Here is a 288,358-nt window from a genome sequence, read left to right on the forward strand (position 1 = left end):
GGGGCACAGTGTAGTTTTGTAATAAAACTAGTGGACAGTGGAGGCTAGTGCAAGATCTCAGGCTTATTAATGAAGTCGTGATCACTTTATACCCAGTCGTACCCAACCCATACACCTTGTTCTCTCAGATACCAGGAGAGGTACAATGGTTTACAGTCCTGGACCTTAAAGATGCCTTTTTCTGTGCTCCATTACGTCCTGCAGGCTCCAGCTCTTAGTTTTCCTACAGGGAACGACTTCTCCCTGTATGTTATGGAAAAGTCAGGAGTGGCACTGGGGATTCTCACCCAGACTTGGGGACCACACCACAACTGGTGGCATACCTAAATAAGGAAATTGATGCAGTAGCAAAAGCTGACCACACAGCTTGAGAGTCATAGCCATGGTGGCTTTATTGGTCTCAGAAGCTGTTAAAATAGTGCAGGGGAAAGATCTAATTGTATGGACTTCACATGATGTAGCTGGAATTCCAGCCACTAAAGGAGGCTTATGGCTGTCTGACAGCCACGAGCTGTCAAATATCAGGCCTTAATGCTTGAAGGGCCTGTATTTCAGCTGCTCACATGTGTAGCCCTCAGTCCAGGTACTGTTCTTCCTGAGGAGGGGGCAGACAAAGAACATGACTGTTAGCAGGTTAGAGCCCAGAACTATGCAGCTCAAGAGGATCTCATAGAGACTCCTCTAGTCAGTCTGACCTTAACCTATACACTGATGGAAGTTCATTTGTGGAAAATGGAGTTCTAAAGGCAGGATATGCAATAGTCAGTGATCAAACAGTCCTTGAAAGTAATTCCCCTCCTCCTGGAACCAGTGCCCAGCTGGCAGAACTAGTAGTCCTCACTTGAGCTCTAAAATTAGGAAAAGGAAAGAGAATAAACATATACACAGATTCCAAATATGCTTACCTGATGCTGCATGCCCATGCTGCCATATGGAAGGAAAGAGACTTCCTAACCTCAGCAGGAACTCCCATTAAGTATCATAAGGAAAGTTTAGACTTATTACAAGCTGTCCAGGAACCCAAAAAGGTAGCAGTCTTACACTGCCAAGGTCACCAGAAAGGAGATGAGAAGGAAGCGGAGGGCAATCGCTGAGCTGACCTAGAGGCAAAAAGGGCAGCTAGACAAGAATTTATAGAAGGACCTTTAATATGGGAAAACGCCCTCCAGGGAACTAGACCTCAGTACTCATCAGAAGAGGTAGAGTGGGCAGTCTCCCAGGGACATAATCTTCTTTCTTCAGGATGGCTGGCTACTGAGGAGGGAAAAGAAATCCTACCTGCTGCCAGCCAGTGGAAAGCACTTAAAACCCTACATCAAACCTTCCATATCGGTATAGAAAGAACATATGGAATGATCAAATCTATATTTACAGAAAAAGGTCTCTTCAAGCCTGTCCAACAAATAGTCAAAGGATGTGAAATATGCCAGAAAAGTAATCCTTTGGCACATCACTAAGTTCCTCTTAGGGAGCAGTGAACTGGTCATTACCCAAGTGAGGACTGACAAATGGACTTTACCCATATGCCTAAGTCTCAGGGATATCACTATCTGTTAGTATGTGTAGAAACCTACACAAACTGGCTTGAGGCTTTCCCCTATAGAACAGAAAAAACCCAAGAGGTAATAAAAGTCCTGACCAATGAAATAAGCCCTAGATTGAGACTCCCTTGCTGTCTTCAAAGTGATAATGGCCCTGCCTTCAAAGCTGCAGTGATCCAAGGAATTTCCAAAGCATTAGAAATATCATCTCCACTGTGCTTGGAGGCCTCAGTCCTCAGGGAAAGTGGAAAAGATGAATGAAATTCTTGAAAGAAACTTAAAGAAGCTGGCACAGGAAACCCACCTCCTGTGGCCTGCCTTATTACCAATAGCATGCTTAAAGGCTCAAAACTCTCCTCAGAAAATAGCACTCAGCCCCATGAGATGCTTTATGGATGGGTGTTTTTTTTTTTTTTTTTTTTACTAATGATCTTTTATTAGACAAGAAAAAAAGCAGATATAATAAAAGATATAACCTCCTTGGCTAAGTACCAACAGGCTCTTAGGACCTTACCTGAAGGAAACCCTAGGGAAAAAGGGAAAGAGTTTTTCTGCCCTGGAGACCTAGTGCTTGTTAAGTCTCTCCCCTCAGACTCTCCCTCTCTAGGCCCATCTTGGGAAGGACATTTTCGGTTATTCTGTCTATCACAGCCACAGTTAAGGTGGTGGGGACTGACTTGTGGATTCATCAGACTCAGCTGAAGCCTTGGACACCTCCTGAAGAAAATCACAGACCCTCCATTCCACAGCCTGAAGTTCCAGGAGAGGACCCTTCATACACCTGTGATCCGTTAGAGGATCTGTTTCCTCTTCCCATGAGATCTGCAGGAAAGTCACTACTCATGAGTGTAACTTACATCCTGGCATTAACAGGGCTATCACTTGTCACTTTATTATTCACGACCGGACTCTATGCAGTCGCCCCTATGGATTGGCCTAATAGCTCTCCTCCTCTCCTTCCTAGTGCCCTGCCCCCCATGACAATTTACACCGACTCTCAGGTGCAGAGTCTTCTCTTGCCAAGACCATGACATACTCAAACTCCAATTATTCCCTTCATAGTTGGGGGATGGCAGAATAATAGGAGGACTTGGTACTGGCATTGGAGGAATTACTACCTGTACTCAGTTTTACTATGAGCTATCTCAGGAGTTAAATGATGGCATGGAAAAGGTTGCTAATTCTCTCTGCAGAAGCAGCTTAACTCTTTAGCTGCCGTGGCTCTTCAAAACAGAAGGGCCCTGGATCTGCTAACGGCATAGAAAGGAGGAAGCTGTCTCTTTTTAGGAAAAGAATGCTGCTACTTTGTAAACCAATTGGGTATTGTCTTAAAGTTAAAGAACTCAGGGACCCAATGAATGCAGGGCTAAAGACCTTGAAGAGACGGGATCATGGAGCTTATTTAACAACTGGCTGTCCTGGCTCTACCCTCTTCTAGGCCGGTTTATAACCATTCTATTATTGCTGGCCTTTGGGCCTCTCATCTTTAACCTTCTTGTCAAATTCATTTCTTCCAGAATTGAGGCCATGAGGCTACAAATGGTTCTGCAAATGAAATCCCGAATGTCCTTGGCTTGCGAGTTCTATTGTGGACCTTTGGATCAACCTGCACCCCTGGAAGACTCCCCTCTGGAGCAAACCTCAACTGCAAGACCTCTTCTATGTCCTAATTCAGCAGTAAGTAGTTAAGCAGTGATCAATGTCTGTGTCCCAACAGCAGTTGGACTTTCCTGTTCAGAGGGGAGACTGAGGGACTTCACTTCCTGGGTCTGCCAGGGGCATGGTTTGAAAGGCAGGAGTTTCCCAGCTCCATGCCTCCGACTGGGAACCAGACTCTTCTTGGGTCCATGAGAGGTGTGGTTTCAAAGGCAGGAGTTTCCCGGCTCCATGCCTCCAACCTGGAACCAGAGGGGTTTCAAATGTAAAGTTCTTTGTCTGGGTTACCCACACGTGGGCTAGGTGGGGAAAGCCAGGTGGGTTCCTTTGTCCCAGAAAACCTGCTGAATGCTCTGGCAGGAGGGGCCTCTGTAACTCAGAGTTGTGAAGCAAGTAGCCAGTCTGATATCAGAGTCGAAGGTCAATGACTCCAGAGGAAATTTGAAAGAACTCCTCTCATTGGATGAGAACATGAATGGGGAGGGAATAACTCAAGGGTTAAAACTCCCGCTGCTCCTACATATATGGATTCCTTCTCAGGGTCCCCTCTCACAACAGCATGGGAGCTGTCTCTCTCTCCCTCTCTCTCTTCTCTCTCACTCTCTCACTAATCTCTTTCTGCAGAATTCTTTGGGTCCAAGATATTTATTCAAACAGCAAACCCACTGCACCTCCAGGGCCCCTTTCCCCACCATTCTTTAAAGTTAGTGAGGCTAAGAACCTCTTCGGAACTGGGAGTTGGATACGCTCCCCCAGTTACAAGATGATCATGTATGCCCTATGTCTGAATTTTCTTGACCCTGACTTGTTTATGCCAGCGATCTCAGAAAAATAATTATGTTAGTTATAGAAAATAATTTTTGATCTCTGATTTTTATCTGATCAGCAGACTGTGCTAATAAGCAGCCCAGTTAAATGGCATTATGGTCCATTAGACCATCATGGACTTAAATGGTATTATGTACACACTGTGGTATAGTTGTAACCTAATATTTTATTTCTTTACATTTTTATATAAAATTAAAAATAAATTGGAATCATAAGATTTTAAGTTTATATTTTTTTCTTCTTTTAAATCTGTGGAGTTTGCAACAAGATGTCTGACTAGATGCAGCCAGGAGGAACACATACCACATAGGGAACAGGACATTGGAAAGGCTGTACACTCTGAGATCTTCTGAGGAAAGGTATTGAGAATGAATGGAGGGAGGACACAGGTTCTGGGCTGAAGGAGAAAAATGCTGGAAATGCTGTGCATGGCTACTGTGCACTAGGACTTGTTCCCAGCCAACAATAATTCCTGAGTAAAGGGGGAGTTGAGCAGGTGAGGGGCCACTCATTCTGTCCATGACTCTCTGGAATCCTGGCAGCAAGACATCTCACAAGCCCCACGGACACTTAAGCTGGCAGGAACAGCTACTTAGAAAGATGTTAGGGTGCATTGGTTCATTTTCATAATGCCAGAATTGCCAGAGACTGGGTAATTTATAAAGGAAAAAGGTTTAATTGACTCACAGTTCAGCATGACTAGGGAAGCCTCAGGAAACTTACAATCATGGCAGAAGTTGAAGGGGAAGCAAGTCACCTTCTTCTCAAGGTGGCAGGAAAGGGAAGTGCTAAGGAAAGGGGGAAGAGTGACTTATAAAACCATCAGATCTCATGAGAACTCACTATCATGAGAACAACATAAGAGAAATCAGTCCCATGATTCAAGTACCTCCAACTGGTCCCTCCCTTGACATGTGGGGATTATGGGAATTACAAATCAAGACGAGATTTGGGTGGAGACACAAAGCCTGACCATATCATTCTGCCCTGACCCTCCCAAATCTCATGCTCCTTTCACATTTCAAAACAAATCATGCCTTACCAACAGTCCCCCAAAGTCTTAATTCTTTCCAGCATTAGCCCAGAAATCCAGGTTCAAAGCTTCATCTGAGATAAGGCACATCCCTTCTCACTATGAGCCTATAAAACCCAAAGAAAATTAGTTAGTTCCTAGATACAATGGAGATACAGGCATTAGGTAAATACGCCCACTTTTAATGGGAGAAATTGGCCAAAATGAAGGGGCTACTGGCCCATGCGAGTCCTGAATCCAGCAAGGCAGTCAAATGTTAATGCTCCAAAATGATCTACTTTGACTCCATGTCTCCTATCCAGGTTATGCTGATTCAAGTAGTGGGCTACCACAGCCTTGGGCAGCTCCACCCCTGTGGCTTTGCAGGGTACAGCCCCGCTCCTGGATGCTTCCGTGGGCTGGCATCGAGTGTCTGCAGTGTTACCAGGTACATGATGTAAGCAGAGTGCAAGCTGTCAGTGAATCTACCATTCTGAGCTCTGAAGGATGTTTGGCCTCTTCTCACAGCCCCACTAGGTAGTGCCCCATTGAGTACTCAGATCCCACATTTCTCTTTCACACTGCCACAGCAGAAGTTCTCCGTGAGGGATCCACCCTTCTAGCAAACTTTTTCTAGACATCCAGGCATTCCCATACATCCTCTGAAATTTAGGTGGTTTCTAATCCTGACTTCTGTCCACCCACAGGCCAGACACCACATGTAAGCCACCAAGGCTTGGGGATTGCACCCTCTGAAGCAACAGCCTGAGTGGTACATTGGCCCCTTGTAGCCACAGCTGGCACACAGGGCACCAATACCTGAGACTGCACAAAGCAGCAGGGCCCTGGGCCTGGCCCACGAAACCATTTTTCCTTCTAGGCATCTGGGTCTTTGTTGGGAGGGGTCACATGAAGACCTCTGATATGCCCCGGAGACATTTTCCCCATTGTGTTGGATAACATCTGGTTCCTCATTACTTATGCAAATTTCTGCAGCCAGCTTGAATTTCTCCCCTGATAATGGGTTTTTCTTTTCTATCACATCATCAGGCTGCATATTTTCCGACCCTTTATGCTCCACTTCCCGTTTAAACATATGTTCCAATTCCAAACCATCACTTTGTGAATGTATAAAACAGAATGTTTTGACAAGCACCCAGGTCACCTTAAATGCTTTGTTGCTTAGAAATTTCTTCCACCAGATACCCTAAATTATCTCCCTCAAGTTAAAAGTTCCACAGATCTCTAGGACAAGGGCAAAATGTCCTTTAACAGTCTCTGCTAAATTATAGCAAGAGTCACCTTTATTCCAGGTCCCAACAAGTTCCTCATCTCCATCTGAGTCCAACTCAGCCTGGACTTAATTGTCTGTATCACTATCAGTATTTTGGTGAAAGCCATTTAAAATTTCTAGGAAGTTCCAAACTTTCTCACATCTTCCTGTCTTCTTCTGAGTCCCCCAAATTGTTCCAAACTTTGCCTGTTACCCAGTTCAAAAGTTGCTTCCACATTTTTGGGTATCTTTATAGTAGCACCCCACTCTCCCGGTACCAATTAGCTGTATTAGTCTGTTTTCATAATACTATAAAGAACTGCCCGAGACAGGGTAGTTTATAAAGAAGTTTAATTGACTCAGAGTTCAGCATGGCTGGGAAGTCTTCCTGATACTTACAATCATGGCTGAAGGGAAAGGGGGAGCGAGGCCCTCAAGGTGGTGGGAAAGACAAGTGCTGAGTGAAGGGGAAGTGTGCCTTATAAAACCATCACATCTTGTGAGAACTCACTGTCATGTAACAGTATAGAAGGAACTGCCTCCATGATTCAGTTACCTCCACCTGGCCTCTCTGTTGACATGGGGATTGTGGGGATTATGGGGATAACAATTCAAGATAAGATTTGGTTGAGAACACAAAGTCTAACCCTATCAAGGGGAATGACTCCAGCCTTTGTGGAGTCCAGAAGGTTTGGTGTGGGAAGGTCTGCAGTGAAGCACATTCAGGGATGCCCCATCACCTGCGGCCCGTTATGTTCCCTTAGGAGACTTTAGCCTTAGGGAAACTGACCTGAACACAGCAGGGCAATATTACCCATGAGACATGGTCAGTCAGATATCAGCATGCTCTTGTTTGCTGGTTTCTTCTGAGGCTCCAACATGGGCACACCCACTTGCAGAGCAGCCTTGGATGCCCAATCAAGGTGCCTCTCGGGAGCCCACATTATAACTCCTTCACTGGTAACCTGTACCTGGCCATTGGAAAACTCCGGCAGAGCAGCCTCCACTGAAGTGCACAGGCCACCTACACATTCCCCCCACCGCAGTCCCCTCTGAGCCACTTTACTACATGCACTCACCCATGGCCACCCCTCAGCCACTTTGGTGGCATGCATACACGTGGGTAGGCCTCACCTCCCCTCTCCTACCAGTGCATGTGCGCTCCACTGCACTGCTGCTACTAGCATGAGCACAAACCCCTGGCAGTGTTACCATTGCTGCTGTGAATGCCTGAACTTTGCCATGCTACTGCTGCTCCAGCATGTGTGAATGAGCCCAGATTCTACTGCCACTACCCTAGTGAAGCACTTTGGGTGACACCACCTATTGGATTATTGTGGCCAGTGGTCCAGAAATACCTCAGCACCTTCAGTGCAGCAGAATCTTAACCTCGAGAGGCCAAAGAACAAAGCCAGGGGCCTGATACCAGGCCTCCAGAGTTAGAGCATGCAACCCAGAACTCCTGAGCTGATTCTTGGCCAACTAAAATCTTTCAGAAATGAAGCCAGTTGATTAAACCAATATTATACCAAATCAAATCCCCGAGGACATCAAAGAAGGTAAAAACAAAAAATTCAAAGGACAGCAACTTCAAAGTTGAACAACAGCAGCCCACACAGAGGAGAAAAAAACCAGCACAGGAACACTGAGGACTCAAAAAGCAAGAGTGTCTTCTTACTTCCAAACAAATGCACTTGTTCCTCAGCAGTGGTTCTTGTGGCTGAAATAACAAAAATAAAATGCAGAATGTAAATAGGAATGAAGATAATTAAGATTTAGGGGAAACTCAAAACCCAATTCAAGGATACAGGAGATGAAGGATAAAATGGCCATTTTAAGAAAGAACCAAGCTGATCTTGGAGCTGAAAAACTGAAAAACTCACTTGAAGAATTTCAGAATGCAGTATGAAGTATTAACAGCAAAATCAACCAAGCTGAGGAAAGATTCTCCAAGTTCAAAGACCATTTCCCTGGCATAACTCAGCTAGACAAAAACAAGAATAAATATTAAAGAAGAATTAACAAAACCTCTGATAAATATGGGATTATGTTAAGAGACCAAATCTATGACTCATTGGCATCCCTGAGAGAAAGGAAGAGAGCGTAAGTAATTTCAAAAACATGTTTCAGTATATCGTACATGAAAAATGTTTCAACCTTGTTAGAAAGGCAAATGTTCAAATTCAGGAAATGCAGAGAAACCTTGTGAGATACTACACACACAGAAATTCCCAACTCACATAGGCATCACCTTCTCCATGGTTGTAATAAAGGAAAAAAGCTTAAAGGCAGCTAGAGAGAAGAGGCATGTCATTTACAAAAGAAAACGCTTCATTCTAACAGCAAACTTTATAGCAGAAACCTTCAACCTCTAAGAGATTGGGGGCCCATGTTTCGGCATGCTTAAAGAAAAAGAAATTTTAACCAAAAATTTCATATCCAGCCAAACTAAGCTTCATAAGCGAAGGAGGAATAATATCCTTAACAGACAAATAATGAGTTCCCTAATGAATCAGTAATAAAAAGCCTACCAACCAGAAAAATTCCAGGATTACATGAATCACAGCCAAATTCTACCAGATGTATAAGGAAGATCAGGTACCATTCCTACTAAAATTATTTGAAAAAACGAGGAGAAGGGACTCCTCCCTAACTCATTTTATGAGGCCAACATCATCTAGATGCTGGCAGAGACACAACAGAAAAGGAAAACTTGAGGCCTTGATGAACAAAAGGCAAAAATCTTCAGAAAAACATTAACAAAGTGAATCCAGCATCCATTGAAAAGCTCATCTGTCACAATCAAGTATGCTTTACCCCTGGGATACAAGGTTGCTTCAACAAATGGAAATCAGTAAATGTGATTTATCACATAGAGCTAAAAAGCAAAAGGCACATATCATTTCAGTAGATGCAGAAAAGTCTATTGGTAATATTCAACATTCCTGCATATTGTAAACCCTCAATAAACTAGAAATAGAAGGAACAACTTTAAAATAAGAGATGTCCAACTCACAGCCAACATCATACTGAATGGGCAAAGGCTGGAAGCATTCCCCTTAAAAATTTGCACAAGACAAGGATGTCCTCTCTCATCACTCCTTTTCAACATAGTATTGGAAGTCCTAGAAAGAGCAATCAGCCTAAAGTAAAAAATAAAAGACACCTAAATATGAAGAGAGAAAGCCAAACAATCCCTGTTTGCAGACAATATGATTCTATACCTAGAAAACCCTATAGTCTTTGTTCTAAAGCTCCTTATTCTGATAAAATACTTTGGCAAAGTTCCAGTATACAAAAATCAATGTACAAAACTAAGTAGCAGTCATATACACCAACAACATCCAAGCTGAGAGCCAAATCAATAAAGCAATCCTATTCACAATAATCATTGAAGGAATAAAATACCTAGAAACATAGATAACCAGGGATGTGAAAGATCTCTACACGGATAATTACAAAAGACTGCTTAAAGAGATCAGAGATGACACAAACACATGGAAGAACATCCCATGCTCATGGATAGGAAGAATCAATATTGTTAAAATGGCCATACTGCCCAAAGTAATTTACAGATTCAATGCTCTTCCTGTCAAACCACTGATGGCATTCTTCACAGAACTAGAAAAAGCTATTTAAAAATTCATATGGAACCAAAGAAGAGCCTCAATAGGCAAGCCAATCTTACACAAATGAATGAAGCAGGAGGCATCACATTACTGAACTTCAAACTATACTAGAATAGTACAGTAACCAAAACTGCATGGTACTGGTACGAAAACAGACACAGACCAATGGATCAGAAAAGAGAGCCCAGAAGTAATGTCACACACCTACATTCATCTGATTGTTAACAAAGTAGATAAAAACAAGCAATGGGGAACAGACTTCCTATTTAATAAATGATGATGGGATAACTGGCTAGCCATATGCAGAAGATTGAAACTGGACCTCTTCCTTACATTATGTACAAAAGCAATTCAAGATGAATTAACGACTTAAATGTAAAACCTAAAACTATAAAACCTTAGAAGATAACCTAAGAAAGACTTTTCTGGACATAGTACCTGCAATGATTTTATGACAAAGATACTAAAAGCAATTGCAACAAAAACAAAATATTGACCAATGGGACCTCATCAAACCAAAGAGCTTCTGCACAGCAAAAGGAAATATCAACAGAGTAAACAGACATCATACAATGTGGGTAAACATATTTGCAAACTATGCATCTGACAAAGGCCAAATATCCAGAATCTGTAAGGAACTTGAATCAACAAACACAAAACAAACAACTTCATTAAAAAGTGGACAAAGGACATGAATAGACACCTTGCAAATGACGACTTGCACACAGCCAACGAGCATATGAAAAAATGTTCAACATTACTAATTATTAGAGAAATGCACATCAAAACCACAATGAGACACCATCTCACCCTGTTCAAATGGCTATATTAAAAAGTCAAAAAGTAACAAGATGCTAGTGAGGTTGCAGAATAAAGGACCCTGGGGAGACTATTATTCAGCAATGTCAAAAGCAGTTTGGTTGTGTCCCAAAGAACTCAAAACAGAATTACCATTTGACTCAGCAATTCCATTATTCAGTATACACCCAAAGGAATATAAATCATTCTGCCATAAAGATGTGCACGTGTATATTCATCACAGCACTATTCACAATAGCAAAGATATTGAATCAATGTAAATGCCCATCAGCGAAAGCCTGGTTGAAGAGAGTGTGGTATATATACACCATGGAATTCTATACAGCCATAAAAAAAAACCAGTATCATGTCCTTTGAAGCAACATGAATGGAGCCAGAAGCCATTATCCTAAGCAAACTAACACAGAAACATAAGACCGAATACTGCATGTTATCACCTACAAACGCAAGATAAATATTGAGCATACAGGTACGCAAAGAAGAAAACAACCACCCAGGGGCTTGCTTGAGAGTGCAGGGTGGAGGGTGGGAGGAGGGTGAGGATCAAAATCTACACCTGAGGGTGAGGATCAAAAAACTACCTATTACATACTATGCTTGTTAGCTGGGTGACGAAATAATCTGTACAGCAATCCCCTTCACATGCAATTTACCTGTACAACAAACCTGCACATGTATCCCTGAACCTAAAATACAAGTGATAAAGAAAATAAAAATAAGTAAATCTTTGTATGTCATTGGACCAAAACCTTATTTTAATACAACCTGAAACAAATCACATAGAAAGCAAAAGAGCCAAGTTTGAGAAATGGTCAATTTACATGAATTGATTTAGAGAAACTTCAGATAAACCTTCAAACCCCACAAGGCTTATCTATATAAACAAAGACATTAGAGATTTAAGTGGTGTCATTATAGTAACAATGAGTTATACTAAAATACACAGGTAAATAGCTTTTGACTACCATTATTATAGATCATTATTTTCTAATCCTTAGAAAATGTTAATAAGCATACCAAGATAGCATTCTTTTCTTTTGGCATTCTGCTAAACTCAGAATAGAATTTAAAGCAATTATAATGAATCAATTTATCTCTTTCCAAACCCAAAGTCAGATAAGTTCTTTTTTGTTGGATTAAGGAATGAACCAGTGTTTAACTATTTAATTTTTACATAGAAAATGATACAACAGATGCTGCCAAATTGATATAACAAGTATTATTCTCTTGTGATGCTTTTAAAGGCTCCAGATGCATGTTTCAAATGAGTAGAGTACTATTAAAACTTACTTACAGAGCATATGCCAATTACAGCAGCAGCATTAAAAATATGATTGATGAAATAGGTGTATCTTACAAGAAAATTGCCAGCCTTTTCGGTATCTAAAGTGTACATTTTGAAATATGAATATATTTGAGCAATTGATATTCAAATTTTTTTAGACTAAAATGTAACTTGAAACTTGAGTTAGGATTTAAATTTGTTTCTAAATGCCACATGCCATTCCACCTATGACTTTGATTAAGAGTAAGAAATTAGGTACTCTCAAATTTCTGATGAAAAGGTTCTCAAAATATTTGTTTCTATTGAGGGGCTACAAAGACTCCTGGGAATTAACTCAGAGCTTCTCAGTGGGCCACAATGATGATACATTTCCAGGAGAAATCCTCAGTCAGTTTCACTTTCCATCATTTATTTCAAGGACCTATATCATAGATCCTCCAAGAATGATTAGAAGTCTTATGCAGAGGAACAATTCAGTCATGTACGTATTACTCATCTGATAACATTGAAGATTAAGAACACAGCCAAGAAATAAGCAATTATTTTAAAATGTTAAAGATAAATTCTACATGTACTTTATTGTCAGGCCAGAGCCATTTGTCCATCAATCACAAGTTACTTAATATTTATAAACAATTCTAGGCAGCCTGAATATACAGTATACCAAGTTTTGAATGTTCTTAGTAATATACAGTATACCAAGTTTTGAATGTTCTTAGTAAATCTTTACAAAGTGTCCACAGAGAAGATATTCTTAGAGATAGGTTTGTCAGCAACACCAAGAAGAGATAGCTGAGTGTGAACCAAGACAAAAGTATTATTAAAGAACAGACAGAGGACTGTGCCATGTTGTAAAAAAAAGTGATCACCCTTTCTTTCTCACTCTATTTGCTATTTTTGCTTGTATTTTATTTCTCTCTCTCTCTTATTGGTATCTTTGCTGATATATCAGTCATCTACCCTCATGCCATTGCAATGATCCATTGAAATTTTTTTTGCTGAGGTCAGGATATGTAGATTGTTGCTAGATAAAATAATATTTTTCCAACTCTGGCAATTGATTTGTTCTGACCTTCATTCCACCACCTAAATGGTCGTTCCATTGTTTTATGTTTGTTTTCTTTCTGTTTTATTTTCTGGAGCTTTTTGTAAAAAACCTTTTGCCTTTTAAAAATTTTTCATAATAATTGTAAATAGATTAATGTCAGAATACTGAAGCAAGTGAAGAAGTGAAAGAAAGAAATGTAAGTAAAGGTAATAGGTTGGTATTTTCTATTTGTAGCTCAACTTTGCTTTTTCCATTCTTTGTAGGTCTTGTAACAATCTCCTAAAGATCACTTAAAATGTTAATCACAAATATCTGAAGAGGTTTCTCATTAAAAGTCAAAATATGCAGTTTGAAGGTATTTTAATCAACTTCTTCGGGCTTAACTTGTTTATTATATATAGTTCTTAGCACAGGGTTCATTTTATGCCTTTTTAAGGAGAAGGATGACAAATTATTATTGGATTGCCTGGAAAGATTTGAGCTAAGCTGACTTCCTCTAATGTCATTCATTTTTAGTTGGTAATACGCCGTAAGATTATGAGTCATATAATTTTCACTGAAAAAAAATTATGTAGCAAGTATGGGAAGGGAATATGATATTCTTCAGGCCTTTCATAATTTATTATGTAGTTATAAGACAGATTCTCATGAGAACAGAAGACAGAGATGCAACCTTCCTTCTTTTTTTATGTCATTTCCACAGATAATGAGGGTTTTTTTCTCACCCTCAGGATAATAAACACAGTAAGCTCCTTTTTCAGATTTTCTCTGTCCCCCATATATGAATGTATGCCTTTGCTAACAATATGTGAAACTAAAGTTATAACCACAAAAAATGAGAACATAATATTCTATACTACCCCAAAATAAAGCAACATACTATTGCAAAAAACTTACGAGAAGTTTCAAGAAGCTTAAGAAGGTCCTTTGGTTTTATATTCCCTCCTGATCATGAGATAATGGCTGGGACACCAGGCATCAGAACGGAGAAAAGAAAAGGCAAAGGGCAAAATGTGCCAGCTATTCGGCACCATTTTTAAAGATGCCTGAGAAACTTTAATGCTTACATCTCACTGTTAAGAATCTAGCCACATGGTGACCTTTATCAGCAAAGGAGATGTGGTCTTTAATTACAGCATGCCTAGCAATTTGCCCAATAACACTAAACACGTGTCACAAGATTAAGTTTACATAAATTTTTCTATTCATGTTTCACAAGGACCCTCCCTATGAGGTAGATATTATAATTCTCATTTACAGATAAGGAAATGGAGTATTAGATAGGCTTAATAACTTGCTTGCAGTAATATGGTTAGTAGGGGCTGGAACAAGGAATTGAACTTATCTCTACTTGACACAGTTGCTGAGCTCTCCAGCACTATAGCTCACTGCTTTTGAGCTGATGTTCTCTCGTTGGCTTTCTTTCAGGAAACCAGCACTGAATTCCAAAGAGTAAACAAACTCCTCTTAAAGACATACAGGAAACCTAGCCTGATACACAAATATAATAACCTTTAAAAACATACACAGGCCTGAGATGTGTGTAAAGACTTTTGGATCTGCATGCTTTACTTGTTCTTGATTTCATCAAGGAGGTAAGTCACCTTGACTCGACCAAATACTGTGAAAGGTGTTCAAAGATAGAAAGAACCCCTTTCCATGAAGTGATATTTTAAATCCTATGTTTCTAAGAGTTGAGGCACTCTGGCTAGCTTTTGTGATAAATAATAATAATAGTTCTGGATCAGTTAGTGGATAATTGGAGTAGCAGATACTATTGGTTGATTAATCCAAACCCCATTCCTAATTCTCTTCTCCTTCTCTGCCTCTACGGTAAGGGCTGAAACAGCTTCACACTTGCTCTTACAGTCTCCCTTCATGCTGTAGGTGGCGAGGCGATACAGTTCTGGTTAATGATATATAAAAAGTAGTCTCATGGGAATGTTTCTAGGAAATCTTTTGCTTTACGTTTTTTAAAAAGAACAGACGCAGCAGGCGTCCTCCTTCCTTCTTGTCTGGACTTAGACCCAAAATTAGAGTTATCACAGCCATTTGCAACCACAGATATTCAGAGAAACACTGGCCTAGATAGCACTGAATGGCTAAAACAATGCCTACTTTCAGATTTCTTATTTTCTTGATCTACTCTTAATTATGTTGTGTTTTACTTTGCTCAAGGTGATTCATAACAAATATAATTAGCCATTGCCTTTCAACAGGGTTCAGAACAACCACTGCGTGGATTTATTTCAAAAACTAGCAAAAACTTGGATACATTGGCTTAAGGTAGTGATATAAAAATTCCTTTGTAAGTCTTTTGGACCTAGAAAATAAATATTATATATCAAATTTAGATAGCCACAGAAGAATGTCAAATATGGCCCACTACCAAATGATTATTTTGTTTGACTGGATTTTCATGTAGAGTCGACGTGAGCATAAGAAAATAACAAAAACTAGGTTTTCTTCATAGCATGTTATCAGCTTTTATCTAAAATTAAACAATTTGTCTTAGTCTCTTCCAGTTGCCATAAACAAAATACTACAGACTGAGTGGCTTGAACTGCAGAAATTAATTTTCTCACGTAGGAAGTCTACGATCAATGTGCTGGGTAATTCTGTTCTAGTGAGGCCACTGTTTCTGCTTTACAGATGTTCACTTTCTTGCTATATCCTCCCATGGGAGAAGGAGTGAGAACTTCCATCTCTTCCTCTTCTTGTAAGGACACTAATCCCCTGTGGTAGCTCTGTTCTAATGACTTCATCTAAACCTACTTACCGCCCAAAGGTTCCATATTCAAGTGCCATCACTGTGGGGATTAGGGATTCATATATTAATTTCAGGAGGGCACATCCAGTCCATAGTATCAGTCTCCTAAAACATAAAGCCTTAACGGGGGTTCTTAGTTGACATATCTTAGAAAGAAAGAAATCCAATTCACTGTCTGTTCACCAGAGGCCTAAGATTAATAATGATTCATCATGCCACTTTTTCTCCTCTTTTTTTCAATCTGAGCTATGTGGGTAATGAGACTTTTTCTAACTCAAGATTTCCTTTGTCAATACAAAGCAAGAATTTGTAAGCAGAAAGCAAGGAATATTCTTTTGTATTTATTTATTGATTTTTCTCATTATGAGAATTTTTTTAGTTCTTTTTCCATTTCAGAGAGAACCTTTGGTTATAACTAAATTTCTTTTCAGCTTTTAAATTATGATACACAAAAATAGTAGCCATATCATTTTAATTTACAAATGTAATTGTTGTTAATTTCTATCATGTTGGTTCTCATTTTCTGTTTTATGTAGTTCATGTGAATAGCAGTTGAGAATTCAGTAATGAGACTACATTGATCTTGGTGAGAGAAGATTGAGATTTGAATAAAGACAGGGGATGACACAGATGGTGAAAGTGAATGTTACTTAAGAGGCAGCATTGAAAGTTCTTGGTAAAATATTTTCAGTAGTGATGATGGTGGAGAGAACACAGGAATAATTTAGTATATTTCCCAGATGGTGGAAGGCCTTGGCACTACCTTGCCTAGATTTGGGTCAATTTAGATTATTGGTTGAATTTGTAGCCATCTTCAGTTTAAAGTATTTGCAGGATTATCTGATAAAGATGTCCAATAAGTAGTTATGTGGATTTAAGTTGGTAGTTTAGAAAACACAAAAACAAAACCAAGAACTAAGCTACATATCTCAATTTGAAAAGCAGAGCAAAGAAAGACTATAGATGGATCCATAGATGTAGATGGATTTTTCCAGAGATAGTATATAGATTCAGAGAGAGAAGTGCACTTGTTAGGGATCCTGAGTAACTCCATCATCTTACAGGCAGATGTGTAGGTAGAGAGAAAGGAGAGTCATATAATAAACCAAGGGGTGGATTTATTTAAAAAGAAAGAGACAAAAATATTAAATCCTGCTTTGTATTTATAAAATATGAGTTTTAAATAATGCCTACTGGATTTGTTCATTAGAAGAACATTGCTTAACATAGCTGGTGGCACAGGAAATAAGACAGAAAAAAAATTATAGCAGTAATAGGGGAGTAAATGCAGGACTACTAGCTAGAGAGAAACAGAGATGAAGGAAATACGAACATTTTATATTTAAACTTATAATATGCATGTATCTGCTGAAAGTGGAGCTAATAGGGAGATATTGAAAATGCAAAAGGAAATGGGAATAACAGAGGATTCTTGAAGTGGTAAAAGAAGCTGTATGTGCTATGTATTATGGGCAGGGTGAAGGGCCGCATCAAGAATTGTATGTACAATGGTATGTCGTGGTTAAGAAATCGAACTATGTCCTTTATCCAATAGGGCAATATTAAGTATTTTTAATTAAGATATCAAAGATATTTTATGCTTCTAAAAGATCATTTTAGTTAACAGTGGGGAGAATGAATTAGAGAAAGTAAGATTGGAGGCAAGAACAATAAAGAAAAGTAAGGCAGAGGAAAATGGACAGAAGTAATAATTGTAGAAATATTAACCTGGGAAGATCAGCAGTGCATAGTGTTAATAATCTACTGGTGTGGGAAGTAGAAGGTGAAGTAGATGGAAGATTTAAGGAGGATCTACAGTTTCTAATATGGCCACCCAATGAAAGCGTGATAAAATTAACTGGGAAGAGTCTGAAGTTTGAATTAAGAAGTGCCACTTTAAACATCCTTAATTTTGGCTGCCTATGGAATACGCTAGAGGAAAAACCATTTAGTTGGTTGAAAAAGTGGCACTGGAAAGTAGACAAACAAGAAAGCCAGACACATGACAGTCTGTGGCATTGTGATATAGATGATTGCTGAAAACGCCAGGGTGGAGGAGTTTGCCTGGTGAGACTACAGAGAGAAAATGGGGGCATTGCAATGGAACCTGGAGAAGCACTAATATTTAGAGCCAAGTGGCCAAAAGGAAACCAGTCAGTGAGTGAAAATTATACTTAGAGGAGTAATAATTGAACCGGAAGAGAACAGAATCACAATAATTACATGCAATCAAAATTTGTTCAAATGCTAGAATAAGATCAGGTTATATAATTTAAAAGTGTCCATTTGATTTGGCACTGGAAGCCCATTTGTGATCTGAAGTGAAGACTTTTTAGTTGAATGATGAAGGAAAACATCAGATTACATAAGGCTCAGTCATTAACTCTCTGAGGAAGTGCAGACAAAGTGCAAACCACTCTTTCAGGACTTTGGTTAATAAAACCAATGAAGTATAACACAGGAACAGGAGAGGAGTTAGCTTTCTTCTTGTTTTAGGTCATTTTTCAGGAGAGTTTTGGATAACTGCAGAAGCCTGTGTTAACTGTTTTCCGGTAAGTAGCACATGCCTCAATATCAGGATCAATTATACTGACTATTTGTGCTTCCTTCTTAGGATCTATGCTTCGAGAATGTAACAGTATTGAATTACAGATATTTATACAATAGTTCAATGAGGAAACTGCAGCTAACATATTCATAGTTTACATGTTATGACTTAAGATATATGTTAGTTTGTTAATGAAAGAGATTTGTAACTTTCTTCAGAGCTTTCTTTGTAGTCCCTACAGGTAACTTAATTTGTTCACCCTACACAAGATTGAGTATTTTAATAAAGTCTTGACTAGTGCTAAGTACACTGTGATGATAACATTTAAGAAGTATCAGTTCTATCATGGGAAATGAGTGTCTCGTAATTACTTGTTTTCATCAATATCTTATTATTTCTTGTTATTGCTTGTTTTCATCCACCTCTTATTATTTCTATCTATATTAGTGACTGTTTTAGTTTAATTTTTCTCTCCCTGGGTTTGGCCAGTCGTGGAAACTAGAAAAGCTTTTCTTTCAATGATTATCTTTGAATATTCCAGCTGAAGATTTCATCCTTGCTCACAAACCTAACTATTCACCAACTAAATTATATCTTGAGATATTTGATAACCATATTAGAGTCCTTTTAAATGCCAGAGGTTCATCACAGTGAAAATATTATGCTATTCCCATTTCTTAGAACTATTAATTGCATATTCATTTTATATTGCTACTGGAAACTGATGTTTTTAAATTAGATTGAAAGCAGCTAAAATATTTTCTTGGGATTTTCACCCATTGGAAAAAAAAGATTTTAAATGTGGTCCATATATAAATGCATTGCATATGTATGTATAACATATGCTATCAATCATGTATGTAATACATATGAAACATGTATGTGAAGAATGTATGGCAAAAACCATGTAGCTACATATTAATAGTGTAAGAAAAATGTTTTATATTCACTTAAAGTGTAAATAGGGAAACAAAAGAAAAACAGAACAATTTATTTTGTCATGCTTTTCTGATTATTAAAATAAGCCATAAAACAATCCCCTTTCAATGCCAAAATTCTTTGATATTCACTGAATTGTAATATCAAACAAAAAATTTTGAACAGAGATAAAACCTAATTTTCAAGATACATTATATATCAAAACAATGTAAATTCAGAGAGAGGTGAAAAGATTCTAGAAGCCATATACCTCCAGTTGGTAGGTTTGTGTTGAAACTTGGCTGTGAGCAGGCTTTGGAGATCTATGAAGCCCCATCATGGGCTGACCCTGGAGACATATGGTTGCAGAGAGGCAGGGCAAGGAATTGGGTAGGCCATGACTATTCCTACTGAAATCACACCAAGCTGGGAATTTATTTCTGTTTGCATATTGAGCTTCTCCATGGGCTTTCATTAGTGGAAATAATTTTACAGGTTAAACATGTGATAATGGTACCTCTTCTTCACTGGTAGAAGATTAAGTGATCTCTTCAAGGTCACTCAAGTGAGTTGCAAAGCCAAGCACAGAATGCAGATCTGGTAACCAATATCCCCTCTCCTAGTTAAATAAAACCACAATATGTATATAAAGCTACTGATTTTTTTCATGTGTTTTCCTTGAAATATGAACAAATTACATGGAGACTCAGGATTCACAGAATTTTAGTTTAAAGAAGGTTTTTTAAATCAAGTCCAAGGCCTCTCTCCAGGCAAGAATCATTCTTACATCAGATAAAAGGGAAACGTACACAACTTATTTTAGTGTGTCCAGGACAGAAAGCCTGAAGGGTTCACAGTATTAGACATATTGCTAATTTTTACACATTGATTTTGTACCCTGAAACTTTGCTGAAGTTTCTTATCAGCTTAAGGAGATTTTGGGCTGAGATGATGGTGTCTTCTAAATGTACAATCATGTCGTCAGCAAACAGAGACAATTTGACTTCTTTTTCCAATTGAATATCCTTTATCTCTTTCTTGCCTGATTGCTCTGGCTAGAACTTTCAATACTATGCTGAATAAAAATGGTGAGAGAGGGCACCCTTGTCTAGTACCAGATTTCAAAGGGAATGCTTCCACTTTTTGCCCATTCAATATGATATTGGCTGTGGATTTGTTGTAAATAGCTTTTATTATTTTGAGATACATTCCATCGATACCTAGTTTGTTAGGAGTTTTTAGCATAAAGGAATGTTGAATTTTGTCAAAAGCCTTCTCTGCATCTATTGACATAATCATGTGGTTTTTGTCTTTGGCTCTGTTTATGTGGTGGATTATGTTTATAGATTTACATATGTTGAACCAGCCTTGCATCTCCAGGATGAAGCCTACTTGATCGTGATGGATAAGCTTTTTGATGTGCTATGACATTTGGTTTGCCAGTGTTTTATTTAAGATTTTTGCATCAGTGTTCATCATGGATATTGGCCTGAGATTTTCTTTTTTAGTTATATCTCTGCCAGGTTTTGGTATTAGGATGATACTAGTCTCATAAAATGAATTAGTGAGAGTTCCCTCTTTTTGTATTGTTTGGAATAATTTCAGAAGGAATGGTACCAGCTCCTCTTTGTACATCTGGTAGAATTTAGCTGTGAACCCGTCTGAACCTGGACTGTTTTTGGTTGGTAGGCTATTAATTGCTGCCTCAACTTCAGACCTTATTATTGGCCTATTCAGGGATTCAGCTTCTTCCTGGTTTAGTCTTGGGAGGGTGTAAGTGTCCAGGAATGTATCCATTTCTTCTAGATTTACTGGTTTATGCGCATAGAGTTGTTTATAGTAATCTCTGATAGTAGTTTGCATTTCTGTGGAATCAGTGGTGATATCCCCTTTATCATTTTTTATTGCATCTATTCAATTCTTCTCTCTTTTCTATTTTATTAGTCTGAATAGTGGTTTATTTTGTTGATCTCTTCAAAAAACCAGCTCCTGAATTTACTGATTTTTTTTTTGAGACAGAGTTTCGCTCTTGTTACCCAGGCTGGAGTGCAATGGTGTGATCTCGGCTCACCGCAACCTCTGCCTCCTGGGTTAAGGCAATTCTCCTGCTTCAGCCTCCTGAGTAGCCGGGATTACAGGCACGCGCCACCATGCCCAGCTAATTTTTTGTATTTTTAGTAGAGACGGGGTTTCACCATGTTGACCAGGATGGTCACGATCTCTTGACCTCGTGATCCACCCTCCTCAGCCTCCCAAAGTGCTGGGATTACAGGCGTGAGCCACTGCGCCCGGCTGAATTTATTGATTTTTTGAAGGGCTTTTTGTGTCTCTATTTCCGTTGGTTCTGCTCTGTTCTTAGTTATTTCTTGTCTTCTGCTAGCTTTTGTATCAAAAGCATTCCTATACACTAATAACAGACAAACAGAGAGCCAAATCATGAGCAAACTCCCATTCACAATTGCTACAAAGAGAATAAAATACCTAGGAATACAACTAACAAAGGATGTGAAGAACCTCTTCAAGGAGAACTATAAACCACTGCTCAAGGAAATAAGAGAGGACACAAACAGATGGAAAACATTCCATGCTCATGGTTAGGAAGAATCAATATTGTGAAAATGGCCATATGATTCAATATTATTCTGATCAAACTACCATTGACCTTCTTCAGACAACTGGAAAAAACCACCTTATGGTGGTTTCATATGGAACCAAAAAAGAGCCCACATCGCCAAGAGAATACTAAGCCAAAAGCACGAAGCTGGAGGCATTGTGCTACCTACTTCAAACTATACCACAAGGCTACAGTAATCAAAACAGCATAGTACTGGTACCAAAACAGAGATATACACCAATGGAACAGAACAGAGACCTCAGAAGTAACACCACACATCTACAACCATCTGATCTTTTACAAACTGGACAAAAACAAGCAATGGGGAAAGGATTCCATGTTTAATAAATGCTGTTGGGAAAACTGGCTAGCCATGCAGAAAGCTGAAACTGGACCCTTTCCTTACACCTTATACAAAAATTAACTCCAGATGAATTAAAGATTTAAATATAAGACCTAACACCTTAAAAGCCCTAGAAAAAAACCAAGTAATATCATTCAGGACATAGGCATAGGCAAGGACTTCATGACTAAAACACCAAAAGCAATGGCAACAAAAGCCAAAATAGGCAAATAGGATCTAATTCAACTTAAGGGCTTCTGCACGGCAAAAGAAAAAATTATTAGAGTGAACCAGCAACCAAGAGAATGGGAAAAAATTTTTGCAATCTACCCATCTGACAAAGCGCTAATATCCAGAATCTACAAAGAACTAAAAACAAACATACAAGAAGAAAAACAACCCCATCAAAACGTGGGTGAAAAATATGAACTGACACTTTTCAAAAGAAGATATATATGAGGCCAACAAACATGGAAAAAAAGCTCATCATCACTGGTCATTAGAGAAATGCAAATCAAAACCACATTGCGATACCATCTCATGCCAGCTAGAATGGCGATCATTAAAAAATCTAGAGAAAACAGATGCTGGAGAGGATGTGGAGAAATAGGAATGCTTTTACACTGCTGGTGGGAGTGTAAAGTAGTTCAACCACTGTGGAAGACAGTGTGGCAATTCCTCAATTATCTAGAAATAGAAAATCCATTTGACCCAGGAATCCCATTACTGGAAATATACCCAAAGGATTATAAATCATTGTGTTGTAAAGACGCACATGTATGTTCATTGTGGCACTGTTTACAATAGCAAAGACTTGGAACCAACACAGATGCCCATCAAAGATAGACTAGATAAAGAAAATATGGCACATATGCACCACGAAATACTATGCAGCTGTAAAAAAGGATGAGTTCATGTCCTTTGCAGGGACATGGATGAATCTAGAAACCATCATTCTCAGAAAACTGACACAAGAACAGAAAACCAAACACCACATGTTCTCACTCATAAGTGGGTGTTGAACAATGAGAACACATGGACACAGGGAGGCAAACATTACACACTGGGGTCTGTTGTGGGGTGGGGGCTAGGGGAGGGATAGCAAGGGGTGGAGAGATTGGGGAGGGATAACATTAGGAGAAATATATAATGTAGGTGATGCGGGGGATGGATGCAGCAAACCACCATGGCATGTGTATACCTATGTAACAGTACTGCAAGATCTGCATATGTACCCCTCAACTTAAAGTAAAATAAATAAAAATAAAAATAAAAATAAAAGAAATATTGCTAGTTAAAACCTTGTTCCTAGAACATCAGCCTATCGACCTCTCTTTTCTCTTTAATGTAAACAATAAAATCAAACCATTTTCCATGTAGTAGCTGATGGCTGTTTCAACATTGATTCTCCCGTATAATTTTCTTCTCCAAGTTGAAAATTCCTTTTTCTTCCAGCAATTCATTAGGTCATCTGAGCAAGAAAGAATTATATGAGATTGTTTCTTTCTGTTTTCTGTGCAATATATATTCAAGACTGCTGTCTAGGACTCCCATGAGGGAATATTTAGGGGTGAAAAGGGGGATATAACCTGTTACACACATATTAAACTCTGACTACAAAGTATTTTTTCTTTTTATGTGAAGTGCTAAACATTTTGCTTTCTGCCAACCTGTATTTGTTTAGCTGATTTTATAACCTAAATATAGAAGTTCTTAGCTCTTTTTAATAAAGGTAATCTTATTTATTTCAGTTAGTATACCATGTTATACCTATTTTTTGAAATACAGTCATGACATTTATTATGTACCCTCTGTTTATATACATATTTTTTATTGTACTTTGGGCTCTGATGTACATGTGCACATCCTGAAACCATCATTCTCAGCAAACTGTGTTTGAACTTTTAAGTCACTTTCAAATTTGGTAAGCTTGACTTTATTTTCCATAGAAGTTGTTGATAAACATTGAAAAGCACCACTAGGTTAACAGTAAGACCTACAAACACACACCCATACACACACACACTAGGGAGGAATAAAACCACTATTCATTCATTTTCTAAACTTTATGAATTATCCAAATTGTACTTTTGAATATCCCATGTCAACATCTTTTTCATTGTATTTTAAAATGTTTCTTAAATGTCATGGCTGAAATTAGAACACACAGAGTCTACTGTGTGACCCTGACCTATTAATCAAATTAACTTTAAAAGAAGAAATAATATTTTTGGTATATCACAATTATGTGAATCATTTTATCTGTTACAACCATTCTCCCAATAGTCCTTTAATGTAGATAAGCAGTTACTACAATTTTTATTTTTCAAACAGGTAGACTGGATCTAAAGTCCATTTTCTGTAACCAGGATTACCAGTATTATGATTATTTTAAATTAATTTTTGGTGCTAATGCTTAGTACAGTGTGTATATGATTGTTGAATGAATAAATGCATATGTGCTTGTAGAATAAATTACTTACCTGTGACAGTATATATGATAAGGGGGTAAAATAAAAACTAGATGAATTCTCCAACCCTTAAGGCATAACAACATTGCTGTTTCTCCTATCTTACATCAGTAGGTATATGTATCATAGATCATTATGTAACTCAGGCGATGTACTCATGCAATTATTGAACTAATGAGAACATCATGGATAACAGAAATTCTATATAAATGTACCTTATACCTTAAAGCACTTAGGGCTACAAAATTTACCAATACCTCTCATCTTGGCCAAGTGGCCTTCAATTACAAAGACTGTGAAAAGCCTCTGCAACCTTAATCAGACAAGGGGTTTCATCTTCATTTTGACTTCTTAACTTTTGTCCATATGTATTGTCTTGCTGAGGTTGATTCTCTTAGATTCATAGTTTCATAGTATTATTAAAAAATTACGAGGAAGAAAATAAATAGGAGACAAAATTCTAAAACTTAGAGGGCTACTGTGTAATAAGCAATATACTAAATGTTTTACAGGTCTTACCTCTTTTTATCTTCAAAAAGCCTCTCTCGCATTCTTTTTTCTACTTTCCACATCCCTTTTCATTTTATTAGTTACATAACTTACACAATTAGCAATCATATATGTGCTGTGCTAAGCACTAGTAACACAAAAGTAATTGAAACTAATCATAATATTAGTACTTCTTATTACAGAAAATGGACTTTAGACAGTCTACTTTGTAGGAACATACAAGCTTGTACTCCCATTCTGTCACTTTTACCCCAGCCTTTGAAATCTGCAGTTAAATATATTCACAGCTCACCACAGTCCTCTCTCTGTAGTTCTCCGCCTCCTCTTGTTTGGCTAGAAGTTGTCATTTAGGAAACACTCATGATGACAATGTTCCCTGAGTTCTTGAATGTTCAAACATTGGTTAGATATAAAAATATTTGAAACCATTTCTTCCTTTTATCTTTTGATGTTGAATGTTACCATGGGGAAGTCTGAACTCAGGATAATCCTCTCTCTCCTATCTCCTTTGTTTTTTGTTTGTCTAGCTCCCCAAATCCAATATTCCTACTGGGACAAGTGTGCAATTTCCCCTGTGATTTGTATGAAATTGCTACCTATAGGTTCAAGACTTTTTAAATTTATGGAGTTTTCTTTCAATTATAAATTTTTAATTATATAATTTTTCTATTCCATTGTTTTATCTTCCTTGGGTATTCAAATTTTGTATATGTTGGGATCCTTTTCCAGTATTTTCTATTGGCAACTATCTAGCTGTCTTTTTTATTTCTTTCCTTCCTCCCTCCCTCCTTCCTTGTCTTCTCTCCTTCCTTTGATTGTTTCTTTGTTTTCTCGTTTGTCTGTTTTGCTTTTCTCATTGCCATTCTGACTATTTTATCATGGTTGTTGTGGTATTTATTCTCTCTTATGTTCTTTGTTGTTAATCTTTGTTTCTAAAATAGTTTTGTATTTTTCTTCTATCCAGAGTTCTACCAATTCATTTTTCTTCTCACATTGGCCATCTCCTTTCTGAATTACTTTATTTCTACTTTGTGGCCTTCCTTCATAGCTGACGTTGCTTGACCAAGGTTTTTTTATTTAAACATTGTATTATAACTCTCATCTAGTTTGGACAACATTTGTCTGATGTGCTTTCCATGTCGGTAGAGTTTTATGACTTTTTTCCTCGTGGAGGGGGGTAGTTTTTGACATGTCTGCATGTCAAATTATCTCAGTGTCCTCAACAATTTAGAGATGATAATAATCTATAGATATTATAGATAATAATAGATTATTATCTCCATCTGTTATTCATGTCGAAGTGTCTTGAGGTTTTCTGGATCAGCTATCTGCAGAAGGTTCCAGACAGTAGTAAACTGTACCCCGCAAGATCTATACACTTGACAGCAGGACACACAACTTTACAGCAAGAAGTTCTGTGGTCAGCAAAGCAGACAATTTCTTTGCATGCTCCGTATTACCAGCATTCAAAACGTTCCCAACATGCACATTGGCAGCCTCACTGAAGCCTCACTGGTAATGGTGTACATGACTGTGACCAGTCTGTACATGAGAGACATGGCTTCTTGCTGCATCATAATGAGAAAACCACTCAAGACGCTCCTAATCTCATAGCTTCACCTTGATGCAAAGCAGGGGCATGCTGGAGACAAAAGGGTGCAAAAAGGAAACTCAGTCCTTTAAGATGCTCAGAGAATAACCTCTTCATGCAACTTAATTGCAGGTCTCTCCAGATGAATGAGAGAGAGAAAGGAAGAGAGCCAGGATGAACTGGGAAATGGTATCTGCCAATTCAGAACATATCACTTCAAGGTCCCATTGATGAATAAACAAATTGTTGAGGACACTGAGAAGGCTGTTTGAAACCTTAAGACCTTGGCCATTACTCTTTGCTGTTTAAGTGAATATTAAACTTGTCATGTTTAAGTGACATTAAAGTTTGCATAACCTGCTGGAATAGAGATAATGAATAGGTGGGTAGTTCTGGACACAGCTGGATCCTGCTTGAACAACAGCAGAACCAGCTGAGGTTGATGACCATATCTCAGCAAGGGAAGCAACAGAAGTGCAGGACAAGCATGCCCCTTTGTAGAGTGGTCCCTACATGCTTCAAGTCTGGCTCCTAAAAACACCTGACAGATTAGAGAATGCATTAGTGTCCAACTCTAGCTTTTGGAAGTGGTCAGAAACATGGCAGCATCTGAAACTGATCATGGGCCAAGAGTACTAGGACTGATGATATTTACAACTCCTTTCAGAAGTAAGAATACGCAGGCAGCCTGGCTTGTGGTACTCACAAGTGTCTTCAATTATTATTTACCCCATTTTACAGGTAAGAAAAGCGTAGCATAGGATGGCTAAATAATAATGTTCATAATTAGAAAATGGCCCTCTCTTCTTATCTAGACCAGTTTAGACTTTGTAACATGGCTCCGGACATTCTGACTCATAACTGATGCATTATCACCAGTCCTGCTGTGTAGAATTGTACAAGCTTTCATCTTCTGGAGTCCATAGCCCCAGATACCATGTATGGCACGTTGAATTTAGGCCCAAATCTATTTCAGCAGGACATCTCTGTCCTCGCATGCACTGCTCCCTGCATCCTGTTCCAACTGAAGAGAGACTAGCTGCTACAGCTAGAGGTAGATAACAGTAGGGTGAGATTTACTCATTAATTTATTTAATTAGGAAAAGACATATTTGAGTATGATTAAAACATAAAGAAAAATGCTGAAAGTAAGGAAATTTTGAATATTTCTAGGAAAGGAAGTAAATGGTAGGTTGAGGTACTTGTTCAGGGGCTTTGATGAAGAGCTTGGTTTTGTATGAAGTAGGAAGTCTCATTCTTTAAGTCAGAATACCTAATAATAACATAACATATGGAATTAAAATTTATTTGTGAAGGGAAGAGACTCTAAGAAAGACCATGCTTAATGGCTTTATTATTATTTTTTTAAACAAGACTGGAAATGAGATTTTTCTTGCTGTTGAGAATTATGGGAGTGGGGTTGAATGAGAGATTTGCCTAAGGTGTCAAAAGTTTGGATAATCTGTAAGGGAATGGACAAAGGATAAAGTGATCTGAAAATACTACTTCTAGTGGTATCGTCAACTCTACTGAAATAAAAAAAATAATTTTTAGTGGCCTAAGGCCACTAAATAATATTTTTTTTCTGGATTCTTAGCATTATGCTATAGGAAAAGAGAAAAGAGTTTGTATCATTAATTTAGGATGAGCTTACACTTGAAGAAAATTGAAGAAGGGCAGTGGCACTAGAGAATTGAGAGTGCTGGGAATGGGTCCGTGCAACAGTTGAATTGCGGCACTCAGGCAAGGTGGAGAAGGGAGGCCAGGAAGCCTGTGGTAGTCTGATACACTGGGAGAAAATGGAAGACCACAGAATTCCAGGTCTCGGTGAGATCATAGTCCCCACACGATGGTTTAAGGGATGTGGATGATTAGATGGTTATGCCCAGAGGGTAGCATAGTGAGGTTTAAGATGTTTGACCTGGCCAATATGCAAAATATCTCTATTAAAAAATGTACAAATTAGCCGGGCATGGTGACGCTCACCTGTAGTGCCAGCTACTCAGGATACTGAGGCAGAAGAATCACTTGAACTCGGGAGGTGGAGGTTGCAGTGAGCCAAGATCGCACCACCGCACTCCAGCCTGGGTGACAGAGTGAGACTCTGTTTCAAAAAAAAAAAAAATAGAGGATATTTGACCTGGATGCATTCTGAATAATGAACAATCAAGGTGTGTTCAGGAATGTAAATGAAGACGACTTGATCTGAGGAGGTTAAATAACTAAAAGGCATGTGGATGTAAATAGCATGTTGCTGAGTTGACATTCTGCCAAATTTTTGTGTCTAGGCTTTTGGTTTGGTGGGTGTGAAAAATGAAAGCCTCCACTATGGGGGCTACATCAGAAGTGGTATCTTCATGGGGAGTTTATGTTAGGTGGATCAAGGAGGTAGTGATGGATGATGATTACAATAATGATAAAGAGAAAGAGTTAACATTTTCTGTAGATGCACTGTCTATTAGGCTCTGTTCTAATTTCTCTGCATGTATTTACCCATTTAATCCTCACAATACTTCGTGAGGTGAATACTATTTTTATCCCAATATGTGCATGAAAGATTAAGTTGTCCAAACTCATGGAGCTAGTAAATAATAGAGCACAGACTTGAAAACAGAAAGACTGATTTCAGAATGTGCATTCTTAGGCTTTATGTGCTCTGGTGATGGAATGGTCTGAGAAAAGATTGTGAAGAAAGTGTATTTGTTAATAATGTGTAAAATATTTCAGAATGCACACCAGAAAGGGTCAAAGGTGAAGAGGAACAATGGAAATAGAGAAGTAAGATTCTGATTAGGGATGTGAAGTGCAGAGTTGCCTTGCCCTGGAGGGGATCTCTGCTCCTTAGAGGGTACAGAGAAAAGATGAACACTATTCCTACCAGGAGCCCTTGTGTTTTGTATCATTCATCTTTTTTAGTAATGGAATATGCCTTCAAACCTTCCACTGTGGGCACAGGCTCAAAGCAAGGGTTCTTACACATCCTTGTTGAGGATGTGGTCAAAGCTTTGCAGTTTCTCTCTGGGAAGAAAACTCACAGAGGCATAAATACAGATGGAGAATATTCATTCTCCAACGTTGTAGGAGACCTGGAGAAGGCATATGATTTTAGAAGGGTCATGTAGGGATGTAGGGACTGGACAGTATTTCCCAGTGCTCTTTTTAAGACAGGGAGGGCCCTATTTGGTGAACACAGGGGTGTGGAGAGAATAAAACGTATGAATAGTAACAAGAAGAAAGTGAAATAAATCCAACGAAATTGTATGAGCTGCTTCTCTATGACCTCACAAATTTTATTACATCCATAAAACTCATGACGCATTTGCTGTGATTGAAATTCTCAGTGGAAGCAAATAGGAGGAAGAGCTTCACTGTTGGTTGAAGGTATTGCAGCACAGAGCAGGCTGCCCCAATTCCAGATCAATACAGAAAACAGCACAAGTTAGGCACACACATTGTGGGTGGGGCTTTTTAGTGCCCCAGGCCCTGAACTGGAAGTGTGGGTGAAATTTATCTAAGCCTCTAAGGCCAGAGAAGGTCTCAAGTAACATTTTTGTCATGTACACAAACTGGCATATTGGAAAAAATTGTTTCCCTATTATTTCAGGGACTTCTTGGACTCTCTGAAACATATCCACATAGCTTGGGCTGAAGTCTTGATCTGCAAACATGTTACTCTAATGCTAAGCTGGTTTCAAATAATGAAAGTGTGACCTTAATCTATCACCAGCAGTCTCTCCAGCATACAGGAATCCAAGGATTTCTGTGAGTTTTCTTTTGTGTGTGTCTGTTTTTCTCTCATGCTTCACTGAAGACTGAACAAGTTCAATATGAAGCCACTGCCTGCACCGACTTGATCACTGAGCGTGTCTTTCCTGTCATGTCAATTCTCTGCTGTTACCATTCTGCTCCCTTTGATGTGGGACCTGTGCTAGAGGCGCTCTGAGGGAGAATGTTCTGTGGGAAGTTTGAAAGTTAGGCCACCTCTGCTTCCCAGAGAAATGCAAAGCCCCAACACACACAGGACTAAGTCCAGGTTTCTTCTGCTGGTAGAAGGGGAGTGTCACTTCACAGGCCTTTGTGTGCCTGATGTTGCTGAAGAAGCAAATCTCAGAAAGAGCACTGTGATGTTGCTGGCCTCAACTGGTTTTGAAGAAACGGTAGCTTTCAAGACATTTTTTAGTTGCCAGGTTGAAGCCTACATATAGTTCTCTCTTTTTTTTCTGACAAAGAGCTAGAACATTCTTGTTAGAAATGACTGGGGACCAAGTTATATAGACTTTTTTTTACAGTATTTTTAACAAATATTAAATATCCTCCTCTTAAGGGACACAGGAGATCCATAGGTCAAACAAAGTAAATGACCTAAATTAAAGAGAATTAGAAATACGACCTATTTAGTTGGGTGGGCCTTAATTAACTATTGAAATCAAGGCAGTTGGAATATGAAAGTGAATTTGACACTCTCTTTGCCCCCCAGTAAGTTTGCATTCTACCTGTGAACAAAGATACAAAGATAAACACAATGTTGAATTTTTTTTTAAAAATGATACTTATTTTAAAAAAATAAAATATACATGCAAATGTATAATTTACCCAACCATCCATATATGGACTTTAAAAAATAACTAACATAATAAGCTCTTTGCTAGATAATAAACTCAGAGTTACTTCCAGACTCCTGAGTTCATTTGGCTCACCTGCTCAAATCCAGTTTCTGAGATCACCAAAGTGATATGCATTGAGAACTGGGCAAAATGCTTAGTCCAGAGGTGCCTGGATGTGGTAGACAGGATTATGACTTTGTGTAATTCCCTCACCTTGAGTGTTCATGGGACCTGTAAATACAATGAGGCGTCATTCCTATAATGTTAATTATATGGTAAAGGGGAAGGGATTTTGCAGTTACAATTATGATCCATAATAAGTAGACTGAGTTAACCAAAAGGAGATTATCTAGGATGGGTCTGACCTAATCAGCTAAGCCCTTTAAAAGAGGAACTGGAGCTCTTTTTGATTTCAGAAAGATTCTTCTGCTGGTCTTGAAAAATGAACTGATATGTTATGAGAGGAGGTCACCTGGCAAGGACCTGAGGGTGACCTCAAAGCAGTTGAGGGTGATCACTGGCTCACAGTTAGAAAGAAAATGGAAATATCATTTATGCAACTGCAAGGAACTGAATTCTGCAAAAACCATAGGATCTTGGAAAAAGACCCTGAGTTCCAGAAAGGACTGTAACATGACTGATACCCTGATGACAGCCTTGTGAGACCTCAAGCAGAGGCTTCAGCTAAGCCATGCCTGAACTCCTTACTCACAGAAAATGTGAGGTAGTAAATACATTTTGTTGTAAGCTGCTGAATAGTAATTTGCTGTACATCAATAGAACACAAATATACCAGAGCCAATCAGTTAACCAGGCAGTGACCATTTATTGAATGGTTACTTTGTATAGCAGCTATCCCTATTTAGAAAGTTCTAGAAAAGAGCAGTTTAATACAACCTCAGTTGTATTCATAAAGGGGGCAAAGATCCCTTTAAAGTCTTGCAATGCTAAGGGCTGTAAATGCCAACTGGCTTGCTCTTTCCTTGGATGTAACAATTAATGGTGTACTAGTACATTTTAGTTGCTTCTGGAAATGTTACATAGATTTCTGATTTTCTTTTAATAAAAGTTGAAAGACAATACATGATAATAAGAGATATAATAACTAACAAGTATAGAGGCCTTACAAATTCCAGAGCACTGAGCCAAGTGTTTTATCATGAATAGGCCATTTCATTCTCATAATAATGTAAGGTCAGCACTATTATCTCCTATATATTACGCAAGTGAGATATTAAGATATGAAGTACATTAAGTTGCTCAAATTCACACACAAGAGTGTGGAATTACAACTCAGTTCTGTGAAATTAAAAGCTGGGGTTTGGACCACATCCAATGCCATATAATATTCAAAAATATTACAAAATATATGCAGATTACAAGTGATTGTAATAACATCTGTCTTCTTTATGTAAACTGCATGCCTGCTATTATTTTGGTTGTCATATCTATAATGCAAAAAAGTGTGTGAGTCATTTAAAGTACTAAATTTAATGGTAATTAGTTTTCTTCCAAAATATTGCTGTTCCTGATAACGTAAAAAAGAAAAGAGATTTCAAAAGGAAAATAAATACAATATGGATTGATGTAAGTGATACAACACAGTGTTAATGACTATTGTATCTATACTCTACAGTTTTATAGGGAAAATGAGATCTAGGACAGATCTCAAGCTTCATAAGGTATGAATTCTTTTTGAGACTGATGAAACATATGGACTCTTCTGTCAGAAAAATAGACATATACATAAAGTTTCTGAACAAAATTTCAGGCAGACTTTGTCAAGTATTCATTGGCTTAGGCTTAGCATTACTGGTCCAAGGGAAATAGTATTCACTGCAAATTGTGAAAATCATAGCTATAAATTTTATCTTAATTTATCCATTGATCATTGCTCAATGAGTTTAAACTATGAACTTAAAAAAAATCTTGGTGTTTCCATATGTATTAGTTTGTTCTCACACTGGTATAAAGAACTGCCTGAGACTGGGTAATTTATAAAGAAAAGAGGTTTAATTGACTCACTGTTTCTCAGGGATGGAGAGGCAACAGGAAACTTACAATTTTTGTGGTGGAAGGGGAAGCAAACATGTCCTTCTTCATATGGCAGCAGGAAGGGGAAGTGCTGAGCAAAAAAGAAGAAGTCCCTTATAAAACCATCAGATCTCATGAGCACTCACTATCATGAGAACAGCCTGAGAGTAACTGCCCCGAGGGTTCAATCACCTTCCACGGGGTCCCTTTCATGACACATGGGGATTATGGGAACTACAATTCAAGATAAGATTTGGGTAGGGATGCAGCCAAACCATATCACCATATGCGAAAAAAATAATATGTTACCTACACATTTCACAGCATCTTTGTCATTCTATTATTCATTCTACGAGCATGTATATTTTCTATACAAGGCCATCTCTCATGTAGTATGGTGCAAAGAGGAACAAGGCACTGTACAATACTTGCCTTTAAAGAGATCTCATACTGGTGCAAGAGGAAAAACAAAGCAAACACTTGGAAATAGTAGAATAAATGACATTAGTGAAGTTTACAGAAGATGGTGTTAGACCAAAGCAAATGGACTTCTCAGTTCTCCCCAGGTTCCAAAGTCTGTCCCAGGAGCATTATGTTGGCACTTGAGCTGAGCCCTGATGATCAGTAGGAATTTCCTAGGGGATACAGAGTAGGGGGAAAGTACAGCCGAAGATCAGAGGAGAATGACAGAGGATCCATATGAAGCAGCAAGAGATGAGGCTGGAAGCAGGCAAGGCCATAAAACCAACAGTCTTTTATGTCCTACTAAAAATGTTAAACTTCATTATACTCAGTAGAAACTAGTGAATGAATGTGATCAGATTTATTCTGTTTAAAATTTTCAAAAGTATTTATTTACTCTTTTATTTAGAGGTGGAGTCTTGCTCTGTTGCCCAGGGTAGAGTGCAGTGGCACAGTCTTGGCTTGCTGCAACTTTATCTCAAGTGATTCTCCTGCTTCGCCTCCCAAGTAGCTGGGATTACAGGTACCTGCCATCACACCCAGCTAATGTTTGTATTTTTAGTAGAGACGGGATTTCCCCCTGTTGACCAGGGTGGTCTTGAACTCCTGACCTCAGATGATCTGCCCACCTCGGCTTCCTAGAGTGCTGGGATTACAGGCGTGAGCCACTGTGCCAGGGCCAGATTTATTTTTTTAAAAATATTCTAAATAAAAATGTGAAAGACAATTGGAAGGAAAAAAGGAAGACTATAATGAGACAAATTAAGAGAATCTCCCAATAGTCTAGGTGAAAAAAAAATGATGATTTTATCCAAGACAGTGACAATAATTATGAAGATGGAGTGAAGATGATACATGTATTGGAGAGAATTTAAGTAAAATTTGTGGGATTTGGTGTCTGTATATTGGTTGGAGAGTGTGAAGGTGAGGTAATTTTTTGGCCTTGCTGAGTTCAATTGAGTATCACCAACATAGTGGGAGAAACTGGATTATATTCAGAGGATGACTGGAGGAAGAAAAGGGATGTAGTTTTTAGTGGATAATATGTTTTATTTCAGTTGTGGCAAGGTCTAGTAGACAGTTTGATTTATACGACCTGTGGCATTGGAGGAGAGTCTGATCTGAAGACCAAAATTCAGGACTTGAGGATTTAGTTGATCCAATGGGTATGGATTAAATCATTCCAAGAGAGAATACAGAATGATAGAAAGGGCATGAGCAACCAACCCTGGAGAATACCATCATTTAAAGGGAAGATAGCATAAAGGCAACTGAATATGTAAGCCAAAAGCAGCCATCAGAAGCTTGGTGGAGTTGTAAGAGTAAGGTCAAGTCAAACAAGAGAAAATTTCAAAATTGAAGAAAAGGTAAACTGTATGCTGCAGAGAGTTTGATTAAGCTAAGGACTAAAGGGTGTCCACTGATTTGTGTTATGGCATTTTTATATTTACTTTCAGTCTCTACTCTCCTTTGCATCACTGTTTGGGGAAACTTAACTTTTCCCATCCCTTGTTCACGTGCACTGGGTAAAGCCGGCTCTATGCCAGGATGCAGGGGTAAGGCACGTGGCTTAACTGGATTCACCAGCATGTACGAGCCCCCGATCATACTGTAAGGATTGGTTCAGGGAAGGCACATAAGCTATAAGAAAATTTCTGTTTCTGGTTAGGTGCAGAGTATATGTGGGAACTGGAGCTGGTTCTGCCATACCGTGACCATGTTCACCCTGGTAATGAAGCCAATGCTGAAGAATCTTACTTGGGAAATGAAAGGAAGACACACTCTAGCTTGAAACTAAGCTCAACCATATTGTTTAGTTACAGAATCTGATGTATTCCTTAAGAACCCTGAAAGGAGGGCAGGGATGTTGGTTCTCTTAGAATAAGTATACCTTGCCTGATTGTGGTGGCTTGCACTGGTAATTCCAGCACTTTAGGAAGCCAAGGCAAGTGGAAAACTTGAGGTCAGGAGTTAAGACCACCCTGGCCAACATGATGAAACTCTGTCTCTACTAAAATTACAAAAATTATCCAGATGTCGCACACACCTGGAGTCCCAAATACTTGGGAGTCTAAGGCAGGAGAATGGCCTGAACCTGGGGTGGGAAGGTTGCAGTAAGTCAAGATTGTGCCACTGTACTCCCTGGGTGACCGAGTGAGACTCTGTCTAAAAAAAGAGAAACAAAATATGTGCTGATTTTAGATTTCTGCAAGGAAAACAAATTTTATTCATTAATTCAAGGAACATATACTAAGAATCTAACATGTGCCCTGCACATTTCTAGGCAGTAGGGATGGAGACCACAGCAGTAAGTGAGAAATGCCTTTATTTCCCTGGGACATATATTTTAATGGGAGATACAGAAATCAATGTAAGTAAATACACATGAACACATACATAAAGTATAATAAAGTCCATAAAGAATAAAAAGTTAGCATGATTATATATGCATTCAAGGAAGAAAAGACAGAGAGATCAGGAGAGAGAGAATTGCTTCACATCCTGTCAGTGAAAGGGAACATTTTGTTAGAAAACTAAAGGGTTGAAATTGACCCAACGATTCCTTGGTCTTCAGGAAAGAGAACTTCCGTTACCTCTTTCCTAACCCATACACCCAGGAAAATTTGAACATTAATGTTTCCCTTTTAGAACCTCAGATCCAACTTTAAAAAATATTTATGCAATATGAATTGCATCTGAAGAAGTATCTAAAGGACTTGATTGAGGCTATTCTGAGTTTCATGACCTTAAACGATGAATACAATATTAAATCTGAAAAGAGATTTGAATTGGACAGACTTTGCAATGAACGCTTTGTGAAAGGTGAATATTCAATCTGCGTCTGTGGTTGTTGATTTTGAACATGTTTCTTTAAGGCTGGGTTAAAGAGGATGGCCTACCTTAAAGTTCAGAAGAAAAGGGCTGCCTTAGAAAGGAAAAAGACCCTAAGCTGTGTCCCTTTCATCTGTCTTTAAAATTAAAGTGAGGTTCAGCAGATACCTTGAGGAAAGATACTAAATTGCAGATTGTGCAGTTTTGTTGTGCCTGCAATTTCCCAATGTTGCTAGTGAGAAGCTGAGAAGGCCCTTAAAATCCTTTGTGCTTGGCACCTGCAGAAATCTAATTTCTGATGAATAGGGCCCTAATTGGGTCAATTATTCTATTATACTACACAAGAGTACTTCAAACTGCTGCTTCAGTAAGGAGAGGCGCTTCAGTCTCCCCATTGGTGTTCTCCAATTTGAACAGAACTCAGAATCCTGAATTTAACTTTTCCTTTCCCAGCATCAATTTTGTCCTTCCAAGCTCAGTTTATCATATACAACTCGACTGCTGAGTTTAAGTGAAATTACTTTTTTACCTCTGATAACATAGGTTACATAACAAAGGTGGTGGTTTTGACTCCTATAAAAATTGTCTCTCATACGTTTACAAATATATGAGGCAACTAATTTAGAGCATGGTATTCAAAGGAGGAAGAGTCTTTTGATTATTAACTTTGGGGCAGAAAGAACAGGGCGAAGGGAAGTGGAGTTTGCATTTTATTTATAGATTGCATTACAGTTTTGCACATATGTAAGGCTCTAATTCTAATTTTATTTCCTTATTATTTCAAAGGATTATACGTTTCTTTTACATAATCACCTATAATTACTTATGAGTTAGGAAGTAAAATAGAATTTTGCAGCTGACACATGATGACACAGACTCATTATTTTAATGAGATTTATTACTTAGACATTTCCTTTATGTTAAATGTTCTAATTTGTAACTTAAAACAGAAACTTTTCAAAACTAGTATAAATACTTTTATTCATGAGTTTGTTTATGGGAAGTTGGAATTATGCCCTTAGTGGCTGTTTATTAAAACTACCGCACTACTGTGCAGTAAGTTGTACCCTATGAAGCAGCTTTTTCTGGGCCTGGGTAGAGCAGAGATGATGTCATCTTTGCTCTTATAAGAAGCCAAAGAGACTTGCATCACTTTTAATAAATTAAATTCAATAATGTATTTAATGAGATTTTTAAATAGATTCCAAGTTTAGTGTTTGGCATATATTAATAACTCAAAGCATTAATTTTCTTCTTTTTCTTAAGCTATGCTAAGGATTAGTTCCTGATGTGGGCATAACAGAAAATTGAACAGTGAAAAGATAAGCAAGGCATAGTCTTTATTTTTAAGCAATTTTTGGTCTAAAAAGATTAAAAATACTTAATTGTAATGTAAAGTATTCTATGGTATGTATCACCGACGGTACAAAGTGCTATGAGGGCTTTACAAAGCCCCGTCCAAGTGGGTATGTGAGCACACATATTTGTGTATGAATGTGTTTGTTTCCATTTTGTAGCGTCTTGGCATACTCATTTTGCAGACGTTGAGCATGTCTGGACTTACAGATATCAATTCTGTATCTTTTCCAAGGTATGCATTGGTAATTCCCATACACTACACTAGTATGAATTTGTCTCTGGTTGCTCCGAAAACTATGAATCTAGCAAGGAACATAGTTAGATTGATTTTACAGTGCGTTAGAGGGAATAAAAATTAGTATGCAACTTTTTCTGGCTTCTTTCAAGAGGGACTTAGAAGTTACGCGATTAGTGCTTTATGGGAATTCTTGATGTGTCAGCTTCCCTATAGAGACAGTCAATTTTGATTAACTCTTCTTCCTCAAAATTTTTTCGTTAAATTTAATTAAGTATAATTAGTATCTTTCGATAGTCTCATAAACATATTGGCCCTCCTTTTTTAGGTAAAACAGTATTTTAACTGTATTTTGTCACTTTCCTCATTACCATATGTGGTTCTTTGCTGCCTATTACTTAGTTCAGCAACTTGTTTGAACTATTACCTTACCAGAAAAATCTCATTGCCTAATTGGTCATGCATTTAAACAATTATTAAAATGTGTTACATCTGCTGTTAAATAAATAAATTCTAGAGGTGATTTATAACGACTATGTGTTACATATCTGAGGTACTCTACATAAGAGAGCTCAGTGAATTCATATGAATCTCTGAAAGAGGTATCAACATCCCCATTTTAAAGATGAGGCCCAGAGAGATTAAGTTACTTGTTCAAGTTCATGCAGTTAATAAATGAGTATATTCTTTTTGTCTGAGTCCAAAGCCCTTGTCCTTTTTGACATTCTACTCAGTTTCAGTCCCTAAGTTACTGCCTTTTATTATATCTACTTATGGAATCACACCGTTTTAGAAAGTCTGACATGCTTTACTGAAGAATTCCCTTTGAATATTCATTCCCACCAACTTAGAAAGAGTGGCCTAAAGATTAACTTTTTCCTATCATTTTTGAAGCTCAAACTTCAATGTAATGTTGTTCCCAGAATAAGTGGAACAGATAGGCCTTTGATCATTAAATATGTTTCTTTGAAGATATAAAGTAAGAGGAGGCATGCCTCCTTTAGGCAAAGAAGCTTCTCCTACTGTTCTGAATATAGCTGAGCAGATTGGGTCAAACATGCTATTGGCTTGAAATGCTCATTTCTAGACTTCAAATGCTACCCCCACTCCATCACCTCTCCTGCCTTCAGTAAGTCAGAGTCAGTCAGTAATTGTGTGAGAGAAGAAACAGTCTTTGCCTTCAGGGAGCTCTTAATCTCTTAGGTGAGGCCAGGCATGCACACAAATAGTTATACGGCAGAATATGAAGAAAAACTCGAGGCAAAATAAGACTGATGGGAAATATGAGAAGCAGAAGAAAGTATCATAAAACAGAATGTCCTCTAATATTTTTTGACTATACATGCAATGAGGACTGGGACCGTGTCTGCTGATTAATGGCTATGCCCTGACACACAGTTCAATGCTTGGCACATAGGATATTCACTACATAAACTTAATTGAATGCATAGATGACCCATTATGCATGCCCATAATGTCCAGGAAAGTGAGGAGGCACAATCTCTTAGCCAATTATTAATGCACGTTAAGTCCAGAGTAAGGTGCAAAATGTATTCTTTCTTCCTTTATCAAATCCCCAGTAGTCATGTAAGGTTCATCTCAGATAAGTATCCACGAGTGCTCTTCACTCTCTTTGATCTCTTTCCTCTTGTTCTTTAAGATTTCCTCGATCTTTTCTGCCCTCTTTCACTGCCCTCATTTTTGATGGAGGAACCGGGTCTTCATATACTTCCTAAAGAAATTTTCTATCTTTTAAATTTTTTACAATGAAACATCCTAAATGGTAAATAAAATATTTTCTTGCCTATTACTGACTGCCTTTCAAAGCATTACTCAGATGTGCTATTATAGGAATAAAGTCTTTGTTCATTATTTTCTATTGTGTTGGTAAGATCTCCCCCTGGGATGGAAGAAGGGAGGAAAAGGCCTTGAGGGGTATGCGTGGTAAGGGGGTGAAGGTGGGGCAAGATGGCTTTTTCTCTCTACTAGAATAAATGAACAGTGGTAGAGAATCTCTTGACACAGTGGAAGGGAAGGGATTCTTGGTAGAGAGAGTGGGATATGCGGAGAAAGAGATTTGTAGCACTTGCTGCATGTTTGGTGAAGGGCACACTCATTCTGGAGTCTACATATAGTAGTAATGCACTCAAGTTGCCAGTAAGAAGAGCATCCACTTTTTCATCTGCAGAACTTCTAACCTTTGATGTCCTGCCCCAAATCCTCTCCATCAGCTCTGAGTTCACCTGCAGCTGCAGCAGACCATTATGAAAGGAGTTGACAGCTTTCACTACAAGCACCCTCTGCCTGATGGCATTCTCAGGGGCCACAGGAATTTCTTCAACCCAAATTCTGGCAACAAGAAAGGTGGGAAAGCTTGTATTCAATGCTTCTGAGAACAACCATCAGCCAATATAAGATAAAAGTTGGTGGCCAAACGCCTTCTCTTTCCCCTTTGTGTAACAATTCTAAAGGGTGGTTTACATGATTTCTTCAAGTGTCTCGAGAGCGCTGAATCCTGTAGTAAGGTCATGAACACATCTTCTATTGTCTGTGTTTTCTGTAGCCAAATTCTCTCTCCGCAGGTCCTGCTTTGGGAGGAGATTAAGCTAAAACAATATCCTAAAACTTGTTACTCACCTAGCCTTTACTTTCCTTAAGAAAAGAAACAGTTTTATACGTATGTAATTTTATATCACACTTTGGGATCTCTTCCTCTTCTTCCCTAAGACGCCCTGGATCTTTTCTGCCCTCTCTCCACTGCCCTCCTCTTTAGTGGAGGAGCACAGATATACATATATATGTATATCTGATGCCTCCACTCATATATATATATATACACACACACACACACATACACACACACACACATACGTACATACACAGATATATATATATATATATATATGTATTTGAACCAGGTCCTTTTCATTTCCCAAATTCTTTTCTTCCATCTTTGGTCATTGTTACTATTATGATCCCCCTTGCTTTGCTAAGTCTTCAATTTTTATCTCTGTTGGTTTCTTACCAGTTTACAAAAACTCAAGCCACTTCTGGGCAAGAAAGGCAAAAAAACACACATGCATGCACATGTGCACGCACACACACACACACACACACAGACATGCACATAAAATAAAGCCTGTTTCCTTTGATTCTGACCACACCAAAGGCTTCACTTTTACCTTTTCCATCTCCTTCTAGTGTCTCGAAGGAACAGTCTACATGTTTGTCTCAACTTTTTGGACACCATTTTACTTCTTGATTTGCAATAATGTAATAATCCCTACAACTGAGTGAACATGTTTTCTGAAAAGTTACCAACAACTGCCAAACTGGAAAATTTAATGATTTCATCTGAAATCGCATCTCATGTAATTTCTTAGTGTCATGCGGCATTGTGGAACATCCTTTTTTCCGGAACGGTTTTCTTTTGCTAATGTTATACCCGTTCATCTTTCCTGTGTTTTCCTTCTTCTTGGCACTTTGAATAATTTCTGCTTAGTGGTTTCAATCCCTTCAATGTCTTTCTTCAGATATTAATGATTTACAGTGCCTTTCACTCCAGAAAATTAGATTTCTTAAGTCAATTGGCATGAAATTAATTTTTTTATATTCTTTCCAAACTAAAATGTTACTCATCCTTGAGGTTTTCCTGTAGTAGTCAATAGCATCACTGACTCTGCTTGTTAAACTAGCAGCTTTCAGAATTTTTCTGTCTTCATTCTGCTGACTCATCACCACATCCAGACGGCCACCAATTCTCATCATTTTATTTGTGGAATATTGCTTGAGTCCTCCTCTATCACATTTCTGCTCTGACTTCTTCTACTGCTTCTTTGGCCTAGGCTCCTAATAGACTTCCCTGACTCCAGTCTTTCCTCTCCAATCATTTTGTTTAGTATGCTAGAGGTAACCAATGCTAGTAAAGCTAACACATGAGTGTGATCATCTTGTAGTTGATTTGCCGGGTATACTATAACTTTTCATAGCTCTATTCCCAACTTTGTTGATATTTTTCTCTCTTTAAGTTAAATTTTGAGTCATAGATACTGTATTAGTTCATTCTCAGGCTACTAATAAAGACATACCCGAGACTGGGTAATTTATAAAGAAAAGAGGTTTCATTGACTCACAGTTCCACATGGCGGGGAAACCTTAAGAAACTTGTAATCCTGGCAAAAGGGGAAGCAAACAAGTCCTTGTTCCTATGATAACAGCAAGGAGAAGTGCAGAGCAAAGTGGTGGAAAAGCCCCTCATAAAACCATCAGATCTCATGAGAACTCACTCACCGTCAGGAGAACAGCTTGGAGGTAATTGCCCCCATGATTCAATTACCTCTCACTTGGTCCCTCCCATGATTCATGGAGATTTTAGGAATTAAGATGAGATTTGATGGCCACACAGCCAAACCATATCAGATACTGTATTTGAAATCACCTAGTTCTTTCATTGCAAACAATTACCAAATGATTTTCAGCTTTAAAATGTTTACTAGTAGAAAAAGGTGCTTTTTAAATTTTGATTTCCTAATGTTAGAGATGATTTTCTAATTTATTCATTTCAAATTATTCTGCCTGACACTGTAATAGGTAGAAAAGAAAGGGCTTTAGGATATCTGTTCGTTTTTTAGGATATAAAATTTAGGTTGAGTTGCTAAGTGACTTCCTGCTTTTACCCTTCGGTAGTAACCCCAGCCTTCTTGGCAAGAGTAAAGGCAAAGAGGACCTTCTAAGCAGCACGAGACTCCAGATAAATATTATACATGTTATATGTATTATTTTTGAGCCCAGGCCTCAGCCTTTTCCTGGTGCATGGTTTACCCTAAGCAGAGACATAGACTAGCAAGGGGAACCAGAGAGGGAGCTGGATCTACAACTTTTTGGTTTACTACCACACTGTCTGGGTCAGCAAGGGAAACCATACGCTATTACACCTCAGATGTTCTAAGCGTACTTCCTTGAATTTACAAATATACAGAAAAATCCAAAGACTTTTTCTTTTTTGGTTATTTTCTGTATTGTTTTCATTGAGTTCCTCATTTTTTAGATGGCCTTGTAGTGCCAACTATTTGAAACCATTTTAAGCCTATGCTTATAAATCTTTTGATTTCATATTAAGGCAAATATTTTGAAGTCTTGTATTATCTCTTTAGTATCCACATTCTTTCCTGACCCTAAATTAATGTGTACAGAACATCGTATGTGTTTATGTAAAGAATATCCTACTTTTTATTGTATCTTGTGGACGTAACAAGTAAAATCAATCTAAACTTGTTTTCACCACTGGTAATTTATTCTTTTTTGGCATTAATTTATTTCTTAGATTATTGTCTCTGTTACTAAAACACAGTTTCAACCAGAAAATTTTTGTTTATTTTATTACCAGTCTATTTCATCATTATTTAACACTTTCTAATAATTTACTGACTGTACTCCTACAAATGGCTACATAGTTGATTGATTGAAATTAAGGTACATATACCAAAGTATCTTTTATAATTAAATGGCTTAGAGATCTAACACCAAATATTAATAGTTATTTTGTTAATAGTGAAAAAGTTATTTTAGAATTAAAAGACTTTGCAGAGCTTAGAACAAAAAAGTTATAAATGGAACATATAAATATTAATGCTATATTGCTCCTAGTATCTTATGTCTGGACTTTTTAATATTAGGTTAGAAAGATAACTGAAGGATTTACAAAAAGAAAAAGATTAACCCAGCAAAGACCAAGAAAGCCAAGATAAATGGAGGAGAAAGTCACGTTTAATCTAGGAAAGTAATGTTTTTCAAAAAGGATTTATTTAATTTCCAACATCCTATTACCTCTGTCATAGTTTTGGTCAGAGATGGATTTTATTCCATGTTGGAATAAGAATCAGATTTAGAGGAAGTTACTTTTCTGTCAAATGGCTTGTAGTCACTCAGATTATACGTACAATAACACCATACGCTCAAATGTGAATATTTCATCAAGCTTTATATTAGGTGATCTTTGTATAAATTCAGTATTTTTGGTTCACAGGGATACTCCCAAAATAAGTAAGTGTAAAAGCTTATTGGTGTACATTAAAGCTTATAAAACCTAGAGTTTCTCACCTCACATATTGTATACATTTTTTAAAAAATCACTAGAATGCTTGTTTTCCATGAGACATCTTAAGGATTCCAAATATGTTACGAGTATTCATTAATTCATAAGAACTACAAGCATTCTTATATATAAACTATTGTTTAGATGTAATTTCATGGTTTCTAAAATTTTACACTATCTTACTTTCCTTACTCCACTGCATTGCTAAGCAGTATGCTGAAACTTAAATTTTGGGGGAGAAATCAAAGTCAGTTTCCTGCAGAGAAAATGCTAGATTTGGGTTCAGGAAGGAAATGGATATTTTTGATCTCTGCGTTTCTCCTGCAGGTGATTATGGTTCAAACCATGATTTAAGCCTCTGGAAACTATATTAAAATGAGGATTCTCATTTTCACTGGTAAAGTGAATACTTTGCATAACATACACTGCCCCAGGTACAAATACTATTTCTATAGAAAGAAAGTGTTGGTACTTTTGCTAGCTAAATCATGGTTTTTCAAAACAGGAATTTTCAACTGAACAAAAAAGTTTGCTTTTATATAAGGAAAGTTTCTCAGATGTACAAATAAATGCTACCAAGATGTATGTTAAAAACGTCAAATTATTAAATAAAATCTAGACTCCCAAAGAAGGTGAGACTTGCCACGTAATTCTACCTAATGCTGAATCTTACTGGTTTTTGACAAAGTACAACTACTTGGGAATTGATTCCCTGGTATATCTACTTTTATATCAGTTATAGACGTTTTTGTATTTGTATTGCATTCAGTAATGTTCAGCCTGCTTTCACCAGCTTTATCTGCTTTAGCTTTCTCATTCGATCTGCTTTTTTTCCAGCATGTCAAAACTAGTTTATAATAAAAATCATTAGAATGTACTTTTTTCCCTTGATCGATCCTGATACATGGTCAACTCAGCGTGCAGGTAGATCAAATAGTCTCTTCAATGTTATGCTTTGTAGATATATTTGGTTTCTAAAATCTTCCTCTCTGGCCTGCTTCATCCCCAGAATGAATGAAATAATTTTTCTCTCTCTTTCCTTCTGCTGTCCATGGATTTAATCTTCAAATATTTACTGAGGTCTAATTTAGCACAATTCACTGCAATTCCAGTCATGGGCTAGCTAAGGTATTGAGTCTAAACCTTAGTACTTGACCTTATAGAACATGCACCAAGTTCATTTTTTTCTCTGATGCTGTAATTGGAAGCACAAGTAACAAACGCAGGATCTCAAGATATTTTGCCTAAACAGTATCTTTTACACTAGAAATACTGTTCCTGTCAGAAGAAATGAGTTTCTTTCTTTTTTTTTTTTTTACAGATTGTCAATTTTCCCATTAAAGTCCCATTTTTGTGATGTTTGCTATGTGATTATCAAATAGTGTCAGCTAATAATCAGAAAGAGACAGAAATGAATAGTAAACTGAGGTATCCTTGACCTCCAGTCAAAGATGTGATACTATTTATTTAATTAGCTCAACTTTCTAGTTTACACAGAGTTAAAAGGCTGTTTCCAAAATTATGAAGCTAAGTATTCATTAGATAGTCCAAATATGTGTTACAATGGCTCTTCCACTAGTTATTAAGCAAAGAAGGGAGGATGAATTTCTCTATTGTCTGGGCTTCATTGAATAGAATAAGGCTTGGATGGACTGATGTCATTTGGAGCACTGCTTGGAATAACAAGTGAATGGTTTGCTGGGTGACAAATCATAGCACCAACAGAAGTTAAAATGTGCTACTTTTAAATATTCATAGATAGGTGCAGATGAAACAGCTTAAAAGAGATAAAATAATATATAAGTAAAATGTTATGGAAAGTAGGAAGGAGGACATTGTTTTGAATGATGGTATTAGTGAAGCTTTATGGAGGATGTAACATTTAAGCTTTGTAGCATGGAGAAGAATTGAATATGTGAATATTGGAAGGAGAAGGTGTTAAGCCATGACAAAGAGATAGAATAGTTCAAACAAAGATATGGGAGTAGAAACAGAGACTGAAAAGGAGAGCAGTAATTTGCTAAGTTTTCCTGGATTATAAATTGTATATTGGCTTGTAAAAAATGGGCATGATCCTGCACATAGGTTAGTGATAAATTTTTTAGGTAGGATTCAATTGTAGAAAGCAAATTCTACTCTAGCTAGCTTAAACAGAAAGGGGATTAAAGAATTGTTTAAATATTTTATTGTGCAATTGGAAAGCCCAGGTTAGGTGTTCTTGGTTCTGTTTCCAGAGTTATTTCACAGCCTTAGGATCTTATTCCAAAATTGGCTTAGCAAGAAAGTGCCACAGTAGTTACTACAGGAAGCAATCTTGCCACTCTAACATAATTAAAAAGGAGACTTGGGTAAAAGGACCTGTTATTGCAGCTGAGTATCCACAAATGGAAATTGGCTGTACAGTAGGGATTCTTCTACAGTTGCAGCATGCTGGTAACTCACTGTTTACTGAAGAACCACATATCTACCATCTGATGTTCTCACTTCCTTCCAAATCCTAAAAGGGCATCCCTTTCTTGAAGCTAAGTTATATGCAGAGATAGCGGCAAGAAAATTGGAGACGTGCACTCACTCTTTTCTAGTCTCTGACAAAAAGTTGCATGAAAAGGAGTTAGAGAAGCATTGTATAATCAATATGCATAGTCTTAAAGAGAGCTTAAGTGGTGAGGCTAAATATACTGGATTTTGCTTGGTGACCATTGGGAAACTATCAAAGTTTCTAAGTAAAAGGGAACTATGTTAAAGACTCCGCTCTGGGAATACTTACTTGGTAGATGAAAAGATTAGTTTTTAATAATTTCATGTTTCTGACTAAAATAAGTCATATAGGCTTCAGATGTCAAAAGAATATGTGACATATTTGATATTTTAAAATATCTTAGAAAAAATATCCTGCATGAAGAACCAGTTAGAGATTTTGATTTCTTTGTCACTGCATTTAAAAGATAATTGAATCTTGGTGGACAAAGAGATGGGCAAGTAGAAGGAAAGTAAAAAACAAAAGTAAAAAAAAAAAAAGGCAACTGAGGCAAAAAAAATGTTGCAAACACCAATATTTTGTGGTTGGAGTAAGCTAGAGGAAATATAAAAGAAGAACTAAGAGGTAGGAAAATCCATCAGCACAGGAATTTAGAAAAAATGAGAAAAACGAGAGGGAGGGAAATAAAGACAGAGAAAGAGGTAACTGAATCAAGGATAGAATAATCAATAATGATAGATACTATAGTTAAATTGAGTTTTAAAAATTGACAATTGGATAAAAGGGAGCTGTTATGTTTTAAAATATCAATTCCTGTACAGTAGTAATGTGAGTCTACTGAAAAAAGTTAGAGATTGAGAGCCTTTGAGAAGTCAAGGCAGAAAATATAGTGAAGGCAACTTCTTGTAAGTGAAAGAGAAAGAGAAATGGACACATTGAAAGAGAATCTCTGCCTTTTAAGGGGAGTTTTAATCCACTAATATTTATTATAATTATTGATATGATTGAATTTATATTTACCTTTTTATTATTTACTTTCATTTGTCCTTTTTATTTCACTTTTTCTTATTAATTTTAAATTAATTTGGATTAAAATATTTTAGAAATCGTTTATTTTGTTGGCTATTTAAATATATCTGTTTGAGTTATTGTATTGTTTTTTACTTTGCCCCAGAGAAAATAATATACAGTCCTTGCTCTTCATAGTCTATTTAGAATTGGTATTTTACCAATTTACATAAAATATAAGAGCTTAGCAACTACATATGTGCATTTTTTTTTTTTCTGATATGAAGTCTCACTGTGTCACCCAGGCTGGAGTGCAATGGAGCGATCTTGGCTCACTGCAACCTCCACCTCCCAGGTTCAAGCAATTCTCCTGCCTTAACTTCCCAAGGAGCTGGGATTACAGTCACCAACCACCATGCCTAACTAATTTTTGTATTTTTAGTAGAGATGGAGTTTCACCATCTGATCAGGCTGGTCTCAAACTTCTGATCTAAGGGTGATCCATCCACCTTGCTCTCCTAAAGTGCTGAGATTACAGGCATGAATCACCATGCCCAGCTTCTACCTTTGTTTCTATATTTTTTGTTATCATATGTAATACATCTGCAAATTATGCAAACTATGCAATATGTTAGAATATTTGTTTTAAACAGTCATATACTTTTAATTAAGAAGGAAAATATAGTATTTTATATGTACCCATATATTTACAATTGCCAGTATTCTTCATTCTTTCTGCTAGATGCAAATTACCATCTGGCATTATTTCCCCTCAGCTTGAAAAACTGTATAATTTCCTGTAGTGAAGGACTGCTGGCAATGAATTCATCTAGTTGTCTTATGCTGAAAATGTCTTTATATTCTCATTTTAAATAATATTTTTGGTGAATATAGAATTCTAGGTTGACAACTCACTTTACTTTTTTCCCAGCAATTTAAGGATGTCCCACTGTCTTCAAGTCCACAGCGTTTCTATTGAGAACTCAGCAATAATTAAGACTGTTGCTCTCAAAATATACTGGTTGAGTTTTCTCTGGCTGCTTTTGATTTTTTCCAATTGTTCTTTAATTTTCACTAGTGAGTGTAATGTATCTAGGTGTAGTTTTTTATGGATTTATTCTGTTTATAGTTGGCTGAGTTTCTTGAATTTCTAAATGTAGATTCCTCTAGAAAAAGAACATTTAGCTTCTATTCCTTAAGTATTTTTCTGCCTTCTTTCTTCTTTTCTTTCACAAATCTAATTACATATATGTTATACTTTACAATATTTGCCCAAAGTGCTTGAGGCTCTATTTTTTAAAAATAAACTTTAAAGTTTAGAAAGATGTAAGGCAGTACTCAGAGTTCCTGTATACTTCTCACTCAATTTGCTCCATGGCAAACATCTTGCATTACCATTGTACATTTATTAAAACTAAGAAGACAACATTGGCACATTGCTCTTAAACAAACTACAGGTTTTATTCATATTTCATCAGTTGTTTTAAAATATTAACATCCCCTTTCTGTTCCAGGATCCAGTCCAGGGTACCACAATGCATTAGCTGTCAAGTCTCCTAAGTCTCCTTTGGTCTGTGATAGTTTCTCAATGTTGCCTGAGAGAGTTTTGAGAATTACTGATAAATACATAAGGAATCTTCTTCAATTTGACTTTGTCTTATACGGTTCTCATAATTGAACTGGGGTTATTGGCTTTTGAATAAGTAGTACAGAGGTAAAGTGCCCATCTCATCACATCCAATCAGGAGGTACATGGTAACTACATGATATCTCTGGTGATGTTAACTTCATTAATTATACAGGATTTTGTTTGCCAGATTTATCTACAGTGAAGTTATGATTTTTTTAATGTTTGGAAATAAATTAGTAAGCTCAACCCATCCACAAGAGCAGAGAGATTAAGCTTCAATTCCTAAAGAGAAAGTAGCTATATATAAAATTACTTGGAAATTTTCTGTAAGAAATGTTTGTCTTTTAAAAATTGTTTTGAGAAACTTCCATACTATTTTCTGTAATGATGGTGCAGATTTATGTTTGAACCAATAATATGCCTAGTTTCCCTTTTTTTCATATATTCCTTATCCTTCATCTTTCTGACAATAGCTATTACAACAGGTATGAGGTGATGTTTTATTGTGGTTCTGATTTGGATTTTCCTGATGTTTAGTTGAGCATTTTTTTTACATACTTGTTGGCCATTTATATTTCTTTTGAGAAATATCTATTCAAGTGGTCCTTCACCCATTTTGAAATCGGGTTGTTTCCTTGCTATTGAATTATTTGAGTTCCTTATATATTTTAGATATTATCCCCTTATCAGATGTATGGTTGCAAATATATTCTCACATTTCATATGTTGTGTCTTCACTCAGTTGATTGTTTCCTATACTGGGCAGAAGCTTTTTGGTTTGATGTAATCTCATTTGTCTATTTTGTTGCCTGCTTTGGGGTCATATCCAAAGAAGCATTGCCCAGACCAATGTTGTGGAGCTTTCCCCTTTGTTTTCTTCTACTACTTTTATAATATTGGGTCTGAAATTTAAGTTTTTAATAGACTTTGAGTTTACTTTTGTATATGGTGTGAGGTAAGAGCCAAATTTTATTACTTTCTCATTTCTGTATTTATTCAGTCAGTTATATCAGTATAAACTTATGGATATTTATTATATACTTTGGGTTACAATTTAATACATTATTTTGTTTTTCAAATTGTTCTAGAATTGACTATTGGCAGTACCTTTAGATTGGTTTCTGTGTCACTGACATTTCCTCACCTGTTTTCCGGGCACCATATTACTTTTTGGTAGTGTAAGATGCTCTAGGGTCATCTTATATTTTCCCTGTTCTACCTCTACAATCAGCCATTTCTCTGAGAAGATCTGGTTTCTTTTATTGGAGAATAGTATTTGAGCACTGGCTGCTGTTGAGATTTCTCATTTTTCCCTCACTGTGTGATTCATATTGGATCCATTGTTTCTATCAACTTTCATCTTATCTGACTCTTCTGACCTTTCTATTCCACTGCAAAACCTTTTTCCTCTCAGAGATCTGGTCAGACTATGTAGGGAATTTTCTCAATCCAGACTTACGACTAGTTTATTTTTTATGTTTTTTTCTTCTCTACTGAAACTCGGTATTTGTTCATTCACTTAAAATAGATTTTTTTCTTTTATTTTCTTGAACACAGTTATGTCTGCTTTAAAATCTGTTTTGTGTAGGTTGACTTTCTTCTTTTGAGAAAGGATCATGTCTTCTGTATTTTTCAAATCCCAGCCTGCTTTAAATTGTGTCCTGGAAATTTTGAGTGATGTATTGTAGATAATTTGGATTCTGTTGTGTTTAAGAATTAAGTTATTTTCATCACCTGCCCCACTTCCTGACCCCCTGATGTTTACACCATAATTTAATTTGTTTAGACTCAAGCTACACACTCTGTGTTTCTTGGTTTCTGCAACTATTATGATCTGAATGTATATTCCTAAAATGCATGTGTAGAAATTCTAACTCTCAAGCTGATGCTGTTGGAAAGTGAGACTTTTGGAAAGTGGTTAGGTCACAGAGAAAAATCTTCATGAATGTGATTAGTGCCTTTGTAAAAGAGACCCCAGAGAGCTCTCTGGCCCCTTGCACCATGTGAGGTTACAATGAGAAGACAACTGTCAGAAAGAGGGCCCCGACTACATACTATACATGACCAAACCTTGATCTTGGACTTGTCTCCCTCCAGAACGCTGAGAAATTTCTGTTGTTTATAAGCCATTGTATGTCATTTTGTTATAGCAGCTTAAATGAACTAAGACAGTAGCATCTTTAATTCTCATTTATTTTTTAGTCTTACATTGTACCTTGGAGCCTACATTATGCATGTATGATTCGTATGATTCAGGGAGCAGCCACATGTGCAGAGTTTATGTGTAGAATTGGGACTCCACCTCAATGACTTGCTCCTTTCTTGAATTTTTCTTGTCTGTTTCTACAGAGCAGTAAGACTGTAGGATTTCTATCAAAATCTTGGCTGCTTCACATGGTGCTGACAGGGTAAAGTTCGGGCTAAAATTATTTGAAATTAAAATTAAAAATTGACCCACTGCTATTCTCTTCTTCTAAGGCAGAATCCCCTCTTCTTAATCACTCTGTAATGTCTTCAGGTAAGTGTTCCTTTTCTATTTTGAGCAGAATGCGTAGTTATTTTATGTGGTCTGTTGGTTTAAGAGGGCAATAGTAGAAACAAACATTAAGATGACGTAACTTTAAAGAAAAAAATTACTTAATTTTGGAATATATTGGGAAATTATCAAATTTTACTTCCCAGACAAGTTATAATATACTAAATTTACTAATTTGCATTTAGAATTAGCAGAAAATGAAATGCACGAAACAGAGTAGATTAGCGAAGAGAGAGAGGTATGCTAGAATAAAAATATTTAAATAAGAAAATTTGAGACTTCAAAGAATGACAATAAACCCATTTTTATTCTATAAGTTTCTCAATAATGTGGACCACTAATATGTAGAATACATACCTACATTATGGTAGAAATTTTAAAGGATAGAACTATACAAATGCAAATATATCTGAATAAAACAGTATTATTTTATTGCATGTTTTCTCTATTTTACTTCCTGGCTATGAAAGAAGGGAAATTTATAATTGTCTGTTCATTCTGCCTATTTTTATTATCCAACAAAAGTCTTGTTCATGAATAGCATTGCTTTAGAAAACTCAGAAATTAAATATGTGACTCTTTTGCCAGATATACTCAGTGTGGTCATTGTCAGGACAGGTTTTTTTTTTCTTCTTCTTCTTTTCTCTTTGTAAAAGATTTCAGCTTTTATTAATAAAAGTTTAACTTGGAGTCTTTTTTTTTTTTTTTTTGAGACGGAGTTTCTCTCTTGTTACCCAGGCTGGAGTGCAATGGCGCTATCTCGGCTCACCGCAACCTCCGCCTCCTGGGTTCAGGCAATTCTCCTGCCTCAGCCTCCTGAGTAGCTGGGATTACAGGCACGCGCCACCATGCCCAGCTAATTTTTTGTATTTTTAGTAGAGATGGGGTTTCACCATGTTGACCAGGATGATCTCGATCTCTTGACCTCGTGATCCACCCACCTCGGCCTCCCAAAGTGCTGGGATTACAGGCTTGAGCCACCGCGCCCGGCCTAACTTGGAGTCTTTAAGTGGAGAAAAAAATCAACTCACTCTTAGTCAAATGTTCATGTTATAATTTTACCAAATTAATTTTTATAAGATGAAAAGTGCCATAACTTTCTAAATGCTTACATGGAATTCAGTTTTTGTTAAAACTGAATTCATGCAATATTGTTGTTTATATACTAAAATAATTAATTGAATGATATTGGTTGCTTTCTTTTCCTGTCAAATTAATATCAGTAATAGTGGGAAATTTTCTCTTTATTTTGTAAAAAGAATTTATTTTTGCCTGCTCATTATTATGTATAATGCTTTTTGAAATATTATTGACATTTACTATTTGTATTGTGCTATATATTTTACAAAACTAATTGTCATCATAATGTTATATGTCTTTTTACCAAAGCGACCAGATGCAGATCTCCATTACAGTTTTTGTTCTCTTTTATATTATTGAAAGTGTGTGGCAGGGAGGCTGAGTAGCTTGCACGTGTACACTTTTTGGAAGAGCATATGAGAACTTCTTTTAATATTTTGATGTAAAAACTGATGTTAAATTTATTTCAGTTCTTAGTCTATGCAGTTACAAATACTATAATAATGAACATCAGAGAAAATAATAAAATAGCAGGCTTAGTAATGCATGGTTTTTGACTCAAAGAATTTTCTTTTGATTTCCCCTTAAGGATTCCAACTTTCCAATTCACATCTGCCTAAAGTTGCTTTTCTGGTAATTGCTAAAAATAATTCTGTCATTTATTTGATTAAGGAAAGCCTTCTAAATATTAATGTAGAGCACGGTTGCATGTTACTGCCTAAGCTTGCATTCCACTTCCACTCATTGATTGTGCAATCATAAGCAACTACCTCACTTTTTTCTTCTATTAAATGGAGCTAATATTAGTACTTGCCAAATGAGTTTGTTAGGGATATTAAATAATTAAGTGAGATATTCCTGTAGAACTCTCATACTGGCATCTCCCACATAGCAGACACGCCATAGTATTATGTACTGAGTCTATGTATTATGCATTTTCATGCAGATGCAACAACACGACATTACATAACCATTAGATTTGTTAGCATTTATGTAGAGTAAAAAATTCCCTTTTACTTTGTTGAAAATATGAAATACTTCTATGTATGGTTTTTGCTGTATCAGTGTCTACTGTGGTATGTGATCATCCCCCAGTGATAGGAAATTCCATTTCATCCCCCAATAGAGATTCGAAATCTAAACGCAATGAGACATATAGTATCCTTGTCTTTAAACTCATAAATAATTCCTATTTACAGTGAGAAGATTTATTTATAAGAGAAGAAAATAGTCCCTTCAGTGTACATTTCTCTTTCTCCTCTCAAGTCTTATACTATCTCTGATTTTTTGCAACTAGCGATGTATTTCTAAACTCTGCTTTGCAAGACACCTAGTAATTTCTCTGTCTCTCTTAACAGTGGGTAATTTTTAAAACTCTTCTTAGCAACACTGCTCTCAACTAGACACAACCCACTATGCTTTCTCTATAAAATAGTGATAAATGAGTAGAGCAGTGACCTTTTATAATGAGAAATATCACAAGACTGCCTTTCTCACAGTATTAAAAGTGCATTTCCTCCTGAAAGATCATAAGAAACTGCTTTTTATGTGCTTCTCACTGTAAAATTGGTCAGCTCTTGAATTTTGTGCTGATTTTTTCATGTGTAGACACAAATGGGATAAAATTCATCCTATTCTATTAAAATAATCAATAACTTTAGAAGCCTATTCGTGTTTTTATTTAAGTGAACAGAATCATAAAAATCATGTGGGGATATGTTCTTTATTATATTTCTAAATCTTAGTATTTTCTTATGTGTTTAGACTTCTGAGTTGTAAAACCCCACCCTAAATACCCTAAGGATTTAAGATAGTAAGAATAATATTATAATAAATTGGGCCTTTGGTAAAATGGGCTTTTGTCTCCACAAGCGTAAAAGCAGCATTTGTATTATAGTTTTATGTTCTTGATCAAACCAGGCAGAACTCAAGCATCTGGATTAAGTGAGGTTGTAAAAACTATCAGTCAATGTTTCATGGAAAAACCCATGCTACTCCAGTCATTTTGGACCAATTGATGTAATTTTATTCTTTCAGGGAGGAAGTTATTCCTGAAATTTGCTTTAGTTATCCTTTGCAATACTGTGAATAAACTGTATTAAAGCCACTGTGATAGACAATATAATATGTAGAAATTTAGAAGAAACAGTAAATTCTTATCAGCGTTTCTGAATCTGGTTAGATACAATACTGTCACCATAATAATACTAGGCAGTATGGGGTAAGTGCTTTTGATAAGAATAAATACGCTACAATTCAATGATGAAAGTCTTTTCTTCTGATTAGAGCACTGGAATTCAATAATGAAAGCTTTCTCTCCTGATTAGAGAACAGGAGACATAAGACGTGGATAAAGTAACTTTGGAGTTTGCAGTAAGACAAGCTGGAACTTTGATAAGCTATTATGGGGAACAATATTCAAGCTTGGGAACATTATAGGAACAAAGCAGGCATGTATGGAGAGGTGGTGAGTTCAAGTTCATAAAGTCACAATATGTGTATTGAGAAACAAATTATTGGTGGAAGTAAGCATCCTAGATGAATTCGTGTGGCCTCCCAATCTCTTGGCATCATAGTGAAAAGGAGACGTACATCAGACATTGCTGGATGTACCATGATTGTGCTCCAAAGAAGGATCCTTGCCCCCTCTACTCATACTTTTAGTACAAGCATGAGAAAAATAAATAAGTAGAAAAATAAATATTTAGATCTCAGCCATCAAAGTGTCTGAGTTTAGATCCCAGCAATTTTTTTGAATGTTATGAAAGCGATCAGTGCAAGCTTTGAAGATCTGGAGGACTGTGGAATGTTGCAGTCCCTCATGCTGGTGGGAGAAGATAACTGGCATTTTGGAAACTGGCTTTTGAGTGCCATCTCTTATGCTGGAAGAAGAGAAAACTTTGATTCCTGTCAGTCCATTACTAACCACGCCAGAGAGAGATTCTGGGGCATTTGTTATATAAAAGACATGTTTATAGGATAGTGACAGTCCAATTTGCATGAAGCAAAGTGTTTGAGTAAGAAAGCGACAGAAAACTTAGAGATGGGCTCAGGCTGGTTTGAAATGGGAAGGAAGCTTTCTGATTCTGAAAGGGCAATCTCAAGCCAGCAAAGAAGTTTTAAGTCCTAGAACATCGTGTTATGATCAAAGTGTTGTTTAAGGAAATTAGTCTGGGAGTAATGCACAAGTGATATACCTGAATAAATGCCTAAAACCAGCATACCTACTTGGAAGCTACTCATGGCTGTTCATTAATAAGGGTTTACTCACAAAAAATTGACAATGGAAACTAGGAAACAAAGAGATGATTATGAGGGAGGTGATAAATAATGAAATTATAAATGATTGATATAGGGGAGTAAAGAATTCTTAGTTTTCAAGCTGGAATTATAAAATCCACTGGGAAGGCATTCTGAGGAATGTGCAATAGAGATAGATGGGCTGCTTTGATTAGTGGGTAATTTTATGAAGCTAATGGCACACCTCGGAGACAGTGCTCAGAAAACTGTTAAGTACATTGTACTATATCTTGGAGAAAGATTGAAACTGAAGGTACAAATTAAAAGTCATCTACCTATATACAATGCCTTCAGTCTAAAAAGTATGCCTAATCCAATCTAGATCTAGAAACCAAATAAATTAGCAGTTAATGGACTAAGACTGCTCATAGGTTTTAATTGGAGAGTGGAGCAAAATCTTTTCAAATAATCTTCATTGAAGGGCAAATAATTCTGGAGACTTCATCTAACTTTTTCAGGTAGATACATTGACATTCTGGGAGAACTTGACAGAAAATAAATGAGTGAATAGAAACTTTTAATGCACACTTTATTTGATGTGAATGCCTTGGCAGTGATATCTAATATTGTGAAGCATTTTTTTTTTCCTCTAGAGGTTACCACTCTCTTCCTCTTTAGGGTAGGAGTGGGCATTCCTTTAAAGTGAGTATGTCATGTCTTCACAATATAGCCTCCAACAACTTCACCTTGATGATTATTTTAATGGAAATACATGGAGTATGACTTCTGCATCTTTGGAATCGGGTCTTTTGAGAAGGAATTTTGATTGAGCACTTAAGACAACCTGGTTTGAGTTTCATAGTTTTGTTAGCATGGTTTATGAGTACCACTCCCAACATACTTGCATCCTATGTACTTTAGAGGCCAAAGGCAAATATTAAACAAATTTGACTTTCCATCCTTGTCTTATCATATAGCAGTTATGTGACCTGAGGAAAATTTAACTTGGGGGGTTCTCTAAAATGAAGCTAGTAATATTTTCTCCCAAGTTTTTGTGAGGAAGAATGTGTTTGCAAGAGAAGAGCATAGAGAGTGGTACATGTTGAACACTCAGTAAGTACTTGTTTTCCTAATATTAATTAAGCTATCTTATTATATGCTATAGCCTAGGGCTCTAATGACCTATGAATAACTAATCTTGATTTCTTATCTTGCCATTTACAAGGGTCGAGAATACTGGCACAGCTTAACTAGGTCCTCTGCTCATGACTCAAGTGTGCATCCAAGGTGTCACTGAGTCTGAATTTCCTACTGCAGCTCAGGGTTCTTTTCCCAATTCATGTGGTAGTTGAGAGAATTCCATTATTCCAACTGTAGAACTCATGGTGGTTTCCTTCTTCAAAGATAGCAGGAGAGAGAATTTTTAAATTTTATTCATTTCTGGTCTCTAGACACTCTTTAAAGGGTTCATCTGATTAGGTCCAAGTCACCTAGTATAATGGCATCTTAAGATTATTTAACTTTAACTGATTAGAGACCTTAACTGAATCTGCAAAATCCTTTTAACCTTGTCACATAATATAACGCAATCATGGGAATGATATTCTAAAATATTGCCATATTCTATTGTTTAAAAGAAAGTTACATTTGAGATAGCCTAAGTTGAAAAGACAATTTAGTAACTCTTGTAACCAAACTAAGAAACTTGGGATTAAGAAAACAAACAAACAAACAGAAAAACACCAATTTCAAGTTCTTCTCTCTCTCCATCTCTCTCTCTCTCTTTCTGTCTCTGTCTCCCTCCCTCCCTCTCCTTCTCTCCTGCTTCCGTATGTGTCAACTTCAGGCTCTCAAGCCGGCTATCTCCATAAGGCTAAAACTATGACTAAGGAAGCTTCTGGGCTCCTGTAATTGCAAACTTGGAAACTGGAAGAAAATAACTCTTTTTCAGACTTGATCCATCATGGGTCATATTCCCATCTCTTTGGAGACAGGTGAGTTAACGTGATTGGCAGCCCCATCAATACTATTTAGTTAAGAGGAAGAGAACTTTTCAAAAGAACAATGGATAGCATTGACATGTCTATTGTGGTAATTGTTGTAAATTGAAGAACTACCTCTGAAGTTTATAAGCCAGTGTGTGAGCCAAATTTTTTTCTCTAAGGTTGGAATTCAGATCCTGGAAAAGTATAAAAGAATTTGTGCTTGATATTAAAAAAACAAAAGCACTGTGCTTGTTGATGGAACTAGCAAAATAATTGAAGTTGTTACCGATTCTGCCTCGTGAAGTGTTCTTGCACCTTGTTAAATATCAGAAATCTATTACCCATTATGAAACCTTATGATTCATTGAAATTAGAAAGAGTCAAAAGCTCTCCTTTTTCTCAAGCAAATAGGCCTACACCACAAATGTCATTCTGCTCGTATTTTTAAATTTGCTGTTAGCTCACCTTGTCATCTTGAACAAACTACATAATTCATTTTTTGTCTCAATGTCTCTGTGTACCTGTGTGAGTAGAAGCAGAAAAGATGCACTGTCAGCTCTTTCTGACTTTACAGGGTATCAGTTTTCTGAAAATATCTCAGTTACAGTAGTTTTATATTTTGGAAAGAAAATTCTAGTTGGGCATACTCAAAACTACACTTTTTCAATTTTTTAAAACCTCCCAGTACACTTATGAATATTTGGCAACAAATCCAAGGATTACAAAGTAGGGTGTTTTAGTGTAAAGAGTGCTTCCCTTTGGAGCCATATTGGGGAGATTATTGTCAAAAAGAAACTTGAGAAAAGAAATGAATTAAATTAATCCCACAAATACTATCTGTAAGACACGTACCTTTTAGAAAATCCTGCAGGGTTTTCTTTTTACTACAAATAAATATTATCTTTGAATTTCCAAGGATGCAATAGATTCATGTTTCACTTAGTAAAATTCTAGAAAAAGCTTTAGAAAATGGAGCAGTACCTAGAAGCAGGGTGGTATCAAACCTATTATCCTCCATTAAACACGAGACAGAGGAATTTAGGACATATTAAACACGAAATACACAATGAATATCTTTTACTTTTACTTTCACTTTCACTTTTATTGTCTGTCTTGTTCCCTATGAACTTCCAAGTGCTTTGTTTCTAATCTTTAAACATGTCTATGAAGCAGTCAGAGAACTGGTATTGTCGTTTCTATTTTGCAAATGAGAACATTTAAATACATTTCCTAGAATTTTAAAGATGGGGTTCCACCATGTTGGCCAGGATGGTCTCCATCTCCTGACCTCGTGATCCGCCCACCTAGGCCTCCCAAAGTGTTGGGATTGAAGGCGTGAGCCACCGCGCCTGGCGGATTATAATCCAAACTGGCACTGACCCCTGAGCTGGGGCTAAACCTGAGGACAGCTACAAGGTTGGTGCAAAAGTCATTGCGGTTTTGCCGTTACTTTAGTGCAAAAACCGCAATTGCTTTTGCGCCAAACTAATACTTTGTGTCAGTATTCCTGACCCAGCCCTGACTTTGCCTCATGCCTTGTTCTGGTCACCACTTTGCTGTGCTTGGCTGTGAAATTTTTGGCATGCTAATTTCTGCCATCTCTCCATCCCTGTGAAGACTGGATTTTCCATATGATTGGAGTGGTTCATCTACTCGATTTGGGTCTTTGTACTTGATGTTACCTCTTCTCCAAAAGCTATTCCCTTAGATACTCATATGAATTGCTACAATTTTTACCCTAGAGCTCTTCCAAAATGGTAATTCCTGGGAGGGAGATCCTCTCTGAGCAGCCTGTGAAAGAACACAGCTGGATCATTCTCTATCTCACTACGGTTTATTTCCTGTCACTGCACTCACTGTCTCCTGACATCACCCCCTATGTTTGTCTGTCTCTCCTCTAGGATATAAACTCCCTAAGAAGGAGGCTTTGTTTTGTTGCCTCTCTGTTTACAGCACATAAAACTTTGGGAGTGAGGAGAGACTGGTTATGTAAGTTGATACCACATCAAAGAGAGCTATCAGAACTAGAATGTCCCTCAAGAATTATAAAAAAGAGAGAAAACTTTATTCACATCCAGACAATGACTGAATTAACATGTTCTTTGCTTAAATATGCAACGAGAACAAGAGATAATTCAAATAGAGTATACCAGCCTAGTCACAAAATCAAATGCACCACTCTCACCATATTCCCTTTTGTTTTGAGCCATCCCGAATGATCATGTCTAATGAAGAAATTAATAGATGATTATTCATAGGTGCAGAAAATGACAGAAAAGTAGGAAATGTGAAGAAAGTGTGTTGAGATTTAAGGTCAACTCACTGTTTTTTCCTTTAATTTCAACGGTATTTTTTTAAGGTCTCAGAACCAAGTCTTTGAATATTTCTTGAAATATTCCTGGAATGTTCCCTATCTTTTTATTTATCCTTTGCATTTTCTTTGTGTTTAGTTGAGCAATAATGCATACTTGTTGTAACAAGTAAAATAATTCCAAAATATATAAAGAAAAAATAGTAAGTTTACTCATTTAAAAACATTATGATGATGTTGTGACAGTCTCACTCTGTTGCCTAGGGTAGAGTGCAATGGGGCAATCTCAGCTTACTGTAATCTCTCCCTCCCGGGTTCAAGAGATTCTCCTGCCTCAGCCTCCAAAGTAGCTGGGATTATAGGCACGTACAACCAAGCCTGGCTAATTTTTGTGTTTTTAGTAGAGGCAGGGTTTTACCATCTTGGCCAGGCTGACCTGCAGTGATCTGCCTGCCTCGGCTTCCCAGGCTGCTGGGATTACAGACATGAGCTACCAAGCTCAGCATATCCATTTACTTTATACATTATATCCATTATACCCTAATATTGCTCTATAATCCAATGTGGTGTGATTCCCTTTCCATTATTCTCCATGTTCTTAAGCAATTTTATGTACATATATTTATAAAACTTGAATTATAACATGCATGCTATTCTACAATTTGCTTTCTTTAGTTAATAATATATCATGGTTATCTTTCTAATTGAGGAATAAAAAACTATCTCTTATTAAAAGCTGAATGTTATTTCATGTGGATACATTGTCACTTATTAAGCCATTTTCTTATTGATGGATATTATAGTTGATTCCAAATCTTTTCCATTACAAAAAGCTTTAGTAAATACATTGTGCATATATGTTTTATTTTTGTATATCATATCCCTCAAAGTGGGATTATATATCAAAGGCATTATGTGCTTCTACTTTTAAAAGATAATGAGGGTATTTTCCAGACAAATTGCGAAATAAGACATTTATATTGCTTTAAATTTACAAATATTGGCTAGTTATCTCTGAGCTTCCTGCTGTTTTATTAGGAATTCCAAACGATTCACCAATAATTTCTAAACTTAAAAAATGTCTGGTATCAATAATCATTGGCATTACGTGGACATAAGCAAAATCCATATGTATTTTCAAATGCCACTGAATTGCCTGGCAGCAAGTTGTATCATGAGTATATTAAACTTAAAAGTGTTTGCATAAACCAGCATCTTCAATTTTCTCTCTATAGAAAATATTAGGGAGCACAAATAATTAAAAAATAAAACACATAGGCAACATTCCTTATCTATAAAAGTTGTCAAAAACAGAGTAATAGGGCATAAACCATAGAATAGTACATGTAACTTGAGAGAATTCTCAGCAGTGTAGCAGCGTGTGTCAGAAAGTCATGTGCATTACTCTCCCGAACAAGACAATTGTGCTTCTCTCAGAATATATCTTTGCTTTCCCTGGTACTATAACTAGGATTAAGTCACAGCATAATCAAGTCAGGGCCAGGATTAAAAAAAAAAAAGATGATAAAAAAGAAAAGGGTCTTTACTCCAAAGAAACCTACAAAACATAGTTGCAGGAGCTGGGGCATTACAGGCAGGACTAGTTCCTAAGGATGCTTTGTCAAAGGGGTCAGGATATAAATCAGATAAGGGAGAATGTATTGAGGTGGGAGCACTTTCCTGAAATACAGGATTTAACATGCTGACAAAGATCACGGGACATAGGGACACATGTGCTATGGCTGTGTTAAGTGAGTACAAAATGCCAATTTTTAAAATATTAGACAGTGGAGGAGCGATGATAAACTCAGGGAAGTGTGCATGCTGGAGTTTTACTATGTAAAACTGCAGAACCCATGAGATTACTATGTACTATGAGAATGGCCAAAGGATGCACCATTGACCAAGAGCATAAGGCTAGCACTGATAAGAAAGCTATGAGGATCACTGGTAAGTTCAGTAGTTGTTCGTTATTGCTCAGGAATAGTGATAGTCCATTACCTAATTAGACTCACTGTTAACAATAGGAATGATAGTCACAGATCCTTGAGGAGCAGATAGGTGGACCTTACCTGTCCAAAGTATAGTAGATGCAATTATCGTGATGAGTGACAAGGTCCACGTGGAATCATGCACAGTAAATTATGGAGATTGTTAATAGAACATGGTGTTCCAAGGCGCATAATAGATACACAACCGAAAAGAGTACCAATCAACTAGTATTCTCAGAAGTATTTAAGGATGGATGATTGAGGGAAACTGCCTCAATAAAAAGCCACAGTCCCAGCCTAGTTTATAGACATCAGCCAGTTTTCCTACCTGGAACCTAGTCATTAGATGAAAGACTATGTCCCTTGAAGAAAGAATTCTGCAATACCATGACAAGTGTACAAAGTAGTAAATCCCCCCTTTCTTCCCTGAAAGAACTTACAACTATTTACTTCAGTAACCGTACACTGGGGAAAGGGGAATATCTTAAGGACTCTGGTACAGACTCCATGTTAACATTCAGACCCAGAGATCCAAATAGTTTTCATAGTCCCCATATTGTTAAAGAGAGGGGATGTGGGGAGCAGGTAATGAATAGGGTCCTGGCCAATGTCTGACTCACAAAGGATCTATTGCAGATTTATTCTGTGATGACTTTTATGTTATCTGAACATATAATTGGGACAGACATACTTGATATTTGGTACATATACCACATGAGCCTTTGGCTTCTGTGATATGAGCTATAGTAGTGTGGAAGGCCAAGTGAAATCCTCTGAAACTGACCCACCTCTGGCCAAGGTAGTCCATCAAAGAAATAGGATATCTGGGTTAGGGAGGACGGAGATTAGTGCCACAGCAAAGATCCAAAGGATGCATGAGTGCACATCCACATTATAATTGCCTTGAATTCACCAGTGGAAATCAATGGATCCTGGAGGATATCTAAAAAAATTGCAAAATAATGAAATACAACAAACATTCTCCTACATTGTTCAAGAAAAGACTTTCTTAGAGGAAAAAAAGAGCTAAATTTACATATTGAGAAAGTGTATATGTCAGAGAAAATTGACCCAGGTGAACAACATGACATTTTCTAGTAAAATTATGGGACACTAGAATAAGCAAAAAACAATTTTTAGCTTTCAAGAAGAAATATCAAATCTCTTGTAAGGACAAAATGTCAGTTTGGCTTTAGATTTCCTTTCAGCAACATTCAACATCAGCAGACAATAAAGAAGCATAGAGACAGAAAAAGAAAAAAGTATCTTCTGAAGAATACAAGTATGTAAAGCTGCTCTTCCATTAGAAAGGTCACACTCATACCACTCTAAACATGCAGGGTTTATGGAGATTTTTTTGCATCAGTTCTTCTTGAGAAATTGCTAGAAGTCACACTTTCATTCCAAAAATATCTGGAGACTGCTGGGCAAAAGGACTGGCACTGAACATGTAAACTGTTTAACTGTAGAAATGCAAACTATAACAGGTGGATTAGGAGGCTAGGGCAGCATCTAAGTGTTGTGTGTTTTGACGAAGTTGAGATTTCATGTCTAGAAATACTTGCTAGGAAGGAGGACTAAGAAGGTGTGAATTAAGTAGTTTCCCAGCATGCCTTATTTCAAATAGCCGAAATTTAGAATATATTAGTCTGACAAATCAAGCAATATAAGCATCTTCAACATTACAAAGGTACTAAATTAGAAAGAAAATCTTATTACCATACATTGCTGAAGAAGAGATATTGGAGCAAGAAAAAATATATTGATTTTATAATGGCAAATATTAAAATACAAAATTTTATAAATAGAGAACAAAATGCATCATACGAAATTATAAAGCTAAACATACTGGGACAACAGTACCTCATAAGTGTAAAAATTATACACACACTCATGCACACAAATACCAAGAAGCAAACAGACTAAAATGAAAAACATTAAAAATACACTATACAAACAAAAATTAGATTTAAAATATTGCTGAAATCAGATGTGTTTGCCATGTTAACAAAACATAAAGGTTTTCAAGTCCTCCACTAAATGACAATTTCAGATTGAGTTGAAATGTAACAGATAACTCTGAATTGTATTCCAGAGGACTAAGATAAAAGTAAAAGCGGATTTCATGATCTTAATGTCAGGCAAAGTGGAAGTCAGGCCTAAAACTGGTAAATGGATTTCAGCTTCTGTCCACGAAGGATTAATTGCTATGGCAATTGCCGTTCACTGTAAACAACTAAAAAGCTGGAAAAATGTGGAATAATGGTTTTCAGACAATGAACAGTAAGAAGGGGGCAGAGCTGTCATCTCTGACATGTTAAATTAAATTTAGCCTAAAGCTGCGCCCTTAGGTATTTTTAAGTTCACTATAAAGGTTTCTCCATGTATAGCGAACTGTAACCTAAATGGATGTGTAAAGGACTGTAACCTAATCTTGTAACAAATAGCCAATTTTCAGCCTATCACAGCAACCAAGTTTCAATCACAGGAAGCCAACTGCCCAAACCATGTTTGAATAAGGCAACCCCCCAAGCTGTAATCAGTCCAGCTGTTTCTGTCCCTCACTTCCGTTTTCTGTAAGTTACTTTTCTCTTGAGGTCTGCAAATGTTATCTGACCATGTGGCAGCTCCCGAGTTGCTCTGAACCTGTTTTGGTTCTGGGGACTGCCCAAGTTGAGAATTCTTCTTTGCTCCGTTAAAGTCTGTTTAATTTATCTACAGTTTTTCTTTTAACAGAGAGAAGAGAAACAATTGGTTGGGCCTTAGTTTGCTGACTGGAAATTTCCTGATTATGATGCAGGGAGAGTAACCAAGTCAAAGCTCAGCAGAATTTGAAATTTTGCACGAGAGTAACAGCAGAGGATAGAGAAAAGAGAGTGAGAGAGTGAGAGAGAGATTGGGAAAGTACGTGTTTTGAAGAACTTCACAGGGGGCCTCTGTTTTTGAGTACTGATAAGCACATGTGCATCCATGGGATGAAACACTCTGATGCAAAGGAAGGAACTACTGAAAAGAGTAAGCAAAAACAATTCACAGAGCTCTTACAGTCCAGGAATAATGTGTGTGTGTCTGTGTGTGTGTGTGTGTGTGTGTGTGTGTGTGTGTATTTTTCAGAGTGGTGAAAACTTGTAATGCATGGAGCGTGGGGTAGAACCCTCAAGAGGCTGCTGCTTTAAATCCACCATAACAAAGCTTAAAATCAAATCTCGTGATCAATTGGATCTACAAATCATTTAACTGTGCCAGTACAAAAACCAACACGCTTTGTAGGAACACATCATAATCTAGGGCCAGAAAATGTAAAATTTACATCAGTATAAAATGAAAATGAAAGAGCATACAGTTAAAATACAACCCATAACCAGGAAAAATATCAGGCAATAAGAGGACTCACAAATGACAAAATATGGTAAAATTTGAAGACAAGGATGATTTTAAAAGTTTATTGTAACCTATAAATGTGTTCAAAAATGTAAAGAAAATATAATCAGAGAAAGGGAAAATAGAAGACACACCTAAATAGCACTTTTAGAGATGAAAATACAATATAAAAATATACATTGAATGAGTAATATCAGATTTGATACTGAAGAAAAGATCATGATGTTGAAGACAAAATAATAGAAATGATCTAAAAATGAAGCAGAGTAAAAAAAAAAAGAAAAGAAAAAGAAAAAATGCTGACTTGCCTTGCCTTGTTTTTTTTTTTTAGTTTTCTAAAATTTATTTTACTTTAGGTGCATACTATATCTGGCATTTCTCCCCATGTTGTCCCTCCCCACCCTCCCCTCCCTCCCCACCCCCCACTGTCTCTCCCCTACGCCCCCCCAACTGTCCCCTGTGTGTGATGCTCCTCTCCCTGAGTCCACGTGTTCTCATTGTTCAACACCCACCTATGAGTGAGAACATATGGTGCTTGGCTTTCTGTTCTTGGGTCAGTTTGCTGAGAATGATGGTTTCCAGATTCATCCAAGTCCCTACAAAGGACACAAACTCATCGTTTTTTATGGCTGCATGGTATTGACTTGCCTTTTTAACGTGTTGAGATTGTCTTTGATTGTGTGTTTGGTACTTGACCTTCATCTGTGCAAGTTATATGGGCTTCAATAAATCACTCTTTTTGTAGAGTTGATTTTTGTCTACTTCTGCTGAAATTTTTTTATTTACCTCTGACTTGGAACAATTTCAGCCATCCTTGATGTCCTGTCTTAATTCGAGTTACAGTTAAAGCACCAACAACACTTTGATGCTATTTTTAGACTGTTTTCCTGCCATAGTGCTACTTATAAAAAATCTAATGGCAGGGCAATCTGCATGCTCCTGTGTAGCCATGTATCATTACTGCTAACTCTATAACCAACTCATGAGGTTTTTTTTGTTCTGTCTACAGTCTAGCTGTTCCACCTTGAGGGAATCTCTCAGAGTACCTAATGCCCTTCACACCAGAAATTAAAAGTTTATTTCTACTTTTCAAACACATAGTGATTATGTATATAGTACCTGTTATTAAAGAATGTACAAAGTGTTAATTTCCAGTGATTGGAATATGATTTTTACGTATTAGCTTTTTCACATTTTCTAATCTTTTGTATTAAGCACAAATTACTTCTGTAAAAATATATTGCTTTTGGAGTAAATAAGTTAAAGGAATGTGTAACGCTTTCTTGATTCTCTGCTTCATTTGTATCTAGACCATCAGTAGCTTTGTAATATTTGTTACTTAGAACCAACCAACCCTTCTAAGAATTTTCACCTTTTGAGTGCTATTATTTTCTCTCACCTGTGTCTTCAAGATATACTCCATCTACTGAGATTTCCTCTTATTGAAGAGAATCAATGAGCCATTTCTAACTGGCCTGTTTTATGCCTTTTCCCATTTCTCTCAGTGGGGACTTCCAACCTTCTAGATGAGAGATTATGAATATTAATTCACCCTATCTGCCTACGCTACAGACCACTGGATCACTTCTGTTGTCATAGCAACCTATTTTGAGACCTGTTCATGTCCTCTCTAATTAAAACTGGATGCTATCTTTTACAGACTAAAATAGTTTGAAGCACCAAGAGTAGAGGCTGTATTATTTGGTCTTGTATCACACTATTTTACATTTCATCTGATCCTTTTGAACGATGATTCACTACATTAATGGGCTCATCACTTCTTGACATGTCACTTTGCTTAACCATGTTGATACCTAGAATATTTGCATTCAGGAATATTTTGACAGTAACTTAAATTACAAGACTTTCAAACTTTTATTTATGTGATCAGTTCTATGTGTAACAGCCATTATCTTCAAGTCTCTGATACTTAATCCAGAAGATGAGAGATGAGGTGAGAAATGCGTTAAATTCATGTTTGGTATGATGTTTGGGGAGACAACGAGAATCAGAAGAGGCTTGAGGCTCAGGGATGAGTGAAGAATCAGAGCTGGGATCAAGAGTGAGGAGATAATGGGGGATGATGTGTTTATATTTTGAAGCAGGCATTGTGACTTAACTGAGTTAAAAAAACAGCTGTTTCGATATTTCTACTATGCCTTAAAGATGGCTGAGTAGGACAAAGCCACCTAGCCAATATAGGGCTTTGCATCCCTTGAAACTTGTTCTATCCAGCTCATAAAACTCTGAGGCAAACAGATTGGTGAACAGCAGAGTCCTGGTCCTGGGACCAAGAGGCATGCTGTCTAACTTCTCAACCCTTTGAACTTGAACCACCTCTACTAATCATGACTGATTTGGTACTCTGAAGGGGCCATTACTGATGGCTATTCTCATTAATGCTGTGTGGCAGTAGTTCCAATTCCCTGTGACTTTCCATCTGGGTAAATAGCTGTCATCATTAGCTAATGGCTGCTTTGCTAGGCTATGAAATTACTAAGCAGTTACTACAATCTAGTGCTGATTTAACATGATTTGATTTAATAATTAGTTATGATTCTCCCTTTTCTACTTCTAGATGATAACAATTTAAAGTGTCCTCTTTTTGCCTTCTGTTCCTCACTCTTTTTGTATTTGTGTATTCCCTCACAGATACACTATCATTTTTGAAAATGAAGTAATAGAACCACTATAATAATATATAATAATAATGGCCACTATAATTTAACTGTCATGATTATCTTTCACAGTCAGAATATAACTTTTTTTCCCTTCTTATTTGCATAATTTCAGGGGTATAGTGGCCTGCAAGAAATAAGGAGTGAAGTTTTATATTAAATCTCAGGAAAGAAACTGAACTGGTTTATGTGATCAGAAATCCTAATGCCACTTCTCATGCTCATTGGGATCAGGAATGGGAGATTAAACCTATTTATGAAAATCTGTTATCCCTTTCTACACAAAACGTGTTTTCAAAGTTATTGCTTCCATAAGTATTACATGACATTGATTACTGACTTCCTGAAGAAATCACCATATAACCTATTGTTCAAACAAAGACAAATTTATTGCTTACTGCAAAAGAGATGACAGTACCTTGAAAGAATTCTACCAAAGGGGAAGTTTAAAGACAGAATATTTACAATTTGGGAGTGGTCTAGTTCAAGGCATACCTTTGTGTGTAAAATATTAAATGAGATGGAGAAAATGTTATTGCATAATGTAGAACTGTGGACACAGCACAGTGAGGGTTAGAAGGGAGTCCTTAAAGAATAACCCATCACGTGCTGATTGAGTTATGTGGGTTAGAGAGTGGCTTACTTTAGTCCTTAAAGAGAACCAGTTTGATAGTCTATCGTTCCAATAAATAAATTTTTGGAAAAGTTATTCACAACTCCAAGTTCCTGAGGAAACATTTTCTGGAATGGCAAAGTTATGTCAATGAAAACAATAAGTTGGTGGCTACAAATGGTTTTTTTTCCAGATACGCTGATAGAAAATAAGTTCATAAAAATTGGGAATAGACAGAAAGGGGAAAAGAAAGGCTACTTTTTGAAATGCTGATAGTTGCGTCAGTTGTATGATCCTTATCTCTTGTATTATCCTGTGGAAAGTATTTGAGATGAGAAGCATCAGTGAAAGCTTTACAGTTTATCCTTTTGTCATAGTTGGTAACATGTTCTAGGTCATCTGTAAAATTGGACTCTACTGTCACTGCTGTGTCTCACTTTGTACATGAAGTAATACTTCTTAAATGTTAAAACCTATATGATGAAAATCTTTGAGTATACTTAAACATCAAAGCCATCTAAAATAAAAATTGAACTGGTAAGGATTTCTGTTTTTAAAAAATAGGATCCAACTTTGGCTAACCTAAAGAGAAACCTAATTTATTCTAATGGTTGCCTAAGACGAAATGCCCTGAAAAAATCAAGGAGAGTATTTTATTCAGGATATTGCAATAAACAGAGTGTTTGTTAATGAGGAATGTCTCAAAGAAAAGGAAGGAAGCCTGGGGTTTTACTAAGGCTGATTGGTAAAGAATGGAGTCACTTGGAGTCAGTCATGATTTAAGGACTTCTGATCCTGCCACGGGAACCTGGAATGAACTCAGATTGATTCCAAATCCTCATATACCATTTTTAAAATTAAAACACAAGGTATACAATTGGCCCAGCTAGGGCATATACTCTATTTTCTAAGGAAGGGAGAGCATATAGCATATATGTCCTTACAGCTTCTGTGATGGAATAGAATCTTTAATTTGCTCTTTAATGGAAATACCAGTAGAAAAGTTATTATAGCACTGGAGTAGGCAAAACCAACATATAATTATCCCTCAGTATTCATGGAGATTGGTTACGGGAACCCCACACATACCCAGATTTATGGATGCTCAGGTCCCTGATATAAAATGGTGCAGTATTTGCATATAACCCACACACATACTTTCATATACTTTAAATCCTCTCTAGATTACTTATAGCACCTAATACAATGTAAATTTGTGTAAATAGTTTTTATGCTGTATTGTATAGGGAATAACAAGAAATCTATACTTGCAAAGTTCAGATGCAGTCACTTTTTTTCCCCTGAATATTATCTATACTTGTTGGTTGAATCCATGAATGGAGAACTCATAGATATGGAGGACTGACTGCACATATATACTGATACCTAAATGTGTGTGTGTGTGTGTGTGTGTGTGTTTGTGTAACTAAAGAAGGAAGGAGAGAAAAGGAAAAGGAGAGAAAGGAAGAAACTAGAAAACAATCGCATAAAAATCGGTTCAGTTACTACTTCTTTAAAACAATATAATGCAAGGGTCACCACTGTTGGGAAAGGTTTGTGTTGGTTTGCTTCTGCGTTATCTGCTGGCTGTTGGTTGCTTCTTCTTCATGCTCTTCACACACCCTTCACAGCTCACAGGGACCAACTTTTTCCTGTTCTCACTGTTAGGAGCTCCTGAACTTTGCCTCCTCCATATGATCTTTCCTGCAGTGGGAAAAACATCAAAGGGTGAATGAGGGACAGGATACACTTCTCTTTATTGCTCCATGGTGTTTTCCTTTTTCTCTATATTTGCATAGATCCCTGGACTATACTGAGATTTCAGATGTCACTGAGAGATCGTAGATACTAAATTTACTTTAGTAGGAGAGGGATATTAAAACTGTTTGTATATGATTGTCCTCATAGTTGAAAGTAAAATGAAAGACTCGAATTCTTCAGATGGGTTATCTCATGGAAACCCTCTAGGTCCTAGCCTCTCAGCTCTTTCTTTGGCTCTTTATTAATCCAAAAGGTCATCTCCCTAAAGCTTTGAAGTGTACATCTCTAACTGTTTTTTAAGAATACTATATGCAGGGTCACAGTATTCCCAGCAAGTTTTGGGGTTGAAATCTAGCTTTTTGTATTAATTTCTTGTGGTTGCTATAACAAATTATGATAAATTTAGTAGCTCAAAACAACAGATATTTAGTCTCTCACAATTATGGAAGCCAGAAAATCATCATCAGTTTCCTCGGGCCCAAATCAAGGCATTACCAGAGGTACACTTCCCCTGAAGGTTCTATGGGAGAATTCTTTCCCTTCTTCCAGCTTCTCATGGCTGGCAACATTCCTTTGCTTGTGTCTGTATCATGTAGACGCAGAATGAAATTTGTCTTTATTCTTGCATCACTTTCTCCTGCTGCTTTGCCTGTGACCTTCTTTTCCCCCTCTCTTATAAAGAAAATGAAATTGGAAGGGCCCATCCAGATAATTAATCTCATCTGAAGATCCTGAACTTAATCACATCTGCAAAGATTCTCTTTCCTTATAAGGTAACATTTCTAAGTTCCAGGGTTTAGGACCGAATATTGGGTAGCCATTATTTAGCCTATTACACGCTTGCTCTGTTTACAAAGCCATACACTGTGAGCCCTTTCCTATTTTGTTCTACCAAAGGGGGTGCCTTTTTGAAATTCGTGATCCTGAAATTCATGATCCCTGTGGACTTCTAAACCGCACAAGTTAACATGTCACTCTCCACTGTTAATCTAGCCTTTGGGCCCATATACCAGTTATTAACTTTGGGGATTGAATTATTTACTCTTGATTTGTTCTTCTCCTAATTTGGGCTAATTTCTTTCATCACACCCCTTTTTTTGAAGGCATATAAAAGTGTAATTCTTGTGCTCCACCCTAGGTGTAAGAGACAATAGTGTATTTTGAACAGGTATTTCCAGTAATTCTTATGAACAATGAATCTTGAAAACAAGTGGCTCTAAATTTCAAGTGAGGTAGCCTTTAGTGGGTACCTAGGCATACATACACACACACACACACACACACACACACACACACCCCACCTAATTCAAAGACAGTATTATGTCACTGATCTACTTAACCTGATCAGATTAGAACTTTATATCACAACACAAATCTGTCTTCTTCACTCCTTCCTTTCTTCATTATTGTCTTCCAGGCTATAGCGTGGGGCAACGCACCTAAAAATGCATAATAATGATTCAACTTCTGGGTCCCCTATAAATTGTTGCCTGTATAAAGACAGAGCTGAAACTCTGAGGTCATCATACAAGAAATATACTTACTTGCACACACACATTTATGGCAGCACAATTCACAATTACAGAAATGTGAAACCAATCCAAATGTCCCTCAATCAACAAATGAGTAAAAAAACAGATATATGTATTTAAATATATTTTATTAAATATATATATTGAAATATATTTTATTAAATATATATATTTAAATGTATTTTATTAAATATATATTTTATTTTCTTTTTTTCTTTCTTTTTTTTTTTTTTTTTTTGAGACGGAGTTTTGCTCTTGTTACCCAGGCTGGAGTGCAATGGCGCGATCTCGGCTCACCGCAACCTCCGCCTCCTGGGTTCAGGCAATTCTCCTGCCTCAGCCTCCTGAGTAGCTGGGATTACAGGCACGCGCCACCGTGCCCAGCTAATTTTTGTATTTTTAGTAGAGACGGGGTTTCACCGTGTTGACCAGGATGGTCTTGATCTCTTGACCTCGTGATCCACCCACCTCGGCCTCCCAAAGTGCTGGGATTACAGGCTTGAGCCACCACGTCCGGCCCTATATTTTATTTTCAGAGGTTATTGGCATTAGGCTAAAAATGAGCTGGAGGAAGAGCATCCCAAGCAGAGAAAAAGCAGTACAGGGGAAGGCAGTGAGAAAGCCATGCCTAGTCCACTTCAAGTAATCCATCACCTGTTACCTTTCCTTTATAGTACTTACACCACAAAGTAATATCTTCTGTAGTTTTTAGCATTCTTAATAATCTGCCTTTCCCAACAGAATATGCTCCATGAAGGTCCGGTGGTATGGTGAATCCAGCTCATTCTGGCCTTTAAAGGCCAGTAGTTGTCCTACGGTGTGATATGTTATGTTACTGTACATCTCTTTCTGATTTCATAATCTGTGATGTCACACTGGTAGTTTGAAATCAGCCATGGTGGAGTATTTATACTATGGACATTTGTTAAATGCTGCAAAGCTGGACTTCCTTTTTCTTAGAGAGTTGATTGTTAATTATTTACCAGCACTGCACTGGTAAGGAAAATGTCTGTTTTGATGATGGTATTCTTGATTCCCAGCACAGTGGCTGGCATTTAGTAATGCTCAATAAATATTTGTTGAAAGAATGCACAATCAATTGAGTGGTTAAAATTACTTTTAACTGCAACAGATATGTTTTTCTTAGGTTCTAGGATTCTCATTATCAAGTTCAATGATGTAATTTTTGATTAGCAACCAACAGGTAGGAAAACACAGCAGTATTTATACTTTTAACATTTCCTTACTTTAAAATATTTTAAATCCTTTGTTCTGTGGGAGAATTTTTTTGCATTATGATACATATAAAGTAGTTTTGAGGTATTAATTACACTGGATTACTGAGCTGAACATTGTTTAGGGTAATTGGGTAAGGAAAAAAGTCAGCCCTCATGATTTTTTTCTAGAGATGTCGGTTGGGTATATTGTAAAGAGCACTGGCCCCGTGAATCAAGTGATTGATTCCAAGCTCCAACTCTGCTACTAACCAGTTCTGTGACTCGAAGCAAGTCATCACATTTTTCTGAGCCTCATTTTCCTAATCTCAAAAATGATAAAATTGAATTGGACAATACTTTGGCTTCATCCAGCTTTAAGATCATGTGTTTAATCTTCTTTGCTGGTGTATTTATTATCTTTAAGAAATGACTAAACCTATATCTAAAACATACTGAGAATTCATTTCCTGGGCATATCTTGTCATTTATTAATTATGCCTTTCTCATTACCCCTACATATCCCAACTCTGTGATATATACATTGTATATGTATGTCCCTTCTCCCAGTATCTTGCCACTGTACGTGGTAAAACTTTGGTATCTAAATGTTTTTATAATCTGCCTCTTTCCAGAATCTGAAGCTTCCCTTTTCTTAAGACTTCCCAATACTTACCTTCAAAATTCCTCCTTAATCTATTTTCTGCCAAACTTGCTTGTAGAACCCATGATATGCTTCTGTTAGGTATCACTTCTCCCATTCATTTTCTTCTTACAAACTTTTATCTGTTTATGGTCTTTCATATGAAATTGTGTTTATCAAAATGTTCTTTTACTGTGTTCCTTTATAAGTAGTTTTAGTAGGCGGTAGACTGTCCATGCTTGGCGTTTTGTACTGTTATAAAATTATCCTACCTCAATGCAAACCTAAATGTTTTAGTGTTCCACACACTAAATTATTTTATTATTTTTTGCCTAGGTGTAAAATGCAATGCAAAGCATTTATTTGATAAGAAAAAGGCTTTTTAACATTTTATTTGATATTTCATTTGAAACACAGTGTAGCTTTTCAAAAAGAATCCTATAGATTATCTTAGAGCAGTGGACAAGTTTATGCTTTAAAACAAATTCCAAACATCTATTGCTGCTCATGCATATTATAGAAAGTTAGATAATTTTGCTCACACATTTTTGACATTAACCACATGTGGGATATAGACATGGGTTTGTATTCTTTATCTTTCTTCTTTTGCCTCACTGCTTTGTCTGTGTAGAATTCACCATCCCCCATTGGTTTAGCCACTAGGTCATATGCTCTAGTTACACTGGAATCTCTTTAGTCTGTTATAGATTAGAAATTTTTTGTGTTATACTTAGGTCCTGAAAATCATTATGATCAGATTAATCTCTTTGTCAAGAAGTCAAATATGCTAGCTATATTCCTAGAACTCAAACCAGTTAGGATTTTTAATATTAATGTCTTACAAGAGGACTTTGAGGTACATACTGTTATGAACCACATTTTAAACACCAAAAAACGAATGTCAGGATGAATAAAGTAACTAGGCTGAAGCCAGTCTAGTATGGCAGATCTGAAATTTGAATCTAGCCCATCTGGCTCCAGAGAGCAAGTTTTTAACTGCTATTCTATGCTTTTTAAAGCTTTTTTCCTGAAATAAATTAATTAAAAAATCCTAAGAAAAAGTATCTGAAGTAAAAGAAATTTCTTGTGTTTTGAAATTTCTTGTGTTTTGTCCAAGCATGACTGATCTCTTTCTTTTGTGGAGAACTCAAAGCAGTGCTTTCAAAAGGAATGAATGCCAGGCCGCATGGCTACCTTTGTTATAAGCTATTTTGCCACTTTATTTTATGAATACCTATCCGTTTCTGTATTGAATAGTGCACATTTTAAATAGTGAGGAGTCCTATTATAAAATACTTATTGAATTGAGTTTTTGAAACTGTGGAATTATTTCAATGCTTTAGAAGCAGAAGAAATGTTTAGAGAAGGTAATTGTCTTGGTAAATAGCTTTAGGGTATATAGCGTGCAACCCAAAGCAGCCTGTGACAGGAAGGGATATAAACAATGTCACTAAACGACATTGTTGGTTAATCTGAAATTGTAAGGATTTTAGTTTTCATATTATCTGAAAGTTAATGACCAGCAAGTGATAGTCATTGAAGCCATTGAAGAAAAGGGCAAAATGTGATCTTAATAATCTATTAAACAATTATTCATTTATAGGAAGATTTATTTAGTATTTTTTCACTTTTTGCTTCTTTTACATGATGGTATATATTATCAATTTGAGGAAAACCCTGCAAGGACAAAGGGTTTTCTGCCCTACTGTAACATATTAGGAACAGAATAAATATGGAATTCAAAATATCAGAACTAGAAGTGAACTTAGTAATCAGGTGGTTTGCCACTTAGTTTTATGTATAAAAATTAGCCTGAAAAGAGGGGCTCATTCCCCATGAAAAAAATATCTGGCCATTAATAGAGTATGATAGAGACGAAACAGCAAAGGGTTCTGTTTCAGAGGCTGTAAACCCCAGCTTCATCACCTGTTATGTATACGAATTTGGAAAAGTTACTTCCTCTTTAACAAAGGTGAACACATTTATTCGCTTGTTAATAAAATACATACTGAAAATCAACTCCATGTCAATCACTTTGCTAGATTATTATATTACAAAATGGATAAAGCATGTTCATATTACATTATTATATTACATTAAAACATTATTACATTACAAAATGGATAAAACATGTTTCCTGCTCTGCTAGAACTTTCAGACATAAATGAACAGTCACAATAAAATAAATACTATGGTAAAAGGGTATATAGATATCTGCAGGAAAATGAGATGTGAGGCCTTACTGTAAATTGAGATTAATTTATATTTGTGCAATAAATTGTTTTCTGGGACTTGACAGTCTTAACTGTTCATAATCCTATTTTTAGCCTCTGATATTCTGGAATATTAAGGCTAACCTAATAAATGTTTTAACTTTTTTCAATTAGTATGAAATATTATATTTCTTTATCATTGACTTCTATTTCTCCAAGTAAAATAAAATACAGTTAGTGAGGATTTGTACATCAAACCACTAAGGATTTTTTTGTGTGTGATAACAAAAATTATGAACTAGCTGCCTGTTTATGTTGACAGACCTTGTCAGTGCTTATGTTTCTTTCTTAAAACCAGCATTTATTAACTTTTGTTGCTCTATACAAGTGGTGCTCTGAGAAATTCAAGTGGGATGACTTTGACCAAAATTAACAGCCCCATGTTCCCATAAACCAGTTCTTAAATTCAAAAAATTAGATAAGTAAAATGGTATAATTTTATCACTTCAAAATGAATCTTCCATCATGAATTATTATGAGGTAACCTTAACATTAGCACAAAAAGCTAGATTCAACTATTTTGAAAATCTTGAAAGATTTTGAAAATCTTGAAAATCTTTGAAAGACACAATTTATGTCTTATTTTCTCACATGAGAAGTCAAATACCTATTTAATAGTAGTAAAAGGATAAATGCCAGTCAATGATAGATTGAATAAAGAAAATGTGATATGTATACACCATGGAATGCTATGCAGTCATAAAAAGGAACAAGATCATGTCCTTTGCGGGGACATGGATGAAGCTGGAAGACATTATCCTCAGCAAACTAACACAGGAAGAGAAAACCAAATACTGCATGTTCTCACTTGTGAGTAGGAAGGGAGAAATGAGAACACACAGACACAGGGAGGGGAACAACACACACTGGGGCCTGTCGGGAAGGTGGAGGAGGGGAGAAAATCAGAAAAAAGAGTTAATGCATGCTGGGCTTCATACGTAGGTGATTTGATAAGTGCAGCAAACCACCATGGCATACATTTACCTGTGTAACAAACCTGCACATCCTGCATGTGTACCCCAGAACATAACGAAATAAATAAGAAATATATTACATTTTAGTATATATCCTTCAAAAATCTTGCATTTTTTTCTTTTTAAATATACCTTTGGAAATCATTCTCTTCTCTCTATACTTCTAATGAACAATAAATATCATGAAGAGTGAGCTCAGTGTCTAACCTGCAGCTTTTGTGTGTCTATGTTCTGTGAGGCAAAGCTGGGGCATGTCTATTACTATTACTGAAGTTGTTATGGACTGTTGTGTCTTTTTCACCTCTGACTAAAGGTTGTGTTTTATCACCTAGCGATTTTCAAAATGTGGCATAGAGATCCCTGAGGGTCCCAAAGAGCCTTTTAAGAGCTCTTTGAGGCCATAATGCTACTCCAATGCCACTTGCCTTTTTTACTCTCATTCTCCCATGTGTAAAGTTTTCCAGAGGCCACATGATGCATAATATTGTATCTGTTTCGGTACAGAAACAGGTAAGAATTTTTCTATCTTCTATTATCAGGCACTAAAGATATTTGGAAAAAATATGAAATAACTTTTTTCTCACTATATATTTCAAATATGTAATGTATGTTAATATATGTTATTAATGTTAATATATAATGTATTATTAGGTTAATACATAACATATATGTTGTTGGTTTTATGCTAATACTCAATGAATTTGTTGCTTAAAATGAATGCATAAATTTTAAAAATCTCTTTAAACTTTTAACTTGGTAAATATCTGTAGAAATCCCCAGTATAATTTTTAAGAGTTCTTTAGGATTCTTAATTTTTATATAATAATTTTTAAGATCAAAAAGTTTGAGAACAGCTCTTGTGAAAAAGCCAGTGAAGCTCATAATCCACCTATTTTTGTTGTCCTTCTAGCTAAACCATTAACTTAGCCAAATGGCCAAGATATTACTTGTGCTGTACAGATGCCCACTGAAGGTTTGAATAGGTTGAATAAGTAAAGTATCACGTACAAGGTATATGTTAGGTATAAAAAAACTAGACAATACTTTGAACAATTCTCATGGTAATTAGTAAAATTTGTTCAACCAAATCTTAATGAAAAGGGCCAATTTTTACTTTGGTTATAATTATGACAGCGATATCTCAATCATTCTTGAGTATTTGTACTGATCATTCTAGAGTATTTTCCTTAATTTACTGGTCTGGACAAACTAGGTAACTTAGTTAATGCAGATTTCACTGCAATCTAAGGACTGTGATAAAGGCTGAGTTGGCTTATCTTATCCTCACTCATCTCTACCTGTCTCCTCCACGTCTTGACTTTGCTTACTTTCCCAAGCCCTGCCTACCTCTGGGTCTACAAATCTATATTAGATATTCTGTAACATTTCTTTCTCCAATGCAATTCAAGCCTGTGCAATAAAATCAACATTCACAAACTCTGTTTATATATTCAAATTAGAGTTAGCTTAATCTAAGGAAATATTTCAAAGAGATTTAGATTTGTTACTTTTATCAGTGAAAGATTGTTGGATATACAAAATAAAGTAAATCAATTTTAAAGGATCAGCCTTGAAATGGTAAAAGCAACATGATTAAAAGAAAATTATACATGTCTGGGAAAAGTGTATTGAGTGTTCCTACTTAATTATCATACTATGAGAAAACAATTTAAAGGATTGATAAAATTATATAGTGATAATGATACTCAAATCAGGAAAGTCATCAGAGATGATAGAGTTCTTTTAAGTTGTGGACCTAAAAGATTTTTAAGCAATTACTTTAAGATAGTAATAATCAATTGGATTTACCTATATGGGGAAAATTATTTAGGGGATTTGTAAGCTTGGTATTACAAGGAAAAACGTCAGTAGTTCACAAAACTATGAACTTAGTGTTACATATTATCACAAGGTTTAGTAAAAAGGAAGCCACCTTTTTTGACCTCTTTTTATGTGGGGAAAAAAAATTGATTCTACCTGGTACTAGCTTTTCTTTTTGAAGAAAACAAATCATTCTACCAAAAAGACACGTGAACTCACATGTTCATCACAGTACTATTCACAATAGCAAAGACATTGAATCATTCTAGGTGCTCATCAGTTGGGGGGAAGAGTTGAAAAACTACCTATTTGGGCACTAGGCTAACTATCTGGGTGATGGGATTATTTGTACCTTGATATTTTTTGGCTTTCTGTCCCCACCCAAATCTGATGTTGAATTGTAATTCCCAGTGTTAGGGGAGGCACCTGGTGGGAGGTGATTGAATCATGGGGGCATATTTCCTCCTGATAGTGAGGGAGATCTCATGAGATCTGATGGCTTAGAAGTGTATGGCACTTCCTCCTTCACTCCACTTGTGTCTCCTGGTCCACTGTGATAAAATGTGCTGACTTCCCCTTTATCTTCCACCATGATTCTAAGTTTCCTGAGGCCTCCCAGCCATGCTTCCTGTACAGTCTGTGGAACTGTAAGTCAATTAAACCTCTTTTCTTCAAAAATTACCCAGTGTCAGGTAGTTCTTTATAGTAGTGTAAAAATGGACTAATACATATGCCAAACCTGAGCATCACACGGTAACAAACCTGCACATGTACCCCTTGAATCCAGACAGAAATTGATAAATAGATAAAAGTCAATCTCATTCTATTATTATGAATACTGCTATTGTTATTCCAAATAAGCTTTAAATATGGGGAAATTACTGGGAATAAAATTTATATTTAAAATTTTGGGAAAAGACGTTTTAAATACTGGAAACTTTAATAGAACGTAAGTTTTTCTTAAGTTTTCACTAGCTTGAATATCATGTAGAAGTAGATTCCAAAGACTGCCTCTCAGACATTTTCATTAAATGGGACTAGGGTGGATTTCAGCTACTTTGTTTAGATGAAAATTTGATACAGATGGCCCAGAATTTTACTTTAGGAAGAAGCAATGGCAGTAAGATGGCAGGAATTTTCTGAAGGCGAGAGAGATATACATCTGTAACATTTGAGGGGGCTTTTTAGCAGTCCTCACCCTGCTTTATCTTACCCATTCTGTTATAGACAGACCCTAGGATATTCCTATGATCTCCCTCTCCTGATGTTCATGGCTTTGTATAATCTCTTTCTCTTGAGTATGAGTGGAAATTGTGACTTGCCTCTGACAAAAAGACTATAGAAAAGTGATGAGAATTTCTTTACATAATTATGCTACTTTCTATGAGACTTCACTTACTTGCTCGTCACTCTACAGACTCTTGGCCTGTTGAGAGGATGACATGTCAGAGGAAAGTGCCTTTAGGTGATGGTTAGAAGAAGCCTAGGCTCTTAGTCCATAAGGAAATAAATTCTACCCACTTCCCAGATAATTATGGAAGCTGAGACTTTTCTAGTTAGTCCTCCTGATAATACCACCACAGCCCAATGAATATCTTGATTGCAGCCTTGAGGGACTTTAAACAGAGTACCTATCAAACTTATGCCAACACTCCTGATCAGAGAAATTTTGGGATAATAAATGTGTATTGTTTTAATCCTTTTTGTGGTAATTTGCTATATACAATAGACTACTAATACACACCCCAATCTAGATTTAAGAAACACATCTAGACCAAAACTTGATTGCAATACTTTAAAATATTTCACTTAGTTGCACCCACTAAATTCTTGCTGTAAAGAAATAATGCTCTGCATATTTTTTTGAGAACTTGTGGAATGACTACCCCATCCTTATGAATAGACAATGAGGCTGGATTGGATTTTAACACCGCATGCTTCCCTAAAGCACTTTGTTATCACATCAAATTTCTATTTTTTCAGCCGGAAGTTTTTTGCATCTCCCAATGCGATGTACTGCTTGAGGGATTTGAGATCACATTTAAGCAGAGAGAGAAGAGAGAGAATAAAAATGAGGGACAAACTTTGGCTTATTAACCCAGTAGAAAATTTATACAATTGTACATAAAATTCACACTGTCTGAATGGAATGACCTGACCTATATGAGTGGGAACAAAGGCATGTGTTCAGCATGCGTATTGTTATCAAGATAAAGAGTGAATGTCTCGTCAATTAAAGACTGTATTGCAAAGGGAATAATCATATTCAGTATACAGGAAGTGAATAATATTGATTAGGAGTAGAGATGCTGTAGTTTTTATTCTTCAATGAAAACAAACTGGTATGCACAACTGCTATAAGAAAAAATAAGATTGCTCTAAAGCTAGTGATAAATATGGAAATAATCTAGACAGATGTCAAAATAACCAGTTTGTGCATGTAAGCTTTTATCCCTTGATTTTAGAAGGGATTATTTTAGTAATGTGTTTAGAATTTTTAAAAAAATCTTGAAGCAGAGCTGAACAAAGAATATAAAGTTGGTAAGTATTGGAATTGAAGGCTGTGCTGAATCTCTTTTGAGCTCCAGATATAATCCAGTCTCTCTCACAATGCAGCCCCTTTCAGGAGGCCTGGTGTTCTGTCAATAGCTTTTTTGTTTTAGATTTTAAGAAATAGAGATTTTTAAAATTGTTTGATCCCCCAGTTCAATTTCTCTTCTTTTCCATTTCTGAGCTCTGTACCCAAGGCTTAGTAAATTTCACCTACAAGTTCCTCCCATGAATTCTGAAAGATGAGGCCTGGTATATGAAAACCAGTCTCAAGCAACAGTTTATGACCAGTAGATACATGGTGCCCTTTGCTTCTGCTCTCCTTTTGCCTTTGTTCCCTAATTTCAGACTTCTATTGATGGAATCCTAGTTGTTCTTTAGATATGTGATTGTGGGGAGTTTCTTAACCTCCCCAAGCTGTATTTTTCTTCTCTCCAAAATGAGAATTATGGTTACCACTTCATAGCAATGCTGTAAGAGTTAAGTGAGATGCTTCATGCAAAGTACACAGAACTGGCATATTATAGGTGCTCAATAAACATTAGGAGCAATATTGCTTTCCCACCAACTATACCCTTCACCATGTTTCCTACGGCCAAACCTAATTCTCAGTATTACCTCTTTCTGCCTTGGTTTCTTGGCTACAGGTATGATTGGTAGAATGTTCTTCTAAACATTCTATCATGGTATCTTTCTACATTGTCTGCCCTTGCCTTAATTGGCTAAAATTATGTTGCCATGGGCCTATTATTACATCTAGTTGAGGATCTGCCATTCTCAGTACATACATTCTAACCCCCACTGGCAGACAATTTATTGGACTGGAAGTCAAAAGTTTTCAATTTTAACGCAATCTGTGCCACTAATGAATTGCATATTTTTAGTTTAGTGAGTCTCAATCTTGGTCATGCATTATAATCACCCATGGAGTCTGCTACAAGTTAAAAATTGGGAGACTACTAACCCAAAAATTCTGATTGGCAGCTTTGGAGTATACTCAGACTTTTGAATTGTGTGTGTGTGTCGGGGGGAGGTGTTTAAATAATTATGGGAGATGCTGATTCAGAACCAGGGTTCAAAACAACTTTCTCATTCACTTAAAATTCATTCAACAACTTAGAAATTGTAAGACTGGACACTAAAGGCACAATATCTAACATTGCTTTCATCCTGCCAAGACAGGTAAGAGGTTTGAATTATGTCTAATTTTTAGTAAAATGTTTGGTATATAGATGTTCAAGTAATATTCACTTAAGAAGTATAGTGGCTCTGTTTTTCTTATTTATAAAATAATTTTAGATTAGTATGTCTCAAATTCAACTTCCAGACATACTAAGAAATAAAATTGGAGCGATCTGAAATAACTCATTATTTATTATTATTTATTAGAGACAGTGTCTCACTTTGTCACTGAGTCTGGAGTGCAGTGGGGCAATCACAGCTTACTGCAACCTTGATCTCCAGGGCTGAGGTAATCCTCCTGATTCAGCCTCCTGAATAGCTGGGACTGCAGGTTGGCACCATTCCTGGCTAATTTTTGTATTTTTCATAAAGACATCTTGCCCAGGCTGTTCTCAAACTTCTTGGCTCAAGGATCCTCCCATCTCTGCTTCCAAAAGCACTGGGATTACAGGTGTGAATCACCATGTCTATACTTATTTTAGAAGCATTAAGATAGCAAAGTTCTAAAATGAAAACAAACAAAACATAATAAAATAATAACTGAAAGCCACAAATAGCAATTCTTATTTTAGAGAGCACAGTATATGTTAGCCTACTAAAGGATCTGAGAAACTCTGAATTAAGTAAGTGTGTTTGGTATTTCTTAAAGTTCCTGAATCAAGAATACTTTTTTTCAACATCTAATGGGACAGTGTTTTATGGATTATCTATTTAGTAAATGATTTAAGATATTGTTATGTGTCCCACATAGACAAGTTTTACATGTCTCTACTTCCAAGTTTATAGGAAAGATCATTGTATTGGAGAAGTCAACTGTCAGAATGCATGGCTCTCCCATAGCCCTGTCTGGAATGAAATATACTGAACAATTTTGCATGTAATGATTAAGTAGATATTTTATGTAGCACATTACCATAATTCTTCTGTGCTAACTGATTAGACAAGAATAGGCATGTGACTCAAGGGCTTCTCTGTCTTAACCTAATAGTAGCCAATTAGTTTTACTCTCTAAGCAATTTGAATGAAGAAATATTGGGCAAATAACGTATTTATAGCTGAAATGTAGAGATCATCATATTAATCTGGGTTCACAAACTGGTACAAAGCATGTACATTTTTCTGTTTTTAAAAATTGTATTTGACTGTTCATGTACCATGCATGGTCCAAATCACTAAGACCTTCTACTTCTTGATGCTTGTATCCTCTGCCTCATTCTTTTATATTAGCCCTTGGACACCTAAATGCATCTGTGTTTGCCTCCCTTGAATGGGACCAAAACTGAGGTGGCTGGGATGCAATTCAAGCATAGCCCTTAGAATAATGGAAGAATAAGCGAAACCTTCATTATTCAGGTGGCATTGTGGATGTGTACCTAACTCCAGAAAAAAATAGCAGTTTCTATGGAAAGAATGCTCAACCTTGCATTATTAATATGTTGACCATTTTTGTTCTGTAACCAATTGGTAAGATAAAGAGCAGTTACATCTACTTTATCAAAGAATAAAAATCACTGCAGGTGGCAAAGTGCACGTGGGGATGTTCCTACTACTGATTTGTCTCCATACATTTCTGGGGAAATGTTGATTTCCTGTGTGGAGCGCAGGCAGGAAGTTTGCCGTTGAGCATCTCTGAGGACAGAACTCTCAGAGAGAGAACACTTGTCAGGCAGTGCCACTTGTTTATTTACAACAGGGATTCTTCCTGCAGCTTCTTGAGTTTTAAATTAGCATAACCTGCATAGAAACCACCAGTCCATCATTTTTATATTTTTACCTTGGCAGTAACGGCCTGCAGTCCATAACCTGGTAAAAAGAGCTGAACTCCGCAAGGTACAAGCATCAATTTTCTTTAAATTACTCATTTAACTTGACCAAACAGGTTTTGGGAAGCAATCGTTGCGTTTCCTTTTCTTTCCTATAATAATTAAAGTTTCTCACTGCCCTGTGGGCAGTGAGTTTCGTTTTGCTTTTTGGCAAATGAACAGTGGGTATAATTTCAAATGAAGTTATTCAGTCTTACTTTTGTTGACTCTTAACAGAATCTTTTTAGACATAAATGACATTGAATTATACTTCCTCTTCATCAACCACTGGTTACTCAGTCCTAAAAAGGCTTTTTGAAATGCTGCTACTTCTAGGGGCAGCTGCATTCTCTATTCTGGTTTATTCCGAGTATGGAAAAAGAAGGTATTACACAAGGTACTTATTTCAGAAATGTCAGAAAACAAATACTTCTTATACCTTTATTTTAAGCATTATTGTTTATGAACTGGTGAAGAATAACTGACAAGCAGGGCTTCTGAATGCAAAGAGGAAATTGGACATCTTTCATATAGACTGCTTAAGTTTTTACAACTGTAGAAAGAATTTTGGCCAGAGACAAAATCCAAAAAAGTAAATCATTTCCCACTCTCACCTGTCAAATTGTTCCTGTGTTCTTACACTTCACAGATCAAAATCATTTTACATGATAAAAATTAGTTCAAACATATGTAATTCTCTCTTCATTATTACTAGGTAAGTTACAGTCCTTTAAACTGTGCCAGTGTACTGTCTCAATGTCACTAGATACTATATAAATATTTCAAAACCGTTGAAGAGGAAATTTCACCTATTACTCTGCACAATAGGAGAAAAATAGAATGGAGAGATTTAATTTAACCTCTAAGAGGCAGGGCACGATGGCTCATGCCTATAATTCCTGGGCTTTGGAAGGCCAAGGTGGGAGGATCATGTGGTCAGGAGTTCAAGACCATCCTGGCCAACATGTAAAATCCCGTCCCTACTAAAAATACAAAATCTGACAGGCGTGGTGGTGTGCAGCTGTCATCCCAGCTACTTGGGAAGCTGAGGCAGGAAAATTGCTTGAACTCGGGAAGTAGAGGTTGCAGTGAGCCGAGATTGTGCCATTGCACTCCAGCCTGGGTGACAGAGCAAGACTGTCTCAGAAAACAACAACAAAAAAAAAACAGAAACAATCTAATAAACACAATACTAGACAACCATACACCATGGTTTTTTCCTCTCTAAAATGAAGGTGTGTGTATCTAGATTGATTTCCAATCAATTTTAAATCTGGTATTCCTGTCAATCTAGCGCGGTCTTTGAGACCCTGAGTTTATTAGTTGGTGAGGCTTGGTTTAAATGCATGACTTTGTAACTTTCTAGTTTTCTGCCTTTGGGTAAGTTACTTTATCTTTCTTTTACCGGTATCTGCATGGGCAAAGAAAGCTAAAGTATCTATTTGACAGAGTTTCTTTGGGTGTGAAATGATTAGAGGCATGAAAAGAGTATGGCACTGACCCAGGTCCTTCACTGCAGCTTATTCTTGGCTTCATTAAAGCAGCATGAGACAAAACTAAATGTGTTAAATTATTAGAGGACACTAATTTAGAAATATTTTATTTGAATTTAGCTGAATTCTTCAACTAGCATTTTGCCTATTTCAAGAAAAATATTAGTGTGCTACTCATTCAACAAATATTTATGGCAGCTACTATATGCCAGCCTGTCTTGGGAGGTATCAGAAAGCAAAATTCACACAATGTTCTGCCCTTGTGACATTCATAGTCAGGTTTATAAACTTTTAATAGCAATCCTTTACATTTTGAATACTTTTTAAGAAGCCACACTTAATTACATTAAATTGCTTTAAAAGCATTAAAAAAAAGTCTAAAATCTTAATTTAGGAGTTTAGAACCTTTAATTTCAGATTTGGGAATACAAATGTATCTTATTCATACATTTCATAACTTTCTATTCTTACTATGGTTTTTTTTGTTTTGTCTTTTGGTCTTTGCCATGCAATTCTGAGGTCTTTGAATGTCCCCTCAGTTCTCAGAAAACAGTACAGGAGTTCTCAAATGTAGGAGTCAGGATTCAGAAGCGGGACATGCATGCTTAGGGTCGGTTCCCAGGGGACCTGGGGCTGGTTCCAGTCCACCTGCTTTGTGCTGCGGCCACACTTTACCATTTCTCTCAAGCAAAATACTTTATAAATATGCAGACCAAGACGCACCCCATAGTTTTCCTGATGTAACTAAACTACTTAATCTTTTCTACTTGCACACACAGAAAAAGCTTTTAAAAAATTCCTTCTCATTTTTTCTTGCCAAGATCAGATCTTATCGTTTATTCAAGGCACTTGTGTTATATGGCAATTCAGTTTATCCATTAACTGTTTTTTATTTAATGGTATTTGCAGTCTTATCAAAGGTGTTTGGAAAGTCTTCCAGGTTTTCTACTCCCCTCCTCCTGTTTGTTTATTCATTCTACAAACTTGACTGTTTTCTGTAAAGGGAATTCTTGGAAGAAGGATCAGAGTAATGTGTTTTGTGTGTTCAAATATTCATATCCTCTTTATTTTAAATAATATCAGGTTTACTTAATTAAAATATGTAATAATTTTAAAATTGAAAACAAGCATTCAAGAAAAATTCCTTTCCAGTTGGGTTCTGAACTCCTAAGCGTATTTTTAAAACATTGCAGTGTGTATAAATTTATAGTAATATAACAGATAAATACATGTGTTTAATTCCAATGACAGTACTTGAGAATCTGACCCACAGGAAATATCCCATCACTTCAAGGCACCAACTTAGTTCATAACATAAGAAAAATGTACAAGGCGATATTTAAGGCTGGTAGAGTATATATAGGGAAAAAAGATTGATCAGTTTTAAAGGGAATGATTACATTGTTATATGGCATAGGCCAGATTGCATATCATCATATACCTCTTGAGAAGGCAGCATTTGAACACACAAAGATAAGAGAACAAGATTGAATAAACAATGCAACCGGAGCAAACAGATTTTGGAGTAGGGGTTTCTTTTAATCTTTTTAAAAAATCTTATTTTGGTAATTAGGCACTGATAAAATATCACATGTTACTTGGACTTTTCCCAGGTGAGAGGATAGATTTAGCTTCAACATGAAACTATTAGTTGCTAAAATTAAAAAAGTAAATATTGTCAAAATCATGTTTTGTTTGTCCTGACATTTTTATTGAAATTTGGATTGCTTTTTGGAGTAGCAAGAATTCTGGAATTCTTAAATATTGGATATTAAATTTGTTAAATATAAGCTAATATGTTGGGAAAGTTAGTTAGGTCTGGTAGGGGTTGGGGCACACAGGTGTCACCGTCCTGATGCCCTTATGAATGTAATTTATTTTGTCTAAAATGTTCCATCACCATATACATTTAGCAAAAATGACACTTTAAGATAAAAAATTTCCTTCTCTATGAAGTGTTTTTCTGAAACTTGAAAGAGCATTTGCAACTTCCTTCATGGTGTCAGCTCTTAGCTTGTTTTATAATAATGCTTTTCATGCAATTTAACGTTATATCTATGTGGTTGTATCCCTTACTAGATTTGAAATCCTTGAGAGCAAACACAGTAAATATCTCATTGATTGCTACCGTGTAGAAAACCAAATGAAATAGACACTCAGAACTATTACTAGGATCAATGGAATTCACACTGATTGTCTTCAAAATTAATATTGTATTTTGAAAGTTAAAATCGAATTTAACAACTTTTAGGGAGGAAAAATCACTTCTTTGATAAATCAATTAATTTTAATTGCCGTGACAGTTATTAGATATAAGAATTACATACTTCGTGAATTACACAGTATTTCTTGTAAGCATTTTTTGATGTTATTTTATTTATTTTTTTTTTTTTGAGACGGAGTCTCACTCTTGTTACCCAGGCTGGAGCGCAATGGCGCGATCTCGGCTCACCACAACCTCCGCCTCCTGGGTTCAGGCAATTCTCCTGCCTCAGCCTCCTGAGTAGCTGGGATTACAGGCACACGCCACTGTGCCCAGCTAATTTTTTTGTATTAATAGAGACGGGGTTTCACAATGTTGACCAGGATGGTCTCGATCTCTCGACCTCGTGATCCACCCGCCTTGGCCTCCCAAAGTGCTGGGATTACAGGCTTGAGCCACCGCGCCCGGCCGATGTTATGTTTTATAAATACTTTCAGAAAATATAAAGATACACATATATGTAGTAATATGTAATAGGTCAAAACAAAGAGAATGATAAAGTTTTAAGAATACCAGGAAAATCAAATTAGAGCACTGATTGTTCTAGGTTTGAAGCCTGACCACCTCCCAATTTGTTATGAAAAATAATATATTTCCTAATTGTTTCAGCAACTTTGGTGTCACATTTTAAGTGACTGGCAGTAGAAAACATCTTAAGATATACATCACTCTGGCCACTAGCAAAGCATATCTGCATAGTGACAGGTAGTATATGCATACCTCTCTCTGCTACAAATTCATCATATATATGGATAAATTAAACATTATATATATGCACATATATAAATTATATAGGTAGTAATCCATATTTATGTATATTTACTAATATTTTATATGTATCTTTATATTTTGATACATTATGTATCACTACATATATGTATAATATTTATGTGCATATATACAATGTTTGATTTATTCATATATATAATGGATTTGTAGATGAGAGAGCTATGCATATACTACCTGTCAATATGCAGATAATGCCTTGCATTATGGCAAGAGTGATGTATGTCTTAAGATGTCACATTTTAAATTACTGGCAGTAGAAAACATCAAAATTGCTAAAACTATTAGGAAATACATTATTTTTCGTAACAAAGTTGAGAAGTGGTCAGGCTTCAAACCTAGAACAATCAGGGCTCTGATTTGATTCTCCTGCTATTCTTGCAACTTTATCATTCTCTTTGTTCTGGCGTCTTCTCAAGCTCTCCTCCCCTCAAGTTCCTAAGAAGGTTTTGATAGTAGTTTGATACAGAAGAGGCTACATGCCACCTTCATGTGCAAGGCGAAGAAAAACCTTTCCCCTATTCCTGAAGTAAAAATATTTCATCCTGATTGACTAGTTTAGGTACTCTCCATTATACTTTGTCAATGAAAGTTTTTAGAAAAATGCCACACATTTGCTGGCTTAATTCTAAAGTCCTGAACCAATCAGTAGTAGCATAGATCATGGGTTTATCGTGATTGCTTCACCTATTTTGATTCATAACCTAGTAGTTGGGGTTGCAGTCAACTTTCCTGAGTTGCACAGATATATTAAAAAAGGGCCAGCTCCTAAACAAAATTTTCTGTGATCAGAGAATGAGACAATGTCAGGTGAACAATTTGTAATATTCACTATAAACGGTATTTGAATTTTTAAACTACATAATAAAATTAGATTTGTGAAACATCAGTATAAGGTAGTAAACTTGGTTTTTATAATTCTAAAGGAAAAAGAAACTAAAACAAATAGACTATGAGATGATTTCCCTATGCTTGATTCATCAGCTACAGTACCTGCTCCAGGTGACATCTAATAAAGATCAGTGAGCGTTCTTTTGCACAAACCCTTATAGTGGTTTCCCATCACACGGAATTAAAACCACTTTACGACAACCTGCCAGTCCCTCATTAGTTGGCTTCCATTCCTTCTCTGACCTCATCTATTGCCGTTCTTCTCCATGTTTACTCAAGTCACATTGGCTTCCTCCTTATTCTTCCAAATTGTCTAAAATACTCTATCTCTGAGCACTCGTTCTTGCTGTTCTTCCTGCCTACAGTTCATTTCTCCCAGGTATCTGCATGGTTTGTTCTCACACCTCCTTCATATTTGTACTGAATGTCTCCTCAGGGATATCTTTCTTGTCTAAATTTTACAACTTTCAATACATGGCAGGTCTAACCCCTTTCCTTGACTTACATCCCTTTTATAAATTATCATTACCTAATATACTAGATTTTTACCCATTTTGCTTATCATCTGTTTCTTTACTAGAAAATCGGTCACATGAAGGAATGTTTTCTGTCATGCAGTTTACTTCCACATCCCAAAGATAGAGATCAGTGGATGACAACTCCTTAATCTCAGTATTCTGAGTAACATGATATAACCTTTGGTCAGTTCCAGTTCCTTCTTATCCATCTAAAATTTTTCTGGTATCCTTTGCAGCATCTAAGAGACCAGGCCAGATACTACTCAGGCCTTATCTAACTGTGGCAGAAACAAATAAACAACCTATTATCAACATTAAGATATTTAAAGCCTTTTTTTTGGTAAACGTATCTTAAAACTTGGTAATTTAACACTTAATAAAAGGAAATAGCTCTTTTTAATCTTCATTCCATGTATTGCCATCTTTGTTCTCTCCTCTTTCTTGAACCTTAATTGGATTCTATTGGGCTGCCTTCTATTCTCCTTTCGGATTATCTTCTTTTATTAAATTTTCTCCCACTAAACTGAGAACTCTGCAACGTTCTTTCTATTGGAAAAATAGGTTCCTGGAGACAATGTAAGACTCCAAAACGCCCATGAATGAAAACGTGTAGTGATAGTTCAGTGTTTGTAACATTAACTTAGACAAACATTATTCCCTGAAAATCTTTTAAACATTATTGTTCAGTCACTATTGTAAATGGTCACTATTTTGATCAAGCACTTTACATTCAGCATCTATTCTGTTTTCTCTTACTGTATAACTTTACTATTACTTCACAGAGAGAACGGTGCAGCAAGTCACTAAGCATTAACTTTCTCAACCACATACCGATTACCCTACAACTTACCCATTTCTATAATTTTTAAAGTGTTTTAATTATATTATATATACACAGTGAGGTACTCAAGTCATAAGCATACAGCTCAGTGAATATTCAGAAAATGAACACGGGTAATGACCACTCATAGTAAGAGCTAGAGTCTAACTGGCATCCTATAAGTCATGCCCTCTTTTCCAATTAAACTGTGTCTTGTAATCACTATTCTGACTTTAGAGTCATAAATTTCTTTGCCCATTATAGTACATACATTTTGCTATGTCTTATTTTGCCCAAAATTACAGTTGTAATATTAATTCTTACTTATGGGTATGCAACAGTTTAAAGCATTTATATTGCTATGTAGTGTTCCACTGCATACATATTCAATGCTTATATATTCATTTGACAGTTGCTGACCATTAGTTTTCAGACTGAGAAAATTAAATAGTGTTGTGAGAAATGTTCCTTTATATTGCTTTTTGTAGATGTATGTCTACATTTCATGATAAACAGTGAGCAATGGAATTAATTTTGGGATCCTAGAGTATTCTTGTGTCCATGGACATTAGATAACAGTTCTCCAAAGTAACTCTACAAACTTAAACTCTCACCAAAAGTGCATTGGAGAAAACCAGTTGCTTCGTATACTTAACAAAATTTGGTATTATCTATCTTTTCACATTTAGCTATTCTGATGAATATATAAGGGTACCTAATTTTGGTTTTGATTTGCATTCCACTGATTCGTCAGAGTTCTGCTAAGAGTCTTCATAGGATACTTAACAGTTCCTTTCTGGTGTTTGTCTTTTCACTTTATTTTTACAGTATTTTGGTTAGCACAAGTTGTCAATTGAAATGTTGTCAAATTTATTCACCTTTTTGATTTGTGATTTGTGTTTCTTGTGCATTCTGTAAAGGTACCTTTACCTATTCAAGCACATCTACTATACTGGATTTCAATACTCAGTAGATGGAGGATTGAAGAGTGGTGATACATTTAAATGCAGGTTATCAGAAAACATCTGGAATGAAGTCTGTAGGAAAATAATAATTAAGACTATAAAAGTGTAGGAGATACAGGGGGCAAGAACTAGGGAAAAGAAATGCATGGTCTATTCAAACCCTGATTCTACCCACCCACAAAAAGAAAGAGGAACTGAGTAGATAGAACAAATATAAAACAAATAATGAGATGGTAGATTTAAATCCCAATTTTTCAGTATTTACCTCAGATACACTGGGTAACCTGAATAAAAATAAATCAGTACAAAAAATAGATACGTATTAGACAAGAGATCAAAATACTTGAACAGAAATTTCAAATGACCAATAAGCATATGAAAAGAAATGAGTATGTTACCATCACATATTTATCAGATTACTAAAGTTAAAAAGATTGACAATATCAAGTGTTGGTGAGAATCTGGAGAAATTGTGATTGTCATCTCAACTTATTTGGTCACATTGGGGAGGAGGAAAGGAGTAGTGATTGGAAGGAATTATGAAAACCTCTACAGTTCTGATAATATTTGTTTTTCGAGACCTAGGTGGTAATTACTTACATGTATGTACCAATTAAAATGCATTATTTGTATGCTTATATTTGTACTGTTTTGCATATGTTATGCTTTTAGAAAATGTTCAACAGAAATAACAAATTATTTTGACTGAGAAACTTATTTTCACCAAGGAAATATAATGAAATTGCAATTTAGAAATTTATTAGCATGCAAGCTATTATGAATTTAATATTCAGATTGAAAATTTTTATTCCATTTAGTATTTCTGAGTTGGGTAAAATTGTAGCAAACCATAAAATAAAATATGAATGTATAGAAAAAGATAAACCCAAAGAGTTTACAACATTATTTAATATTGTATATAGTAGTACTCAATTTCATTTGTACATATTGGGGAGATAACGCCAGAAATTGTCATCATGTAACACTTCAAAAAGTTCTATGACCTTGAAGTTCAAAATCAATTCTGGTCATTTTACCTCTCAAAATTTTACCAAGTCTTTCCAATGTTCAAGGAAATGCAATTCATGTACAATCTTTTGTACTGCATTTGCAACAATACTTCCCTATGGACATAAAGCCTTTCCCTTTTCTCCTCATATAAATCTCAGCTTCGGAGTTACTGCATTAGGATAACCCCTCCCTAACTTTGAAGTAATCGTATCATGTGCTGCCTACTTTTGTATTTGTTCCTAATACCAATTGTTACAGAACTTTGCTGACACGTTTTTTGAGTTGACTGTTTTCCCAAAGCTTTGAGGTCTTTGAGGTATTATATCAAACATGAATACCTCTTTTTAACCTTTACATAGAATATTCCCCAAATATATTTGAGCAAAGGAATACAGTCGTTAATGTGGTGTTTGTCTCTGGCCAATAGTTGAGATAGTGGAGTTTCTAAATTGTGAAATTAATTTTAGGAAGTATTTTTTAAGACTATACTCACAAAGGTGATCTTGAGTTAATAGTTTTTACTGGAAGTGAAAATATAAAGTGTTCTGCAGGCTGTCTTTCATGCTATTATCCAATGTCAACTTTAGTAGAGTTTTGCCTTTTTTTATGTCTAAATTTAGCACTTAAATTTAGTTACTGCTTTCATAGCAAATAGTTTTGATGTAGTTATATCCAGATTTGCCCAGTCAGATTTTACTCTTCTTGAGCCACTGGAATAGAAAAGCACAAACCATCTTTATTTTATTAGAATTGTCAAGGTCTCAAACCATGTTTGGATTGTATGTATTTTCTAGTCACTCTGCAACATTCTTTTCCTTCCTGCTCATGATACTTACAACATACTTAGTTTTCCCTACGTAATAATTTCTCATCATTTTGTTGTGTATAAAAAGCATTAGTATGCACTTACTAAACGTGAAGTTAGATCTCCCAATCACCAGTGATCGTTTTGCTATTACGTATCATATCCTGAGTCTAAAATATTTAGCATCTACTTCTGTTTAAGGAAGGCCAGTGGGCCTCATATTAAATGCATACTGTCTCTCTACATTCCTCTTACAAATGAAAATATATATACACATACATCTACATTTTCTTTCTCTGTATCAAGCAATCTTTTTTTTTTTCCAAAGAGAAGAAGGAAAGCTATCACAAAAACTAAATTTTCCCAAATGTACCATTAAAATTGAAGAGGCCAATCTTGAATATGTACTCAAGGAAATCTCAAAAGTATGAATGATTGCTGTTTGGGGTAGTGTAATCTTCTGATGCAGCAATAATCTACCAATCTGCCTTCTGACTCTAATCGTTTGTTTGGATTTTATTTCTTTCTATAAATGAGGTAATGAGATCCAGGGATTGAAAGGTAGAAATTTAACTGGCAATGCAGTAAACAGCCATCTAAAGTAAGCTTTTACAAAATGATACCACCACACATTGGAAATTTCAGCTATACTCAGAATAAATATAAATGGTTACCTTTTGCAATAGGCTATCAAGTTTGTACCCTTTGAGAATCCCTTTCAATCAGTATTAAGCAGAAGATTCTTTTAAAAGAAGTGAAAATTAGCAATTATGTTTTGTGATTTCCCAGTACTACTTTAACATTTCTTCTGTGGGTTTGATGATGTATCTGCATACTTCAGGGCAAAAAAATGTAATACAAACTGGTTATGTTTTATCAGGCTGGAGGAGAATTTTTACAGATATTTTTACAGACAAAAATATTCTTTAGATTAGCACCAGCACTATTTTGCACTAGAATATACTGCCCTTTTTTGAGGGCAGTATATTCAGGTAATATATTTGGTAATATAATTGGTAATAATTTTGGTAATATAATTGGTAATCTAATTCAGGTAATATATTTGGTTATACTTTATTTCTAGCTGTTGATAACTTTCTCAAAATGACATTAAAAATGATGAGAATTTTATATTAGTATGGTTCAACTGTGTAACAAAGGCTGTCGTCATGAAAATTCTGCCCAATTAAAGTACCATATTTCAATATATAGTATACTATTCCTTAAAATAAAAGTATACCTGATAAAACATTTTTCAATGCCTTGGAATTTATTAATAGAAAATTTGAACAATAAGATTAATTTTACTGGGAAAGAACTAATATGTTCATTTGCATCGTTTTCATTTTTAACGATGTAATTATTTTAGCATTGATTCTCCTGTATTTCACTAGACTTTTCAAATACATATGTATATATATCTCAAATATGTATTCATGTACACTCATTTATTAAATGTTATATATTGATATATTTGTATATTAATTATGCCACCTATGTTAATGATATTGTGTTCAAGATTTTTGTGGCTTTTAAAATCACCTGTTTTATTTAAATAGAATTCTACTTTAGGAGGCAAGGTATTAAGTAGAAGCAAGACTAAATATATTTGATGTATAATTTAACCACATGAAACATTCATATTTTATTCTTTTGGACTATAGTTTTTTGTATCCCACTTTATTTCAACTTTCAGAGTTTTCATAATATTTTCCATCTTTAGAGCCAGATGACACCTTCTCTTTGGTTTCGTTAGGCCACTTTTTACTTTCAACAAGAAGCATTTTAAGTGATTAAATGCTGTATGCCGTTGCTTCATTGTAGTTCAGATTTTCACGGCCATCCTATCTGTAATGTGGCTTATCTGTGGCTCATTCATCAGGTGCATGAATTTTAGTGAGGAAGAGAATCTAGCCAGCCTTGTCCCACAGAGCTTCTATGAAATGTGCTGATGATCTTTGTGCTGGCTGCAGGAATGGTAATAAAACCAACTGGAGTAACCATAGTCCTCCTCTACATTAACATGACTTCAGAATTATTAACCATTTTCATATGACTGTATACATAGCCACAACTGGTTACATTTTAAGTTATGGCAGTCACTATTACATAGTGGTTTTGCTTCCACAATTATATACACACAGTCAGCAAAGCTGATTTTAATTTTGAGAGCCAGATTCTATTTAGAATAAAGCAGACAAAAGCTTCAAGTTTTATCAGTTTAAACATTTCAGTTATAGACATTGGTAAAAATATAGCAAGGTGCAGTAAGTGACTTTATAAAGTTGCATAACTCCTTGATTATAATTGTTTAAATTAAAACATGTTAATTAAAATTTAATTACTTTAATATAAATGGTATGCCTTCTCTCCTCCCTCTTGGAAATATTCTGCCAATATTTAAGGCATAAGTCAGGTTATGTTTATATACTTTTTCTAAAACTCATAAAATTCCATAAAATGAGACTAAAATGATAATTACAATGGAAATTTCTCTTATTTTTGTAATCTAGAAACTTACCATTGTTTCTCAAATAAACATCATCTAGCCAATATTCTTTATTTGGTTTTGTTAAGTTAAAGCAACAGATCAGCTTATGCATAAAGCTGTCTCAGTAGCACTTATGTTTAGCTATTTGTTCAAAGACTCCTTATTGTCCTGATTTTTTATCATATGCAACTGGGGCACTATTGGTTGAGCAACAATGAAAACCAACATCACACTCCAGGATCTTGCTGCCTGTAGAATGATTAACAATAGATAAAACACATTTATTCTTGTCAGTCTTTGAAAAGTACCTTGTAGAATTACCGTAGCATTATATACTATAAGCCTCAGTGAAACTATAAACTGTGACTTTCACAGGCATTTTGTATCCTAAATGTATTGTGTGTTATTAAAGTAGCAAAGCTTTTTATGTTGATATTTGTTTGATCCCTGAAAATGAGATAATGTAATAGGGAGAAAAATCGGTACAGTTACAAAGGAGAGGTGTAGCCTGCTGAATGCTTACTTAGCAAAAATGTAGGACCACAAAATTATTAATTGGGAAACTGACTTTTGTAATAAGACTTATAATGCCACTGCACTGCACAATTTTTGGACTTTCCTTAAATTGACACACTTTTTAATTTTGTCAGCATCTGCCTTTATAACCAGACAGTTAAACACACCTGGATAGGCTCCTTCAACTACAATATGCTATTACTGCTTATCATCAGAACTGTCACTTGTCATATACAGTGGCCCACCTAATTCCTGAGTGAAGAACAATTCCCTGGCATAGAAATGCCTTTCTCTGTCTTTTCCTATAACAAAGGGACAGAGAGGGAGGACACAGATTGGCAAAACAGAAGGGAAAAAAGATTTCTGTGTATCTGCCAAGAAAAAATTCCCCAAAGGATTATCTTGGCAGAGTTTAATTTTTGAGAGCAAAATTACAGCATGGAAATAGGGGCTTGAATTTTAGTGGGGAAGAAAATTGTTTTCAAAGAAGTGCTAGTGAGTCATACAAACTACATTTTACTTGCTTTTATGTGATGGATGGTTTATTGTCAAGGTTAGTTAAGGTAGCATGACCATTAATATTTATTGAATGTCTATAAAATACTAAGCATTGTATTAGGCATGAATGTATCTTTTTGGTAATTCCCATATTGACGGGCAATAAAGACGTTTTCATTCAATTTTATCAACGAAGAAATCATCCATCAACTTACAACGCTTTCCGGAGTAGCTCAGAATGCATCTTTACCCTATTCATGATGGCAGGGTTTGATTGGTCAGGTCCTTATTTATAAAAGTTGAGAGTGAGAATAAGCAGAAGATTCCAATGGCAGTTGGGTGACAATGTATAGAATCCTGTACTCCACCCAAAATACAGATGTTGTATTCTTTAGTCTGGACAAAACTTGCATTTAGTAGTGAGACGTGACATGAAAATGGTGCCAGAAAACATAAGATAGAAATATCTAGTAATTGTGTATACTCTTATAGCTCAGAGCAGGTTAAGTGTCAAAGACATGATTCAGCTACAGATAGTGAGGTAACAGATTTAAGGATTTAAAAGAAAAAATACTGCAGTCCCATGATGATGCTAGACTTGTGCACATAGGAAATTATATAAATTATTAGTTGATAAATACAACTCTGGATACAAAATTAACATATAAAAAGCAAATGTGTTTATTTTCTATGTTTATCAATGAATATTAGAAAATGAAATTCTAAAGCGGTATCAACATAGCATTTACAAATCTAATATCTAGTGGAAAAGTATTAGAATACTTTTCATTAGAATATGCACATCTATTAGATGTACAAGTCCTTTACACTGAAAACTACAAAACACTGGTAAGATTTGTAAAATCGTCACTAAAATCAACATAGAAAATGAACATAGCCATTGCTCTAAAAAGTTTCTGATGTTTCCCATGATCCTCTGCCCCATTCAACCACTGATCTGCTGTCACCACGTTAATTTGCATTTCCTAAAATTTTACATAAATGGAGATTACTCAGTATGTTTTTATTTTGTCTAACTTCTTTTATTCAACATAATTATATTGAGGTTTATCTGAGTAAAGCATGGGTCAAAATTTCATTTTTTTTGTGGCTGAGAAGCATCCCATCCCATTATATGAATATACTACAGTTAGTTTATTCATCCACATGTGGATGGGCATTGAGTTGTTTCCAGTTTTAGGCTGTTATGAATAAAGCTTCTATAAGCATTTATGTAACATCTTTCTGAGGACATATTCATTTTTAAAAAATAGGAATGAAATATATAGATAATATAACCAGGGTATTAACTTTTTAAAAAGTCATTTGCTTTTTAAAGTGGTGTTTCATTTAACATACATATGGCATATCTTTTATCAAATTTTAGCTATTCTAATTGTTATGTCGTGCTAACTGTGATTTTAATTTTCATCTTTCTACTGATTAATAATGCTGAGTGCGTCTTTTCGTGTACCTATTGGTCATTTTTTGTATTTTTATGAATTATTTTTTCAAATATTTTGGTTTTTATTGGTTCAATTAGTTATTGTTGTATTTTAGGAGTTTTTTTGTATATTCTAGATACAAGTCCTCTATTAGGTGCATCATTTGCAAATGATTTCTCCCAGTCTGTGACTTCTCTTTTCATTTCCTTAATGATATCTCCCACAGAGGAGATATTTTTAATTTTGATGAAGTTCATTTTACCAAGTTGTTTGATTGATCACACTTTTAATTCATATTTAAAAAATCGTTGCCTAACCCAAGGTTGCAAAGCTTATCCTATGTTTTCTTCCAGAAATTTAATAATCTTAGATTTTACATTCAGATCTATGATGTATTTTGAGTTAATTTTTTATATATGTTGTAAGACATGAAACAAAGTTCACATTATTTTCTATGGTCATCTGAATGTTCCAGTACTGTTTGTTGGAAGAATTTCTTACTCCACTGAATTGCTATTTCACACTGATAAAAAAAAAGTTGTCCACATATACAGTGTTCTGTTTTTGAACTGCTATTCTGTTTTATTGATCTATTTTTCTATCACGAGTCAAACATACATCATTTTGATTACTATAGTTTTATAATACCCCTAATCAGTATAAGAACCCCAAATTGTTAATCCTCAACTTAGTTCTTTTTTTTTCCCCCCCAAATTGTTTTGGCTGTTCTAGGTTCATTGAATTTCCATAAGAATTTTATAATCAGTTTATATTTTTCACCAAAACTTTATTCCAGGTTTTGACTCTTTGACAAGTTAATAATATCATCTTATGACCCATAAACATGGTTTTTATCTCTACTATTTAGGTCTTCTCCCATTCTCTAAGTAATGCTATAATTTTCAGTATATGACTCTTCTTTATTTTGTCAGATTTATCTCTACATATTTTATAATTTTAAGCTATTGTTGGAAGCATTTTAAATTTAGTTTCCAAATTATCATTACTAGTATATAAAATCCAATTTGCTTCTATATATGCACCTTGCATTCTCTAGCCTTTCTTTCTTTTCCAGTTTTAGAATGGAAGTTGAACTTATTGAGTTAATTTTTTTCTAATATATAGGTCTAGTGGATAAATTTTCCTCTAAGTTATATTTAATTGGCATCTAATAAATTTTGATATATTTTTATTTTAATTCAGTGTTTCCTTCAATTTTTCTTTGGCCTATGTGTTATTTAGAATTGTAATATTTAGTTTCCAAATACTTGGGGATTTTCCAAGAATTTTTGTTATTCTTTCTAACTTAACTGTATTATGGTAAGAGAAAACACTTTAACTGAAGTTATCTTAAATTTCTTAAGGCCTGACTTGTAGCCCACAATAACTTCTGGTAAATATTTGGTGTGCCTTCGAAAATAATGGCCATTATAATGTTGGATGGAGTATTCTATAAATGTCTATTACATCAAGCTAGTTGGAAGTGTTGTTCAAATAGTATTATATTCTTACTGATTTTCTGTCTAATTTTCTATAAGTTATTTATGGAAGAAAGTTAAAAAATCCTACTACAATTGTGGACTTTTATTTTTCTTTTAAAAATTCTGTGAGATTTTTTAATTCATTTATTTTGAAAGTATTATTAGTGCATTAATGTTTATGAGCTACTTATTTTTGATAAACTGACTTTGTTATAGTTTTAAAATTACTATACTTATCCCTTTTAATATTATTTGCCTTCAAATCAACTCTGTCTACCATTAATGTAGTTCTTTTAATTTATTATGTAATTCAGTATTTTTTCCTTCAGCATTACTTTTATGTATTTGTGCTTTTGTATATGAAATGAGTTTTTGTATGTAGCATATATGTCGTTTTGATTTTTTAAATTCAATCTGTCAATTTTTTGCCTTTTTATAAAGATAAGTGAACTATTTAATGTGATTAGTGATTTTATTAAGTTTTAGTCTAATATCTTTAACTTTGTTTATTTACCATTTGTTTTTTATGGATTTTCTTCTTTTTCATTCCTTCTTTTGGATCAATTGAATAGTTTCTATGATTTCATTTTATCTGCATTGAGGATCTATTAGTTAGAAATTTTTGTTTTTTTAGTTCAGCGGCTTGCAGTATATATTTTAAAATAAATACAATGTGCCTTAAGATGATTATATCACTTCACAATAAGTATAAGAAATTTAAAGTAATATATTTCTATTTTATCTTCCCAGCCATTGTGCTATTTTCTTATATTTCAATTTCACATTGGCTACAAATTCTATATTATATCAGTTTTTTGTTTTTACGGTCATTGTTTTCAAAGATATTTAAATAATAAGATTCATGTCATATTTATTGGTGTTATATCATTTCTGGTGCTCTTCATTTCTTTGTGGATAACTATTTCCATCTAATGTCATTTTTCTTCTGTCTGAAAGATTTCTGGTACAGTTCTGCTAATAATGAATGATTTTAGCTTTTGTAATTTCAAAAAAGTCATTATTTCACTTTTGTTTTTGCAAGATATTTTTACTCTGTCTAAAATTTTTAGTTAAGATTTTCTAATTAAGTACATTAGAAAATTAATTAAGCACATTTTACTAAGTACATTAATGCAATACTTAAAGCGTATTTCTTCTGATGAGAAATAGCTGCCATACTTATCTTTGTTCCTCTCTGTAAAATATTCTCCATCTGGCTGCTTTAAATTTTTCTCTTTATGACTAGATGTTATCAGTTTGATTGTCATGTTTCTTGGCACATTGTTTCCACATTTCTTATGCTTGGTGTTTGTTGAGCTTCTTGGATTTACCATATTTGGAAAATGTTCAGCCATTGCTTCTTCAAATAATTTTTAACCCCATCTCTCCTTTGGGGACAACAATTACATATATAAGTGGGCCTCTCAAAATTGTGCTGCAGCTCATTTATGCTCTATTTGTTTAATTTTCTTTTCTCTCTATGAAACTTTGTAAATAGTTTCTATTGCTGTAATATCAAGTTCACTATTCTTCTTTCTGAAATATATACTCTACCATTAATCTGATGCAGTTTATTTTCCATCTCATACACTGCAGTTTTCAACTTTAGAAGTTTGGGAGGGGGGTGTATTTTGAATATGTCTCATACTTCTAACTTTTTTAACATATGAAATATAATATGATGAGTGTTTTAATGTCCCTGTCTACTAATTCTAACATATGTATTAGTCCTGGGTTGGTTTAATTTACTTTTCTTATAATTATTTGTTATATTTTCTTGCTTTTTTGTATGTTTATTAATTTTTGTTGAATACCAGACATTGTGAATTTCACCTTGCTGAGTAATGGATATTGTTATATTACAATAAACACTCTTCAGCATTATTCTTACATGCAGGCAAGTTCCTTAGAATCAGTGTCTTCCTTTGGGGTTTTGCTTAAGTTAAAACAACTTAAAAGCTTGCTTTATCAACTGAAGCAAAACTGCTCTAGCTATTCTATCAAGTGCCTTATATTTCTTGAAGTTTTCCAGTCTGGCTGGTGCTAATAGGCAGTATTCCAGGTTCTGGAATAGGTATGACTTACGGGCATTGTTATCGCAATCTTTTCAGGTAGTTTTTCTAGGTAGTTTTCTCACAGGCATGTGCTGATCAGGATTTAAGTGAACACTTGAAGAGGACTCTCGTCATTTCTCTAGAATTCTCTCTTCCTGCTGCTTTTATTCTATCTGCTACTATTACCTTACTTTGGTCCATCTCTAACTGCTTTGGTCTCCACAGACTCTCAGTTTTATTTTCTCTGAAAACCTTTACAACAGGCAATCATAAGGCCTCACCTCGTTTGTTCTCCATCTTTCCAAAATCACTCCCGTTTATTTCCTGATCCTCAGTATTATAAATAATGTTTCTCTTATAATTTCACCTTTCTTTCTTGTTCAGCAGAGTGGTAAACCCAATCCTTGTTATTCCATTTAGCTGTCAGCAAAAGAATTAAAATTATTTAAAAACAATTGTGATCATTTTAATAGGAAAAATATCAAAACATATTAATTTCTAATCAAATCAAAACCACATTTAGCATTTAATTAAAATATATATTTATATTACAAGTTATAGAGAAAAAAGAAAATACATTTCTAATCTTCTGGGAAATTATGCTCCTTATCAAGGCAGCTGTTGAAACCATCTGTGTATCTCTCCAAGATTTTCACAGTTACGTAATATCTTAGGAACACCTGGTTAATCTGATTCCTTTGAAGGCAGATCTATGTAATTCATGGCTGAGCCTAGTTGGCTCTCTTATGTGATGAGCTACTCGCCAGGCACAAGAGATGAGATTCATTCCCAATGGACACAGAGATGACTCACAATTTCCATTACTATAGCAGAACCCATAGAAAAAAAGGCCCACTGTTTGCTGACCTGCCTCATGGACAATTCCAACTATGTTTGCTTGGGAGAAATTGTTTGCTGATCTGATATGTGGTGGTTATAGGACTGTGCTTTCCTTTTGGTATTCTCATAGTTGTTGATGTCTTCAAATCTCATACATTCTAATTGGATTCTTGAGAAAATTGGGATCACTATTTTTCCTTTCAGGCCATCCTTGGTTTAAAGGATTATGTGATTATGAGAAGGAATATATAAGATGAAATTTTTATCCTACCCTTTGACAGTCATATTGCTTTATCCAGCCACCTAGTTCTAAGCAATCGGGATAGCAATGCAGACTACTTTAACCACAGCTGAGATAACTAGAAAGAGGAAAGACAGAGAAGCCAGATTTAGAAGTAAAATATCAAAACCAAAACATAATCTTTGATAACTCGATATACATAGAGAATAAATCTCAATTAGTTGATGCTTCAAATTCTTTTTTAATTGTATTGTGAAAAAAATTGATCTCCATAAGATTATTCCACATATCCTTCCTTGCACAGAACATATTTTGACAAATATTATTTAAACTTTCTTTAAATATTGTGTTAGGTTGGTTTGTCCCAAAAGCAGACCCTATGAATAGGATTTGAGTGTGAGTAGTTCATTTAGGAGATGAACCAAAGAATCACTGGTGGGAGAATGGAAACTTAAGACAGGAAAAGAAAGTCAGTACATGGTGTGCAAATGAGCAGATATCCACTGTGAGCAATTGGGGTTTGATGCAAAGTTTAAGAACACTTAAGAGCACTAAAGGTATCATTGTAACAGTAGCAATTGTACAATTATTGAGGATATTATAATCACTCAATTTCCTTATTCTACAGCAATAACAATGATTCACTAAATTTCTTGATTTAGAAACTTTAAGACAGGTTCACTCTCTAATGAACACAGACGGTAATTTAAAAGTTTTTTCTATTTTAGGAGTATGTGTATTTGATAATGAAAAAAGATTACACAAATGCATTCTTTATTTTGTTTTTGAATAATTAATCTTTCTTGATAAAGGAATGTAGCAAAAACTGTGTGATTTCATGGTTTTGGTAATTTGACTTCTGTTCTAAGAACACTTTGAATGTATTACTCTTGCTGCCTTAAACTTTTATCCAGAAATTGCCATGTGTAAACTGTTTTTATATGAATAATAAAATTGTGAATAACCATTGTCCCCTATTGAATGTTTCCCATGGGAAAGAATTTAAAATATGGCCAGGAATACAATCTCTCTCTTTGGTAATTAACATATTATTACTTTCTATTATTTTGCTTTGAATTCTGACTTCCAGAATTCACAGTAAATTTTATTATTAAATTACAGCCAACAAATTTAATCCTAGTCATTGCATGTTCATTTCTTCTTTCTTTCTGTCCTTTTTGCTTTAAATTCTTCTTAAAAGGACATTTAAAAATGCTCTATGTACTTTAACACAATAATATTCCAAGGTTTACATAGGCCATTTTATGGCATATACTAGAGAAGGGTGTCTCTAAACCACCTACTCTTCTCTATACCAGAAAAAAAGGCACTTTCTGCAAGTGAGCTTACTATGTCTCCTGTATCTGAGTGTGGTGATTTAAGGAGTCTTTGGAAATTGTTCACTCAGCCAAGAACTGAAGGCTAAAGAGAGAGATGGTCATCACAAGAAAGCAGAAGCAAGCAGAGGATGGACACCATTCACAGATTTGCTCTTCATGTAACCCACGGAAGAGTTGTCCCAAGAGTTAGCAATCTACAGGCTTTCCCTCCAAAGAGTGTATAATTGAGAACACAAATAATAAGCAAGTCCTTCTCACAGCAGTTTTAGGGAAAACTTGATCAAAATTTCTGTGGCTCTCATGTTGGTGAATTTGTACACTGTTCCTGAGCAGTTATGGCAAGATTTTTCAGAGACAGGACATAGACCCGAGAGAAGTCTTCCAAACCACTCACCAGGGAATAAGTGAAGTCATGTTTCAAGATCAAGGCAATGATTTCCAAGAGCGATACAGAAATTAGTATAGTAGATAAGAGAGTGGAAACACTACATAGCTTATGCGGGTCAAGAATACCGCTTGAGGCAGGTAGTCCGGACAAAGGGAGTAACACAGGAAGCCATCCACTACTAAAGTTCTCCTAGGGTCCTCAATTACACTTACCCTCATAGAAGAGTTGTTTGCCTGTCAGTCTGCCTCTCTGGCTGGATCACGAGCACTTACTGGGCAGGCACCACTTAGCTAAATAACACCCGTTATGCATATCGTCTTAAATATAGTAACACGGTCCCCTGAGTGTTTAACTCAATTGTGCTGAAGCAAAGGTCAGGAAAATTAGCCTTCACAGATGTAAGAAAAATGTTGCCATTCAGATCACAGCTGTGTACATGACTTTAGTAAAGCATACTTACTTCTTCTAAAAGAAAGGACAAGAAAAGACTGTTAAGCTGTTACTATAATTATTTCACCAGGAAATTGATAACCCAAAAAAAGCCCAATTTCAACTATGCTGAGAAGTTCTGTGTGTCAAATTAAACAGCTTCTCAGTGAGACCACTACTGCAGGCAAATGTGACTATCAGCATATTTTATTTTTAGGAATTTCAATTCCTTTAAAATGCCAACTTAAGTGAAAAACACTACTATGAGGACTTAGGCTAAAAAATCGTCATCCCTTCATATACACATGTTTAAGGGTCAGAAGTACTCTCTCTAATCTGCAGTCTCTCGTGTTTATTATCTTTCTTCAATAGTAGAATTTTCTCTGCATAAGCTCAAGGTGAAAACACTAGATGCATCTACCACTGAAGAACTCCACCAAATGTTGCCAAATCTTTAGAAGACTAAAATATGAAATAATTAGGGGATCCAAAGAATAAAAGGATGAATAGTATGAGGCTAAAATATAATCAACCATGACTTCATATACTGACAGTTTTCTCATATTTTCCTTTTGAATAAGAAGCAGCTAGGGTTTATCTGAATATTGTATGCCATGCTAAAATAAACACCATATTCCTAGTACATGTTTCTTCAGTTGTAGAACAAGTGAGGTAGACTGGAATAATATTTTTTGATGACTTAAGACTGATATTCCAAGCTTTAAATTTATCCTACTGACATTAAAAATTAAATCTCAATATAATTATGGTATGTGTTTGGTTTTGAAGATGTTGAAATGACCTGGCTCAGGGGAAAAAAAAATCCCTAACATTTTAAAGGATACATAAGCTTTAAAATAGGGAAGAGAATTTAAAATTATTTTTGAAATCTGAAGAAGTATATTTTCACCTGACAAATTATATTTTCCAGTCTCCCAAGCAGTCAATATTATGGTGTTTAAGATTCATCTCATTAGCAAAAACACATTCAATATTGAATAAAACTAATGAATGTCAATCAAAATAGTGAATAAATAAAAGAAGGCCTTTCCTCCTTTCCCTGTTAATCTCACCATAGTGCTCTAAATCCTATTTTCCTCTCTGTCTTCAAGACATTGCTCTGTGAGTCATTCCTTTTCTCTATTGTCAACCTCTTTGTTTCTACAGAAAATTTTTCCCATTGCTTATCATTGTGCTCAACCCTCATCAACCCTACGCAAAATGGACTGTCACCATGACCTTCTATGGTTTATCACATAATGAAGAAAATGAACATTAGTCAAATCATCACACTAATCAGTATATAATTAAAATCCACCTAGTTGTCAAATCCACCAAATTATTTTCAGCATAGTTGTTCTCTTTTGGTAGCAACAGTAAACTTGACCACCTTCTGCTTTTAAAATGTTCCTCTTCTCTTAATTTCTTTGATAGGTCTTTATGTATCCTTAGCCTATTTTTTATCATGTTTTGTAAAGATGCTTCATTGGCCTTTGTCTATACTTTCACTGACAATGTTTTTCCAGTGGCTGTACTTTTTTCATAAGTGTATTGGACACATTACAGAGTATACACTAACTTACACATCAATTGCTTTAGTTGAGTAATTCCATGCACATCGTTCTCTCCATCTCTCTTCCCTTCATTTATTTTCAGTGATATTCATGTCTCATGGTTCTTTGCATCTTTTGATCATTACTGATAGGTTTCTCTGTCTCTGTCTTTGTTGCTTCTTCTTCCATTGTTCTCTTAAGTTCCAAAGATTCTATTTTCCATTTTACATACACCTCACTCTACTTACTCTGTCTAGTTAATTCCTTTCCATTCTATAGCTTTAGCCAAAAACCAGTGAATTCCAAATTTTTATAGGTAACTCAGGCTATCACTGGCACTATAGAGAGATATTTTTAATTAGGAACTAGACATTATATCACATTTCAAACCTAACCTTACAGTAATTACTTCACTGTGTTGAAATCTTTGGTTTGCCTGACTCTCCCAATACAGACTGAGTTATTTAGAGGAAGAAATTGTCATGTCTCCATCTCCTCAAAGTCTAAATATTACTTGACTCCTAATAAGAGCTTTCTAGCACATAATGATGTAATGAATGATGTAGGTCCATTGAAGGCACACTTTTACTTCTGGAATGTGCAGCTGTATTTCACTAAAAGTACATTTGGGGAGTTAAGCTGCAAAATTAAATAGATCTACAGAGTCAGAAATTAGAGTTTTCTCTCTTTTTTTATTTATTACACTTTAAGTTCAGGGGTACATGTGCAGAATGTGTAGGTTTGTTACACAGGTATACATGTGCCATGGTGGTTTGCTGCATCCATCACCCCGACATCTACATTAGGTATTTCTCCTGTTATCCCTCCCCAGTCCCCTCACCCCCTGCTATCCCTCCCCTAGCCCCCCAACCTCTGACAGGCCCCAGTGTGTGATGTTCCCCTCCCTGTGTCCATGCATTCTCATTGTTCAATATCCACTTATAAGTGAAAACATGCAGTGTTTGGTTTTCTGTTATTGTGTCAGTTTACTGAGAATGATCATTTCCAGCCTTATCCATGTCCCTGCAAAAAACATGAACTTATCCTTTTTATGGCTGCAGAGTATTCCATGTTGTATATGTGCTGTATTTTCTTTATATAGTCTATCATTGATAGGCATTTGGGTTTGTTCCAAGTCTTTGCTATTTTGAACAGTGCTACAATAAACATATGTGTATATGTGTCTTTATAATATAATTATTTATAATCCTTTGGGTATATACCCAGTAATGGGATTGCTGAGTCAAATGGTATTTCTACTTCACATCCTTGAGGAATCACCACACTGTCTTCCACAATGGTTGAACTAATTTACACTACCACCAACAGTGTAAAAGCATTCCTGTTTCTCCACATCCTCTCCAGCATCTGTTGTCTCCAGATTTTTTAATGATTGCCATGCTAACTGGCATGAGATGTTATCTCAATGTGATTTTGATTTGTATTTCTCTAATGACCAGTGATGATGAACATTTTTTCATACGTTTGTTGGCTGCATAACTGTCTTCTTTAGAAAAGTGTTTGTTCATATCCTTTACCCACTTTTGATGGGGTTGTTTTTTTCTTGTAAATCTGCTTTAGTTCTTTGTAGATTCTCAATATTAGCCCTTTGTCAGATGGGTAGATTGCAAAAATTTTTTTTCTCATTCTGTTGGTTGCCAATTCACTCTAATGATTGTTTCTTTTGCTGTGCAGAAACTCTTTTAAGTTTTTAATTAGATCCCATTTGTCTATTTTGGCTTTTGTTGCCATTGCTTTTGGTGTTTCAGTCATGAATTCCTTGCCTATGCCTATGTCCTGAATGGTACTGCTTATGTTTTCTTCTAGGGTTTTTATGGTATTAGGTCTTATGCTTAAATGCTTAATCCATTTGCAGTTAATTTTAGTTTAAGGTGTAAGGAAGGGGTCCAGTTTCAGCTTTCTGCACATGGCTAGCCAGTTTTCCCAACACCATTTATTAAACAGGGAATCCTTTTCCCATTGCTTCTTTTTGTCAGTTTTGTCAAAGATCAGATGGTTGTAGATGTGTGGTGTTGTTTCTAGGACCTCTGTTCTGTTCCATTGGTCTTTATCTCTGTTTTGGTACCAGTACCATGCTGTTTGGATTACTATAGCCTTGTAGTATTACTTGAAGTCTGGTAGTGTGATACCTCTAGCTTTGTTCTTTTCACTTAGGACTGTTTTGGCTATGTGGGCTCTTTTTCAGTTTCATATGAAGTTTAAAGTGGTTTTTTTTTTCCAGTTCTTAGAAGGTCGATGGTACCTTGATGGGGATAGCGTTGAATCTATAAATTACTTTGGGCAGTATGGTCATTTTCACAATATTAATTCTTCCTAACCATGAGCACGGGATGTTTTTCTGTCTGTTTGTGTCCTCTTTTACTTCCTTGAGCAGTGGTTTGTAGTTCTCCTTGAAGAAGTTTTTTACATCCTTGGTTAGTCGTATTCCTCCTAGGTATTTTATTCTCTTTGTAGCAATTATGAATGGGAGTTCACTCATGATTTGGATCTCTGTTTGTCTGTTATTGGTGTATAGGAATGCTTGTGATTTCTGCACATTGATTTTGTATGCTGAGACTTTGTTGAAGTTGCTTATCAGCTTAAGGAGATTTTGGGCTGAGATGATAGGGTCTTCTAAATATATGATCATGTCATCTGCAAATAGAGACAATTTGACTTCCTCTTTTCCTAATTGAATACCCTTTATTTCTTTTTCTTGCCTAATTGCTCTGGCTAGAACTTCCAATAATATATTGAATAGGAGTGTGAGAGAGGGCATCCTGCTCTAGTGCCAGTTTTCAAAGGGAATGCTTCCAGTTTTGGCCTGTTCAATATGATATTGGCTGTGGGTTTGTCATAAATAGCTTTCATTATTTTGAGTTATGTTCCATTGATACCTAGTTTATTGAGGGTTTTTAGCATAAAGCGCTGTTGAATTTTGTCGAAGGCCTTCTCTGCATCTATTGAGATAATCATGTGGTTTTTGTCTTTGGTTCTGTTTATGTGGTGGATTATGTTTATAGACTTGCATATGTTGAACCAGGCTTGTGTCCCCAGGATGAAGCCTACTTGATCATGAAGGATAAGCTTTTTGATGTGCTGTTGCATTCAGTTTGCCAATATTTTATTGAAGATTGTTGCATCTATGTTCATCATGGATATTGGCCTGAAGCTTTCTTTTGTAGTTGTGTCTCTGCCAGGTTTGATAACAGGATGATGTTGGTCTTATAAAATGAGTTAGGGACGATTTCCTATTTTATATTGTTTCAAATAATTTCAGAAGGAATGGTACTAGCTCTTCTTTCTATGTCTGGTAGAATTCAGCTGTTAACCCATGTGGACCTGGGCTGTTTTTGGTTGGTAGGCTATCAATTGCTGCCTCAACTTCAGACCTTGTTATTGGTCTATTCAGGGTTTCAACTTCTTCCTGGTTTAGTCTTGGGAGGGTGCAAGTGTCCAGGAATTTATCCATTTCTTCCAGATTTACTGGTTTATGTGCATAGAGCTGTTTATAGTATTGTCTGATGGTAGTTTGTATTTCTGTGGAATCGGTGATGATATCCTCTTTATAATTTTTTATTGCATCTATTTGATTCTTCTCTCTTTTTTATTAGTCTGGCTAGCAGTCGGTCTATTTTGTTGATCTTTTCAAAAAAACAGCTCCTGGATTTATTGATTTTTTTGAAAGGTTTTTTGTGTCTATATAAGGTTAATACTGTTATGTGTGAATTGGATCTTGCCATTTTGATGCTAGCTGGTTGTTTTACCCGTTAGTTAATGCAGTTTCTTCAAAGTGTTGATGGTCTTTACAATTTGGTGTGTTTTTGCAGTGGCTGGTACTGGTTGTTCCTTTCCATGTTTAGTGCCTCCTTCAGGAGCTCTTGTAATCCAGGCCTGGTGGTGATGAAATCTCTCAGCAGTTGCTTGTCTGTAAAGGATTTTATTTCTCCTTCACTTATGAAGCTTAGTTTCGCTGGATATGAAATTCTGGGTTGAAAATTCTTTTCCTTAAGGATGTTGAATATTGGCTCCCACTCTCTTCTGGCTTCCAGGGTTTCTGCTGAGAGATCCACTGTGAGTCTGATGGGCTTCCCTTTGTGGGTAACCCAACCTTTCTCTTTGGCTACCCTTAACATTTTTTTCCTTCATTCCAACCCTGGTGAATCTGATGATTATGTGTCTTGGGGTTGCTCTTCTTGAGGAATATCTTTGTGGTGTTCTCTGTATTTCCTGAATTTGAATATTGGCCTGCCTTGCTGGGTTGGGGAAGTTTTGGATAATATCCTGAAGAGTATTTTCCAACTTGGTTTCATTCTTCCCGTTACTTTCAGGTCCACCAATCAAATGTAGATTTGGTCTTTTCATATAATCCTTTATTTCTTGGAGGTTTGTTCATTTCTTTTCACTCTTTTTTTCTAATCTTGCCTTCTTGCTTTATTTCATTGAATTGATCTTCAATCTCTGATATCCTTTCTTCTGCTTGATCAATTTGGCCACTGAAACCCGTGTATGCTTCACAAAGTTCTCAAGTGAACTCCTTTACATTATTTATGCTCTTCTCTACACTGGTTATTCTAGTTAGCATTTAGCGTAACCTTTTTTTCAAGGTTCTTAGCTTCCTTGCATTGGGTTAGAACATGCTCCTTTAGCTCAGAGAAGTTTGTTTTTACCCACTTTCCTATGCCTATTTCTGTCCATTCATCAAACTCATTCTCCCTCCAGTTTTGATCACTTGCTGATGAGGAGTTGTGATTCCTTGGACAAGAAGAGGCATCTGGTTTTTGGAGATTTTAGCCTTTTTGTGCTGGTTTCTTCCTATCTTCATGGATTTTTCTACCTTTGGTCTTTGAGGTTGGTGTCCTCTGGATGGAGTTTGTGAGTGGATGTCCTTTCTGTTGATCTTGAAAGTATTTCTTTCTATTTGTTAGTTTTCTTTCTAACAGTCAGAGTCCTCTGCTGCAGGTCTGCTGGAGTTTGCTGGAGGTCCACTCCAGACCCTGCTTGCTGGGGAATCACCTGCAGGGTCTGCAGAACAGCAAAGATTGCTGCCTGTTCCTTCCTCTGGTAGCTTCATCCCAGAAGGGTACCTGCCAGATGCCAGCCAGAGCTCTCCTATATGAGGTATTTCCCAGTCAGGATACACAGGTGTCAGGGAGCCACTTGAGGAGGCAGTCTGTCCCTCATCAGAGCTCAAGCGCTGTGCTGGGTGATCCCTTGCTTCCTTCAGAGCTGCTGGGCAGGGAAGTTTAAGTCTGCTGAAAATGAATCCACAGCCACCCCTTTCCCCAGGTGCTCTGTCCCAGGAATATGGGGGCTTTATTTATAAGTCCCTGATAGCTGCTGCTGTTTTTTAGAGATGCTCTGCCAGGCAAGAAGGGAGTCTAGTGAGAGTCTGCCTGCAGAGGCCTTGCTGAGCTGCCATGGGCTCTGCCCAGTTGCTGTGTAAACTTCTTGGCATCTTTGTTTTTACAGGCAAGGTTAAACCCACCTACCGGAGCCTCAGCAGTGGCAGGCACCCCTCTCCCCACCAGGTTTGAACGTCCCAGGTCAAGCTCACACTGCTGTGCTGGCTGTGAGAATTTCAAGCCAGTGGATTTCAGTTTGCTGGTCTTCCTGGGGGTGGGACCTGCCGAACCAGATCCCTGGCTCCCTGACTTCAGCTCCCTTTTTCAGGGGAGTAAGTGGTTCTGTCTCGCTGACGTTCCTGGCATCACTGGGGTATGAGATAAAGAAAAAAAGTGCTGTGGCTAAAACAGCCACCCATTTTGTGCTGGAAACCTGGGTTGCTGGTGTTGTAGGTACTGGAGGGAATCTCCTGGTCTGAGGGTTGTGAAGACCGTGGGAAAAGCACAATATCTAAGCCAGAGTGCCAGAATGCTGGGAAAAGTCCCTAATGGCTTCCCTTGGCTAAGACAGGGAGTTCTCTGGCCCCTTGCACTTCCCTGGTGAGGTGACACCCCACCCTGCTTCGGTTCACCCTCCTTGGGCTGCATCTACTGTCTAACCAGTCCCGGTGAGATGAACCTGGTACCTCAGTTGGAAATGCAGAGATCACTTGCCTTCTGGATTGCTCTCACTGGGAACTGCGGACCAGAGCTGTTCCTATTTGGCCATCTTAGCGGAAATCCCCCAGGAAGGTATTATTATTATCATTCTCATTTAAATGTAATGAATAAGGATACTGAGGCACAAGAGGTTGAATAACTGGCTGAGATGGTTTGGATGTTTGTCCCCTGCAAATCTCATGCTGAAATGTGATCCCAGTGTTGGATGTAGGTGGACCCTGGTGGAAAGTGTTTGGTCATGGAGGCAAATCCCTTGTGGATGGCTTGGTGCCTTCCCACAGTAATGAGTTACCCCGAGAGCTGATTGTCAAAAATAGTCATAGACCTCCCCCCCAACCCCATCTCTCTTGCTGTGTCTCTCACCATGTGTCACGCTGGCTTCCCTATTCTTCTACCATGACTGAAAGCTTCCTGAGGCTCACCAAAAGCTGAAGAGATGCTGGCACCATCCTTGTACAGCCTGTGGAACTGTGAGCCAGGTAAACTTCCTTTCTTTATAAATTACCCAGTCTCAGGCATTTCTTTATAGCAACGTAAAACTGACGTACATATTGGTCAAATGGCACATCGCTTCTAAGTGGTAGAGTGAGGAGTTGAAGTTAGTTATCACTTACTCCTAATATGGAGAGAGCATATCCTGCCTAAGGACCCTGTTAGGATTTAATGAGGTATTTAGCATCATCACACTAGTGTGCCTAGCACATAGCCAGGATTCATAAAGGTTATCCATTGTTTGCTGTTTTTATTAATATAGATAAAATAATATCAATCAGTGTTCTCTTTTCCTTACATTTAGCAAAAACCAAACTGTAGTTTCCCCAAAACTTCGAAAAGGAGAAAATTCTTGCTCTTCAGCTGACCAAGCACTAAGAACTGGAAACATTACTCATTTCCTCTACTTATTGCCAAGACTAAAAGTGTTTTCATGTCTTATTTGAGCTTTCCCTATTCCTCTCCCTCAGGATTACAAAGGGCAAAGCTGTAGCCCTCTGTGCTTGCAATAACCAGCAATAAAAAATTCTCAAACAGTAGCAGGAGTTACAAACCTAACTACCTCACATGCAATGATCTCACAAAAACCTCATGTACTTATCACTCAGGGACTCCACAGTCCTTAGTAGTCTGTGAATCCAATGCAAATGACATGAAATATTATAGGTCATTTAACTAATCTCAACATCCAGCAGTGTCTTCATGCAAATGAAGATATTAAATGCATTAAAAGAAGAATTAAATTTTATGAACAAAAAAGGCTTTCTTCTTGTCCAAATACATCAACAGTTCCTGACCTTCAGCAAACCACTAAATCTAAGTCTTAGTTTTCTTATTTGTAAAATGGAGACCGCAACGCCTTTCCTGCTCTTTTGGGGGCCTGTAGAGAGTACTACCTACTCTCTCTGTGTTCTGGTTCCTTCCCTCATACAACTATATATGCTCAGGACTCTTCCTTAAAATGAACAAGAAAATGATTTAACAAACAAAAGACAACCTTCTCTCACTTTCAGGAATCACCTACTTTCTCTCCAATTCAATGTTAAATTTCTTGAAAGGCCGATACTTGTTGCCTCTATTCCTCATCTATTTTTTACTTCTCATCTACTCAGAGGCTTCTTCACTCTCTCTTCAGTTCTTCTCTTCACAAAATCTGTTTTTATTTAGGTCACTAATGTCTTCCAATTCCAAGTCCAATGGAAATTTTCAGTCAATACAGTCAAACATTTCTTACTCAGAATATTCTTTTCTTTTGGGACCCTTCCTTTAAAACTCAGAGTTCTGTCCTTTATTATTATTATTATTATTATTATTATTATTTATTTTTTAATTTGAGACAGAGAACTCAAATAGTTCTGTCCTTTTATTATTATTATTATTTATTTTTTAATTTAATTTCTGTTGCTCAGGCTGGAGTGTCATGGCGGGATCTTGACTCACTGCAACCTCCACCTCCCAGCTCAGGTAATTCTCCTGCCTCAGCTTCCCAAGTTGCTTGGATTACAGGCATGAGTCACCACACTTGGCTAATTTTTTGTATTTTTACCAGAGATGGATTGTTGGCCAGGCTGAACTCCTGGCCTCATGTGATCCACCCGCCTGGGCTTTCCGAATTGATGGGATTACAGGCGTGAGCCACCGCACCCGACCCTTTTTCTTGTATTACACACTCTGTAGAGATTGCATTATTCACTCCTCTGACATTAATTTTTTGAAAGTTTTTGTGAAATCTCCTGGTCCCCAGTGTAAAATCCCTTGCACTAACTGGCAACAGCTGCTGATGTCTATTGCTAGGGAAACCTGTGGCCTGGTTTTCACTTTATCTGGCTCTTATAAATGCCCTTACCTGGTGTGGTTCTTACCTGGTCTGGCGAGGTAGGATACTGCTTTGCTATGGGAGCATTCAGTGTCTTCAGACACCCAGCTGGGCACCTTCTCTGCAGCCTCATGGCACTGCAGGTACTGTCAGAGGCCTAATTGTGCTGCTTCTTTCCCTTTCTCTGTGAGATCCTTTTACTTAACTGGATAGAGCTCAGTGTGAGGCACAAGCCAGGTCATATCCCAATTATCTTCCACGACCTTCTCAAAGCTTAAAGGAAAACCACAAGCCCTGTGGAATATTGGCAATCCTCCCTTTCTCAGCTGTTTATGCTCCTGCTTTACGTACCACCAGGGTGGCACTGGCATTCCCTCTCAGGGAGCTTTTAAATTGTCCTAATACGCAGCTAGGAAAGTGAGAAACAAACACCCTTGTTCTAAAACTCCTGAAAAACTACGTGGTTGTTTCCGTTGCTAGAATTATGGTGGTGTTGACTGAGCAAAAATGAAGGGGAGGACCAACGGGAAAGCTTTCTCCTTCACCCTCTTTGCCTGCCCAGCTCCCCTCTGGCAATGGGAATGGCTACTTCTGCTTTCAGTTTTCTGAGTTTACAATTTGCTCTTCCACTCCCTGGAGCCAAGGTGTCAAAAAAAAAAAAAAAAAAAAAAAAAAAAAAAAAAAAGAATCAATGAGGGGGACACTATTGAGAACTGTTTCAAAAAGATTATTATCCTTATTATACTCTCAGTGACTTCTCATTTTCCTCAGAACAAACTGCATGATCAGGGCCTCCTCCTCCTCCCCTTACCTCATCTCAGTAATATTTCACCCACATGCTGATTATTAGCTATGTTGGCTTTCCTTGATTTTCTTAGAAGTACTCTGGGTTCTTCACATAGTTCTCTCTCTTTACCTCATGTGCTCTTCAGTCCCCCTCCACCAGTAAGATAGATGCAAGGGTACTTGTACTTGATACTTTTTGTGACACTCCTTGCCTTGTTCTACATCTTTAAAATATCATGTGTCAGCCTCTATAAGGCATAGCTCGGTAAAAAGTTATCATGTCCATCTGGTTAACCGTGCTCTGTCTCTTCATTAAACCTCCTTCAGTGCTTGTTGATGGATAAAGAACGTTAAGTGAGATGGTGAAAGCAAATGTTCTTTCTTCTCTGTTGAAGCATTAGCTGGGTTAATATGGGACCAGTGTAAAAACCAGCAACAGTGGGCTCTGGCTGTGTCCATTTGGCCCAGCAGACTGTAAAACAGAATCGAAAAGGTGCACTGCTAATGCTCTCTGTGACAAAAAATGATTTATTAGATATTAAAAGTATAAATTCACTGAATCTCCAAAGACAGTTTAATTTTAATAATTTCTATTGAAGATGTTTGAGGTATGACATTATATAATCTCCAGCTACACCTTTCTGTGAGATTCTGGAATCTATGTTAAAGATCCCCAAAAGTTTGGAAGTGGCATTCTCTAAAATTGATAATGAGTGGCTGTGGTCATGTTTATTTGCCAAAGAGTGGTCAGTGAGATAGTTACACGTAAATATAATCTATTTCAGCTGGCTATGTAGTGTCTTAATAAATTTTCTGTCTCATGCTGCGATTTTAGCCACTTGGGATGAGCTTTTATGATTAAACACTTTTCCATCTGATTCAAGCTCATTTTTAAAACACATTTTTAGTACCTCCTACACATTTATATAGAGATCCTGTGTTTTGTGAATTTGCTTTGTAAGTTTGCATTTTGATTTATGCAATGTTAAAACTGGTCAGAGGTGGTTAAAATAGGGAAAGCATCCACCCATGGGTTAGGGCTCAAGTGAAAATGAGAAATAGTTGGAAGTATCCTGCTAAATAGTTTCCTTATAAATATCCATTGGAAGTATACAGAAAGAAAGCAGAAAAAAAAAGATTGAGAAGTTTGATGTACCAAATGGCTGTAGAAATTAACTAAAACAGAATCTTTACCACCTAAAAATGGGGAGTAAAGAAATGTTAAGAAGGCAATTATAACCTGGAATCTAACTATCAATTGACTGTGCATGGAAACTAATGAATTTATAAACTATGAAAGTGAACTATTGCTTCTGCAAGGAGTGAAAATGGTATATTAATTCATTTATCCATTCATTCAAAATTATTAAGAAAGTGATCTGTGATAGGCACTGGAGTTTCAGTAACAAACCTATGAAAAATTAGTGAGACACAAAGAAACACATGGATAAACAAAATACCTAAAGATTGTGTTAGGTTCATAGGAGAAAGAAGCAGATGTTTTGGTTGACAAAACATACATTGAGAGATGAGACATCTATCCTAGATAGAATGGTCAAGAAGCAACTCTCCCAGTGTGTGGCATTTCATAGGAGATCTAAAATAGAAGAACCATAGGAAGTGGTTCTGGCAGTGGTGAGAATGGATTCAAAGAACTAAGGCTAGAAAAACTTGATGTCTTCAAAGAACACAAAGAACACAGTGCAACTGAAGAAAAAGACGGGGGGTAGGGTGATGGGTAGAAATCCAGACAGAATCCAAATCACCTGGTATCTTATAGACCAGAATGGTGAGTTTCCATTTTATACTAGCATGACAAGAAGCACTGAGGTGTTTTAAATGGGAAAGTGATGTTATCTGAGTGATCTTTCAAAAAGAATTTTTGGTGGATAAATTAGAAAGAGGAGCTGAAAAAAATATTCAGACTATTTAGAAAACTTATAATAAAACAAGCTGAAGATGATTGGAGCTTGGACTAGAGTTTCAAGGGAGGAGAGACTGAATAAGTATGTAGGTTGAAAATAGTCCTAGGAAACTTGTTCACTGAGTAAATATGGTTTTCGGATAAAGAGAGGAATTGAAGATGGTTCTTTGCTTGAGCAAATGATAATGCCATTATAAAAATGGAAAATAACTTGAGGGGAGAGCTAGAATTCAGGTAGTCTGATTAGTTGGTTGCTTGTTGCTTTTTTTTTTTTTTTTTCCAGTAGAGGGTTTTTATTAAATCTTTAAAACATCATAAGTGGAGTTGAGGAATCATCAGCATTTTGTTTTCAATGCTGAACAACTTTTAGATTTTACTGATTAGTGTGCTAAACTGTTCCTTTTTCAGTAATGTAGCTACCATACCAAATGTTTCTGATATTTCTGTTTTTAACTGTTGTGACTTTGCTGAATCAAAGAAGCTGAATTTGACACAAGTTCAATGTCATTTTCTTCAATAATTAACTCATTTTTCTGGGTTTGAAATAGTAAACAAGCAACACCTAGACCCCCCTGAATCTTGTGGGTGCATTTTTTATTAAGAAATTTTGAATTTCAACAAGAGACCCATTCTCCTGAAAAATTATATTGATGGAAAAGTAAGCATGCCCAGATCTCATTTTGTAGTGGAGGTTTATTGCAACTCCTTGATCCTGCTCTGTGGATGGCCACGATGTGCCCAGTTAGCATTTCTTTATATTTCCCTGTTATTTGTCAAGCTGAAGCCTCTACCTTTTTTTTTTTCTCAAAGTGACGGAGTTCCACATTCACATAATTAAAGTACCTCCACAGAGTTTCTCAGGGCTCCTTCAGAATAACTATGCCTCCCTTCAGAGTGATGTCAACATTTTCTGGAATGCCGGCAGTCTGATTACTGAGTATGATCTTTATTCTTGCAGGTGTGGCAAAACGCTCAGATGATCTGTTTTCAACACATTATGCTTGAATTACCCTAAGGGAGACGTCAAGAAGACAGATAAATATGCCTGACTGAAGCTCAAAAGAAGAGAAATGGACAGAAGATACCAATTTGGAAGTCATTAGTGTATAAGAAAATATTAATGGTCATGAGACAAGGTAAGTTCATCTAAGTGTTAGCTGTTAGACAGTGGAGTAAGTCTCACATGTGGAAAAAAAAGTCCTTGGAGGAAATAATGTGAAACTTAAACTATGTTTGCTTAAATATATTATCATAGAGGAATGACTATACAAAATTTGGGTTTTGTTTCTGGATTCACTTATGCCTGAAATTCATTCTGTGGCAGAATAGGGAATTAGTGTAACTGAGAGTTCAGGCCTAAACAAAACAACAGCAGGTGCAGCCAGTTCTTGGCAGGACTGGGCACATACAGGCCACACCCTCACTCCTGTGATAAGGAGACAGAAGTTTCCACTTCAACCTCTGATTGATCATAGGGTGTAACCAATTGGAAGCCTCTAAAGACGCCTGTTGTCAAGTTCGTTGGACTTTATAAAAGCCCTGGGAGGTTTGCAGTCAGGAGCTCTGACCCTCTCAGAATTATCTGGAGTAAGTCTGGCTTCTCTACTCGGTTTTTTTTGTTTATTTGTTTTTCGTTGCTGTGTCTGTCTTTCCTTGTTTGCTTCTTTTGCTACTTTGTGAGTTTTGTTCAGTTTTTTAGTTTTACATGCTGAATTTGGGAAATTCTCAGTAACAATTCCTTTTGGTTATGAGACCATTTTCATTTTTCAAATAAGCTTCTGTAATTCTATATCTTTTTACTATTTTCCAGAAGGAATTAGCATGCTAGTGATTTTGGTGATTTACATGAAGATTTCTTTTTTTTAATTGCATTTTAGGTTTTGGGGTACATGTGAAGAACATGCAAGATTGTTGCATAGGTGCATACGTGGCAGTGTGATTTGCTGCCTTCCTCCCCTTCACCTATATCTGGCATTGCTCCCCATGCTATCTTTCCCCAACTCCCCACCCCCTGCTGTCCCTCCCCTATTTCCCCCCAACAGACCCCAGTGTGTAGTGCTCCCCTCCCTGTATCCGTGTGTTCTCATTGTTCAACACCCGCCTATGAGTGAGAACATGCGGTGTTTGATTTTGTGTTCTTGTGTCAGTTTGCTGAGAGTGATGGTTTCCAGGTTCATCCATGTCCCTACAAAGGACATGAACTCATTGTTTTTGATGGCTGCATAATATTCCATGGTGTATATGTGCCACATTTTTCCTGTCCAGTCTATCATCGATGGGCATTTGGGTTGGTTCCAGGTCTTTGCTATTGTAAACTGTGCTGCAATGAACATTCGTGTGCATGTGTCCTTATAGTAGAACGATTTATTACATGAAGATTTCAATGGAACACTTAAAACAACAGAGCTGGCTAAAGCTTTGACAAAAGTGTGACTAAGGTATTGAATGACAGTTATCACAAAAACTCAGTTTAGGGTGATTAACTTGGAATATTAGAAACTTAATGTATATGAACTACGCTGTAGTTGAAACAATGTTCAATTAGAAGGTATAGGATACTTATCTATGTAATAGGTTTTATTCTAAAATGTTGGAGGTTTTAAACGTAAAAGCTAAACTTCAAGTAACTGTATGATGCAGATACTTAAAATTCAAATTAAGTGGTCTGGAAACCAGTTTGAAATCAGCCAAACCTGGGTTGTAAGCTAGGCTATCCCGGTAATGTGACTTTGGAGTCTTAATGTCTTTGTTTCTTGTTAAATTGCATGATACCAGAGTAGGCAGATAACCAGACATGAGAGAGCGAGGGAAACCCTTAGAAAGGGGTGGTTTGGAAAATATCACAGACCAGGGACCACCTGCAACCTGCATTCTCTACCAGACGTGAATAGAGAGGAGGGGAAATACCTCTGCAGAAAGGAATGCCCATTAAGATTCCCAATAATCATTCCCCTGCGTTTATTCTGTCAGAACGGAGCTACCTACATGGCAAACGAGAGGCAAAAAGCAAAGAAGAAGGGTCTAAGGGATAATGTAGGTGCCGTTTGTATTAGACACCAGACCCATGCATGCACACCAACTAAAAGTAAGGGAGGGTCCCACAAGGCTGGGTTGAGAAGTCGGGGTGGAAAGGAAGGGACTTAAGTCAGGAGTGGAAAGACTAGACAAAACTAAAGGCAGAGACTTAAGACGGAAGTGAGAACTTCAAGAAAATACCTAACATCTTACGCTGAACTCTCAGGGACTGCTACTGGCCCATTCCCTTTCAACAGCTGGTTCTCTTTTCAAAGTGTGCTGTCACTTTAAACAAACTCTCCGCACTCTGCTTTCCTTCAGTTCTCCTTTTTGGGCCAAATCACTTGACAGAATTCTTTCTCCAAGTAAGACTAAGAACTAAGGATTCCTACGCTTCCTGGTAACAATATAGAATATAAAGAATAGTAGTTTTATTTTTCCACATTGATTTTCCTATGTTACTAAGCATATTAGAAAATTATTTAAATCTACAATAGTTCATTCACTGAAAGTTCTAGAATCATTTCTCACTATTCTCTTGTTGGATATTTAGAATATTTTGTATTTTAATGTATCCTGTTATGACTCTTAGACCATCGTATTAGGCAGAAATTCCATATTCCCCTAGTCTATTCACTTGACTCTTCAATTAATGAATAGTGCTTACCTCTTCTGTAATGTCTCCAAGACCTCTTTCCCCTCAGCTCTTTTGCTTGCTTTTTATAAAAAGAAAGAAAATTGTTTGAAAAATAATCAGAAGAGACTGTTCGCAGCTGCTGCCCTCCTTTTACTCCCCTGTTTCTATATTGCCTATATACTCCGCTTTTCCTTCTCTTACTTTGATTGAACAACCTGTGCCCTCATTGAAGGACAGCCTTTCCACTTGTGCACCTGCTGAAACACATCACTCTCGATTTTTCCTTTGTTAGGTATTAATATCCTTTACCCCTTTTGACTGAATGATCCTAATAGTATACAAGCATCTTGCTATTTCTTTTATCTGAAAAAAAAAACGTGAATACCACATCCTTTTGCTACCTTCTATTCTCTCCTTCGCAGAAAAACTTTCAGATACTTTATGAGCTGTCTTTGATTTCTTTTAATTTCCTCTTGAATTCATTTCAATCAGGATTTCACCCCGTATGCCACTAAAATGTTCCTCAAAGTTATCGATGATCTGCACATCATTCTAAGCTGGCAATAAATTCTCCATCCCAATCTTACCTAAAAGAGCAGCAGCTCTTGGCCAATGACCTTATTTTTGAAGCATCAAATATTTCATGTGCTTTTGTCTATCTCATTGAATTAGATGCTCTTTATTTTGCTGTTTTAAATGTATCTTCATGGCCTCCAAAATCTGAAAAGCCTCAAGCCTGGGGTCTAAACTCTGAACCGCTCCTTCAACATCACACCCTGTGATCTCATCCAAGATTTGTAATACCACTTACCTGCCAAAAACTCCCAAATTTATGTCACTAGCCAAGATCTTTCTGCTGAACTCTAGTCTCAGACGTGCAACTGTCTACTATACCTATTTGTTAGGATGTGTTAGGTATCTCAAGATTGAAATCATGATCTCAACATCCAAACATGCTCTTCCCACAGTCTTTCAACTAAGTAAATGGCAGTTGTCTGTCCCATTGCTCAGGTGAAAGTCATTGTTACCTTCTTTCTTTTACACCTTTCCTCTGTCAGCATATTTGTCGGCTCTATTTTCAATATATGCAGCATCTAAATGTTTTCACCTCCACTACTCCTAACTTGATATAGGCCACCATCATATCTCAGTTGGATTATTGCAATAGCCTTCCAATTCAAATTTGCAAACTATTTTTAAAGGGTCAGATCTAAGGTGGTTTTAGATAAAATAAGCCACAGGATCTTTGTTGCAACTACTTAATTCTGCCACAATGTAAAAACTGCCGTCAACAATATGCAACTGAATGAGCATGTCTATGTCCCAGTAAGCCTTTGTTTACCAGAACAGGCAGGCGAGATTAGATCCTTGTACTGGAGCTTGCCAGTATCTGCTCTAGTTCATCTCCTGGCTCTTACCTTATTTTCCTGGTGGATATTCTCAACACAAGAGCCATTGTGGCCATTTCAAAATAAAAATCATAGCACGTGATGCCTCTAATCAAAATGTCTTGTGCTCCTCAATTCACTCACAGTAAAACCCAAAATCCTTAACATGGCATACTGAGTTTTTAAGGAGTATGTTTCCCCTACTTTTCTCCCTGTGTTCCAGATACATTGACTTTTCTATTGTTCTTTGAATTTACCACATGCATAAGGGCATCTGTTCTGTGTGGAGAACTCGGAACAGTCCATAAAACTGCAGAGCTCATTCTCCACCTTCCTTAGGTCCCTGATCACATGTCAGATTTTCAGTGAGGCCTTTCTTCTCTGAGAAATTGAAACTAATCTCTCAAAATGTTCCATCCTCTTTTCCTGCTTTATTTTTCTACATAGAAATTTTTATCACCTGGCTTGCTAAAAAATACACTTTTTAAATCAAATAACAGATGTTTATAAGACTACAGAGAAAAAGGAATGCATATATACTGCTGGTGGGAATATAAGTTAGTTCAGCTTCCATGGAAGTCAGTTTGGTGAATTCTCAAAACATTTAAATGTAAATGGACTAAATGCCCCAATCAAAAGACACAGACTGGCAAATTGGATAAAGAGTGAATGGAGCAAAGTTGTTAACAGAGCATGACTTTTTAAAAATTATACATTATAATATATAATATATAATTTTTTTCAATTATACACTAACTTTCTACAGCAAAGACTAAGGAAAGCATATGTTTTTCACATGGTCTTTTACACATGAAAAATGGGTTTACAACCCTCTTTTCATGAGAGCATCCTAAAGATTTTTGCACTTGGGTAGGGTGACACTCATAAAAAAAAATTAGTTCCATTTTATTTTTAGAATATGAGAATAAAAGAAACATCAGGGTCTTATTTGAAACAAATAATTGCGAACCCTCTGCATAAAAGATACAGAATAAAAGCAAATGAGATCAAACTGAATCTAAAAACTTCAATAGTGACTAAGATTGGCTTTGATTGCACGCTCTCTTATTTAACTAGTTCAATATAGAGGCTATCAATATGAATTATCTTTAAATTTGTGTAAAATACCTCAAAATATTCTAGAAAATATATGTAGCTTTATGTCTCAATAAACAAAACAACAGCTCTAAAAATACTTAGCAAGAACTCACTAAGGTTAGAATTCAAGCATAAAATGTGGTTCATGCCTTCTTAATGAAAAGGAATAAAATAATGATGAAAAATAGTGGAAAACTTAAAGAACAATGAGCAGAGAAGTTACAAGGAAGAAAAGAAATGCATAAAAATACAATTTAAGAATAACTTGGAAAAATTTTATTCATGCCAAAGAATTATGTTAATTCTATCCTTGTCTTTCTAACAGGACATAACTCTGTTACGCCCAAGCAACATCAATGCTACTTTCATTTGACATATAATCCATACTCACTGGAACTTTGTGAGCACCAAACACAAGTTTCTGTGGCACAGTATCTTAAAATATGTGTAGGAAATGATGAGTCTTACACAAAGGGCTTCCTAGATTCTTTCAACAAGGATTGATCTCAGTCAGTTTTCAATGTGGTATTTTAAGTGATTGAAATATTTATGTGTACCATTAGAAATTACTTTCTCACATGGGAATATAACACTGTGTGATACGCTATTCTATTTCTCCAGTCTGTTATTTTCAAAAAATTATTGTTGAAATGGAGTTTTTTTCAGTATCAAGAGGTAGTGAAGCAAAATTAAGATAAAATGCCTTGAAAATATACGTATTTTCTCAAGCTGTGCAAAATTCTAAGGCACAGTAGAAAGACAACAATACTTTACATTTGTATGCAACTCTTTACCAAAAGGCTTATAGAATATTTCTAAAACATCACAAACCCATGTCTATAGATGTGGAAATAAATACAGAAATGATAAAGAAGTCAAGAAGCTGAAAATAGCAGTAAATGTTTCAAAAATGTTTTACTAATCCTTACTACAATCATATAATGATCCACAACTTTATCAGTTACAGTAGAACCTCCTCTCTCTAAACTTCCATAAAAAATTTTGAGAGCTCTGCAACTTCCATCCCACATGTTCTTGCATTGTGATTGTGTAGCCTCAGGAAGCTCATAGTATAATTAAGGAATGACAACTGCTGAGTATACCAACAATGAAAGGAAGAAGAGGAGAAAAGTATTGAGGTTTGAATAAGCCAAGCTGTAATTGGGTAGAGCAGAAGAGAGAGCAGATGGCTATAGTTTGTGGACATCTGTTGAGAACTGGATACTTACTAGAAGGTAGTGAATTCTGAATTGGCTTAAAGCATCAGCCTAGAAGATTATTCAGTTTGGACATGCTTAGAATGACTTAGGGTGGTTTGAGGTCAAGTAAGAATTATTAACTATTGCAGTATTTTATACTCTTTAAGACATTTTCATATAAAATATTTTATTCCTTTCAGTATTTCCATTTTCCTTGTCAGAAAATTGAAACAGTTTAGTGACCTGCCCTAGCACAAATTACGGATGCTAGTGATCGGATCAGCTCAAATACCTTCTTACTTAGAACTGTACTTTTAAAACTTACAGAGCAAATGGTTTACAGTCAAATCAACTTGAATATAACTGAAGAAATTATTTTGGCATTATGTATATTCTTAGGATGTTGTTAAACTTAGAGTTAAATACTTTTGTTTTTTAAATGTGTGTAAAAAATATTCCAAATCAATAGGCAAAGAAATCCAATGGATCACCAGTAGAGAGAAGCTAATTTCAGGTTGTCTCCGTGGGGTTTTAATATACAACATGTTGCCTTCCTTGTCACTTTATGTAGGAAATGCAAATAATCAAATATTAAACAGAACAAATTATGTTGTCCTTGGATTTGACTCATGACTCATACCTTCTACTATATACCAAAACATGGATGATAAACATAAATGTAAAATCTAAAACTATATAACTTCTTGAAGAAAATTCTTCTGACATTCAGCTAGTCAAAGATTTTTAAAGAGAATAAAAACCATGAATAAGAAATAAATTAGACTATATCAAAACTAAAATTTATGTTTTGAAAAAATGCTGTTGCAAAATGAAAAGCAAAGCCACAGATTGGGTGGAAATGTGTACAAAATGTATGTATGCAAATAAGTAGTTTCAGAATAAGCTCTCAAAACTCAAAAAATAAAATCAAAATCAAAAACCAACCCAATGAAAAATGGGTAAAAGGTTTAAAAAGACACCCTATCTAACAAGGCATACAGATTACAAGTAAGCGCATGAAAAGATACTCGCATCGCTGGTCATTAAAACTCAATGATCAACCACAGCATACTTGTTAGAATATGGAAACAAACTTAATACCAACTGTTGACAAGGACTTGAAACAACTAAAACTTTTATAAATTCCTGGTGAGACTGTACCATAGAAAGATCTCTGAAAGGCAGTTTGGCATGAAGTTAAACATGAACCTACCATATGATGCAGAAATCTCACCCCTAAGTATCTATTCAAGAAAAAGGAAAACATATGTCTGACCAAAAACCTGTATGCGAATGAATCCCTTTAGCAGCTTTGTTTATAATCACCAAAAACTCGAAACAACCAAACTTTCCATCAACTAGTGAACTGATAAATTATGGTACATTCACACAATGGAATATTACTCCGCTCTAAAAAGAAACTATGTAAATGGACACACTGTAACCATCATGCTAAGGAAAAAAAACAGTTGGGCCTGAAACATACACATTGTATGAATCCATTTAAATTAGGTGTCCCCAACCTCCAGGCCACAGACCGGTAGTGGTCTGGTGTCTGTTACGAACTGGACCACACAGCAGGAGGTGAATGGCAGGCAGGCCAGCAAGCATTACCCCCTGAGCTCTGCCACTTGTCAGATCAGTGGCAGCGTGAGATTCTCTTAGGAGTATGAACCCTATTGTTAACTGCATATGCTAGAGATCTAGGTTGGGCGCTCCTTATGAGAATCTAATGCCTGATGATCTGTGGTGGAACAGTTTCATTCTGAAACCATACCCTCCAATCCCATGCCACAAAGGTTCGGGATTGCTGATTAAAATGACAATCTGGAAGGAGGAACCAAAATCACTGAGTAGAAACAGCTCTGGTCTGTAGTTGGCACGGAGATGAACATAAACAGTGAGTGAATTCTGCATTTCCAAATAAGGTACCCAGACTCTCTCATTGGGACTGATGAGGCAGTTGCTTCAACCCACAGGGAGCAAGGAAAAACAGGATGGGGTGATGGTTCACCTGGGAGCTGCACAGGGCATAGGGACCTCTCTCCCCTAGCCAAGGGAGATGGGGAGGAATTGTGTTACCTGCCTGAGGAATGCCTTTCCCATGAATTTTTGCAACCCGTGGATCAGGAGATTACCTCGTGAGCCCACACCATCAGGGCCCTTGGGTCCCAAACACAAAGCTGTGCAGACCCACAACAGCCACTGGGGTTGGTGGCTGCTTGGACAGGCACTGAGCTCTAGGAATTTTTGCATACTCCGGGGGCTCCTGGAACTCCAATGAGGTAGGAGATCCGTCTAGTCCCAAGGGAAGGGGGCTGAAGCCAGGGAGCCAAGCAGCCTCCCTCAGTGGGTCCCATACAGAGAGAACCCCACAAGCTAAGACCGACTGCCTTGGAAACCCAACTGCCCAGCACAGCAGCCTGGAGTCTGCCTAAGGCCACCGAGTTGCCAAGGGAAGGGGCGACTGCCATTACTGCAGCTCTAGTCAGCAGTTTTTCCCTGCCAGTGGGAGGAAAGCTGGGCAGAATTCCCCACAGCGCAGCAAACTGTCTGTGGCAGATCATGGCCAGACTGCTTCTTTCGGTGGGTCTAGATCTATCTCTCCTCACTGGGCAGGGCCTCCCTGCAGAAATTTCAGCAACTTCAGCCAACGATTTACAGACAGAACTCTCATCTCCCTGGGACAGAGAACCTGGGACGAGGGGTGACTGTGGTCCTGGATTCAGCAGACTTAATCTTTCCTCCTTGCTGGCTCTGAAAAGCCCAGGGGGATATTAAGTTGAGGGTGATACTTGTGTACTTGCTCTGCTAAGGGGCAGCCAGACTGCTTTTTTTCAGATGGGCCCCTGATCCCATGCCTCCTGACTGGGTGAGACCTCCCAACAGGGGTGTCACTAGACACCCCATCCAGGAAAGTTCCGGCTGGCATCAGTTCAGTGCCGCTTTGGGACGAAGCTTCCAGTACAAGGGAGCAGGCAGCAGTCTTTACTGTTCTGCAGCCTCCACTAGTGATACCTAGGTGAACAAAGTCTGGAGTGGACCCCCAGCAAACTGCAGCAGACCTGCAGGGGAGGGACCTGACTGTTAAAAGAGAAATACACAAACATCAACAGGAAAGACTCCACAAAAACCCCATCCAAAGGTCAACAGCCTCAACGATCAAAGGTAGATAAATCCAGGAAGATGAGGGGAAAGCAATGCGAAAACGCTGAAAATTCCAAAAGCCAGACTGCCCCTTCCCCTCTAAATGATGGTAACACTCTCCAGCAAGGGCACAGAAATGGGCTGAAGCCGAGTTCAATGAACTGACAGAAGTAGACTTCAGAAAGTGGGTAATAACTAACTTTGCTGAGCTAAAGGGTTGTGTTCTAACCCAATGCAAAAAAGCTAAGAACCATGATAAAAGATTATGGGAGCTGTTAATTAGAATAAGCAGTTTAGAGAGGAACATAAATGAACCGATGGAGCTGAGAAACACAGCACGAGAACTTTATGATGCAAACACAAGTGTCAATAGCCAAAGTGACCAAGCGGAAGAAAGAATATCAGACCTTGAAGACTATCTTGCTGAATTAAGGCAGGCAGACAAGATTAGAGAAAAAAAAAAAAAAAAGAAATAAAGCTCGGAGCTGTAAACCATCATTCTCAGCAAACTGACACAAGAACAAAAAACCAAACACTGCATGTTCTCACCCTGTGTCCATGTGTTATCATTGTGCAACACCCACTTAGTGGGGAACATGTGGGGCCTGTTAGGGGTAAGGGGGGCCAGGGGAGGGATAGCAGGGGCTGGGGGGATTGGGGAGGCATGACATTTGGAGAAATACCTAATGTAGATAATGGGGGATGGATGCAGCAAACCACCATGGCATGTGTATACCTATGTAACAATCCTGTATGATCTGCACATGTACCCAGAACTTAAACTATAATTAAAAAAAAAAGATGGACATTACATAATGGTAAAAAATTCAATTCCTCTATTTGTACCCAAATACAGGAGCACACCCAGATTCATAAAACAAGTTCTTAAAGACCTCCAAAAAGACTTAGATCCCCCATACAATAATAGTGAGAGACTATATAGTGACATACTCCGTTGTCAATATGAGACAGATCATCGAGACAGAAAATTAAAGATATTTTGGACTTGAACTCAGCTCTGGAACAAGTAGACCTGATAGATGGCTACAGAACTCTGCACCCAAACAGGTTTTTTTTTTTTTGCACCACATGGCACTTAATCTGAAATTGGTCTCATAATTCGAAGTAAAACACTCCTCAGGAAATGCAAAAGACCTGAAGTCATAACAGTCTCTCAGACTACAGTGCAATCAAATTAGAACTCAAGATTAAGAAACTCACTCAAAACCAGCCAACTATGTGGAAATTGAAAAAGATGCTTCTGAATGACTTCTGGGTAAATAATGAAATTAAAGCAGAAGTCAAATTCTTTAATGAGAACAAAGAAATAATATACAAGAATCTCTGGGACACAGCTAAAGGAGCATGAAGATGGAAATGTATAGCACTAAATGCCCATGTCAGAAAGCTAGAAAGACGTCAAATTGACATCCTAACTTTGCAACTAAAAGAACTAGAGAACAAAGAGCAAATGAACCCCAGAGCTAGCGGAAGACAAGAAATAACCAAGCTCAGAGCTAAACTGAAGGAGACAGAGACAAAAAAAATCCCTTAAAAGAATCAACGAACCCAGGAGCTGGCTTTTTGAAATAATCAATAAAATACATAGATCACTAGCTAGACTAATAAGAAAAGAAGATTCAAATAAATACAATCAGAAATGATAAGAATGATACCACCAGTGACCCCCAAGAAAAACAATCAGAATACTATAAACACTTCTTTGCACATAAACCAGAAAATCTAGAAGAAATGGTTAAATTCTGGACATACACACCCTCCCAAGACTGAACCAGGAAGAAGTTAAATCCCTGAACAGACCGTTAATAAGTTCTGAAATTGAGGCAGTAATAAATAGCCTACCAACCAAAAATAGCCAAGGACCAGATGGATTTACAGCTGAATTTTACCAGAGGGTACAAAGTGAAGCTAGTACCATTTTTTTTCTTCTGAAACTATTTCAAATGATTGAAAAGGAGAGGGACTCCTCCCTTACTCATTTTGAGGCCAGCATCATCCTGATACCAAAACCTGGCAGAGAAAAAACAAAAGAAAACTTCAGGCCAATATCCCTGGTGAACACGATGGAAAAATCCTCAATAAAATACTGGAAATACTGGCAAACTGAATCCAACAGCACATCAAAAAACTTATCCACCATGATCAAATCATCTTCAAACCCAGGATGCAAGGCTGGTTCAACATATGCAAATCAATAAATATAACTGATTGCATAAACAGAACTAAAGACAAAAACCACATGATTACCTCAATAGATACAGAAAAGACCTTTGATAAAATTCAATATCCCTTCATGTAAAAAACTCTCAATAAACTAGGTATTGAAGGAACATACCTCAAAATAATAGCCATTTATGACAAACCCACAGGCAATATCAGACTGAATGGACGAAAGCTGGAAGCCTTTCCCTTAAAAACTATCATAAGATAAGGATGCCCTCTCTCTCCACATTATTCAATATAGTATTAGAAGTTCTAGCCAGAGCAATCAGGTAAGATAAAAAAAGGTACTCAAATAGGAAGAGAGGAAGTTAAATTGACTTTGTTAGCAGATGACATGATGTTATATCTAGAAAACCCATCAACTCAACCCAAAATCTTTGTAAGTTGATAAGCAACTTCAGCAGTCTCAGAATACATAGATCAATGTGCAGAAATCACAAGTATTCCTGTACACCAACAACAGACGAGCAAATTATGAATGAACCCCAAATCCAAATTATGAATGAACTCCCATTCACAATTGTCACAGAGAGAATAAAATACCTACGAATACCAATAACAAGGGAAATAAAGGGCCTCTTCAAGGAGAACTACAAACCACTGCTCAAGGAAATTGGAGAAGACACAAATGAAAAAAATTCTATGCTCAGGCATAGAATCAATATCATGAAAATGACCTGTCCGCAGTAACTTACAGATTTAATGCTATGCCCAACAAACGGCTGTTGACATTCTTTACATAATTAGAAAAAACTATTTTAAAATTTATATGTAACTAAGAAAGAGCCCATATAGCCAACACAATCCTAAGCAAGAAGAGCAAAGCTGGAGACATCACGTTACCTGACTTTAAACTGTACAAGGCTATGGTAACCAAAGCAGCATGGTACTGGGACAAAAACAGGAGAATAGAGGACTCAGAAATAAAACTACATGTCTATAGCTATCTGATCTTTGACAAACCTGACAAAAATAAGCAATGGGGGAAAGGATTTCCTATTTAATAAATGGTACTGAGAGAACTGGCTAGCCATATGTAGAAAATTGAAACTGACCCCTTCCTTACACCTTCTACAAAAATAAACTCAAGATGGATTAAAGATTTAAATGTAAAACCCAAAACTGTAAAAGCCCTGGGAGAAAATCTAGGCAATACCATTCTGGACATAGGCATGGACCAGGATTTTATGATGAAATCACCAAAAGCAATTGCAGCAATAGCAAAAATTGACAAATGGGATCTAATTAAACTGCAGTGCTTCTGCACAGCAAAAGAGACTATCATCTAAGCGAACAGACAGTCTACAAAATGGGAGAAAATTTTTGTAATCTACGTATCCGACAAAGGTCTAATATTCAGAATCTACAAGGAACTTTAAGGCATTTATGCAACCAACAAACATATGAAGAAAAGCTCAACATCACTGATCATTAGAGAAATGCAAATCAAAACCACAATGAGATACCATCTCATGCCAGTCAGAATGGTGATTATTAAGAAGTCAAGAAAAACAGATGCTGGCAAGGTAGTGGAGAAATAGGAACACTTTTATGCTTTTGTTGGGAATGTAAATTAGTTCAACCATTGTGGAAGACAGTGTGGCGATTCCTCAGAGATTTGGAGCCAGAAATACCATTTGATCCTGCCATCCCTTTACTGGGTATATGCCCAGAGAAATGTAAATCATTCTATTATAAAGATACACGCATGTGTATGTTCAGTGCAGCACTATTTACAATAGCAAAGTCATAGAATCGACCCAATGCCCATCAATGATAGACCAGATTTAAAGAATATGGTACATATATACCATGGAATATTATGCAGCCATAAAAAGAAATGAGATTATGTCCTTTGCAGGGACATGGATGAAGCTGGTAGCCATTATCCTCAGCAAAGTAATGCGGGAACAGAAAACCAGGCATGGCATGTTCTCACTTGGAAGTGGGAACTGAACAAGGACAACACATGGACACAGAGAGGGGAACAGCACACGCTGGTGCCTGTCAGGGGAGGGCAGGGTGAGGAGAGCATTAGGAAAAATAGCTAATGAATGCTGAGTTCAATTCCTAAGTGATAGGTTGATAGGTGCAGCAGACCACCATGGCACACATTTTCCTATGTAACAAACCTGCACATACTTCACATATATCCTGGAACTTAAATTTTTTTAAAATGACGTTCTGCAAGAGACAAACTATAAGGACAGAAATGAGATCAGTGGTTGTCCAGGGCTGGGAGTGTGGAGAACTGATTTGACTACGAGAAACATGGGAAAGCAAGGAAACTGCTTAGGATGATGTGTTTTATTTCTTGTTTGTGGTAGTGGTTGCATGCCTACTTATGACTGTCAAAACCCAGAATGGCAGGCCTATAAAGAGTAAATTATAACTTCATAAACTTGATGTTATAAGAAAGCATATGAGATTTTTGTGACTAAGTTGCTAAGTGTCCCTGTGGTGGTGGTGGTTTAAAGATAGCCTCCAGTAAATGATGACTCTATATATACACCCTGTGTATACCCTCCTTTATTGAATCTGGATCAACTGTCTCGTTTTAACAATGAGAATGCTGAGGAAATGAGGCTGTCCCAGTTCCAGGCAATGTTTTCAGCCTTCAGAGGCCTCAAAGCATTCGCTTTTTTGCTTCTGGGAAACTTGAAGGAACATGCAAGAGACTGGGTGCCCTGCAGGAGAGAGAGCATGGGGAGGCCTTGTGAAGGGGCTCTGCTGACACAGGGAGGCCCTAAAAATACATGGATAAAACAGAAGCCCATCTGTCTCAGCATCTCGGCTGAACTCAGTTTTTGAATTTATGCTAAGACTATAGATATGTGAGTAGCCCATCTTATATGTTCCGGACAAACCCCTAGATGACTCCAGCCCCAGCTGACATCATGTGAATTGACAGCTGTCCCACCAATCCACAAAATCATGAGAGATAATAAATTGATGTTGCTTAGTGATCACCTTCCTATAGAAATTTCCCAAATTAGCTCCCATTTCCAGTTTGAGACATTCTATCATTAGCTCTTGACTATATAGGCCATGACAATGATAGCTGAAATTTAATGAGTTCCAGACACTGTTCCAATAACATTACAGGTATCACTTAACTCTTATAATAGTAGTATAAAGTTGGCTTTATAGTCAGTGTTTCAACCCACTGTGACAGAAAGAGACAGGAGAACATAATATTTAAGGCATGAGCTCAAGGACCTCACTATCTGTAGCTGAATCATATCTTTGACACTTAACCTGCTCTGAGGCATTGGATGGAAATCATTTAACTTCTTTGCCTTGGTTTTTATCATCTCTAAAATTAGGATAGTAAAAGTAACACCATCTAGATTTGATGTGAGAATTAATGGATTTAATACAAAAACATTGCACAAAAGCACTCTAAAATGTTGCTTATTTTTATTTCACCTATATCTAGCATAGTATAAAAAATGACAGTTTAGAATGAAAAAAGCCCAATTTCAGTTTCAACACTTCTTATAATATTTGTTAGAATTTGTGCAGATCACCAAACATGTCTAATCCTCAATTAAATGAAGTTAAACATAGTTTCAAAGAATTTCTCTGGGGCTCAAATAAGACAATTTTGTGACTCTTTACAATGACTATGACCTCTAGTACAATGGCGAATAAATTAATGTAGTAGGCATTCTTTTTGTGTTCCTGATAGTACTACAGTAATGATGTTTGCTGTAGGTACAGTGTTCCCTTTCAATACTAATATTCTGAGGATTTATATTATCAACTGGAAAAAACTGAATTGTACATTGGTTTTTATTTTTTATCACTAAATAGACACACTTGTTTTCTTTATTGTGTATATGTGCTGAATTAAGGCTGATATTAAACAACTTTTGTTTCCTGAAATAAATGCAAAATATATGTTGCTAGATTTTATTTCCAGTTCATAACGTGTTTAAAATTTTTGTGACTATGTTCATGTGAAGACTGTTCTATAATGTTATTTTATTAATAATCGTGTACTATTTTGATTTCAAGATAATGGTTGTCTCATCAAAAAAAAGTGGTGGGTAGTGTTATTTATATTCTATGAATTCTCTTTTTTTTTTTTTTTTTTTTTTTTGAGATAGAGCCTGACCTATCTCCCAGGCTGGAGTGCAGTGGCACTATCTCAGCTCACTGAGCCTCCACCTCCGAGGCTCAAGCAATTCTCATCCCTCAGCCTCCTGAGTAGCTGGAACTACAGGTATGCACAGTGACACCCAGATAATTTTTGTATTTTTGGTATAGACAGGGTTCTGCCATGTTGGACAGTCTGGTCTCGAACTCCTGACCTCAGGTGATCTGCCTCCCTCAGCCTCCTGTGGTTCTGGGATTACAGGCATGAGCAATTGTTTCCATCTGTCAGATTTTTGTTTGTTTGCTTTGAGACAGAGTCTCACTCTGTGGCCTAGGCTGGAGTACAGTGGCAGGCTCTCAGCTCATTACAACCTCCACCTCCCAAGTTCAAGCAATTCTCCTGCCTCAACCTCCCATGTAGCTAGGATTACAGGTGCACACCACCATGCTGGGCTATTTTTTTTGTATTTTTAGTAGAGACAGGGTTTGGTTTTAACATGTTGGCCAAGTTGATCTTGAACTCCAAACGTCAAGTGATCTGCCTGCCTTGGTCTCCCCAAGTGCTGGGATTACAGGTGTCAGCAATTGCATTCATTTGTATAATTTTTTTTTGAAACACACACATTTATCAATTAAGTTTACCATCTTATGTGGGCACAGTTTGTGGTACACCAAAACTATTACAGTAGTAACATCAAATATTACACTGATCACAGATCACCATAACAGATAAAATAGTAATAAAAAGTTTGAAATATTGCAATAATTATCAAAATGTGACACAAAGACTTTGGCATCATTTTTCCAAACATCATGTATTGTCTGAAAATTTTAATGTAAGTTTGGTTTCATTCCTTATGTATTTGGTAAAGTAGTGTAGGCTTCATTGTTGGGTATTTTCCATGAAATATTTAATTTCTTTAATAGTTTTAAGACGATTCATAGTTCTGTCTTTTTGTGTCCATTTTACAAATCTGTTTTTTCTTGAAATGTGTACATTTCATCTGAAATTGTAAATTGATGTGCACACATATATTGGTATTTGCTGCGTAGCATGATTGGGTTAGAGTCTGTTTCCACACTGCTGATAAAGACATACCTGAGACTGGGGAGAAATAGAGGTTTAATGGACTTAGAGTTACACATGGGAATAGAGGCCTCACAATCATGGTGGAAGGCAAGGAGGAGCAAGTCACATCTTACATGGATGGTGGCAGACAGAGAGAGAGCTTGTGCAGTGAATTCTTTTTAAAACCATCAGATCTCATGAGACTTATTCACTACCACAAGAACAGCATGCGAAAGACCTATCCCGTGATTAAGTTACCACCCACTGGGTCCCTCCCATGACACATGGGAATTGTGGGAGTTGCAATTCAAGATGAGATTTGGGTGGGGACACAGCCAAACCATATCATTTGGCAACTTGGCATTTTTAATTTTCCCTTAACTTTTAAACGTCTGTAACAATGACCGTTCTAAAATTATGTTGTTGGATTTTGTGCCTCCTTCCCATCTTCTCTCTTTTTTCTCTTCTCCTTTTCTTTCTTTCTCTGCTCCCTGTCACTTTGTCTCTGTCTTGCAAGGGGTTTATCAGGTTTTTCTTCTTTGTGTTTTTTCTTATTTCACTATTTTATACCTTCTGTATTTTTAGGGCTTAATGTGTTGTTATTTTTGTTTTCTCTTTAGAGTAATACTAGTGATATTCTTTCATTATTATCAGATTCCCCTTTTTATCTTTTGGAGTATATTTTTTCTTTCAGTGTGCCCTCACCATAGCTGTGCCAGAGTGTCTTTTAACATTATTTTTCTTTTTAAACTTTCACTATCTTCTATTTTCTCATTTAAAATGTGTTTCCTCTAAGTAGAAATGGGTTTCTGTATGTAGCCCAACATTCTTTTTCTGACAACTGCAGTATTTAAATATATATAGCAATTACTTATATTTTAGGGTTTATGTAATCTTACTGTTTATTTTTTGTGTTTCATCTGTTCTTTGCTCCATATTACATTATTTAGTTTTTAAATAACATTATTATCTTTTTTTTTCTTTTTTCTTTTAGAAAGTGTCTCACTCTGTCTCGCTCAGGCTGGAGTTCCAGTGATGTGATCACTGCTCACTTCAGCCTCAATGTCCTGGGCTCAAGCAATGCTCCTGTCTCAGAGTTCTGAGAGCTGGAACTACAGAAGTGTGTTACCACACTTGGCTACTTTTTAAATTCTTTTGTAGCAAAGGGGTCCCACTATGTGGCCCAGTCTTGTCTTGAACTCCTGAGTTCAGGTGGTCCTCCACCTAGGCCTCACAAAGTGCTGAAATTACAGGTGTGAGCCACTGTGCCTGGCCTCTTCCTTTTTTATTTCTTTTAATACTTACCATATATATTACAATATGCATCCTTCACGATTAGAATATACCTTTGTTATTTTCAGACTTCCTGATCAATGAAAGTATCTGAAAAGTTCCACTCTGACCTCTTGCACTATCAATAATATGGATATTAATTCAGCATATATTTTGAACTACATATATTATTATTGTTGTTATTATTATGTTCTAACATTTAGTATTGGTTTTAATATGCTATGATGTTTCTCCCTCCTGGTGCTTTCTATTTTTCCTTTACTATTATGCTTCGTTTAGGGATTATTTTCTTTCCGCCTGGATAATTATCTTTGGCATTTTATTTAGAAAAAGTGTGCTGACCTCAGCTTCTCTGAACTTCTTGTTTGACCAAAAAGGCCTTTATTTAGCCTTCCTTTTTGAAGGATATCATTTTATAAACATAGATTCAGTCATTTTCTTTCGGCACTGTAAGTGTTCTCTGTCTCCCATTGTGTTGGTTTCAAAAGTCAGCTTCTAATCGTATTATTAATCATTTGAAACTAATGTGTATTTTATTTGCATGCTTTCAAGGTTTTCATTTGGCTTTAGTTTTTAGCAGTTTTATATAATAGTTGTCATTATTTTGTTTATAGCTGGGCTGTGATTCATAGAGTTTCTTGAATGGCTGGCTCCAAAGACCTGATGCTTTCCGTTAGTTGGGAAATTCTTAGCCAGTATTTCTTCTCATACTTCTGTTTATTTTTCCTCTGTCACTTCTCCTTTTTGGAATCCAGTTACACATACATGAGCCTTTTTTTCAATTATGTTCTCTCTACATACCTCTTATTTTACTTTCATTTAATTTACTTACTTGCTTCAAAGTATGTATATTCTATGTGTATAAATATGTGAATCTATTGGCAAATTTCTTCTACTTTGGTTAATCATTAATCTGCTAAATTCATCTATATTTTAATTTCAGTATTTTGTAAGATCCCTGATTTCTATTTTATTTTTAAATTAAATACCAATTCTCTGATGAAAATATTCCATTTTTGTATTTATTTTTGGAACATACTAAGTTTATTCTTGATACGTCAGATATTTTGATTTTCTGTTGCTCTACTTCTACTTTTTTCTCATACATTTCTCCGTCATTTGGTTCTGTTCCCTGGCATGTCTGATAAATTTTGACTGATTCCCAGTTGTATACGAAAAATTGCCGGCATTCTCAATGATATCTTTTTTCTTTGGGGACTATGAAAGTACGTGCAGATTACCTTGTTTCAGCAGCGGTCATTCTGTTTTTAGTTTCCTTCTTACTCCATAGTTGTTGCCTTTCCAGGGGTCTCAACTAAAGGCTTGAAATTTTTGTAAGTCCATTTTTTTTTTTCCTCTCGCTCTTTTTTTTTTTTTTTTTTTTTTTGTAGAAATGGAGTTTCATTATGTTGCCCAGGTTGGTTTTGAACTCCTGGGCTCAAGCGATCCTTTTGCTTCAGCCTCCAAAGAGCTGGGATTTCAAGAGTGAGCCACTGCACCCTAAGTCCCTTTTTTTGTAATAATCCTACATTCTAATTTTCATCTTCCCAATACCAAAATACTGACAAAATATCTGCCTAAACTTTTGGTATCTCAGCAGTTGATTTCTGCTTGGATTCTCAGACATGTGTTCTTCAAACGCAAATTTTGGCATTCAGCTAGTGCCTCAAAGGGGAAATTTTCCGCAGAATGTTATGCCCATTTCTCTAAAGTTCCCTTTTACTTTGGAGATCTTGATCCCTCAAATTCTTACTGCTTTGATTGCCATGAATGCCAATAATTGTTTTCTTAGCCTACTCAGGTAGTCATAAAGTCTAGAGACTCTATTTTCAGGATCTATGCACTATATTTTTATTTTTTTACTTATTAGACATTTTTTCCTATTTTTCAGCTGTACACTCTTCCACAATTTCTTTAGAAAAAAATTAACAATTTTTCAAGATAAGGCTATCAAATGGAGTTTATGTAAGGTAACATTAAGAGTGGACCAACGATCTTATTTTCTTTTCATTCATTAATTTATCTTGTCCATGACAAATACATTTAAGCTATAGATTGGCTCTATCAATTATTTTCTTTAATTTTTGTAGTATATTTTCTTTCCTTTTTCTAGTTTTATGTTTAGAGAGCCTTAGTACATAAAGGTCTCTAAAAGGAAGACCTCTGGAAATATGATGAAAGGGTTTTCCTTTTGTTTTATACCATGTATCACTCCTAATATGACATCATGTTCACTCCACTTAGACCTTGTGCTTTACGTTTTTTGGGGTGAGATAATCCACAGCCTAAATGCATATAGCTATAAAAAGTATTATGTGAATTGTGAAAGGAGGTGTGCATTTTTTCATGATATTCTGAATTAATCACCATATACATTTATGAAAGGCTATGGGAATTACAGTTACCCTAATGCTTCTGAATCACATATGTTCTCTATTTCCATTTTGATGACTATTGTCTTTAATTGAGTATGACTATTTTATGTGTAAGGTTTAGTAACATAGCTGTTTGGGCTCTGTTTCTCTCTTTTGCAATGAACATTGCAAAGCAGCTGTTGCAAGCATATATTTAGAACCAAAGGGTACTATCGCTTACATATGGGAGGAGTGAGGGGAGGATAATTGAATTACAAAATGCTTGTGATCAAATATGCTCTGTGAAACTATGGAAACAGGAAAACAATGCCAGAATGGTGTCCATAGTGAAGAGAACAAAGCCTGACTCTAAACAGAGGTTGCTAAACAAATCAGTCCCTATGCAATTAGATGGAAAAGCATTTAGCAACAATATAAAAATAACAGCGTAGCTGGAAATCAGCACAATAGAAGATGACTCAGACTCTCTAAAGTTTGCATACTTTAGAACATTACTTTCAATTCCACATAGAGTTAGTTCACATGAGACTTGATATGTAAGTGCACGTAATGATAAAAAAAGAAATAATTTCTGGAATTGCAAACATAAAGTAAATACTAATTTGCCTTTTATTAAAGAAACTCAAACCCTTCACAATTAATTCCTACTGAAATTTCTCCCAAAATCATACAGATTTTATAGTTCAGCTTTTTTTGTAGGTATAGAATTGACATAGTAAGATTTCTGGACTTTTGCCAAGCATGGCTGGTTCTCTTATTCTTTTTAAAACTTCATATTTTAGATAACGGGCCTCCCTGGAATCTGAAACAACATGATTAAGTATAAACATACATGTCATTACCTCCCCATAAAAGACCATTCTGTACATTTCTCTTGGTATAACACTGTTGCTTCAATTTTATAGACTCACACCTATGAGGTTTTAGTCTGCCAAACCCTCCGGGTGTGTGTGTGTGTGTGTGTGTGTGTGTGTGTGTGTGTGTGTGTGAGAGAGAGAGAGAGAGAGAGAGAAAGGAAGCAGGGGAGAGAGCAGAGCAAACTACACAATTTGCAAAGACCAGTGCAAAATAAAAACGCAGGACCCTTTGTTAAAAAAGTATAAAGAATTTTAAGAATGTGACAACAGAGCATTAAACAAAGTATTAGATCCTTCTGAGTGCAGAGACCAATGTGACTGCACAAGTTTCATGACCATGAAACTGACCTTGTGGGAGAGAGAGAAAGAAAACGCAGAGAGAACAAAGTATACCTTTTAGAACAGGCACTGTCATACTCTAAGGAGGATGTATCTTTACAATTTGAAGATTTGGTTAATCTGACCACTTTGAAGATTTGGATGTACAAGTTTGGGATCAGAGGTTAAAGTGGGGTAAATTATTCTGCATAAAATTCGAAGTTAATGAATTGTGGGTAACAGTCACAGAGAGATCGAGGGAAACCACTAAGGCTGGATGCTTCATAAGGGAATGTGTATGTGAGCTCTGAGTTACACTAAAGAAAAATACAGAAGTATATCAAGCCTATAGAAGTAACATAAAATCACAGATTGCAATCTCCACATCAGTCAAGTAATGTTCAATTCAGAAATTATGAAATCTAAAATTTAGGCCATATTTAAACACTAAAAAAGTCATAATTTACACTAAAGACATAAAGATATAATTATGTATATATAACAGTTATTTGTCTCTTTATCTCATCTGTCTCTGTCTCTATCTATGTATCTAATCTGTCTATCATCTATCATCGATCTATGCCAAATAGCAAAACATCCACTTCTATAAAATCGAAAGTACAGAGAATAAAGAAGACAGACAGGGACAAAGAAACTTAAGGGAGTGCAATAATCACTGAAAGTCAATTTTTTTGGATACATGGTAAGACTTTGCAATATAGAAATTAAAGTTCTGTGTTAGTTTTGTACATTTTCTTTGGGTTAAAGGAGACTTTTATTCATTGCTCTCTGTACAAGTCACATCAAGAGGAAAAGAAAATAATATTGTAGAACAAAAAACACCTTTTCAATACTGTCTAAACCCTTGCAATACACTGTCTGCAATGTTTTCCCCGGTGCAACAGTGTTGGGAGGTGGAGCCTCTTGAGAGGTATTAGGTCATGTGGTCTCTGATCTTATAAATGAATTCATGCCCTTGTAAGAAGGGCTTGCAGGAGTGGATTTGCTCTCTCTTGTTCTTCTGCCGTGTGAGGACACAAAGTTCCTCCCTTCAACAGAATGCAGGGTTCAAGGCACCACCTTGAAAGTGGAGATCAGGTCCTTACCAGACACCAAAATCGGCTGGTGGTTTGATCTTAGACTTCCCAGCTCCAGAACTGTTAGAAATAAATTTCTATTCTGTATAACTAATCAGTCTGTGGTAAATTAGTCTGCGATAGCAGCACAAATAGACTAAGACGGTGTCTTTCCATAATCTTGGACTTGCTGTTCTCGCCTGTCTTTCCCTACGAACTACATGAACTTCCTGCCGTATCCCCAGCACTTACAACAGCATCTGGCGTACGATATTTGCTGAATAAACATCTGTTGAGAGAGGGAACAACTGAAGCGATGAATCGTGTCTGCAACTCAGTTTTAGTTTCCATCCAAGCTAAAATGTTTTTTGATTTGTTATTTCTTCAACTCTTGTTTATTTTCAATACTTTTTTTATTTCTCAGACTTCTTTATTAAAAAAAAAATGTCAACGGGAACCATTCGGACTGCATCTTCTCCCTCTCACTCCCCAGGAGGAAGAGGAGAAGGATCATCAATGGCAAAAAGCAGTCGCAGCAAAGCAAAACCAAGAGCTAGCTTTAAGTTCGGGAGAGAGCGCTGCCGCTCCTCCTCACGGTTTCCGGTGCTCTCCGGGTTCAGGGAAACTTTTCCAGTAACAAACTTAAAAAACGCTCCCTGGTATAGCCTTTCTGAGACTTCTTTAATCAGATAGTTTGTCTCCTCGTTCTACTACCAAATTCTGTTCCATTTCTCATACCTTGAAACGTTGTTTTATTTTTACTTTATAGTATAATACCCTGATTACATTTCATCCTCTAAAGCTCTAATTACTTTTTTATTCTTGTATAATTTAAATTCATAAAGTATAATTTGTTTGGCTTACTTATCTGCTTGATTCTGTCTAGTTGCTGTGTATGCGTAGTTTATCTCCTACATATTCTATGACAGTTTTATTAAAAGTTTCTTTATATGATTTCATTAGCTGGGTATCTATGGAAGCACATACCCTGGTAATTTTATATTGTTAATTTTCTTTAAAACATAAAATATTATGCATTACACACTGATTTATTTAAAAGATAAAGATTAAGATCAGTTTGACAATTTTAGGAAGATCATTTTGGCACTCTAGAATTTTTATTAATACTTTAAAAAAATTTAGTAATTTATTACGAAGCACTTTTCTACATGCCAGAATGATGCTGCAATAGCAAATAAAATGTTTGGATTCTACTAGAGGTTGTATATCATACATTACATGGTCAGTTCCCACTGTGTCAGGTCCATCCAGGGTGAGCCTCAGCAACAATTAGCAATGGCAGAAAGTTGAGCAACTATAAATTAAAAGGTGTGTTTGAGGGCAAAGACTTAAGCATTTAGCTTTAGTAAAGTTGAATTCCCAGATTAGGACACAGAAAAATCTGATTTTCTGAGTTTGGATTGCTGAAGAGATTTGTCCTACTTCTGGTCACACTGATTTGCTCACTTTATTTTGTGACTTACAGGCTTTACTTGTTTTCTTTTATATTGCTTTCTTCATAACAACGATACAGAATAAGTGGGATACATTCTATGTTTGTTATTGTCAAAATCTCGGTGGTTTAGTTGTGATTGATGAATAAGATACACAAAGTTACAACAAAGCATTGAATAATATGTAGCTGAAACCCAGCAGGCTTTATAAATAGGCACATGTAAGTCATTTCAGCAATTTTCCCTCTTGTTCATGCCAATTAGTTCCCACATAAATATCTACATGTTTGAAGCTATTTTAAATTGATTCAGCATTTTCTCTCAAAATTGCAGATATCAAATACCTAGCATTTAAATGCCGCTTTAGCCTGAGACTAGACGTGAGCTGCAGTGCAACTGCAAACACATTTTGAATGACTGGTTTTGATTTTATCTACCTTCATAGTTTAGTTTTATAACTGCATGAAGACACAAAATACTTATCAAAATAAGGATTTTTTTTTCTTTTAACCAAAATGTGCACAATTAGGTGAGTTCTGTTCTGGGTGTACTAGTTGTACTTCTGCTTTACAAGCGTCTTTTTTTTTTTTTTTTTTTTAAGAATACTAATAATTTTGTACCTGTGCTACTATTACAGCCTGCTGAAAAGGAATATTGGACATGATGTTCTAAAATCACTTTCTGGTCATTAGGTTACTGAGATTTTATCACTCAGTGAGAGCCTTTTCTTAACAAGGAGAAAGAACTATGTCCAGAGTTTGTACTGTCTTCCAGGCATGCACTGAGACAATTTTCAATAACTAATTATAGCTTGAGGGAGCAGGAAAACGCTACCGGAAAAAAAAATCCATCAGAGGAGTTAATTTGGAGAAAGAAGGGAGAGTGCAGTGTCAAAGCAATTTTGTAAATTCCAAGTGTAACTACTTGTATTCTTCAAAACAATTTCCATCATACTGACTTTAATGATAGGTCATTGGTTACAGAAGAGATAAAATGTTCATTTCTAACTGCAGTGCCTATGTTTGTATAAGGTGTACCCAGGAAACGGTCAAGTAGTTTTTTAGAAATTTATTGGGGGAATATTTGAAATTCTAAAGGCTATAGTCTATATAGTCAACACATATTATAGCTTAAAACTCACTCCCTAGGTAGGCTTCACGTTAGTAATCTTTTAATGATGATTCTGAAATTTTGAAAAGAAAAAAAAACTAGATAGCCCCCACTCTAATTTTTGAACACTTTCTTGAAATTATAAAATTTTGCTACATGTTTCTAGTAGTAAAATACATTTTATAGATTTGTTTAACTTACAAAACTTAGTGATACCAAAAAATTTAGAAATATAAAGTAGACTTAATCTTGTCAAATGATGACTGAGGAATGCATTGAAAACAAGTGTTTACCCAAATCCTTTGGCTGCATTTAAGTTACCTTTAGTAATAAAGATGTAATGAAAATGAAGCAACACATGTATCATTCCAAAGCTGAAGCCAAAAATCGTATCCCAAAATTAGATAATCGTTGTCAGTAAAATTAGCCACAATGATCTCATCTAATAACTTCCCTGATTTACATGCAAAACCTGATTAATATCAAGAAATCAGTCTCCTATCACAAAGTGCACTTCGTGAGTTTTCTTTAATAGCTTGGTCTTTCTCTTTCAGCCATGACTGCCAGAGTGATATTTTATGCTTGTATGAAAGAAATACTTTAAAAATAAGAAAAAATTATAGGATAATATGAAGACTTATGGAATGTTAATAGAAAGAAGGATGACATCACAACAAAATAAAGCAACATAAAAGGAGGAACAAATTTGGGGCAGTGAAGAATTAGAATTTTATGTAGTTGAAGAAGCGCGAGCTATAGAAAAGTGTTATACTGTAGAGTAAGATTAAAAAATAAAAGGGCTCAAAAAACTGGTGAAGACTTGAAGAAGAACCATCAAGGGCTTTTAAGAGTGAATAAAAAGATAAAATCAATATTTAAAAACAGTTTGCATGATAAACAGATGGAAAGGTTAGAATTAAACCTGGAATTGAACCTGGAAAATTAAATGGCCCTTTAAGAATTCAAAGTAAATAGTGGGGGGGCTTCTATCCAGAGTGATGGCATAACTAATTGGAAATAAGGTAAAAATAAAAACTAAAAGTAAAAAAAGGTAAGTATTTGATGTCTGCTGACCCAGGAATGACTGTGATATCCATAGCTTTGAAGCCTGGAGGGAGTATGATACTGTGATAACCGCAGGAAAATGTAGGGAATAGGAGAAATGGCTCAAGTTGAAGTCATGTTAAGGACAATGGGCAGTGGGAAGTCAGAGATGTGGGATTGGTTTATAGGAAATATACAGAAGAGCAGAAAGGTTACAAGGCAGATATTCTATACTGCATTCAATTGTTTATTGACTATTGATCTATTAACCAGGGTTAGTCTGAAATATTAATACATGTGTTTTTCAAAACACAAATTGCAAAGTTTAGTTTTCTAAGAATTCTCAGTTCTTTTCTCTAGTAATAAAACATTTATGTAGCCAATATAGATTTTTTAAAAGGACAAACATTCAAATTTTAACCTAGTCCCATTTTTCTAATTCATTTGTGAGGATTTTGTGAAGCACTGAATAAAAATTTTCCACAACTAATTTTTTTGCATAAAAATTGAAAAATTGCCTCATGGCTATTATTTTACCTATAATTCCATCAAAGTGTTAACCAAATTTGGACTGTGGTGAAGAATTGCCAGTGAACAGTGGGTGGGATGAGAAAGGTAGCTAATTTACTTTCAAACCACTTAGATTAAAATTAATATTGCTTCACCAGCATAGGCCCAAACATATGAGAATTCATTTAGGAATTCAGCAAATTCCTAAATGAATTTGAAATTGCATTTAGGAATACTGCAAATAAGTGTAATTTGCTCAACACTTCTGTTTACCCCTGAATTCTAATAAGACCCATTATCATAATTGATCACTTAGAAAAGCATAGTGAAGTTAAAAAGAAAAAAAAAAACCTTTCTGACTAGTCAGTGACTTTACAGAAAGAGTGTTAGAATGATCGTATGTGGGAGAAAGTAACCTTACATCAGTGCATGCTTCCCTTTAAGGGAGTAGTCATTAATTATTTATATAAGACAAGAAGTTACTCACTCTCACAGCTTGTCAAAGTGCTGCTGGTCAGAATCATAGTGTCTTGGAATAGAGGTTAAAAGCAGACAACATTCTCCCTGCTGTAAAGAGGGGTTGCGTGCTTATAGCTTGGTTTCTTTGATGCTTTTACTCATTTTTCCCTCCCCTCCCCTGCTAGGACTCAGCTACTTCTGGTCTTTAGAACAGGCGGGGCATTAAAATATAAAAACATTTTATTTCAGGAATACTGACATTGTAGGAGTTATACTTTTTTATTTCCATTGATTGATAGCCCAACTATTAAGAGGCTTCAGGCTAGAAACCTGTTACTACCCTAGGGAAATGCCCTGCTGGTGAATAGTGTCATGAACATTAACTAGTTGCATTCATCTGATTTCTTAGCCATGAAGATACTGGGCTACAAGTGATAATCCTGTAGTAATTGTGGTAGACTGACTAATGGTCCCAAAGACATCTACAGGCATACCTCATTTCATTGTACTTCATGTTTTTGTGCTTTGCAGGTATTGTGATTTTTACAAACTGAAGGTTTGTGGCAACTCTGCATTGCACAAGTCTATTGACGTACTTTTTCCAACAGCAGGTGCTCACTTTGTGTCTCTGTGTCACATTTGGTAATTCTCACAATATATCAACTTTTAGAATTATATTTGCTGTGGTGATATGTGATCAGTGATCTCTGTTGTTATCATTAAAATCATTTTGGGGAACCACAAACAGCACTGATAAAAGACAGCAGACCAGTCAACAAATGGTGTGTGTGTTCTGACAGTTTCCCTGACTGGTCATTTCTCCATCTCTCTCCCTCTTCTTGGGTCTCCCTACTTCCTGAAGCACAAAAATATTGTAATTAGGGCAATATATAATACTACAATGGCTTCTAAGTGTTTCAGTAAAAGAAAGAGTTTCACATCTCTCTCTAAATCAAAAGCTAAAAATGATTAAGCTTAGTAAGGAAGGCATGTCAAAAGCTGAGATAGGCTGAAATCTAAGCTTCTTGTGCCAGTTAGCCAAGAGGTGAATGCAAAGGAAAGTCCTTGAAAGAAATTCAAAGTGCTACTCCAGTGGCCACAGGAATGGTAAGAAGGTGAAAGAGTCTTATTGGTGATATGGAGAAAGGTTCAGTGGTCTGGATAGAAGATCAAGCCAACTGCAACATTGCCTTAAGCCAAAGCTTCATCCAGAGAATGGCCTTAACTCCCTTCTATTCTATGAAAAGAGGAGAGGAAGCTGCAAAGGAAAGTTTAAAGCTAAAAGAGGTTGGATCATGAGGTTTAAGGAAAGAAGTCTTTTCTATGAAGTCTTTTCACTTTGCACATAAAATTGCAAGGTGAAGCACCGAGTGCTGATGTAGATGCTGCAGCAAGTTATCAAGAGTATCTAGCTAAGATCATGAATGAAGGTGGCTACCATCAATAACAGATTTGCAATGTAGATTAAACAGCCTTACACTGTGTTGGAAGAAAATACCATCTAGAACCTTCATAGCTAAAGAGGAGGCACCAACATCTGGTTTCGGAGCTTAAAATATAGGCTGATTATCTTGTGAGGGGCCAATACAGCTGGTGACTTTAAGTTGAAGCCAATGCTCATTTACCATTCCAAAAATATAATGATGCTTAAGGTTTATATTAAATCTACTCTGCCTGTGTTCCATAAATGAAACAACAAAGACTGAGGACAGCATATCTATTTGCAGCATGGTTTACTGAAAATTTTGAGCCCCCTTTTGAGATCTACTGCTCAGAAAAAGTGATTTCTTTCAAAATATTACTGCTCATTGACAATACACCTAGTCATCCAAGAGCTTTGATGGAGATGTGCAAGATTACTCTTGTCATGCCTGCTAACACAGCATACATTCTGCAACCCATGGATCAAGGAGTCATTCTGACTTTCAAGTCTTATGATTTAAAAAATACATTTTGTAAGGCTATAGCTGCCATAGATAGTTATTTTTCTAATGGATCTGGCAAAGTAAATTGAGAATCTTCTGGAAAGGATTTGCTGTTCTAGATGCCATTAAGAACTTTCATACTTCATGAAGGGAGATCAAAATATTGACATTAACAGTTTGGAAGAAATTGATTCTAATCCTCATGGATGACATTGAGGTGTTCAAAACATCAGCAGAAGTAGTAACTGCTAATGTGTTGGAAACAGCAAGAGAACTAGAATTAGAAGCAGAGTCTGAAGTTGTGACTGAATTGCTACAATTTCATGAGAAAAAATTAATGTAAAAGGAGTTGCTTTTTATGAATGAGAGTTAAAAAGTGTTTTTTTGAGATGGACTCTACTCTTGCTGAAGATAATTCAAGCATTGTTGACATGACAAAAAAATTAGAATATTACATAAATGTAGTTGTTAAAGTAGTGGTGGGGTTTGAGAGTATTTACTCCAATTTTGAAAGAGGTTTCACTGTGGGTAAAATTCTATCAAACAGTATCATATGCTACAGAGAAATATTTTGTGAAAGGAAGAGTCAGTTATGTGGCAGGCTCCACTGAAGTCCTGTTTTTAAGAAATTGCCACAGCCACCTCAGCCTTCAGCAGCCACCACCCTGATCAGTCAGCAGCCATCAGCATCTGAGTCAAGACTCTCCACCCACAAAAATGTTACAACCTGCTCAAGGCTCAGATGATTTTTAGCTTTTTTTTTAAGCAATAAAGTATTTTTAATTAAGATATATACTTTTTTTTTAGACATAATGCTATTGCACATGTAATAGACTACAGTATATTGTATATATAAGTTTTACACATACTGGAAGACAAAAATGTATGTGATTTGCTTTGTCGTGACATTATTGTTATGGTCTGGAACCTAACCGAAAATATCTTTGGGGTATGCCTGTACATCCTGTTCTCTAGAACCTTTAAATATTGTCTTAAATGACAAAATGGATTTTTTTTCAGATGTGATTAAGTTAAAGATCTTGAGATGAAGAGATTATTCTGGATAATCAGGGAGGGTCCTAAGTATAATGATTGTCTTCTATGAAAAGCGAGACAGTGAAATATATGATTGAAGAGAGGAGAGAGAGGCAATGTGATGATAGAAGCAAGAGGTTGCACAGGGGCAAGAAAGGGGTCATGGGTCAAGGGATGTGGGTAATCTCCAGAAGCTAAAAGAGGCAAGGGGAGAAATCTCTCTGTTGCTCCAGAAGGAGCTAACCCCATAGACACCTTCACATTAGCTCAGTGAAGACAATTTCAGCCTCCTGACCTAAGCCATGAAGGTGTTGGTAGCTTGTTTTAGCAGCCATAGGCTACTAATACATATAATAATCGTGTAAGGATAAAACCAGTAAGCATGCAATGTTTATATAGTAAAAGGCCTTCCTGTAAGGAATGATAGTATATTTCACTAGTAGAGTGCTTTATAGATTTTATAATTCTGTTAAATTAATACTCCCATTTGATTCTCAAAACAATTCTATAAGTAAGCAGGAAAGATATTATGATACCACCTATTTTACTAATGAGGAAACTGAAGCTAAGGGAGCTTACACAACTTGTGGCAAAAAAGTTATTTGACTCTTTGCCTAGTTCTTTCTCCTCTATACAGTCCTGTTTCTTTGAAAGAGCTCAGAAAAGCATCTGTAACCAGCTATATAGAGCACATTTCTTTAAGGAAGGCAAATACTTTTCTGATCTGTAGTCAGACGCGTTATTCATTGCACCACTGGCCTGTGTTTGTGAATTTTTTTAAAAACTGGATAAATAGAAAATTCATCATGGAAAGAAAACCTGCTACCTTAAATTCATGTTAAGCAGAAGTTTATTGATTGGTAGATGCAAGATCCTCTCTACACAAGACATAATTAAGCAGAATATTCATATGAATTTATATTACTTAATATGGGGTATGTAATTGAAAGGAGTTAGCCAATTTGCTTTAGGTAGACAGTAAGAAAAGGGTCCTGGAGCCTTTTACCTGCCCTGCAGGTGCTTGCACCAGACGTTTTATGCAGATAAAGGAACTTGAAAAGGGGGTTTGCCTAAACATGCTGGCAGCAGACTAAGGGCCCACATGCAACTAGGGGAATGGAGTGGAGCCACCAGGAAGTCATGCCTCATACAAAGAGGGAACCCAGCTTTATCAGCTTGTATGTAAAATCCCTTGTATTCAATTCTGAAGGGCAACCATAAACCTGCTTTTAATACCCCCTTTTTGTTGAGAGCTTTCCTTTTCACTTAATAAATTCGACTCCACTCATTTTTTTCAATGTCCGCGTGCCTATTTCTTCCTGGTCATGAGACAAGAACCTGGACCTAGCTGAGCTAAGGCACAAAAATCTACATCATTTTGGGGGCTCATCTGAAATGCCTGGAGAGTGAGTAAATGCAGACCTAAAGCCTTTCACTTTCATTTCTGAGTCTTCTTGTCCTCAGACTTTTCCTGAAGGCAGTTGTAGCACTGAACCTCTGGTGAGCCAATTAGGAATGAATGGCACAGCTACAGAGGACAGGATGCTGGAGAGGACCACAACACACCCACTCCCGTCATCCTTTGGGGTTGGGAATGTCTGCCTCATCCCAATCCAGTCTATTCTATGGCATTTTACTTATTTTATTCAGTACTGTCATGGTGCCTATCTCTTCTTTTGTAATGTTAAGGGTGTTACTGCAAACTGCAGAGACATTACCAGGTAGAATGAGACTTTGACCCAGCCATCAGACATGCAATTCAGAATAATGTGATTTTCTTCTGTTCTTAGAGGCGTCCCCCACCCCCGTCCTGATAGCCATGTGGGGTGGGAATGAGTTGCTACTTACTGCCTGGGCCCAGGCCCCAGGGCATCTCAGTGGCCAAGGGCCCCTTGTGGCCAGCTGGCCAGCTTTTCTTGTTCACCATCCCCTCCCACCATATGCCCAGAGAGTCTTTTCTCCCCTGGCCAAGTCAAGAAGAGGGAACAATGACTGAAAATTTCTCTCCCTGTTGGAGGAACCCATTTGGATAGAGCAAGAAGTTTTCCCCCAAAAAATCTCCCCATCTTCCTTGCCCTGCACTTATGATGGTTTTTTTTTTTTTTCTTTTCTCCCTGGTTGTGAGAGAAGAATCTGGCACTAGCTGAGCTAAGGAGCAAAAATCCTGCATCACAACTTAACATAGAACATATGAATCCTAAAATGAAACCAGAAATAAAGATTTTAAAAAATAACAAATATAATCTTAAATATAGGGACAGCTAAACAGAATAAAAAACTAAAATAAAATATATGCCACCAATGTTCATTTTAGTGATGTTTTCATATTTCTAAAGATCATCCAAGGAGATAGTTTAGAAATTAAAATGAAAAGTACATTTTTAGAATGTATTAAAGGTATTGTAACTATGTCCAGCTTTGTTTTCATGCTGTGTCTGCCATCTCAAGTAGGATGATAATATGCCTAACACCAAGACTTACTTTTCTCATTTTCCATGGTCAACATAATAATTACTGTAAAGGCAAACAGCATGGCTGAGTACAAAGTACATTCAACAGGTAAAGCATACAGTGTAAAGTCTATACTGTAGCTATGCAAATGCCATCATTCTCAAAAGCACAAGTAAATATTGATTGAGAATTTCAAGTACTTCGAAGGTTGCTAGAGCAAAATGAGTAAGTTGGGAGTTTTTAGAGATTGTTTTTCCTCTAATAGGTTCCTGCAACTGAGTGATTCAATACTTCTGATAGAATGGGGCAACATATTAGGTAGCAGAAAACAGTTCAAGACAACACCTCAGAGAAACTTTAAAAAATAAGTCTTTATTTGACACTTAAAAAAATAATAATCTCAGTAGAAATCCATTTGAATTTTAATCTTTGTGTTATTAACTGGAACTTGTATTTTATTCTAGTTCCTTTCATATAATTCAGATCTGCCATACTATGTCACTGAAGAAAGACTGAAGAAAAAATTGTCTTATTTCATAGGACATTAAGGTAAGCTGATTTTACCAAAATCCTTTACAAATTTGTTAAGGCCAATGTTAGACCTGAAAGCAACATGAGAATTTAACTCTTGCATTTCATACCAGAAGAGACAGAGGCCTAGAATGATATGTAATGGTCTCACCTTCCATGCTGTTAATCACGTTAAAATACTGAACAACAAACAGACCCCAAGGACACCTTATGCCCTCAAAGGCAGTTTGTCACTTAAAAATAAATTCTTAAATCTGTCGACTATATTCTCTCAAACCTTGATAGCCTAAGTTTCCATCCATTTTTTTCTCCTTCGGAAAGGAGAAATAAAAAACTAAAATAAAATATATGCCACAAATGTTCGTTTTAGTGATGCTTTCATATTTCTAAAGGTCATCCAAGGAGATATTTAGAAATTAAAATGAAAAGTACATTTTTAGAATGCATTAAAGGTATTGTAACTATGCCCATGCTGGAAATAAAGCTGGACATAGTTATAATACCTTTAATACATTCTAAAATGTAGTGAAGCCTACTACCCATGTTCTCCATCATCCTATCTCCTTTCCCTCTAATTTGTGCCCCCGATAAAGCCAGAGTGATTTTGAAGTTTATAGGTAATCATAACACTTTCTACTAAAATGATTTTAGTACCTTCTCACTGGTCTTCGTATGAAGGCTAAGTTCCCTGACCTGAGACCTAGCTGTTTCTCAGCTTAATCTCACTTCCCGTCATGGCCCCACTGATCACTGCTTGGCAGCCACACCAGCCTCCTCTGCGTGCTCCTCATGCTGGAGGCTTTCCTTGCCCAGTCCAGTTACTCCCTCAGACCTCAACTCAAGCCTCACTTCCTGGAAGTCTGCCCCAACTTTCTGACTTATTTAATAAACCCCTGTCACAGACTCTCATAGCAACATGTAGCTTTCTTTCATAGCACTTATGACAGTTGTGATTTCACATCTGTATATATGGTGTAGTCTCCCCATGAAACTATAATTTCCAGAAAGGCAGCATTGGAATCATAGTATTTTCACACTACCAGTTACTAAAAGCTGATCACAATTTCTAGGCCAACAAAATTATAAAAGTGATCTGAAAAAATGAAAACTATGTAGTGATATTCAAAATATTTTAGTAGTAGGAATACTTTACTAAAAGGAAAATCTTACAGAAAAAATCTTAAAATATAGAGCAAATAAAAGTGGCACATTAATCATATGCTTAATTAAGTTTAGTTTTAACATTTATGAAGATAGTCATCAAATTTTAAAAATATGAATATTTTGGAAATTATAAAATGGTTTGAGAAAGAAATTGGATTAGGGGATTTTGCATGAAAAATTTCAAGGACAAACACGCCTAAGCATTTGCTTCATCTTACAATTTTGTTTTGATTAGTTGAGTGGAGTAAAATCCAAATACATGTAAGTGAGCAGCTACAACAATATCAGTTAGCTTTCTATTCACAGGATGCTTTTCATTTAAAATGAAGCAGAATGTAGCAGCATCCTGAATAACAGAGGGTTTTTTATCTCTATGATTCAATCAATAGCAACCTCTAATTACTGCTTACCTTCTCAGACTGGTGAAACATTTATAATGAGCAGAGGACTGGGACCCTCAGCCAGTGTAACAATTTATTTTTGGTGAAAAATAATTTTCCAAATATATCTTAAAATGGAATAAATGAGTAATTTTTTAATTAATTTTCTGTTATGTTGGTGACATTTGTCTCAGATATTGCTTAAGTTTTCAAGACACTCCACATGTTTTGTTTGTCAAGTTCAATCCCAAATCCATTCCCTAACACTATCTGCTAGAGTGTTTACTTTAATGATGCAATCTCCCACTGCCAAATGAATCCTTCCAGTTTATTAAAAAATAAAAATATCGAATCCATTTCAAACATATTGTACAAACATGCCTGAGAGAAATGATGCATTTGAGATATTAAGCAAATTGATTATTTTCATCCACAAAATAATGAGTTTGTCTCGTATGATATATTCAAACCTCCACCTTGATTCTAGACTGTTACAAATATTTCTGAAAAAGTCTGTTATTTAATAAGATTTTTAATACGTTTGACAATTTTGTGACATTTTCCAAAACTGGTTTTGAAAGATGCTGGCTTCTGTAATTTCTTTGCAACATGTGGCACTGACTTGAACACGTTTCAGCAATAGATTCGTGCTTGCCATCTCGGCAGTTGTTGACCTCAGTGTTTTCACACTGCCAGTACAGATGTCACTACATTTTTGCCAACATCCTTTTCGGGGTGTAAAAAAGCGAACCAAACACTGGCAAAAAAAAAAAAATTCTACTGTTGTCTAAGTGTCAGGTGTTTAAATTAATGCACTTCCTAGCATCCACCTGCATGTACAGTATAAAATAGGCAAATGGAAATCAGAAACACATGTACTCTCACTGAAATGAACTGTAAATGGGACAGTTATGAATGCCAGCCCATAAATTCAAGTGGACAAAGGATATAAATATGTAATCCAACAATTTCTACACCAAGCTCTCTTTTATTAGGTTGTAAATAACTAAGTATTTGAGTGTTTCATTCTATCCCCAGAAGTATATCAAAGTTCCCAGTGAGTTTATGCAGTACTAGGTATTAGGATGCTGTACCCCTGGTAGTATTTGGTATTTGAACTCATTACTGGCTACTGAAATTTCTATTTTCTTTGTGAGATCTTGTGAGTCTTCTAATGTACCTCCATGCTTGCTAGGGCATGGGAATATACAGTCTTTTATTCCAGTACATGATTCCCAGAAGTCATTTCCTTCTCAGGTGGCTTCTGGCCTCCCTGGAGCTCACCAGAGGTTTTAGGTTTCAAGGTCCCTCTCTATTTATTTTCTGTTCGCATTTTATTTTTATTTTTATTTTTCCTACTGGCCAAGATGATCTCTTTTTCCTTTTTATTATAGGAAATAAAAGATGTATTCTTTTCTGCCTGTTCTTTGTGGAAAAAATATTCAATTTTCTAAACTTTATAAAGGCTGCAGTTTCTGAAATATTCATCCATTCTGTCAGGAAGTACTTGAATATCTACTAAATGCCAACCACTCTTTTCTGGATATTTAGCAGTAAGCAAAAACAAAGTTATGCTTGCGGGAAGAAAAAAAAAATAAGCAATTTTAAAAATAAATATAATCCATATTCTGAGAATGCTAATTTTTGCATTTTGTAAGGGGATAATTGGAGATATCCTCTCTGAGAAAGTGACATTTGAGGAAATACTTGAGTCGAATACAGAATTTGGAAAGAAAAAATAGTAACTGCAATGTCCTTATTATAGGCCGGACTTAGCCAGCTTTAGGACTATCAAGAAGGTCAATATAACTGGAGTCGAAAGGGCAGTGGGAGGAAGGAATCGTCACATAATAAAAACCAGTGTGGACTTCCAGCCTTTCTTGTCTTTCCACCTTCACCCATTTCCGGAGTCAGCACAGAGATGGGCATGGAAAAAGAGAAAAATGTCCTCAGTAAAAAGAATAGAAACTAATATCTCAAATCTTTTCTAAACTAACAAAGATTACACAGAATTTCAGACTTTGGAAAAATGTTGTCATTCTTGTGGGATGGTCATTCTTGGGATTGTTTCTGCTTTGAATTACCTGAGGATGGCACGGTTTGCAATTCCCTCCCAGTTGATTCATATCGTGTATGTCTTGCAATGTTAGTCATCCAGGAATTTTATCCTAATTGTATCTGCTGCTCCTTCAAATGCAATGAATTTAATTTACCTTAGCTATTAATTTACGTAAACTCTTTTAGTATTGTTAAGTCATTCACAATAAGCTAAAAGGAAGCTAAAGTTTTGTTTATGTCCTTTATTCTATGCTTAAAATAAGACACACACACTTTGCAAGGTCCACAAAACTATTGTGCAAAAGTGCACAATATAAAATTCTTTAAGAATTTGGGAAGTGTTTATCCAAATATTTGTAAAATGCAAAGACATTATACTTTCTTGTCTTTGAAAAGACAAGAAATTAAAGGGGTAGCCTGGTAACGTTATTCACATAAATGTTGATTCATGCATTATTGGCAATGTGCTTGTTACTGGTTGAAGAAACAGTCATTGAGGTATACTAAAAATTGTCCTTTGATGTAAAGCCTAATATATCAGAATCATTGTCAAAGCTTATTTTAAAATTTCTTGCCATTACTAGTGATAAAGTTCTACATTTAAGAATAATTATTTGTATTTCACTTGAAAAGAAATAACTTTTATAAGTGTAAATTTAGGATGTTTACCAAAAACATAAACTTTAGGTACTCTAATAGTCAAATAAGCTTCAGAACCATTTGACTGATGCAGCATTATCAAGTCTTAGCTACATGTTCACTTGTTATTGTATAACTCTCAGAAGCATGCATGGTGCTTTGTCTGGCATTTGATTAAGCCCATTTCACGTCTGTCATGAAAGAATAATGGCTTGAAAAAATGATTATGAAAAGTCAAGCTCAACCCCAAGTTCAAAGAATGATAGATGCAAAGCTACAAACAAATGTATGCTCAGAAATGGCCAGAAGATGTTATTGGGCTTGTACAGAAATGAGTTGACATAAAAAACTAACAATAGTCACTGATACATTAACAGATGCTAAAAGCTACATTTGCTTGGGTAGTTTGCTTATAGTTTAAAAATATTTAAATAAAATGTTTTATAAATGCAAATTACACATTTATATAGAACTTGAAGCTTAATCAGAAGTTTGAAACTTTGATAACTCCAAATTATCTGAATGGAATAAGGAACAAAAGCTAGTCTCTACTTCTTTATAACCTGGTCAGCCATGTAAACATACAGAAAAAATAATAGTATGAACTCAGTGAGAGATACTATTTATCAACTCTATATTCTTCAGAGCTCCAACAAATGCCAACAGAATCAATGCAGAGCCAGAGCCAAGGACACTAAAGAAAATGGTTGGCAGCAAAGCCAGACAAAGGAAACATATCAGAAAGTGGTAGCCAACCTTATTTGAAAACAGGGTAAGGCTGACACAGAATATTGTCTACAATTATAATCTCTTCACCTCAGGAAGGATATAACAGAACTGCAGAAGGAGAATAATTTTAAAAATTCGAACAGGCAGAGAAGCTTCTATAAAATAAAAGATTAACATCTTTAGATTTTAGTGACAGATTAAGATGAACTAGTGAGCTTTCAGCCTTCTCTTCATTCACTTTCTCGTCTCTCATGAGAGCTCTTTCCAAACCAAAAATCTGCTTTCACTCACCTATTAAAAACCGTTTAGGAACTTTTGAATTCCTATGAGATAAAACCTACTTTCTTTAACATGGCATGTCAGATCCACTACAATCAACCTGCAAGTAAGGTTTTACTTGTATTTCCAGTCATATTCTTTCCCCTCACGTTTGGTTTATTCAGGGATATCCATTAGTCCCCTAAGAACTTGAAATTTTGCTATTCTATTTCCTCTAACAGAAACACCTCTACTTCCTTTTCTTTCTTTTTCTTTTTTTTTAGACGAAGTCTCAGTCTGTCCCCTAGACTAGAGTGCAGAGGTGACATCTTGGCTCACTGCAACCTTTGCCCCCTGAGTTCAAGCAATTCTGCCTCAGCTTCCCAAGTACTGGGGATTACAGGCATCCATCACCATGCTGGCTAACTTTTTTATTTTAAGTTAAGACAGGGTTTCGCCATGTTAGCCAGGCTGGGCTCGAACTCCTGACTTCAAGTGATCCAACTGCCTCAGCCTCCCAAAGTGCTGGAATTACAAGTGTGAGCCACTGCGCCCAGTCCCTTTTCTACTAAATAGACTTTAGCACCTCATTCAACACGAAATTATACTGTGTCAGGAAAGTAAGTGTTCTCCCTATTCTTCACCTACATTAACAACCTTACTCCCTTCTGTAGCAATATTTATTCTCTACTTTGTCCTTAATAACAGGACCACACATTTTCCATAGTAGCCACGTACCCCTCTTAAGGAAAAAGAGATATTGCCCAGACTCTTTTATAATTATATGTGGGCCAGCGTAGACAGTGAGATATAAGTGGAAGTCATTTGGGGAGACACAGGGCCTTTGTTAGTCTTTTTACCTTTCCTTTTGGGACTACAAAGCAAGGTCACGTGCTAAGGAGAGTAGGATAAAAATACACATGATCTGGGTCCCTGGTGTCATTTTCAGATGCTGCACTTTGAGATTTCTTGTTACATATGAAAGTTAATTCCCTCATTTGTCTAAGATGTTTCTCAGTCATATTTTGTGTTACTCCAGAATTATAATTATTTGTTCGCATTTTAGTCTCCTCCACAGGAGCATAAATTCATAGAAACGTGTTTATCTTTGTTTCCATAAAGTATAATATCTAGCACAAAGTAGGTGGTAATTTATGAGTAGTGGAAATGTGGTTGCTGCTATTAACAACTTTACTGCATGAAAAGGACGTTTATGTTTTCAGTCAGAAATAGACTGAAAAAAGTTTTAATAAATGTATGGAACATGGGTTAATAACAGGTGGTTGATGGTAGAATTGTTGCTATAGGGCTTATACACAACTTTTGTAACAAAAAGGAAGTCAACTACTAACTGCCGTTGGAGCCATTATAAGCCTCAGAATAAGGAGTAGTACAACTTTTACGTGACCCAGTATGACATGTTCTCTTTTCAATGAAAAAAAGAAAATCCATGGAAAGAAAACTGTGATGTTGAAAAACTCTCAGAAGAGAATCTTTCAGAAGTAAATGACAGAAAATAATTTGGTAACAAAAAAAAGTGTCATGCCAAGAATTACAAATCACATTCAATATTTGGAGTCTAGGTCTTCCAATAAGCTGGAGAACCTGTGCTTCCCTCTTTTTCCTGCTAATTTCAACTAAAACCCTGGCCATTATATGCAAAATAAGACAAAAACCTTGGATATTATATATATAAGGAGACTGTGAAATAGAGAGAGAAGAAGGCAGGCAGGTTAATGACTTTAAAACTCAAAGAATGACACCATGGGCTTATTTTTACCTCATATATCCCAGACATGGAGCTGAAGAAGCTAGCAACCTCAATACACAAATCAGCACAGACGACTCTTCCCTTCCTTCCAAAACAATTTTGCTCTCTTAAGCCAAAGGATAAGGAAAGTAGAAGCCTAACAAGACAGAAAATTTTAGAAAACAGCAGCTATGTGGCCAGGCGTGGCGGCTCATATCTGTAATCCCAGCAATTTGGGAGGCCAAGGTGGGTGGATCATGAGGTCAGGAGTGCAAGATCAGCCTGGCCAACATGGTGAAACCCCATCTCTTCAAAAAATACAAAAAGTAGCTGGGCATGGTGGTGCACACCTGTAATCCCGGCTACTCAGGAGGCTGAGGCAGGAGAATCACTTGCACTGAGAGGCTGAGGTTGCAGTGAGCTGAGATCATGCCACTGCATGCACTTCAGCCTAGGTAACAAAGTGAGACTCAGTCTAAAAAAAAAAAAAAAAAAGAAAGAAAACAACAGCTATATATTAGTTATTTATCACATAAATTACTGTGGCCTGAGTCCACATCAGCAAAAACCAAGCTAGATTCCTAGGCTTTCACTTTCACCAGGTGGTAATGAGGAAGGCCCCTCATTTCCCCCACCTTCTGCAAAAGTCATATCAAAGAAAGACATTTTTTCCCTCTGAGTAGTAGGAAGTCCCCTGCAGTGTCAGTGGAGACCAGGTGGAAAACGTCGATGTCCACTCCAACTCAACAGTAATAAGGCATCCCTCCCACATGCTTGAGTGGTGTCAGACGGTGACCAGGGGAGAGTCAGGACTTTTAACACTACCCAGTAGTAATGAGATCAACCCCTACCACAAGTGTCAGTGGGGGCGAAATGGGAGACAGTAAATAGGTATTAATTATAAAAACTGCAACTAACATACTTAATGGTGAAACACTGAATGCTTTTTTACAAAGAGTGAGAACAAGACGAAGATGTCTGCTGAAAGTTCTAGCTAGTGCAGTAGGCAAAAAGAAAAAGAAAATAGAAAGCATACACATAATAAAGGAAGAAATAAAATTATCCCTATCTGAAGATGACTTGATGGATTGTCTATATAATAGGAAATCCAAAGTGATCTACCAAAATACGCCTAAAACTAATAAGTGAATTCAATAAACATGCAAAAGGTAATTTTATTTATAAATATTAGCAATGTATACATGAATACCAGAATTAAAAATACAATACCATTTAGAATTGTTGAAAATATAAGAAATACTCAAGTGTAAATCTATCAATACATGTATGGAGCTTGTATGCTGAAAACTACAAAATGCTGATGAAAGAAGAGATCAAAATTAGGTTAGATATATACTATTTTCATGGACTAGAAGACTAAGCATAGTAAACATATTAATTGCATCGAATTTATGTAGAGGTTTAACATAATTCCTCTCAAATTCTAAGAAAGAATTTTTATAGATAAAGAAAAAAACTACTCTAAAATTTGTGTGAAAAATCAAAGGAATCACAAGAGTAAAATAAATTTGTAGAAGAATAACAAAGTGGGAAGAGTAAGTCTAATAAAGATTGTGTTGTCTTGTCTTAGAGATGCATACATAGATCAATGGAAAAGAATGAACCCACACAAATATGAACAAATGACTTTGGTAACAGTGCAAAAGTTATTTACCAGAAAAATGATAAACATTTCAATGAATGAATAATTGGTGCTAGAGCAACGGGACATCCATAGACAGAAAACTAAAATCTTACACTCGTAAGAATATTTACTCAAAATTGTTCATGGACTTTAAAACATAAAACTATAAATTTTTAGAGAAAAACATATGAGAAAATCTTGGCATCTAGATTGAAAAGAAGTTCATTAAAATTGACAAGAAGAACACACTAACTAAAATAAAAAAATGATAAACTAAACTTCATGAAAACAAAACACAACAAAACAAAAACTTTTGATTTGTAAGAGATCAAGAGAATAAAAATACAAGCCACAGAGTGAGAGAAAATATTATCAACTATTTATTCCCAGAAGGATTAATCTCTAACCTACATAAAGATTTCTCAAAACTTGACATTATAAATCAAACAAGCCAATTAGAAATTGGCAAAAGCCAAGAGGAGCTATTTTATTAAAGGTAATATACAGATGGCCAATAAGCATATGAAAACTTGGTAGACACTATTAGCTACTAAGGAAATGCAAATTAATACCACACTGTGATATCATGACATACCTGTCAGTATGACTTGTTAAAATAAAAAGTAGCGACAACGCCAAATGCGGAATCACTCATACATTTGAGGTAAAGCAAAAGAGGGGCTAGTTGAACCAATTTGGCAATAAATAACTGTAATGAGATGGTTTTGACACTGAGGTAAAGGACCCCACCTTTCACATATGTCTAAAATTCTTTGATAGGAGAAGAAATCCTTTTATTTATTTATTTTTGCCGTTATTGTAATCTTTTTTTAATATATATTTTATTTCATTTTAGATTTTGGGGTACATGTGAAGAACATGAAAGATTATTGCATAGGAACATACATGGCAATGTGGTTTGCTGCCTTCCTCCCCATCACCTATATCTGGCATTTCTCCCCATGTTATCCCTCCCCAACTCCCCACCCCCTGCCTTCCCTCCTCTAGTTCCCCTCTACAGACCCCAGTGTGTGATCCTCACCTCCCTGTGCCCATGTGTTCTCATTGTTCAACACCTGCCTATGAGTGAGAACATGCGGTGTTTGATGTTCTGCTCTTGTGTCAGTTTGCTGAGAATGATGGTTTCCAGGTTCATCCATGTTCCTACAAAAGACATGAACTCATCATTTTTTATGGCTGCATAGTATTCCATGGTGTATATGTGCCACATTTTCCCTGTCCAGTCTATCATCGATGGGCATTTAGGTTGATTCCAAGTCTTTGGTATTGTAAACAGTGCTGCAATGAACATTCATGTGCATGTGTCCTTATAATAAAATGATTTATAATCCTTTGGGTATATACTCAGTAATGGGATTGCTGGGTCAAATGGAATTTCTATTTCTAGGTCCTTGAGGAATCGCCACACTGTATTCCACAATGATTGAACTAATTTACACTCCCACCAACAATGTAAAAGTGTTCCTATTTCTTCACATCCTCTCTGGCATCTGTTGTCTCCAGATTTTTTAATGATCGCCATTCTAACTGGCATGAGATGGTATCTCAATGTAGTTTTGATTTGCATTTCTCTAATGACCAGTGATGATGCACATTTTTTCATATGTTTGTTGGCCTCATATATGTCTTCTTTTGTAAAATGTCTGTTCATATCCTTTGCCCACTTTTGAATGGGCTTGTTTGTTTTTTTCTTATAAATCTGTTTTAGTTCTTTGTAGATTCTGGATATTAGCCCTTTGTCAGATTGGTAGATTGCAAAAAATTTTTCCCATTCTGTTGGTTGCCAATTCACTCTAATGATTGTTTCTTTTGCCATGCAGAAGCTCTGGAATTTAATTATGTCCCATTTGCCTATTTTGGATTTTGTTGCCAATGCTTTTGGTGTTTTGGTCATGAAGTCCTTGCCTATGCCTATGTCCTGAATGGTTTTGCCTAGATTTTCTTCTAGGGTTTTTATGGTGATAGGTCTTATGTTCAAGTCTTTGATCCATCTGGAGTTAATTTTAGTGTAAGGTGTCAGGAAAGGGTCCAGTTTCTGCTTTCTGCACATGGCTAGCCAGTTTTTCCAACACCATTTATTAAACAGGAAATCCTTTCCCCCTTGCTTGTTTTTGTCAGGTTTTTCAAAGATCAGATGGTTGTAGATGGTGGCGTTGCCTCCGAGGCCTCTGTTCCATTCCATTGGTCTATATCTCTGTTTTGGTACCAGTGCCATGCTATTTTGATTACTGTAGCCTTGTAGTATAGTTTGAAGTCAGGTAGTGTGATGCCTCCAGCTTTGTTCTTTTTTATTAGAATTGACTTGGTTTTTGGTTCCATATGAAGTTTAAGGTGGTTTTTCCCAGTTCTGCGAAGAAGGTCATAGGTAGCTTGATGGGGATAGCACTGAATCTATAAATTACTTTGGGCAGTATGGCCATAAGAAATCCTTGTATTTTACCATCAAAATGATGTGCCTAAAAGTAAATAACTCTGGAAAAGGTAATAATTCCATTAAGCTTTAATGGAGAAGAAAACTGATATCATGAAGACAATTTTGGGGTGAGAGAAAGAAAAAGAAAGAGAGAGGTGTGCTTTTGTGGTAAGTTTCAGAAAATACATATTTCTGAATTATATCTTGAATTGTCCTGCTTTATTATGGTGGATGGGGTTCCAAAAGTCTGCACAACTAACAGATAAACTTCTTGTGTAACACTGATATGGGCTGTCTGTAAACTTCATTCAGGAAGACCATTAATGGGAAGGAGACCAAGAAGCAAAGGCCATTTTGGCAACAGGAGCAACAGGTGAAGATGAACTTTACACAATCTGTGGTTTCCAAGCTAAGAAGTATCAATGTGCACAAAGAAGCATTAATAAGGGACTTTTTAAAAAATAAAGCTTATAAACCATAAAGCATCCTATTGAAATAGAAAATACAGGTCAGGCACAGTGGTTCACCCTTGTAATCCCAGCACTTTGGGAAGCTGAGTTGGGAGAATTGCTTGATCCCAGGAGTTCGAGACCAGTCTGGGTAACATGTCCATACCCTGTTTCTACAAAAAATAAAAAAAAATTAGCCAGGCTTGATGGCACATGCTTCCCTAGTAGTCCCCAGCTACTCAGGAGGCTTAGGTAGGAGGACCAACTGAGCCCAGTAGTTCGAGGCTGCAGTGAGCCATGACAGTGCCACTGCACTCCAGCCTAGGTGACAGAGCAAGATCCTGTCTCATTAAAAAAAAAAAATAGAAAGTGTGTTCAACCTACTCTTTAATTGCTAACTTTTATGAATGCTTACTATGTGCCAGGCAATTTTCCAAGTGTTTTTTTCATATATTGACTTATCCTTACAACAAACTATGAGGTAAATATTAATTAATATCATCTTTATCCTGTTGCAGCAATGAGGAAATGAAGCATAAAGAAGTTCTGTATCTTGCTCTGGCTCACAGCAAATGAAACGTAGAGCCATGGTCTGCACCAGGCACTTGGTCTCCAGAGCTGAACTCTAGACTAAAAAAAAAAATATATATATATATATATATATATATATTTATTTATATTTATATTTATGTATTTAAATATATTTATTTAATGGCAAAATAAATATATATAATAATATATATTTTGCCATTAAATTTATTTTGCCATGAATTATTTTGCCGTTATACAGACAGACACACACACACACACACACACACACACACACATACACAAATATATGTTAACATTTCTATTCCTTGACATGGATTTATTTTGCCATTAAATAGCTATGATGGATGGGGAAAAAACAGAAAGGAAACTGATAGGATGAGGAAATAAAAATGTCAAGCCTTGAGTGTATATATACTTTTCGATGGGGGGAGGATAAGCCTTAGTTTTTTCAATTTGAAGTCATTGTCTAATGGAATATTTTGTTGGATGCGTAAAGTAAAATTTCATCCTGAAAAATGTTACATACGGTTTCTCAAATACAAACAAAATGCCCCCATACTAATATATACTTAAGGAAATATTTGTTTCTTCCTTTAAAATCATGTTTTCATTTAGTCACTGAAAATGCCTCATTTTATCACTGTAGCTAAGTAAAGCCTACTCTGATTTCTATTTTTTGAACAAAATAAAGTCTCAGATCTTTTCTTTTTACAAGTTACAGAGCAATGCATAATTTTTTTGTCTGTCTGTCAAAGCCAGATTTATATTTTGAAGATAACAGTGGATTTCAGTAAACAGATGGCAAATCCCAGGCACTGTACATTTTATTTCATATTTTTATCATATTTCAACTATATATTTATGTAAAACTTGGGATAAATAATGTATAATAAGATAAATATCATTCCAATAACATGGCTTACAAATATTAAAGAAAAATATCCCAAAACATTAAGGACTAAATTAATGTATCTGAGAGTCTTTTAGAAGATTTAAGGGACAAAAAAGTTATTATTTTCGTGTTTATTTTTTACAAAGATTATTTTAAATTGTTCAATGAAATCATACAAAATGGTATTAAATTATAAACATAATACATCTCAAGATACTCATTTGAAAACAAATTTCCATGAAAGTTGACATTGCAAACATGCTCTCCTACAAAACTGGAAGCAAAACACTTGTTCCGGTGAGTACGTTCCACTTACTTTTTTAAAAAATTCCGAAATATCCCTGAAAAATAATTTTCATTCAATTATTAAAGACAAAAATGGCAGGACTATGGGAGGCGTAGCCTTGAGAAAGGTTGGCTTTGAAACATGCTGCATTTCAGTATACTCCAATCAAGCAGTCAGGTTTCCTCACCTCTAGAATTCACGTTCTGCTGATTATCATTTAAGTACATTAATTAGTTACAGTGTAATTTCTGGCGAGACCCATATGAACAAAGAATTGTTACTGATGGCTCATTCACAGTTTTAGTCCCTTTTGTGTAGTTGGCTAAGAGATTCCCTCCAGATTTCTCTATCATCACCTACACAGCTCTCCCACTGGCTATAAAATACTGCAGCAGCTTGTAGGTAATTGATCAGACAAGTGAACTGTAAAATATTCATTTTCTACTTCAACAGCCAAATAAATCTCTTGGGAAAAGGATGAAAATATTGCTTATGCACATCAGGTCAGTAGAGTAACAGCAAGTTTGCTGATAAGCAGGGGTCCACTACAGAGCGAATACTTAATTCTGTGCTATGCCAGAGACCGAGAGCCTCTGTGCAGGCTTCCCCATGCCTGAAGCTACAAGTCTCATTATACACTGAACCTGAGGCATCAACATCAGCGCCCTAGTCATGTTGCTCAAAGGATAGTGCTTCCTCTCTTAATTAATCAGGTTCATTTTGGCATAACATGCCAAATAGCCAATTAACACTTAGCTACTGTAACCAACATGCTAAACACTAAATTGCTAATGAAACAAGAGTAGAAAGATAGCAGTGCAAAGGATGATGGGAAAACAGGTCAGCGGATTGCTTTATAATACCTTCATCTCTTGTTTTGTCTTTTACTAGGTTTATTCCTCTCTGCCGACATTTTGAATAACTGTTAAGCTTCTTTGATTGGAAATGATTAGAAGTAGACTGCCCTCAGACTAGTTAAGCTACAGCAAAATATAGTTCATTATTTTAATCTCGCTCTGTGTTTGCAATAATAAAAAATATTAGGAGACCTTTGCCTTGGTCTCTTTTCTATTTCGTATTTATAAGGAGTCTCGATCAGTGGAAAATAAACTTGAAAATTATTTTTCTGCAACATAACATTCTCTAGAGCCTCGATATATTTTCCTTTTTTGTCCCTTCACGGAATTTTGAGTAGATTTTAAAAGTGGTCCAGACACTATAGTCATTAAAACTTAGTGTACTTTGTAACTTTAATTTGTAATCTTGGTTTCAAACTCCTCTGTTCCCCTATCTGTACCGTGCGGTTGGGTCCCTCTCCTCCTCTTTTGAAGCTTGGCTCCGTGAGGAGAAGGAGGAAAATAATTTCTTTTAAGTGATCATACTTATACTCCTCCCTCCATGGGGTGTCACTATTTCTTTTTTTGTTTTTCCTTGCTTTTTTTAAATCATATTTTAAGTTCTGGGGTACCTGTGCAGATCATGCAGGATTGTTGCATAGGTTGCGGGGGTAGGGGAGGGATGGCAGGGGGTGGGGGGATTGGGGAGGGTTAATATTAGGAGAAATACCTAATGTAGATGACGGGGGATGGATGCAGCAAACCACCATGGCAAGGGTGTTACTATTTCTTAAACTTGCTCTGATAAGATATTGATATTTTTGTAGGGGAGAAAAAATATTTTTTTCTTCAACCTTCAAAACTTAGTAGGAACAGATCCCTACAACAAAAGACACATTAACAAATAAAATAGAAGTTTGTTAGCATAATATTTTATGTATACATGAGAGATAGGCAGGAAATGAGTAATTCTAAAAGAGATGCCTTTAACTCCCAGCTTATATAGATAACATCTTTGACAAAAAATAGTGAATTTTTAGAGAAGTGACAAAAGGACAGGACTTTGAGTCTTTAGGGGCAGCAGGTTGTGAGGAGACGAACACATGGCAGATGAAGGCTAATTAGTAAAGCTTGCTGATATAGATCCTTCTGGTGCCACCTCTGGGGCATAAGAGCCTAAAGTTGTCTTCAGTGCTTAACCTTTGTCCTCCTTGGTAGGGCAAAAAGAAAGGATACTGTTTGTAAATTTATGCCCTGAGTTTAGATGAAGAGACAAAGAGCCAGGAGATTTCTCTCATCTGCTTCTTCTCAATTGCTTTCAGCTCAAAACAATCCTTATGCCAAGACATATTCTGGTCTTCCACATCCTTTACCTGGCAAGTGTTTCAAGGATGATTCTCAGAGCAACACCTCTGTGAACTCTTTGGGGAGTTTTGGAGTCTCTGTACTCCCTACTTCTCTGTTGCAGGAAGTCCAGCTGTGGCTCAGTCCCTGCCAGGTTCTTATTCATCATTCATCACTTGCCCTCAGCACATAAACTCCCAGTACCGTCCTCCCACCAGCACTCCTGGGTGGAATCCCAGCAAGATGGTATATGTTTTCGTGATGTTCACTTCACTTTTGAAGAGAAACTCATGAACTCCTTTCTGTATCACCTTACAGGATATGGGTAGCTCTCCCACCACCATTTCTCTCCGACTTACTATTGTTTTCTCTTCTTCTCAGAAAGGTGTAGGCTTTGGATGCCACATCCAGGTAGGGAGTGAAATATTTACCTCTCTTTCTTTCAGTCACTCCAAAGTTCTTTGCTCCAGAAGTCATTTTCATAGAACCCCAAACTCTTTTCTTGAGGTGGAATGGAAACACTATCCTTTCTCCCACAAGGAGAGTAATGAGTTAAGCTAAATTATTGCTAGCAAGAAACCTGCATGACCTTGTCTGTGAGCCTGATGATTCTCCTCTAGTTTCCTCATAGTCTTGTAATATCAAGAAACTTGTAATGGGAGTGAGAGGGTGTCTTTAGCTCATAATGAACAGTGGAAAACCGAGCCTGTGTCAATTTTTGGCAGTAATAAGCAGTTTTGGTGTACTTTCTTTTCCTTGTGTGCTTGGGTTTTGGGTTTTTTCTTTTTCTTTTATTTTTTTATTTTTTATTTTTTTTTTTTTTGGTATTTTCTAGCTCTGAACCCTGATAATTATGGAACAATAAGAAAAATTCCACTCTGTCGCCTGTTATATATCTAATCTGTGCTAGGAAGCTTAATGGAAAACCAAAAAGCAATCAGAAAATGTCTGCATTCTCTTCTACCTGGCTTCATTCTTTAAGCAAAGGAAAATTGGAAAGATAGTTAAAAACAAGTTCTTCTTGTTTAAAGTTGTATCTGGCTATCAGGAGAAGGGTCAGAGAATGTGAATGTTCTCTCTGGAAGGGGAGTGCTATCTTATCACCTTTTTCTTTTGACATGTTTCAAAGTCTAGCTTCAGCACAGTCAACACATATCCGAACGCCTTTCTTCTTTTTTTCTTCTTTTCTGGTTGATACAATCTTTGTATTTGTGGATACAGTGACTATTGGAAGAATAAAGGTTTCTAACTGCTCTGATGCTGGCAGGATAACTCTATTTCCAGGGAGGAAATCATTAATGATCAACTAACTTTATTTTTAGTTCCATTTAATTGTCATCAATATTAGTAGAAATTCACCTAAAATTGTGGCAACAGAGAATCAAGGAATTGATGGAGGGATGAGTGCAATTTCCACATCTTTGCTAGTTAAACGTATCAAAGCCAGGTATTTGAAGAAAATATTCCAAACTATTTGAGTGGATATTAGTAATATACTAATATTACTAAAATATTACTTTATTAGTAATAATAAAGAAGAGAATAATACATACTGGATTGACAGCCAGACAAATATGCTAAAAGGCAATTTACATTCCCTTCCTTGAAGAATTTTGTTGATGTTCAATATCTGTCTGTCACTGTTATAATAATAAAAGTATTAAATTGATAAAGATATTTTTGAAGGTCATAACATCACAATCATATAACAGCACACGTACAAATAAAGGAGGGGCACTAAAATATTTTCACTGACTGGTTCTAAGAAGAAGCTATGCAAGTACTTTTTTTCCTTTTTCTTTCTATTTTTAATTTATTTTCCAATTATTCAATAATGAACATGCAGATTATTCTCTATGAGGAAACTAATTATTATTAAAATTAATTATATTTCATCCAGTAATTCTTGATGTGAATAAAATGTGGTAAGATTTTGCAACTCTGTTGAGAGGAAAATAGTCAGCTTAAGATATATTTTGGAGTAAAGGACTGTCAATATCATGTAGTCTACAGTCACGGCCTCCTGGGGAAGACAAATTGAACACCACGGGTTTTTAATACTACAGCAAGTACATTAGAAAGAGATGCTACAGTGATGCTACAAATATAAAGTAAATCAAAGTTCCTTACAGCAGAACAGTTACTCAATTGCACATTTACTGTTGTTACCTAAGCTGTACATTTTTTCTTATATATTGTCTCCTTATCATTTCAAATAAATTCCAGAAACGATAATTATAACCACTCAGTACAATTACTTACAGGACTTTTTAACATATCCTTTTAGGATGACTTCAGAAATCAAAGAACTTAAATGTCCTTGAGATTAATTTTCTTTCTGGCTACACAATGTTTTGATAAAATAACCTTGAAACAAGGTATTTTAAGTCTTTCTATACTTCTCAAGTCCTGATTATTATTACATGTTTTTTAAAATATTTTTAAATAAAATAAGGCATGCAACATGCAAATAATACAATTAAGCATTTTTCTATCTCCTAGCTTAAAAAATATAAAAATTTGGCGATAATTTAATTAAAACTCCCATGTCGCTCCTCATTGTTGCTTTCCATTTATTTCCCTTAACAGTAAGTATTATGATAAATTTGATGTTTATATGCTTATAAATTTTATTTTACTCTTACTACGTATTTCTCTATTAATTTTTCAAATTTAATTTTTATTTCTTATGGGTAAATAGTACATGTATATATATTTGTGGGGTACATGGGTTATTTTGATACAGATGTAAATGCATAATAATCATATCAGGATAAATAGGGTATCTATCATCCAAATTATTTGTCAATTACTCACGTTCCAATTACATGCTTTTAGTTGTTTCCAAATGTACAATGAAGTGTTGTTGACTGTAATCACAATGTTATGAAATTCTGGATCTTATTCTATCTGATTATATTTTTGTAGTCATTAGCCATGCCCACTTCCTCCTCACTCCGATTATCCTTCCTAGCTTCTGGTAACCATCAGTCCACTCTCTGTCTCCATGAGTTTTTAAACAATATATGATATCATATGTAGAGGAGAAAAGATTTTTCTTCCATCTCAAGATTAATGGCTGAGGAATCTATAATAAAAGACAGATTAACAAGAGAAAGGCATACACATTTATTTAATTTAAGTTTTGTACAACACAGGAGCCTTCAGAAATGAAAACCCAAGGAAATGGGGAAATCTGTGTCTTTTTATGTTTAGGTTTGATGAAGAGTGGATAGTCATGGAGAAGGATGATCAGACAAAAAGGTATCATTTAATTGTAATAAATCCAGCAAGGCCTGTTTGTTCAGCCTCTTCTCTGACTCCCTGTGCATTCAGAGATAAGGACCTTCTTTTTTTCCAGGTATAGAGAGGGCAATTCTTGTAGGAGGACCTCATGACCTACTCCAGGAGAAGATCAGCTAGGTTTTATGTCCTGCCTCAAGGGGGTCAACTAATTCTTTCGATATTTTATGTCCTGATTCAGGAAAGAAAGTGTAAGGGAAAGTTGAGAGAGACTTTTCTGCCATTTCTCTTTTCTTAAATGCCAGAATTATATATTTTGAGGTAGTGTGTCTTTAATACTGTCAATTATTAATTCATACTGACTTCATAAAAATATTGTTTTCTTCCTAAAGTTTTACATTTTGCTTTTTAATATTTAATTTTCTAATTATGCTGAGATATTACATTTGATGTGGTGTGTGAATCCAATTCTGTATTTTCTATGTAGTAACTAATTTTTCAAACAGTATTTCCTTTTTCTTAGAGATAGAGACTCACTGTGTCTCAGGCTGGAATGCAGTGGTGCAATCATAGCTTGCTGCAATCTTGAACTCCTAGGCTCAAGTGGTCCTCCCTACTGGGCCTCCAAAAACACTGTGATTACAGATGTGAGTCACGGTACCCAGTCCCTCACTATTTCTTTTCTTCACAGATCTGTACTACTGTTCCTTATTTATCTAGAATTCAGTCCAGCTCACTCATGAATTAAGTTTCTGTATACCTATAATTCTACTTCCAAAGTCTCCATCTTATTGCTTAAAATTTTCTTTCTGTGTCATGCAAATGTAGAAATTAATACTAATTTTACAGGAACTTGAGGAGAATCAGCAAGGATACTCACAGTGAGATGGTTCTGGGAAACTTGGGCTCCTCCCAAGAGTCCAGTAAGTTAAGGGAATTAATATCCTTAAATATGCATAGCCCATTCATGGCATACCAGTTGGGATGTTTGCTCCACACTGTGTTGTGAGTCTGTTTGTATTTGCTCCAACATCACATTTTGTGAATTAGTGTTTCGTAAGTCTTGCTATACACTAAGGCAAATATTACAGGAATATTCTTTTTTCTTCAAAATTTTCTTGACTAGGGTATTTAGCATTTCCATATAAGTTTTATAATTAGCTTGTTACTGTCTACTGAAAGGTCTAATGCAATTTTTCTTTCTTCTCATTGAAGTTAGAGATCACTTTGGGAAAAATTGGCATCTTGACTCTGTTGGGTTCTCAATTTCATAACCACGGTATAATTCTCTATTTATTTAGATCTCTTAATGCCTTCAGTAAAGTCTAATACAGTTTTTCTCCACAAAGTTTAAGCACATTATTTTGTTAAAAAAAAAAAGTGTTTCTATATAATATTTTTGAATGCTATCTTTGCTTTTGAATTTCACTTTAACCTTTACAATTAATTTTGAACAGTGTAATTGTTGCAAAAAAAGTATGTTTTAATTTTAATGATTTCCTTGAAAATTCTTTCTAGTATTTCAAATAGACAATGCAATGAGCTGAATGTTTGAGTCCCCTCAAAATTCATAAGGCAAAATCTTAACCTACAAAGTAATAATATTGGAAAATAGGGCCTTTGGGAGGTGATTAGGTCATGAGGGCACAATGCTCATGAATAGGATCAGCAGCCTTAAGAAAGAAACCTCAGAGAGTTCTTTCACCCCTTTCATTATTTGAGGACACAGCAAAAGTCTGTAGTCTGCAGTCTGGAAGAGGGCTCTCACCAGACACTGAATATGTTAGTACCTTGACCTTGGACTTCCCAGCCTCTAGAACTATGAAAAATAAATTTCTGTTGTTCATAAGCCACCCAATGTATAGTATTTTGTTACAGCAGCCCAAACAGACTAATATAGAGTATTATATCAGCTTCAAGTAATAAAAATTTTGTTTTATTCCAGTTCTTATTATTTCAATTCCTTAACATGAAATACATTGCCTATGCCCTATAGTATGGTATAAAAGACAACGGAAGTCACCAAAGTCTCTCCCTTGATTTTAAAGGAAAGGCTTATATCCATTCACTGTTAAGGAAAATGTTTGCCTATTTTTCTTCTCTTTTTGCTTCGTCTTCCTCCTCTTCTTCTTTTAGATCTCTTTATAAGAGACTTTCCTTGTATTTCTGATTTGGGGGAGGCTTTTTGCCATCATGAGTGTAATAGTGCACTGAATAATTTTTTTATCACAATAAACATGCTTGTTTCTAGTGAGCTGATAGTATGGTAAAATATATTAATAAAATTTTTTGTTAGAGCGATTAAGTATAGAAGTAAGAATTATGTGAAATAAGGTAAGTAACGAAGTTGAAGAGTTATAATGAGATTCTAAACATCATCAGTGTTATTTCCTATGGGTTTGATAACTAGCATAAAATAGTTTAACCAAAACATTATAACTGTAAGGTTCACCTATCATATCATATTTGAAGCAAGAGAAATAAAAATAAAAATGTTTAGGATAATTTTTCTGTTTTTAAGCATAGAATAAAGTAAAATATGATGTATTTAATATATATTAATAACTATATCTTTTCTGCCATCCTTTTTATTGATGATACTAATGAAATGCAGAAAAGACTCTTTTCTAGGATGTGCAAATGTCTAATGGGAACTGAGATTTCTTTTAAATGTCTCTGTAACAGATACAAGATTTTGCCTGAGGGTGCTCTTTGAAAAATGAGAAACATTAAAATAGTATAAAGTAAAAAAAAGAGTCTTCTTTCTCAGCCTGTCTGTATTCATACTTTTAAAAAAGTTCGAAAACAACTTCATTATTTCCAATTATAATCAATGTACTTTTTAAAATTCAGTGTGAATAAAGAAAATGTAATTAGAGTCAAATATTCATATTAATATAAGAAAGCTACATTTCAAATGAAAATATGCAATATATAGTGCTAAAAGACCTGAGACCACCCTCTCTTCCTACCATTGACTTTAAGACTCCTAGTGCTAACCTGTCTTATCTTATGATTTAAAATATAGGCTTATCAGATGGCCATTTATTCACTCATTCTCATCTTCATATGCCTCTGAGCTTTTTATCTGACTTCTCTGTGGCTTTTTCCTCCCATTGCACTTTTGGATGCCAGGTTTTATAGTAAACAGACTCCATACAGTTTTAGCCTACTGATAATATTCTAATGACATTTCATGATTTTGATGGAACCTTGAATTTTCCTGAAGATATTACTTCCTGGCAGAATTCTTGAGGGTATGGTGCTCAATCTTCATTAATTCCCCTTATAATATGAAGGTACAGAATGAGGCTGAGGGGGCCAGGATTTATGTGTTTTAAATCCCTGTGATACTTCTAAACCTCCTCCCTTCTTCTGTGAGTAAAGATCCCTGCTCATTTGAGATTATGCCCTATGGCTGCATTATGCTTTTCTCATCCTTGTTCTGGACTCTACTACCCATTCTCATGACTTCCTTTGTTCACTGAGGCTTTAGCCACTGGTCCACAATTGTTCTCCTTGATCCAAAGCTCAATGTAGTTGGAGGTGACAAACGTGTCCATGTTTATGACCTGTCTAAAATCTATCTTAATCAGATAGATTAAGCTACTTCCTTGTTTTTTCATTCCCATGAAATTATGAAATTCTAAACACTTCCATTTTTCCTCAACCTTAACGTGCCCTATCTACAAAACTTTTAATCAGAGAATACTTCCACACCTTTCCTTTGTTCTCACCCAAATCGCCATGTCATTGCTCCTTTTCCTTTCAACAAATCAATAACTTTTAATTGTTTTTCATCATGTTGTAATTTTATGAAATCACTAAAACGTTATAGACTTCTTAGTATGAAATATTAACTTTTTTGCATCTTTGGATAAGGTAGGAAGAATAAGCTGTGACTATCAAAATTGTCTATGTATATTTTCTGGACTTTTTCTTTCCTTAAGATACTTTTGGCCATAAAATCTTTAGATATTGTTTTTAAAAACATTCCTCTCACCCATTCTAAATTGATTTGAAATAGCTAATGCTTCTCCTGGATGGTATACAATGAACAATTGTATCTACTTCTGATGATAATGAAAAAATAATATGTAAATTTACCTTAAAGATTTTCAGACCAATATCTCTAACCCTAGTCATTTGATAAATAATTTTAAATAAAAAATGAAGTCAAATATTAAAGCAAATTTGTGGCCATTTACCTGAAGAATCTTCTGCCCATTTTTTGATGTTTTAATAATCTCCAAGGATTTCCAAATCGCAAATGGTGTGATAAATCAAACTTTTTAACAAACTCCATAGCTTGCTACATGTAGCTATTGGAATTGTATATTATTTAAATAAGTTTGACAATGTGAAGAACTAGAATCAGGAGATTTCCCATCACAACAACTCTAAGCTGATGCAATTCCATAAATGCTGACAAAATGCACAGGACTCCTGGGTCATAGAACAAAAAATAATTTATTACTCATAGCAATAACAGTAGGTAGAGGAAAATCACCATGTGAGTTCCCTAAAAGCCAAATTCTACACAGTTGCATGAAGAGACAGAGGGTGCTGGCTCATGCAGTGGGCAAACCACAGCAGGGGAATCTTGAACCTAGGACATTTGCCACTTGTACAGTAAGCAGTAAGCGAGCCTTTTGTTTGTCCAGAGGGTTAACAGGAACAATGCATGCTTATTTAATGCATTCCAGAGGGCCATTACTTGTCCAAATTTCCAGCTGATAAACAATTTTGAGAAGTAGCAGTGAACTACTCATCAAGAGATGTGGGATCAGGGGCCTTGGAGGACTCCTTCCCAGCAATTATTCCTTCACTTAGTTTATAAGTGTCTTAGATATGTGTCAATATTTTGCAAAGATATGTAAATATTATTTAAAGATTTGACTACTTTAAGAAAATTTGGGAGCTCTTTCCATGTTTCACAAAGTTCTTCATTATGAAATGTTAAATATTCTCATAAGAATGTGCACAGAAATGTTTTCATTTTTCTCATTTTACTTCTCCAGTTTCATACCATCTTATCAGTCTTCTAAAGCATGGCAACATATTTCATTCACATAATACACAATTTTCTGCTTGTAAGATTTATACAACCCTGTGTTAATTGAGTTCAGGGTGTCATCAATTTTAATGAAATTCAAGAATCTTCATTGTAGATTGGCCTTTGATACTTTCTTTGTACCTATTGCTATTCCCTTACCTTACCCTAAACGCTTAAACCTTATTTCTATAACCAAACACCTCAAATAATCTATGATTTTCATTTTTTGTTTAGGGATGCCCTCCCTTTTTTTTTTGAGACAGAATTTCAATTTGTTTTTTTTTTTCCAGGTTGGAGTACAATGGCACCATCTCGGGTCACTGCAACCTCCATCTCCTGGGTTCAAGCCATTGTCCTGCCTCAGCCTTCCAAGTAGCTGGGATTACAGGAAGGTGCCACCACGCCTGGCTAATTCTGAATTTTTAGTAGAGACAGGATTTTGCCATGTTGGTCAGGCTGGTTTCGAACTCCTGACCTCAGGTGATCCACCTGCCTCGGCCTCCCAAAGTGCTGGGATTACAGGCATGATCCACGGCACCCAGCCAGGGATGCCCTTCTTCAGGCCCTTCTTCCTGCTTTAATCTTGACTGGTTGTTCCAAGACCTGTTCTCTGAGTACTACTCTGGGATTTTCTATTTAGTATTATCCTAGAAACTCCTTTCACTTTCTTCTTTTTTGGGTTCTGTGTGTTTTGAAACACATATATCCCTCTGTTTAAATTAGTTTTTTCACACCTTCACATTTTCCAGTATTCTTTGGTGCCCTTAGGAAAAGGATATAGTGAAAATAAATTTTGAGAGGGTGCCTAAGTGTCACGTGTTTATAATACTGTCCTAGTTGGTTTATAATTGTATTGTGTGTGAAATTATAATTGGAAACAATGTTCCATCAGTTTATAAGAGATATTGTTCTACTGTCTTTCATTGTTGTTTGGGAAATCCAATAGCATTTCATAACCATTTTATTAAAACTGATTACTGTTTTTGTTTATAATTCTAAAAATTTGCAAAATCTTCTCCCCATCCTTCTATTTTGAAATGATGTGACTCGTGGGCAACAACTTGTTACTCTATTTGATGTGACTTGTTACTGTATTTACCACTAAATCGGCCATTTGAATCTAGCCTCTCATTCTTTTCAGTTCTTGTGATGCTTTTTAATTTTTGGTTATTATCTTTTATAATTCTATCTATTTTTTCACTCTTCTTTTTAGAATTTTTATTTACTAGGTATTAACTTCTCAGGTTAATCATTTAATTTTATTCATATTTTTCTGTGTTTCTACTCATCATTTGTTTGTTTGTGGCCCCAGGATAATTTCAACAAATTTAGTTTCTGATATTCACATTGAACTTTTAATTTCTTTTTATTTTTTGGTGTCTGAATATTTATTTTTAACATTATCTTGTCTTGTTTCATGAATACATTGCCTTTTCATATTTCATGAAAATATTTTAAATTTCTTTAAAATTGTTTTCTGCATTGTTAGTTTCCTTCAAGTTTCTGTTTATTTCTGCTTTGAGTTCTGTATTTTGTAGTAAATGCTTTTTTAAAATGCTTGAAGATTTTGGTTGTCTGTTCTAATTTAAATGAAAAAGAGTATAATGGTAAGTAGAAAAATCATATATATGTAGGTGGCTGTTGACTGGTGAATTTCCTGATAGGAATCAAAACTTTTGGGAGGGACATCTTCAATTGTTAAGTCAGTTTCTCTGTCTTTTCTATTTGGCCAGTCCATTTGGAGCAGAACTCTAAATTTCTGCCCTGGGTGCAAATAGCAGCCTAAACCTATTTGTCTGCTTTCTAGGAAGTGAATCGAAAAGGAGAAATAAGATGTCTTACCATTCAGTATTCAGTCTGTCATTTAATACCCATGCTTAACTGCAGAATTTGTATCCCTATTTTGGATGTGCCTTCTGCTTTTGCAGTTTCTCTTGTTTTATTGTTATATTACCTGCCAGAAGGGAAGTTATAGTGCAGTTAAGTTGGAAGAGGATATATGTGTTTACATCTTACACAGCCTTTCAAACTGAACTCATTTTCATTCTCTTCCCTCACACTATCACCTGCTAAGATAGAAAGTGACTAATTCCTGAGCTTTTCCTAAGTTCTGCCTCATGGGTTGGTTTTTATTTGTTTCTTTCTTTCCCCCTCATGAGACACGTTTGTTTACAGAACTGGATAGTATATCTTTTGTTTGTTTGTTTTTTATTTTGGATAGTATATCTTGCATGTTAAAACAGGCTTCTTACTTTTCAGTAGATTATCAAATGGATATATAATAAACACAGGATAAGATTATTCTAAGCTTTCCCAAGTAATTTTTTTCTTTCATAACATTTTTTTCTTTTATATCTTTGATACTACTAATAGTTCTATTTTATTTCCATTAAATAGATAGTAAAAAAAAATTGAGGCTCAGAAACTCAAATCATGCTAGTTAGAGGGAGGATAAGAGTTTTTATTTTAATTTTTACATAGAACAACATACTGATAAAATAGGATTTAATTTGACAAATTTCAAAACAAGTTAAGGGAATTATTTAGAAAATATAAAATGCAGTTTTATTAAAGTTTCCTGGACTTCCTTAAATCTGTCTCTTAGTATTGCATCTCTACTATTGCCTATAGCTAAGTATTTACAACATTACATACATTTAAATGTTGAGTTTAAATTTAAAGAATATACTGCCCAAAGTAATTTACAGATTCAATGGTATCCCCATCAAGCTACCATTGACCTTCTTCACAGAACTGGAAAAAAACACTTTAAACTTAATATGGAACCAAAAGAGAGCCTGCATAGCCAAGACAATCCTAAGCAAAAAGAACAAAACTGGAGGCATCACGCTACCTACTTCAAACTATACTTCAAGGCTACAGTAATCAAAACAGCATGGTACTGGTACCAAAACAGAGATATAGACCAATGGAACAGAACAGAGGCCTCAGAAGCAAAGCCACACATCTACAACCATCTGATCTTTGACACACCAGACAAAAACAAGCAAGGGGGAAAGGATTCCCTGTTTAATAAATGGTGTTGGGAAAACTGGCTAGCCATATGCATGGAGCTAAAACTGGACCCCTTCCTTACACCTTATATAAAAATTAACTCCAGATGGATTAAAGATTTAAACATAAGACCTAACACCATAAAAACCCTAGAAGGAAACCTAGGCAAAACCATTCAGGACATAGGCATGGGCAAGGACTTCATGACTGAAACACCAAAAGCATTGGCAACAAAAGCCAAAATAGACAAATGGGATCTAATTAAACTCCAGAGCTTCTGCACAGCAAAAGAAACAATCATTAGGGTGAACCAGCAACCAACAGAATGGGAATAAATTTTTGCAATCTACCCATCTGACAAAGGGCTAATATCCAGAATCTGCAAAGAACTAAAGCAGATTTATAAGAAAAAATCAAACCCATTCAAAAGTGGGTGAAGGATATAAACAGACACTTTTCAAAAGAAGACATTTATGCGGCCAACGAGCATATGCAAAAATGCTCATCATCATTGGTCATTAGGGAAATGCAAATCGAAACCACATTGAGATACCATCTCACACCAGTTAGAACAGCAATCATTAAAAAATCTGGAGACAACACATGCTGGAGAGGATGTGGAGAATATGGAGAAAAAGGAACACTTTTACACTGTTGGTGGGAGTGTAAATTAGTTCAACCATCATGGAAGATAGTGTGGCGATTCCTCAAGAGTCTAGAAATAGAAATTCCATTTGACCCAGCAATCCCATTACTGGGTATATACTCAAAGGATTATAAATGGTTCTATTATAAGGACACATGCACACGTATGTTTGTTGTGGCACTGTTTACAACAGCAAAGACCTGGAACCAACCCAAATGCCCATCAATGATAGACTGGACAAAGAAAATGTGGCACATATGCACCATGGAATATTATGCATCTATAAAAAACAATGAGTTCGTGTCCATTGTAGAGTCATGGATGAATCTAGAAACCATCATTCTCAGCAAATTGACACAAGAACAGAAAACCAAACACTGCACGGTCTCACTCATAGGCGGGTGATGAACAATGACAACACATGGGCACAGGGAGGAGAGGATCACACACTGGGATCTGTTGTGGGGGAACTAGGGGAAGGTCAGTGAGGGGTAGGAAGGTTGGGGAGGGATAACATGGGGAGAAATGCCAGATATAGGTGATGGGGGGTCAGAGGCATCAAACCACATTGCCTTGTATGTACCTATGCAACAATCCTGCATGTTCTTCACATGTACCCCAGAACCTAAAGTGAAATAAAATATATGTATTATTGAAAAACAAGAAAAAAGGAGAAAATCAATAAATATAGTTTAAAATATTAACAGACTAAAGAAGAAAACCCATGTGGCCATTAAAAGAGATACAGGAAAAAGCGTATTTGAAAATTTCCAATTTATTGTTGACATGACAACTCAGTAAATTTGTAATAGAAGGGGAATTCGTCAATCTGATAAAGTATATCTGTGTAAATCCTAGAGCTAATCTCATACTTAATGGTTTAGGAGTGCATGTTTTCTAGCTAAGACATTAAGACAAGGATGTCCTTTCTTACCACTTTTATTGAACAATGTAATTGAAATTCTAGCCTGCTCAATAAGGTGACAAACATAAATAAAAGGCGTACAGACTGAAAAGAAAGAAGGAAAAGTGTCTGTGTTTACAGATGACATAATAGGCTGTACAAAATCTTATGAAATCTACAAAACAGTGTCTGGAAATAATGAGTGACTTTACCAAGTTTACAGTATTCATGATTGCTACATAAAATTCAATTGTACTTTTATATATCAATAACAATTAAAAATTGAAATTAAAAAGCAATATATAAAATATCATCAAATACATGAATTTTATGTATAAATTCTGACAAAAGATACATAGATATGTATACAAAGAATTATACAATTTTGGTGAAAGAAATTAAGACACATATACATATGCATGCATACACATTGTTTACAGATCAAAATATGCAATATTAGTATTATTATTAATTCGTTCCAAAGTGCTGGGATTACAGGCGTGAGCCACTGTGCCTAGCAGCTATATTATTATTATGTCAATTTTTTCTAATTTGCTTTTTAGACTCACCACAATCCCAATCACAATTTCAGCATGAATTTTTATATATACCAATAAAATCACTCTAAAATTTACTTATAAAGCAAAAGTAGTAAAATATAGCAGATTTTAAAAAGAACAAAGTTGGAGGATTATAATTGTTGATATCAGGTGTATTATGAAATGACCATATCATATTTTGGCATTACGTTTTGGTATAAAGGCAAATGGGTACACACCAGAGTTAAAAAAACAGAGGCATACACATATGATCAATTGATTTTCAACAAAAATACAAAGATAATTTAGGGGACAAATAAGAGTCATTTTAATAATGTTAGAAAATATAAATTTCAGTTCTTACACTGTATATCAGTATAACTTACACATGCATTAATTCAAATTTCTTTAAATATAAAACTAAAGTTATAGAACTCTTAGAAAAAATGTAGAATATTTTAATGATATAGGTTAAGAAAATACCTGTGGAAAGATAAATATGAAAAGGCATTAAAATTCATGAAAGAGCAGGTAAAAGCAAATTAAAACCAGAATGAGGTAACACTACCACTCCCTTCCCATGGTAAAAAATAAGAATACAGGCAAGGGTAAGTAGGGGCAAAAAATGCAAGAAAACTTGTATGCCTACTCGGGAAACCTGTCACTATCTACTAAAGATGCAAACATTTTGTACTAACAGTTCCAACATGCCTGGGTGCATTTGTGCACCAAATAAGATGCTGTCAAATTTCATTGCCTTATCATTTGTAGTAGTCAGAAACTGGTCACCAATCAATCAGTAAAAAAAAAAAAAAAAAAAAAAGTCACCTAATGTTCAACAACAATAAAGTATGATATATTCAAAGCATGAAATTACTTACAGTTTTTTCTCTACATATGTCTCACACTATGTTTGGAAACACAGTGAATGGAAAGAAGGGCATGGGAAGCAGGTCTAGAGCTGCAGCAAGAAAACAGACTGAATCTGAGGTTCAGGTTTACCCTTATACGACAGAGACATGTCTATAAACTTTTATCAGGTAAATAAAGATTATAACATTTCTGTCACTCATGGGAATACTGGGAATGATAAAGAGAAAAAGTGTACAAAAATACAAGGTATTAAACTCCAACTCTACTAAAAATACAAAAATTAGCGGGTGTGGTGGGGGAGCGTGCCTGTAGTCCCAGCTATTCAGGAGGCCGACGTTGCAGCAAGCCTGGTTTGAGCCGCTGCGCTCCAGCCTGGGAGATAGAGTGAGACTCTGTCTCAAAAATAGAATAAAAAATAGTATTTAGAAAAAATTTAAAAAATTTCTAAATTGACTTTATTAATAGATATTTTAAGACCTTGAGCTGATCACATAATGTGATAGTCCATGAGATTACCCATGGAAAAGGTGTTTCTAGCATACTCTTAAAGGAATTAATTCTCAACCTCCAACGTCAACATTATTTCTCTGCTCAACAGGGCCAGTCTTGAAGAAATGGGTACAGCCTTCTCACGTGTACTCCCATACAATCTCCTCCTGCAACTCACTATTACTTCTTTTTCATCTTTTTCTTATTTTCAGAAATTAGAAATACAAGTGATAATAATGAATATCTTTTGATAATAGCTAATGCTGAAAACTAACACATTGAGAATTTGCTATGTGCTTGGAGAAATTATCCTTAGTTTATTTAATTTTCACGACAACCCTATCAGGCAAATACAGCTGTTGTCCCACTTTGCTGAGAAAACTGAGACCCAGGCAGATGAAGTAACTTGTCCAAAATTACCTAGTTAGTAAGAGTGTTGATATTTGTTCGTGTAAGGTAATAAGGAAAAAATTACAGAAATTTCTAAACTGGCTTTCTATTATTTGCTAATAAGGAATGCGAGTGGGAATAATGAATCGAGATTTAGGAAGTAAATATCCTCTGTGAATCTCCAAAATAGTGGAATAAACTGCAATAACTGCAATTTTGGTCAAAGAGAGAAAAGTAAGTATGTTGAGACAACTCTGTTTTTAATGAAGAGAAAAATATTTTACCAAGTTAACAGATAAGTTATGATATAAAATATTCAGTTTGGAAAGATGAGATGAGACACATGCCATATAAGTAGATGAAATATGAATGCAAATATGAAAGCAAATTAGTCATATTATAGCTCATAGACGTAATCATTGGTGCTAAATTACTCTCAGTAGTTTTCAACTTACACTTCATGGAACCTCAGGTCTACTCAGCAGTGTGTTACAGGCTTCTGGGACTGTCGAGAACCCAAGTGATGTCTCAAGGCTTAGGACGCCTTTAGCCAGAGTACAGCAATAAGGGTTTATACATTGTTTGAAAAAAATGGCTTTATGGGAGTGTGGGGGTAAGCGTTGGGAACTTTCACTAACATAGGTAATGAAACGATAATTGTTCTGCTTCATCATTATATTGATTTGGTACGGCTCAACATTTAAAGCTTAATATGTAATTATTTTAACTGAAATCAAAATATAAATTACGTCAGTTTCTCTGTGTGTACTCAGCTTCCTTACTTTTTAAACAGATCCCTAGGTTTTATGTGATATAGAAGAAACGTGTTCTATACATAGCCTTTGGTAGAGGGAAGGGCACAGCTAGCCACACATTTGCTCTCTCATGCATCTTTTACTAGGGTGACCGCAATATTATCAAGTAAGTAATACAAGTGCCACGTTTTATTAGCTCAATGAAGCCTGCCTCAAAGCATGGCAGAAATCGTTTGTAGTTATGTACACACATAGAGTACAATAGTTGTATTCTAAGATTAACTCCCTAAATTAGGCTCTCCCACACACCTAGCATCACTTTATCAACTTGCCTAATGAATTATTATAACAACTTGTCTCCAGATCGCTCTTGAAGTTATTATTATTCCTTAATTTAAAAACACAGTGTCTTTTCTTTCAATATTGGCATGGAAATAAAGAAGAGCAAAAATTAGCTCCACTAGTAATATCTATTTTTAGTATAGTTTTTAGGCATTCAGTAAAGTTTTAAAAATTTTCTACCAAGCAACAAGCTAGACAGTGCCTGGTTTCATATAGCTTCATTCCCAATAATAGAGAAAAACATGTAAACAAATAAAGCTCTGTTTGATGCTGTGGTTATGTGAGATGTTGTGGCAGCACAGAAGGACTAAGTTTTCAAACTACCACTTATTTTTGGACTTGACTGTTTATTTAAGTACATATCATGACACTAAGTGCCATTTTCTTAAATGTAACACATTTCTGAAACTTTTCGTGCCTGTAATATTAATGCAGATGTACTATATATAGAAATACCGTGTATGTACAGTTTATAGAATTTACACAAAGGGAGTATAACTATTCACTTGGAACCCAAATAATAAAGTTTGCCACCACTCTAGAAGCTTGCTTTCTTTCCTTCCGGTTTCTCTCATCCCCTACCTAGTTCACTCCTTCCAAGGAGATTCACTAGGTTGAGGTAGAACAGTTTTGCTTGTGTTCACACTTGATGAAGATAGGATCATATAGTAGGTTCACCTCTGTGTCTGGCTTTTATTGTTTAAAATTGTGAGATTTATTTTTATTGTTACATAAATTTGGGGCCTATAAAAATGTGTGTGCATATGTATACTGTATATGTTTGAGAAATGATAGCTAGAAAGCTTAGATGTCTACTGAAGCTATATCAATAACCAGGGGCTAGAAACTTCTTTGTAGTGTTATAAGGTGAGTTGATGAATCTGAGATTATAGAATGGAACCAAAGGAAACTAATAACATGTAAAATCTTTTCAGTATTAAATTCAGCATGTATTCAAAAAATTAAAGAAAAATGTAGTAAATGCATAATAATTTCTTTCTGACACATTTTGAAGAAAACAATGAAATAAAACACATAGTCAATGCAGAATTTGACACATATGTATAATAATGTCATGATATGAATTAAAAAGTTTTAATTCATTTCTCCTTGGTGGAAATATATAAGCAAAAAGTCATTTCATTTCTCTAGAGTCAGAATGAGCAAGTGAAGAAGGAAAAAACACAAGTGGCTTAATATTACATAACTTATCTTTCTTTAGCCAATAAACCTACTAACATAAACCCTAAAAACAGAATACTTTGTGACTCAAATCTTTTCTTTCATGAATAATACAATTGGGATCAAATAGGTCATTCTGGTGGTAGAAAATATACCTGTCAAAGAAAACTGACCTATCTGGCGGGTACAAACACATTTCTTACAGCTTCTTTTCAATTTTGTATAGGGTTACTTGGGAACACAGTAGAACTTGCAAAGAGATTTATAACATCAAATGTTCAGTTAAAATCAATGTATACTGGTGATTTCTGTGAGCTTTTGAAAATTTTAATTTATGTTATGTAACTGGATTTAATGTGATGATGTCACATAATCACAGGTGAGAGTTGTTATTCAGCTGAGGTGAAAGATGGAGTTCTGATTCAGTTTGGTTGCCATTTTTAAGACTTCTCTATAATAGATGCTTCTTCTTTTATTTTTATTTTATTTTTATTATTTTAATACAGAGTCTTGTTCTGTCGCCCAGGATGGATTGCAGTAGCACGATCTTGGCTCACTGCGACCTCCCGGGTTCAAGCGATTCTTCTGCCTCAGCCTCCCGAGTAGCTGGGACGACAGGCACGTGCCACCACGCCCTGGCTAATTTTTTTGTATTTTTAGTAGAGACAGGGTTTCACCGGTTAACTCCGTGGTCTTCATCTCCTGACCTCGTGATTCATCCGCCTCAGCCTCCCAAAGGGCTTACAGTTGTGAGCCACTGTGCCAGGCCAATATAATAGATTATTTTCACAGTGAGAATACACCTAGACAAGCTGAAGAATCTGAAGCAAGTGGGATTTATTTTTTGTCCTTTTATTTTGTTACCAGAAGATAGGTTGATCTTGACAAGTAATGAAATAGCATTTAATGAAGTATAAATCAGGTATCTGATAAAAAAAAAATGTAATGTGAAAAATGTATTCGTTTTTTCTTCTCAATCTAATTTTTAGTTGGTAAACTGCTCACGGTGAGAAAATCCAGCGCAAATATCAATAATTTTCTTCAAAATAGTCATTTGTGATATGGAGCGCACCTGCTCACATTCCTTCGACCTCTCTCAGAGTTCTTACTTGGGGCACTGTCTTTTTCACATTTGTTTAATAGACTTTATTTTGTATTTATTTAATGATTTCTTCATTCAGTGCTAGTGGACTTTGTGCTCCACTGGTAATATCTCCTTTTAATTCTAATAACTCTATGATTGATTATTTTCAAAATGCATTGGATTTTCCGTATAATTCACCTATCCCTGTGTACGTTATTGAATTATGAGATTTATGTAGTCTCAGTCCTTATCTTATTCGTCTCCCCCAGTGCTTAGATGAATCCCTAAAATATATTGTGTTCAACATTCTTGTTGACAAAATAACTTAAATATTATTTTTTAATTTTATTATTCATATATTGTATTGGATAAACGTGTCTCTTTTTTTTCAACTTACTAGTCTAGCTTCCTATGACATGTTACAACAACTTTTTTTTTCTCTAAGTTGGAATTTTTTTTCTACAAGTTGAACTTTATTTCCACACATTTTTTAAATCTACACATTGAGCTTTTTTTATTTCCACACATAAGTTTTAATAGCATGCATCAATGAATAGTTTGTAGGTAAATCAGTCATTTGATCTTGTGTTAGTAATTTTAGTGGATTTTTTTAGTTTTAACTAAAAGAAAAATGAGAAATTATTAACTGACTGGGGATAATTCAACAGAATAATGTTTATGATAGCACTGTGTACATGTAGGATGCTTCTGAAAAGGAAAACAGAGAACAGCAGGTCATCTGGCTGAATTATTTACCCACTGTGTAATTTTGGACATTATTTTATCTCTATGAAGTTACAATGAAATTAAATAAGAGACATATCCATCAATGTGGCAGATTAGATTAGTGACCTCCGAACATTTTGATCACTCTTCCGGAAAGTAATTTTAAATAACTGGGAGCCCCTTTGCACATCATTGTTGCTATCTACATTTTATATTTTGCTTAAGTTGAAGTTGCTGCAAATAATATAATTTCCAAAACTGAGTAATTACTCACACATTTTTGTGAGTATTGATATTGTTAAATGAAATTATAACACTTTTAAAGATGTATTTAAAAGACTACAAATACCATAGCAATTTGATATCTCCCATAATTCATTAAAAATATATTATGGCATTAATCTGTTGTCTAATAATTAAAAATTTAAATGCTTGCTTCTTCTATTAGTACTCATAATTTTTCTACTTCTCCACAGAAAATTACTGTAATGTATTTTGTTTTTGAAAGCATTTTAAAATTAATATACTATGCTGTAATAAATGTCTTTAAATTTACATTTATTTTATATAAATATCAAATTTATAACTTATGTTAAAATATATTGGAATCAATATTAAAAGACATAATTGTTCTAGATTAAATTATAATTGAAATTATTTTAATTTACAGTTTTGAAAATATAAATATGAAATTTGAAAATAACCTTAAGTAAAATATTACTGTAAAATGCATCTTTTACTAGGATGGATAGGGAGACTAAATATTTTCACAATTATTCTATGCATATATTGGTGGACATTTCAAAATGAAGCTAATTTTAGCAGAAATTATGCTCTGTGTGTGTTTGTTTATAAATAGGGTCTTTGAGAGAAATCATTTTCACAAAACGTAGCATAGGAAAAGAAGGGAAGCTTTTATAGTAATGTTGTTTAATTTCTTGACTCTTTTGCAGATTTCATGCCAAAAGTCACATTGTGACTTGCCATCAAACATTTTTCATCAACTAATTTTGTCAAATCAAGCAAAAATTAGAAAGCGTCTGCCTTACCAAAGGATGTTACCCTGTTTTTAGTCATTGACTTTAGTGCCTTTCAGTTTTCTTGCTAGTGGTGTGACCAATTCTCTGTATGAAAATCTCCCTTTTTGAGTGTTTCTTCTTTTTTGACTCGACTTTAGTTGATAGCCTCAAACTTCATGTTCACTAGTTTTTCAGTCAATAGAAGGTAAGGAGTAAGAGAGAAGCCAAGGTATTTCTCATTCTCCCAGCATCAGGCCGTATGAGCAACAGAGACATCTTTTAATGGCACTGTCTCCAGTCAGACCCATAATGATTCCAATTAGGCAATCACGCTTTGGGCTGTGCTAAAAACACCCTTTTCCTTTGTTAATCCAGCCTAGGCTTTGTAGCAACTTCTTGCTGTAGCAGATTTTCCTGTAACCTCGCTATTTTCTGTCTGGCTTCTCATTACATCCATCACCTCTGTAAGTAATCCTCTTTATTTTTTTGTTCTTTGAGTAGATTATAGATTCTGATTCTTTGAGTACAGTTTACATTCTTGGTAGGAATCTGACTGATTTGGTTTCTTCAAAATAAATAAATGTTTTGATATATCATACATGGAACAAGCCTAGAGGAACATCAGCAGGTAATCGCTCATATAATTGCATCAAAAAGAATAAAATCACAAAAGGATTTCAGAACTTTAAATAAGAATGTTGAGGCAGTCAAGTTTTTATGGAATTAATATAGGTAAAACCTACATAGATTGGTTTTTTCACTGCTGATTAATTCTTATCTAAAGTCTAATATATTTGGGGAAATTATTCCATGACAGTTGATTCAAGTTCTTCTTCTACAAAAAATGTAATATCTTTTTACTATATTAACCAATTTTAATTTTGTGTTTTTAAATTAGCCCATCTTATAATAAAGATAGGTTTAAAAATTTGTACGTCTAAGACTACAAAAGCTGTTTATTGTTTCTCATTGTTATTACTTATATAACTATGTGAAGAGGGCTTTCCTTTTCAACTTTCAGAATTCTGACATGTGATGTTTAAAATCATGTTACCTTTAAATAAACTCAACTTAATGAATGTATACAATGTATACACTGTGAATTCGGTATGAAACCTATGATGCTACAGAATGGCCAAGACCAAGACTTTGTAATTATTCGGGTCTGCTTTGATTAAGTGTGACCTTTTTCTACACCAGATTCAAAGATATCCCAATTAGTATGACATTTCTTGTGAATCTATGTTAATTTAATGACAAAGTAAAAAGGATAAAAAGGAAAATGCACATCACAGCTCTGCAAAGTGAAAATGTAATTCATTTCATTTCTCAGGTTTTTAAAATTTTTTCTTCTTTTTTTCACTTATAATTCTATCTTCAAGTTTATGATCTGTCATATTAATAAATGGAAACTATTTTTAGATATATACATTTTAAAATAATGGGAGTTTTAAGAGATAGCATTACATATCTAGTATATATCTATGTGATATTCAAATTAGTCACATGAAGATTGTTTCACAAAATTACACTTATTTAATATTGTATATAGTGATATAGGCTGAATCATCTCCCAAAAGATGCTGACATTCTAACCCTTAGCACCTGTGAATACGACCTTAGTTAGAAATAGGGCCTTTTCAGATGATCAAGTTGAGAATGATTGGTTAGGGTAACCCCTAATCCAATATGACTGTGTCCTTAAAAATTAGAAAATTTGGATACAGGGGGAGGGACACAAACAGAGACAATGCTACGTGAACATGAAGGCAGAGATGAGAGTGAACCTCTACAAGCCAATAAATGTCCAAGATTGTCAGCAAACTACCAGAAACTGGAGAAAGGCGTGGAACAGATTATTTCTCACAGCTTTTAGAAGGAGACAACCCTGCCCACATATTGGTCCTGGACTTTGAGCCTCCAAAACTGTAAGAAATTAGATGTATGTTGTTCAAGCTACTTAGTTTCTGGTGCTTTGCTATGGCAGCCCTAAAAAACTATTACATATAGTAAAATTATGCCTGTTACATCAATGTATTTTGTATCATATCTCTCTACATCACCTTGATTTCCATATGCATTTCTATCTCAATCTGCATCTAATATGTACTCATTTCTACAACCGTATCTTCCCCAAATGTATATAATTAAATAAGAATTTATTGAGGAACCAAAATCCTTTAAATTAAAACAAATTAATGGAGACATCATGATTACTTGCTATGGACTTAGAATTTTAATTTTCTGGAATCCACATTGTGTTTTACTAATTCAGTGTGTTTTTACTTTAATATATTCTTTCTGCATTGACTTCCTAGTTTGAAAGAGATAATGAACTCCTTGTGCACTTAGTTTATTACCAGAAAGTATTTTCTAAGGCACTGACAAAAGTCATGCCCCTCTTGTGATTCAGTTGTTTTAGGAGTAAGGTGAATATTAAGAATACCTAGGCATATTGACCTACCTGCATTTTAATATAGTTGCTTTCCAACCCCAAGTAAATTTCTGGGAAAGCAATGAAAAAAACCACGTATAATTTAATTTTGTATGTGTATATTAATTGGCTTCATAAAGAGAGACACTAGAAAGTATTCAATGACTCTTAAACTTTTATAATTTATTTTTTTAATTTTTGTTAATTTATTTTATTTTATTGTATTTTATTTTCTGAGATGGAGTCTCGCTCTATCGCCCAGGCTGGAGTGCAGTGGCGCATCTCTGCTCACTGCAGCCTCCGTCTACCAGACTCTCATGCCTTGGCCTCTCAGGTACCTGGGACTACAGGTGTGTACCAACACACATGGCTAATATTTGTATTTTTAGTAGAGATGGAGTCTCAGAGTTTCACCATGTTGGCCAGGCAGATGTCAAATTCCTGGCCTCAAGTAATCCGCCTGCCTCAACCTCCCAAAGTGCCGAAATAACAGGCATGAACCACGACACCCAGCCTAAGCTTTTATAATTTATATTTGAAAAGTTTTAAGACCATTTAATGCAGTTTCTTAGAGTTACTTTATACACATAGCTTGCACCTTTAATACTCACTCTTCCAGTACTGGCTAAGTTCACTTTCCCTGGACTGAAATAAATGTCCCTGCCCTTCGTCTTCCATAGCACTTAGCCATTAGCTGTAAATGCTTTTGTAATTGCTGGTCTTTGCACTAGAACATGATACTGGGGCCATGTCTATCTCATTCAGCTGTTTATCTAGTCTCCAGTACAATGCCTCCTACATTGCTTGAATGGAAGAAAAAATGAATACATGAACAGATACACATACAGTAGGAGAAGTCACAACACAATGGAAACAATGAGGACTTTGGAGTCAGGCCTATATTCAAATCCTGTATCTGCCACACATTGGACGGGCAGATTATATAATACACTCCTGAGAGGACATCTTTTTAACTATCAAATGAACATATTAATTCTCACCTCACAGATTGTTGAATGGCCTAAAATGATTTTATATATATATATACACACACACACATATATGTGTTATATATATGTATATTATGTACATAAAATGCCCATATATTTATTATGTCCATATAATCCCAGCTACACAATACTCAATAATAGTTAACTAGCATTATTATAACATTATGATAAATTCATGGAGGAGTCAAAAATTTGTTGCTTTGTGTATTTTCTTATTACTCATAGTATGCTACAAATAATATAAAAATTAAATTTAGAGATAATAGTTGATAAAATAAAATGTATGTTCTACTTTACCCAAGAATATCCAGCCAAATGACCAGTTTTGAGGAAAATAAGTTTTGACATTTTTGTGAAGTCTTGGGTAAAAATAACAACAGTAAGAAAGTCATCACCCTGAGCATTTGTATATTGTTTGGAGGATCTGATACCTACAATTATGATATTTTAATAAAATCTTGTCTAGAACAATTCAAATCCATATGGCCCTTAAGAAATACAAAACAATTTCATACTGTCCTTTTCATAAATTAATATGTGATGATGCTTGAAGGTGTCTTTCTCCATTTTTTTTTTCGATGGAGTTTTGCTCTTGTTGCCCAGGCTAGAGTGCAATGGTGCCATCTCAGCTCACTGGAACCTCCGCCTTTCGGGTTCAAGTGATTCTTCTGCCTCAGCTTCCTGAGTAGCTGGAATTACAGGTGCCTGCCACCATGACCAGCTAATCGTTGTATTTTTAAATTGGAGACAGGGTTTCACTATGTTGGCCAGGCTGGTCTTGAACTTCTGACTTCAAGTGATCTGCTTGCCTCGGCCTCCCAAAGTGCTGAGATTACAGTTGTAAGCCACTGTACCCAGCCTATGTCTCCATTTTTTAGGTTTTTTCTTTCTGAAACAAAACCAAACCACTTGCAGATACTGACCAGCTCTTTTAGGAGATTAGCCTACTCTTCATTCCAAAAATTAACAAGGAAGTACAGAAAAAGGAAATTTACAGATAATTTTACTGATAAACACAGAGACAAAGATCTTAAAGAAATTTTGGCAGCCTAAATCTAATAACATCTAATGAGAATAATGCCTCATAACCAAATTAATTTTATTTAAGAAATGCAAGATTTGTTAAACATTAGGTATCAGTTAATGTACTTTATCACATCAAGGAAATAAAAGACAAATCACACAATCACACAAGTAGATGCAAAATAGCATTTAATGAAAAAACAACATTCGTTTATAATTCTATGCTAAATACTATAGAAATGAATTTATTCTAGAAAAGAGCAAGTACAGTAAAAGTACAGCATCTATGGGTAAATGGATAAAGGAATTTAACAGACATAACACACATGCACAGAATATTATTCAGACTTAAGGGAAATTCTGCCATTTGTAACAATGTGGATCAACATAAGACATTATGCTAAGTGAAATAAACCAGGCACAAAAAGACAAATGCTAAATAATCTCACTTATATATAGAATCTGAAAAAGTCAAATTCATAGAAATAGAGACTACGATAGTGTTTGCAAGAAGTAGGGAGGGCGGTTAAAGGAAATGGTCAAAGGGTACAGTTTCATTTGTGCAGAATTGACTTCTGTAGGTTTAATATACAGCGTGGTGACTATAGTTAATAATACTGTATTGCATACTTGAAATTTGTTCAGAGAATACGTTTTTTTAAAAAATTTATTTTGTTTTAAGTTCCAGGATACATGTTCAGGATGTATAGGTTTGTTACATAGGTAAATGCGTGCCCTAGTGGTTTGCTGCACCTATCAACCTGTCACCTAGGTATTAATCCTGCATGTATTAGCTATTTATCCTGATACTCTCCCTCCTCCTTTCCCCCCTTTCCAGGCCCCAGTGTGTGTTGTTCCCCTCCCTGTGTCCATGTGTTCTCATTGTTCATCTCCCACTTGTAAGTGAGAACATGCAGTGTTTGGTTTTCTGTTCCTGTGTTAATTTTCTGAGAATGGTGGCTTCCAGCTCTGTCCATGTCCCTGCAAAGGATATGATCTTGTTCTTTTTATGGCTGCATAGTATTCCATGGTGTGTATGTACCACATTTTCTTTTCTCAGTCTATCATTGATGGGCATTTGGGTTGAATCCATGTCTTGCTATTGTGAATAGTGCTGCAATGAACATATACTAGCATGTATCTTTAAAATATTATGATTTATGTTCCTTTGGGTATATACTTAGTAATGGGATTGCTGGGTCAAATGGTATTTGTGGTTCTAGGAATAGATCTTACATGTTCTAACCACACCAAAAAGGAAAAAACCAAACAACAACAACAAAAAACAATTGGTGAAACCCCATCTCTACTAATAATATAAAAATTACCCAGGCTTGGCGGAGGGCACTTCTAATCCCAGCTACTTGGGAGGCTGAGGCAACAGGATCACTTCAACCCAGGAGGCAGAGGTTGCAGTGAGCCAAGATCATGCCACTGCACCCTATCCTGGACAGAGCGAGACTCCATCTCAAAACAACAAACAAAAAATAACTGTATGTGAGATAATGGATATGGTAATTAGCTTGATTATGGACATCATTTCACTATATATGTGTATTGAAACACCGCACTATATACTTTAAATGAATATCATTTTTGTTGGTCAAGTATATCTCATTAAAATTGGGGAGAGGAGGAGAACTTCTATAGCCAATACAGGCATCACATATAATAATAAATGAGGAAAGCTTGGTCTGTGAGATCAGAAATGATATAGAGATGTCCACTATCCACATTTTTTTTTCAACCAGCACTAGAGTTCCTAGACAGTAAACTAAAGAAATGTGGGAAACAGAAAAGTTCCTCTTTAAAGTTTCCTTTCTTGTTTAAGAAAAATTCATGAGTGTTAGAAATGATAGTTTGTTTTAAAATGATAGTTTCTTCAAAAGCCTTCTTGCTTTTTGCTAGAGGCCCTATCCTATGTAGCTGATAGAAACGCACATAGTACGTTCTATGTCCTTGTACTTTAACCAAGATATCTGTGCTGGATGTGCTCACAGGCATGTCTCAGATCGCAGCCTATGACCCTTCCTTATTTGGACTTCCTTTTTTGCTCTCAATTGTTTTTACCTGTTTAGAATAGTTTCAATTTATTAGCCAATCAGATTTTAGTTTAGATTGTGAGATCTGTCTCCAGCCAGCAGAGATCAGACACAGCAATAAGGACAACCCCAAATGTGTAAGAAATAAATATGTCTGCTTTCCTTTGTTCGTTGTACTCTCCTGGCATGATTGCTAACGGGAATACCCTTTCTGCAGGAAGTAAAAAGAATTGCTTTGCTGAGATAAATAACCTTTGTCCCAGTAGTAATTTTTCATTGTAGCACCAAAAGAAAAGTTTTACATATAACAGGAAATAAAAACAAAGAAAATAAATATGGATTAAGAAAAAAGAAATAAAACGAACTATTCGTAGCTACTATGGATATACAGATAGAAAATTCCAAAGACTCTATTATAGGTTATTAGAATTAAAAATAATATTACTAAGGTTGCTTGATATAAAAGTAGTGTGTGAAATTTATCATACTCATTTGTAAGCAAAAAATCCACTTGAATATAAAAATATAAAAAGATTTCACTGATCATATTATAAAATATTGGAATAATTATTTAAGAAAAATTACCCTTCAACCAAAATTTTGAGAACCAATATTTTTCTCAAGCATGAGCTAGATCTTTTTGTGTACTGTGTACTAAGCAAAAATGAAAATCTCTGTCATAATCATTTATATCACATTCTCTAAATGAAATAACCAAATGATACCTAAGGAACAAATATATAAATTAAAAGTTTTCATGTGTGAAATATAAAATTGTCTAAATAAATTGAATCAAGTAAGAAGTTAAAATGGATATTACAATTTAGTAAAAATAATAATCAAAATGCATACATAAGTGTTTGTAGGATACAACAAAAGTCATCTTTTGAGAAAATTTTATAACCATTGCTCTTATTTAAATAAAAAGACCAAAATGTATTGGCTCAATATTGACTCAAGGAACTAACTTATGTAATTAGAAGTAATATAACGGCTTAAATAAACCCAAACAAAATATATGGAGGGAAATAAAGAGCAGTAATTAATAAAATAGAAAACTTAGATATAATAGTGACAATCAAAACCCAGTTTTCTTTCATCTTTTTCATCTTTTGTCTATTTGTGCTATTTATTTATAATATCTTCTGAGTAATCTAGGTTTACTTTTCTTTAGATTTCTCTAATACGTAGTTAATTCCTGACATTCGATATTGTATTTTAACTTTATATGTGCATATGTTTCCATTTCTAGAAGGTCTTTTTATTTTTTTAATTTTTAATTTTTTTTTTTTTTTGAGATGGAGTTTTGCTCTTGTTGCCTAGGCTGGAGTGCAATGGCGCCATCACCACAACCTCTGCGTCCAGGGTTCAATGAATTCTCCTGCCTCAGCCTCCCAAGTAGCTGGGATTACGGGCGTGTGCCACCACACCAAGCTAATTTTGTATTTTTAGTAGAGACGGGGTTTCTCCATGTTAATCAGGCTGGTCTTGAACTCCCGATCTCAGGCGATCTGCCCACCTTGGCTTCCCAAAGTGCTGTGATTACAGGCGTGAGCCACCGTGCCCAGCCATCTGTTTATTTTTTATAAGATTGTGTTTATTATTATTGTTTCCTAGAATTAGAGATATTTGTAGACTTGACTCTTATAAACTTTTTTATTTTAGAATAGCTTTAGATGTACAGAAAAATTGCAACATAGTACAGATGGTTCCCTTATATCTCACATCAGTTTTCACTATTGTTATTCTATATTTATTATATATGGTGTATTTGTTTCAATTAATAACTTATTGATGCATTAGTATTAATTAATGTCCACACTTTATTTAAGTCCTTAGCTTTTATCTAATGTCCTTTTACTGTTGCAAAATCCTATTCAGAATTCCACTTAGATATAGTCATCATATCACCTAGGCGTTTCTTAACTGTGACACTTTCTCACATTTTAACTTTTATGTCCTCTATAGTTTTGAGAAATACAGGTTAGATATTTTGTAAAATGTCCCCCTACTGGGATTTGTCTGATAGTTATCTTATGATTATACTGAAATTGTATATGTTTGAGAGGCAGAGTACAGAGTTAAGGCGTCGTTTCCACTAACTCAAACAGTGTGCGTATTAGCAACATGATTTATTACTGTTAATGTTAACCTTGAGCATTTGCTTCTCGGCAATGACAGTAGTTGCTCCTCAGTTTCCTTACGGTAATGTTACTGTATTTTGGGGGGGAAAAATCTGTATTTTTCGAAGGAATTTACTAAACACAGCTCACATTTAAGGAGTTATTTATGCTCCATCTCCTTGAAACTGAAGTATCTAAATTACTTGAAATTTTCAGCATGGAAGATTTGTCGCTTATTATCCCCTTTATTCATTTACTCAATCATTTATTCATATAAATATTGATTCAGAGTATTTATTTCGTACTGTGAGTTGTGATTCAATGCTATTTACTTATTGCTCCAATTGTTTCTGCTTTGACTACTGGTAGATCTTTGAATTCACTCCTGTTGCTTGTAACAAATCTCTACTTGGGATTCTCTGCTTGGTTTGAGCGCTTCTTTACTTTATGGCATTACAAGATGATTCAGGCTCATTTCCTATGTTTCCTACTTGTGCTTGACTTTATTTCTTTAAACATGTAAGTATAAATATTTTATATTTTATGTTTGATAATTCGAATATTTGAAAACGTGTGGGTTTGTTTTCTCTCTACTAGCTTCCATTCAAGGTAGCTTATTTTCTTCTGCATTTAGTTATTTGTTTTTTGGAGGTGCTTATTTGACTAGGAAGAGTATTTATTGGCTTCATTTGAGTATTTATTGGCTTTATATATACACACAATTTTAGATTTGGGGGTGCATATATAGAATTGTTACATGGATATGATGATTAATAAAGATATTTGTATATTTTAAGTTTTCTTCTTAATTATCTCTGGAATTCTACAATGCATAATTTAACGTATTGAAGTGTAAGGGTCAATCAGTATAATATACTTACAAATAATACAATAGATTTAGAGCCCCTTGTATTCTTGGAAAACAATCCTTAAGAAGAAATCACTTTCTCTTGTGTAGTTTGTATCATCTAGTCTCTGTTGTCGTTAAGAATATCGTCTAAGAGTCTTTATTATTTACAATTTTTTCTGTGGGCTACAATGAGATATCTTTTTTTTTAATGTTTGCTTTTCTGAAGTTTTATTTGTGGAAATATTTTTACTTACTTTGTTCCAAATATATTCTGCTTCTAATGTCTGCAAATTCAAATGTTTCATCCTTTCCAAATAACCCTCATCTGCTATTATTTCAAATATTTCAAGCCTCCGTTTTCTCTGTTTTCTTTTTCTATTGGTAGTTACACCAGGATTTATAGTCACCCTTCACCCTCTATCCTCAGTATCTCTTCCTTATTTTTTCTCTACATAAAATGGAAAATGGGAAAATGACATGTTTTGTGCTGTTTCCTGAGTAGTATCTTCAAATCTAACTTCTAGTTCACAAATATCTCTTTCAGGTGAAGCTGTCTATTGTTTCAACTATCTAAAGGCTTAATTATTTTTATTATTATTTACTTATTTTTATAGATTCAGGGGGTACATGTGCAGGTTTGTTACTTGGATATGTTGTGTAATGGTGAGATTTGGGCTTCCAGTGTGCCCCAACCCAAAAAGTAAACATTTTACCTTATAGGTAATTTTTTTAACCTTCTCCTTCCTTCAAATCTGCCCCTTTTTGAAGTTCCCTGTATCTTTATTTCACTCTGTATGTCCATATCTACCTATTGTTTAGCTCTAACTTAAAAGTGTTAACAGGCAATGTTTGTTTCTGAGTTATTTCACTTAGAATAATGGTGACCAGTTCCATCCATGTTGGGGCAAAAGACATGATTTAATCTTTTTATGGCTGTGTAGTGTTCCATGGTGTATATATGTACCATATTTTCTTTATCCAGTCCACCACTGGTGGATGCATAGGTTGATTCCATGACTTTGCTATTGTGAATAGCAATGAGATAAACATACATATAGTGCAGGTGTGTTTTTTACATAACATTTTATTTTCCTTTTGGTGGTTACCAGTAGTGCAATTGCTGGGCTGCATGGTAGTTCTATCTTTAGTACTTTGAGAAATTTCCATACTGTTTTTCATACAGGTTGAACTAATTTACATTCCCACCGACAGTGTATAAATACTTCTTTTTCTCCACATTGTTACCAACAACATTTGTTGATTTTTTTTGACTTTTTAGTAACAGCCATTCTAACTGGTGTGAGAAAGTATCTCATTAAGGTTTTAATTTGCATTTCTCTCGTGACTAGTGATGTGGAGCATTTTTAATGTCTGTTGGCTGCTTGTATGTCTTCTTTAGAGAAATGTCTGGTCATATCCTTTGCCCACTTTTTCTTGGGGTTATTTGTTTTTGTATTTGAATTGTTCGAGTTGCCTTGCAGACTGTGGGTATTAGTCCTTTGTTGGATGCCTAGTTTGCATATTTTCTCCCATTCCTCGGGTTGTCTGTTCACGCCATTATTTCTTTTCCTGTGCAGATGCTTTCAAGTTTAACGAAATCCCATTGTCTCATTTGTCTATTTTTGTTTTTGTTGCCTCTGTTTTTGAGGCGTTTGTCATAAATTCTTTCCCTAGGCCAAACTCCAGAAGAGTTATTTCTAAGTTTTCCTCAAGTATTTTTTACATTGTATGTCTTACATTTAAGCATTTAGTCCATCTTGAGTTAATTCTTGCATATGATGAGAGACAGGGCTCCAGCTTCATTCTTCTGCATATAGCTAGCCAATTTCCCCAGCACCATTTATTGAATACAGTACCCTTTTTCCATTGTATATTTTTGTCGACTTTGTAAAAAATCAGTTGGCTATAGATAAGCAGCTTTATTTCCAGGTTCTCTATTCTGCTTCATTGATCTGTGTGTCTGTTTCTGTACCAGTACCGTGCTATTTTTGTCACTATAGCCTTGTAGCATAATTTGAAGTTGGGTAATGTGACACTTACAGTTTTTTTTTTGTTTGTTTGTTTGTTTTTTTTTTTTGGCTTAGGATTGCTTTGACTATTCAGGTTCCTTTCTGGCTACACATGAATTTCAGACTTTTTTCCCACCTAATTTTGTGAAAAAATGATGTTAGTAATTTAATAGGAGTTTTATTGCATCTGTATGTGTTTGAGCAATATGGTCATTTTAACTATATTGATTCTTCTATGAACATGGGATGTTTTTCCATTCAAGTGTGTCATCTATAATTTCTTTTATTACTGCTGTAATTCTACTTTTAGAAATTTTTCACCTTCTTGGTTAGATGTATTTTTAAAATATTTTTGTGGTTATTGTAAATTGAATTCAGTTAATTCATTTGGTTTGGAACTTGAACTTATTGGTGTATGGAAATGCTATTAATTTTGTACATTGATTTTGTACACTGGAACTTTACTGAAGTCATTTCTCAATTCTAAGGAGTGTTTTGGAAGAGTTGTTAGGATTTTCTATGTATAAAATGTCACCAGCAAACAGAAATAATTTGATTTTCTTTCTTTTTTTTTTTTTTTTCCAATTTAGAGGCCTTTTATTTTTTTCTCTTGCCTGATTGCTCTCACTAAGACTTCCAGTACTATGTGGTGAAAATGGGTATCCCTGTCTTTTCTTAGTTTTTTTCATTTTTTCCTCTTCAGTATGATATTGGTTTGGGTTTGTTGTATATGGCTTTTATTTTTTTTGATGTATGTTCCTTCAGTGCCTAGTTTGATGAAGGTTTCTATCATAAAAGGATATTGGATTTTATCAAATGCTTTTCTGCATTTATTGGAATGAGCTATGATTGTCGGTTTTAATTGTGTTCATGTGATGAATCACACTTATTGATTTGGGCATCTTTTATTCCTGAAAGACAACCCACTTGATTGTGATGTATTAACTTTTTGATATGCTGTTCAATTCAGTTTGCTAGTATTTTATTGAGAACTTTTGCTGCTATGTTCATCTAACGATACTGGCCTGTAGGTTATTTTTGCTGTTGTGTTCTTACCTGATTTTGGTATCAAGGTGATGCTTGCTTCATAGAATGAGTTAGAGAGGAATCCCTCTTCCTCCATTATTTTGGAATAATTTTTAGTGAGATAGGTACCAACTCTTCTTTGTATAATATATCTGGTAAAATTGGGCTGTAAATCTGTCCGGTCCTAGGTTTTTATTTGTAGGAGATATTAACTACTGACTCAATTTCATTACTTATTATTGGTCTGTTCAGGGTTTCTATTTCTCCCTGGCTCAATCTTAAGAGGTTGTATGTTTCCAGGAATTTGTCCGTTTCCAGGAATTTTTCCATTTCTTCTAGATTTTCTAGTTTGTATGTGTAGAGATTCTCATTGTAGTCTCTGATCATCTTTTTTTTATTTCTGTGGTACCAGTTGTAATATGACTCTTATCATTTCTGATTGTGTTTATTTGAATCTTCCTTTCTTTTGTCTAGGTCGGTCTAGTTAGCATTCTATCACTTTTATTTATCTTTTCAAAAAATTAACTTTTCATTGATTCTTTGGATCATTTTTTTTTTTTTTTTTTGGTCCCAATTCCATTTAGTTCTGCTCTGATCTCTGTTATTCCTTTTCTTCGGCTAGTTTTGTTTGTTCTTGATTTTTAGTTCCTTGAAGTTTGGTGTTAGGTTGTTACCTTAAGAACTTTATACCCTTTGATGTAGGCATTTAGTGATATAAGCTTTCCTCTTAGCATTGCTTTTGCTATACCTCAGAGGTTTTGATATGTTGTGTGTATTTGCATTCACATCAAAAAAATTTTGAATCTCAGTCTTAATTTCATTATTTAACAAATGATTATTCAGGCACAAGTTGTTCAGTTTCCATATATTTGTATAGTTTTGAGAGTTCCTCTTGGTATTGATTTTTAATTTTATTCCAGTGTGGTCCATAAAGACACTTGATATGATTTCTATTTTTTAAATTTTTTGAGACATGCTTCACAACTGAGGGTATGGTCTATCTTGGAGAATATTTCATGAATTGATGATAAAAAAATATATTCTGCATTTGTTGGGTAGAATGTTCTGTTAATGTCTACTAGGTTCATTTGAGCTGCAGTCCTGTTTAAATTCAGTTTCTTTTGATTTTCTGTCTCAATTATCTGTCTAGTGCTGTTGGTAACATGTTGAAGAGATTTTAGTTTATCATTTATATTTTCTTAATTCAAAAAGAGTTGTTTCTTTTCCAAAACTTCCTGTTCATTTTCAATATGTGTTTTAGGTAAAACATTATTAAACTTTTTTTCATGTATTTTTAAAAATTCCTTTTGTGATCATTTTAATTTGAAGTCCTTATGCACCTATGTCTGTGTTTCTTCTGACTTGCCCATGGTGGCTTGGGAATCTTTGACAATCATCTGTGACATTACTGTTGGCCCTAATTGTGGATCATTTCCTTCAGAGAAAATTAGCATTTATATTTGCCAAAGTAAAAGAGATACTTCCAAGCTGGGAATAACTTAGCTGAAAGGGTGCAGATTCAATGTGAATAACTCTGGTTAAGCTATGTCTTCACATGCACTGTTCCCAGATTAGTCTTCAAACTTAAGCAAATTTAAGCATTAATTTTTAAGGAAGTGTTCCTTCTTTAGTTGATCTATTAGTCATTGGTCTCACTTCTTATTCAGCTCATGTATTTCATTTTATTATTCTTTTGGGAACAGGGTGCAGCATCCTTGGAAACGCAGTGACATCCTTGTGAGACAGGAATATTGAAAATATGTTTTATCCAGTAGATAGTAATTTTGTAGCAGGCAGGTTTTTTAGAGTATCCTACTTAATACACTGCTAAGAGCAAATTCCGTTTACTATGCATTTTTAACATACTTGATTTTAGCATTATTATTTGAATACTTCCAAAGTAATATGTTATCTACAGTATTTAAATTTAATGCCCTCTAAAAATAAATTTAAAATATTTAAAATAGAAGAATTGCCAGCTAGGAAATGCAAACAAGAGGCACATTTCATAGACATTCAAATGGACACATTTTATAGACCTTCAATAGGTAACAGAGGAAATTTAAAATTTTACATGTAGGTGTAAAATGTTAATATTTTAGAAACATATAGGCATATCACCTTTATTCTATTTAAAGATGCCTCCTTTTAAGTAATTGAATGCCTCTTGTGTTAAAAAATTGTTTAGCAACTAACTTTTTTTCTTTTTTAGTCACATACTCAGCAAATGAGATGCAGTCATTTGCAACAATATGGATGAAACTGGAGATTATTTGTTAAGTGAAATAAGCCAGACACAGAAAGATAAACATCAAATGTTCTCACTTATTCGTGGACTCTAGAACTCGTGAATATAGAGTAAGGATGGTTACTAGAGGCTGGGAAGAGTAATAGGGGTTTGGCATGGGAGATGGGGATGGCTAATGAGTACAAAAAATAGAAAAAATAAGACATACAAATTGATAGCATAATAGGGTTAACTATAGTCAATAACTTAATTGTATTTTTTAAAATAAACACTGCAATTGGATTGTTGGTAACAAGAAGGATAAATACTTGATGGGATGGATACTCCATTTTCTTTGATATGCTTATTTCACATTGTATGCTTCTACCAAAACATCTCACTTACCCAACAAATATATACACTTATCATGTACACACAAAATTATTAGAGATAAGTTTTTTAAAAATTTGTAACTGAAATAATTAAAATAAACCTCAGGATGCATAGAAACTCTGTAGTTTATTATTAGGGTAAGCAATTAGCCATAGGAATCTTGTTCAAAAATTTATACTAGATATTAAAAGCATATCGGGAAAACATATGATACTATGTGTAAATATATATTTATTATTTGAAAATGCCAATTGTAAAACATGTAATAGAGACTTTTAAATGACCTTCAAATCAAATGACGCCTTTACTAATTATAACTGGCTTTCTTTAATGTACGTTTAAAGTGATGAGGAGATTTAAAATGAGTTTTAAAATTCCTGTTACATAGCAAATTTCCTGTCTGTAGTTAAGGACTTTTAAGTTGATTTTCTGGCAAAAAAAATAAAAAATAAAAAATAAGACAACTATGTCTTAATAAAATGATGATGACTCATCACAGAATTTTGTTAGAATTTACTCTGAACATTCCAAATTCCAAAAGTGTTTCACAATTTTCTTTGAATTTACAAAGGGCTAGAGCAGTGTGGAACAAACTTAAAATACAATTCAACAGTATTGACTGCAGAATTCTACAACTTGCAGCTGTCTTTGTTTCAGATTTAGATTATTTTTAATGCCTTATATCTGTAGAGAACTGTATAATATTTAAGCAATTTTATGAATGTTAACTCACAGACTTGACTCTTCAGGCTGTTTTCAAAATGTGTTTATAAAGTCATTGAGGGGTTAGTGACCAATGAGGACCACTTTAGTTGTTCCATGTTCTCCTTTTTCATTGTTGTTTATACCTTTCTTGTCTACCTTCCATTTCTCCCTCTTTCCTTTACCTTTCTTGAGTTTTTATGTCTTCAGTTATTCACTGAATATGTAGTGTGTGCTAGTAGCTTCATTCAATGTGAAGAAGTAAAGCTCTGTCCCCTAAATCATAAAATATTATGAATTAATGGATAAAACACTGAGAAACATAGGAGGTAAAATAATAGCAAAGACCAGTATTATAAGAATAGTCAAATATCAATAAATGCAGTGGTGACATCCTTTAAGTATGAACAGAGAACATATGTGCTTAGGTGTAACTCATTTTATGTATTAACTTATTTAAAAAATAATCACATTACATGAAAAGGAGTCTAGAAAGAAATAGATCACTATGGGCTAAATTATGGGTCAAAAACTTTTTTTTTTAAAGTGAATATACTTATACTTCGGGTAGGTATAGCATGCAAATAGATAAAGAAGCTAAGGTGGGCCGTCCAGGTGAGAGAAATATAATCACAGAGTTAGAAATGAGAAAACGTGTTTAGATGATAATGAATGTATTTACCTACCTATAAAGCAAGGCTGTATTTATTTCTTTGTTTAATAAATTCTATGAGAGAGAAGGCTAAAAATACAAATTGGGGCAACATTCTTGGAGAACTTCGATTATCCACCGATAGAAGTTTTTACCATTCCAGATGCAATTAATTGATTCGAGCAAGTATTTACTGTGATCATAGTTACACCACAGATTGAAGACTCTCTTTCTACACAATTCTGCAACTTGCAGTCTCATCATCGTCTTTAAGAAACTTTTCTTGGTTGATTTTCAAACCATACCCATTTTCTTCTTAGCACATAAACATTAAATCTATGAAGACTTCACCTAAAAAATGCTTTAGTAATGTAACTATTTCTTTAATTGGAGGAAAATTACAGATTTTAAAAATCAAAATTCATGTGACAGGGCTGTATCCAACCTAGTTTTCTGCCCTTTGAGCAGTAAGAGAGGCCCTGTAGGGATGGAAAGGGTGTGATCCCTTTCTTCTTTTTTGTAAGAATTATGGTTGACACTCCTATAACAAAAGACAGGTTAACAAGAGAAAAGCGTAACACATTTAATCATAGTTTTATGTGAGATACCCGGTTTCATACATAGGTTTGATGAAGCAGGAACAGCCAGGTACTAATGTGATTGGATAAAAAGAGTATGATCTAATAGTAATAGACTGAGAGGCGAAACCCAACAAGGGCTGTTTATTCAGATTCCTATTGGTCTTTATGTGCAGCCTTCCTTTCTTTCTGATCTGGGGCAGGGATCTCTCTGGAATGTGGGTATTATGACCTACAATCAAACAAGGTAAGTCAGAGAACTTTTTTATTGCCAGTTCTTACACAAAAATGTGTGAGAATGTTATAACACTATGTTTAGATTTTATGACTGGCTTTGGAGAAAGGGAATTTTTGTTTCTATGACCTGCATAGGAAAGAGAGCTTTGAGTTTCTATGGCTAGCCTCTGGGAGAATGAGAGGTGAGTGACAGGAGAACAGGAAAATGTCAGAGAGAAACTTTACTTCTGATGATGCTTTTGAGGCTTTCACATTGGTGTGTTGTATTCTGAGCCTCAAAAGCTCCAATGGGTAAAGTGAGTAATTATTTATAGAATCAGTCTGGGAAAGGGATAAATATGCTTATAAAATGTTTCCTCTGAACAAAGAACTAATTTTAATGGGAATTATACTGGGAAAGAATTGAGGTTTACCCTGACATTTATTTCTCATTACTTAATGCCAAACGCCCAGAGCACTTTGGTTTTGTAGGAAATTTGTTCTTATCCAACCCCATGTTACATCAACATGTTCTAGCCTATGCTAGTCTTTATAAATAAATCTAAATCTAGATTTAGATTCAGAACTTTTTATTTCCCCTGTAGAAGAGGCAAAGCTGTACCTCTATTCTCTTAGGGTCTCTGGTTGTTCCTGAGAATTAACTTGATATAAGGCAGATTAACACTAGGAAAACATACACACATTTATTTAGTATGGGTTTATGTGACAAGTGAGGCATCATAAGGAAATGATTCCTGAAAGAACTGATAAAACTTAAATGCTTTTACACTATTTTGAACCAAGAAAGGCAGTTGTGGAAAAGTAAGTAAAATATGTTAGGAAGTGAAGGGAAGATAAGCATTGTTTTAATAAGGTTCGTTTGTACTGAATTCTCTTAGTCTCAGTCCCATCGTTCATTATAAGAATATTTCTTTCCTTGTGGAAGGCAGCTCTCACGGGAAAATTTCATCTCCTGTTTTTAAGAAAAAGAAGGATCAGAATATCCTTCTTGCATTTGTTGTTTTTCAATTGCCTTTAACTCAAAATAGTCAAGATGCCAGAGTGGCATATTTTGGGGTGGTATGTTACAAACTTTTTCACCACCTGAAGCAGAAGTCTCCTTGAGCAAAAGTCTCCTTCAGAAAATATGGGTAATAATTTCCATGGGTCTTTCACTGTGTTCACAAATTATCGCCTTGCAGTGAATGAAGACATCCTATGGTCTTTGAATTTAGATTTCAAAACCACAATTTTTTTCTCCATATTCTACCTGCCCCCAACAGCTCGGTGGAGTTGAATCTGTTATAGGTCTGAAGTGGTGTCACCTCACACCAATGATGAAGCTAAGTGAACTTGTCATTGTTATTCACAAAAAAATAGAGATTTGCTACTGTCACGAATCTACTGCTAACCAAGGCATGGCTTTTACTGAAAGTCTCTGCCCTGGTTCAGATATGGTTTCTTTGGCCCTTCCAGGTTTCATATCGATATTTGATCCGCAGTGTTGGAGGTAGGGCCTATTGGAAGGTGTTTCAGTCCTGGAGGCAGATCCCTCATGAACAGTTTGGCACTATTCTCATGGGAGTGAGTTAGTTCTCACTGTTAGTTCCCATGCAGTCTGGTTGTTAAATAAATAAATAAATACATAAACCCTGGCATCTTCCCCTCCTCTCTTCCTTTCTCTCTCACCATGTGATCTTCACATGTCATCTCCCCTTCATATTCTTCTAGGAGTAGAAATAGCGAGCCCCTAGCCAGAAGCAGATGCTGGCACCATGCTTCTTAAACAGTCCACAGAACCGTGAGGCAAAGAACCCCTTTTTAAAAAGAAATTACCCAGCATCAAGTATTCTTTTATAGCAGCACAGACTAAGACAGTCCCCAAAACATATGAGGGTTGCTGACATTGAATGAAAGAAGAGAAAAACATAAAAAATTATCTTAGATTCTCAATATTTAACAGTTGAACAGAAAAATCAAGAAAATATTTTCTTGATGCTACTCAATGCCAGTAGCATTGAGTGTCGTGAAAGCCAAGGAAAGAGAGTGTTTTAAAGTGGGATTGGCAAATAGTGAAAATACTAAAGACAATTAAGTAACATAAGATACGTGAAGTATCTGTTGAATTTAGACACATATAGTTCAGGAATCAAATTGGAAAGAACAGATTTTGGGTGTGCAGAGTGTAAAGCTATGTTATGTTGTGTCAAGGACATGTTAGAGGTGAAGCGTATGGAGTAGCAGCTAACTACACTCAAGGTCCAGGTATAAGAAAAGACTGAGGTTTAGAAAGCTGGGATGCTGTAGGAGAGGAGTCAGTAGATTTTAAAATGATGTAGAATCAGAATCAGTTTAGGGAGGAAAGAAAGGATAGGATTATGGGACTAAGAATGTGGGAGAAGTCAGAAGGCTGCAGATCTTGATGAAGCTGAAGAGTACTTGTAATGGAAATAACTCAAATAAGGTAGCCATAAAGATTTGGATTACATTGAGAAAGCGGGCAATTAATTTCTTATTTCAGAAAAAGAGCAATTTTGAGTGATATGAAAGGCTGTGGGGAAGCAATTGGAGCAAGTAGCCAAAGTGGAGTAAGAATGAAGTTCATGGAGATAATGAGATCAGAGATTTGAGAGTGAGTCTTTGTATAAATAATTCTAGTGGATTTGGATTCACTTAGGATTGAGGCAATTTACACATGTCAGTTTAGCTGTGGGGTTTTTAGCCATTAATACTCACATATGTTTTCTATTTTTTTCTTTCTTTTACGATTCCTGTTAAGCAAATATTAGGCTACTTGATGGTGTCCCACAGGTCTATTACACTCAGTTTCTCATTTTCTTTTATTTTTTTCTGCTTTGCAGACAGGAAAATATCAGCAATCCTATCCTCATGTTCCCTGATTCTGTCTAAATTTAGTCTGCTAAATCTGCTATTGCTTCTCTCCAGCAAATTTTTTATTCTAGTTACTGTGCTTTCTAGCTCTAGGAGTTCTGTTTAGTTCTTTTCATTATTTTAATTTCTTTGCTGATATTATTTTGTTTATACATTGTTTTCCTGATTTCCTTTAGTTCTTTGTCCATGTTTTCCTTTAGCTCTTTGAACATATTTAATAGAGTTGTTTTAAAGTCTCTGTCTTATAATTCTAATGTCTGAACTTCTTTAGGGCTGATTTGCATCAAATGTAAATGGGTCATACTTTCCTGTTTCTTTGTGTGCTTTATAATTTTTTTCTGGTAACTGGACATTTGAATATTATAATGTGGCAACTCTGGAAATAAGATTTTTTTTTTTTTTAATTTCTGAAGACTATGGTAATCCATTTATCTAGTGATTTTTCCCAATTATAGTTGCAGAAACTGTATTTCTTGTTATGTGTGGTCATTAAAGTCTCTATTTCTTAGTTAGTACTCAGCTAGTTGTTTGACAGAAGTTTCCTTAAATGCCAGAATCCCAGTCTTTACCAATAACTCTGTGCTGGGGCCTTCCCTCAATATTTAGCCAGACTTGTACTGAGACTAGATATTAGCCAGAGGTGAAAGCTTACAGTCTTTTGTGGTCTTTTCTCACCATGCATCTTGGCCTAGCCAAATCAGTGGCAAGGCCAAGTTTTTAAATTTCTTCGTAAACTTAGGTGTTTGTAACTGCCCTAATTTCCCAGAGAAACTCTCTCCTGAACCTTTTCTCTTAGGACTTACTTCATCTGTTGTGTGTCTCAACAATAATCTTTTGCCCCAGTCATCTGATGCTTTTCTGGCCAGAATGTGTTCCAAGGTAGGCAAAAAAAGGAAAAGTGCCTTGAGTCCTTCAGGCAGTCCTCAGCCAGATTAGAACAAACCTACATACTTATCTGCAAATAAGGTCTTCTATCTCCATCCAGATCCAGGGACCAAGGGCCCACACTGGAAATATGGGTTGTGCTCTTCAAGACTTTGAGCCAGAAAGGTAGTGGGACAAAAGCAAATAAAAATACTACAAATATTTTCTACTATTTTATTAAAGTTCCCTTTTTCTTAATTTAGCATTGACTTGGTTGCTGTAAATATTTTTCAGAGTTTTGACAGAGTTCTTTCTTACAATTTCTGATTATTTCGTCCTGAGACAGGAGCTTGGTGTAGCTCACTCTGCCATTTTACTTACATCATTCTGTATTATATTTTTTAACAGCATGTTCAAGAGATGTTTATTTATAATTCATATACCATTCAATTCACTCATTTAACACATACAACCTATTGATTTTTTGTATATTCATAGGATTGTGCAACCATCACTGGAAATAATTTTAGAACATTTTATTTTCCTTAAATGAAACTTCATGCCTCTTTCCCATCACTCCCCATTCTTTCATTCTTTCCATTCAACTCTTCAGCCAAAAAAAAAAAAAAAACAATAACAACAGCAAAAAAACCTACTAATCTACTTTCTGTCCCTATAAATTTTCCTATTCTGGACATTTTATAGGAATAGAATCATACAATATAGGGTCTCTTGTGATTTGCTTTCTGCACTTAGGATAATGTTTCAAGGTTGATCCATGTTGTAGTATGTATCAGTATTTCCTTTTCCATAGGTGAATAATATTAAATGATATTGATATGCCACGTTTTATTTATCCATTTATCCGTTCATGGACATTTGAGTTGCTGTTACTGTTTGTTATGAGTAATGCTGCTATAAACATATGTGTATATGTTTTTGTATGGCCATTTGTTTTCAATTTGTCTTGAGTATATACCTATGGGTAGAATTTCTGAATCACATGGCAATTCTGTGTTTCACATTTTAAGGAAGCACTAAACTGTTTTCCAAAATGACTGCCCATTTTACAATCTCTCTAGCAATGTATGAGAGTTTCAATTTCTCTGTATCTTTGCCAGCACGTGTTATTGTCTTTTTTATTGTATGCAGTTTAGTGGGTGTGAAGTGGTACCTCATTATGGTTTTGATTTGTATTTTTTTAATAACGAATGATGTTGAGCATCTTTACTTGTGCTTATTGGTCATTTGTATATATTTCTTGAAGAAATATCTATTCATATCCTTAGCTTACTTCCAACTGCACTATTTCTTATATTACTTTTGAATTTTAAGTTATCTTGTATATTCTGGATACAAGTTTCTTTTTAGGTATGTAATTTGCAAGTATTTTATACCACTCTATGCAATGATTTTGAGACCTATTCATACAAACACGTATTCACACACTCATTTGCTTCTCACTGTTGCATACCTCATGTGGCCTTTTACCACACATTATCTATTTTTTCCTCATATAATGAACACCTCCAACTAACCATTACCACAAATGGTGCTGTAATTAATATCCTTTTAGAATTGTGTGATGTATATCTTGGGAATATATATGCATAATGAGAATTTCTGTACCATAGACAATTTAACTACCTTCCACTGTGATTTCCAGATTAAGTGCACCAGTTGATACTCTCACTAGCAGTGTATGAAGAGTTCTATATCAGAGTTCCCACATCCACACCAACAGACACAATTCTAATTTTGTCAGTAGGATGCTTATAAAATACATCTTTGTTGGAATGTGTGTTTTTCTGACTCATTTTCTTAATTTTGTAGTTTATTTATGTAGTAAACTTCCTAAGTACCAATATGTTCAACTTTAAAACAAAAAATCTCTCTTTTACAAGGTTGCAAGAAATGAACGAGATAATGTATATAATGCCGTTTTTTAATGCTTGATGAATGTGAAGCATTTAGTAAATATAACATCTTATTTGTAGTATTTGTGTATTGTTGAAAAGTATAAGGATCTTTGCAGATAATACTACAGGTGGCTTTGTGAGAAAAGAATAAAACTAGAAAATTAATATTTCATAAAATGGCAGATAGTGTTCTGATAGAGATGTCTAATGTGCCAGCCTCTAAGTGAGTCTTTTCGATCATTTTACTTTTGTCTTTTTCTAATACTTTCCTATGCAATTATTTTAATTACCTGCTATCAAGAATTTCCTAAAGATCTGTTGATAGTCTTTCTATCAACTCTGCAGTCCTGGACTTAGCCTCCGTAAAATTAGAATTTGGCACATCGTGCGAAATGAAAAATTGTGTTACGTAGAACATAGATTCTAGAACTGTGTTACCTGAATTCAGATCCCAAATCCATCATCTAATAGCTATGTGATTCTTAGCAATTATCCACATTCTCTAATCTTCAGATTACTCAATGTAAAGTGAGGATCATAATAGTGCCTACCTTTACAATGGCCATGAAGATGAAATGTTAAGTGTACAGTACCTGCCACTAAGTAAGATAATTATGCTAGCTATTATCATAATTATTGTGAATATTATTAAGGAGGATGTATGTTAATGAACTGATAATTAATTGACAGCAGCTTGTATTCATAATGTACTTCATATCCCGTGTACCTGGTGATTTCTTTTGCGTGTGGGCAATTAATCATTGCTTAGCTCTACATTATGGAAGTTAATGCTAAAATCAGAACTATTCTTATTTTTTCTATCAATCAAGTACAGTTTTACCTCAGAGGAAGCAAGTGGGATTTTTTTTCTTTGTCTCCCTCATATACATTTTCTAATCCTAGCACTAGCAGATTCTGCAGCTTTCCATATCAAGCAAGCTCAGTAACCCAACGTGAAGGGATGTTACGCAGTATATAGTGTATGATGCATATGTGACAACTTAAATAAGTTCCTATTTAGAGAGAAAAAGATGATCTGCAAGTCATCACATGAGAGTGATCTGCATGTCAACGTTCAGTTTAAATGAAACGGGAGGAGAAAGTAAGAAAGTGAAGGTGGCGTTGCAGCTTGCCCAGTTCCACATAGATTCAGTAACTGCGAAAAGCTACTTTAAACACTTAATAATATTGATCTTTCCCCAAGGGTTTCTTTGTAGCTGACTTAATTAGTGTTTATTAACCATTCTCCACCAAATACTTGATTAATACCTTAAAAGTCTATTTCAGCAGCTACAATCTCTGCTAGTGCTAAGAAAATGCCTTCTCGTCATGCCTGCTCCAGTGGAATAACTTAACTTATATCTACGTACCTAATGTTCAAACAATTAGTTAAAAAGTTAAAAATTTATCAATCAACTGGTTATTTTGCTTACACAAAATTAAACAAATTATGTGTTTTTTTTAGTAAGCTGAAAAAAACAGCAAACTTGTAAAGATACAGCCTTCGGTACATTTTGATGCAAGGAGAACACAAAATATTTTAACCAGTTCATGATGAGTTTTAACCAGTTTATGATTGGTTTTAAGCCTTTTACTATGAACCTGGCAAAAATAAGTCTGGAAAATAACTCAAATAAAATTAAAAGTTAGAGATGACTGAGTACCCTCAGGTGAAATTAGAGCAAATATTCATTGATTAAATATTTATAAAGTTGAATTTTTAATTTTAAAACATATTTGTATTTCTTGCATTTGTTCCTATTTAAAAAGAGGAAGAAGAGGAAAAAGAGGGGAAAGAAGAGAAAAAGAAGAAGAAGGAAGAAGAGAGAAAGAAAAACAGGAAAAAAGGAGAAAAAAAAGAAGCAGGGAAGGAAGGGAGGAAGGTAGACAGGGAGAGAGAGAGGAAGAGATAACCCGGTAATCATTATGCCCAGTCCAGTGATGGTATTACAACTTTGGCTGCACTCTAAGAGTTAAGGAAGATTTTAGTGGCCTCTGTAATTCTCCACCAAATAGCCTTAGCAATTCAGAAGGGTTGCCAAGGCAGGGAAAAGATCAATGAATAGAGTTACTAAAGAAAAAAAGATAGTAAAAGGAATAAACAAATATTAATGAGTTACTACGTGTCCAATATGGAAGTAGACATTTTTCACATGTTACCTCATCAGTCTTGTGCCATTTCTCTACCCCTACTCATAAAGGTATGTGTAAAGATTCTTTCAAAAATGAGAAAAAGTAAATACACAGAGGGCTAAGAAATGAATCAAGGTTACACCCTAATGGGGAAAGTTATCAGGGTCACTCATTTAGAGGGTAAAGGAATTGAAGACATATTCATCTGACTCCAAAGCTTAAACCCTGTAGTACATCTTACTGCTGAAAAAAGGCAACTCATGCTGCAACTTGTTAATGATTTTTATCAATGGTCTGATTAATCTGTACCTTATCCAGAGGTAATTTCAGCTCTCAAGAAGCAGCTCCAAGTTTCCTGGCTAGTTTTAACCCCAGAGCAGGGGCTGAAATATCTAGTAAAGAAATCAGTGATCAAACTGCTTTGGTCATTAAAATAACTGAAATTATTGGTCTGTGATATAATGGCAATAGTTACAAACAAATGAATCGATTTACTGAATTACTTGCTTAGAAATTTCCTTGAAGTTCTGCGAAATTACGTGGCAATATACTGAGTCACCGAAGGGGTTGTCATTTTTCAGTTGTTTGTTCACCCATTTTCTCAGTTCTACAACGTCTATTCCATTGACTGCAGTCGATGTTAAATAAACCAGACACAATCTTTTGGCTCAAAGTGTTTGCAGATACTAAAAGACAAAGATAATAAAATCCATGATCTCAACACAGAACAATAATTACTGATGGAGTTATGTAAAAAGTAACGAAAATGTTACAACTTTGAGGACTGCCAGACAATATCTCCATGAGAAGGAAATTCTTGATTTTGTTCCTGAAGGATGATTTACACTAAGGAATTTGACAGAGAAGGCCATTGCATTTACCAGAAGCCGTGTATTCAAAGGCATCCAGGAAGAAAGTAGCATAGCAATTTTCGGAAATGGCAAGCAGTTTGATAGGTCTGGAGGTGGACTACTGGAAAGAGCAATGCAAAAAAAAAAAAAAAAAAAAAAAAAAAAAAACAGAGAGAGAGAGAGAGATGAAGTAAACCAGTAATGATCAACCATAATTGAATATATAATTTATCCAATTTATAAGAAAATAAACATTATGTTAACGGATAAGCTGTTACTTTTATTTCTCTCTCTGGGTTGTTTTTTCCTTCTAATTTTAAAGTCAATTATCTCTTTTTAAGTAAGATGAAATGGACTCCATTTTTCAGTATCAAATAATGCGGTGTAACTAAGAATATAATTTGGTGATTACTATTTCTTCTCAGACCATTGAAGTTATAAGAAAGCAACCTAGAATGGATCAATAGAGTTTCAAATTGAGAAAGTAACTTGATTCAGCAATATTTAGGAGACGTCCCTGTTGGTTACAGTTTTTTAATAGGTGTTCAGGAATCGACACCTCATGGACTTTTGAAACTGTCTTGAGGAAAGTAAGTCTTAAGTGGTCATTCGTTTATTATCAGGAAGATTAAAAGCTAAATGTACTTAATTTTGCATGATCAAGTATTAAATGCTGTATCACAATGAGTTCAAAACTAAGGCAAGCATGAGAAATGCAATTGTTTGAGGAAATTAATATGCAGAGACTTAAAAATTAATGTAGCACACTGCTTGCTTATCTCTGTTCACAAAAACATTCCAGTATCTGTGATTTGCTCTTTATGAGTTCCAACTATTTATATATAAAATGCCAAGTTTTTAATGCTTAATTTGTATGTGCATACAAAGATTCTGGCTACCACCAAAGGGCCCCTCTGATATAAAATGTCCTAGGATGAACTTGAATGCTATTACCCAAGTTTGGAAGGACTACATGTAAATTCATAAAATCTGTTACCGGTTAGCTCAGTTACTTAGGAGGCAAAGCCTAGGAGCCACTCTTAGGGGGTAGCAGTTTAGCTACCTGAGCTTTGTTAATCAGTTAAAAGCAGGACTAGCAATATATATATTTCATTATTTTTAGGTCTGAACTCACTTGATCTGGCTATTAGCCATAGGCTTGGCCTTGCACCTCGAAAAATTAAAACTTTCTGAACCGTAGGTGTATAATTCATGAGAGAAAAGGGGCTGGATATTAACATTGTCATCACTCTCAGTTTTATTAATTTTTTTGCATTTTCCCTGGTTCTGTTTGGTGTTCAAGATTTTAGCCAATAGATAGTATCATTGGTTGTATAGTTAAACTGACAGTTTCCTCCTTTTCCCAAATACGTATTCTCTCAAATGGGCAAAGATAGGTTTGTTCCTGAAAAGGTGAAAGGAAAAAAGAGCAGAGGAAGAATCAAAGTGTGATTCTTAGAATGGTACGACCCTCATGATTGTTTTTTGGGGGGAAAATGCACTTTGTTTAGGATTTTGCTTATGGGAAAAAAATCTTGCTACTAGCATAAACTGTATTATGGGTAGGATGCTAAAGAAATTATGAATATCTATGCATAACCTAATATATTCTTTACCTAAAAGGAGCACTATTCTTTCACCCATATCTATCTGCCAGAATAAAACCATGTAACAAATGTGGAATTGTATTGAAAAAAAATTAGTGCTTTTTTTCTATACTAATCAAGTAGATTTGAGTCTTGCTTAGGTTTCTTCTGAAACATACTTTTTCCAGTGGTTACATTTTCAGTGGCTTAAAATATCATTTTCCAATGTTTTTCTCTTTTTGAGTAAGTTTGATTGAATTTAGTTTCTAACTACAAAGAGAAAATAGTGTGGTCAGTTTGACAGTAAGCGTGCTATTTTCCATTTTAGTCTATATCTGGGTGTGTTCATTTTTTCAAAAGAATCCAGGTTTTGAGATTTTCATGAGGGTCTAAAACCCTAATAAGGTTATAAGCCACCTATTTTTTTATTAAAGTGAACTTGAAACTAATCTTAATGCACTATGATAGTATCTGCTCCACGTTTTCCTTAGCAACTTCACTCAATTAATTCAAGATGCTTCCCTAAGTTGAAATCTGTCTTGAGCAGTGTCCTAGTCAGCTCAGGCTGCTAAAACAAAATATCATGGACTGGATGACTATTATAGAAAAAAAAAAAAAATCAATGACCTTGTTAAAGCATGGTAATGAAGACTTTATTCAGGATCGTTGTGATAGTTATAAGGAATAATACAACAGAGTCTTGAAGCTGGGGAAAGAGACTGGACTCAACTCTGCATACTGCATGAACAAGTAGGAATTTTTAGCCAAGGAGCAATGTGAGAGTCAGTGGGTGGAAAATTACTAAGAGGAAATGTCAGGGGTCAGGGGTATTCTGGCTAAACTGACTTAACAAGATTTTTACTAAAGACAGGCCACGATGATCAGACATCACTTGGGGGATGGTTAAACTGATTTAGCCAGGTTCCTTTGCTAAAACTGAATTTTACAAGGAAGTACACGGATGGGCCCAGGAGAAGTTGCAGAAGCCTGATTAAAATCTTTCCAACCAAAGAATCCTTATCCTGGCTTCCACAACAGACATTTATTTCTCACAGTTCTGGAGGCTGGGAAGTCTAATAGCAAAGTGCAGGCAGAGTTGGCTCTTGGTCAGAACACTGTTTCTGGCTTGTAGACGGCTGCCTCCTCACATGGCCTTTTCTCAGTGACAGCACACTGAGAGGACACTAATCCCATCATGGGGGCTCCACCTTCATGAATTCATCTAAACCTAGTTACCTCTTAAAGACCCCACCTCCAAATACCATTACATTGGGGGTTAACAGTCAACATGAATTTTGGGAGATCACAACATTCAGCCCATAACAGTCAAAATAGGGTTAACACTACTATTATTTTTAAAATGAGATTCATAGGTAATCAAACTCCATTACGTTTCCAGATATGCATTCTCAATTAATTCAATAACTTTGCTCGGCTCTGTGAAGTAGAGGATTAATAAAATTATGTAGATAATTGTGTCCATAGAATAATGTACATATTGGTTTAAATAACATCTTTACTAGAATGTTAATCTGAATTTTCTGTGTCAGCTCTCTGTTAGGTAAGTGAATGGATAGACAGAGGTCTTTCACTAGTAGAGAACCTACCAATTGATGGAGTCTAGGACAAAATGCTGGTATAATTAAAGTCAAGTAAAGGTGGGCAAACTTTAAAGGCCGGATATATAAGGAGAGGTTTTTAACGGAGGCGAGGCAGGGATTGTGAGTCAAATTCACTGTATGTTTCTGTCTAATGAAAAACACATTCTCTCTTCAGCAAGTATTTTATAAAGTTGTTTTATAATTGTTTTTCCCGCAAATATTATGAGTGAGTAATGTTAATCTTAACCATAGAGAATGTAAATATGTCTTTGATGAGTTTATAAAACCTGACATATCAACTGTTGTCCTACAAAAAAAAATTGTGATTTACAAGAGTTCTACAAAGTAAAATACTAGGTTTAGGGGTTTAATTTTATTTTCTAAAATTAAGCTGAATAGACCTGAATTTGTTGTCAAAAGTGAAGCAGTTTTATATTTGGTGGTTATGAAATATGTAACTATATAAATTGAATGTGGCAGTAAAAAACTCTAAAACCTATGATAAAGTGAATAAATTGTACTGGACAGAAAAGAGATATAGAAGTAATAAGTCTGATTAATCTGTACCTTATCCAGAGGTAATTTCAGCTCTCAAGAAGCAGCTCCAAGTTTCCTGGCTAGTTTTAACCCCAGAGCAGGGGCTGAAATATCTAGTAAAGAAATCAGTGATCAAACTGCTTTGGTCATTAAAATAACTGAAATTATTGGTCTGTGATATAATGGCAATAGTTACAACCAAATGAATCGATTTACTGAATTACTTGCTTAGAAATTTCCTTGAAGTTCTGCGAAATTACGTGGCAATATACTGAGTCATCGAAGGTGGTTGTCATTTTTCATTTGTTTGTTCACCCATTTTCTCAATTCTACAACGTCTACTCCGTTGTATATTCCAATATACATATATAATATGTATATTGACACAATATACATATAGCTCAAGTCTCACCCTGAGGTTCAAGAATATAGTTTATAATTGGGTACAGATCTGATATTTTCCTCTAATAGATCTAGTCCCCAGAAGGCATAGAACTTCCAGCACTCAAGTCTGACTTCTTTTCCAGATCATGGATTCCTTCTTCCATGCTCTGTGATCATTGAGTTGCTATTCTGGGAGTGGAACTGATATATTGTTGGGCAGCTGTAATTGCTGTTTTTACTGCACTAAGCTGAAATTGGACTCTGTAACTTTGCCCATTGGTCCTGGCTCATTTGCACAACACAGAGCAGCTTTCCTTTGTCTCCCTATAGACTACCCTTCAAATCTACATTTTAGTTAATAATTTTTTGTAGTTTGACTCTGTATGTTTTGATAATACAAAGCACTTGTCTTAGTCTGTATGGGTTGCTAGAGAATTAGCTTAGACAGAGTGGCTTACAAACAACAGATATTTATTTCTCACTCTTTTGGATGCTGGAAATCTGTGATTAGGATGCAGCAGGGTTGAGCTTTGTTGAGGGCCCTCTTCCTAGTTCAAATACTGGAGTCTTTTTGCTCTGTCCTCACATAGCAGAAGGGGCAACGGGTTTCTTTTGGGCCTTTTTTAAAAGGACATAAATCCCATTCATGAGGCCTCTGCCCTCATTACATAATTATCTCCTGAAGGCTCCACCTCTCAACATTATTACCCTGGGGAATCAGAATTTTAACACGCAAACTTTGCGGAGGACACAAACACTTAGACCACAGCAGCACTTGCAACCGTGTCTCAGTGTATTTCCTTTACTCCCTGGATGTTTTTCCATATTGAATGCTTCCTCTCAAAATTTGCCACTGAGAAATGAAATTGCTATTCCCAGACAAGCTCTGAACAAAGCCGTGTAAAATATTATAAGTTCAGTTTTTGTCAAACCATCATTTTATACGCTTATTTTGAACTTGTGGCCAACTAAAACAACTACAATTTTGTTGAACAGAAACTACTGCTAACCTAAGTCTAAAACAAAGGATTATTTTGGTAAAACTAATATTTTTTTTTTTCTGTAACTGAAATTAAAATGGTTGTCTGTATTTTCACTAAATTATGTTCCTAAATTTTAGGCTTTCTTTTAATATTACAGAAAAACATAGTTGTAATTCATATATATTAGATATTTCTTTCAATATTGTCTCCTAAAACTATATATCATGCATTCCATGGCATTTGCATGTCTTTGATCGGTGTGGAGAACTGGAAATGTCTTTAGAGAAACTTTTCCATATTGAAATCAATCTATTGATTGACAGTTTCGGGATATAGATATTAAATCAGCTATTGAATTCAATCTGTATTTTTAACCTTGTCCTTATATATATAATTAGAAGTAAACAAATATTTTATTGAAACCAGAGGAAATGAGGCCTTTTAACAGAATTTCTTTCTTTTTTTTTTTTTTTTTTGAGACAAAGTCTTGCTCTGTCACCCAGGCTGGAGTGCAATGGTATGATGTCGGTTCACTGCAACCTCTGCCTCCCAAGTTCAAGTGATTTTCCTGCCTTAGCCTCCCAAGTAGCTGGGATTATAGGCACCCACCACCATGCCCAGCTAATTTTTATATTTTTAGAAGAGATGTGGCTTCACCATGTTGGTTAGGCTAGTCTCAAACTCCAGACCTCATGATCCACCTGCCTTGGACTCCCAAAGTGCTGGGATTACAGAACTTCTTAAGAAACTCATATTAGCAGTAACAGACATTTTCTTTATTTCATTTCAATAATCCTAAAAACTGGCATGCGTGTCAGTTATAAAGCTGCTCTAAGACACTGGTTCAGAAGTATAATCAGAATGACATTTCCCAATAGCACTTTGTCTAAATGAAAATCAGAGGGATAATTTGGAACCACACAACTTGAGCTATTTCCTACCTTTGAGGAAGTTGCAGTGAAACTCTGCCATTAGGTACTATATCAGTCTGCATTCCAGCCATAAATGGATGGACTCAGGTCTTTCCTACTGGAATTTCTTTCTTAGTTTATTCAATTAATTTTTTAAATCGTTTTATCAAATCTTTAGCAGATGAAGAAGCAGCTACTTAGCATTCCCACAGGTTAAGTAAAAGCCAGGGATCAAATAGAGTCACATCTTACTCCAAAACTATATTATTTAACCCATGTAATAGGTCTCTAGATTTTGAATTTTACATTTATAAAATGAGGAGGATGCAGTAGAAGCTATCTAAAATTCCTTCAACCACTAACACTCAATTCAATTTTATACTGAATATAGTGATATAAGCCAAGTGTATCTATAGAAATAACCACTTGTATATTTGCTCTATTTAGAAGCAGTTTTATTCTCCCATTTTTCTTGACCAAATGTCAAGAAATACATATTTGTGTGTCTCCCACTCAACACACACTCTTTCTCTCCCTCTCTCCCTATTTTTCTGTAGATATCAGGCATTTTAAACATCAAGCAGTGACTGCAAAAGACTCCACACTGGGATACACTTTCAAAACAATTTAGCCACTTTGAAATGCAAATTTGATAAGCAAAAGCATTACTGACACAGTAACTGTACTCCTTGCAGAGCCTTAAACAGGTGCAAATGAAAGTTCACTTTGTGATAAGAACCTGCACTTGTTGGAGAACAGCATTTCGAAGTAGCGCATTAACAAATTCCAAGATATTTGAAATGAGAAGCCTGTATTAAATTGCAAAGGGAGATTTGAAGTGATATCTACCGTATTAGTCTGTTCCTGCACTGCTATGAAGAAATACCTGAAACTGGGTATTTCTTTATAAGAAAAGAGGTTTAATTGACTCATAGTTCCACAGGCTATACAGGAAGCCTGGCTGGGAGGCCTCAGGAAACTTACAATCATGATGGAAGGGGAAGGGGAAGAAGGCATATCTTACATGGCTGCAGAAGGAGGAAGAGAGTGAGCAGGGAGATGCCACACACTTTTAAACAGCCAGATCTCATGAGAACTCAGGCACTATCAGGAGAACAGCAATGGGGAATCTGAATCTGCACCATGATTCAATCACCTCCTACCAGGTCCCTCCTCCAAAATTGGAGATCATAATTCAACATGAGATTTGGGCAGGGACAAATCCAAATCATATAATCTACCTAATGTTGCGCAGATGTAATAATGGGTTCAAGACTCAACCTGAGTCCCTGCTAATTTTCTTTAATGATGTTGCCTCTGCAGTGTTGTCCTGCCAGTCAAGAGCTGCACTGTCAGAACCTGTTGTTGTAAATAGCCTGTGTCTGCCTGGTCACATCCTACTGTTGCGCAAAAAACTCTCAATATGATATGAGACTAGACTCCAGGGAATTGTATAGATAAATAGCTATTTTTGAATATTTGTATTTTTCTTGGTAAAAAGTTTTGTGTTTCTTATAATTTAAAAGCTTTTAAGCATTGGTTTTAAACAAAATATTAAAGTTTATTTTTAATCAAATTTATTATGTATATGGATAGAGCCTTCATGTGCTAATAATTTAACACCATTCTTTGATGTCAACTAATTTTCCTTTAGAGAATGAATTGTGCCTACAATTCTGCAGGTTTTATTAGAGTAAGAAACAATGAATAATAATATTTTAGAATTCCTGCAAAAAACATGGCTCCTTTGTCAATAATCCAGTATAAAATAAGTCTTTAGTTCTTTAAAAGAATAGATTAAACCAATTTTTATAATTTCTATTTGCCACATTCTATTAATTGTTCAATGTAAAAGATGCTAGACTTATTTTCAGAGCTGAAATTGATGAAGAAGGCACAGAAATAAATTTTATTTACTTCTGACATGAAAAATAGTAAATTCAATATGTCCATACTGCTACAGCTACTGTTATGATAGGTTGTTAAGAACAAATATTGATCAAGAAATGTCAACATTATTCTAAGTGTTGACACTCAAAATATTGAGCAACAGGCACACTATAGGCACTAATTACCCGGAAATGATTTTAGCCATTAATAACTCATAGCACTGTAAAGATTTGTGCCCCCTGAATATCAGTCCTGGTGGTAGTTGCTATTTATTTTTCCCACTTTTATAGATAAAGAACTGAGACTTTGAAAGATTAAATAATTTCTTTAAAGTCTCTAGTTAATATAAGATTGAAACCTTGTCTATTGAACCTAGGTAGAGCTAACTCTCAAATCTTTGCTGTAACCACTACATAGACATTGGCTATCTCTATGCAGAGTTTCAGCAGGTGGTAAACAATGTGTGTTAGACAAGAGGACTTGACCATAATAACATATCCTCCTGGATCTGGGAGTGACTTTATATTTTGTAAGCCAACACTATAATTTTACAAACTAAGAAAACAAAGTCTAAAGTAATTAAGTGATTCTCTTTCTTAGAGTGTGTTTCAAACCTTTGTCATTTAATGTGATTTCTGCATGTTGGATATTAGAAACACTCTTTACTTATTATCATTGCACTTATTCATAGAAATAATAGATGATAACAAGTAGATCTGGATGACTGATTGCTTGCAGGTATTTACCATTTCAAACAATTTATAGGTAAACCAATTTATAAACATAATTTAAATGTCTTACACTTTGCTAGACCAATTCCCATAAATAAACTTTGAAAGATACCAGAGGACTGTGTGGTGATTCAACTTATATTTTTTTCATACTTTTCTACCAAAAATAGAAGGATTGCAGCAGGTAGATGTGTCTGGAAGTCTTACCAACAGGCAGCCAGAGAATAGCTTCATCTCTCCTTCCCCACCCTACGAGGTCGTCAGTTTTTCAAGAATTAAAAAAGAGGAGAGTTGGATTCCAGGGAAATATTGTGTGCATAGGTTATTTCTTTTGTCATAAAATATCTTGGCTTTTAAAGTTAGACTTCATAGGTACTTTATATAGCATAACCTTAGCTCACTTCTTGCTTATCATATCATCCACACTTGCCATTTACATTCATATATATATATATATATATCCTACATATTTGAGACTTTAAAACTCAACCCATTCCTTTTCTAAATCATAGACTGCTTTATTCTTTAATTAATTTTTCCCGATTACTTTTGTTTTGCATTTTTTGGGTTTGAGTCAAAATCATGTGAAGACTCCAAGGAACAGCTATAACCTACATTATTGCCTGAAAATTAAAAAAAAAAAATGTTTAAAGCATGTGCTAAGAAAAATTGTTCTTTTGATCTGACTTACCTGATTTGGAGAGTTAGTGTTCATGGAGTTGTGCTGAGCTTCAAACAAATACTACGTGAACTGTTGAGGACAGACTCTCATTGATCTAACCACGAGCTTTAAAATTAAAAACAACAAGGCAAGGCACTATGGCTCATGCCTGTAATCCCAGCACTTTGGGAGCCCACAGGCCAAAGTAGAAAAGTAGAAAGATTGCTGAGTCCAGGAGTGTGAGACCAGCCTCGGCAATAAAATGAGAGCCTGTCTCTGCAAAAAATTTAAAGGAAAATTAGTTGGCTGTGGTGGTATGCATCTGGAGTTCCAGCTACTTGGGAGGCTGAGGTGGGAGGATAGCTTGAGGTGGTCAAGGCTGTAGTGAACCATGATCATACCACTGCCCTCCAGCCTGGGAGGCAAAGGGAGACTGTCTCAAAATAAAACAAAAACAATAAAAACAAACCCCAATGCCATGTAGCATTTTCTTTTGTATGTCATTTATCCTCTTTTGATTTCCTCCTTTGATTGTTTCACCTCTTCTCCCTTCTTCCCATAAATAACAGGATTTCCCTAGTGAGTCATACCTTAAATATACCCACAGGCATACATTCTAACAGGAACATAAAAAGCTCTTCCTTCGTGAAAATACATTAAAATGGAGTGAAGGACCATTTCCTACTCTTTGACTGCCAGTATTCATTGTCTAATAGAATACTGAATTATTTTCTTCCTGGTTCCCCATTTAAAAATCAATGTTCTGCTAGACTGAGCGAACTGACAGTAGTATAAGGCTTGCTAGACCAACAACGGGATACCCCGGGAAATGGAATGTAAGGCTGCCTCTGTCAATGATGAAAGAGATAAGAAAGAAAAAGCACAGTGGTATATACTTCATTTGCAGGCATGAGGACTTTTGCAAATTTTTTAGGGGAAGGAGAAATATGGATTAAGCTGAAGAGGATATTAAATCAAATAAAAGGATTAAAACTATTAATTACTTTTAGGGATGGATGAACTTTGCCATATTTTGGGTTTATTGAGTATCTCTAATTTTCCAAATGTCTGGAGTTTTTTTTAAAAAAGCTTCCTCAGTTACTTTTGTTCTACAGATCTTGCATAATTTATAGTAAATCCAAATTAAAATATTTTAATTTGGTTTGCAACTAAGAAAACATTTGGCTTTGTGCATTTTCCTATTAATGTTTCAAGTTTCATTTCAAGCCAAGATTTAAGTTTTCTAGAAGTTTTATGTGTAATAAAACAATGTTTATTTTTAGAAAATTGCTGTAGCCTTTGCTATATCAATATCACATTTATTATTAAGGAAGGAGAATAGCTGCGTTGATATTGTTTCAGACATAATCTATTGGTTTTAATAAGAATGAAATGTAGCCTTTCCAAATATGTGCTGAATGCACCAGCATTTATAAAATAAAACCTTTTAAATAAAAGTTTAGTTAATTTTTATTTTATGTCAATACTTTTGGAAAACATCATTTTTGTCACAGTGACCTGCTTTTGAAAATATAAATAAGAATATGATTTTTAAAAACTATATATTTGACGCAAATTTTATGTCTGTATTGAATTTAATGTAGTGGCGACTTTAAGTAAATTCATAAACATAATCGATCTTGCTTTGCATATTTGAATATATATATATGTACGTACATATATTTTGATTCTCAAAACACCATCAACAAAAGAGTGGTTTTCAGTATGTTTGAAAAGACTACTTGTCATCATATACTCAAGCCTCTTGTTAAGACTACTTCTGCTCAACCAACCCATTTTCTTCGTTGTTTCTTCTACTTCTGGGACTTACTTCGAATTCTAACTCAGTGATCAAACTAGCCTCATTTTGTGGATGGCAATAACATTTTTTTTTTTTTTGTCTAAAAAGAGCCATCTTACCTGTGAATATAGCAATCCAGAGCATCTTTTCCATTGCTATGACTTTCCAACTGCAGAAACCATTTTGTAGATTTCCACAGAAGATGTTTGTTACAGGCCATCAAAATAGCATCAGGGGCTCATTTTCGTTTGTGTAACAGAGATGTCATTTTTCTAATATTCCCACCAATGTACCCTGAAGTATTTTATCTTGTGTAACATTTTCTCAAAAGACAGATACTGTATTTTATCTAAAAATATATTTTTATCTTTAGGGACAACAAAAGTCTAGAATCAATTAAACTGTGGTTAGTAAATATATTTCTGAGAAGAAAAAAAATTCACTAGTGATCATTAGTCATTCAGCCCCACCAGGGGGCATCCCTGGCACAGGGTAGTTTCATCTAAGCATTTAGCTGGGTTTTCCTCAAACTAGCTATGCCTCTTAAAAAGATCGTGTTCTCAGATCTGCTGTGAATGGGCTATGGTGTAAGATTTCCAAAATCAATGTCTAAAGTATTCTTTCAATCCCTCTGGAAAGAATATACATGCAAGTACCACTTAGCTTCTTTAACAAATTTGAATTTGAAGTAAAGAAGTCAAGATAGGCCAAGGTCTGAGGAAATTAAAAGAAGTTGACAGGCTGCTTTTGATTTCTCTTGAGTGTGTGTGTGTGCGTGTATACACACACGTATATACATAATCACATAATGAAATATATGTATTTCATTAGATTTTGGGCACATAACCTTGTTAATTTATACAAACAGTTTCTTCTTACCTTATTTCACATCATTTCTAAAGTTGACTCTTAAGAAATTATATTTTAAGCCTGGGCTCGGTGACTCACACTTGTAATCCCAGCACTTTGGGAGGTCGAGGTGGGCAGATTACAATGTCAGGAACTTGAGACCAGCCTGACTAACATGGTGAAACCCTGTCTTTACTAAAAATGCAAAAATTAGCCAGGTGTGGTGTTGCGCGCTTGTAATCCCAGTTACTCAGGAGGCTGAGGCAGGAGAATTGCTTAAATCCACGAGGCAGAGATTGCAGTGAGCCAGTATCTACCACTGAACTCCAGCCTGGGTGACAGAGCGAGACTTCGTCTAAGAAAAAAAAAGGAAAATAAACAAATTATATTTTAAGACTCTTTGGTTTTTTGATAATGTTACGATTTTTTTTCTCTGTTTTTAATTGAGGATGGGAATGATCTGTAAACAAAAGCAGAAGTTTCAAAATTACTAATAATTTGTTCATAACTGCTGAAGATACAGGAAGCTTAGAGAAACAATTGTGATGTCCCGACTGGTTTGTGCCGTTACAGATAGAACCATTAAAATGCACTTGTGATATTTGTATTAGCTTTCCTTTTATTTTTATAAAAACTATTCTTGCCTAACATTTTTGTGCTAGGCGGGGTCTTTGATTCTTCTCAAATATGGCAATTCCTCTTTACCTCTTCTACATTGTAATTTTTAGGTCTTTTCTGAGTTAGTTTTCAATTCCTAAATTTAAAACACCAAGATGTCTCTTACTGCTTTTCCAGAAATGCATATTTCGTTTGGCCACAGACCTCTCAAGACAGATTCAATGAAACTTAAAACTGCTGAAAACATTTATTAATCTTTGATTGCTATTTGCAGTTGGAGGTAACTGTCTCCTATATCCCTTTCCCACTCAACTCAGTGAAAATTAAAATTGACAGAAACAATTTCTAGAAAGAAAGTGGAAAAAAATGAACAAAGGAGTTGCAAACATATATCCTCCTTTTTTACATTAAGGCTTTTTCACATTGCTATGAGTAAATTTCTTTTTTAATGATAGTTCAAATGTATAATATGCACACATTAAAATTACACAAAGAAAATTGTGTAAAGTCCCTTATTTGAATGATAAGAAAAATGCTTTTTGGGGTAGTCTTTATGTACACCTTTATATGAGTCAATTGCTTTTAAAAACTATAGTGATAAGACGTAAAATTAATGGACACAAATTGAAAAATACTTTTAAGGTCAGAATACATTAAAACCTACAAAACATCTTGTATTGCCACGGTTTTGTCAATAGGTGAAATGTGTAAAGCATTATAATAGAACTGATAATGTAGCATTATTATTTTTCACTTCTCTGCAATGAATATGTTGTTTTAACTATAAATAAAAGCTACCTGAAAAGATTTCAGGGGCAGATCTCACACTTCAGGGTTCTATGTCCAGATATTATTTTCTTCCATTAAAAAGGAGAGGCTGCAATGTGACACCTCATGGATAATCTATAACAAGATTGGTTTGTTTGTTTTTCATACACACTGTACTAAAATTTAGGAAATTGTATCAGTTGATTTAGATACTTTGCATTACTTGAAAACTAAGTGACAGCAACACTGGATTCTCATTCCACCAAGGCAATATTTGCTGAGACCAAATGGATCTTGCCTTCCTTATTTGGAATGTACATTACTAAATTTGCAGTAAGCCTCTCCATTCCTTACTGTTTTTACAGCTGACCGACTTCATTTATCTAGTAGCTACCTGGCCCTCTAAGCATTCCCTTTGCAATTTCTTCTATAAAATATGTAGCTTTAATGAAGTCCTCAAGCTGGAAGTCTCCTGGGACTCCCAGGGTATTCTGAGGCTTATATGGGACCGGAGTCTATTCCCAGATAGGCTTAGGATGGTGTATTGAGAGCAATGATTGTATCCAATGTCCTCTCCTATCACAAGTATTTTATGTTTGTTTTTCTAAAGTGAAATAAAATTTCAAGGTAATAGTCCCTACTTATGCGCACACTTTATACACGCTGTCCCCATTAATACGATGACGAATTGAAGAAGTGTGAGATAAATGCGTGGTCATGATTATATTAGAAGATACAATGAGTTAGATGATGTACACCTGTCAAAAATGCACTACAAATATGAAAGTTGTGAATGTGAACTGATCCACGTGTGTACCTGTGATGATTCTAATGGCTAAAACAGCATTGCTCTGAGCAACCTGATTTTCTGACATGGTTGGCATAGTAAAGAATTTCTGGTAAAGTTTCAAATGAAAGAAAATACACAATGTTTCTTCCATATACATGGTAGTACATTTACAGTGCTAAATGTAATTAAAACCAGGCAAAAACTACTTTGTGTAGCTATGAGAATGTGTGAGTAAGATCCTACTTGGCTCAGCTCGGGTAAACACATCTTTCACTATCATGCCATCTGTTATCTGGTGAGAACTTAGAGAGCAAAATGGCATCTGGAGAAATGCTTTGTTCAGAAGGACTTTCTTTCTCATTAGAAGAAATCTAAATCCTCAGACATAGACAAACCCTGGCCCAGTTAAATAAGTGGCAATAGTGTCTTCCAGTTGTTGTGCCAACCAAAACAAGGGAAAACAACAGATATCTCCCAGAATGTCTCCTGCAGATAGTACTGGACTCTGACGAAGAACAATTGTCTAATGGGAACAGCTGTCCAGAATTCCTGAGCAAATATAATCTGAAAGGTAAATAATTGGCCTTTTAAATTTGAATTGACAGAGAAAGAAAACTTTAATTTTTCTGTGGTTTATAAAATCTTATTATATTAGCATGTCAATGCATTTGCAAAAAATTCCTTGCTTTAAATTAAATAATTTCTAGTATTTGATTTCAAGTAATTTCTGATCATTTTTAGAAGTCCTATAACCCAACAAAAATATTTTATAATTTTTTTCAGAAATGAAAAAATATTGCAACTTTTATATATGCCATGAAATAAAGAAGTGAAAAGAAATAATTTGCAAGCAAAATTTTTAGTTTTGGGAAAGACTATTATTATTTATACATTTCATTTTTCATTTTTAATAATAAACATATATAAAAGTAATTTTGACTTTTCTCCAGTTCAATAGCTACTGCAAAATGCTTTGTTTATTTAAAGTCTCATTTGTAAACATAGATGTAAAAAATTAAATTTTATCTCAGGTTTGATTTGGAGATTAAATATAGATTAAAATTTAACTGCTAGTTTCAAAACAAAATATAAACTGATTTTAATTCTAATAATCAAATATTTTGCTCTAAAATAATTTCTTTGGTTTTTAAATTTATGCTGTTTTTTAAGTGAAAATGAGAAATGTTTTGTTGTATTTCTCAAATAATGCATTGTGAACATGTGTAGTCAAATCTTATAAATTAAAAAAAAAGGTATAATCATAGGTCCTTTTTCTCTTTATTTATGCAACATTACAGACTTTTTTTGATATTAGAATTTTGTTTATATCAATTTTATTTATAATCTGGGTAAGTATATCCCGAGACAAATTTGCAGAAATCATTCCTTTCATGATCCTCTTGTTTCCTATCATCAGTGTTCTTTATGTTACAATGGTCTCTGGTGGTATAAATTAAGCAACATATGGCCAAGAAAAGAATTAAAGTCATTGAACAGTGAAAATGCTGCTCAAATTCATTTGTGTAAGAAACTTTCTGGGTGCACTAGTTACCTGCAGGTACAACTGATCTCCAAAATTGCTCGTGATGCCCACTTGACATGCTCTCAATGAACTCTAAATTTGTCCATTGGTTATTTCAAAGGAAAAAAGTGAATTTTAAAATGTGAAATTTTAAAATTTCACATTCATTCATTTAAAGTAATTGAAATTGTCAACATTTTTTCTGGTTCCTCATCTGTCACCACCAGCAACAACTCTGTCTAGGAAATTAAAAATCTTTTATTTTAAGTTTTCCTTATGAACCCAATTTTGGATTATTGTGATCATTATCAGAAATCTCTTAAAGAATCAACATACTTTTTAACATTTGTGTTATGACATTTTTAATTCTTTACTCACTGTTAAGTATAATGCAATAATCTAAGATAGAGAGGCAAAGGAGAGACAAAGTGTTTAAGTAGTCTAGAAATCAAACCAGAAAATTCCAAGTGATAGAATACAGGTTGCTTATAGAGTTTCCAGGGGTTTTATTTTTGTTTTTCTTCTTTTGGTCACTATCAATGGGCACATCTGAATATATTCAGCATTAGAGCAGGGTGAGCGACAGTACATTCATCTTTAAATAATGAAGACCTAATGTATTTAATATTTAGTATCGCTGTACTAAAGATACTGTTTTCTAATATTGACACTGGTATTTTCCAAAAATGGCTAAAATGTTTTTTTGGTACCATATGCTCTTCAAGAACTTTTCAACTGCCCATCATGATGTGGATTCTATTTTCCCCTTGAACTTGGGCTTTGTGACTGCCTTGACAAAGAGAACTGCTGGAAATGATGCTGTGTGACTTACAAAGTGAGGTCACAAAAGGTTACATGTCTTCTAGCTGGCTCTTACTCTCTCAGGACACTCATTCTTAGAATCCAGTTACCATGCTATGAGGAAGTCCAGACCACGTGAGCTCATTTATAGACAACAACCCCAACTGAGATCTTAGCCAAGAGCCAACATCAATCACCTAAACTATGAGTGGACAAACTTACAGATGATTCTCACTTTCCACCTTCCAGCTGCCTCAGTGGACACAGAGTGAAGCAGAAATAAACTATATCTCCGCCAAGCCTTGCCCAAATTATTGAGAGATGGAGGGGAGGAAATGGAGGCTGTGGGAATTGGAACAAGTCATGAGTCTTTTTTTAATTGCCCCTCTCATTATATAAACCTTTACTAGACTCCAAGGCTACGTTTTGGGGGAGGAAACTAAATCAGCCCCTATGCTATAGTTTGAATGCTTATGTCCCCTCCAGAATTCATGTTGAAAGTCAATCCTCAATGCAATGGCATAGAAATCCCCACCGTATTCACAGTTTCACTGTCTATGGCCTCAGTTTCAGCAGTTTCGGTTACCTGCACTCCAAAAATATTAAATATAAAATTTCAGAAATAATTCATGCATTTTGAATTGTGTAATGTTCTGAGCGGTATGCTGCAATCTCATGTGTTCTGCTCTTTTCTGCCTAGGATGTGAATCATCTCTTTGTCCGACACAGTCATACTGCGTATACTACCTGCCCATTAGTCACTTAGCAGCTGCCTTGGTTATCAGAACAACAGATCACAAGAAGAAGGGTAAGTACAGATAAGACACATTGAGAGAGAGAGATAGGCCACATTCATATAACTTTCATAACAGTATATTTTGATAATAGTTTTATTGTATCATTAGTTATTGCTAACCTCTTACTGTGGCTAGTTTATAAACTAAACTTTATTATGTTTATATATGTATAGAAAAAACATAGTTTATAGAGCGTTTAGTACTAGCTATGGTTTCAGGCATCCACTGGGCTCTTGGAAGGTATTCCTCAATAACAAGGGAGAACTGCATTTGACCTTGAACAACGTAGGTTTGAACTGTGTGAGACCACTGTATATGCTGATATTTTTCAACCAAACACAGACTGAAAATACAAGATATGAGACCCACATATACAGAAGGCTGACTTTTCATATATGCAGGTTTCTCAGGGCTGACTGCAGGACTTGAGTATGCGTGGATATATGTAGGAGGTCCAGGAACAAATCCTCCACATACGTCAAGGGACCACTGTACTATATTAAAAAGTAGAGCCTTTTAGGAGGTAATTAGGCCACGAGGGCTCACTCTTATGAATGGGATTAATGCCTTGTAAAAGGGCTTGCGGGAGGGAGTTTGCCTGTTACGCTTCTTCTGCCATGAGGACGCAGAGTTCCTCCCCCATGAGGGAGCAGCATTCAAGGCATCATCCTGGAAGTAGAGACCAGGCCCTTACCATGCACCAGACTTGACAGTGTCTCAGTATTGGACTTCACAGCCTCCAGAACTGGGAGAAATATGTTTCTGTTTGTAATTCCTCAGCCTCTGGTACTTTGTTAGAGTAGTGGAAATGAACTAAATGCTTTAAAATCTTTTACCTATGTGATAAAATCCTTGCTAGTGATCTTCTTTCTTCATTCCATCACATATTCACACCCTTGTATAACCTAGATCTCAGATACTACCTGGAGGAAGACATAAGCCACCATAGGTCATCATCATCTATCACGAAATGCTTATACAAATATAATTTTACCATATTTAAAATATTTAAGCCCACTAACTGTCTGTCTCTAACTTGTCTTTTTAGCAAAACCATTTTATGAATACCAAGCTCAAGATACCTGTTCCTGTCAATTTTTTAATGTATCAAAATATATAGAACAAATAACTTGAATGGGGCTTTCAAGTTTACGAAGGATAATCTACATGCTGGATTTATTTTGGTCCCTCGTCCTAGAATGGTACCTGTTTGTTCGAATGAACAGATATATGAGCTTTATGCAAACTGATTTTTATTTATTGTTTGCTCAGAGTGGGACACTTTGTATTTAAAAGGGGAATTACAGAATAACAGTGCCCTACAAGAATTATTTCATTATTATTTTTAACTTGAAGAATATTTACCACCTATCTCTCATAAATATTGTAAAATCATTCACTTTTTGACATCTTTAAATCTTTCTACAAAAAGTGTCATAAAAAGATACTACACCATTGTGGTTCTTTTATTTCTTTCTAAGCTGTCATCTTAGCTGTCAATTTTCCTCTGGGAAGGTGTTCTAAAGATGTTTTGCAGAGCATCATAGTAGGGCTTTAAACTAAGCATCTAAAACCATTCACTATGAACACAGGGTAAACCGGGTTACGTCGGAATGACAGTATATTCATTTGCAAGTCCCCTGACACAGTTATTTCAACAACTTAGCTTTTGCATTTATAGTCAGCTCGCAGCTGCAGAGGGGAATTCAATGGCCTCATTACTGTGTCTGAACTGAACTGTGTCATGCAGGAGGAAAGCCAGAGGCAGAGGCAGATTGGGCCTTCCGGTTCATCTGCACTTTGAGCTGGTTCAGCAGCAGCCCTGAAGTCTGGAGGTATGATAGCATCAGCTCTCACGTGATGAAGCTCTCGTTCCTCTTTAAATCCTAAAGGAAAAGCAATTTTTCCTCTTTGAGACGTACAGAATTCTTTTGAACTCCTGTTGGATTCAGGGATCACGGGGATCAGCTTGACTCTTGGAAGCAGGATGTATTCATTCAGAGGCAGCAGCTTTGGCAGCCAAAGAGGATTGTCAGAGCCTATTTTCCTTTTAGCAGCAGGAGTAAGTACTGTAAAGAAACAGGGCTCAGGGAGGCTGCATGATGCATAAACAGTATGTAATCCACTGAATGTGCCGGGAATTAGAGATTAAGGGAACAGGAGCACAATTCTGCTGCTGCTACACTGTATGGGCAACACTGTTCCACTGTGTGGACTACTGCTTGCTAAACAGGTTCTTGTTTTTTTGGAGGAAGTAAAATATTCCAATAGATATTGAGTTTCTCTCTCTCTTCATTATAAATTGAACCTCCATGGTTTGCACATTCCTGTCTTCCACAAAAATTAAGATTCTGTCACTGAATTCTAAACTGATGGCATACATGTCTCTTTCTTTACCCTAGTAAATCATGCCACTTACTAAAATCTATTAAAAGAAAATAAGAATGACAGGGAATATTGTGGTTTAATAGCAAAAATCAAGTCAAGCATCGGTAAGCGTAGGGCAATGCTGAGGGTGGCAAGGATGATACCGTTTTACACACACTAGAGAAATGACTTAACTAGTAAGTGGAAGGGAAAATATTTTCCTGATGATTTGTATTATGGCCAGGATTTGACTGAGTGGATTTGCAAACACTCTGGGCTTGAATACATAAAGAAGACTGCTATCAATCATTTGATATTTAAGCTAAGAAGGACTATTTTCTTCTTTCTTTGTCATTTGTTTAATGGGCCACACAGCATGGCTCCTGAAGACTATGGCTCCAGGCCCTGAAGCCACATGCCCCGATTCCAGCACATGCTCTCTCCCTGCTAATTTTCCAGCGCTATTCAGAAGGAAACTGGATGTAGGAAACAGCAATAGAAAGAAGAGGGGCTTGGCCAAGGATAATACTCGCAGCTGCGTTTCTGTTTCTGGGAGAGCTCTGATTTGCTGTTTCTTCACAGCAGCATGTCAGGAGAGTGAGATTTGGCATCGGCTTCCACATGGCTTTCTTCTTGTGGTGGAGAAGTAATGGCAGGAACTCTATTAGTACATTTTTAAATTGCCCTCTTATTTCCCATTGAAAGGGAAAGATTTTAGGCTATTTCACAGGATAATAAAATAATGAGTAGCAATTAGTCAAAGGTCATAAAAAGAATGCTTCCTAGTATGATGACATTTGTCAGCACAATTGTGTCATTTAGATAGAAAGGTGCCTTTCGTTTTTGCTGTCACTGTGTTTTTCAATTTCTAAACATTTTACATTCAGGAAAATAGTATCAATGTAAACCTTGCATTACTACCTTAGTCTTGGAAACAAAGGAGGGTGTTTAAGAAAAATACATTTTAATGTGTGAGCTTATCAGTAGATTTTGACTTTTTAAGCTATCATGCTTATTTTTTCTAAAATTTGTCAAATTGATTTTGACACAGTGTCTACGCTATGCATGGTGGATATAAATTAGGTCTGGGTAGCCAACATTTTAAATGTTTTAGTCCTCTTGTAAATATTCAAATGCATGGCTTCCAAAAGAATGTGAACTAATGGGCATTGGCAACATGTTTTCCAGTAACTGAATTAGCAGAATTGGGCATTGTGAGAAGTCTCTACTATTTGGTTATTGTGCAGTTTCAAGGCCAAGGAAAGGAGAACACGAAAGACACAAATGCTTCAGATTCCTCTCCCTTGTCATCAAGGCAGCAAATGTGTGAACGGAGATGACATGCTTCTGAACTGCAGAATATAAAATTATGCTTGCCTTTATAAGAAATCTAATATTGCTACAGTATTTCATTTAGGGCTCATAAGTCTGTACTAAGTATTGAATAATAAAAAGTTACCTAATAGTCCTATCTGAAATATGCGTTTCCTATTGTGTAACTGGTTGTAAATAAAATTTACATGTGTTCATTAGGCATTTATTGAGCATATATTATGCCAAAGAATATTTGTTAGACGCTAGAAGAATGAAGATCTGATCTCTTCCAGGTGTGTAATAAATAGCATATTGAAAGGTAGAATGTACTTTGTCCAATAAATCGTAGCAAAAGTATCATGCAATGGAAAGTTACTAACCAAAGGAGAAAACGTTAATTGTAACTGTTTTAATTTTAGAAAGTTTTATGAAGAAATTGGCATTTGAGTTAAGTCTGAAGCAGTGATCAGAATGTCCATAAAGTGAGAGAAATCATGAGCAAAGTCACCTAGTTATTAAAGCTCACGCTACACCCTAGAAAGACTGAATTATAGAATCCATGGAAAAATAATATGATAGTGATGAAAACATTCATCCTGAGTTTGTTAGAAAATAAATGTCAATAAATTTCAAACCAAAGCACACTGTACCTAGTGGTTAAAATGCACTTTGGGAGACAATGTGACATAAACTTTGATTCATAGCTTGCCTATTCCTCTCCCTGACAGGTGCATTTCTTAGCATCTTCAAGCTTCAACTGTAAAATATATCAAATGTAAAACCTATATAATAGGTCTGTTATGAAGGCTTTATTGAGATACTATATATAAAATATACAAATACTGTGCCTAATAGTCATTTCTGGTAACTTCAATTATATCAGCAATATTGGCTTTGTTGTCATTATTATGTAGTCTAAGATTAAGTTGGAACCATAGTTTATGACTAAATGTTATGGAAAGAATGGAAAGTTTTGCTAACCTCACTGTAAATTGACTGTTATTTGGAAAATCTATTTTGAAGAAGGCAGCTGTGATTTTATAAAAGCAGTTTTACAAGAGTGATTCCAGCATGTGAGGGTTGTGATGAAGGCGTGATCATCTGTCAGGAGGCTCCATTAATAATAGTCCAGTAATAGAAACTGTTGTCCATTACATAAGATTATGAAAAGTATGAAGTGCATAAGATATTGATTATATTCGTATCATGAGAAATTGGCCTCAAAGTAAGAAAAAGTACCTTAAAGGATATACAATGTGCTCAGTTTACTTTTAGTGTTTGAGCTTCAGATGATCTGAAATCAAAGTCTTAAACCAAACAGTGATAGAATTTATAATTAGTGCAAATGTAATCATGAAATAGGTGTAATTTCCCAGGGAGAGAAAATATTGTAAGAAGAGACTGAGGTTAGACTCTTGAAGAATTCCAACATTAAGAAAAGAAAGAGAGATAATAAGAACAAAACTGAACATTATCTGACCTCAATTATACTACAAGGCTACAATAATTAAAAGAGCATGATACTGGTATAAAAAAATAGATACATAGATCGGTGGAACAGAATTTAAAAACCCCAAAATAAGACTACATATCTACAGCCAACTGATCCTTGACAAAATCAACAAAAACATATACTGGAGAAGGATGCTCTCTACAATAAATGGTGCTGGGAAGAATTGCCATGTGCAAAGAATAAAACTAGACCCCTATCTCTTACCACATACAAAAATCAACTTAAACTGGGTTAGAGATTTAAATGTAAGACCCGAAACCATAAAAAATACTAAAAGAAAACCTAGGAAAAACTCTTCTGGACATTGGTATAGCCGAAGTTTTGACTAAGAGCTCAACATCACAGGCAACAACACAAAGATAGACAAATGGGACTTAATTAAACTGAAAAGCTTCCACATAGCCAAATAAATAATTAACAGAGTGGACAAACAACCTGAAGACTGGGAGAAAATGTTTGCAAACTATGAATTCAACATGGTATTAATACCTAGAATTTCTGAGGAACTCAAACAACTCAACAACAACAACAACAACAAAAACAAACAAACCCATTAAAAAGTAGCCAAGTCTGAGCATGGTGGCCCATCCCTGTACTCTCAGCACTTTGTGGGGCTGAGGCAGAAAGATTCCTTGAGTTGGAGACTAGTCTGAGAAACATTGGGATATCTCATCTCTACAAAAATTAAAACATCAGCTGGGCATGGTGACATGTGCTTGTGGTTCCAGCTAGCCTGAGCAACAAAGTGAAACCCTGTTTCTAAAAAAATAAAAGATAAAGAAAATGTGGGCAAAGGGCATGAATTGACATTTTTCAAAAGAAGACATGCAAATGGCCAAGAAGCATATGAAAAAATGTTCAGTATCACTAACCATCAAAGAAATGCAAATTAAATCCTCAATGAGATATTATCTGACACTAGATGTTGGCAAGGATTCAGAAAAAAGGGAATGTTTACACACCGTTGGTGGGAATGTAAATTAGTACAACCTCTGTGGAAAACAGTATGGAGGTTTCTCAAAGAACTAAACATGAAACTACCATTTGATCCAGCACTCCCACTACTAGTTATCAAACAAAAGGAACAGAAATCATTATATTAAAAAGGTACGTGCCCTTGTGTGTTTATTGTAGCACTATTCATAATAGCAACGATACAGACTCAACCTAAGTGTTCAATAACAATTGGGTAAAGAAAAGGTGACGCGCACATACAGTCACCATGGAATACTACTCAGCTACAAAAAAAGAATGAAATCATGTTTTTTACAGCAGCATGGATAAAACTGGAGGCTGTTACCTTAAGTGAAACAACTCAGAAACAGAAAGGCAAATACCACGTTTTCACTTAGAAGTGAGAGCATGGACATAGAGTGTGTGATGATAGACACTGGAGACTCAGAAAGGTAGGAAAATAAGAGAGAGGTGAGGGATTAAACATTACTTAATGAGTACAAGGTACATTATTCAGGTGATGGTTACATTAAAAGCCCAGGCTTCACCACTGCACACTATATCTACGTAACAAAAGTGCACATGTACTGCTTAAATTTATAGAAGAAACATATTTGGAGACAATACAGAAGATTCAAAAGTTTTGAAGAGATAGATTCATTCCTCAAATAATTTGTTTAGTTATAGGCATCACATTTTTTTTTAACAGGGTCTTTCTTACTCTGTCACCTGGGTTGGAGTGCAGTGACGCAATCTCTGCTCACTGCAACCTCAGCCCCCTGGATTCGAGTGATTCTCCTGCCTCAGTCTCCTGAATAGCTGGGAACACAGGCATCCACTACCACACTTGGATAATTTTTGTAATTTTAGTAGAGATGGGATTTCACCATGTCACCTTTTAAGAGAAATCTGGAATACTGAAATAACTTCATGAAAAGATAGGGAAGCATGATGACGTGCCCCCGTAGGCCTGACCATAGGGAGGCTGAGGAAGAGGATCACTTGAGCTGAGAAGTTCAAGACCAGCCTGGGAAACATAGTAAGAATTTGTCTTTGAAAATGATAAGGAAGGCAGGAAGGAAGGCAGGAAGGAAGGCAGGAAGGAAGGAAGGAAAGAAAACATTGAAGGGACTTGCAATGTGATGAGAAGGTAAAAAAAAATTTTTTAATTAGACAAAAAAAGACTCAAGAGGCTGTAAAGTCTTAAAGATCTGCTATGAGAAAGAAGCACTTGGCCTTCCTTTTCTTTCTTTCTCTTTTTCTTTTTTTGAGATGAAGTCTTGCTCTGTCTGTCACCAGGCTAGAGTGCAGGGGTGCGATCTCGGCTCACTGCAACCTCTACCTCCTCGGTTCAAGTGATTCTCCTGTCTCAGCCTCCCCAGGAGCCGGGACTACAGGTGCACCACACACCCAGCTAATCTTTTTTTTTTTTTTAAGTAGAGACAGGTTTTCACCATGTTGGCCAGGATGATATTGGTCTCTTGACCTCATGATCCTCCCACCTCAGCCTCCCAAAGTACTGAGACTACAGGCGTGAGACGGCACGTCCGCCTTCTCTTTCTCCTTCTTGTATTTCCTCTCTTTCTCCTTTCTTTGTATATTTTTTCTTCTACTTTTTCACGTAGAAAGGGGAAAATAATGTTTTAACTTAGGATTCAGCAAAGAAAATTGAGACAGGTCCACTAGATATAATACAATCTATTGATGCTACAAGTACCTAGCATCCCATGATTGTACATTTACTGCCACTCATGTTGTATTTTTCTTGCTGTGACTTCAGGGATTAAGTATTGCAAATGAAAGAAAACTTTTACAAAAATTTTTAACGAGGCCAGGAGCACGTGGAGGGTCATACCTGTAATCCTCGCACTTTGGGAAAGGCCAAGGCAAGCGGATCACCTAAGGTCGGGAGTTCAAGACCAGTCTAACCAACATGGAGAAACCCCGTCTCTATTAAAAATGCAAAATTAGCCAGGTCTGGTGGTGCATGCCTGAATCCCAGCTACTGGGGAGGCTGAGGCAGGAGAGTTGCTTGAAACCAGGAGGCAGGGCTTGCAGTGAGCCGAGATCACACCATTGCACTCCAGCCTGGGCAACAAGAGAAAAACTCCATCTCAAAAAAAGAAAAAAAAACATTTAATGAGAAAAATTATCCTATTTTAAAATCGCTCAGTTTTACACTTTTTTTCTTCAAAGGCTATTAAATATGTGCCAGCATAGTCATATAAACAGATTATATAGCTATATCTGTGCCTGTTTGTTATAGAATGATTTGATTGCAAAACATGAATATTTAGTTGGGATGTGATAGATATAATTCAATAACTTAATAGTTTAATCTAGGATTTCACTATATTTTGATTTGAAATATATTGCTATTTGTATATGAGCAATTTGAAGAAAGTTTCCAGAAAAGTGTTACAGTACGGGCTTGGCTTTTGCTTACTTCTCAAAGAAAAGAGTAGAAAGCAGGGACGATTGATTAAAATCATTAAAACATTTAATGAATATTTTATTAGCTATCACAAAGTGTTGTATTAACGGGCTCTTTGCAGTTGGGTTACTTGCATCTACAATATCAAAGATGGGAAATCTAAGTTACAGATAGGTTCAACATATTTCAATGTAATAGGTGTATTTTATTGACTGTTTTTTCAATAACTGTTACTGCAGGGCCTATCACTGTCTTTGTCTCTGAGTCTTCGCTCCAAATCACAATGTTGACTATGCCCCAATAAGACCTTTCTCTTTAATACTGTGTTCTAAGACAATTTCTCAGTTATGGTTGTGTCTCTATAGCCCACACCTAATTCTTTTAATTATATACTAAACTAAACGTAGTTTCAGACTGTACCCAAAAGTAAAAATAATTGAGAAAATTTCAAGGAATTGAGTTAATCAAAGGATGTATAATTTGTTGTCCACCATATTTTGACCAAAAAATTATAATTTAATAGCTTTAGTGAAAGAAAGTTATTTGACTATTTTAATTTTCTTTTTACCAGTCCTTATATATTGAACAGAATTATGAAACAGATTTATCAAATTCAGATTCCCTTGTAAAGGGCAACTCTTTACAAGGGAAACCAACCTATGGAAATATAATCCCTCAGAGCACATATTCTTAAACATTTGAATCCATAATTTTACCATATCCCCTAAGACTCCGCATTTACTTTACTCAGGGAACAACAAATATTAATGGAATAACTATGAGATTCAATCTACTAGAGAAAAAATAAGAGTGACAATACTTACACACCTGTTCAGAACACCTATACAAAACTAGTTTTTGGTTTTTTTTTTAACAGAGCCTGGTTGATATATAGAAGCCATTTAAATAACCATATAAATAAAAACAAAGTGATAACTGCTACATTATCTACCTGCACAGCATTTCATGCAGATCATAAGGAGAGACTGATTCATCCATTTAAAATTTAAGGAAGACTTCACCAAATCTCCATAAAGCCAGGGAAATGTATCTATTTGATTTATTACTATGTTTCCAATGTTACTTTATATTCCTGTGAAGGGTTCAACATGAGGGCTGAGTAGTTGAGTAATCAAATGTAATAATGAATTAACTGAATAGTGAATAAGTGACAGAGTTGAATCTTGAAGGGTCTTTAGGAGTTCTACAGTTTGAGGATCCAAATGATAAACCTAATTCAAAACAGTAGCAAACAAAATAGTATTGAAGAGGTGAATTCAAGAAAGAGCAACAAAATTTTACTTTGTTACACTATAAATTTGAGATGCTCACAGTAATTCAAATAAAGATATTAAGTAGAAGACTACAATTTATATTTACACCCTCAAGAGATTAAAGCCACTTATATAATTTGTAACTGAAACTATGGTGAAAAAAAAAAATGAATGAACCCTGTGACAGATAAAAGAGACTAAAGTGGATAATGAACTACCATTAAAAGTGACACAATCTTGGCCAGACCCAGTGGCTCAGGCCTTGTAATTCTAGCAATTTGGGAGGCCGAGGCAGGCAGATCACCTGAGGTCAGGAGCTCGAGACCAGCCTAAACAACATGGTGAAATCCCATCTCTACTAAAAATACAAAAATTATCTAGGTGTGGTGGCAGGTGCCTGGAATACTAGCTACTCGGGAGGCTGAGATAGGGGAATCGCTTGAACTTGGGAGACAGGTTGCAGTGAGCCAAGATCACACCATTGCACTCCATCCTGGGCAATAAGAGCAAAACTCTCTCAAAAAAAAAAAAAAGTGAAACAATCTCTATAGATGCCCCCAAAATTTCCATTCATAATAATTTTTCTCAAGATGTTAATGCAGTAAAAAGAGGCAGAATTCAGAATTCAGTAACTTAATGGGAGACACGGTTGAGCTATGTTTATTTGAGCGTTTTTTTGTTTTTTTGGGTTTTTTTGTCTAAGAGAATTAAGTCAGTGAGAAGTTGGAGACACAAGAACAGGGAAAATGATAGGCCAAGGAAATAGAATGAAGAAATGACTGTCATAATGAGCATCATTGAAAGGCTGATGCTTGGAAGAGGACACCACGTCCAACTCAAAGGTGGTACAGAAGAATCTGAGAACATTTTTGAAAGTGGGGAAGGAGTAAATTGCAGTGTTTCTATTCAGTTGCCTCCATTTTCATGATATAAGAAACTAAGTCAGTTATTAGCTCAAGGAAATATGTTGGTCTCGGTAAAAGGGGGCTTAAGAGAATGGTAGAAGCTTGGAATAACCTCTATGCTGAAGGTATGCGGTATCTAGTAGAAATGAGCCAGCTTGGTGTGATGGCTCACACTTGTAATCCCAGCACTTTGAGAGGCTGAGGCGGGTGGATCACTTGAGGTCAGGAGTTTGAGACCAGCCTGGCCAACATGGCAAAACCCCGTCTCTACTAAAAATACAAACATTAGCGGAGTGTAATGGTGTGAGCCTGTATCCCAGCTACTCAGGAGGCTGAGGCTGGAGAATTGCTTGAATCCAGGAGGCAGAGGTTGCAGTGAGCCAAGATCGTGCCACTTCACTCCAGCCTGGGAGGCGAGAATGAAATTCCGTCTCAAATAATAATAATAATTTTAAAAAGAAATGATCCCAATAATTACTGTCAAACGACTTCAAAGACACAAATAGATCTGCAAACCTAAATCTGTAACAGAGCCAAGAAGCACCTTGGAGCAATTTGTCTAGCAGTGTTTAGCAATGGAATACAGGAAAACTAGAAGTTGGTTTGTCTTAGAAAAAGGGACTGACTGAAAAAACAGGGGCAGGTCAAGGGAGTGAAGTAGCATTTTTCACAGATGCAGGTGGTAATAAGGCCAAAGAGCAGTACTATGAAGTAGCATAATTAGAAACCCAAGGCATCAGAGATTTTAAAGCGGTCCAACAGCAACTTTTGTGAGAGTAAGGACAAAGGAGATAAAACTGGTTAGGTATCAGGGATTTTCAAATTGGCAATTGGAGAGAAGGGGTGGATAGTATCCTGGAAATCAGCATAGACCCAAAGTGGGAGGAAACTTTGGTGGCAACGTTTTTCATTTTTAGATTAATTCATTTAAACCTATTAGTCTGCTCTGCCATTATTTTTTCTGTCAAGAAAATTAACGTGAAAAATAACAATGATTACATTTTTAGACAGGAGCCTCTCTAGCTAATGACAATAGAACAAACCATTATCATTATCATAATTGTCACCACCAGTATCATTCTTTATCTTTTTAAAAATCTTCACTTGGTAATATTTCTGCTATGTTGGCAATTTCAGATTCCTACTTTACAGATAAAAACAATAAGGAAATGAGATTATTGAATGTAGAACTGATATTCAGAATTTGAATACCAATACCAACATGATAAAGACTTTTGGATACATTTATAGCGTTCTTCCCATTTTTATATTTACACCATAGTTTTCTGTTTCAGCTACGGGGTAGTTTCACTCATTTTGAATCTGGAGAAGTTATTTGACACAAATCAGCCTTTTCAAAGTATGAAAGCAAACTCTCAGAAAATTTAGAAGTAAATTTACTACATATATATCTTGTTAATTATAAGCAGTATAATTTAATATGTTTGATTATTCATTAACATATGTTCTGACATATATTAATATATATTTATACTTATATTTAGAATATTTTGATGTATTTGTACATTTTTAGAGAGTAAATGAAATAGCAGTTAGGGTGAACCCCAAGGTGCTCAGACAAAATGTGTAGTCTAAACACTGAAGAAACGAATTTGCTAATCCTTCCAAAACAGATATTAGATACTTTTTGGGTAACTTTTTTTTAATCTCATTTTATTCCAGGATTCATTCATTGTATTGCCTTGCAAAAAAGATAATGAGAAAGATGAGCTCTAGAGTAATCAACAGAAAAACAGCACAATCATAGAAGCAAGCAAATTATTGTAACAGTGTGTCTTTTGAATAAAGTAATGGACAGAAGACATCAACTTTTAATCACCTGTTATTGAGATAGAAAGAGTACAATAGATTTTAAGCTAGTGCCGATGAAGAAGTCTTTACAAGGCTGGATTTCCGAAAACAGACAACAGTGTCTTAGTCACAAAATGTCTTACAACTTTAGCTGTCTTTTAAACCACAGTAATAACATAAGAACCCATCTGTATTTATGCATATCCTAAGAAGATTCAATGTATCAAGGATAATTTTCTTCCTAAAACCTTGTTTGCTTGCCGCTCGCAGGGAATTATTATTATTATTTTAAAATTTTATCTTTGAGGTCTTCTCCAGACTCAATTGCTACAATGTTGTTAAACATTTGGAAGGGCAGCTTTCATTTTCTAGATGCAGACTTCACAGATGATGATGTAAGTGGACGCAAAGTGTAGAGAGCTCCGGGAGCAAAAGCGTAAGTTTAGCCTGCTTGACGGTACTGGCTCAGGGCTCTTGGTGTGATGAAACATTTGCTTATCATGAAATGAATATACAGTTGACCCTTAAACAACACAGGTTTGAACTGCGTAGGTCTACTTATATGTGGATTTGCTTTCACCTCTGCCACCTCTGAGACAGCAAGACCAGCTCCTCCTCCTCCTCCATCTCAGCTTACTCAGTGTGAAGATGATGAGGATGAAAACTTTATGAGTATCCGCTTTCACTTAGTAAACGTATTTTCTCTTATTTTCTTAAGACCTTATTTTCTACCTTTTTGGTAGAAACGCAGTATCTAATACATATAATATACAAAACGTGTTAATAGACTGTTTATGTTATCAGTAAGACTTCTGGTCAATAGTAGGCTGTTACCAGTTAAGCTTTTGGAAGGAGTCAAAACTTATATTTAGATTCCAACTGTGTGGGGTCGATGTGCCAACTCTGCCTTGTTTAATGGTCAATTGTATATGCAAAATGTGCCTGCAGGTATTTTGAAGGAGATTATCATTTGAAGATTACTGGGTTAGCATTTATCTACAGGAAGGGTAAGAATGCTTCCAAATTTCATAAAATATAGTAATGAAATGCAGAATGCATGCTTCTGTGAATCCTCCCCCTGTTCTTAAATATCCTCTCTTTCTCCTCTCCCAATAATAACCTTGTAGGCAAAATTCATTAATGTTAAAGTGTGCAATTATAGTTTTTACTGTTTTTTGCATGCCTCCTAAGAAGACAATCGCCCTTGATATCATGGTGATATCTCAGCAGTTCTTTATAGCCTCTTTCCAGTCCCCTAATATTAAGTATTTCAACTTCATTAATAATTGATGTCCACATTTAAGTCACTGGTTAGAAAATACCTCTAAGATTCGACTTTATTAGCTTTTGAGTAAATGTTCCCCAAATCTCCTCTGCATTTTGTTAAAAATGAATGTTATATATCTTTTGATAAAACCTACAGAGTTAAGTGCCTAATAAAATACTACATGACTAAAATGACAATTAATATTTTAACATTATGCTGAAGTATGAAGATTCACCTACAAAGGTATGAATCACTGGTTTTTCATTTCTTTAATTCTGTATTAATTGGTACTTGAGGCAATAAACCATAACATATAACTCTGGCATCAGATAAGCTTTAATGAGAGCCTGACCTTTGCTTGGATACTTCTTTGACAGTGAAAGAGTTCAAGAGAACCCTTTGAAGCTCAAATTTATGAGATAAATGTTCTTAGCATTTCCTTATCTTGGCCTGAGCTGATTACTGGGGGATATTCAGGGATTTATAATTAAGATTTAGAAGAAAATTATATTCTATTATGCCCAATTCAGTGGCAGTCTAAATAGCATTAGTGTAATTTCTTTACTATATTGTCATAAAATCTTGTTTAGAAGAAGCCAGTTCTTATCCCTCTTTTTATGCCTTAGAGTACAGTGGAATCAGTGTGTACAGTGTGTTGTGTTACTGATTGACCGAATTTAAATCACAGAAATAGTTTATAGTTCAAGCATTTTAAAGCAAGTGCAACTAAAAATGTGAAATACAGAAGATTAGAAGTGTTTGGGCATACAATTGTAAACAAATACTTTCAATTTGAAAAGGTTCAAATGGTCTTATTTTTTCAGTTCTAAGGCAAAACCAGAACTGTAGCATCATATTGAGACAGGTTAAATTTGAGTTGACAGAGAAGACGTGGTGGATTGTAAATCTGGACAAGCTTGAATCCCTACAGACTAGTGATATCCCTCAGATTAAAACTTGAGGACAAAAAATTCTGTTAGAGTTCTTCCCCTGCTTATAAAATATTTTACTGCAATAGACAGCTTTAACCATTAGTAACTCCTGACACTACCCCCTGCCTTGACATAATTAACTTTGCTTTCCCCTGTTTCTTTTTATAATCTGGCCATTTTTTCTCAACCAGGTTTCCTATAAGATCCTCAGTATTTGCTGAATGAACAAATGGATTTCCCATGAGATTTTCCTTTTCATTCCTTCCCATATTTCAAGCTAACACAACTGCAAACCAATCAGCCACTAAGGAAGGGGTGAAACTACATGACTCACGTGTCATCTCGGTCAAGATCAAAGATCAGGTTTATAGATTTGCTTCATGTCCTTCTTGAGTTAAAACTGAAATGAAAATAAAAAGTATAATAAATAAGACCATGACAGAAGAACAGAGGAAAATTACAACAGGATAGAATATGTCTACAGTTTTCTTGAAGATAGGAAGTGTTAATGTATAGGTTGAAAATGAGAGAGGTGGAAAGATGGTAGCATTTGTTAAGGAAACTGCGGAAAAGTCTATGAGCAATTTGCCCAGCAGAATTTCAGAGATTCTGCGCTTAGAAGCGCTGATTTAGTGAAGGTTTGCCTAAGAAAAGCTTCTATATATGATGACTTCAGAAGTTAGTAATGCCACACTCATTCCTCTGTGCACCCTGATACACACAGGTTTAGATTTGTACCCTGACAGAGAATCTCATGCCTGTTCACCCTAAAGTGAAGCTTGTTACTAAGAAAGCCTCATTCCATCTAACATAGAAATCGTAGTGAGAATACCTCCTCAAGGGAGAGATCCAGTTGGGAATACACATACTAACTCAACAGCATAACAAATGCAAAATAGATGCCCAGATCTTTTGTGTTAATATCGATGAACAACCAAGGATCTGTAAGTACATAAGGAAAACTAGCAACACTCCTCAAAAGAATATCCATGCTGGGCATGTGGTTCATGCCCATGATCCCTGCACTTTGGGATGCCAAGGCAGGAGGATCACTTGAGTCCAGGAGTTTGAGGCCAGCATGGGCGATATGGTGAAATCTTGCCTTTACAAAAAGTACAAAAACTATTAGCCAGGCATGGTGGTGCAAGCCTGTTGTCCCCGCTACCCAGGAGGCGATGAAAGAGATAGACTTCAGCCTGGGAAGTTGAGGCTTCAGTTAGCTCTGATTGTGCTGCTGCCCTTTAGTGTGGGTGACAGAATGAGTTTCTGTCTCTCTGTATTTTTGAAAACCCAGGTAAACAGACTCTGAATGAAACAGATAATTCAGAGAATAGGAAAAATAGTGTAATTAATATATACTGAGATATTTGATAACATTTTACAAAAATGGAAGAAGTTTCTATGAAATATGAGTAACAAAAAAGAAAATTAGATTTGAAACAGGGTGATGCAAAAATTAAAGAGAAAAAATATGATTGCCAATAATGGAGAAGGAGTGTTTGTGGTGGTTACATGGGTAGCTTCTGAAACAAACTGCCAATATTTGAATAGGTCATTTTAATCATTGGTTGTGTAGCTTTGGTCAAGTGACTGAGAAACTCAGTTATTTTCTCTTATAAGAATACAGGTACTCTGAAAATTTTACTTTCATTTAAAGACACAATAGGTAATATGAAAGGCAAGCTTAAAGTGAAATAAGACACTGGAAACTATAATAGAATTAGAATCAATGGTATATCAAACTTTCTTACAAACCAATATGTATATAGCACTACTAGAAATCACATTAAAAACCCAAATAGTATTTAGAACAAGGGGAAATAATGTTCAACTTCTTATTAATCTGGGGAATTAAAATAAAAATGATAACTAGATGTTATTTTATGTGATTTGCATTGATTAAAAAGAGAACTAAAAGTCTGATAATACTAAGTGTCTGTGGAATGCTGAGAGGCATGAATTGTTTGATGGTAGTAGTTGAGATCTGATTTGACTCAATCATATTTTGGAAATAATTGTTATGGTCTTATAAAATTGAGAAATTAAATATTTGAAACGGCATTTTTCTATCAGGTCGATAACTGATAGAAAGCTGTATTTTTAAACTATGAATTTCAATTTCAATGATCTTACAAGCATTTAAAAAATTAAATATAACTATTACAAAACAATACATATAACTAATACATGTAATAAAGCAAAATATGGAAATAGAAAATGTTAGAGTACTATTTATGTAGGTAAAGATTAAAGGCATTTGTTTTACTTTTATTTATGTGTGTGCCTGTGTCTGTTACCTGTTAAAATGTGTGCCTCACTGTTGATTGTGGCCTAAAGATTTGAAATCTGCCTACTAAGGTCATTACATGTGGGAACAAAGTGCAGCAGCAGGAATGTTCATAATAGCATCACTATTAAGAGCAAAACAAACAAATTACCTGTAAATGACAAAAATATCTGTTGAAAGAAGAATAGCTAAATAAATCGCGGTATACTGACACAAGGAAATACTATTCAGCAGTGAAACAATGATGAGCAGCTTCACATAGTAACAAGGGTGAATCTTAGAGACCTAATGGCCATTGAAAACCATCACCTTGTAAAAGGATATACATACTGTGATTCCAATAGTATGTAAAAACGATCAAACCAAACAATTTCATCATAAGTCTTTGTATACCACATATATACATTTCTTTTAATGAAAATAAAAACTAGACAATCTTTTTCTGGCTTAAGATTATTTTCAGGACTAGAATTTTATCACAAATTATAGTAGTTTTTCGTGATTTAGAGTGATTTGAGCCAAATATCTTTTCCAATTTATGAATCTTGAAGAAGAAGGATCATGGAAGCTCTATCTTACAAAGATGATAAGGTGTCCCGTCAGTCCCCCAGAGATTAGAAAAATAGCACCCTGAAGGAGATGAACTGCTTCTTGATGGAAATCCTAGCTCACCCAAATTAGACCATCAGTGACTTTTCTTTAATACAGGAGGTAAAGGAATTAGAAATTCTTAAAATCAGAAACAAAATGCCCCTTAGGAAACAAAGGAAGGTAAAGGTCTAGAGCCGTTTAACAGCTTAGAAGCGAGAAAAGTGAAGGTTTCCCACATGTGGAAAGAAAACAAAGTTTAATGTGCCAAAGATTAATAGTTGACTTTATTGAGACTAAATTGCTTAACTTAACTCTAGCTGTTTGTGTTTCTTTAAATATTGCTCCAAGTTTTGTGTTGACTTAATTTTATAAAGCCAAAAAATTGCTAATGATTTAGACAACTCAGTTACATGTTTATGGGAAAATAACAAATGGCCAAATAAAGCTCTCGTCTTAATTCAATTATTTATGTTTGAGAAAACTCTGCAGCCCACAGTGGGCCTCAGCAGTCCTAAAAAGATATTTTCATTCACATCTTCACAGCTTTGAAAATTTGGGTGCATTTTGCCTGTCTCATTCGACTGGCCTTGAATTTTACCAATCTTTTAAATGTTAGAAAATTAAGAAATTTTTATGAATCTCATCAGTTAAAAAATTTTGAGCTTGTGTTTTTAATATATGCATATTTGTTTATAAATATATACATATATGTCTCCCTATATGTTAAATATAAAATCTAATTTTGTTCTAATTTTAGATTTTTTTAAATTCAAGTTCTAATGTTCTTTCATTTCCCCCAAGGAATTGCCTTACACTTTCCCTGGACAATGTAACCGATACCTTGAAGACTGATGCTCTAACTTAAAATTATCTTCTAAACCCATAGAGCCAGTTTGTGTTTCTTCGCCAACATCTGTGTTTTGCTGCAATTAGCATAGTTTCTCAAGGGGCGGGTCAATAACCACGGTGAATTATATGTGCTGCCATACCTTCACCTTCCAAATAAGGTATTAGGAAGAGGCTCAAATTCCCAACCGGCTCTACTGTGCAATAAAACCCAGCAAGATCAGTCTGAAATCTACCTGTGTCTTTACGGAGTTTGCTAGCTTTGCCTGGTTTCAAAGACCTATCTTAAGATTGTTAGGTTGTCACAGAGAAAGTGGGACTGGGAACCCAGCCTGGAGAAATAGTAAAGAACTGTTTGTTTTTCAGCTGAACCACTGCTTCTCTACAGTTTCGATGCTAAGAGCAGAGCTAAAGCAAGTGATGACAGCTGGATGTGGTGGTGCTTGCGTGCAGTCCCAGCTACTCCAGAGACTATGGAAGGAAGGTTGAATCACTGTAGCCCAGGAGTTTGAATCCAGCCTGGGCAACATAGCAAGACCCTGTCTATATAAAAAAGGAAATGATATTATAATAAAAAGGACGACATTAAATAAAAGGAAGACATGAAGTAAGAAATACCAGTAAGGCTTCTGTAAGACCAATTAGCTCCAGAGCTGAGTTGGTATTCCCTACTGCTAAAAGTAACTCACCCTGAACACAAGTTTATAAAAGTGATGGCAACAATATACACTTACAGTTTTTTATAAAAATATTTTGTTTCTGCCCACATCAATAACTGTTTTTAAGTTGGATACTCAAAACAACAACAAACCATACTTAGAACAGTTCTTGTGATAGATTATAAATTAATATTAAAAACAGCACTGTAGTGGGCAATAATTGTGAAGCATATTAACTCTACAGTTCTGACCACAGAAAAAGATTTTTTTAAAAACACCAGGAAAATAGGTGAGGTTAAAGGCAGAAAGATACGTAGCAAGTTGAAATTAAAATTTAAGAAATGACTTATTACTTGTAAGAGTGGTGGAAAAAGTTACTTTTATTAATAAGGTCAAGGAGAGAAGGTTAAGAGGGGTGGTTCTGAGAATCCCCTTGGGTAATTTTGCCAAAGTGAAATTTACCCTGTGGCCTTGTCAGTATCCCCTATCCCTTCTACTAAGTAGTTCTCTCAAACTATACCTCAGCCAAGTCAACTAACCACAAATACCTATTCTGATGTGCAACAAGTCATCCCTCTCTAACTCCAGCCTCCAGACTTAGGTGAGTCTAGGTATGTGATCCAGAACTTCTTCCTATGCCTGTGATATCATTTGGCTGTGTCCTCACCCAGATCTCATCTTGAATTACAGTTCTTATAGTCTCCACATGTCCTGGGAGGAACCCAGTGGGGTAATTTAATCACGGGGCAGTTACCCTCATACTGTTCTCCTGATAATGAGTGAGTTATCACGAGATCTGATGGTTTTATAAAGGATTTTTCCCCCTTTTGCTTGGCACTTCTCCTTTCTTCTACCACGTGAAGAAGGACATGTTTGCTTCCCCTTCTGACATAATTCTAAGTTTCCTGAGGCCTCCCCAGCTATGCTGAATTGTGATCAATTAATTCTCTTTTCTTTATAAGTTACGCAGTCTCAGGAATGTCCTTATTAGCACCATGAGAATGGACTATTGCATCCTCATTGAACGAAAAAGCCTCCACTTGAGATTTTATGTCTTCCTAATAAGACTTTCTAAGGGGTGGGGCTGGTATAAAGATTTATTTACCTTTATTTACCTTCTAATGTGCATTATGTAACTTACTTTAAAAGAATTGAATGTGTACATTTAAGACATACAACATGATGTTATGGTATACAGAAAGATAAGGATATGCTAGTGAAGCAAATTAACATATTCATCAGCTCACATAGTTATTCAGTTATTTTTATTACTTTTTATGTGCGTGTGTGACAAGAGCAGCTAAAAAATCTTTTTTTTTTTTTTAGCAGGAATCCCAAATGCAGTACAATTTTATTACATATTGTACATTAGATTTCTAGACTTGTTTATCCTGTATATCTGTGACTTTTTAACATTTTTGTTTGTTTGTTTGAGACAGGGCCTTGCTCTGTCACCTAGGCTGGAATTTAATGGTGTGATCATGACTCATTGAAGCCCCAACCTCCTGACCTCAAGTGATTCTTCTGCTCAGTCTTCCATGTAGCTGGGACCACAGGTGTGCACCAACACATCTAGCTAATTTTGTATGTTTTGTAGAGAGGAGGGTCTAGCTTTGTTTGCCAGTCTGGTTTCAAATTCCTGGACTCAAGTGATCCTCCTCTCTTGGCCTCTTGGGAGCAAAGTGCTGGGATTACAGGCATGATTCACAGTGCCATATATATGCTACTTTGTATCCTCTGTTTTACCTCCCCATTTTCTCTCCACCCCCACCCCCAGTAACCACTGTTTAGTTCTCTATCTTTGTATATTTGATTTTTTTAAAGATTATACATATAAGTGAGATTTTGCAATATTTTTCTTCCATGTCTGGCTTATTTCACTTAGCATAATATCCTCCAGCCTCATCCATGTTGTGGCAAATGGTAAGATCTCATTATTTTTTAAAGCTGAATAATATTCCATTATATATATGTGTGTATGTGTGTATATATATACATACATATGTATATATATGTGTGTGTGTGTGTGCATGTATATACACACACACACACACACACACACACTACAGTTTCTTTATTTGTCCACTGGCAGACACAGATTGTTTCCATATCCTGGCTATTGTGAATAATGCTGTGATGAATACGAGAGTGCAGATATATTTATGAAGTGGTCACTTCATTTCCTTTGGGTATGCATATATATATATATATATATATATATATATATATATATAGCCCAGAGTGATTGCTGGGTCATATTGCAGTTCTATTTTTAATTACTTTAGAAACCTACATACTGTTTTCTGTCATGGCTGTACCAATCTTTATTCCCACCAATAAAGTGGAGGAGTTCCCTCTTCTCTTCACTGTTGCCAACATTTTCTTCCTTTTGACTTTCTAATAGTTATTTTAACATATGTGAGATGGTATCTCTTAGTGGTTTTGATCTGCATTTCTCTGATGATTAATAATGTTGAGTGCCTTTCTCTAAGCCTTTTGGTGATTTTTACATTTTCTTTGGAAAAATGCCTATTCAGGTCTCTTGTCCATTTTTCAGTCAGATTGTTCTACTCTTAAGTTATTTGAGTTATTTAGAAATGTCAGATATTAACCTGTTATCAGATATATGGTTTGTAAATATTGTTTCCAATCCACAGGCTTTTCAGTTGGATGTAGTCCCGTGTATTTATTTTTACTTTTGTGGCCTGAGCTTTGAATGTAAAAATTACTACTATGAGTTTAGTTCTAAGTAAACTTTTATTTTCTCTCTCTTACACATGTCGTGTTTTCTACCTTAGGAATTACTTTGATATAGCAGAAGAAAATGGGTCTGATTTGAAAGTCAATTACAAGTGTGTGGATTAGAGTAATTAGCAAACTATTAACTGCCACAAAAATATTTACTATTGCTTTATTTAAGTTTAAAAATTTGTTCTATCCTATTCCAGAGAAAATTTAAAGTTACGTGCACACAAACACACACACACACACACACATGCACACACACACAATGTAATATGGCAGCTATTGGCCACATGTGGCTCCTGAGTACTTGAAATGTGGCTAGTCTGAATTGCCATGTGCTGTAAGTGTAAAATAAGCATCATATTTCATTGTAAAATATCTCATTAACAATTTTTGTATTTATTATATGTTAAAATGTTAGGATTTTGGATTTATTGATTTAAATAAAATATATTATTAAAATTAATTTCACCTTTTTCCTTACTGTTTTTAATGTGGCTACCAGAAAATAAAAATTACATTTGTACTGGATCATGTTATATTTCTATTGGGTAGCACTGATATATAAAATGCAGTAAATCAAATTTAACACTTCGTTTCTAACATCATCAAACATTTCTGTGGAAAGCATAGCTCAGGTACTTTATTCTAAACACAATGTTCAGTGCAGTGTGGGATAAAACTAAAACAAGGACTAAGTAGCCATATTACTAAGTTTTGAGATTTTTCTGCTTCCCAGACAGAGGGAGTAGAAGAATCTCTATGACTGGGAACTGTAGCAAAATTAGGTGGTGGTGCTGAATACAATTGATGAATGTTTCTCTCATTGATTTATTTTGGCAGTAGTAGACCAGCTAAGTGATGAAATAGATCAGAGCCTCTGTAGCATTTGCTTTAGTTAAGAATGGGGAAGAAAAGTTCCCACGCTACAGTTTTTGGACTGAATTGCAGAAATGGGAATTAATGAGGCTCATTTCCACACTGAGTTGCCCTGGACCTTGCAGGAGTCAGAGGGCAATGGAAGAATATAATTACTGGTGTTAAAGAGAAATTGCCATGGGATCTAGCTTGGTTTCAGTGTGATTTAAAAGGGTAGTCTTTAAACATATTTAATTTGATTAAGTGGCTTTTGGGAGGAGTGGGAGCTGGAAGAGACAGCGTTCTCTGTGTTAAGGTACTTACTGGATATCAATGGAAACACATATTCAGATACTTCATTGTAAAATACTAGAACATCTAGTTTCCACCTCAACCCCCTGCTCCACCTTAAGTCCAGCAGCTAAATTATGAGCTATCATTTACTCCTTGCTGATGGTTATGATGAAGACTGAAGTATAAAATGAAAATCACAAATTATAAACCATAGTTTAAAAATTTTAAAGATGCAACAAATTTTTCTTTTATCTCATAATGCATAAGCATTTAATTTTCATTTTTATGTGTTCAGCATATCAGTATAATAAAATTCATGGAAATGTTTCAGATAATTTGTTATCTTGACTAAAGGAAGATGCTAGATGACCCCATCTATAGATTTCTTAGCCCACCTTTGAGACTTCAGTTCTCAAAACCTTCCTATAAATATATATATAATAAACATGATATGTATGTATTTATAAAAATTATATGTATCAAATAATTTTGTTTTATTAATGTATTAGGTTACTTATTCTTACTTGTTCTGAACATGCTACTTTGTTTCATGACATACCTTTTTCATCTCTTATGGAATACTGACATCTTTTCAGTTGGACATCTTTCCAATGTTCAATTAGTCATTTAAAATCAGTCTTTTCCAGAGTGTGAGTTCCATAAACAGGGACGAGATGTCCCCAGTTCCTAACTAATTATGTGAAACATAATAACTGGCAAATAAATTTTGTTGAATTAGTGGACTAACAAATGAATAAATCTAGTAATAGTGAGTACATGAGGAAATTAATACTCTCTATGGGAAGGAATATATATTGGTATCAGTATTTCAATGGATACCAAACATTATCTACACATTTTAAATATTCACGGCTGTTGATTCAGAAATTACACTTAAAATATATAGAATATAGACATATTTATTCAACTGTAAAACTATATATATACATATATATACACAGCCACCCACACCCACACCCACAATTATATTTACTGCAGCAGTTTGTAATTAAAAAAATAAAATCAACTAAAAAGTCAAACAGAAGGAGATGGAGAAAATAAAATCAGACACTACACAACTTTTTCAAAAGATGGGATACTTCTGTATATACTCACAAAGAAAAAGATAACATCGAGGAACCAATAGATATCATATTTATTAACATTTATGGAGTCTTTTCTGTATTTCAGGCAACCTTCTAAGCATTTTTAATTCATTGAAATATTTAATCATCTTCACATTATGCCTATAAGGTAGGTACTATTATTACTTCCATTTTATAGAAGAAACTGAGGTGAAATGACATTAGGTTTTTTGCCAGGAATCATACATTTAGTAATTAGCAGAAACGGTATTGAAACTCAGGTTGTCTTGCTATATGAACCAAGTTTTGTTTTGTTTTATTTTTTGAGATGAAGTCTCGGTCTGTTGCCCAGGCTGGAGTGCAGTAGCGCAATCTTGGCTCACTGCAACCTCCTCCTCCCAGGCTTAAGCAATTCTCCTGCCTCAGCCTCCTGAGTAGCTGGGATTACAGGTACCTCCTACCACACCTGGCTAATTTTTGTATTTCTAGTAAAGACAGCGTTTCACTAGGTTGGCCAGGCTGATCTTGAACTCCTCACCTCAGGTGATCCGCCTGCCTCGGCCCCCCAAATTGCTGCGATTATAGGCGTGAGCCACCATGCCTAGCATGAACTAAAGTTTTAATAACCTCTCATCCTCTTTAAAAATATTACTAATTCCACATACGTATCTGGAAAATGTGGAAAGTAGTATTTCCAAACTCATAGTGTTCTTTTTTGGTTCTTGCGAAGGATAAAGTAGATAACGAATGTGAACTCTTAATTCAGTATCTGCCATATCATTATAAAACAAACATTTATATATTTATATTATATACGGAATTAAACATATATACAAATAACAGTATATAAAGTAAGTTTATTTTGGCCTCAAGATAGTAACAAGTTTTATATTCTATGTTAATACATTTTTGACTTATTTACAAAAAGCATTTATTGTTTTATTATCTAAAAAATAGTTTAAGGTTATATGTAAAAATGACAATGGCTAAGAGTAGTAATTATTTCTGGCTGTTATAAATACCTTCTAAAAATGTACTGATTGTTGTTAAGTCATTTCTACCAAACAATTCATTTGTAAATATTCATTGTATAAAAACATGAGATTCAGTTCAAGAGGACAAAAATTTTATTTAGTTTATTTCATTTTCTTCATTATAACTGTTTATAGAAGTATCTTGTTTTATAGTATGATGCAGATTGAATTTGATTATAGAATTGCAATTATTATTTTTTCTCCAATAGAATTAATATCAAAGTGTAAATTGTGCCCTCTTCTACCCAAACTATCACATAATTCCCACAAAGTAAAACTCTCAGTTATGACTTTGACACAGAGTGCCTGTTATTTGTTGAAAAATAGAATATTCTCTTGTAAGACTTATTTTGAGAATTTCTTTACACTTTTCTGTGTGGCTCTGTTAAGTTATAATACATTTATTCCACATTGCTATTTATAATTCACATTTAGGGTTTTAATTGTTTTAATTCTGTGGCAGACATTTTACAAAATTAACTCAATTTAGGCTAGGTAACTGGAGCAATATCTTTCATGGGAAGGACTCCACTTCATTCCATTGCTTCCTTTCTGCTGGTGATATCCCATTAAAAATAACATGTCTCGTTTCTTTTAATGAATGCCCTAAAGAAAAATGTGGACAGAAGTAAAAGACAGAAACAATAAGTGTCAGTCATGAAGGAGAACTGAAATCTAGCTTATAGAGCAAAATTTGAATGACTAAAAATATCTAATCAACAGTGACATTTTCAAGTACCAGCTGTGCAACGTGGCAGGATTTGTCTTAGTCTGCAAGAGAGCTTGTATAGCTCATCGGAGCCTAGTGAATAAAGTATAGAACCAGGAGTCAGGAAATACGTTGATGGTCCCAATTTTGGCACTCAAGGCAGTAATAAATCCAAGATTATTTATCTGTTTTAAGGGGATATTGTTAACTGAAAGTAAATCATTCATGAAGTAATATAAACTAACGTTTTTAGAAATATGAGCTCTGAAAGCTGAACGTCTTCAATGTATCATAGATATTTATTTCAGGAACCAGTTTTGTGACTCTGTATAAGTTATCTAATTTTTCTATGGCTTAGTGTCCTCATTGACAAGATGGGGATTATAATAGTATCTATCTCTTATGGTTGTATGCAGATTCAATGAGTGAATGCATGGAAGGAATTTAGCACAACAATCCTTCTATGGGAAGGAGAAGAAATTCCTCATTTTTTGGGAATTTGTATAAATAAAAATAAAATCGTATCTAATTTTCTAATCCAAAACAAAGACTAGAAATTGGTGCATACTGAAACAATGCATTGGTTGAAGATATTTATGGGTGTGGTGGATTTAGTAATGATGGCTAAAAGAGATGAAATGATTTGATAAAAACAATTTCCATCTGCTCTTTGAATTTTAAATAAATGTAGAAATTTTTATAAATTGTTACTTAAAGAAAAACATTAAATTTTTGTTTTATAATACATATTTATTATATACACATATAATGCAGTTTCTTATTGTTGAGTATTGGAATTGTTTCTAAATTTGTTATTTTAAATGCCACATTGAAGAGCAAATGCAGGCATAAATATGTTTCAGTATATAATATTGTTCAGGAGGGATTTGCATAACTGAATCTGTTGAATCAAAAAGAGTGTATATTTTAAGACTTTTGGTACCTAGACAAATGGCTTTTCAAATAATAGTCCTGTATTAGAATTCCTGTTTTACCATATGCCCATCAACATTGGACTTTTTTCCCTTTATATTTTAATAAGCTTATGAGTAAAATGTATTATATTTATTTTTCAGTTATTATTTATTATTTTGAATAATTTTCAATATATTTAATAGGTCTTTTTAAAATTAAGATTCAATTTTTTTTACCCTATCTATTGGAAGGATTTTTCTCTCCATTCTTATGGTAAAATTAACACTTCATTATTTAAAGACACAAAATATGTGTTATATATGCTACAGTTTCCCTGTTTGTTTTTATATTAGGTCTTGTTTTTTTTAAACATCTATAATGTTAAATTTTATATAGCTTAACTTTCTAGATATTATCTTATGATACAAGGTATTATCTTTTTTCAAGAAGATAAGTTTATTTTACTGTCTATTTTCTCAGAAATGTTTAATGTTTAATTAGATAAAACAAACTTTTAGTACCATAGAAATGTTTCAGTATGTGCAAGGACATATTATAACTATATACAACTTCAAAAACAAATTTTTCCAGCTTCAAGTAAAGTGATGTTAAGCATCCCGACTAATAGTTCAGTTATAGGAAATTTTCTGGATGGCCAATATTTTCCTTGGCTTGAAAAAAAATTACACAATTGAAAAATACAAATAAGACCTTCAATGATTTGGGAATCATAAAAATGCTATCTGAAGGTCAGTCATCTGCATCTTGAGAAGTTACAGTAGCTGTAAGAGTTCAACAAACAAAATGAAACTCTGTGAATTTGTAAGCTTCTGTCATCCAGGAGGGCTACTGTAGGCCATAATTGGTCCAGCACAAATAAAAGCTATTCCTATTGTGGTAGAATTTGGTATCTGGTTTCTTAATGTTTAAGAAAATATGTAGCTGACATTCTATTTGGTAGATATCTATAATTTAACTGAAATCCATGTATATAAAATATTTTGAAATTTAATCCTAAATTCATCTATGTTATTTAAGTATCAAAATTCTCTCTGTTAAAAATTAGGAAATTAAGACTCTCAAATTCGTAAGCAAGTAATGTCTTTGTGTTTCTGGTCTGGCAGGCATGTAAGAAGCTTAGAAGTCAGCACTCTGTCCTAAAAACAAATAAAAAGTGAAACAAAAGAAAAATCAACAAATCTTTTTAGATCCATCCCGGAAGTGAAGTCACAGGGCAAACCACTGCCCCCAGATTGGAGACAGACAGGCAAATACAGAGAATCACAGTTTACTAGAGCAGAAACTTATAAGCTGGAACTTCTGCAGGAACCAGTGCCAGGGTGGGAAATCTGAACTGTTACTGACAATAAATGTCGACAAGTCTAGAAATAAAAAATACTCCAGGGAGACCTAGTCATCGGCAGACCCACACAGCTTTATTAATGGTACTCCTAGGAGCCCTACCAGATTCTCTTAGTTAATATCAGATAAAAATTCTCTCTTACTTATGGCAAGCAACTGTTACAAAACACACGGAAGCATGCTGTTCTTCTTAATAAGGCCTGCTTTCAGGAGAAATTGTTTTATCAGAGTCTAATCTGCTGGGGTTTTATCAAAGCCTAACCTATCTACAGAAAAATGGAGACCTAACTCCAGCCTCCTCTAGCCATCCTGTCCCATCTATGAGGGATATGGGGGACTCAAGCACTCATAAGGTTCACAACCCAAGGACACAGCCTCACCAAAACCTGAGACCTAATCATAGGAATATATAACTCTTCTTTTTTTCTACATCTTACTACTACATTACTAAGGGCCAATTTTCTAATAGAGCTGCGAGGAGAAATAGATTAATCTATTCTTATAGTAGGAAATGTTACATCTTTATCAGAAGTGGAGATATCCAGCAGGCAGATAATCAGTAAGAACTTAGTTGAACTCAAAGACAGCATTGATCAATTGGACATAATTGACATTTATGGACTACTTAATCTAACAAAAGCAGTTTAAATATTCTCAAGTTTATATGAAACATACACCAAGATATAACACATTCTGGAACATAAAATACACCTCCATAAATTCAAAAAATGTAAAGGAATTGAACTTATACTATTCTGCTCTTACGCTGCAATGGAATTAGAATCAATAACAGAAAGGTATCTGGAAAATTCCAAAATGTTAAGAGATTATAACACACTTCTAAATAACACATGGGTTAATGAAAAAAATCTCAAAATTAAAACATATTTTGAACTAAATGAAGTGAATACAACTTCCAAAATTTCTGGGATTTTGATACAATAGAAGAAAGAAAAAATAATAGACTGATATCTCTCTTGAACATAAATGCAAAAATCTTCAACAAAATATTAGCAAAGTATACTCAACAATACATAAAAATAAGTATGCACCATGACCAAATGGAATCTATGCCAGGTATGCAGAGTTGGTTCAACTTTTGGAAATTAAGTAATGTTATCCATCACATCATTCTAAAGAAGAAAAATCACACGATCATATCAATATATGCAAAAAATCATCAAATGCAATACTTATTCATGATTAAAACTCTCAGTATATTAAAAATAGAGAAAAGTTTCCTTAATAAAGTACATCTATGAAAAATCTCCAGCTAACATTATACTTAATGGTGAGAAACTCAAAATTTTCTTATGAAGACCAAGAACAAGACAAGGATGTTCTGACAGCACTGTTTTCAACATTGTGCTAGTTATATTAGCTATGTAACAACACATTAAAAAGAAATGCAAGGTATATGCATTATGAAGAAATGAATCAAAGTTCTTGTTCTCAGATGACAAGATTGTCTATGCAGAAAAATAAAAAAATTGACAAAATATCTCTTGATACTAATAAACAATTACGACAAGTTTACATGATACAAGGTTAATAAATAAAGTCAGTTGCTTGACTATGGAGCAGTAATAAAAAATTGGAATTTGAAATTCAAAACACATTTTTATTTACATTAGCACCACAAAATTAAATACTTATGTATATATTCAAATATGTATAAGATATATATGAGAAAAATTACAAGAGTCTTGATGTCTGATAGTGTCATTCCTTTAAGTCTATTCTTCTCTTTTAGTATTGAGTTGGCACTCCTGGGTCTTCGTCCACGCTATGTAAATTTTACAACCAATTTGTCAATATCCACAAATTAACTTCATTGGCATTTTAAATCGGATTGTGCAGACTCTATAGATCAAGTTTGGAAGAAATGACATCTTGACACTATTGAGTCTATTCATATGTGCATGGAATATATATTAAAATGGCTATTCTAAAGCCCTGTCGATACCAAATACTGGTGAGGATGTGGAGTAACAGGAACTTTCATTCATTGATGGTGTACATGTACAAAGGTGCAGTCATTTTGGAAGACAGGTCAGCATTTTCTTACAAAACAAAATATTCTCTTACCCTACAGTCCAGCAATTGCATTTCATGCTATTTACCAAATGAATTGGAAACTTGTTTTTACACAAAACTCCGCACACAGATGTTTTCGGAGCTTTAGTCATATTGCCAAAAGTTGGATACAACCAAAATGTCTTTTAGTAGCCAAAAAGATTAACCGTGGAACATTCAGAGTTTCAAATATTATTTAGCATTAAAAAGAAATGAGTTATCAAGCCACGAAAAGAAACAGAGGAAATAGAAATGCTATTATTAAGTGGAAGACACCAATCAGAAAAAGCTACATACTGTATGATTCCAACTGTATGACATTCCAAAAAGGACAAAACTATAGACACATTAAAAGGATTAGTGGTAGCTAGTGGTTTGGGTTGTGGGGAGGGATGCATAGGTAGAGAACAGAATATTTTTAGGGTAATAAAACTATTCAGTATGACTGTACAATGGTGGATACGTGTAACTATGTAACTATACATTTCCCCAAATCCATTAGATGTACCCAAAGTAAACACTAATGTAAATGACGGACTTTGAGTGATAATGATGTATCAATTTAGATTCTTTGATTTTAGCAAATGCACTCACATGGTGCAGGATGTCAACAGTGGGAAACTGTATGTGTATGTAGGAACAAGAAGTATATGGAAACTATCTGTATTGTTCAACTTTCCTTTGAACCTAAAACCCCTCTAAAAATAAAGTTTATTATTTTTTAATAGCAAGCAACTTACCTAAGTGACACCATTAGGAATTAAAAAAAGATCTGTCTTACTCCAAATATTTCTGTTATGCCGTTATAACTATGACTCTTCACAATCATTTCTAGAGTGCTTAATACATGTTTAATGTTTTAATAATTATATATTTTTTCAAAATTGTGTCATCAAAAATTTATTTTGACTTACTCATGCAATGAGATGTTTAACACTTTTGAAACATCTACCAAACAATTTTAAAAATAAAAGATGAGAACTCACCTATTTTTATAAAAAAAAAAATTGTTTGGTAGATGTTTCAAAAGTAGTGAATAGAACTACCTTTCTTAATTTAATATAGCTTTCTCATCAGACATTAAATTATTTTTTTCATATCTATTTCACTTCACTGATATTTTCACACATTTTTATGTCAGTAATAGAGTGTTTTTAGTATTTATATACATAAAATGTACTTTTTTTTTTTCCCACAAATATAGTTGCTATCCACTCACATTCATTGTAAAACTGGCTATTCCACGTTTCACATCCTGTGTTAAAGGTTGTAGATGAAATGGTGAGCAAAACAGGCATAGGTAGTCTAATGCTGGAATCTTATACAGTCTTGTGAAGTAGATAGTTATCAATCAAATAATTAAATAAACAATTTCAAATCATGATAAGTGCTGTCAAGAAACTATAATTTAATGGGAACACTCGGGCAACGGACAAAATCTACGCTTTATAATCACAGAAATATTTCTGATGTGGTAATAATTGAACTTATGTATAAGCAAAATGCATAGTCAATTATGCAAAAATGATGGAAGAGAAGACTCAAATACTTAGGACAAAGCAGAGTGCATGCAATGGACATGCAATGGAAGGGAAGGTGAGTTGTTCAAAGCACTGATTCAAGGTCGGCATGGCTAAAACAGATAGCATGGGCATGCAGTTTAAGACAAAATATTAGAGAGTGGCAGGAAGTTGACCATATAAAACTATATATGACAAAGTAAGAATTTTTTGTATTTCTCCTAAGAGTAATGTGAGGATATTAGAGAATGATCTCACTCTAGACTGTGGCATAGAGAATTCCTTGGAAGAGGAATAATACTGATAAGAGACCAGACCATCAGAAGGCTATGGTAGAGTCCAGGTAAAAGATTCTAGTGACTTGATGTAAGTTATTTTTGGAGGAAATTAAGAAAATTGAATAGATTTGAAATATATTCAGGTGGCGAAACCAAATGTTTTGAAGATGAATTTCTGAACACTGTTGAATGTATGAAGGTATCGTGGGTGATTCAGGATCTCTTGTGAAAGTGGATGGAATTGTGGTAAGCTCTATAGAGAAAAGGAACCACAGAGAAGCACCTGTTCGGGGAATAGATTAGTTCAATTTTGGATTTATTGCTATAAGGAGCCTTTGTGATTTATTCCACAGTCTATATATATGTTGAGCAGACTGTGGAATATAGTGAGAGCACAGACAAGAGTTCTAGCCCAAGAATGTAGTAGCAAATCATAGATTTTTTTAAAATGTTGAATCGTGATTTGGATATTTTCTAGGAACTCTGTCTATTGAGTTTTGAAAGCATCTAGTACACATACTGGAGGAATGCCAATATTTAAAACCAAAAAAGAAAATTTGATGAAGGAGGCTAAAAGGAAACCTGAAGAAAAATGAGGAGAACATTATTACACGGGAGCTAAGAAAAGAGACTGTTGCCAAAAATAGGAGTTTGATCTTCTCAATGAACATTATAATCATTTTGTCAGGATTTGGTCCAGAATTGGATTACTTTTTATAAATACTGCCAAGACGATGATAACTTGTATTTGGCTTAATGTGAGGACATCATAGAAATGTCTGACAAATGTCTGTATGCATTCCTGTTCATTATGCACTTCCTCATGCATTCTTCCAGATGATTATAATTATTCAAATTATTGAGCAGGATGCCTAGTTCAGTATTCATTCTCTCTTCATCCTAACAGGCAAAATATGATATAGTTTGGTAATGTCAGATGTTTGCTGATCATTTGATATTTTGTTAGTAATATTTTAATATGAAATTCATTGCATTTTTTCCAAATAGTATTTATTTAAATTACTTTTTGTATTTGTAATATGGCCCAAAATTCTCTAATTATGTATTCTTTTAATTATTTATTCAGTACAGCTCTCTGGGACTGGTTTAAATACATCTAATCTGGAAAAAGATACCCTGAAGAACATAAGGAAAAAGTGAAATTTTTCCAGAGAAAGGAGGGAACGTACCAATAATAACTAACAATCTGCATATGGACTTTGTCACTGCTCTGTACTCGTTTAGAGGATTTTATTTCAATTTGTATTGTAAAGAGAGTATAGCATGATAAATTTCTGCCTAAATAATTTATTGCTTTCTTTTAAAAGTAGTCTATAGACCCTAGATGATAAAGTATATTCCCTGTAGGATGTAAGTATTGATAAGTTACTGCATAATGCTATTATAAGCTTGAGTAGATTAGCAAAGATACAATTAATTTTCTCAGGAAACATAACAGGTAATCACAGTATCTTAAAAAGAATTATTTTTATTTGTTTAAAGCATCATTTTTTGTTAACTGGGATGTGAGATTTTAAAAAAAAAACAGATAAATGACTCGACATGAAAAGAGAAAAATGTATTTTTATACTTGTAGCATAAAGGTTGAGGTATCCTATATTGTCTTTGCTTGATTGCAAATAGTACACGAAGTGCAAAGACATGTCATGTATAGAAACTTCTAAATCCCTACTGTCACATGCACTTTAGCAGATTTATAAGTTTCATCTCATTTTATCTGCAGTGTCTATTTCAGCTCCGTACACAGGCAGAGCGAAGCTTATTATAGTTCACCCTTGTTCTTATGTTTTAGTTTTCTGAATTTTTAAATCGCATGCTGACAAAGACCCTCTCATTGATAGTGTCTCACTGATAAGCCCCTCGAGCCCTGTTTTCGAATCAGTCTTGGTCTTGGGCTTCCATGTCGATCCTGTCTTTGCCAGGCCCACATATCCCAAATTTAGAAAGAATCCTGCCAAATCAGCTTAGTGATACTACCTCTCTCTGCCCTTAATATCTGATCGCCCTTGACATTTGAACAAGTTCCTCATCCCATCTTTGATTTATAAGTACTTGGCTTATCTTTAGCAAGAATCCTACTGGGTCACTTTAGCAAGAACCCCTACCCTTGATGTCTCTTCTTAGTACTTTTCTATCTACAGACCCCTCACTTTGCAAATTGGTCATAAATCCCCACTCGTTCTTATTGCATTCAGAGTTGAGCCCGATCTTTCTGCCCTGTTACAATAGTCTCTAATGAAGTCATTACTGTTTTAACAAGAATTAGAGTAATTTTTTTCTTTAACAGTGCCTGATCATTAAAACGATAGTAAAAAGAATTTAAAAATAAACACCTTAAAATAGGTTTTCGAAGGTAATAAACTATTGTCCAAGGAAGAAGTAATGAATAAGCAGCACGTTTTTCACCCAGCAGTACTCAGTTTCCTATACTGTGAACTGCCACGGTCTGTTTCTTTACTAATATAGTCTATCATGTTTTGGATGTTTGTGAAGATACATGTATGTGAAGTTCTGTTCATGTGGATGTTTGATGAATAAGAAACAAGTCTTCTCATTTCAATAAAGCAAAAATGTAAATGGAAACCATTGAGTTGTGAATGTGGGAAAACTGCAGGGAGAAAAAATATAATTTCCTCTACCCGTGTTAGGTTCATGTGTGAGGCCCCTACGGGAAAGACAAGTTAACAAAAGAAAAGCATACAGATTTACTGAATATGTTATATGTGCATGAGAGCCCATGTAAGGAAATAAAGTCCTGAAGAAACAATGAAATCTGAGTATTTCTTTTGCTGAATTTGATGAAGAATCTCAGAGACTCATGGAAAAATATAATAGGATGAAAATGGGTAATTTCTCCCTATACCCATTTATCCAGGTATAGAGAAGTCACCTCTCAAATGAGGGTCTTATAAACTGTTTCAGGAGAAGCTCAGAAAATCCTCCCTAGTTTTCATGACCTGCTGTAGGGAAGATGAACAAGAAAAATCTGTATCACCTTCCTGCTTCTGTGATTTCTCAAAATCCTTCACCTATTCAGTATGTCAAAGCACCATATTTTGGAATAGTGTGTTCTGAACTTCATCAAGATTCTTCCTTCTTTTACATGCACTGGCACGAGGGCATTTCTCAAGATTCTCTCTCCTGTTTGTGGTCATAGGTTTAGCCCATGATCCAGAACTCATTTTGTTTCATCATTATATCTGTTTATGAAGTATTGAAGTCCACAATGTGAAATGCACTGCACAAAGCCTTTAGTATGCTATTCTTATTTGGCTTTTTCTCATCTTCTGACAGTTTGAGGCTTGTGTTATATGCTCAAAGCTTGCATAATCACTCTATGGAATTTACTTTATGGAGGCTTTCACACATTTATTCTTACGTCTTTCTCATTTTTTACACTCTTTCTACATGAACCGTATGCATTTCTTTGCCTTTGTTTCTTTAACTCATCTGGTCTACTGTTCTCTTAGTACAAATGAACTTAATCTGACCTTGAAATGGTACAGAATATGCCACAATGCCGTAAGGATTATCTTGAGCTGAAGACATTTGAGGATCGACAAATGAATGAAGAGGCTTTCTGTGAAGGCCCCTTATCTGCCTAAAAATATATCCTCAAAAAAAAATTTACATTTTCCAAATTCCCTCCCTGGAAATTTCATTGACTAGGAAAAATTGACTCTGACTCTTGTCATAGGACAAGAGATGAGAAGTTTGTACCAAACCCAGACAGTTACTGCCCCAAACTCTGTCTCTCATTTATTCTTATAAGGTCCCATTTACATTTCCTAAAATTCATTTTTCTCTCCCGTAAGTGGCCTTAATCTCCCATCCTTTCCATTATTAAGGTAGCATATATGTTCCCAAATCTTGCTTCTTGTTTTAGAATTCATTTTTTAAAATAATGCCATGGTGCATGTAAAATTAAAAATTAATAAATATGTAAGCCTTTTTTTGTTAATCTGCTTGTCAGTTTAATTCACAGATCCCCCAGCCATTAATAAAAGCTTGGAGGAAAATTTGTTCCTCTCCTGCAACCTTCCATGATATTTTCCTGATCTCCTCAGAAAATCTGAGTTGCTTTTTTTCTGTCTTTCTAGAACTTTGTATATTTGTCCATCGTCAAAACGAGGTCAGTTTATGATGATATAAAGGAGGAAAATTGCTTTTCTTTTACCCAGGTAAAAGGTTTTAGGTTCATGACTGATGCCCTTAGAACAAAAGACAGGTTAACAAGAGAAAAGTAGACAGATTTACAGTCTACCCTCCATACCTGTGGGTTTCATATCCATAGATTTAATCAACTATGAACCAAAAATATTCAAAATAAATAAATAGCAACACAATAAAAATAATTTACATAAAAACAATACAGTATAACAACTATATAGCATTTACAGTATATTAGAATTATAAGTAATCTAGAGATTATTTAAGGTATATGAGAGGATGTGCATAGACTATGTGCCATTTTATAACAGGGACTTGAGCACCCTTAAATTTTGGTACCCTTAGGTGTTCTGAAGCCAATCTCCTGTGGATACTGAGGGATGATTGTTATTTATTATAAATTTTGGTGACATTGGAGACTTTGTAAGGGAAGACCCAAAGAAACAGTCAAACCTGAATATTTTTATGCTAGGTTTGATGTTGAGTGCAGAATCATGGAGAAACATGATAAAATGGAATATGGTCTAGTGGAAGTAAACTGAGGGAAACATCTTAAAACCTGTTTACTCAGATTCTTCTCTATGTCCTTGAGTCTTCAAAGACAAAAATGCTCATTTCTCTGGATATGAGGAAGGCACCTCTCACATGAAGCTTTTATAACCTATTTTAAGAGAAGGCCAGAAAACCCTTCCCAGTTTCTATGACCTGCTTCAGGAAGAAAGGGCGGGGGAAAGTCAGAGATACATCTCTTCTTCTGTGGTTTGCTCAAATTCCTTCAGCTGTAAATATTTTGAGATCTTGCATCCTAAACCCCATCTATTATATTCATGCCTGTCATTCATACAGAGAGGTAGGGAGGGGCTCTTATATTTACCTAAGGAATTGTAAAACCTTTCTAGATCTGCCATTAGTGTTTAAAACTATTTCATGAATTGATCAGAGCATTAATTCTGGCTAATATACACATTTAACATTGAGTCTCCCTGTGAATAGTCTACTTTCTTCTGTATCCACATTGAGGGCCGGCTCAGGGTTTAATTTCCAGCATCCCACAAAGAAGACCTAGAAGTAATAACAGGCTGCAAAATCATTGTATTAAATCCCCATCGTAGGTCTTTGGTTCTATTTCAACAATTATTTTCCACTCTTCATTCTCTTTCATCCTCTATATTATTGTCTCCCAAAACCTCTCTAATCCTCCTACTGTGTCAAGTAATCTGGCTCTGCTTTTGTTCATACCTATCTCAGGCTGCAGAGCAAATACTTCAGAAGATGAATCTTTTAAAAGCAGTTATTCAAATAGTCCTGTTAGCACAGGAAGCTAGGCTAACATGATCAGAGCAGGAGAGGGCTCTACTCCCAGATTACTGGGCAACCATCAGGTGATGGTCAGGCAGTTGTTAAACTGTCTCGCTAAGATAATAATTAGTTGCAGCCAATGCTAGGAAAACTCAGTCTCCCAACAGACAGAAAACACCTGAAGCATAGAAAACACCTGAAGCTGGTAATGAGCAGTGGCCCAGTAAGACCTCAGGTGAGGGGGGTGAGTGAGTTAAGGCATGCGCACTAAGAGGCAAAATGGCGTTTTAGCTGGTTTATAAGTTTCCTCTAGAACGCTCGACTGATAAAAGACGCCTCAGATGAGCATGTGCCTAACTCGAGCAAACACACTGCACAGACGGCGTCTCCCAGGTGCTGTCAGGCCACTGCACATGAGGACATCCAGCCCCAAAGGGAAGAATCGGGGGAGAAGAAATGCAAACCCCAGAGTCATGCCAAGGTATGAAAAACCCCTCGTCAAGCGTCGGGTGGGGCTTTTGGATCTTTTAAGTCGCCCGTTTGGGCTTCTTCCAACTTTTTTCATTTTGTTCCTGCTCTAAAACTTTTTAACAAAAAGTTAAAAAGTTCACTCCTGTTCTAAAACTTGCCTAGGTCTCTACATCTGCCCTATGCCCCTCAGTCAAATTCTTTCTTCCAAAAAGGCAAGAATTGAGTTGATGTAGACGCGTATGGATTTGCTGCTGCTGGTAATAATAGTCTGGTATGAGTGGGTACATTTTGTTTTCCAGTCTCATTTAAGTATTATCTTAGCAAATGGGTCGTCTGGGGAAAAGGATTAAGAAAATTATACCACAGAGAAAAAAATAATTTTTTTTCATTTTCTATAAACTCTTACTATTTTAGTCAAGCAGTTCACCATTACAATGATTTTTATGGGAAACAATTTGTATAATGAAGAATTCATTTCTAGTACAAATCATCATTCATTCTTATTAAAATTTGGATTTTTATATATTGGATTTGCTTAAAACAAAATTTTTTTTCTTCTGTTTTAAATTTCATTGTGGCTGTAGTGAAGTCGAGGAAATGACTCCCTAGAGTTGTCTCTCTGAAGCATTTACCTTTCATTAATTTAATGTTTCAAAAACTATGAGTGCCTACTAGTTTCTTCCCAAATAATTGCCGTTTACTGAATGAATAAATAGAAGAAATAATGCATGAAAGTGAGGATAAAGTACAATTTAAAGAGGGGGTATTCTGGAACTTTCCTTGTTTTTTAAGTAACTCGGTCAGTCCTTGACCTCTTTATTTCTGAACTTTATCACCAATAAACGCAATCATTTCCCTAACATCATATTGCAAACTATTAGAATATGTTAGTTTGAGGTTTTTAGTGGCAGTACTGAAAGAATTTGCAGCCACCCAGTTTACATATGGACATTTTCATCTGCAGCTTAAGGAATGCCGACCCTGTAATGACTTGAGTGGCAGCTGCTTAAAGTCAATGCAAAGCAGCAGGTATTTTTCTCTCCTTTCTGTGTGCCTCCCCTCCTCCATGCCTCTCACAAAGATTTACATTGATTTTTCCCATAGAGTTCTTCGTTTTTATGTATGTTTGTCCGGCTTTCTATTTTTTTAAATTTTGTGATAATCATTTGATGTGTTATGACATAATGGAAAACTTCAATTGAATACCATTTGAAATATTTTAAATAGTTTATTGAAAGAAAAGATCAGAGCACCCATATTCTTTTTCTTTTTTTGTTTTGAGAATACTAGCCAATCCTCTTCTTATATACTGATTTATATATCATTTATATAAAAATAATACAAATTCATACTAAAGTGAGTAAATCAAATGCTCGTCATAGAAAAATAGTTAACATTTGTAATGATAGGGCAAAAATCACTTTTTACAATATAATTATATTTAGTGTTTATGCTTAAACAAAATAGAGAATCCCTGAAGACTTGCTACAACAATGGTTTTCGGCCTTTTTGAATCATGTCTCCAGATTTAAGATTTCAGTGCTTTTGGAAAAGGGTAATACTTTCATGGGATACCCTGTAAAGTTTAAGAAAAAACAATACTCTTAAGCTAGAGAAATAGGCAGAGTTTAAAACACTGAAAATTAGAAAACAGTTGTAGGTATCCTTCATCATGGATATGGTGTTTCAGACATTGGATTTTTATCTTTTTAAAATAGATAATTGTGGGGTGAGCAAGGTGAAGAGGAGCTTTATTGTGAGATAGACCAGCTCAGAGGAGACCCACAGAGGGAAGCTCCTCTCTGCAGCCAGGGTGTCCTGATGGGTGTTAAGTTCTCCGCAGAGAGAAGACCCTGGGGTGGGTAGGTCCTCTCTGTAGCTGGTCATTCCATCGTCTTCTCATTTCTCAGCAGAGAGGAGACCCTGTGGAGACTCCTCCACACAGACAGGTTGTCCCATTGTCTCTTCAAGTCTGGCTGAGTCCAGAGTTTTTACAGGCTTTGGAGGGGAGAAAGTGCATGCTGATTGGTCTATGGGTGGGCTTGCCTTCTCCGTGGTTGGTATGCATGCCCTTTGCAGTTCTGCTTGTAAATAGCTTTCTTTTGGTCATCTCAGCAACAGTAACATTTTTATAGTTTTCATGAACATTTTCTTTGCTTGTGAATGAGGAGAATATTTGTAGGTGGTGCAGGCTTGGAGCAAGTATATTTCAACAGGTATTTTAGGTTGTCTGTAAGCTGTGGGTGGCAGGACCGTGCTTCTATCAGGTCTTGCTCTCCAGCATCTCTGACTACACTTGGCACACCACCAGAAGCTAATGAATACAGTTTTTTGGATCAAATGTATATACTTGGCTATATTTGTGTATTTGCCCTTGGGCACACAAGGAGAAACTGATAATTTTTTTTTTTTTTTTAAACTCCGTTGTAAATCTGAATCATAAACCTAAGGAAGAAATAAAACAAAATTATGTTTGTTTCTCATCTCCAAAATTTACTACTTCTTTGAAATTTGTCCAGTTATTTCATCCCCCAAAATCACCATTTTATCATCTGTCAAAAGGAAAAATGATAATCATATTTTAAGGTATTATAAGAATAGAGAAAGGATATTGAAAAATAGCACATAGTAAGTAATCAGTATACTTGTGGTTGTTTTCTATGTCATTCTTGTGGGGGACTGAAATTCTCATCAAGGTGGAACTACTTTCTCTAGTTCAATTATTAGTGACTGCATGCGAATCAATGATGAGTCAAAGAAATTATAAAGAAGCAGAAATGGTAATTTGCACTGTGGTGGGCTGTACACATTGGGTTTTCTAAGGAGAATAGCATTTCGTGGCTCGTTGTTGCAATATGTGTTGTACCACTGAAACCCTATAGCATATGGAAGCAATTGACAGACCCAAATGGTTTAAAGGCTAAGCGGTAAATAGCACAATTGGTGACCAGTTCACACTCGAGAAAAATTCAAGAAACATAACATCCTAATCTCTTCTGCTCATTCCACTGTGAGAGAATTGAGGCTAGCCCAGCATTGATTTAGAAATACAAAAAATGGTGTTTTTCTTTTGGATTTAGGTTTGAGAAGTTTATCATAGTACAGGCATTGAAAGACTGAAGAAGAAAGATGAGTAAGAAAAAAAAATAGAACAAAGACTTTTTTGCAAGTGCAGAGTTATAAAAGTATAGGATAGGAGTCAGGCAGAGTGCCAGCTCTATATGTGGTAGATGTAGTTTGCTGTCAAAATTATTATCTGGAAAGTGAAATCAGTACAAGAAGATTCAGGTTAAGTAGGGAGAGTTCGAGGAATTTGGCACAATTTTGCCTACAATATTTTCATATATTTTTAAAACATAGGATAATGTCTTTTTCAGTTGCCATTTTGCTGTGTAGTCCAATATATGAAATAGATAAAAGTACTTTGTATTAAGGCACTATAGAGATGTCGAACTGATGATCTTCAGTTTTTCTTCTCCTTATATCTGTGCTTTTTGTTATAGAACTTTGCACTGTCCTCTTACCTTAGATGGTGTGACCTGCACCAACCTTTTGTATGTGAGTCAGTCATATGATTTGTATTGACTAACTGGATGATAGCAGATGATTGAAATGGGCTAATGCATTGAAGCTTGGTATTCTACCTACACTTATGTCATCATGGTTAGCAGGATATACTACCAATAGCTTTCTAAGTACTAGAGGAGGATAAGGAATATACAAAAAATAGACAAGGCCAGCTCAGATCAGTCGAGAGTGAGGAATCTGCACACACATGAGCAGGCACAGCCCTAATAAACAGATCTACCTAACTGACTGTAAATGACTCCAGACACACGGGCATTAAACAATATTTTGTGACACTGAGTTTTGTGGCTGGTTTTTATGCAGTGTTATTGTAGCAACAAGTAACTGACATAGGAGCCTCAAGTGCTGCACATTCATTCCCCCAGTACGCCTGTGGGCCTCCTAAAGGAACCACTAGTGTCTTAGAAAGTGTAATTTGAAAATTACTAGCCTAGAATAAGCTTACGTGTGTGGCCTAGATTTTCATATATCAACAGTGGAAGAGCACATGGGTTAGTTACTATTAGATGATATACCTAGTTTTGATCAAATATAATAAAATAGTTCATAGCTCAATGGTACTTCAGAGGTCCTATAGGTAGTCTTTTAAGTCTGTAAGTGATAAGGCATAGGCTCAGCAAAGTTACAACTTATGGGAATTGAGAAGATTTCTGGAAACTAAAAGTATTCTTTATAAAAAATAATTCTGGCAAAAAATACACAAATATTTAAAGTTATTTAATCTCTCAATATGTAGTAAATTGTTATGTCTTTATTTCCTACTTTCAAGTAAAATTATAACCAAGAATGGTTTCCCTTTCCTTATTCTACTGTCACTCCAGTTCTATTATTTATGGCTGAATTGAAGCATTACTATGCTAATTCACTCAAACTTTAATAAATAGGTTTTGAGAAACTATCTTGAATTTCTCTCCGTCTCTTCTCCACCCTGTAAGAATTAAAGAAACAGGAAAGAAACATGAAAAGTGATTCAACAGTCAAAGGCAGGTTTACTTTGGTAATAAACCTGAGAGGGGCTTCTGGCCCAGTCAGGTCAGAGGCACTCTCTCTTACAGACTAAGAGTTTTTAAGGGTTCAGGGCAGGAGAGCCTATCACAGGATTGGAATGTTTCTATATTTCTTTGTCTTGCTTATCTGGGAGGGAGAATTTTGTGTCTTTCCCCATATATTTTCCTGCAGCTGCAGGCGTATACCCCAAGTCTGCTTTTAGCTTTCCTATTTTAGTGTACCTAAAGAGAAAGGAATGTGCTTATTAGGGCCCACTGTTTTACTGGGGCCCATTGTATGAGTGTGAAGTTTAGTGGTTACCCAAGAGACTTGCACCCCTCCCTCTGTGCCTGTGCTGTCTTATCTGTATTTTATTGCCTGTTATTTCTGGCTGCATGCTTGAAATGCATGAGGTTAGAAAGGGAGCTGGAACCTTAAGTAGCAGTGTTTGTCCTAGGTGATGATGCTCCTGCTCTGTCAAGTGCATTCTGCTGATTGAAGCATAGTCATATTTTAAAGTCTTTATTTATATACTTATATGCATATATATATAAACATATATGAGAAAGCTGACATAAGTATAGTATATATTTGTATATGTGTAGGTTTAATATTTCCTGTGTTGAAAATGAGGAAAGACTTGATACTTTGTATAATTTAAGGATTCTTTTTGTTACAGGATATTTGAGGTGTTGCTTTTCCAGCTAGAAAACCTCTGTGGCCAGTGACACCATTGCTTGAGTTTTTCTTGGGCCCACTCAGCCTGACAGAATGGGGTCAGCTTGTGTTACCAGCCTGGATCCCATGCCTCCAAGGGAGAGCAGAGCGGTGAAGGGTGTGTTAGCGGGAGAGCCTGGGGTCCAACCACTGTGCACAGCCAGGCACGCTGGCTGTGGTGAGGCACGCAGCTTCAAGTGCCAGTATGGACACTGGCTTGCTCCCTGTGAATCTTTGACTGGGCCAGGGATACTATAGGCGCTTCCATGGCTGGCATTGGGGAATGAGGTGGCATCTGGAAGCTTGGAGATGCCAGGGACCACAGAGCCCCAAAAAGGATGTCACAGCCTGGTTTGAGGAGCTCCTAGATCTGGGCTTTCTGAAGGGCCATAGCTCTTCTCTCCTTATCACCCACAATGTGGTGAGCAAGGGACATGTTTCAGCCATATTTGTGTTCTGGCTCTTTCAGCCCTGGCATTCGGTGGATCCCGAGTTCTTTTCCTGTGTCCATGAAGAATGAGGTGTGTGAACAATTGGGGGGTGAGCAAGGTGAAGAGGAGCTTTATTGAGCGATAGACCAGCTCACAGGAGACCCACAGAGGGAAGCTCCTCTCTGCAGCCAGGGTGTCCTGATGGGTGTTAAGCTCTCCGCAGAGAGAAGACCCTGGGGTGGGTAGGTCCTCTCTGTAGCTGGTCATTCCATCGTCTTCTCATTTCTCAGCAGAGAGGAGACCCTGTGGAGACTGCTCCACACAGACAGGTTGTCCCATTGTCTCTTCAAGTCTGGCTGAGTCCAGAGTTTTTACAGGCTTTGGAGGGGAGAAAGTGCATGCTGATTGGTCTATGGGTGGGCTTGCCTTCTCCGTGGTTGGTATGCATGCCCTTTGCAGTTCTGCTTGTAAATACAGATTCCAGAATCATTTGTGTATAAATGGTTACGAAGCCATGGGAGAGGGCAAAACTAACCACTAGAGTTAAAGGGGAAAATGGCTAATAGCAGAATTGTTAGAAAAATGATAAGAAATGGGTAAATAAATAAAATTATGCAAAAATATTCTGGGATGGTATACACAGCAAGGTGAGAAGAAACTATACAGAGAAAGTATACATTGAAATCAAGGCAAAATAATTTTCAAAAACGGAGATATGGTATAAAACACTGCTGAAGAGTCAAGAATTTTGGCTGATGAACTAACATTGGATTCAGCAACACTAAGGTCATTAGTGACTTTGAAGAGGGAATCTCATGTAGTGGTAAAATGACAGTAAGGGGTCCATTATAGTTCTTGAGAAAATCATCAATAGTATTTCTTGTCTCTTCTTTTTTTTTTTTTAAATTAAAAATACTTGCCTCTATGAGCAGTCTGATTTAATTACAAATTTGTCTCCTGTGATCAGTCAGATGCTCTAAATGTGAACTAATTAGAAAAGAGTGAACCGATACATAAAAAAAGAAAAATTAACATGCATGACAACATCTAATGATGAAATGCATAGTAAACCTTGCCAAGTCAACCACATTAAAAAAGCTTCATGTTTAGAATTCAACGACATTCTCTCAACTCTAACCTGATTACAAGGGGATTTTGTTGTTGTGAAGAATAATGAATGCACCATAGTTTAATAGCACTAAGACAAATTTGAGTTAAGTAGCTTCCCTGTTGTTACAGAGGGCAGTAGCAACGTTGCATACTTACCAATTATTCCCTCCAACCTTTATGTCTTTTCTTTTAATTTGCTGCTGACTTAGGACAGTGAGGAAGAGTTTTTTGTAAAAGGAAGCAGTCATTAGACTATATAGTCACACAGTTGTAAGAATAGATGATACCAAAGGTTTATATTATGTTTTGCAGGTTAAGATAGTCTTTTTGCATTGTAGCAGATGAACTATGTCCAGTCAGACTAAATGCTTCGTCACATGTTAAAATGATTAAAAATGAATTTTAAAACATGTAACTAAAATAGTATTTTGGAGTACTTTTTTGAATGCAATGAAAATTTCAAAATCACTTTAACTCATTTTAAAAATAGTGCTTTAAAATGGACTCAAATTTATTGAGAACCTACAATAAATAAAATATATGCAGTTTGCTGGAGACATGAAATATCTATATGTAGCATGCTTCTTGCATTCTAGACTGTAGTAGTCTGTGAGCAAACTGGCTATTTTGAAACGTAAAGTCTAGTAAAGTAAATATTGTTGCATTGAAAACAATATTCAATGAAAACACATAAAACGTAAAGCTTATTCAGTTCTATAAACATTGATCAAGTTTCATTCAAATGCAGGGCATTCTTATATGTACTTGTATTTCAAAAATGCATCTTACTGAATTTCTGTCTTCAGTGAATTTGAATTCCCCTGTAACAGTTAAATCTGTGGAATTCTCATAAGAAATTTTGTAACAGATTGGGTTGGAAAAATTAATAATTTTCCATAATACAAAATTTTAAAAGTAAACACATTTTAAAAGTAAATGTAAAATCACTCAAATCAAATACCCATCATCAGTAATTTTATATTATGGTTACTGTTTTGAGCAGAAATAGTTTCACTTAAACATGCAAGTTAAATTTTGTATCTTGAGAGATTTATACTTAATACCATAATTTTTCTATGGCATTCCCACTTCTTTAAATTTCAGGGTTTTCTTGCTGCTTAATTGTCTTAAGTAACTGTATAATAATTGATTATAAATTCCTATTGCTATTCAGTTCAATTTTTCTTTTTCAATTTTGAGAAGCACATGCATATAGACAAAAAGTCTTGGCTGGGCACGATGGCTCACACCTGTAATTCCAGCAGTTTGGGAGGCTGAGGCAGGTGGGGATTGCTTGAGGTCAGGAGTTCAAGACAAGCCTGGCCAACATGGTGAAACCCCGTCTCTACTAAAAATACAAAAAAATTAGCTGGGCGTGGTGGCACATGCCTGTAATCCTAGCTACATGGGAGGCTGAGAAAGGACAATTGCTTGAACCCAGGAGGCGGAGGTTGCAGTGAGCCAAGATCGCGCCACTGAACTCCAGCCTTGGGGAAAGAGTAAGACTGTCTCAAAAGAGAAAAAAAAAGGCTTTTGCTCTGTTAAAAACACTGTTAAGAAAATTAAAAAACAAGTTATAACAGAAGAAACTATGTTAAAAATCTAATGTCTCACAAGGACTTGTATACAGATCGTAAGAACCCTTAAAACTCCACAGCAAAATAAACCAACTAAAAATTTGAGTAGACATTTTACTAACAGTATACAAATGGCAAATAAGCAGTGAGACTGTTGGAGTGTCTGAGTTTATCCTTTCTTTTCCTGTAAAAGTATAATACATTTTTTTTTTTTTTCAAAACTGTACTTGAAAAATAAAAGACTTGGAGTCTCCAGGTTTAACAGTATCCTGACTCAGTTCTGTGTCAATAAAGTAACCTTAACAGAGTTTTATTTCTGATAGTCCATTTTATTTCTGGGTAAAATAATAAAATCTCTATCATTGCAGTGTATGGTGTGTGTGTTAGCAAGAGAAAAACAGATGCAGAGACAGAAGATGGAGAGAGAGAGGAAGAGAGAGAGAGAGCGAGAGAGAGAGAGAGGAAGAGTTAGACACAAAGGCAGAGAGAAATGCTATATCTAAAATACCCTGTTCTTAAAACCTGAGAAGTAGACATATTCCATAGATGCCAACTATCTCAAATTAGGATTACTACATGCCATGTGCCATTTTCACTATTTTACACACATTAATAACTTAACTGCTAAAATCACCTGTGAAACAGATACAATTATTTTACTGATAAAGAGAATGCAGTGTAGAATCGTGAATGAAATTTTACTTAGAATACTTAGGATATTCTGGGCATCAGATTTTGTCTTTATATGTCAATTTTTGTCATGAATTATTTGGTTTGTATTGATATTTAATGCACATTCAGAAGATTCAGAGGAGAATACGGGGGAAATAAATCTTGTTGAGATCATGTAGTTTTGTTCCTCTATAGTGTTCATTATTGTCAATTTATTCTTTTCTTTCCTGACTCTCCTTATATTAACAAGCAAAAATCTTACCTTTTTAACATTTGGTAATTATTTAATTCATTTTTAACATTTGGGAATTATTAATGTGATTTACTAAATAAATGCCATTGATGGCCTGGTGCAGGGGCTCACGCCTATAATCTGATCATTTCAAAAGGCTGGTGGGTGGATCACTTGAGCCCAGAATTTCAAAACCAGCTTGGGCAAAATGGCAAAAATCTGCCTGTACAAAAAAATAAAAAAAAATAGCCAGGGGTGGTGGTGCACACATGTGGTCCGAGCTATTTGAGAGGCTCACGCAAGAGGAATCCTTGATCCTGTGGAGGTCAAGGCTACAGTGAGCTGTCGGCATGCCACTACACTCCAGGTGACAGACTCCCTGTCTAAAAAAATAACATAAATAAATGCAGTTGATAATTTTGGCTTTCTAAAGGGCACCTGGTAGAAACCGATTAATTATCTTTTTGAAATTTGTTTTAAACAAAGCTTTGAAGACCAAGTACTTGTGCAACTGAGTTTATATCTAAATGAAGGCATTCATATTAATTTTAAAAATATGTATTGTCAGTTTTATCCCTTGCTCTGGGAGAAAGTGTAGCTAGTTAAATTCTGATTGTCATCTAAATTACCTATCTTTAAAAAGGTACAGTTTGATAAGTTTTAACGTGTGTGTACCTGTGAAATTATTGTCACAATCAAGATAATGAAATTATTCATCACTGAAAAAACTTTCTGTTGTTCTCTTATAATCGTCCCTTCAAGTCTCCGAGCATTCTTACTCCCACCTGTCATTCACTCTTCTGCTTTTTGTTGCTATAGATTAGTATGAAATATATAGGGTATCATATAAACTGAAGCAGACAGTGTATACTATTTTTTGCCTGTGTTCTTTGGCTCAGCATTTTTACTTTGCTATTCATTCACGTTGTGGCAGTTATCAATAGTTAACGCTTTTGATGTAGGTATTCTATGGTTATAGCTTTATTACAATGGTTTTTCTATTCTCCAGTTTGTGGCTCTTACAAATAAAGCTTTTAAAACATTAACATAAAACTCCTTCTGTAGACATGTGTTATATTAGTTAAGATTTGAATGAGTGGGTCATATAGTATGTTGATCTCTTAATTTCTTAAGAAATGTCAAATAATTTTTAAAAGTTGTTTCCCAATTTAATATTTCCACCATAACTGTTTAAGAGCTCTACATCCTTAGCAACACTTGCAATGGTTGTGTGCTTGGTTTTGCTGAAGTTTAGTATCTCAATCTTTTTTGACAGAGTATATTTTTATTGTTATATCTAAATATTTCCATAAAATAAGTTCACAAAGATTTGCTCTTGAGTTTTCTTCTAGAAATTTGAGAGTTTCACATTTTGTACTTAGCTCTATGATCCATTTTGAGTTAATCTTTATGGTACAAGGTATCAATAAAAATATTTTTTAAAAATTTGAATATGGAATTGTTTCAGTACCATTTGTTGGGAAGACTAACATTTCTCAAATGAATTGTCTGGCATCTTTGTTGAAAATCAGTTCGTTTATTTGAGAATCTCTTTCTGAGCTCTTTACGCCATTCCATTGGTTTGTCTATCTTTATGTTAATACTACATTGTCTTAATTTCTGTGGCTTTATAATAAGTCTTTAATCAGATAAAATTAGTTCTCTATCTCTGTTTTTTAATTCGAAGCTGGTTAGCTATTATATGCAATTTGCATTTCCGTATTAATTATAGACATAGTTTATCAATTTCAATAAAAAAGACTTGTAGGATTTTTACTGGGATTTCAGAACACTATAGATAATTTGAGAAGAATTGATGTATTTACTCAATATTGAGTATTCTGGCCTATGACTATGATAGGATATAATACATTCTCCATTTAAGTCTTTTATTTTTGTTGAGATATTTTACAATTTTTAGTGTGAAGGACTTGCACATCTTTTTTCAAATGTATCACTAAATTTTCATATTTAATATAAATATTTCACATATTTCAATGTCTACTTATTCCCTATTAATCTATAGAAACATAGTTTATGTTTTACATTGATTTTATATCCTAATACTTGTTAAACTCACTTACTAGTTGAAGTAGTTATTTTGTAGAATCCATTTAATTTTACCCATACCTGATCATATCATTTGGGAATAAAAAGACTTGATTTATTCCTTTTCAAATGAGAAGTCTTTTATTTGTCTTTCTTGCCTTATTTCCCTGTCTAGAACTTCCACTAAAATGCTGAACAATAGTGAAAACAGACATCCTTGTCTTATTTCTGATTTCTAGCATGTAATTATTCACTATTTCAACATTAAGTATATTATCTGTATGTTTTTCATATATGCTGTTTATCAAATTGAGGGCATTTCCTAGCTTCCTAAGTGTTTATTTTAAATCCGTAATGGATTCTGAATTTTGTAAGATGGGATTTTCTGCTTCTAAGAAGATTATTATATGGTTTATTAACATTTTTAATATGGTCAGTTATATCGTGTTTTGAATAATAAGCCCCATTTTGAATTTGTGAAGTAAATTCTAGCTGGTCTAATGAATTACTCTCTTTCTTAAAAATATATTTTGTTATTTGAAGAAATTTTATTGTTATAAAATAATTGAGCCATAAGTACAGACCTAACACTGTAAAAACCCTAGAAGAAAACCTAGGCAATGCCATTCAAGACATAGGCTTAGGCAAGGACTTCATGACTAAAACACCAAAAGCAATGGCAACAAAAGCCAATATAGACAAATGCGATCTAATTAAACTTAAGAGTTTCTGCACAGCAAAAGAAACAGAGTTTCTGCACAGCAAAATAAACAATCATTAGAGTGAACCAGCAACCAATAGAATAGGAATAAGTTTTTGCAAGCTACCCATCCTACAAAGGGCTAATATCTAGAATCTACATAGAACTTAAAGTTACAAGAAAAAAAACAGCCTAATGAAAAAGTGGGCAAAGGGTATGAACAGACACTTTTCAGAAGAAGACATTTACACAGCCAACAATCATATGAAAAAATGCTCATCACTGATCATTAAAGAAATGCAAATAAAAACCACATTAAGATACCATCTCGCACCAGTTAGAATGGTGATTATTAAAAAATCTGGAGACAACAATGTTGGAGAGGATGTAGAGAAATATGAATGCTTTTATACTGTTGGTGGGAGTATAAATTAGTTCAACCATTCTGGAAGACAATGTAGTGATTCCTTAAGGATCTAGAAATAGAAATTCCATTTGACCCAGCAATCCCATTACTGGGTAAATACTCAAAGAATTATAAATCATTCTGTTATAAAGACACATGCACACATATGTTCATTGCAGCACTGTTTACAATAGCAAAGACCTGGAACCAACCCAAATGCCCATCCATGATAGACTGGATAAAGAAAATGTGACACATATACACTATGGAATACTATGCAGCCATAAAAAGGATGACTTCATGTCCTTTGCACGGACATGGATGAATCTGGAAACCGTCATTCTCAGCAAACTGACACAAGAACAGAAGACCAAATACTGCATGTTCTCATTCAAAAGTGGGAGTTGAACAATGAGAACACATGGACACAGGGAGGTGAACATCACACACTGAGGCCTGCTGGGGGGTGGGGGAGCTAGGGGAGGAATAGCAGGGGGTGGAGGGATTGGGAAGGGATAACATTAGGAGAAATACCTAATGTAGATGACTGGGGGATGGATGCAGGAAACCACCATGGCATGGGTATACCTATGTAACAATCCTGCATAATCTGCACATATACCCCATAACACTGCCTTTTACAATGAAGGCTTTTATGAAAGTATTAAAATGAGAATAAGCTAAGAGAAAAAAAAAAAAAAGCAAAGAAGGCCCTCATGTGCTAGCTCTCCCCCAGTACACAGTTTGCCCTGTTAACATTTTCCACTTTCAGAGTGTGTTTGTTATAATTGGTGAACCAATATAGATTCATTTTTATTAATGAAGGTCAGTAGTTTACATTAGTGTTCAGACTGTGGGTGTATTGTTCTATCAGTTTAGAGAAATGAAAAATGTCCTGTTTCTGCCATTACAGTTTCATACAGAATAGTTTCACTGTACTGAAAATTCCGTGTTCTACCTATTTATTTCTTCTTTATCCCTCATCTCATTCCCCCAGCAAACACTGAGCATTGATTCTCTCTATAGTTCTGCCTTTTCCAGACTTTCATAAAGTTGAAATCATACAGTATATAGTTTTTTCCAAATCGACCTCTTTCATGTGAAAATATATATTTAAATTACCTCCACATCTTTCTGTGGCTTGATAGCTAATTTCTTCTTTTTTTGCAGAGTCATATTTATTATATGAATGAACCAGAGTTTACTTATTTATTTACCTATTGAAGGACATCTTGGTAGCTTCCAAGTTTTGTCAATTATTAATAAAGTTGCTATAAACATTTATTTGCCAGTATTTGTGTGGGCATAGTTTTCCAATTATTTGTGTAAGTTACCAGTAGTACAATTGCTGAATTACTTGGCAAGACTATTTTTTTTTTATTTTTATACTTTAAGTTCTGGAGTACATGTGCAGATCTTGCAGGATTGTTGCATAGGTACACACCTGCCATAGTGGCTTGCTGCCTCCATCCTCCTGTCACCTACTTCAGACATTTCTTCCAATGTTATCCCTCCCCAGTCTCCCCAACCCCTGTTATCCCTCCCCTAGCCCCACACCCCCCCCAACAGACCCCAATGTGTAATGTTCCCCTCCCTATGTCTATGTGTTCTCATTATTCAACACCCACCTATGAATAAGAACATGCAGTGTTTGGTTTTGTGTCCTTGTGTCAGTTTGCTAAGAATGATGGTTTCCAGATTTATCCATGTCCCTGCAAAGAACACAAACTCATCTTTTTTTTGGTTGCATAGTATTCCATGCTGTACATGTGCCACTTTTTTTTTTTTTTTTTTTTTTTTTTGAGATGGAGTTTCACTCTTGTTACCCAGGCTGGAGTGCAATGGTGTGATCTTGGCTCACCGCAACCTCTGCCTCCTGGGTTCAGGCAATTCTCCTGCCTCAGCCTCCTGAGTAGCTGGGATTACAGGCACGTGCCACCATGCCCAGCTAATTTTTTGTATTTTTAGTAGAGACAGGGTTTCACCATGTTGACCAGGATGGTCTCGATCTCTTGACCTCGTGATCCACCCACCTCAGCCTCCCAAAGTGCTGGGATTACAGGCGTGAGCTACCGCGCGCCACATTTTCTTTATCCATTCTATCATTGATGGGCAATTGGGTTGGTTCCAGATATTTGCTATTGTAAACAGTGCTGCAGTGAACATACATGTGCTTGTGTCTTTATAATAGAATGATTTATAATTCTTTGGGTATATAGCCAGTAATGGGATTGCTGGGTCATATGGAATTTCTATTTCTAGATCCTTGAGGAATGACCACACTGTCTTCCACAATGGTTGAACTAATTTACACTCCCACCAACAGTATAAATGCATTCCTGTTTCTCTACATCCTCTCCAACATTGTTGTCTCCAGATTTTTTAATAATCACCATTCTAACTGGTGCGAGATGGTATCTCAATGTGGTTTTTATTTGCATTTCTTTAATGATCAGTGATGAGCATTTTATCATATGATTGTTGGCTGTGTGAATGTCTTCTTTTGAAAAGTGTTTGTTCATAATTTTTGACCACTTTTGGATGGAGTTGTTTGTTTTTATTTTGTAAATGTGCTTTAGTTCTTGGTAGATTTCTGGATATTAGCTCTTTGTCAGATGGGTAGCTTGCAAAAAACTTTTCCCATCCTGTTGGCTGCTGGTTCAGTCTAATGATGGTTTCTTTTGCTGTGCAGAAGCTCTTAAATTTAATTAGATCCCATTTGTCTATTTTGGCTTTTGTTGCCTTTGCTTTTGGAGTTTTAGTCATGAAGTCTTTGCCTATGCCTATATCCTTAATGGTATTGCCTAGGTTTCCTTCTAAGGTTTTTATGGTGTTAGGTCTTATGTTTAAATATTTGACATATCTGGAGTTAATTTTTGTATAACATGCAAGGAAGGGGTCCAGTTTCAGCTTTCTGCACATGGCCACCCAGTTTTCCCAACACAATTTATTAAACAGGGAATCCTTTCCCCATTTCTTGTTTTTGTCAGGTTTGTCGAAGATCACATGGTTGTAGATGTGTGACATTACTTCTGAGGCCTCTGTTTTGTTCCATTGGTCTATATCTCTATTTTGGTACTAGTACTATGCTGTTTTGATTACTGTAACCTTGTAGTATAGTTTGAAGTCAAGTAGCATGATGCCTCCAGCTTTGTTCTTTTTCTTAGGATTGTCTTGGCTATGCGGGCTCACTTTTGGTTCCATATGAAGTTTATAGTGTTTTTTTCCAGTTCTGTGAAGAAGGTCAATGGTAGCTTAATGAGGATAGCATTGAATCTATAAATTACTTTGGGCAGTATGGCCATTTTCACGATATTGATTCTTCCTGACCAGGATCATGGAATGTTTTTCCATCTGTATGTGTCCTCTCTTATTTCCTTGAGCAGTGGTTTGTAGTTCACCTTGAAGAGGTTTTTCACTTCACACCCTTTGTTAGTTTTATTCCTAGGTATTTTATTCTCTTTGTGGCAGTTGTGAATGTGAGTTCGTTCATGATTTGGCTGTTTGTCTGCTATTGGTGTATAGGAATGCTTGTGATTTTTGCACATTGATTTTGGATCCTGAGATTTGCTGAAGTTGCTTATCAGCTTCAGGAGATTTTCGGCTGAGACGATGAGGTCTTCTAAATATACAATCATGTCATCTGCAAATAGAGACAATTTGACTTCCTCTTTTCCTAATGGAATACCCTTTATTTCTCTTTCTTGCCTGATTGCTCTGGCTTGAACTTCCAGTACTATGTTGAATAGGAATGGTGAGAGAGGGTATCCTTGTCTAGTGCCTGTTTTCAAAGGGAATGCTTCCAGTTTTTGCACGTTCAGTATGATATCACCTGTGGGTTTGTCATAAATGGCTTTTGCTATTTTGTGATATGTTCCATTGATACCTAGTTTATTGAAAGTTTTTAGCATAAAGGCTGTTGAATTTTGTTGAAGACCTTTTCTACATCTATTGAGATAATCATGTGGTTTTTGTCTTTGGTTCTGTTTATGTGGTGGATTACATTTATAGATGTGCATATTTTGAACTAGCCTTGCATCCCTGGGATGAAGCCTACTTGATCATGATAGATAAGCTTTTTGACGTGCTGTTGCATTTGGTTTGCCAGTATTTTATTGAAGATTTTTGCATTGATGTTCATCATGTATGTTGACCTGATGCTTTCTTTTTTATTTGTGTCTCTGCAAGGTTTTGATATCAGAATGATGTTGGTCTCATAAAACAAGTTAGGGAGGATTCCTTCTTTTTGTGTTGTTTGGAATAGTTTCAGAAGGAATGGTACCAGGTCCTCTTTGTACATCTAGAAGAATTCTGCTGTGATTCCATCTGGACCTGGATATTTTTTTGGTTAGTAGGCTATTAATTTCTGCCTTGAGACCTTGTTATTGGTCTATTCAGGGATTCAGCTTCTTCCTGATTCAGTCTTGGGAGGGTGTAAGTATCCAGGATTTTAACCATTTCTTCTAGATTCACTGGTTTATGTGCGTAGAGTTGTTTGTAGTAATCTCTGATGGTAGTTTGTATTTCTGTGGAATCAGTGGTGATGTCCCCTTTATCATTTTTTATTGCATCTATTCAATTCTTCTCTCTTTCTTTTTTTATTAGTATGGCTAGCAGTCTGTTTATTTTGTTGATCTTTTGAAAACAACAGCTCCTGGCTTCATTGCTTTTTTTGAAGGGCTTTTTGTGTCTCTATCTTCATTTCTGCTCTGATCTTAGTTGTTTCTTGTCTTCTGCTAGCTTTTGAATTTGTTTGATCTTGCTCCTCTAGCTCTTTCAATTTTGATGATAGGGTGTCAATTTTAGATCTTTCTTCGCTTCTCATATGGGCATTTATTGCTATAAATTTTCCTCTAGACACTGCTTTAAATGTGTCCCAGAGATTCTGGTACATTGTGTCTTCATTCTCATCTTTATTTCTGCCTTCATTTCTTTGTTTATCCAGTTGTCATTCAAGAGCAGGTTGTTCAGTTTCCTTGTAGTTGTGCACTTTTGAATGAGCTTCTTAATTCTGAGTTCTAATGTGATTACACTGTGGTCTGAGAGACTGTTTGCTATGATTTCCATTCTTTTGCATTTGCTAAGGAGTGATTTACTTCCAATTATGTGGTCAATTTTAGAGTAGGTGTGATGTGGTGCTGAGAAGAATGTATATTCTGTGGATTTGGTGTTCAAAGTTTTGTAGATGTCTGTTAAGTCCGCTTGGTCCAGATCTGTGTTCAAGTCCTGGATATCCTTGTTAATTTTATGTTTCCTTGATCTGTCTAATATTGACAGTGGAGTGTTGAAAGTCTCCCACTATTATTGTGTGGTAGTCTAAGTCTCTTTGTAGGTCACTGAGAACTTGCTTTATGTATCTGGGTGCTGCTATATTGGGTGCATACATATTTAGGATAATTAGCTCTTCCTATTGCATTGATCCTTTTACCATTATGTAATGCCCTTCTTTGTCTCTATTGATCTTTGTTGATTTAAGGTCCATTTTATCAGAGACTAGGATTGCAACACCTGATTTTTTTTTTTTTTTTTGCTTTCCATTTGCATGGTAAATCTTCTTCCATCCCTTTATTTTGAGTCTTTATGTGTCTTTGCATAAGAGATGGGTCTCCTAAATACAGCACACCGATGAGTCTTGAC

The 288,358-nt window shown here is 35.5% G+C and overlaps 1 long non-coding RNA gene and 1 other non-coding gene across 2 annotated transcripts; one reads left to right on the forward strand and one right to left on the reverse strand.

Annotated features, from left to right (window-relative positions):
• The first annotated feature begins 18,342 nt into the window (after positions 1-18,342).
• On the forward strand, positions 18,343-232,266 carry LOC135276493 (uncharacterized). The gene is made up of 4 exons (XR_010344018.1): positions 18,343-18,413; positions 120,030-120,207; positions 153,341-153,425; positions 232,164-232,266. It is a non-coding gene; the product is annotated as an uncharacterized LOC135276493 (long non-coding RNA).
• On the reverse strand, positions 143,345-143,557 carry LOC135276548 (small nucleolar RNA U3). The gene has a single exon (XR_010344111.1). It is a non-coding gene; the product is annotated as a small nucleolar RNA U3 (small nucleolar RNA).
• Positions 232,267-288,358: the final 56,092 nt, after the last annotated feature.

The sequence above is a fragment of the Aotus nancymaae genome, unplaced genomic scaffold (assembly GCF_030222135.1).
Source record: "Aotus nancymaae isolate 86718 unplaced genomic scaffold, 86718_ANA_hifiasm-v0.15.2.pri h1tg000025l, whole genome shotgun sequence".
In the NCBI taxonomy this organism is placed as follows: domain Eukaryota; kingdom Metazoa; phylum Chordata; class Mammalia; order Primates; family Aotidae; genus Aotus; species Aotus nancymaae.